This window comes from Akebia trifoliata, chromosome 11 (assembly GCF_017979445.1).
Source record: "Akebia trifoliata isolate Shusen 1 chromosome 11, ASM1797944v1, whole genome shotgun sequence".
NCBI classification, from domain to species: domain Eukaryota; kingdom Viridiplantae; phylum Streptophyta; class Magnoliopsida; order Ranunculales; family Lardizabalaceae; genus Akebia; species Akebia trifoliata.
In genome coordinates, this window is record NC_141385.1 from 2,006,990 (window position 1) to 2,293,069 (window position 286,080).

The 286,080-nt window shown below is 34.4% G+C and overlaps 16 protein-coding genes, 5 long non-coding RNA genes and 4 pseudogenes across 29 annotated transcripts; 10 read left to right on the top strand and 15 right to left on the bottom strand.

Annotated features, from left to right (window-relative positions):
• Positions 1-2,493: 2,493 nt before the first annotated feature.
• Positions 2,494-3,441, bottom strand: LOC147390256 (antimicrobial ginkbilobin-2-like protein). The gene has a single exon (XM_086457748.1). It carries the CDS (start codon positions 3,439-3,441, stop codon positions 2,494-2,496), a length of 948 nt encoding a protein of 315 aa, XP_086313874.1.
• Positions 3,442-11,742: 8,301 nt separating this feature from the next.
• LOC147390257 (kinesin-like protein KIN-14C) lies at positions 11,743-20,289 on the top strand (annotated as a pseudogene). The gene is made up of 14 exons (XR_015182787.1): positions 11,743-12,073; positions 12,195-12,446; positions 12,535-12,590; positions 14,346-14,434; positions 14,543-14,663; positions 14,776-14,895; positions 14,973-15,176; positions 16,604-16,813; positions 16,906-16,980; positions 17,388-17,534; positions 17,611-17,749; positions 17,909-18,017; positions 18,767-19,292; positions 19,855-20,289. The product of XR_015182787.1 is annotated as a kinesin-like protein KIN-14C (transcript).
• LOC147390258 (uncharacterized) lies at positions 19,203-20,154 on the top strand (annotated as a pseudogene).
• Positions 20,290-28,180: 7,891 nt separating the features above from the next.
• LOC147390259 (kinesin-like protein KIN-14C) lies at positions 28,181-35,552 on the top strand. 3 transcript variants are annotated; one of them, XM_086459463.1, is made up of 17 exons: positions 28,181-28,529; positions 28,645-28,896; positions 28,984-29,128; positions 29,251-29,360; positions 29,478-29,597; positions 29,675-29,878; positions 31,274-31,483; positions 31,580-31,654; positions 32,027-32,173; positions 32,250-32,386; positions 32,543-32,657; positions 33,470-33,631; positions 33,765-33,970; positions 34,100-34,181; positions 34,282-34,386; positions 34,485-34,589; positions 35,146-35,552. In XM_086459463.1, exons 2-17 carry the CDS (start codon positions 28,705-28,707, stop codon positions 35,323-35,325), a joined length of 2,295 nt encoding a protein of 764 aa, XP_086315589.1. In that variant the 5' UTR covers positions 28,181-28,529; positions 28,645-28,704; the 3' UTR covers positions 35,326-35,552. The 3 variants fall into 3 exon arrangements, with proteins under 3 accessions (XP_086315589.1, XP_086315587.1, XP_086315588.1); XM_086459461.1 differs by having other exon boundaries at positions 28,181-28,524; XM_086459462.1 differs by having other exon boundaries at positions 28,182-28,524; positions 32,250-32,388; positions 32,548-32,657.
• Positions 35,553-38,809: 3,257 nt separating this feature from the next.
• LOC147390260 (thioredoxin-like protein CXXS1) lies at positions 38,810-41,867 on the top strand. The gene is made up of 3 exons (XM_086457570.1): positions 38,810-38,991; positions 40,350-40,472; positions 41,426-41,867. The coding sequence occupies exons 1-3, from the start codon at positions 38,890-38,892 to the stop codon at positions 41,579-41,581; spliced, it is 381 nt and encodes a 126-aa protein (XP_086313696.1). The 5' UTR covers positions 38,810-38,889; the 3' UTR covers positions 41,582-41,867.
• A 2,385-nt stretch (positions 41,868-44,252) lies between these two features.
• On the bottom strand, positions 44,253-52,619 carry LOC147390261 (cysteine-rich receptor-like protein kinase 25). Its single transcript, XM_086457567.1, is given in 8 exon segments — positions 44,253-44,893; positions 45,030-45,180; positions 45,301-45,538; positions 45,901-46,111; positions 46,269-46,390; positions 47,751-47,885; positions 51,657-51,992; positions 51,995-52,619. Coding segments are annotated over 8 exon segments (2,013 nt in total). The 5' UTR covers positions 52,470-52,619; the 3' UTR covers positions 44,253-44,548.
• Positions 52,620-56,124: 3,505 nt separating this feature from the next.
• On the top strand, positions 56,125-58,950 carry LOC147390262 (uncharacterized). Its single transcript, XR_015182578.1, has 2 exons — positions 56,125-56,519; positions 58,506-58,950. It is a non-coding gene; the product is annotated as an uncharacterized LOC147390262 (long non-coding RNA).
• Positions 58,951-59,636: 686 nt separating this feature from the next.
• On the bottom strand, positions 59,637-116,500 carry LOC147390263 (cysteine-rich receptor-like protein kinase 10). Of its 4 annotated transcripts, XM_086457566.1 has the most exons (8): positions 108,287-108,555; positions 108,104-108,191; positions 107,832-107,957; positions 106,724-106,845; positions 106,224-106,434; positions 103,843-104,080; positions 103,555-103,705; positions 102,960-103,422 (listed from the first exon to the last, which is right to left on the bottom strand). In XM_086457566.1, exons 1-8 carry the CDS (start codon positions 108,326-108,328, stop codon positions 103,117-103,119), a joined length of 1,284 nt encoding a protein of 427 aa, XP_086313692.1. In that variant the 5' UTR covers positions 108,329-108,555; the 3' UTR covers positions 102,960-103,116. The 4 variants fall into 4 exon arrangements, with proteins under 4 accessions (XP_086313690.1, XP_086313689.1, XP_086313692.1 ...); XM_086457564.1 differs by lacking the exons at positions 102,960-103,422; positions 103,555-103,705; positions 103,843-104,080; ... (3 more) ...; positions 108,104-108,191; positions 108,287-108,555 and adding exons at positions 59,637-60,289; positions 60,427-60,577; positions 60,698-60,935; ... (2 more) ...; positions 63,182-63,316; positions 115,720-116,500; XM_086457563.1 differs by lacking the exons at positions 102,960-103,422; positions 103,555-103,705; positions 103,843-104,080; ... (3 more) ...; positions 108,104-108,191; positions 108,287-108,555 and adding exons at positions 59,637-60,289; positions 60,427-60,577; positions 60,698-60,935; ... (2 more) ...; positions 63,182-63,316; positions 66,365-67,371.
• On the top strand, positions 70,978-75,207 carry LOC147390264 (uncharacterized). Its single transcript, XR_015182575.1, has 2 exons — positions 70,978-71,367; positions 74,778-75,207. It is a non-coding gene; the product is annotated as an uncharacterized LOC147390264 (long non-coding RNA).
• Positions 91,056-94,275, bottom strand: LOC147390265 (uncharacterized). Its single transcript, XR_015182577.1, has 4 exons — positions 93,353-94,275; positions 91,986-93,260; positions 91,666-91,900; positions 91,056-91,576 (listed from the first exon to the last, which is right to left on the bottom strand). It is a non-coding gene; the product is annotated as an uncharacterized LOC147390265 (long non-coding RNA).
• A 5,591-nt stretch (positions 116,501-122,091) lies between the features above and the next one.
• LOC147390266 (uncharacterized) lies at positions 122,092-126,632 on the top strand. The gene is made up of 3 exons (XR_015182576.1): positions 122,092-122,224; positions 126,283-126,376; positions 126,517-126,632. It is a non-coding gene; the product is annotated as an uncharacterized LOC147390266 (long non-coding RNA).
• A 5-nt stretch (positions 126,633-126,637) lies between these two features.
• Positions 126,638-128,906, top strand: LOC147390267 (uncharacterized). The gene is made up of 6 exons (XM_086457749.1): positions 126,638-127,313; positions 127,427-127,536; positions 127,666-127,829; positions 128,018-128,108; positions 128,248-128,393; positions 128,495-128,906. The coding sequence occupies exons 1-6, from the start codon at positions 126,638-126,640 to the stop codon at positions 128,781-128,783; spliced, it is 1,476 nt and encodes a 491-aa protein (XP_086313875.1). The 3' UTR covers positions 128,784-128,906.
• Positions 128,907-138,564: 9,658 nt separating this feature from the next.
• Positions 138,565-139,486, bottom strand: LOC147390268 (cysteine-rich receptor-like protein kinase 10). The gene is made up of 2 exons (XM_086457568.1): positions 139,288-139,486; positions 138,565-139,149 (listed from the first exon to the last, which is right to left on the bottom strand). Exons 1-2 carry the CDS (start codon positions 139,429-139,431, stop codon positions 138,805-138,807), a joined length of 489 nt encoding a protein of 162 aa, XP_086313694.1. The 5' UTR covers positions 139,432-139,486; the 3' UTR covers positions 138,565-138,804.
• A 2,335-nt stretch (positions 139,487-141,821) lies between these two features.
• On the bottom strand, positions 141,822-146,837 carry LOC147390269 (antimicrobial ginkbilobin-2-like protein). Its single transcript, XM_086457750.1, has 2 exons — positions 146,081-146,837; positions 141,822-141,982 (listed from the first exon to the last, which is right to left on the bottom strand). Exons 1-2 carry the CDS (start codon positions 146,835-146,837, stop codon positions 141,822-141,824), a joined length of 918 nt encoding a protein of 305 aa, XP_086313876.1.
• A 2,194-nt stretch (positions 146,838-149,031) lies between these two features.
• On the bottom strand, positions 149,032-174,422 carry LOC147390270 (cysteine-rich receptor-like protein kinase 25). Its single transcript, XM_086458324.1, has 7 exons — positions 173,661-174,422; positions 155,331-155,456; positions 154,379-154,506; positions 153,683-153,893; positions 149,899-150,136; positions 149,607-149,757; positions 149,032-149,479 (listed from the first exon to the last, which is right to left on the bottom strand). Exons 1-7 carry the CDS (start codon positions 174,106-174,108, stop codon positions 149,177-149,179), a joined length of 1,605 nt encoding a protein of 534 aa, XP_086314450.1. The 5' UTR covers positions 174,109-174,422; the 3' UTR covers positions 149,032-149,176.
• An 8,784-nt stretch (positions 174,423-183,206) lies between these two features.
• On the bottom strand, positions 183,207-199,321 carry LOC147390271 (cysteine-rich receptor-like protein kinase 25). Of its 2 annotated transcripts, XM_086457349.1 has the most exons (7): positions 198,371-199,320; positions 195,880-196,014; positions 185,767-185,888; positions 185,406-185,616; positions 184,831-185,068; positions 184,527-184,677; positions 183,207-184,388 (listed from the first exon to the last, which is right to left on the bottom strand). In XM_086457349.1, the coding sequence occupies exons 1-7, from the start codon at positions 199,302-199,304 to the stop codon at positions 184,044-184,046; spliced, it is 2,136 nt and encodes a 711-aa protein (XP_086313475.1). In that variant the 5' UTR covers positions 199,305-199,320; the 3' UTR covers positions 183,207-184,043. The 2 variants fall into 2 exon arrangements, with proteins under 2 accessions (XP_086313475.1, XP_086313476.1); XM_086457350.1 differs by lacking the exons at positions 185,406-185,616; positions 185,767-185,888 and having other exon boundaries at positions 198,371-199,321.
• Positions 199,322-216,454: 17,133 nt separating this feature from the next.
• Positions 216,455-227,521, bottom strand: LOC147390272 (cysteine-rich receptor-like protein kinase 10; annotated as a pseudogene).
• LOC147390273 (uncharacterized) lies at positions 218,721-222,114 on the top strand. 2 transcript variants are annotated; one of them, XR_015182511.1, is made up of 6 exons: positions 218,721-219,025; positions 220,425-220,567; positions 220,658-220,691; positions 220,770-220,846; positions 221,657-221,758; positions 221,852-222,114. It is a non-coding gene; the product is annotated as an uncharacterized LOC147390273 (long non-coding RNA). The 2 variants fall into 2 exon arrangements; XR_015182510.1 differs by having other exon boundaries at positions 218,730-219,025; positions 220,373-220,567.
• Positions 227,522-230,050: 2,529 nt separating the features above from the next.
• LOC147390274 (cysteine-rich receptor-like protein kinase 10) lies at positions 230,051-236,361 on the bottom strand. The gene is made up of 6 exons (XM_086457755.1): positions 236,184-236,361; positions 235,227-235,354; positions 234,538-234,748; positions 230,777-231,014; positions 230,485-230,635; positions 230,051-230,353 (listed from the first exon to the last, which is right to left on the bottom strand). The coding sequence occupies exons 1-6, from the start codon at positions 236,359-236,361 to the stop codon at positions 230,051-230,053; spliced, it is 1,209 nt and encodes a 402-aa protein (XP_086313881.1).
• A 12,101-nt stretch (positions 236,362-248,462) lies between these two features.
• On the top strand, positions 248,463-251,487 carry LOC147390275 (uncharacterized). The gene is made up of 5 exons (XM_086457762.1): positions 248,463-248,607; positions 250,497-250,610; positions 250,742-250,842; positions 250,953-251,271; positions 251,447-251,487. The coding sequence occupies exons 1-5, from the start codon at positions 248,463-248,465 to the stop codon at positions 251,485-251,487; spliced, it is 720 nt and encodes a 239-aa protein (XP_086313888.1).
• An 11,760-nt stretch (positions 251,488-263,247) lies between these two features.
• Positions 263,248-263,907, bottom strand: LOC147390276 (uncharacterized). The gene has a single exon (XM_086457771.1). The coding sequence runs from the start codon at positions 263,905-263,907 to the stop codon at positions 263,248-263,250; it is 660 nt and encodes a 219-aa protein (XP_086313897.1).
• Positions 263,908-266,303: 2,396 nt separating this feature from the next.
• LOC147390277 (uncharacterized) lies at positions 266,304-267,245 on the bottom strand. The gene has a single exon (XM_086457775.1). It carries the CDS (start codon positions 267,243-267,245, stop codon positions 266,304-266,306), a length of 942 nt encoding a protein of 313 aa, XP_086313901.1.
• A 3,293-nt stretch (positions 267,246-270,538) lies between these two features.
• LOC147390278 (antimicrobial ginkbilobin-2-like protein pseudogene) lies at positions 270,539-271,354 on the bottom strand (annotated as a pseudogene).
• A 7,677-nt stretch (positions 271,355-279,031) lies between these two features.
• Positions 279,032-281,853, bottom strand: LOC147390279 (cysteine-rich receptor-like protein kinase 10). Its single transcript, XM_086457366.1, has 3 exons — positions 281,678-281,853; positions 280,454-281,517; positions 279,032-280,315 (listed from the first exon to the last, which is right to left on the bottom strand). The coding sequence occupies exons 2-3, from the start codon at positions 280,595-280,597 to the stop codon at positions 279,974-279,976; spliced, it is 486 nt and encodes a 161-aa protein (XP_086313492.1). The 5' UTR covers positions 280,598-281,517; positions 281,678-281,853; the 3' UTR covers positions 279,032-279,973.
• Positions 280,760-282,979, bottom strand: LOC147390280 (cysteine-rich receptor-like protein kinase 34). Its single transcript, XM_086457779.1, has 4 exons — positions 282,928-282,979; positions 281,678-281,799; positions 281,307-281,517; positions 280,760-280,947 (listed from the first exon to the last, which is right to left on the bottom strand). Exons 1-4 carry the CDS (start codon positions 282,977-282,979, stop codon positions 280,760-280,762), a joined length of 573 nt encoding a protein of 190 aa, XP_086313905.1.
• Between the last annotated feature and the right edge of the window lie 3,101 nt (positions 282,980-286,080).

Sequence of the window (286,080 nt, forward strand, 5' to 3'; positions counted from 1 at the left end):
TTTAGAACGATTAAATCAAACACAATCGAGTTGTTTTGATCAAAGGACATTTTCATAATTTCAACACGTAAGGGGATATTTTGACAGTTTACCATCTCGGTTAACTGATTATTGTTTTTGTTAACGGTTTAATCGAATCAACGAAAGTCAAGGGGGTAGACCTCTTTTGGCATTTTGTAGGGGGGGACACCTCTTAGCCAAGATTTGATATGTATATACACTAATTTTTGAAAGTTTTCTAGTTCGTTGAACTCTAATTATACCTGAACCATTCTAGTATTGAATTTATGTCGTTCTTTGACTTTTTGACTGGATTTTTAAATAAAGAACTAATTGTATATTCCGTATTGTACTTGAATTAACCTCGTATTGACTTTTTTTAGTACACCAAATTGCTAACTATGGTCCCCACCCCAAGATGGTGAAACCGGCTAATTATATGCAAATGAAATTAGATGTGCGGTCATTTTCAAAAATCATAGACTCCTGTGAAAAAGAAGCTATCCTAGTATATAAAAAAAAATTGCCCTTCATTCGGTTCTCTCCAAAAGAATTCAAATTAGCAAAAGTGGAACTAAAGAGAAATTTATTGAGTACTCCAAACTAATTGAAAATACCTTTTCGGGTTGAAAATAATATTTTTCATAAAAGATTGAAATATTCATAACCTTTTAATTAACACATTAACCACTCAAGTTATTTAATGATTTGCAGGGTCACCTAGAGTCTTATGATAAGATAGTTGTTACTTGTGACCCAACTTTTATTTATTGCACATTAAAAACGTGCGCAACTTAAGTTCAATTCCGATTTTGATACATTATTCATTTTAATTCCCAAACCTTGCCTCGTGTGAATTCATCCCCTTCATAATCAAATTACGAACATTCCATAATTACACGGAATTATTCTTCTTTTTTTTTTCCCCTTCATTTCGTCATTTGGGGATCACTTCGTATATATAAAAGGGTTTTTAGTGTTTCAGACTTCTAACTTTCACAAGTTAGGACTTCAAGTCCCAACTCTTTTAAATTGCCACTACTTTATCCTTAAAAATTGCCACATCAACAAAAATCTAACTTTTATACCCAAACTACCCTTTGATCATCTCTGACGCTAAACTTGCTACTGCATTTCGTTACAAGTGTAATTAGTACACTTTTTTATTAAATAATATATTACTTTCTTTGCCATCTACAAAGAAAACAATGGGTATTTTACTCGAATCTCACATAAAAGTTGTATTGGTTTTTGGATGAGGATGTGCTTGTTTATTTTGGGGAATGACCATTGTGCCCTTAACCATCGTCAGATTTCTTCAACATAATTATGCCACGTCACTCATATATATATATATATATAGGGAAATGTTCAGCACCCTAAGTTTACCACACACTTTAACAAATGTTTTTTGTCCTACATGGGTTAGAAGTTTTGAAATAGGCTGATTTTTGGTGAGGATGATCTCTATGATTAGAAGATCATCCTCCCCAAAAATCAGCCCATTCCGAAATGTTTAGCCCCATGTTTGAAAGTTAAAAAATCGTGAACCGTCCATTTTTTGTAAATCATTTTTTATGAGGTTAGAAGTTTTGGAATGAGCTGATTTTTAGTGAGGATGATCTCCTCACCATAGAGATCATCCTCACCAAAAATCAGCCCATTCCGAAACTTCTAACCCATGTAGGACAAAACACGTTTGTTAAAGTGTGTGGTAAAACTTAGGATGCCGAACGGGACCCATATATATATATATAGGGAAATGTTCAGCACCCTAAGTTTTACCACACACTTTAACAAACGTTTTTTGTCCTATATGGGTTAGAAGTTTTGGAATGAGCTGATTTTTGGTGAGGATGATCTCTATGATTAGAAGATCATCCTCCCCAAAAATCAGCCCATTCCAAAATGTTTAGCCCCATGTTTACACGTTGAAAAAATCGTGGACTGATTTTTGGTGAGATGATCTCCTCACCATAGAGATCATCCTCACCAAAAATCAGCTCATTCCGAAACTTCTAACCCATGTAGACAAAACGTGTTTGTTAAAGTGTGTGGTAAAACTTAGGGTGCCGAACGGGACCCATATATATATATATATATATATAGAGGGGGTGGTTCAAGGGACATGTAAAAACATAAATGAAAACAATGGTTTTTCAAAATATGGGTTAGAGGTTTTGGATTGAGCTGATTTTTTGCGAGAATGGTCACTATGATGAGAAGATCATCCTCACAAAAAATCAGCTCAATCTGAAATTTCTAAATCCATCAAAAGTGATTTATAAATTATTGACAAAAATTGATACAAAATCGACGGTTCACATTCTGAATCACTTTTATTGGGGTTAGAAGTTTCAGATTTGACTGATTTTTTTTCCAGATGATCTTCCCATCATAGAGATCATTCTCACAAAAAATCAGCTTAATCCAAAACTTCTAACCCATATTTTGAAAATTTATTAATGTTGCATTGTTTTTACATATGTTTTTTCATATGGCCCTTGATCCTGACCCACATATATATATATACTTGTCTCCCATGAACGACCGTGGGAGGGGAAATAAAATTGAAAGTAATCTAGCTTTAGAAATAATAATAAATAACAAAAATATAAATAAAGAAAATAAGATCTCAAGTGTATACTTACCTTTTGTGACGGTTGCAATCGTTAATGGTGGTGGCGCTGGTGCAGATTCATAGAAACGAAAACTCTCGTATCTCGAATAACAACTTGGTTTAAGAATTGTTCCACCTATTTTCCCATCACAACAAATCGAAAACCGATTGACAGCATCTAATAAGCATCTGTTGCAATCAAATTGAGATAAATCTGGTGTACATTGCACTAGCCCATGTATTTTCGCATTATTTGTAACGTCTGCTTCTCCAGTTGCAAATTTAAGAGTCGAAGATCCATTTGCAGCTCTTCTTGCAAGCCCATTCATCAACTCGTTCACTTTTGTATTAAATTGATTTGGGTTTAAGAGACCCTGCCCATTTGCTATATCATAATTCGGCAAAGTCTCCATAGTAGAGAAGATGGATCGATTGGAGTACCTTAACATGCACTCATCATACCATATAATTGACTCCATCTGTGTTGGACAAACTTGGATGATGGCTTTGCTTGCTGTCTCCACACAATTCTTACACATATCAGCTGTAACATCTCCTCTACAAAGGAAAAGGCCATATACTTTATCAGGAGGGTTTTGGCCTATAGTGGTGTTGAAAAAATGATTATTGGGTGTGGCATTAGAAGATAAAGAAGAGAATAGTGGATTGAGATTAAAACGAAATGGACTATTATTAGTGTAATTTGCTCCTTCACAAAAGTTGCGTACAAAGACAGGTTGGGTTTGGGCAGTGGTCAGACCATCATAAATGAGAATGGAACAGAGAAATTTGAAGAAAACCATTGTTGGTTTCGGGGCCATTTTGAATTGAAGGGACCTAATTGTGAAGATTTTACTATTATGGATTGATGAGGATGAATATTTAATGGGTGTGAATTTATCTTTAGAGTACTTGGGAAAGTCAACATTTGAAATAGTCAAAGTCAAAATCAATTTCACGTGGTGGAAGACAGACTGGGACATTAAGAGCTCATCAACGCATTTCATGGTCTTCGAAGTAATATTTTTAAAAATCTAATAAACAATCCAAAAGTGATTTAGAATTGTGAACTGTTGATTTTTATCGGAAAATTTGTTAACCACTTTTGATGGACTTAGAAATTTCAGTTTCAGCTGATTTTTTGTGAGAATGATCTTCTCACGTACAGATCATCGTCACCAAAAATCAGCTCAAAACTTTTAAGCCACATAGGGCAAATGTGTTGACTTCGAACCTAACTTATATATAGGGAAAATGTTGCATGGCTGAGGAACCATTTAGAGCATGGACCAGGATCCACACCTGAGCCATGTGAACATAAACAATAGATGAGTCATTAAAAAAAGACTTATTAGGAATTTTATCCATGTTTCTCATCACATTCAATGCATTGTAGGGTATTTTTGGAAAATAAAAAATCATTTTATTTGAATAGAGTGCATCGATATGTTTAGAATAATGATTTTCTAATGCCCCCCTCTGACATATGCCCACATCATAGAACTGTAGATCATTTGCCTCGAGATACACAGATCACAAATTTTTTTCTTTAATATCCCAAGGAAAATGATCTACGGTTTTGTGATTGGGGGTGTATGGCGGGGGGGGAGGCGTTAGATCATCATGACTCATATGTTTATTATTGGTCCAACAAGCGTAGGCCCTCAATTAAGAAGCCAAAGCACGTCAGGTTTATAAACCCCATTAAGATTCTTGTAATCCCATCAATAATCAATAGTTTGTTTTCCTCCATTTTGACTTAATAATCTCTTTTGATTGTTGCAACATTCAACATTAATAAAATTGAATCTCATAAATAAAAGAATTGATCCCTTAAAGTATTAAATTTAATAACCTTCCTTATATAATAAAATGCTTTCAAGACCTCACAAAGACCTTTCAAAAACTACTCCTTTACCTGCCACATGAGCCAAGACAATTCCTTCCCAACACTTTCATCAGGACAAATACAAGTGACAGAGTACCCTGCACATCACTCTCTGAGCTCCACATGTCAGTTAGATACTCTACCGACTAAACAGCGTTAACTAGTGCACAAATCGTGCTAAATTCATTATTTTTCTATGTGCACGCCATCAAATCTACAAGTCCTCATCAATGTCGGTGGTCGATAATTGATCAATTAAATAACATTCACCTAATAGAGTTAAAATCCATACTTACACATCAATAGAGTTAAATAACATATCATGACTCATATGTTTATTGTTAGTCCAACAAGCGTAGGTCCTCAATTAGGAAGCCAAAGCACTTCAGGTTTATAGTAATCCCATCAATAATCAATAGTTTTTTTTTCCTCCATTTTGACTTAGTAATCTCTTTTGATTGTTGCAACATTCAACATTAATAAAATTGAATCTCATAGATAAAAGAATTGATCTCTTAAAGTATTAAATTTAATAACCTTCCTTACATAATAAAATGCTTTCAAGACCAGGGGCGGAGCCAGGATTTTCCTGTAGTGGGGGGCAAACTATGGTTAGTTGTATAGTGAAGATGAATGATTTTAGGGAGAATTTAAGAGATTTTTAGTTAGTAGTTGAAGAAAATGATATTTAGGTCATTTCCAATAAATATTTGAGAAGTCCCGGTCAAGAGGCAATGTCATCAACAAAAAATTAAAGAGGTGAGGGAGTGAGGATAAATAGACATGTAATTAGTTGAAAATATAGGGGCGTCTCAAAGTTCTGTGTGGGCAAAAATTGGAGGGAGGTGAGGGTGTGGGGGCAAATGGGGAGAGAGGTGAGGGAATGTGAACAAATGGGACATGTAATTAGTTGAAAATATAAGGGTGTCTCAAACTTCTATGGGGGCAAAAATTGGAGGGAAGTGAGGGTGTGGGGGCAAATGGGGAGAGAGGTGAAGGAGTGGGGACAAATGGGGCATGTAGTTAATTGAAAATATAGGGGTTTCTCAAAGTTATGTGAGGGCAATTGCCCCCACCAGCCCCTTACTAGCCCCACCCCTGTTCAAGACTTGACAACGAGAATTGTAAGGCCATTCAAATATCATAAAATTTGAATATCAAATATTTGGGTTTCGATAAATGAATTCTAAGTCCATTCAAATCTATTCATAACCACATCTTAGGTTATTGCAATAATGCTTGTATATATATATTCATGTTCGTTTGGATCTGCTTATTGTTTTTATGAGACTTTCAAATTGAATATTTAGTAATTGGGATTGTAATTGACATTTTTTTTTTTACGTGTCATTAGTTTATTTGCATATTGGATAACTCATAAATCCGACAAAAATAATTATTCCACGTGACATATTAAGATTGAGATAAAAGGATTTTGTGGTTTGGATCCATAAAATTCAGATCGCTGGGCCCCAAACGGATGGAAGTATCAACAACCATCAAATCATGTTTCAACTCTTTTCTGTGTTACCCTGTTAAGCAAGCAAAACAACGTGTCAAAAAAAGAAGCCAAAGCTGAGAGAATTTTATTTGACGAGGGTTTGATAAAATAAAACTGACGGTGAAGACAAAACGACAATTTTGTCCATCTCTCGCCTCGTCTGAAAGGAGCGTTGTTCTTATAATAAAGGAAAATGCTGAAATGACACAAAGCATTTACGTGGTCTTAGGGTATAAAAAATATTCATGATTTTTCTTTGAATTATAAATTCCTGCCACATATATGATTTTCAAGTCCATATCTCGCTTCGCCTCGATCTGCGTCAATTTTGGCCCTTAAAATTACGGGTGCAATTTGACTCAGTTTGGTTGGGTTTGAGGTCAAATTGGAATCGAATCGACATTTAAGTCGATTCCACTAAATAAGAATCATAATCAAATCAAATTTCATTAAAACCAAACTGAATTAAAGTTGATTTGGTTTGGTTCGCTTTGGTTCTATGGATTGTCAATTTTTTATAAATTATAAGTAATATTTTTTAATGAAAAAATAAACATAAAATTTTATATAATAAATCACAAATCTATCCATAAAAAATCATTAGTTTATCCATAAAAGATCACTAATCCATATCCTTACTCCTAAATAATTTATAATAATTATTATATACATATATATTTATTTATTGCATAGGGGGTTGATTCTCAGTTTGTGTTTCAGTTCTATACAAGCTTCATCCAAGAATCGAATTAAATTGATCAATTTTCCTTTTTCGTAACCTGGAATCAAACCAAATTCCAATAGTTTTCAGTGTGAAATTTAAACAATAAAGAGCCATTTGGTTTGGATTCTAGGCTCCAATTTTTTATTTTATTTTATTTTTTGTTGCATGATCTGGTTTTAGACTCCAACAGTACATTTGATGCAGATTATAGATGGGATTCTCCGATATTTAGAAAAAAAAAATAGACAATATATATGGGATTTTGAATTATGTTTCATGTGCTAAAATGATGATGTGCAATTAGTTATTCATATCACAACCATAGAACATAATCATAAAAATGAAATTATAATCCTATCAATAACAAAAAGTCTTATCTAAAAAATTTGGAGTCAGCAAAAAAAAATCATATTCCACCATTCCACTTTATTTAGAGTAGGGTGCAACTTGATTCGGATTGGTTTAGTTTAGAGCAAAATCAGAACCGAATCAACCAAAGTCGATTCTATTATATAAGAACCAAAGCCAAACCGAATTGATCTAAAACCCAAACCGACCTTAATTCGGTTCGGTTCTATGGGTTGCCAAAAAACTTCTTAAACAAATGTTTTTAGGGACTGTTGTAACACTAAATCCACATTTTTGTTAGGGACTATTTTAATGATGCCAAAGAAATCTGACTTTTGGATGCTTCTTGGATGGTAACATCAGGTTTTTCTTAGAGTGTTTGTTGTATAAAAAAATGGGATTTTATGTCACCATAAAACAAATATATGGGGTTAGTGTTGGTGCTAAAAAAAGTGGTGTTTTGATTGATAATATATACATCTAAAAACAAAATTTTGGGGATGTTAAAATGGTGCAAAACTCAGATTTTTTGGGGTGCAAAAGGTTGATTTTATGTCGATCGGTTTGTGGATTCATATACTAATTTTGTGAAACTATTCTAAGGGGGTAATAATTGAGTTCGTGGGATCATTTTGGTTGTGTAAAAATCAATTTGGATGTATTGTTTTGGTGCCTAAAACTCAATTTTTTTTTTTTTTTTTTTTTTGTGCAACAACACTAAGGTTAGAAACTGATTTTGTGGGGATTGGTTTAATGCTACGAAACAGAAATTCTTGGGACTATTTTAGTGCTATGGAAAATATTTTTGGGACTGTTTTTTCTAATTAATTATATATGTGAGAGAAAGAGAGAGAAAGACAATCACAACTCAGCCTTGCAAGAGACAAGAGAGAGGGATGACCAGTCGATCACCAAAGTTGAGAGGTAGCCTGTAGCTCGTAGTCGCACCTCAGCCTTGCAAGTTGCAAGAAACGAGAGAGATAGAGAGATAGAGAGAGAGGTAGGGATGGCTTACCAACCGTCGGAGTTGAGAAGCAGCCCACAGCTACACTTCAACTGCAAGATACGAGAGAAGAGAGGAGAGAGAGAGAGTAGAGGAGGGAAAGAAAGAAAGGGACATCTCCTTATTCCTTAAGGTTTTGACAAAAAATTATATTTTATTTTAAAATAACATGTTGGTTAAGTTATTTACAAAACTTGAAAATGACTTAAAATTAGTGAGTTTGGGTCATAATAGTGTCAAACCGTCTAACATGATTATTAAATGAATTGGGCCCTGGTTAGGGGCATCAACCTGCTTAATCTATTTTAACACATTTAGGGTTTGTTTTTTACAGAAACTATCTCCAGCTCTAGAAGTTGTCTTTTGGAAAGAAAAAGTAGAAACCTAGAACTTAAAAAGCTATATCCAACAAAATCTTGTTCGTTATAAAAGCACATAAACTAAAAATTGATGTTCGTTTGACAGTTTTTTATTATTGGATTCTAGTAGTAAAATGACTAGAATACCTTTAATGCTAATAATGCACAAAAAAATGACAACTCTACCTTAATAATATATTTAATTACACACTATTATATATATATAATAAAATTTATATTAAAAATTTATAATAATTATTATTTTTAATTTAAATAAATTTATAAATTTTATAATTCTATTGAAATTTCGACAGCATCTTCTCTTAAAAATAAATATTTAAAATTTTTTAATAAAGAAAATACCTGCATAATACACAATCCAATATTCACATAAAGATGAATGGTATTTTGATAATAAAGTAGTAATAATAAATTGCTTTTGGTCTTGGTAGTAAAGATGAAGGGTATTTTGATAGTAATTCCCTTTTGGAAGATGAAGGGTATTTTAGTAATCCCCTTTTATTTTTTAAGATTAAGTTTGGTTAGAAATTTAATTAAAGATGAAATATATTTAAATAAAGACGATTGGTATTTTGGAAAATGAAGGATATTTTGGTAATTTCATTTTATTTTTAAGGTTAAGTTTGATTAAAAATTTGATTAAGGATGAAGGGTATTTTGATAATCTCATTTTATTTTTAAGGTTAAATTTGATTGAAAATTTGATTAAAATAAAGGGTATTTTTGTAACTATACTTGAGTCATTTTACGTTTTTGACTTCAAGCAAAAGTCATTTGAAGAAGTCCCTCTTGGACTAATTCCATTAAGAGATGTTTTAGACTTTCATTTGAAATCTGTGAGAGCAAAAAAAAATCTAAACGAACATCATTCATCTGACTTTTTTAGTTAAAAAAAAAAAAAAAAAAAACTGACTCCTAAAACTTAAACAAATAGGCCTTTAGTTATTTTTTCATCAAAGTATAGTTTTAAATATATAAAAATTATCTAATAATTTTTTAAATGACCCATTTTTTGCTAGAGTTTCCTAGAGCCTTTTCATAATACTTTTTTTTATTTCAAACTCTATAAAATATAGAGGATGTTTTAAAAAAAATGTATATAATTAATGATTAAGCTTCTAGTTTGAGAAAGAAAAAAAAAAATATTTTATTTATTTATTTATTTCTCATCCCTTTAATTGGTTGTGATACAATTTTTTTTTTTTTTAAATAGAATTTATGTTTTGTGATACTTAATTTATCTTGGTGACATTGGTTTATGATTGTGTGATTTTTTTTTAATAATGGTATTTTTTATTTTTGATGGTGAAAATAAAATTTATTTTTTCTAATAAATATTAGAATTTATTAAACATGTTATATATGAATGGGTTAGTTTATACCAATTTATAAATTAATTGGATTTGATTTAAGTTTTTGCACCATTATTAAATGGGTCAGTTTGGGTTTGATAGATTTTCATAATACGCTAACCTCAACACGACTAGACCCACCCCTAGTTTTGCCATTTATAATTAATGATTAAGCTTCTAGTTTGAGAAAGAAAAAAAAAATACTTTATTTATTTATTTATTTCTCGTCCCTTTAATTGGTTGTGATACAATTTTTTTTTTTTTTAAACAGAATTTATGTTTTGTGATACTTAATTTATCTTGGTAGACATTGGTTTATGATTGTGTGATTTTATTTTTAATAATGGTATTTTTATTTTTGATGGTGAAAATAAAATTTATTTTTTCTAATAAATATTAGAATTTTATTAAACATGTTATATATGAATTGGCTTAGTTATACCAATTTATAAATTAATTGGATTTGAATTTAAGTTTTTGCACCATTATTAAATGGGTCAAGTTTGGGTTTGATAGATTTTCATAATACGCTAACCTCAACACGACTAGACCCACCCTAGTTTTGCCATTATAATTTTTTTTTAATAAAGTAAGAATGTATTAAAGTAGTAGAAGAAAGATATATATATATATATAGTTTTCGGAATGAGCTGATTTTTGGTGAGGAGATCATCCTCACCAAAATCAGCTCATTCCAAAACTTCTAACCCCATCAAAATTGATTTACAAAAAGTGGACGGTCCACGATTTTTCAACGTGTAAACATGGGGCTAAATTTCGGAATGGGCTGATTTTTGGGGAGGATGATCTTCTAATCATAGAGATCATCCTCACCAAAAATCAGCTCATTCCAAAACTTCTAACCCATGTAGGACAAAAAAACGTTTGTTAAAGTGTGTGGTAAAACTTCTGGGTGCTGAACATTTCCCTATATATATATGGGTAGTGTTCAAGGGCAAACTTTTTAGCAAACTTTTTGGCAAAACATTTTTCAAAACATGGGTTAGAGGTTTTGGAATGGGCTGATTTTTGGTGAGGATGATCTCTACGGTGAGTAGATCATCCTCACCAAAAAATCAGCCCATTCCAAAACTTCTAACCCTTGTTTACCAGTTGAAAAATCATGGACCGTCCATTTTTGTAAACTGTTTTTGATGGGGTTAGAAGTTTTGGAATGGGCTGATTTTTGGTGATGATGATCTCCTCACCATAGAGATCATCATCACCAAAAATCAGCCCATTCCAAAATCTCTAACTCCCAAAAAAGTTTGCTATTGGCCATATATATATATATATATATATATATATATATATATATATTTATTACATAAAGATAAATAGTTTGATTCGATTCTATGCAAGTTTGATTCGAGAATCGAACTAAATTGATCGATTTTCCATTTTCTTTACTCGGAACCAAATTGCAACTTGTTCTAAGCCGAACCAAACCAATAGCTTTATTGATTTGGTTCGATTCTTGATTTAAACTGGACCAAGTTGCATACATATATACCTTTACGAGAGGTAAGCGCAATTTCAGAGAAGTAGTGATAATATGACCCCATAACAAATGCCCCCATCATAGAACCGTTCATCATTTGCCTTGAGATACACAAGAAAAAGATGTATGATTATGCGTATCTCAATGCAAATGAACTATTATTCTGTGACCCCTGTTAGAAACTCATTACACATTTCACATTTCAGAATGTTACGGGTCAACATGGAATTATAAAAAATTACGAGGGGTCAAAATGTAATTACTTAATGTCATAAACTCATAATATATGGTTCTCTCCCTTATAGAATTTAAAATACCGTGGAAGTTCGTAAATATAAACATAAGGCAGGGGCATTATAGTCATGAAATATCATTAACGAATCTCGCTAGTACCGCCAGATCCCATTTCAAAAAAATTCAAAACTCGCTCATCCCCGTCCACCCACCACGTTTGTTCCTCCACGAACCCTAACACAGTTAAACTCAGATTTACAGAAAAAAAAAACCCCAAAAGTTCAGAAACAGAGATAGAGAGAGAGAGAGAGAGAGAGAGACTTTAAAATTAAATTTCTTTGTTAGATTCTTCTTCTCGATCGTCTCTCTCTTCTTCTGATTACTTCAATTGCAATTCATGGACCCACATCTGTAATTCCATCTCTAAATCCCTATATCTCACTCTCTGTTCTTCAAATGTCTTCTAGAAATCAGAATAAATCCCCTACAAGCATCAACAATCCTTCTCGAAGTCCATCAAATGTAAGGTCTCCCTTTTATACTTTTTCTTCTACGATTAGGGTGGGTTTTGAGATTTTCAGTCTTTATTTTTTTTCAAATTTTTTGGGGATAGATTTGGTTTTGATTGTTATTGATTTTGCAGAAGAAAGACGGTGTTGATGATATTCCTTTAGATAAGCGTCGAAAAATCGGAGGTGGGAAGATGGTTGGACAAGCGAATCCTGGCCGTACACGTCAGGCATTTTCAGTGATGAATGTTGGTCAAGATCTCTCCATGAGAGTAAATTCTTCCAATAATGGTAGCTCTGAGTGTGGTGGGATCGAGTTTACGAAGGAAGAAGTTGAAGCGCTCTTGAATGAAAAGATGAAGGGGAAGAACAAGTTCGATTACAAGGTTTGTCTACGTCAGAACCCTAATTTTGTTTAATTTAGTTTTGTATCTTATAATTGGTTTAATTTTTTTAGGTTTTTCATCTTTGCAGGGAAATTCTGAGCAGATGACAAAGTATATAAAGAAATTGAGGCTCTGCATCCAATAAGAATAAATTATCAAAATGGTAGATTTTTAGAAATTATTTACCAAATAATACACTATTCAAAATATTTCCAAAAAATGTAAAATTTACTTTTTTCAAAAATAATTTGTTTCTAAAAATGGTAAAAACAGTAGAAACATTAAATTGTGTACTAAAATATTCTTTTTTGTTTTAAGTGTGCATTTACACTTCTAACCCTCACAATAACATAAAATCCAAAAAAAATTTGAGAAATAGTTGAACTTCATCTTCTTCACCTCTCAAATCCAAAAAAATGAAAAAAAAATGTAGGAATAACTCTCTTGATCGACGGTTAAAATAGGAGAAATTCTCAACTTCGTTTTCTCCATCTCTCAAATTCATAAATGTATTTGGATTTACTCGTCAAATTCCGTACCATCTCCACAACAAAGAGAGATAGAGAAGACTTATATCGAAACTATTCTCACAATCTCCACAAAGTAAAAAGACAAAGATAAAAAAATTTACAAATTTCTCACAATCTCCACAACGGAAAAAAACACACAGAGAGGGAAAGTTGCAAGCTTTTTAGTATCTCCCCAATGTCCCAATATATATATATATATATATATATATATATATATATATATATATGGGTCCCGTTCAGCACCCTAAGTTTTACCACACACTTTAACAAACGCGTTTTGTCCTATATGGGTTAGAAGTTTCGGAATGGGCTGATTTTTGTGAGGATGATCTCTATGGTGAGGAGATCATCCTCACCAAAAATCAGCTCATTCCAAAACTTCTAACCCCATCAAAAATGATTTACAAAAAATGGATGGTCCACGATTTTTCAACTTGTAAACATGGGGCTAAACATTTCGGAATGGGCTGATTTTTGGGGAGGATGATCTTCTAATCATAGAGATCATCCTCACCAAAAATCAGCCCATTCCAAAACTTCTAACTCATGTAAGACAAAAAACGTTGTTAAAGTGTGTGGTAAAACTTAGGGTGCTGAACATTTCCTTATATATATATATATATATATATATATATAGGATCAGGTTCAAGGGCCATATGAGAAAACATATAAGAAAACTTTCGTTTTTCAAAATAAGGGTTAGAGGTTTTGGATTGAGCTGATTTTTGCAAGGATGGTCACTATGATGAGAAGATCATCCTCACAAAAAATCAGCTCAATCAGAAATTTCTAAATCCATCAAAAGTGATTTACAAATTAGTGATAAAAATTGGTAAAAAATCGACGGTCCACATTCTAAATCACTTTTAATGGGGTTAGAAGTTTCAGATTGGGCTGATTTTTTTTTGAATGACCTTCCCATCATAGAGATCATCCTCACAAAAAATCAGCTCAATCCAAAATTTCTAACCCATATTTTAAAATTATATTAACCGTCGAAAGTTTTCTTATATGTTTTCTCATATGGCCCTTGAACCTGACCCATATATATATATATATAGAAAGAGAGAGAGAGAGAATCTCCCCAATGCCCCAATAGAGAGAGAGAGAGAGAGAACTTGCATATCTCTTGACGTCTTCGACCTCTTCCACAATGAAAATCCATTAGAGATGAAACAGACCTCTATTAATGAAAAGAAGAGGATAAATTTATAATTTTAGTCTAAATTAATAAAAGGGTATTTTCAGAAGAATTTTTTTTAATTTACTGTTTTTACCGATTTGGTAAAAAATATTAATTCCGAAAATGATGAACAATGTACCGTTTTGGTAAATAAACAAAAAGTTGTGCATGTTTTGGTAAATCTGCCTTTCAAGAACTTGAACGAAGCAATCTCCTTGAACAGGAAAAGCTTCGAAATTTGTTGGAATCTTCCGAGAGAAAATGCTTAAGAACTTGTAATTTATAATTTCGTCCTCCTTGATAGGAAATAGGGTCAAGGCAGGATTTTGAAAGAAATCCATTGGTGTTAAATTGATCTGCTTGTTTTGTTTCTACTTGATTAGAGGTGCAAACGAAACACAAAATAGATGATATGGACACGGTAATTGTGGAGTTGAGGAAAAATGTGCTTGTTTAGAAGAGAAACTTGCAAAGGTTGAATCCGAAAAGTTGTTAAGATAGACAGTCTCAAGCTTTTCCTTTTATAGTTGAAAATTATTGAATTTCAGTTCTCAATTTATTTGATTGTTAATGCTTCTAAACTGTTTCTTCTCCTAACTCCTAATATGAAAATCAGACTGCAATTGATTCCTATAAAAGTGAGAAAGAAGCTAGAGTTGCTGTTGAGGGAAATCTAGCTTCTTTGGCAGTAGAGCTTGGAAGAGCTCAGCAAGAACTAAAAAGCGCCAATCAAAGGGTAACATTAAATATGCAATTCCTGTTGTTTAATCGTTTATTCTTCTGTTTATTAAAAAAAACTTCCGTATTCTGTAGATAGAGTCTCTTAATGCTACATACAGGAATTCACAGGAGTATAACACGAGTTTACAGCAATACAGCAGAAGACTTCGGATGGACTGTGAGACATATAAGAAGAACCTTGAGTGTCTGGAGCAGGAGAAAGCTGTAATTGCGGAGAATCTCAGCACCTTAAGGGGGTGATATAATTTGTTGCAGGACGAATTATCTTCATACCGAGTATATCTCTGTGTTTTAATTCATTTACTGTTTTTTTCCATACTCTACTTCTCTACATTTTTTATATCAAGAATCCTGCATTAGATTTCTGTATCTCCAAGTCCTCGATAGCGATTATATTTTGAACTGTTGGAATTGTAGAGATGAAACTAGAACATAAAAAAGGGATGGATGAACTCATATGGTTGAAAGACAAGATGGATTGTTGGGTGAGTGATTGCCTCATCTTCAAAGGTTGGGTGCTTGAGATACCTGAATTATGGTAGAGTTGATAGGTGCGTAGGTTTTGGATGAATGTAGGATAAGGAGATTGCTTAGGATGACCAGTGTTTCCTGAAATAGACGGTAAATGGTTCCCCCTTTGTATCTTTTTACTCCTAGAGATTAAGGGGTAAGTGTGGAAGGTATGCTGATGATGGTGGTTGCAGAGAATGGTAGGTCAGTGGGGGTTTTGGTTACTAACTTTCTATTGTGTCTATAACAGTGGGATAGTACACCACAAGGTAGGCGTAACATGCATCGTTGCTAAAGGGCCTGAAATAACGCAGTTTATGCTGGTCCTTCTCACCAATCATAGCCATTAGTATCAATTATTTGTGTTAAAAAATATCAATATCATGGTTCAAAGGGTCTAGATGGGATTATAATGTTGGTTAGGGGACACAAGTTTTTGACTAATCTTTTTAAAACCTTTTTCTTATTGTCTTTCTTCCAAAATAGTGGACCCTTTAAAGGCTTCTGTAGTCCTCAAGTTGATTGTCTCATCCCATTTCATTTTTCCCTTTTACTTGATTCTTTATGTATAATCTTGATTCAACATTGGGAGAAGTTCTGTAGTTTCTCTTCTTAAATTTGCCGATGATTTCATCATTATGATTTATAAGAGTAGTCCTTCCTTTAGAGAAGACAGGTTTTCCACATGCAAGACTTTTTTGAAACTTCTCCATTACCAGGTCCTAAAGATTGATTGTGTTAAGATTACTTATAGGTAAACCTACTTGCACTGTAACTTATTATTGAAGGCCATCAATGTTTCTCCTTTAACGTGGATACCTGCATACTACTCATGCTTTGGCACACCTTAAAACATGTGACAATTTCGACACACTTTAGTTCTATGATAAATAGATTCTAATCAAAGGGTGAAGCACCTGTGTTAATTTCCAATACTTCATCATTGACTCTAGTGTGGTGCTTTTGGGGATTTTCTCACCTTATAGTAAGAGATTGGTTAGCATTTATCTTCCTTTTGGGTTCTGTCCTGTCCAATCTAAATAGTTGAAGCAAATATACCACTAAACATAATTTTTTTGGTTTTTTTTTTAATAGTGCACATTTTAGTTGTAGCCTGTAGGCTATTTTTTTAATCTTATCTTCTCATATTCCATAACTGACATCTTTTTAGCTGCATGGTGTTATTTTCTTAGGCTTCTCGGGATGAAGCTTCCAAGCAGAAGGAAGGATTAATAAATGAAGTGGGATGTCTAAGGGTCGAGATTCAACAAATAAGAGATGATCGAGATTGTAACCAATCACTCGTGCTGAATTTAACAGCAGAAGTAGCAAAGTACAAAGAAAGTGCTGGGAAATCCTTTGCTGAGGTGGATAACCTAACAATGAAAGCAAATGCTCTTGAGGTTTGTCGGTAACATAAATGCCCCCCCCCCCCCAACCCCTCTTAAAATTTTCTTGAATTGGTGAATTTATGATATTTTGCTGTCTTTTGCAGGAGACATGTTCTTCTTAGAGGGAGCAGTTACAGCTATTGCAGAACCAGGTTGCGGCTGTAAACGAAAAATTAAAGGTAATGCCCACATTTAGGAAATTTATTGTTGATTGAATAATACGTGTAATGGATTTGGTAGTTGAATATATGTGCAATGGATTATATATGTATGTCCGACAATAGGGAGCCAACATTGTTGTCCTATATGGGTTAGAAGTTTCGGAATGTGCTGATTTTTTGTGAGGATTCTCTATGGTGAGGGGATCATTTTAAAAAAAATCAGCCCATTCCGAAACGTCTAACTCGTATAGGACAATTTTTGTCTCTCAATGTTGGCTCCCTAATGTTGGCTGCCGAACGGGACCCTTTATATATATAATGGATGTTCTTAAGTGCTGCATAACCATTTTTCTTGTGTGGATATTAGTGCATAACTAACTATATAATAGTGCCGATTGAAGTTGATGTGCGCTTACTCTCTTTAGGTGGCTGATTTAACCACTATGGAGGCAATGACAGAATTTCAAGGGCAGAAGAGAATCATCCAAGACTTACAAAATCGACTAGCAGATGCAGAGGTCCAAATCATTGAGGGAGATAAGCTGCGTAAAAAGCTGCATAATACAATACTGGTAGCGCTTTTATGCTTGCAGTTGGTGCTGGTGGTCTAATAAATTTCTGTGGCACTAAACTATATCTAAATTGCAGGAGCTTAAAGGCAACATCCGTGTGTTCTGCAGAGTGCGGCCCTTATTACCTGACGATGGTGGTGGCAAAGAAACCCCAGTTGTCGGTTATCCTACTTCAACAGAATCTCTTGGGCAATGCATTGACTTGTTACAAAGTGGTAATCTTTATTCTGATATATCTGGTATTCTCCAGTATAAGCAATTGTTGTTAAGTTTCATGAAATCTTCATAAAACTTGAATTGATTGTGTTGTGGTTTATTTTGGTCTCATCATAATTAGAATATGAGCTACTCATACACTATTCCATTGCTACCAGGACAAAAGCATCAATTTACATTTGATCAAGTATTCATGCATGATTCTTCACAACAAGATGTTTTTGTGGAAATCTCGCAACTGGTTCAGAGTGCCCTTGATGGTATAAGGTGTGTTCCCTTACATATTACTCATTATTTTTAGCTGGCAAAAAATGAGAATAAAATGCCTGGTGTATCCATGCAGCTTATTTTTTTTAAAATTCTTTTTCTTCCTTATTTAGTTGTCTTGCTACTTCGGATAAATTTTCACACCCATTAAACTAGGGTAATTGGCATTTAAAGGGTGATTTTAGATGCAACAGGCACTCTATTTTTATTTATTTTTGGTATCAGTAATGCATATAAATATGAATTATACACCGAACAAAGTGACTTCTAAGACTTTTTAAGACCTTTATTGAAAATGTTCTTACATAAATTGGTAGGTGATATCGTAGCATGTTTGAACGAATCATCTAGTTGAGTGTGTTGTGGGGGGCTCAGGGGGGGGTTCATTAATATCGTGGATCTACAGTTACAGTAATGTGACTATGTTGCAATGGGTTCTTTGCTATTACTTTATTCAGCCAATGAGAATCCAGGGTTCTATGCTCTTTCTTTCTGAAATGGTTTGTAAAAATGATCTAAATTTGTAAATAAAGATGTTATAACATTTCTTTATGTACGGAGATTCCATCTTACCGAAGTTGGTTAGGCTTGTGGAATGTTGATACCATGACCATCAAAACCCATTTAACTTCTTTTAACTTCACCAAGGCACTAACCCACCCTAACCCTTGCTTGCCTAGCAAAAAAACAAAAACATTTCTTTTTGTACAATATATGGATGGATATGATTTGTCTTGGTTTTTTGGCAGGTTTGTATTTTGGCTTATGGACAGACAGGTTCAGGAAAAACACATACCATGATGGGTAGGCCAGAAACTCCAGAGAAGAAAGGACTCATACCTCGTTCTTTGAACAGATATTCCAAAGTAGCCAATCCCTAGCATCCCAGGGCTGGAAGTACAAGATGCGGGTTACCCATTTAATATTTACAGTTGAATCTTTTTCTGTACATTTGATTAAATAAATGCATGCCTATGGTGTAGATATATTAATGCAGGTTACCTTTTTTTCTTTTAAAAATTTGTAGGCATCTATGTTGGAAATATATAACGAAACAATTCGCGATTTGTTATCAACAAATCGAGGGAGTATTTTAGACAATGGTGGGGCTGGAAAGCAATACACAATTAAACATGAACCCCACTTTAACATGTGCTGATAGGTCTCATTGAGGTTGGCACCACCATGAACCCCACTTTAACACACGCTGATAGGTTGGTGGGTCAAGTTCTTGGGGAGGTTGGGTCACTCCCGGAAGTTTTTGTTGAACTCAAGGTAAGAAGCTGAACCTGCAAAATTAGTTTTACTATTCTGCATCTGTATCTTCTCATGTGTGGAACATCACGGAATGTGATGAATCTGTTGATGTGCTAACAGTTAGGTCCCCATCGAAACTACTGTTTTTGTCCAAAAGCAACTGGATAGGTTGAAGGCATAAACAACTTGTATATTCTTTGCTAGACCATTTGGTTTGTACTTGAATCTAGTTTTCTTTTACTGCACAAAGGCTGAAATAAATGGTTTGGTCAACATCCAAGTAGATTGAGCTTTGTCCTGACTCCTTGATTCTGCACCTTGACTCCGCGTGTAGTTGTAAATATATTAGGGTTCGTCGTCTAACTGTATTAATAGCAGTTGTTTCTTCAAATAAATTATCTTATCCATGTTTCCCATTATTAATTAGGGCGAGTTGGACAAAATGTCGAAAACAGTGAATCCAAGAAGCAAAAGATTGTTGTTCCATCTATTTCACTGAGATCATTATGTTATTCTGCGTGTGCCTTGTAAAATATGAGTAATGATGAATGACTTTGTTCTTGCTCTCCAACTTTTTCAGGTGAACTTTTTCCTTTGACAGCTTCTTGGAGTCAGAACCAAGGGTACAGAGAGGCAAGGAAACGTCTCAAAGCTGGCTAAAGGTGAGATCCTGATGTTGAACATTGGGTCTATGGCAACAGGTGCTCGAGTTATTGCTGTGAAGAATGATCTTCCTAAGCTGCAACTCACGTCACCCGCGTGCACTAGCAAAGGGGAGAAGGTTGCCCTCAGCCAACGGGTTGAGAAGCATTGGCGACTTATAGGATGGGGCCAAATTCAAGCTGGAACCACCCTTGATGTCCCACCCTGCCCCATCTAGAGAGAGAGAGAGATTGCCGCTACTAGGAACAATTTTTGTTATGTTGAGAAGGATACATGGATTTCTTATTATGTTGTGTAGTTTATTGTGTGATTTTTCTTTCATATTTGAAATGTTATGACAATTTTATTTTTCTACTACCAATATGCTGTACACTAAGAAAAAATCGATTGAGATGGTTTGTTCACCAATAAAGGTTGATTATTGTCCCAATTGAAAGGAGTGTACTAGTTGTGAAGGTTTTAAAAAGAATGAGAGGAAAGCTCAAAAGAAAGCAAATTGAGATAGTAATGTTGAATATGAACACTTGCTATCAGGTTCAAATTCTTGTTTTGAGGCAGTATCCTTGCCAGGAGAAAACTGAAACATTTAATGTTTCTTTCTGGTCTCGGCAAAAATTAAAATGTTCCACTAGAACATTTCAAAACAAAACAAAATTTTGATTCCTATTTGTAATAGTAAAAGACCTACTCATAATAACACAATCAATAATTATTAAGAGAAGCAATATCAATAGCCTTCATTACAAGTTGGCATAATTGTTTGAGATTGGGGATCTCCTATTCTGACTGAAGATATCACCTTTAACAAGCACTCTTGCCTTTTTCTCATACATATTGAGGTGTTAGCCCGAGTGACATCATATCAGGTTGGAGGTGAACCCAAGCCCAACTGAAACTTTCGACAGCTCAACTCAAGACAAACCAAACCTGAGTTTGTATACAACATATTGGACCATCATCTTGTCAACTTTCACGAAGTACTTCCAAATTCTCTTCTGTCCAATCCAAAATACTTTGTTTTTAGTTCAATACGTCTACCCCGACATGAGATTTGACTTGAAGCTATAGTTTAATTCAATGGTCAGAATATTTCAATCTCGAGTCAACTATTCATTAACTCTTGGATTGTTGTGGTGAATGAGTTTTTTGTGAGGTTGGTCTCTATGGTATGAACAATTCATTGTGTCATAAAAATTGTCCAATATGATTTCTGTGTGGGCTCCAACAAGACTTGAATTGATTTGAATTATCCAAGGCTTCAAACTGGGCTACTCCACTTGTCATGGAGCAAAGCAAGAGCTTGAGAGTTGTGACCAATTCTTAAAAGCTTTTTCTTTATTAAAGAAGATACAAATGGTTAAAGCATGATGCCTTGATTAAGTGAGAACTAAGTTAGACTTTTATCCATCTCACATCATCTACAATAGATCTAATACTCTTGTTCTTCATGCTGCAAAAGACAAATATATAAAGCAAAAGATCAAACAATAAATAAATAAATAAAAAATTGGTGTGTTATTTTCAGGAATTTTATTCATATTTCTCATCACATTAAATGCATTATAGGGTATTTTTAGGAAATAAAAAAATCATTTTATTTGAATAGAGTGCATCGATATGTTTAGAATAATGATTTTTTGACGCCCCCATCATAGAACTGTAGATCATTTGTCTCGGGATACGCAGAATCATAACTCTTTTTCCTGTGTATCCCAAGGAAAATGAACTACGGCTCTGTGATTGGGGGTGTATGTCAGAGGGGGTGGGGGCGTCAGATTATCACGACTCATATGTTTATTATTAGTCCAATGCATGTCAGGTTTATAAACCCTATTAGGGTTCTTGTAATCCCATCAATAATCAATAGTTTTTTTTTTTTTTTTTCCCTCCATTTTAACTTAGTAGTCTCTTTTGATTGTTGCAACATTTAACATTAATAAAATTGAATCTCTTAAATAAAAGAATGGATCTCTTAAAGTATTAAATTTAATAACCTTCCTTACATAATAAAATGCTTTCAAGACTTCACACAGACTTTTTAAAAACTACTCCGTTACTTGCCACATGAGCCAAGACAATTCCTTCCCAGCACTTTCTTGGGGACAAATACAAGCGACATAGTACCCTTCACATCACCCTCTGAGCTCCACATGTCAGTCAGATACTCTACTGACTAAACATCGTTAACTACCCCACAAATCGTGCTAAATTCATTATTTCTCTTTGTGCACACCATCATAATCTACAAGTCTTCATCAACGTAGGTTGTCGATAATTGATCGATTAAATAACATTCACCTAAGAGAGTTAAAATCCATACTTACACATCAATAGTGTCAAAAAAGAGATGAGTAGTCTTTATTTCATTAGGTACAAAGCTTATATTGGGAAATCTCTCCACACATTCTAATGTGTTTTAAATGACAGTGAGATTGAAACATGTTTTGGAATCAAACCAAGTTTAAAGGTGAGAGAATGTGACATCCACTCTCTCTTTCAAGCTGTCTTTGATCTTTCAGTAGGCATTCTTGAGGGGGAATACTCTAAAAAGGTAGGAGAAAAAGACCCATACAAGTGAAACTCAAGCTTGATAGTCCCTTCATGTTACCTACACACCAAAATAAGCTTGATTGGTGGTTGGTTAGTAACCATTATCTTTTAAGAATCTAAAATATGCCTAGATTCCATGATAAGAAATCGTGTGTGAGAATTGACAATGAGAATCAATGTAAATTACAAATCAAAAGTAAAGAAAGAATATCACAAAATTTATGTGGTTCGGCAAGATTTCCTACATCTAGGGGCGATGATGGGATCTTTGAACTTTTTCTTTGACGACCACGATTACAATCTCACTTCCTCTCAGAAAAATTGAAAATCCTTTAAAAATAACCTAAAACAAGTTGACTATTAATTCGTTGTCCATGTAAAGATGAAAGTACCATTTGAACAAAAGTTACGAAATTCAGTATGTGTGTGTTTGGTAACATTTCTGAAATCTAAATGTAGGTGGTTCACCTTTAAAATTCATACTTCAAAAGTTTTATTTCCTTTTGTTTTGTTTTAGATTTCTAATTTTAGAATCAAAATTCTAAAGTTTTGAACCAATGATTTGGGCGACGCTGGATGAAATTTCTAACATCTGATTTTCTAGTTTTTAAACTTCAGACATTTCCAGACTTGAGACTTTAGATTTCAAAAGTGTTACCAAACATAGCTTATATATTTGTTCTTATGCCAACACAAAGATACCTCCAAAGAAAATGCACAAACATGACAATTATTATCATTATCATCATCATCAATATCATAAAATTCGAATCTCAAACATTTGGGTTTCGATAAATGAATTATAAGTCCATTCAAATCTATTCAGAACCACTTCTTATGTTATTGCAATAATGCTTGTAAATGACTTCAATTCTTTTATATTTTATCTCTATTCATGTTATTTTGGATTTACTTATTGTTCTTATAAGACTTTCAAATTGCATATTTATTCTAATTGGCGTTGTAATTGACTTTTTGTTTTATATGTCGTTGGTTTATTGGCATATTATATTACTTATAAATCCGACAAAAATAATTATTCCACGTGGCATATTAAGATTGAGATAAAAGGATTTTGTGGTTTGGATCCACAAAATTCAGACCATATGATGTGGCTGGGCACCAAACGAATGGAAGTATCAACGACCATTAAATCATGTGAGAGTGAAACTTTCAAACTCTTTTTTCTTTGTTACCCCGTCAAGCAAGCAAAACGATGTGTCAAAAAGAAGCTAAAGCTGAGAGGATTTTATTTGACGAGGGTTTGGTAAAAAGGCTAAGCAGTTTTGACGGTGAAGACAAAATGACAATTTTGTCCATCTCTCGCCTCGTCAGAAAGGAGCGTTGATGTTATAATAAATTGCTTGGTCCCAGGTTATAAAAAATACCCATGATTTTCCATTGAATTACAAATTCCTGCCACAGATATGATTTTGGAATCCAGTATCTCGCTTTGTCTTTATCTGCGCCAACTTTTGGCCCTTAAAACTGGTCTATTTTATGAGAGATTTACGGAACAGACCTATCTACGTCAATTTTCTATTTTTGGATTTTTTTTTTTTTTTTTTTTTGTAAGTTCTTAGAATTTTGTTATTTAAAAACTTGTGAAATCAGATCATATTTCTTTATATAAAAAATTGGAGTAATTAGGATCCACTTCAAGATATGTTAAGTAACAAATTATTCTGAATTTTATGAAGTGGATCACTGTTACGAGGTTTGCTGGATTACAAACTTGATAAAGTAACGTTTGCTGGGTAACAAAAATTATAAAGTAACAAAAATGCAACAGTTGGGTAAATCTCTCTTATTTTATTATCTGAATAATGATGTTTTGCCACCTCCCTCGGATGCACACCCTCTCATGTGGCATATGTTAGAATCATAAATTATTTTTCTTAGGATACACAACTTTACATATATTATGAAGATGTACAATTGTGTATCCCAAGGGAAAAATCTATGGTTCTAACTCATGTCATATCAGAGGGTGTATAGTGGCATGTGTCAAAGGGGTCATTAAAAAATCACCACTCTTATTATTTTGAGTTGTGATAATTTGATTTTCCAAGTGACATACTCAAAATACTCTCCTAACGTGACATGTGTTAGAAGCATATATTTTTTGCCTTGGGATACACACATGTACATCCCCATAAATATGTACAATTGTGTATCCCGAGACAAAAAGATCTATGATTCTAGCACATACCACATCAAGAGAGTGTTTTGAGTATGTCACCTGGGAAAGTCAGAAAATTGACTATCTAGGCGTGGACTTTGGGATCAAGAAGACCTGTTCAAATTAAAACAATGGTCATAGGTCACAAACTTATAAATAGAGTTGGAAATTCGTAGAATTGTAGTAAGTTAAATAAAATTAGAGTTGTGAAGATTATGATAAAGAAAATTTATTGTATAATTGAGTCTTGGGCATGATACGTGCTGGTCGGGTTAAGGAGTTTGAACAGGTATAAGAGATTATTTAAGTAGAGACGACTAAGCATATTATAGAGGTACTAGGGATGTCAATGGGTATCCGATTAATTGATATTTGAATAAAAATTAAATTGATTATCTTAGTTCCAAGACTATATATTTCGTAGTTCGACCGGAGCACTTGGTATTAGAAAAAGTCCGACTTGAAATCATCATCGCATACAGTGTTACAAATGGTCCCAAGATTTTATTTTATATCAACACTATATTTTAATGGCATCAAACCATAAAACTGACAAATTCCAATAGTTTTCAGTGTGAATTTAAACAATAAGGAGCCATTTGGTTTGGATTCTAGGCTCCATTTTTTTTTTTTTTTGCATGATCTGATTTTAGAATCCAACAGTACATTTGATGCAGATTATAGATGGGATTCTCCAATATTTAAAATCAAAAATCAACAAAAAAATAAATATAGAATCTATTTGTTAGGATTTTGGAATATGTTTCTTGTGCTAAAATGACGATTTGCAATTAGTTATTCATAGCACAACCATGGAACGTAATCATACAAATAAAATTATAATCCCACCAATAACAAAAAGGCTTATCTAAAAAATTTAGTGCCAGCAAAACAAATTCTATTCCTCCTTTCCACTTTGCTTAGAGTGAAGTTTCAAAAAGTAGAGTAGCCAAGTGAGATACTAAAAATAGGGCTTAAAATGGTTGGGTTCAAGTAGGATCTGAGTAATCCATATTTAAATCTGAATTCTTAATATGGTTTTGGATCCAAGTCTGACATAGATGCTATTAACTAAAACAATATCTAAATCATTTTGCTTTCACTCAACTTGTATCCAGATTTGACCTGACAAAATTACTTGATTTAGGTCGAATAATTTCGAATTATTCAATATTTTTTTTTTGTTATATTTATTTTCTAATTACTATAATATTCTATTTTACCTAAGGGTGATGATTTTATCACGACCCATGAACACGACTCGAAAACGATGCAAAATTAGTAAGTTTGGGTCATAATAGTGTCAACCCATCTAACACGATAATTAAATGGGTTAGGTCCTGGTTGAGGGCATCAATCCGCTTAACTTATTTTGACACATTTAATTATTTTGTCATCAAAGTGTAGTTTTAAATATATAAAAATTATCTAATAAATTTTTTAAATTACCCATTTTTTTGCTAGAGTTTCCTATAGCTTTTTCATAATACGTTTTTTTTTTTTTCAAACTCTATAAAATATTGATGATGTTTTAAGATTTTTTTAAATAATTAATGATTAAACTTCTTGTTTGAGAAAGAAAAAAAAATACTTTCCTTATTATTTATTTCTTGTCCCTTTAATTGGTTGTGATACTTTTGTTTTTTTTTTTTGAAAAACTTAGTTTATATATTGTGATACTTAATTTATCTTGGTAGACATTGGTTTATGCTTATGTGATTTTATTTTTAGTAATGATATTTTTATTTTTGATGGTGGAAATAGAACTTATTTTTTGTAATAAGTATTAGAATTTTATTAAAGATGTTATATATGGGTCGGGCCAATTATACTTATTTATAAATGAGTTGGATTTGGATTTAAGTTTTTGCACGATTATTAAATGGGTCGGATTTGGGTTTAGTAGATTTTCATAATACGCTAACCTCAACATGACCGGATACCTACCCTTAATTTTACCATTAAAATATATATATATATATATATATGGATCAGGTTCAAACGACAACCATTTCAACACACATATAGACAACGTGTTTTGTCTTATATGGGTAAAAATGTTTGGAATGGGCTGATTTTTTGTGAGGATGATCTCTGCGGTGAGGAGATCATCCTTGCCAAAAATCAGCTCATTCCAAAACTTCTAGACCATCCAATTTTTATTGAAAAATTATAGACCGTCCAATTTTTGTAAATCAATTTTGATGGGGTTACAAGTTTTGGAATGGGATGATTTTTTGCCAGGATGATCCCCTCATCACAGAGATCATCCTCACAAAAAATCAGCTCATTCCAAACATTTTTACCCATATAAGACAAACACGTTGTCTATATGTATGTCGCAATGTGTGTTGCAGGAACCCGACCCTATATATATATGGCAAGAAGGTATTAAAGTAGAGAAGAAAGATATATATTTATTACATAAGGATAAATAGTTTGGTTTGGTTCTATAGAAGCTTGATTTGAGAATTGAACCATATTGATTGATTTTCCATTTTCTTAATTCGAAATCAAATCACAACTTGTTGGTTCTAAGCTGAACCTAACCAATAGCTTTATTGGTTTGGTTCAATCCTTGATTTGAATATGACCAAGTTGCATCCCTATGGAGAGGTAAGTGTTGAGAAAAAATTTAGAATACTCAACTCTAAATGCACAAATATTAGATATAAACAAGTAAACAAATTACTTGTATTATACCCTTAATAAAAATACCACTCATAAGTTGAAGAAAAAAATAACACTCTATTATGAAAAACACAATTTTTACAAACACTTACACTTTTTACAACCTCTCAACTTGTTTCTCACAACTTGCTTTCTTACTACTTGATTACAAAATGAGAGAACTCACATCTATTTATACTAGTAACACTTCCTTAATTAATAGTTAAGATTGTGCCAATACATTTTTTATCTAATGGTTATAATTTTGTCATCTAGAATTTTCTAAAAAATTATCTATTAGTCTAAAATTTTTCACCAAAATATTTATTATTCTAGAATTTTTTACGTTTCTCTTATCTAAAAAGAACATCTAGAGTTTTCTTTAGGAAGATTCTAGAAATTGGGCTTGAGTAAAAAGTTTGGACTTTTTCAATTAGGCTAGTGTTAGATTTTAACAGTAAGTGCACGTAGTGATAATATGAACTCCTCTAACAAACACCCCTATCATAGAATCATTAATTGTTTGCCTCGGGATACAAAAGAAGAAGATGTATGATTATGCGTATCTCAATGCAAATGATTTACTATTCTATGACGGGCGTTAGAAAATCATTACACATTTCACATTTTAAAATATTACGGGTCAACATGAAATTATACCAAATTACAAGGGGTCAAAATGTAATTTACTTAATGTCATAAACTCATAATGTATGGTTCTCTCCTTCATAGAATTTAAAATACCATGGAAGTTCGTAAATATAAGCATAAGGCAGGGGCATTATAGTCACGAAACATCATTAACGAATCTCGCTAGTACCGCCAGATCCCATTTCAAAAAAATTCAAAATCCGCTCATCCCCCCGTCCACCCACCTTTGTTCCTCCACGAACCCTAACACAGTTAAACTCGGATTTACGGAAAAAAAACCCCCAAAAGTTCAGAAACAGAGATAGATAGAGAGAGAGAGAGAGAGAAAGAGACTTTTAAATTAAATTTCTTTGTTAGATTCTTCTTCTCGATCGTCTCTCTCTTCTTCTGATTACTTCAATTGCAATTCATGGACCCACATCTGTAATTCCATCTCTAAATCCCTATATCTCACTCTCTGTTCTTCAAATGTCTTCTAGAAATCAGAATAAGCCCCCTACAAGCACCAACAATCCTTCTCGAAGTCCATCAAATGTAAGGTCTCCCTTTTATACTCTTTCTTCTAGGATTAGGGTTTTGAGATTTTCAATCTTTATTTTATTTTTTTCAAATTTTTTGGGGAAAGATTTTGTTTGATTCTTGTTGATTTTGCAGAAGAAAGAAGGTATTGATGATATTCCTTTAGATAAGCGTCGAAAAATCGGAGGTGGGAAGATGGTTGGACAAGCGAATCCTGGCCGTACACGTCAGGCATTTTCAGTGATGAATGTTGGTCAAGATCTCTCCATGAGAGGAGATTCTTCTAATAATGGTAGCTCTGAGTGTGGTGGGATCGAGTTTACGAAGGAGGAAGTTGAAGCCCTCTTGAACGAAAAGATGAAGGGGAAGAACAAGTTCGATTACAAGGTTTATCTACGTCAGAACCCTAATTTTGTTTAATTTGGTTTTGTATCTTATAATTGGTTTAATTTTTTATGTTTTTCATCTTTGCAGGGAAAATCTGAGCAGATGACAGAGTATATAAAGAAACTGAGGCTCTGCATCAAATGGTTTCAAGAACTTGAAGGAAGCTATCTCCTTGAACAGGAAAAGCTTCGAAATTTGTTGGAATCTTCTGAGAGAAAATGCACTGAAATAGGTATTTTTGGAACTTGTAATTTATAATTTCGTCTTTCTTGTAGGAAATAGGGTCAAGGCAGGATTTTGAAAGAAATCCATTGGTGTTAAATTGATCTGCTTGTTTTGTTTCTACTTGATTAGAGGTGCAAACGAAACGCAAAATAGACGATATGGACATGGTAATTGTGGAGTTGAGGAAAAAATGTGCTTGTTTAGAAGAGAAACTTGCAAAGGTTGAATCTGAAAAGTTGGTAAGATAGACAGTCTCAAGCTTTTCTTTTTATAGTTGAAAATTATTGAATTTCATTTCTCAATTTATTTGATTGTTAGTGCTTCTAAATTGTTTCTTCTCCGACTATGAAAATCAGACTGCAATTGACTCCTATAAAAGTGAGAAAGAAGCTAGAGTTGCTGTTGAGGGAAATCTAGCTTCTTTGGCAGTAGAGCTTGGAAGAGCTCAGCAAGAACTGAAAAGCGCCAATCAAAGGGTAACATTAAATATGCAATTCCTGTTGTTTAATTGTTTATTCTTCTGTTTATTAAAAAATTCTTCTGTATTCTGCAGATAGAGTCTCTTAATGCTACATACAGGAATTCACAGGAGTATAACACTAGTTTACAGCAATACAACAGCAGACTTCAGATGGACTGTGAGACATATAAAAAGAACCTTGAGCGTCTGGAGCAAGAGAAAGCTGTAATTGTGGAGAATCTCAGCACCTTAAGGGGGCGATATAATTTGTTGCAGGATGAATTATCTTCATACCGAGTATATCTCTGTTTTAATTCATTTACTGTTTTTCCATACTTTCCTTCTATAAATTTTTTATATCAAGAATCCTGCATTAGATTTTTGTATCTCCAAGTCCCCGATATCGATTATATATTGAACAGTTGGAATTGTAGAGATGAAACTAGAACATAAAAATGGATGGATTGTCGAACTCACATGGGTGAAAGACAAGATAGATTGTTTGGTGAGTGATTGCCTCATTGTCAGAGGTTGAGTACTTGAGATACCCTAATTAGGGTAGAGTTGATAGGTGCGTAGGTTTTGGATGAATGTAGGATAAGGAGATTGCTTAGGATGACCAGTGTTTCCAGACATAGATGGGTAAATGGTTCCCCCTTTGTGTCTTTTTACTCCTAGAGATTAAGGGGTGAGTATGGTGGTATGCTGATGATGGTGGTTGCAGAGAATGGTAGGTCAGTGGGGGTTTTGGTTACTAACTTTCTATTGTGTCTTTAACAGTGGGATAGTACACCACAAGGTAGGCGTAACATGCATCGTTGCTAAAGGCCCTAAAATGACGCAGTTTATGCTGGTCCTTCTCACCAATGATAGCCTTTAGTATCAATTATTTGTGTTAAAAAATATCAATATCATGATAAAAGGGTGGTTTAGGGGACACAAGTTTTTGACTAATTTTTTTAAAAACCTTTTTCTTATTGTCTTTCTTCCAAAATAGTGGACCCTTTAAAGGCTTCTTTAGTCCTCAAGTTGACTGTCTCATCCCTTTTCATTTTACCCTTTTACTTGATTCTTTACGTATAATCTTGATTCAACATTGGGAGAAGTTCTGTAGATTCTCTTCTTAAATTTGCCGATGATTTCATCATTATGATTTATAAGAGTAGTCCTTCCTGTAGAGAAGACAAAGTTCTTCCACATGCAAGACTTTTTAGAAACTTCTCCATTATTGATTGTGTTAAGATTACTTATGGGTAGACCTACTTGCACTGTAACATATTATTGAAGGTCATCAAAGTTTCTCCTTTAACGTGGATACCTACATACTACTCATGGCTCACCTTAAGACGTGTGACAATTTCAACACACTGTAGTACTATGATACATAGATTCTAATTAAAGGGTGAAACACCTGTGTTAATTTCCAATACTTCATCATTGACTCTAGTGTGGTGCTTTCGGTGATTTTCTCACCTATAGTAAGAGATTGGTTAGCATTTATCTTCCTTTTGGGTTCTATCCTTTCCAATCTAAATAGTTGTAGCAAATATACGACTAAACTTTATTTTTTTGGTAATTTTTTTTTTTTTAATAGTGCACATTTTAGTTGTAGCCTGTAGGCTATTTTTTTAATCTTATCTTCTCATATTCCATAACTGACATCTTTTTAGCTGCATGGTGTTATTTTCTTAGGCTTCTCGGGATGAAGCTTCCAAGCAGAAGGAAGGATTAATAAATGAAGTGGGATGTCTAAGGGTCGAGATTCAACAAATAAGAGATGATCGAGATTGTAACCAATCACTCGTGCAGAATTTAACAGCAGAAGTAGCAAAGTACAAAGAAAGTGCTGGGAAATCCTTTGCTGAGGTGGATAACCTTACAGTGAAAGCTAATGCTCTCGAGGTTTGTTGGTAACTTAAATCACCCCCCCACCCCCCCTCCCCCTCCTTAAAATTTTCTTGAATTGGTGAGTTTATGAGATTTTGCTTACTTTGGCAGGAGACATGTTCTTCTCAGAGGGAGCAGTTACAGCTATTGCAGAACCAGTTGGCGGCTGCAAACGAAAAATTAAAGGTAATGCCCACATTTAGGAAATGTATTGTTAATTGAATAATATGTGTAATGGATTTGTTTGTTGAATATATGTGCAATAGATTATATATATGTCCAACATTGTTGTCCTATATGGGTTAGAAGTTTCGGAATGTGCTAATTTTTTGTGAGGATGATCTCTATGGCGAGGAGATCATCCTAAAAAAATCAGCCCATTCAGAAACTTCTAACCAACATAGGACAAATTTGGTCTCTCAACGTTGGCTGCCAAAAGGGACCCTATATATATCATGGATGTAGGTGCTGCATAACCATTTTTCCTGTGTGGATATTGGTGCATAACTTACTATATAATAGTGCTGATTGAAGTTGATGCGTGCTCACTTTTTTCAGGTGGCTGATTTAACCACTATGGAGACAATGACAGAATTTCAAGGGCAGAAGAGAATCATCCAAGACTTACAAAATCGACTAGCAGATGCAGAGGTCCAAATCATTGAGGGAGATAAGCTGCGTAAAAAGCTGCATAATACAATACTGGTAGCGCTTTTATGCTTGCAGTTGGTGCTGGTGGTCTAATAAATTTCTGTGGCACTAAACTATATCTAAATTGCAGGAGCTTAAAGGCAACATCCGTGTGTTCTGCAGAGTGCGGCCCTTATTACCTGACGATGGTGGTGGCAAAGAAACCCCAGTTATCGGTTATCCTACTTCAACAGAATCTCTTGGGCAAGGCATTGACTTGTTACAAAGTGGTAATCTTTATTCTGATATATCTGGTATTCTCCAGTATAAGCAAATGTAGTTAAGTTTCATGAAATCTTCATAAAACATGTATTGCTTGTGTTGTGGTTTATTTTGGTCTCATCATAATTAGAATATGAGATACACATACACTATTCCATTGCTTGCAGGACAAAAGCATCAATTTACATTTGATCAAGTATTCACACATGATTCTTCACAACAAGATGTTTTTGTGGAAATCTCGCAGCTGGTTCAGAGTGCCCTTGATGGGTATAAGGTGTGTTCCCTTACATTTTACTCATTATATTCATCTGGCAAAAAATTAGAATAAAATGCCTGGCGTATGCATGCAGCTTGTTTTTCTTTTAATTCTTCTTCTTCCTTATTTAGCTGTCCTGTTACTTCTGATAAATTCTCACAGCCATTAAACTAGGATAATTGACATTTAAAGGGTGATTTTAGATGTAACAGGCACTCTATTATTATTATTATTTTTGGTATCTGTAATGCTTATAACTATGAATTATACACTGAACAAAGTGACTTTTTAAGACCTTTATCGAAAATGTTCTTACATAAATTGGTAGGTAATATGGTAGCATCTTTGGACGAATCATCTAGTTGAGTGTGGGTGGGGGGGGGGGGGGGGGGGGGGGTGGTCATTTATATCGTGGATCTTCATTAAAAATAATAATAGTGGATCTACAGTCTCTGTAATGTGACTATGCTGCAATGTGTTCTTTGCTATTACCTTATTCAGCCAATGAGAATCCAGGGTTCACTTCTATTTAGAATAATTTGACTGCAAGCAGAAATGTAAATTACATTTTATGCTTTTTCTTTCTGAAAATTGTAATAATCATCTAAATTTGTAAATAAAGATGTTATAACAGTTCTTTAAGTATGAAGGTGCCATCTTAGCGAAGTTTGTTAGGCTTGTGGAATGTTGAAACCACAACCAGGGCTCAAAACCCATTGACCCGCCTTCACCTCTATTAACTTCACTAAGGCACTAACCCACCCTAAGACAAAAACATTTCTTTGTGTACAATATATGGGTGGATATGATTTGTCTTGTTTTTTTGGCAGGTTTGTATTTTTGCCTATGGTCAGACAGGTTCTGGAAAAACATATACCATGATGGGTAGGCCAGAAACTCCAGAGCAGAAAGGACTCATACCTCGTTCTTTGGAACAGATATTCCAAAGTAGCCAATCCCTAGCATCCCAGGGCTGGAAGTACAAGATGCAGGTTACCCATTTAACTTTTACAGTTGAATATTTTTCTGTACATTTGATTAAATAAAGGCATGCATATGGTGTAGATATATTAATGCAGGTTACCTTTTTTTTTTTTTTTTTTTTTTTCTTTTAAAAATTTGTAGGCATCTATGTTGGAAATATATAACGAAACAATTCGCGATTTGTTATCAACAAATCGAGGGAGTATTTTAGACAATGGTGGGGCTGGAAAGCAATACACAATTAAACATGATATGAATGGGAATACACATGTTTCTGATCTCACCATAGTAGATGTCTGCAGTATTAAAGAGGTTTCCTCTCTTCTGCACCAGGCTGCGCAAAGCAGGTAAGTTACAAGGAAAATGTTCTTTTGTTTGTATTGGTCATTTATTTCAACAATTTAAAGGATGTAGTTTCTTATTATGATGTTTATATGTTCCATGTTTAAATGTAGTAGCTGTTATTTTCTTTAAAGGTCTGTAGGTAAGACACAAATGAATGAGCAGTCATCAAGAAGCCATTTTGTCTTCACTCTACGGATATCTGGGGTTAATGAGGTATTAATAGTGTTCATCGTGCAATTCTTTCAATTGTTTTTTTCTCCTTATTTAGCAAAAAAAAATGTTTAATGTTACTGACATTTCCTTGACTTTCTAGAGCACTGAACAACAAGTACAAGGCATATTAAACCTCATCGACCTTGCTGGCAGTGAACGATTGTCCAAAAGTGGGTCAACTGGGGACCGGCTAAGGGAAACTCAGGTATACCTATTTTAGACACTTGACCTTTTGATCTTTGTTTGTTTATTTTTCACTTCATTGCAAAAATTTCACACTGATTCTTGTGCAACTATTATCAGGCAATTAATAAAAGTTTATCGTCCTTGAGTGATGTTATATTTGCATTGGCAAAGAAGGAGGATCATGTACCATTCAGAAATTCAAAGCTCACATACCTTCTACAGGTAAAAAGTTTTCAGACCACTTTAACCACTATGTCTATTTCTGCCTATCATAATGTTGGATTCGAATTAAGGAAGTGTGAGGAAGACAATTTGGGTTTTGTTGTTCTTGATGGAAGATACAGAAAACTAAAAGCTCATGTCATTTTTCTTGAATTTTAAGGTTTCTATGTGAAAAATTAAGACACTGCTTACTGTTTGTTTTTATAATGAAAAGTTTTAAGGCGGTGATGGGTCAAATTAGGTTAGAAGGTATTTTTGTGTCTTGATACAAGGACGCTAGATGTATTGCAACTTGTGCGTGCATAGATGTATAGCTCATATTCATGCTAGATTGTTAGTATCTTTGATGGAGTTCATTTTGCAGATTCACTAGGCCAAAATACTTCAAACCCTTATGATACTTTTTTTTTTTTTTTTTTCAGTCAACAATTTGATACATTCTTTTGCAAACATTTTGGGGATAAATTTTATATATTAGATATTTGGGTCATACATTGGGCTTAAATGAACTTGTTTGCTTTTGGATTGTTGGACATCTTCTTTTTGATGTTTTCAGCCTTGCCTTGGTGGTGACTCAAAGACGTTGATGTTTGTCAACATATCTCCTGATCCAACTTCAGTTGGGGAATCACTCTGTTCTCTCCGCTTTGCTGCTAGAGTCAACGCTTGTGAGATTGGGATTCCACGGCGTCAGACCAGCATGCGCCCCCCAGATTCTCGCTTGAGCTATGGGTGAGAAGAGAGGGTTTCCTGTTACCTTCTTTTGCCACAGCATTGTATCTGTAGCTGTGACATAATTATATAAAATAGTATCTCTAACATGGGCTTCTTGTAATTCATATCGTGAAACAACGGATTGGGTTTATGAGAACATGTACGTTCTTTCCCTTTGTGTGATTACACTTGTATTCTTAGAGCTTTTATGCTGAAATTAATTTCTTTGGTTTTCTTTCCTTTATACAAGACTGCTTGTTTTTTTACCATCTGAAGTTTCATAAAGAAAGAGAGATGGTGTCTTTCAACCATGTATGTTTAATACTTTAAATGAGCATTTGATCAGTGTTTAAAGCTGAAACATGACTTCGGGTTTACTAAGCCCAAACTGGTGATCTCATTTATATTAGATTTCAATGAAAATGTAGGAATAGCTCCAATAAATGAAGAGAAGTTGGTCAAAATGGTTTAAGCATGTTCAATGAGAGCCAATTACACTTGTATATAGAAGAAATATTCATGTTGAAGGTCCTAAAAGAATGAGTGGATGACCAAAAAACACTTGTCTTAGACGGAGATGGTGAAGGCAAATGTATACTAACTTAACATAAGATATGGTTATATACAGAGGAATGGAAGATTCATGACTCAATTGGGATTTGTCGTAAGAATTGAAGATGAAGCAGCCATTATGAGAAACACAAATACATCAAGTGAATCAAGTAGTGATTGAAGGCAAGGGTATTTTGGTCATCTTGCTTTCTCTTGTGAATGATCAAAGTCAAAGGGGTACCTTGTTGAGTTGAAAACTCTGAATCACAACTTTGAATGTGAAATTCAAAGAGATCAATTTGGTAAAGATACTAATCAATTGCCAGCCTATTTATACTACTATGTGGATGGACAACAACAAAAAATTCTAAGAACTTTAAAAAATAAATAATTTTCACCATTGATCAATGTATTTTAATAGAGGCTTTGATAAGGATTCAATTTGAAAACCTAATCAATTTATTTCAAATTAATTATTTCTTGATCCAAAATGGATTCACTCTGACAATATGTACATAATGTATCTATATTTTTATATGTCCAATTGGGTTCAATCCAATGTAATCGATCCGTGTGCCATTGGATTGTAGTTGGGTAATAAAAATTAATCCAGTCCAATTAGTATCGAATCTGATCTGATTCTTATAATATTGGTCTCAAATTGACCTCAATTTGATCTAATCAAAGTGGTGATGGATTGTTTTGGATCCAAATAGATTGATATCGATACAATAAAAGTCAATTCAAATCTATTTACTAGCATATCGAATTGATTCATCTTGAAATTGACTACAATTCGACTTGAACCCAATCCATCGGGAGTCCTAGTCTCAAGACTATTTTGTTTGCGTTGAAAGAAGTGGAGAGAAGAGAAGAGAAATTCAATTTCTCTCCACAATGTTTGGAATGAAAGGAGAGAAATTGAGACAACTTTGAAATTTTAAAATATTTTAAAAGGATTTCTCTCCTCTTCTTTTCACTTTTGGAGAGAAAGAAAACTCACCTTTATTTAATTTTTTCTTTTCTTCTATTCTCTCAAATTCTTTTCTCTTCTCTCCCTACTTAATAATAGTAGAGGATAGAGACAACTTAAGAAGACCGAATTGTGGGTCACAAAAGAGCGTTGCATTGACATGTGTGCTATACAAAGGTTTAATATTTTTATCGGATCACTTTGTTTATATATTTATTTGATCCCCATATCAAATGGTAGGTAAAAAAAATTCAATTATACAAGGAAGGAAATGCTAGCTAAGGTAATCCCACTTAAATTATCTATTGAGACTGCTCGAACTTCATCTAACTGGCATGAGTTGTCTAAAATTTAGAATCCTCTTTATATTCAAGAAAACCTTAACATATTGAATAATGTTAAACTGATTAAAAAAATTACTCAAATACAATCAAAGTGGTGTGGATTGTGCACAAAATCATAGATTTTTTTTCCTTGCGTATCTCAAGGAAAAAAATCTATGGCTTTGAGCATATTCCACGCCAATTTAATATTTTTGATACCGATGTTGTAGAATGTATCCTTCCTAAATTACAAGAGAGTCTTTAGAAGTCATAAATGGGTCCGAGACATTTAATTTGTCTTACAATTGGAGCACATTTAATTTGGATTTTTGCAGATAAACATTTTCAAGTGATTTATTACTGATACTATAACTACATGTCGATAAGATGGATTAATAAACTCATTAAAAGGTGGGTCGAATAACCAAATACCCATGTCATGATTCTACATAATCTGGTGCGGGCCCACCAAAGATTTCTAAAATCACTAGAATTGGGATGAGAACAATTTGATCTATAGTCCCAATAAGTTAAAATTAAGTAAATCAAAAGTATCCAAAGAACTAATATAATTTTATTTAAGTATCATGAGAAAATCAAGTCTAAAACTCTAAAGCTCTTCCATCTTTTTTATCAGTCCACAAACTCAAACCCAAAGAGAAGAAAAAAAACATCGACAAGAAATCGCTTAAATCCATTGATTCTTCATCACAAAATGAATCTAAAAGGAAACCAGATAAAACAAGAATCTTCCCCACTTTCAATCAAGTTTTCTAAGATAAATCTAGTGTTGCAAAGTATAATTTTGTTCATCGTCAGTTTCGAATATTATGCCCTCATCATTAACCCATAATGGATTATTGTTATCAAGAACCTCCATTTGAAGTAGAATAAAACGCTACGTTGAGGGGTGGAGCTAGGATTTTGTATTTATTGGGGCAAAATTCTAATGTGGGGACATTGTTGATATAAAAAAAAAATCTAAATTACTATTAATTCTTTCAAAATTTTAAAACATTTTGAGAATTTCTTGATCTTAAATTTTTTAATTTTAAAAGTAACTCCAAAGTTTACAAATTTTGTAGGAGCAAAGTCCTAAGAAAGGAAAGTTATATTGACACGTCATGAAACTCTAAGAATGAGCTAAAATTTTTTATAAAAAATAAAAACAAAATTTCTCCTCTTTTTTTTAAGGGCACTCCTCCTCCAACTTCTCTTCCTCCTCCTCCTCTATTGGATCAACGAAGTCTAGGGGTTGATCTCATCTTGCATTTTAAGGGATGACTAATATTGTCCATTTCTCAGGAGATTTTACTAAAATACGACAAATTTATTATTTTTTATTTATTTTTATAATAATAATAATAATAAGAAATTGATAATATGATACCTTTGTAACACACGCCCCATCACATAACCGATGATCATTTATCTCGGTTAAGGGGAGTGTGTGTCGTAGGGGCATCATAAAATCATTACCATAATAATGATAATGAAGATAATAAGTAGTGGATAATGGTAAGGTCTAGTAGGCAGAGTAACTCTCAACTTTGGCAGACATGGTTACAGATAAGTTAGAATCATGTGGGACCCACCCTAATAATGTCATTTTTAATATCCCATCCACATAAAACTAGCACTTCCCATTGTTTTTATGTGTCCCTCCATTTCTTCACACCTCAAGCACCTCAAGCACAAGAAGAAGAAGAAGAAGAAGAAGAAGAGAAGAGAAGATAAGATGGAAGGACATGAACAGCTTGTAAAATCAAGGGTAGTGAAGGTGGATTCAGAGGAATCATGGGACTTCTTTGTGACTCAAGCTAACAATCAAGGCTGCCCTGTAAGACCTCTCTCTCTCTCTCTCTCTCTCTCTATAGTTCTTTTTCTTTCATTTATTGCTCTATTTGTTGGTCTTTCCTCCTAATTCAATTATGACCGTGCGATTGATATCTTCGGAAGGTCGAGGCAAGTAAGAAGATGGACATCATGATGTCGCTCTTCTTGTTTTCCTTTGATTTTGTCATCGTTGTCGATCAACGTTTGGTTAATATATTTGAGATACCCTCTATATTTTCAAATTTACAATACACATCTATGACTGTGGTGTTTTATCAGAGACTAATATAAAATGGTTGAAATACCCTCGTTTTCATCTTTTTGCCAAAAAAAAAAACAATCTCTTGAATTTTCTTTAAAAAACAAACAGAAAAGAAAGAACTCTGAGTAGATATGTTCACCCATGTAGGATTTTTGGAAAAGTTGAATTAGGAAGAAAATTTTAGGGTTTTTAGTAAGAGTGACAAGACGTGTTAGTGTGTTACTGAATCCAGAGAAATCTGAGAGAAAAAATTCTAGGGTTTTGGGTAGATGAGGACATTTATAGTACATCTCTCATAGGAGACTGTGTTCAAGGGGGTAATCTTAATTTTGAAAATGCAGTAGTGGTATTTGGAATAGTCACCTAAACGTAGAGGTCCATGTCTAAATCATCCTAATTTAAAAGGAGAAAACCCATATTGTCACTGTCGCCTATAAATATCCATCCCCGTTGTTGTCACGCCCGGAATTTTTATGAGGAATATTTTAACGATTTTCAAATTCTTTCTTTGAAAATGAAGATAATTAAATTAATTGCATATTTTAACCTCAAAAGTCATTTAATTTCTTGAGGGCCTTACTTCTAATTCAACTATATTTTGCAAACCACTTCTCCATTTCGAAACTTCTAACCCTTATAAGACAAAAATTATTGTTATAGATTTTGTCACAATTATTATCCGATTCAATATAAAATAGATGTTCTAAATCTGATACAATTGTTTTTTTTTAATAAATATTTTTGGATTAAATCTTATCCAAACCGATTTGATTTGATAAAAATATAATATATATAACAAAAAAAAAAAAAAAGAATTATTTATAGATTTTGAAACATATTATCGATCAGCTCTCTATTTCACCACGATATAGTTGATCCAAAGCTTATTGGAATCCAAATGTTTGATTTAGACTCGTATTATCGAATCAGAACGAATTGAATTTTGGATTTAAAGCTATAGTTCCCTTCCCTAATCCAATATCAACTAATCCCTTACTAAATGGCATACATAGAAATGTAGAATTGTTTAGGAATCAAATTAATGTATGTTTGTTTTCATCTCCTAATGAAATTAATCACTATTTGATCATTAATTACAGGTTGTGGTACATTTTACTGCTGCCTGGTGCATGCCCTCTGTTGCCATGAACCCATTTTTTGAAGAGCTGGCCTTGAACCACCAGGATATTTTGTTCCTTTTGGTGGATGTCGACGACTTGAAGGTATCTTTCATGTTCAATGGTCTGAAAATGAAAGTGTGTAGGAACCATAGATGCTTTTTGACTTGTACCTCGATGAAAAACATCTATGGTTCCTACACACTTTCACATCAGGATGTGCGATGTGAGGCACAATCTTGAGGTCACTTCAGCATTATTCTTTTAGACATATTTCAACCCCCTTCATTTTCAAACTGATGACATACCCTGGACCATGGTCTTCAATGCAAGACTAATAAATAATGATTCAAATACTCTCATCTTCAACCTCTTGACAAAAATCCTCGGTTTTTCTAAAAAGGAAATCGGCTTCAACTTCTTTCAATCTTTAGAGTAAAAGCTTTGATTTATTTCAATTGAACATCCCCCCCCACCCCACCCACACACCAGTCATGAACTCTTGATTGTTTGGGAAGGTCATCTAGGATAAAACATTGTTTGTTTTCTTCATTCTAGAATGCAAAATTGTTGAAAGTAGGATCCGATTAATTAATTGGATTTTACGTAGAACTTGTGGCAATCTTGTCACTAAAACTCAATAGTGAAAACAAAGGGATTTAAGAAAAAATTCAGGGTTTTTGGAGACAAAAGGTATTTTCAATCATTTTTAAAGGTCTCTCGTTTACGTCATCAGTTTGAAAATGCAGGGTATTTCTCAAAGAATAATGCTGAAGTGACCTCAAGATTGTACCTCATATCACACATCCTGACGTGAAAGTGCGTAGGAACCATAGATGCTTTCATTGAGATATGAGTCAAAAAGCATCTATAGCTCCTACACACTTTCATGTCAGGATGTGCGATATGAGGTCACTCCAACATGACTCTTCCTCAAATATTCACCAACAAGTATAGGTGTATGTCTAAACCAGCCTATTTTTTTTATTTTTTTTTTGAAGAGAAAACATAATGAAGAGATGTATGGTTATTTTTTTGTGTGTGGGGGATTTTGATAGGAGGTAGCATCAAAGATGGACATAAAAGCGATGCCAACATTTTTATTGATGAGGGAAGGAGTCCAAGTAGATAAGGTTGTAGGTGCTAATCCCGAGGAGGTAAGGAAAAGGATTGATGGTTTTATGCAGTCCATTCGTCCATCTAAACGTGTATGAAGTGTGGATATGTGCACTTTAAACATGAATCAAACTGGGAAGTGGGAAGACCATGCATCTGGTGTGTGATTGTTAATTTTTGTGGATTTGGTGCTTGAGATGAGTGTGTTTTTATGACTTGTAAATCCTATAAATCTTAGTTAATGTAAATGATCAAAGAATGTGAGACGGTATTGTGGTCATCATAGGTTTTATTTTAGTGGCGTTTGTGTGCATTTTCTGTTTTCAGGTTATTTATCTTTCACAAATTATCCATTTTAAATATAAGTGTATGTTTTTGTGTGTGCGTGTTTTTTTTTTTTGTGTGGTTCAAATAGAATTCAAACTCACAATAGGATAACTTCCTGCATAGATGCTATTCAACAATGGGCTAAGTCCATGAAAATGTGTTGGAAAATATAAAATTTTAAGACTATTAAAAGGTATAAATTTAAATTAATAATAATTTTATAATTAAATAAAAGTATTTAGCGTTTGATGCCAGTGTTAAGACCTTGGCCAAAGCTTTCCTACCTTCTTAACTTTATGACATTCAATTTGAGAATCTCTACAGAATTAAGAAACCAAAACATAAAATTATAGCTGAATTGTTGAACTAGAGGTGCACTTCTAAAGTGCCATGTGTCCAACACAGTCCAATCAAATTAAAATGAAAATTAATAAGATTGCAGTAGCTAAATGGTATGGAGTTGAATGTTAGGCAACCGAGATGCAACATATTTGTTCATTTGAAGATTGATTGTAGTAGAGATAAGGATGCCAATATGAATGAGTAAACAAATTTTAAAAGGGGAAGAAATGGAAATTAATGAACGCATCCAAATCAAATTTAAATGAAAATTTAATATGATTGCAGTAGCTACATTTGATGGAAGTGAAATGTTAGCTGGTCAAGGTTATAAATATGTTCATAAATTGAGTGTTGAGTTTAGTTGCACATCGGACACTCATTGCCTTGTCTCTCTCCTAATAAGCTCCTAGGCCTCTTCCCTCATTGCCAATTGATTCTGCGTTGGGCCCCCAAACTTATCATTGAGTGTCTTATAGATTTGAATGCCAAGATGGATGAGTGAATAATTAAAACAGATGTTTCAGCTCTCAAAGCTCCATGAAAGAATTAATAATGGGTATTATCTCAAACCTCATGACTCACAACCCATGTCAAGAACTTACCCTCCTTCTTTCCCATGCAACAAGATGAAATGTTCCATATAACACTCTTAAGGAAAGCATCACAATTCTCTCTAGACAAATTCCTTGTTCAAGTGCACAAGCCCATAAGTTGTCTCATAGTTTCTAAAACTAACCTCTCCGGTCGCAAACATCTAGTTCGAACTTTGAAGTAGTGCCAAAGGCAGCATTTGACGGAATATTTTTCATCAACTTAATTATCTCAGCTTGCCATGTTGAAGCAACAGGTGCAATGTTACCAATATCATCTCCTTTACATTGAATGAGACCGAAGACTTCATATGGGTTTTCACCTGTGATCGTGTTGAGTTGTAGAAGCCAGTGAGGGGGGCCTTTCGTGGTTAGAGAAAGGAGATGGTTGAGATTAGTATGGTAGGTGGAGGTGTTAGTGAATTTAGATGAGTCTGAACATGTGTTAGATGTAGTTTGCTTTTGTGGGTTTATAGATAAAGAGTAAGAGAGACAGAGAAGAAGAAAGCTGGATTGATTTGGCTGACGAGCTCTTCATCTCTTTGAGTAGAGATGGGAGAAGAGACGATAGAGACTCGTGAGATGGGGGGGTTATGTGTCTCTTTGGTGGAAATAAGTGCTCATGGATTTTACCTACCATTTCATTGAAATATAGTAAATGTTTGACTATCTTCTGTTAGTAGAGGATAGACACCTTCCAATTCTGTTTTGCGTCTTTTTTTCTTCCTGGCTGTGACATAGAATTCTGCGGGTTGAATCTCTCTTATCACAGGGGATGCATGTTTTTTATTTTTTTATAATTAATAAAATTTAATTAATTAATTTTTTTCATTGTATTGCTAACTTTGCCAAATTTTACCCATTTTTTCCAAAGCTTTCCCTTGCTGAATAATTCCCCAAGAGATATGAAGTGAGCAAGGGTTAGGAACCTATTCAAAGTGACCGATCAATTGAAAAAATATAACTACTTTAGAGGGAACTTTAGGATCCACTTGTCATCACTGTTTACTAGAATTCAACTGCAATGAATGGCTAAATTAAAATGAGTATTGTTAATTAGAGGCTAACATTGACATTATGAGAAGAATGTGGTTCACCATTAAAGATGATTTTTTTTTTGTTGTTGCTAATTTTGGGCTTCTCCACACCTTTTTAGGACAAGAATCGTCTCTACACCTATGAAAGTTTCGCAACGCAACAGAGTAAGGTAGGATTACACCAAATTTTTAACACACTTAAACATGAATCAAGTAGACAATTCATTCAATTAATATTACAAACCCCGGCCGGCCCAAGCCTTTCTCACTACATATCACACTTTCTAGGGTCCATTGTTAGGCTTGGAGCCCATCTGCCTTCAGTTATTGAACTCTGAGGGCGAGGAGTGACCTGTCAATAATGAAGAAATGCTCGAATCCAATAGCTAGAGTGTGTGTTTAGGTCCGCTAAAGATAGGGCCGACCCATTCTTCATATAGTTCCCAAAGCTCATTTTCAAAATGAGAGAAACATACGCACACAACACTTATTATTTGTTGATATATAAAATAAAAGGATCCTTCATCCTTGAATGTTTACAACACACATTGCCATAGTCTTCAAAAAGAAAATTGTTTTTGGGAAGAGAAAAGTGCTACTTATGGCCAAGTTTCTGAAGAACTTCCTTGCAATGGCTGCAATGAAGTTCAAACATTCTCCCAATACATATAACTCAAGCTCACTTATCGACTTAAATGGCCATTACAAAACCTAGTTAATGTCTTAAAGCACAAGTTATTTTTAATTGAACAAGTACTTCTGTTTGTGATTATCGGGGATATAGTTCAGTTATTGACATTTCATTCACAGAAGGTGTTGAGTTACCTGTATGTTGGTTGGGCTGAGTTGATCGTGATTCAAGCTCCTTCGAAGTCATATTGGACACCATTCTACTATGTGCGAAAAATGCAGGTGATGAAGGTAATGCGAGAGTGATAGAATAGCTACTAAGCATAAGAACCACACTTGCCATGGTGGGTCTGTCTGCAACATCATCTTGAACACATAATAGCGCAATGTGGATGCATCTAATCACTTCGTTTCTCGAAAAAGAATCCTTCAAAGTTGGATCCATCAACTCTAAAGCTGTTCCTTCATTCCAGTGTCTCCATGCCTACAATAACTCGGCATATATATTAAAGATAAATCCAAGTTCTTTAAATCAAGATCTCTTTCTTTTACGTAGTATGGATTTCCTGACTTAGTCGATGGAATAAAAAAGAAAATTAAAATCAAATGGTCATACTCACATAGCTTAGAAGGTCCTCAGCACACTCTGATTGATAAAAACTACTGTTTTTTCGGCCGGTCACAATCTCCAGAAGCAATACACCAAAACTATAAACATCTGACTTCATTGAGAACTGCCCATGCATCGCATACTCTGGCGGCATATACCCACTGCATCACCAATATTAAAATCAATTGAGATAGCAAGCTTTAAGATTTTATTTAATTAGTTTCACATACTTGATATCAGGAGTCACTTAATTGAGCTTAGAGATGAAATTTAGTACTCACTATGTTCCGACAACGTTACTGGTATTGCCTTGAGTTTGATCCACTACAACAAGCCTTGCCGTGCCAAAATCTGAAATTTTTGGGTTCATCTCCGCATCTAACAAAATATTGCTCACTTTGAGATCTCGATGAATGATTGTATGTCGAGAATCTTGATGAAGATAGAGTAACCCTCGAGCAATCCCTTCTACAATTTTGTAACGCATTTCCCACTTCAAATATGTCTGTTTTATTGGATCTATAATTCATCAAAACGACAAACCGTGTTAGGTCTAAAAGTATATAGTAATTGTCGTTTGTAAGCAATCTCCAATACCTTGATTATTAAAAGATACAAAGCAATAATTTTCTTGTTATTATGTGAGGATTTTTATAAATAGTTTTTTGAGACTTTATCATGCTTATTAAAATTCCATCACACAATGATAATAAGATCATTGCTGTTTAACACTGAAACACAATAGAAGGATGGCATTTTACGGATATTTAAGAAAAATAATTGTATGGGAGGTTGTTAAAAAGAATGTTAGCGCGGAGATCTTCATCCTGCTTTCTCACAGTAGCACGAAGTTCAAAATAGATGGAGCATTGGAGACAAACCAAAGAGAAAGTGATCGAGGCTTGTGTTGGGCATGAACTCGTAGATCAAAAGCTTCTCTTCTTCTTTGATGCAGAAACCTAGGAGCCTAACAAGATTCCTGTGTTGAAGTTTGGCCACTAACACCACCTCATTTTTAAATTCTACTTCACCTTGTCCAGAGGTTTTAGAGAGTCTCTTCACAGCTATTTCTTGTCCATTAGATAGCCTACCCTGAGAACATATCACAATAATCTGAATAAAATAGAATAAAGTTCATAATTTGCTTCAAAATGATATTTACAACCTCCTTCAAGATATTAATTATAAGTTTTGAATCCAAAATATTTGAAGTTTATGCAAAATTATAGTGTGGTATGATAATAATAACCTTGTAAACAGGACCGAATCCACCTTCACCAAGCTTATTAGCATCAGAGAAGTTGTTCGTAGCAGCTTCTATTGTATCAAAGCCATATTGCAAAGATTCCACATCTGTTATCTCCTCCACATCTTTGCCAAGGTAATTAACAATAATAGAAATGTGAATCAAATGGGTAAAGACTTCACAAACAACAGTAAATCTATGAAAGTTGGTCTGTTCTTCCATCAGTTGAAACTTGGGGAGTCTGATCCATAGTTTTAAAGCTCGTCTATGGACCTTGTTGATTGAATTCAAGGTTATTTTCTTTAAAAATTCGAATGGAGTTATTGTTGCAGAAATCAACAAGAGCATAAAATGCACAATAAAGAAGAAAACACAAACACAGATTTACAAGTTGGAGGAGATCAATCTTTTTCACTATATCAAGTAAAGGTTGCAGAGTAAAATTAACTGTTTCCTCCTCTCTTTAAAATCTATTTTCTTTCTCACTTAGAAAATCCTAGGTCGAAGTTGTATATTTATAATTTAGTGTTGCCACCAGGTAAGCTTGTTTTTAATTAGATTAGTTACTCGGGTGAAGGTGGGTTTTAAACCTAGCTAGGTTGACTAGTATCAACTCATGCATACCTTACCAATTTAAAGCAAGTGGGTAGATTCCAGATTGGTGTTGTCACTGGATAAGTCTATTTTTAATGACACTAGTAATTCAGGTGTGATTTACTAACTAACTAGCTGGCACTTTCTGAATGCACATGAGAGATAGGAGACATGCCCCCTGATGTGGCATGGGTTAGAATCATAAATTGTTTTCCCTCGGGATACACAGCTGTACATCCCCATAAATATGTGCAGTTATGTATTCTGAGAAAAAGAATCTATGGTTATAGCACATGCCACGTCAGGGTGCGTGTGTAAGAGGGGAGCGTCAGAAAATCATTATTATTAGTTTTTTAGTCCAAGTCATGTTATCAACACTCCACAAGCTTTGCCATCTTTGTTAAGTAGTTGGCACCTTCATATTTTATTTTTCGTATTTTCATTCACTTATGGTTCCACCTGACCCAGGCTTGTCCGATTTTTAAGTTTTATTGAGATAAAAAAAAAAATCAAGCTTGCCGTAGATTAGGGTCTGCAAGATTTCGCAACTAAACAGGTGTAAAAATGCTGCTCATAGTGAATTTGATTGCAAGTCTTCGCAAGAAAGCCATTTTCCCATAAAGGTTGAAAATGTGCATTTGACTGCCCATTTTCACATCTGCAGTCAAACAAAGAGACATACTCTTTGAAAATTCATTTAACTAGAACCGAGTCCTTGAGAAAATGAATTTTCATGACAATGTTTTCTCGACAATCATACATGCCTGTAGGGACTAATTTGACTATCAACTTGTTTATGCCTCTATAGTTTCCTGGAGACATATGTAGTTGCATCGGATTTCAAGATCAATGTCGTGCCAATAGATTAAATGAAGAACAATGGTTACTTACTATCAACTTGTGGCTCTGTTGGAGGCCTTCTCTTTCGTGAACAAAAGCATATGACAATGGTGGCAAGTATTACTAGTGGAATGGCTGAAGAAACAACTATAATCACAATAGTTCGGGATGAAGCCTTTCCCTTTCCTGCACAATGAAGATCAGTTTTGGGTATGTAACCCACAATGTTGAATATCAAATTTTGAAACTAGATTAAAGAAATGACATAAGTTTGTTATGCAACTTAAGAAAATGCTAATCCAATAAATCCATGGACGTCATACCAGTATTGATAATTAAAAATAAAAATAAAAATAAAATGATATAGCATTCAATAATCCACTACATGAAAAAGGGGTAAATTAGACGTCAAGGTCGGTTGAATTTGACTAAATTCAAGAAAATTCGATAGATCTTGGCGTCGAATCTACCCCTTTTTCATGTAGTGATAAAATGTTTTTGTCTATGTTCAACGTTCTTGTAATATTTAAGAAAATAAGACTCCACAATGTATGCAAATTTATTGAAGGAAAAAAACAAATACAAGCTAAAGAGTTACATTGTGTCCAGGACTAAATTTTGCAGTTAAGCCCTATTAGATTCTTGAACACAAAACTAAATCATAAATTGGCTACCATAAGTAAGAAAAAACTAAGTGAACAATTAGGAGTAAAGAAAAATGAATGCTGATTTTCTAAGTCAACCTGGCAGAATAACTCAAAAACTCATTGATCGTGGCATGTGTAGGAACTGTTGATTTTTTCCCTCAGGATATACAACTGCACATTTTTATTGGGATGTGCAGTTGTGTATCCCAAGGGAAAATATATTGTTATTGCACGTGAGACGTCAGTGAGTTTTTGATTTTGTATGTCAGAGTTGGGTTAGAAAATCATTACACAAGAAAAATCCCAACATTATTTGGGTGGCATTAAGGAACGATGATTATGAGCTCGTTTCTTGTTTTCTACCATTCAAAAGTGTTTTAAGGCTCAAATTAGTGTTTGTTGACACCCTTAAAACACACTTTACACAAAAGTGAGAAGCAAAAAAGATAAGAAAAGTGACTTTACACAAATCTAAAATAACTTAAAAGTTGTATTGGTTATTTAATGAGGATGTTCTTGTTCATATTGGGGAGTGACTACTTGCCGATCACAAGTTGTCCTTTGCACCCCTTCTTTAGAAAAACACATATTTTTGTTGAAGTGTGCTAGGAGATATGTGAAGTTATATTCTTCTTTCATCCAATAAAAGAGAGAGATCAATAGATTATGGATGAAACACGAGATTCACTAAGATCAACAAGATGTTGGTCGTTCCTCACAACCAATTTTTTATTATTTATGATTCCAATACTTATTTAATGGATTTTCGAGTGAGAATGAAGAGTTCTTTCTTTCATAAAATCTAAAAATGGTTAGGAGGGATGACGATGGAATTTATAAAAGATTTAATAAAAAAGCGGAAGTGGATGCATTTTTGTAAAAAAAAAAAAGAAAAAAAAAGCACAAGTTACTGTATATAAGAAATGTTTTCGAGTATTTAAAAAAAATGATACTTTTTTACGTTGCATTAACATATAGAATTTTTTCTTCTTCTAAATTAATAATTAAAAAGATTAAGGGGGCATTGATTGTGCTTCAAAACGCAATTTTACCGGCGTTTGTGTCAAAACGCGGCGTTTTGATATTTTTAACTCAAATTTCCAATTTTTATCGCTGTTTTGAAAAGTGGATGGGAGGAGCTTTGCACAACAGCGTTAAAACGCAATGATGTGAAATGACTATTATGCCCTTTGACTTTTTTAAAATTTACATCACTGTCCGCGATTTTAACCTCGTTCACACTTCACTCTTTGATTTCTACAGTCGACTGATTCATTGAAGACGACGACCAGCCGACCGATCTCATTGACGACGACGACCACCGAAGCACCGATCTAACCCTTTGACGACAACGACGACGACAGTATCTTAGTTCAAACGAAACCCATCGACGACGACGTTAGCTTCGGTCAAACGAAACCCACCGGCTTGAAAAACCCACCGTCGATCGACACCATTCATCTCTGTGAGCTCTCTCTCTCATCGATTTCACTATCTCTTTGTTGACGAAATTGCATATTAACAGAAAATTTTCTGTTAGGGTTGTAATTTTTTGAATCATTTTTATTAAAATAAATTTTTGTTAGAAATTTTTGTGAATGATTGTTGTTGATTAACGCCTTTTAGAAATTTTTTTGTTAGAAATTGCATCGATTGAAATCGATTAACTCATTTTAGAAATTTTTGTTAGAAACAAGCAATTTTTGTTAGAAATTGCATCGATTAACGCCTTTTAGAAATTTTTTTGTTAGCAATTTTTCTCTTACTCAACCACCACTCTTCATCAATCTATGCATCTGGGATTCTAAGTACTCACTTGAGAATCCCAAGAAAACCCCTCAAAAGAAACATGATTACTTCTAGGTTCCATAATCTAGTCCCTGTTAGCGCTGTTGTGTCTGAAGATGGTGGGGGAGGCTCAAGAGGAGATGCTGTCGAAATTTTTACAGAATTTTATTATATTTATCTATATTTAGTGTAATTATATATTTATAGGGGTATTTTAATAATTTTTGATGCATTCTATGTACATTATGTTTGATTGTGTATTATGCGGGTATTTTGTTTATCAGAAAAATTTTATGTCTATTTTTAAGAGGAGATGTTGCCGAAATTTTTATAGAATTATAAATTTTTCTATAATTTTTTTTAGAATTATAAATATTTTAAAATTAAAATAATTATTTTTTTAATTTTTTATATAATTTTATTATATTTATATATATTTAGTGTAATTATATATGTATAGGGGTATTCTGGTAATTTTTATGCATTTTGGTTGCATTATCAACCTTAAGGGTATTCTGGTCATTTTACCCTACTACATCAGATTTTAGAAGCTGTATCAAACAGTAATTATTAGATTCTAGTCAACAGCACAACAATTTTAAAAAGCTTTATCAAACAAGTTTTTCAGCTTTTCAGATTCTGACAGCAGATTCTGACAGCAGAAGCTGACATCAGTTTTAAGAAATTGAATCAATCAGCACCTCAACTTTTGACCAATAGTGCCGACTGTCACCTTCGAGACACGTTACTCTTGCTGGAAAGAGTGGCCGTCAGCCAAACTCTAGGACGATGATACCATCATCCTCAAGAAAGTATCCTCTCTCTACTGTGGAAAAAACTTTGAAGCTGACAGCGGGCTTCAAAATTTAAAGAAACCCTCTTCATTAGATTACACGTGGTATTTTAGAAAAAGAGGTAGTTTCAAAATTTTCAGAAATGTAAGTATGAAATAAATTCAAAACGCCATGTGTCATGTAACGAGGAGTGCTTCTTTACATTCTGAAGCGAGCCGTCTGCTTCAAAGTCGGACTAAGTAATATTTCAGAGTTGAAATATCACTCGTCTTTTAATTGTTTGTTTAAATAGGCTTTTTAGCTATGCACCCTAGAATTCTTTTTAAAGTACACCCTGGAATTCTTTAAATTTTAAGCATAATAAACAAAAAAAAAAAAAATAATAATAATAATTCCTCAATTTGATAGATAACATCTTTTTTTTTTTCTATCAACACTTAGGTTCTTGACTTGTTTTATAATTAAAATAGAAATTAATTGAACGATTTGAATCAACCAGATTAAATTATTAATTTAAAAAAAATAATAATATAAGAAATCTAGTGGTTTACTTTTTTTTAGGTTCCATAATTAACTAATCTTCATGCATGATTTAGTGAAATACCCTTACAATTTAGTGAAAATCAAATTGAAATTAATCTAGCATTTATAATAAAAACAAGATGTATAGTAAAGAAAAAAAAATTGTATGCCTAATTAAGTAGCAAGATCAAGTACTGCACACTTACCTGTTGTGATAGTCGTATTTGTTAATGGCGAAGTTGGTGGTGGTGGTGATGGCGATGGTGGCGGAGGTGGTGGAGATTGATAGAAAGGACTAATCTCGTACCTCAAATAACAACTTGGTTGAATAACTCTCCCACCTTGTTTTCCATCACAACAAGTAGGAATCTTATTCACAGCAACTCTTAAGCATCTGTCGCAATCAAATTGAGATAAATCTGGTGTGCACTGCACCAGCCCATATATTTTCTGAAAGTTAGTAACGTCTGCTTCTTGAGTTGCAAATTTAAGAGTAGAAGACCCATTTGCAGCTCTTGTTACAAGCCCATCCATCAACCGTTCAGTATTGAATTAAACTGATTTGGGTTTGATAAGTTGTTTGTATTCCACATAAAGAGAGTCGGATTGTCTTGCATAGTGGAGAAGATGGATCGATTGGAGTACCTTAACATGCACTCATCATACCCTACAATTGGCTCTTTCTGTGTTGGACAACGTTGAGTGATTTCTTTGCTTGCTGTGTCCACACAATTCTTACACACATCAGCTGTAACATCTCCTCTACAAAGGAAAAGGCCATATGCTTTATCAGGAGGGTTTTGGCCTATAGTGGTGTTGAAAAAATGAATATTGGGTGTGGCATTAGAAGATAAAGAAGAGAGTAGTGGGTTGAGATTAAAACGAAATTGGCTATTATTAGTGTAATTAGCTCCTTCACAGAAGTTGTATAGAAAGGTGGGTGGGGTTTGGGCAATTGTGAGACCACCATGAATGACGATGGAGCAAAGAAATAAGAGAAATTTGAAGAAAAAACCCATTGTTTGTTTTTGGGCCAATTTGGATTGAAAGGATGTAAATGTGAAGGTTTTAGTAGTATGGATTGATGAAGATGAATCAATGGGTGTGAAATTATCTTGAGAAGACCAGGAAGACTCAACATTTGGAAGAGTCAAAGTCAAGCTCTCTCTCTCTCTGGAAGAATCAAAGTCAAGCTCTCTCTCTCTCTCATACATGATGAAAAAGAGATGGGGACAGAAGTGAAATATCGAAGGAAAATGCTCAAGGATTGGTTGGACTTTGGATGTATCTGGTGGACTTGGAAGGATTGGTTGGATGTACGTGTCAGTTTTGTACTGGTGATTAAAGTTATGATGTGGGAAACAACTCAGAGAACTGGTAAACGTGTGAAGTACGTTGGACCCTTGATGGCTTCTTCATCGGCACCGTAACCTCCCGTGTTTGGTTTGGGAGATTTACAAAATAGTGATCAAATTTTGACGAATCTACGGTTCCGGCTCACTGTTCATTTTAATTGTCACATTAACCTTGTGAAATTGTCACTTTAAAACAGTTGAGATCGTTACCCATCTGATTTTTTTTCTAAAGAAAACGGGGTCATTCACGTGTTGGTAATTAAAATAAGTAAGTAGTCGGAATGTAAATAATACATTTTCAGCTCACAAAATGGTAACTCACCCGTTTTGTAAGAGAGTATAATGAAAATGATAGAAATATCCCCATCTCATAATGGCGTAGAGTTGTGATGAATGCACACGGTAAATAACATGGGGTTGATGTAGGAAGGGCATAAAAATATATATATTTTTCTTCGAAATACACAAGGAAAAGATATGTGATTTTTTGCTCATGCTATGTTAACCACATTCAAACTACGTATGATTTACCCTGTGCATTTATCAGTCCTGATTTTCTGACGCCCCCTTTGACACACGCCCCATACATGATAGGTGCTATAATCAAAGATTTTATTCTCCAGATACACAACTCTACATCCCCATAAATATGTGTATTTTTTTCCTACTTGTAGTCAAAGGAAAAATTGGAGTGACATTAAAATTGATGTCCCGTCACACTTTGTTGACTTGATGTGTGTATGAAACTATAAATGCTTTTCATTGAGATACATGTGAAAATCATCAACGGTTATGTGTGCACCTCCACATTAGCAAAGTGTGAAACAATGTCAATTTTAAAATCACTCCAGCATGACTCACAACTAAATAGTGAAATTCAATTTTCAAGAATACATTTATTGGTAAAGTAATTTTTGGCTTAGGCGTTCGATCTAAAGTTAGTAGGGCATGAAATGGGATCAGATTTTATTCAGAATTCGAAATTAGTGGGTATGGACCCTTGGAGTAGACCAGAATAGAAAAATGGGTTGAATATGGATTGATATCCTATGATCGGAGTTAGATACGGATCCATCCCTATATCTGTCTAGATTCAAATGATATATTGCTATGAAAATTATATTTTTATGTTTTTCAATATATCTTTTCTGTACTACCTTTCTATAACATGAATTCTTATAAAATAAAAGAATTATAATAGTAAAATAGAATAATATATTAATTGAAAAAGAAATATGACAAAAAAAAAAAAAAGTTGAACGGATTGAAGTCATCCAAATCCAATCGACCCGAATCAAATATTTCCATCGGGTCAAATCTGGATTTAGTGAAAGGAAATTGGTTCAGATATGGTTTTAGCTAATGAGATATGAATTGGATTTAGATATAGATCTGAATAAAAATTGGATATGGATGTACTTAGATCCAGTTGAACCCAACCTCTTTTAAGCAGTACCTACTAGATGCCTGCACCGCAGACTCTTTGATGCTTAAGTCAGTAAAAATGATAGAAAAAGTAGGTGACTTAGAGTGTAGGGTTCGAATGTTTTTACATTGTTTTTTTCTTATTTGAGGTTCTTATTTATAATGGAAGTACATGGAATCCTTTTGGCCTCTTTTTATGGTAGGTTGAGCATATTTATAGATTTTCGTTCAATGGAGGTTTTCCCTGACTTTTCGGCATTTGAGTTGATCTTAAACCTTTATTCGTACAACATACTTCCCTACGACACTAATTTATATAGATCAGCTGGCGAGTGAAAATCTCATTTTGATCAAAGAGTGACACATGGCAACCTAGGATAGACATTTTTATCCTTTACAATTTCCCCTTTTCGCAAGTTTAGGAGAAGGCTCAAGCTTGCAAGAACTCTTTGAAGACACGTGTTACTTGTTGATTATTTCCATGTTAACGAGCTCTACTCCTCCAAGTATGAACTTTTGAGCATTTTCTTATTATTAATGTTGTACCACATGTTGCAATTTTATTAAAAAAAAATCCCTTGGAGTTTTGACAACTCCAAGGGAACCTTATTTTATCAAGTTTTTTACCTAGAAAACCTTTGAGTGGAAATCCATGTCATAAAATTCAAATTGATGTGTTGATTTGTTACTCAACAAACCTTAGAGAAGATCCTAACCACATCAATTTGTGGCATCCAAAAACATCATGATATGATGCTACAAGTTTATAGAGGACAAAATTTAAAGAACTTTGAAAAAAGGTTAGTTTCAAAGTTGAATTTTAGTTTTAAATTTGAGAGTTCAATAGCCATCTATTTTTAACACCTTGGATCAAACTTAAAAAAGATTTTCTTTTTCTTTTTAATATGATTTTTTCCATAAAATTTAGAAGGCTGTGTTGGATTATCAATTTGATAATCCATGTGGGCCTAACGACTCTTAGTAAGATTTGAAATCTACTACCCTAATCATGCTAGCATGACTCATAAAGTTATAGTAACAAACTTGGGGGGTGTTTGGTTTGGATTCTAGATTCTGATACATCGTTTGGTTGAAATTATCCATTTGATTTTTTTCGTTATTAGAAATCAAAATCATTGAGAATCAGAAACAATTCTCAAACCATTTCTCATGATTCTCTCACTCTATCCACTTATGACGATCCTAAAATAATATTTTAATAATAATAATAATAATAATAATATTAATATTAATAATAATAATAACTCGTGATAAAACACATGATCTCTACTGTGTAAACAAAAAAATAAAAATAAAAATAAAAAAATCCAACGATCGAGATTTATACATATCCCCATAACACCCATCTCATAGATACTTATCTCAAAGATAAATCTTAACTGTTGGATTTTGTATTTAAATGGTTGAGATTATTTATTTTTTCATTAGTCATTTTTCATGGGTTACCGAATCCTAACCCTAATAATAATAAAAATACCAATCTATAATTAATTACAATTATAACAAATAATAATAGTGGTGGTAATAATAATAATAATAATTTTCTTTATATAAAATTACAAAATCATCATAATTTTTTGGCTAATGTTAACATGCTCCTTGTAATTCACTTGAAGAATAATAGAAAAGGTCCTAAATCCTTTTTCTTTTAATTTTGTTCCAAAAATATTTGATTTCAGTTCTAATTTTTTTTCCCTTGGATGCTTTGAATTTTGGTCACCCTACCACTTATTATTGTTAGGGGAGCACTTCACTTAACAAGTACACATATAAAATATATGCAGAAAAGAAAATAATATATAGGAGCGTAATTATATTATTGAATTTTTGATTCTCGAATTTTTTGTATAAAAAGTATAATACCCATATAAAGTATATGCCACATATTATCATTTTACGTATATTTGATTTTGCAATCTGAAATAGAATAGAACTCGGATTTTTCACATATCGAATTTAATTTGCAAGAAGAGTATGAGTAGTATTTTAGAAAACTGAATAGTGGTTTGAAAGCGGAACCCATTAGCCAGAGGAGGAAGAAGTTGTGACTTTGAAGGAAACTATTAACGCTCTTGGAGCTTTCATTTTTTAATGGGACAAGTATGTCCTTCATGAAACAAAACAATTATCAATCCTGTCCCCGATTTTTATCTTCCATCGAACACATCAAATTAGGACTTTATTTCTATAGTTAGAAATCTAGGGTTCTTCAAGGGGGATTTTGAACCGAAAGAGGATCGTGCCTTTCCATCAATCAGGACTCAGGAGGTGAGTTTCTTCTGCGTTTATTCTCCAGCTTCAAAATTTTTTTTCTTGGTTTTTTATTTGATTTCGTATTATAATCTCTCAAACAGAGAACAAATTCAGGGTTTTGGGATTTTTTGGTTTCAGATCTTTTGCTTTCGTATTTAAAGAAAGGATGATCTACTGAGACTAGATCTAGAACTCCATGTTAGAACTTTTGGGTTTTGATGAAGAATCGGATTTTTCTTGTTAGAACTCCATTTTTCTTCGTGATCCATATTTTACTTACTTTTATATATATTTTTTTATTATTAATAAAATTTAATTCTTAAATTTTTTTCTTTGTTTCCCTGACTCTGCCCATTTTTCCGAAGTTTTCTCTTACTGAATTATTCCCCAATTTTGACTTTGTCACTATGCTTACAAAGGAAGCAAATTTTTTTTTTTTTACAAAAACAAATCTGAGAGATGAGTTGATCAAGAGTGAGGATCCTAATCAAAGCAACCGATCAATTGAAAAAAAATAAAGAGACAATACTGTAAAAGACCTATTTCTTGAAAATTTGTACCAAAAAGCCCCTTCCAAAAAAAAAATCACCCTTTAGTATTTTTTTTATTATCAAATATTAGTCTAAAAATGATTTTTGAAGCGAAAAATATAGTAATTACCCTTTCAACAATTTTTGATGTTTAAAAAAATATGTTTATTTGAGAATATTTTTGGTACTCCTATGTTTTAAAATTAATGACATGCCCCTTGATTATGGGCATCTCTTACATAATAATGACAAACGAGATATAAATGACAAAAAATTCTTGTTTACTCTTCTCAAAACTAGTAATCTTTAACGCACATAGATAAAGCTTAAGATGGGTTGGATTTTATCCAAAATCTAAGTGATCCAAGTTTGATTTTTAGTGGATTTGATTTCTTCAAACATATCCGAATTAAAATATGGGTTGATGTCCTTTGACTCGAGTCGGATATGGATCCATCCCTATATCTACCTATATTTGAATTATATATTATTTTGTATGTTGTATGTTATATTTTTATATTTTTTAATCTATCATTCATCAACCAATGAGTACTAGGTGTAGTGGTCAAAGTTTTTTTTCAAAAGGGGAGGGGTCTTGAGTTCAAATCACATTTAAGCCACATTTTTTATAAATTACTTTGTAATGGTTTGAAATTATCCGACTTGATCGGCTTCAATCAATTAATTCGGGTAGATCGGATCCGGATATGGGTTTAATGAAAGTTAAAAAAAAAAAAATTGGATATGGTTTGAACTATTAGGATCCGAGTCTAAATTTGGACTCGAATTAAAATTTTGGATATGGGTACACATATCCAGCCCAAATCCAACCCTTTTTAAGCCCTACACATAGATAATGATGACTACAACAGTGATGATGATGGAAATGAGTATGGTTATTATCACCATCAAACTGATTTGATTTATGTATGTTAGATTTATTAAAATATATAAATACTTTTCTTTAATTAAAACATAATTTTAAAACTCGATTTGAATGTTCATTGAATTGACTCAACTCAAAAAATGAACAAGTCGACCTAAATGAGTCAAATAAAATTATATTGAATTTATAAATAACTTTTAATAAATAAAAATATTTATTTTTTATTTTTCATAGAAATATTTTTAGATAAAACCAATTTGTAAAGTTGTTAAAAGGGTATTTTAGGTATTAGTTTTCAAAGAATCTTCAAAAGAATTTTAGTAAGTTAATACTTTATGCAGTAGGATTTAGATGGTCCGTATTATTTATTAGGGGACCATTCATTGCATATTCTCAATAAAGAGTCCTTCACAAGTCATTGTCCCAAAAATAAAATACATTAGGATCCACCATCTATCCCAAAAGGTGACCTGTTAGAAAGGGCTTAAGTAATACTTGGGAGCAGGCGAATCCCGTACTCAACAACACCTTCTCACCCAAAGGGTGGAAAGAATCAAACTTGTAACCTATACGGATCTTCCTTAGGGTATTTCTCAAAGAATAATGCTGAAGTGACCAAAGGCAGCATTTGACGGAATATTTTTCATCAACTTAATTATCTCAGCTTGCCATGTCGATGTAACTGGTGCAATGTTACCAATATCATCTCCTTTACATTGAATGAGACGGAAGACTTCAAATGGGCTTTCACCTGTGATTGTGTTGTAGAAGCCAGTGAAGGGGGGTTATGTGTCTCTTTAGTGCAAATAAGTGCTCATGGATTTTATCTACTATTTCATTGAAATATAGTAAATCTTTGACTATCTTTTGTTGGTAGAGGATAGACACCTTCCAATTCTGTTTAGCGTTTTTTTTTTCTTCCTGGCTGTAACAAAGAATTCTGTGGGTTATATCTCTCTTATCACAGGGGATGCATATTTTATATGTATTTTTTATAATTAATAAAATTCAATTAATTTTTTTTTCTTCACTGTATTCCTAACTTTGCCAAATTTTACCCATTTTTTCCAAAGCTTTCCCTTGTTGAATTATTCCCCCAGAGACATGAAGTGATCAAGGGTAAGGAACCTATTCAAAGTGACCGAGCAATTGAAAAAATATAACTACTTTAGGGGGAACTTTAGGATCCACTTGTCATCACTGTTCAATAGAATTCAACTGCAATGAAAGGCTAAATTAAAATGAGTATTGTTAATTAGAGGCCGACATTGACATTATGAGAAGAATGTGGTTCACCTTTAAAGATGATTTTGTTGTTGTTGTTGCTAATTTAGGGTTTCTCCACACTTTCTTAGGACAAGACTTGTCTCTACGGTTGCACCGTTGAACCCATGAAAGTTTTGCAATGTGCAACAAGGTCAGTCAGGATGCCACCAAGTTTTTAACACACACTTGAACATGAATCAAGTAGACTATTTATTCAATTAATATTACAAACCCCGGCCGGTCCAAGGCTTTCTTGCTACATATCACACTTTCTAGGGTCCATTGTTAGGCTTGGAGCCCATCAGCCTTCAGCTATTGAACTCTTAAGGGCGAGGAGTGACCTGTCAATAATGAAGAAATGCTCGAATCCAATAGCTAGAGTGTGTGCTTAGGTCCGCTAAAGATAGGGCCAACCCATTCTTCATATTGTTCCCAAAGTCCATTTTCAAATTGAGAAAAACATACGCACACAACACTTATTATTTGTTGATATATAAAATAAAAGGATCCTTTATCCTTGAATGTTTACAACACACATTGCCATAGTCTTCAAAAAGATAATTGTTTATGGGAAGAGAAAAGTGCTACTTATGGCCAAGTTTCTGAAGATCTTCCTTGCATTGGCTGCAATGAAGTTCAGACGTTCTCCCAGTACATATAACTCAAGCTCACTTATCGACTTAAATGGCTGTTACAAAACCTAGTTAATGTCTTAAAGCACAAGTTATTTTTAACTGAACAAGTACTTCTGTTTGCTATTATCGGGGATATAGCTCAGTTATTGACATTTCGTTCACAGAAGGTGTTGAGTTACTTGTATGTTGGTCGGGCTGAGTTGATCGTGATTCAAGCTCCTTCGAAGTCATATCGGACACCATTCTACTATGTGCGAAAAATGCAGGTGATGAAGGTAATGCGAGAGTGATAGAATAGCTACTAAGCATAAGAATCACACTTGCCATGGTGGGTCTGTCTGCAACATCATCTTGAACACATAATAGCGCAATGTGGATGCATCTAATCACTTCGCTTCTCGAAAAAGAATCCTTCAAAGTTGGATCCATCAACTCTAAAGCTGTTCCTTCATTCCAGTGTCTCCATGCCTACAATAACTCGGCATATATATTAAAGATAAATCCAAGTTCTTTAAATCAAGATACTCTTTCTTTTACGTAGTATGGATTTCCTGACTTAGTCGATGGAATGAAAAAGAAAATTAAAATCAAATAGTTTTACTCACATAGCTTAGAAGATCCTCAGCACACTCTGATTGATAAAAACTACTGTTTTTTCGGCCGGTCACAATCTCCAAAAGCAATACACCAAAACTATAAACGTCCGACTTCACTGAGAACTGCCCACGCATCGCATACTCTGGCGGCATATACCCACTGCATCACCAATATTAAAATCAATTGAGATGGCAAGCTTTAAGATTTTATTTAATTAGTTTCACATACTTGATATCAGGAGTCACTTAATTGAGCTTAGAAATGAAATTTAGTACTCACTATGTTCCGACAATGTTACTGGTATTGCCTTGAGTTTGATCCACTACAACAAGCCTTGCCATGCCAAAATCTGAAATTTTTGGGTTCATCTCCGCATCTAACAAAATATTGCTCACTTTGAGATCTCGATGAATGATTGTATGTCGAGAATCTTGATGAAGATAGAGTAACCCTCGAGCAATCCCTTCTACAATTTTGTAACGCATTTCCCACTTCAAATATGTCTGTTTTATTGGATCTATAATTCATCAAAACAAAAAACCGTGTTAGGTCTAAAAGTATATAGTAATTGTCGTTTGTAAGCAATCTCCAATACCTTGATTATTAAAAGATACAAAGCAATAATTTTCTTGTTATTGTGTGAGGATTTTTATAAATAGTTTTTTGAGACTTTATCATGCTTATTAAAATTCCATCACACAATGATAATAAGATCATTGCTGTTTAACACTGAAACACAATAGAAGGATCGCATTTTTGGGATATTTAAGAAAAAGATTTGTATGGGAGGTTGTTAAAAAGAATGTTAGTGCGGAGATCTTCATCCCCCTTTCTCACAGTAGCATGAAGTTCAAAATAGATGGAGCATTGGAGACAAACCAAAGAGAAAGTGATCGAGGCTTGTGTTGGGCATGAACTCGTAGATCAAAAGCTTCTCTTCTTCTTTGATGCAGAAACCTAGGAGCCTAACAAGATTCCTGTGTTGAAGTTTGGCCACTAACACAACCTCATTTTTAAATTGTACTTCACCTTGTCCAGAGTTTTTAGAGAGTCTCTTCACAGCTATTTCTTGTCCATTAGATAGCATACCCTGAGAACATATCACAATAATCTGAATAAAATAGAATAAAGTTCATAATTTGCTTCAAAATGATATTTACAACCTCCTTCAAGATATTAATTCTAAGTTTTGAATCCAAAATATTTGAGGTTTATGCAAAATTATAGTGTGGTATGATAATAATTACCTTGTATACAGGACCGAATCCACCTTCACCAAGCTTATTAGCATCAGAGAAGTTGTTTGTAGCAGCTTCTATTATATCAAAGTCATATTGCAAAGATTCCACATCTGTTATCTCCTCCACATCTTTGCCAAGGTAATTAACAATAATAGAAATGTGAATCAAATGGGTAAAGATTTCACAAACAATAGTAAATCTATGAAAGTTGGCCTGTTCTTCCATCATTTGAAACTTGGGGAGTTAGATCCATAGTTTTAAAGGTCGTCTATGGACCTTGTTGATTGAATTCAAGGTTATTTTCTTGAAAAATTCGAATGGAGTTATTGTTGCAGAAATCAACAAGAGCATAAAATGCACAATAAAGAAGAAAACACAAACACAAAGATTTACGAGTTGGAGGAGATCAATCTTTTTCACTATATCAAGTAAAGGTTACAGAGTAAAATTAACTGTTTCCTCCTCTCTTTAAAATCTATTTTCTTTCTCAACTAGAAAACCCAAGGTCGAAGTTCTATATTTATAATTTAGTGTTGCCACCAGGTAAGCTTGTTTTTAATTAGATTAGTTACTCGGGTGAAGGTGGGTTTTAAACCTAGCTAGGTTGACTAGTATCAACTCATGCATACTTTACCAATTTAAAGCAAGTGGGTAGATTCAAGATTGGTGTTGTCACTGGGTAAGTCTGTTTTTAATGATAATAGTAATTAAGGCGTAATACTAACTAACTAGTTGACACTTTCTGAATGTACATGAGAGATAGGAGACACGCCCCCTGCTGCCCTGCTGTGGCATGGGCAAGAACCATAAATTGTTTTCTCTCAGGATACACAGATGTACATCCCCATAAATATGTGCAGTTATGTATTCCGAGGAAAATAATCTATGATTCTAGCACATGCCATGTCACGGGCCATGTGTCAGAGAGGAGCGTCAGAAAATCATTATTATTAGTTTTTTAGTCCAAGTCATGTTATCAACACTGCACAAGCCTTGCCATCTTTGTTAAGTAGTTGGCACCATCATAGTTTATTTTTCTTATTTTCATTCACTTATAGTTATTTGGTGGGGGTTCCACCTGACCCAGGCTTGTCCAATTATTAATTTTTATCAAGATAAAAAAAAAAAATCAAGCTTGTCGTAGGGTCTGCATGATTTCGCAACTAAACAGGTGTAAAAATGGATTTTCAGGGAAATGCAGTTCATAGTGAATTTGATTGCAAGTCTTCCCAAGAAAGCCATTTTCCCATAAGGGTTGAAAATGTGCATTTGACTGCCCATTTTCACACCTGCAGTCAAACAAAGAGACATACTCTTTGAAAATTCATTTAACTAGAACCGAGTCCTTGAGAAAATGAATTTTCATGACAATGTTTTCTCGACAATCATACATGCCTGTAGGAACTAATTTGACGATCAACTTGTTTATGCCTCTATAGTTTCCTGGAGACATAAGTAGTTGCATCGGATTTCAAGATCAATGTCGTGCCAATAGATTAAATGAAGAACAATGGTTACTTACTATCAACTTTTTCCTTTGTTGGAGGCCTTCTCTTTCGTGACCAAAAGCGTATGACGATGGTGGCAAGTATTACTAGTGGAATGGCTGACGAAACAACTATAATCACAATAGTTCGGGATGAAGCCTTTCCCTTTCCTGCACAACGAAGATCAGTTTTGGGTACGTAACCCACAATGTTGAATATCAAATTTTGAAAGTAGATTAAAGAAATGACATAAGTTTGTTATGCAACTTAAGAAAATGCTAATCCAATAAATCCATGGATGTCATACAGGTATTGATAATTAAAAATAAAAATAAAAATAAAATGATATAGCATTCAATAATCCACTACGTGAAAAAGGGGTAAATTAGACATCAAGGTCAGTCGAATTTGACTAAATTCAAGAAAATTCGACAGACCTGGGTGTCGAATTTACCTTTTTTTCATGTAGTGATAAATTTTTTTATCTATGTTCGACGTTCTCGTAATATTTATTTATAAGAAAATAAGACTTCATAGCATAAGCAAATTTATAAAAGGAAAAAAAAAATACAAGCTAAAGAGTTAGATTGTGTCCAGGACTAAATTTTGCAATTAAGCCCCATTAGATTCTTGAACACAAAATTAAAACATAAATTGGCTACCATAAGTAAGAAAAAACTAAGTGAACAATTAGGAGTAAAGAAAAATGAATGCTGATTTTCTAAGTCAACCTAACAGAATAACTCAAAAACTCATTGACATGGCATGTGTAGGAATCGTTGATTTTTTCCCTTGGGATACACACTGCACATTTTTATTGGGATGTGCAGTTGTGTATCCCGAGGGAAAATATACTGTTATTGCACGTGAGATGTCAGTGAGTTTTTGATTTAGTATGTTAGAGTTGAGTTAGAAAATCATTACACAAGAAAAATCCCAACATTATTTGTTGACTCATTAAAAAAACACTTTACACAACTCTAAAATAACGTAAAAGTTGTATTGGTTTTTTAATGAGGATGTTCTTGTTCATATTGGGGAGTGACCACTTGCAGATCATAAGAAGTCCCTTGCACCCCATCTTTAGAAAAATACATATTTTTGTTGGGGGGTGCAAGGAGACATGTGATGTTATATTCTTCTTTCCACCAATAAGATACAGAGACATTAACAAAATGTTGGTCGTTCCTCATAATCGAATTTTTTTTTATGATTCCAATAATTATGTGGTGGCTTTTTGAGTGAGAATGGAGGGTTCTTTCTTTTCCTTAAAATCTAAAAATGGTCAGGAGGGATGATGTTGAAATTTATAAAATATTTACTAAAGAAGATGAAGTGAATGCATTTTTGAAAAAAAAAAAAAAAACCACACAAGTTACCGTACAAATGAAATGTTTTCTGAGAATTAAAAGAAAAATGGCACCTTTTTCCGTTGCCATAAATCTATATGGAAATTTTTTTTATAAAGTTAATAGTTAAAAAGATTAAACTTTTTGACCAATAGTGCCGACTGTCACCTTCACATATGGTAAGCCAAAAAGCTAGACGACTGCCTTCCATATTCCTTTGAGAGTTGACATATCACTTTTCTTTTAATTGTTTATTTAAATAGGCTTTTTGGCTATGCACCCTAGAATTTATTTATGCCACACCTTGAATTCTTTAAATTTTAATCATAATAAACAAAAAAAAAAATAAATAAATAAATTCCTCAATTCGATAGATGACATCTTTTCTTATTTTTCTATCAACACTTAGGTTCTTGATTTTTTTTATATAATTAAAATAGAAATTAATTGAACGATTTGGATCAACCGGTTTTTATTATTGGATCAGATATCATCCTTTTTACCTAGATCACACATTCTTTTTTCCAAAGGAGACTGCTTCCCATTTTATAAGGATTTCTTTGTTAAATAATCCCCACGATTTGAGGAAAGGAGATGAAAAGATAAGAGGTGGCAAAGGGGGATTAAGGAAATGGATAAACCTATAAATAGGGAGAAGAGTTTTAAATGTGTGGATTTTGTGTGTGTGTGTGGGTGTGTGGCCGGGGGGGGGGGGGGGGGGGATACTTGGAACAATCTTTTCAAAGGTAATTTTTAACTTTAAAAGAATTAGGAGAAATTATGGAAAACAACACAATTTTTAGAGCTCTTAATTTTTTTCTTGAAACCAATATTTTGAAGTCCCATAACCACGCATCTCCTAGCTTGCTCTATAACTTTAAATTATTTTAATATATTAAATCTCATCTTCATTTTCAACCTCGCCCGAATCCCTCACCTTCATCTCTCGTAGACACAGTTCCCTTCTCTTCTCCTTCAAAATTCTTATCTTGTTCTTGGGATTCAAAGGTTCAAATAAATATAATCTTAAGGTGGAAGCGGACAGATAAATTACTTTTTAGAAACATCATTTTCAATCCATTGTTTTCAATTTGGCCTCAAAACTTTATAAAAACTTTTGATTTTTAATTCAAAAATAAGGGGGAAATCCTCATCACTAACGTTGTGTTTGGATTGAGAGAAATGGAGAGTAGAGAAGAGAAAATAAATGAGTTTCTCTCCATTTCTTTTGTTTGGATTGTTAAGTGGGGAGAGAAGAGAAAAGAATTGGAGTGAAAAGGAGACAAAAAAAGCTGAGTTTTCTTTTTCTCCAAAACAGGAGAGAAACCTCTTAAAATATTTTATAATTTGAACTCTGACCTTAGATCTCTTTTAAGATATTTTAAAATTTCAAAGTTGTCTCAAGTTTTCTCCTATCAATCCAAACATGATGGAGAGAAATTGAGTTTATCTTTTCTTCTCTTAATGAGTTTCTTTTCTCTCCACTTCTCTCTAATCAAACATAGCCTAAGTCTCTAATCTTCAAACTTATTTTCAGAAGAAAACAGGTTAAAAAAATCTCAAAGTTGAAAACCCTATTTAAGTTATTATTTTTTCTAAGGCAGAAGTTATAAAGTTAAAAAAAAAAAAGCCTATACAAAAAATTTAGAGGTTTGATTTTTTTATTTCTTAGGTTTGATAATTACCAATCTTTCCATAATGATTTGGTAATAAAACACCCATAAAATTAGGGAACATTTAAATTGATCATACATACCCAAAATCAAATTGAAATTAACGAGCTGTTATAATAAATAAATAAAAAAAAAGAAAAAAAGAAAAAAAGAAATTATATCCCTAATTAAATAGCAAGATCAAGAGCATAATTACCTTTTGTGGTGGTTGTATTTGTTAATGGCGATGGTGGTGACAATAGCGACAATGGTGGAGGAGAAGCTGGAGGAGGTGGAGGTGGGGGTGGTGGTTGATAGAAAGGATATATCTCGTACCTCAAATAACAACTTGGTTGAATTACTCTTCCACCTTGTTTCCCATTACAACAATTTGGAATCTGACTCACAGCACCTGATAAGCATCTGTTGCAATCAAATTTAGATAAATCTGGTGTGCACTGCACCAGCCCATGTATTTTCTGAAAGTTAGTAACGTTTGCTTCTTGAGTTGCAAATTTAAGAGTAGAAGACCCATTTGCAGCTCTTCTTACTAGCCCATCCATCAACTCGTTCAGTATTGAATTAAACTGATTTGGGTTTGATACGTTGTTCATATTCCACATATAGAGAGTCGGTTGGTCTTGCATAGTGGAGACGATGGATCGATTGGAGTACCTTAACATGCACTCATCGTACCATATAATTGGCTCTTTCTGTGTTGGACAACGTTGAGTGATTTCTTTGCTTGCTGTGTCCACACAATTCTTACACACATCAGCTGTAACATCTCCTCTACAAAGGAAAAGGCCATATGCTTTATCAGGAGGGTTTTGGCCTTTGGTGGTGTTGTAAAATTGGTTTGTGGGTGTGGTATTAGAAGATAAAGAAGAGAGTAGTGGATTGAGATTAATACGAAATTGGCTACTATTAGTGTAATTAGCTCCTTGACAGAAGTTGTATACAAAGGTAGGTGGGGAGGTTTGGGCAGTGGTGAGACCACCATGAATGAGGATGGAACAAAGTAATAGGAGAAATTTGAAGAAAAAACCCATTGTTTGTTTTTGGGCCTATTTGGATTGCAAGGATGTAAATGTGAAGGTTTTAGTAGTATGGATTGATGAAGATGAATCAATGGGTGTGAAATTATCTTGAGAAGACCAGGAAGACTCAACATTTGAAAGAGTCAAAGTCAAGCGGTCTCTCTCTCTCTCTCTCTCTCTCTTCATAAATGATGAAAAAGAGATGGGGACAGAAGTGAAATATCGAAGGAAAATGCTCAAGGATTGGTTGGACTTTAGATGTATCTGGTGGACTTGGAAGGATTGGGTGGATGTACGTGTCAGTTTTGTACTGGTGATTAAAGTTATGATGTGGGAAACAACTCAGAGTACTAGTAAACGTGTGAAGTACGTTGGACCCTTGATGGCTTCTTCATCGGCACCGTAACCTCCCCTGTTTGGTTTGGGAGATTTACAAAATAGTGATCAAATATTGACGAATCTACGGTTTCGGCTCACTGTTCATTTTAATTGTCACGTTAAACTTGTGAAATTGTCACTTAAAACAGTTGAGTTCGTTACTCATCTGAATTTTTTTCTAAAGAAAACGGAGTCATTCACGTTTTGGTAATTAAAATAAGTAAGTAGTCGGAATGTAAATAATACATTTTCAGCTCACAAAATGGTAACTCACCCGTTTTGTAAGAGAGTATAATGAAAATGATAGAAACGTCCCCATCTTCAATTTCTTGTCTCATAATGGCGTAGAATTGTGATGAATGCACACAATAAGTAATATGTGGTTGACGTAGCAAGGGCATAAAAACATATATTTTTCTTCAAAATACACAAGGAAAAGATTTGCGGGTTTGTGCTTTGACTATGTTAGCCACATTCAAATTATGTATGATTTACTGTGTGCATTTATCATTATTCAATGGCGTATTCTCCCAATAGCGGTATTTTTTTGACACCACCCCCCAGTGACACACGCCCCCATACATGATAGGTGTTACAATCATAGATTTTGTTATCGGGATACTCAACTTTACATCCCCATAAATATGTGCATTTTTTTTCCTACTTGTAGTCAAAGGAAAAATTGGAGTGACATTAAAATTGATGTCCTATCACAGTTTGTTGACTTGATGTGTGTATGAAATCATAGATGCTTTTCATCGAGATACATGTAAAAATCATCAACGGTTATGTGTGCACCTCCACATTAGCAAAGTGTGAAACAATGTCAATTTTAAAATCACTCCAGCATGACTCACAATTAAACAGTGAAATTAATTTTTTCAAGAATACATTTATTGGTGAAGTAATTTTTGGCTTAGGCGTTCGATTTAATGTTAGTAGGGCATGAAATGGGATCAGATTTTTTTTGGAATTCGAAATTAGTGGGTATGGACCCTTGGACTAGACCAGAATAGAAAAATAGGTTGAATATGGGTTGATGTCCCATGATCTGAGTTAGATACAGATCCATGTTTATATTTGTCTGAATATGGGCATGATATATTGCTTTGAAAATTATATTTTTATGTTTTTCAATATATCTTTTCTGTACTATTTTAATATAACATGAATTCTTATAAAATAAAAGAATTATAATAGTAAAATAGAATAATATAATAATTGAAAAAGAAATATGGTAAAAAAAAAAAAAAAAGTTGAATGGATTGAAGTCATCCAAACCCAATCGACCCGAATAAAGTATTTCGATCGAGTCAAATCCGGATTTAGTGAAAGGAAACTGGTTCAGATATGGTTTTAGCTAATGAGATATGAATTGGATTGGATACAAATCTGAATAAAAATAGGATTTGGATGTATTCAAATCCAATTGAATCCAACCTATTTTAAGCAGTACCTACTAGGTGCCTGCACCGCAGACTCTCTAATTCTTAAGTCAGTAAAATTGATAGATAAAGTAGGTGACTTAGAGCGTAGTGTTGGAATGTTTGTACCTTTTTTATTTTTTCTTATTTGAGGCTCTTATTTATAATGAAAGTGCATGGAATCCTTTTGGCTTCCTTTTATGGTAGGTTGAGCATATTTATAGATTTTTCGTTCAATGGAGGTTTTCCTGACTTTTCGGGATTTGAGTTGATCTTAAACCTTTATCTGTACAACATAGTTCCCTATGACCCATATCTATATAGATCAGTTGGGGAGTGAAAATCTCATCTTGATCAAAGGGTGACACATGGCAGCCTAAGATAGACATTTTTATCCTCTACAATTTCCCCATTTCACAAGTTTAGGAGAAGGCTCAAGCTTGCGAGAACTCTTTGAAGACATGTGTTACTCGTTGATAATTTCCATGTTAACGAGCTCTATTCCTCCGAGTATGAACTTTTGAGCCTTTTCTTATTATTAATGTTGTACCACATGTTGCAATTTTATTAATAAAAAACTCCCTTGGAGTTTTGACAACTCCAAGGGAACCTTACTTTATCAAGATTTTTATCCAGCAAATCTTTGAGTGGAGATCTACGTCATAAAATTCAAATTGATGCGTTGATTTGTTACTCAACAAACTTTGGAGAGGATCCTAACCGTATTAATTTGTGGCATCCAAAAACATCATGATATGATACTACAGGTTTATAGAGGACAAAATTTAAAGAATTTTGAAAAAAAAATGTTTGTTTTCAAAGTTGAATTTTAATTTTTAATTTGGGAGTTCAGTAATCATATATTTTTAACACCTTGGATCAAATTCAAAAAAGATTTTCTTTTTCTTTTGAATATGATTTTTTCAATGAAATCTAGAAGACTGTGTTGAATTGTCAATTTGATAATCCATGTGGGCCTAACGACTCTTAGTAAGATTTGAAATCTACTACCCTAATCATACTAGTGTGACTCATAAAGTTATAGTAACAAACTTGGGGGGCATTTGGTTCGGATTCTAGAATCTGATGCATCGTTTGGTTCAAATTATTGATTTGATTTTTTCGTTATTAGAAATCAAAATCATTGAGAATCAGAAACAGTTCTCAAACCATTTATCATGATTCTCTCACTCTATCCACTTATGACGATCCTAAAATAATATTGTAATAATAATAATAATAATAATAATAATAATAATAATGAGCGTTGGGATCTTGTGACTCGTGATAAAACACATGATCTCTACTGTGTAAACAAAAAAATAAAATAAAAAATCCAACGATGGAGAATTATACATATCCCCATAACACACATCTCATACATACTTATCTCAAAGATAAATCTCAACTGTTGGATTTTGTATTTAGATGGTTGAGATCATGTATTTTTTTCATTAGTCATTCTTCATGGGTTACCAAATCCTAACCCTAATAATAATAAAAATACACATCTATAATTAATTACAATTATAACAAATAACAATAGTGGTGGTAATAATAATAATAGTTTTCTTTATATAAAATTACAAAATCATCATAAGTTTTTTGGATAATGTTAACATGTTTCTTGTAATTCACTAGTAAAATAATTGAAAAGGATCAAAATCCTTTTTCTTTTAATTTTGATCCAAAAATATTTGATTTCTGTTCTAATTTTTTTTTTCTTCACTTGGAGGCTTTAAATTTTGGTCACCCTACCACTTATTATTATTCTTAGAGGAGCACTTCACTTAACTAATAAACGTATAAAATATATGCAGAAAAGTAAACAATACATAGGAGCATAATTATATTACTGAATTTTTGATTCTCGAACTTTTTGCATGTAACGTATAATACATAATATACATATAAAGTATATGTCACATATTTATCATTTTACGTATATTTGATCAGTTTTTTGCAACCGAAACAGAATAGAACTCAGATTTTTCATGTATCGAATTTTTATCGTATTCCAAATTGCTAAGAAGGGTATGAATAGTGTTTTAGAATAATGAACAGTGATTTGTAAGTGGAACCCATTGGCCGTTGGAGTAGAAAAGTTGCTTGGAACCTTCATTTTGAAGAAGTTGTGAATTTGAAGGCAACTTTTAAAGCTCTTGGAGCTTTCAATTTTTAATGGGACAAGTATGTCCTCCGTGAAACAAAGCAATTATCAATCCTGTCCCCGATTTTTTATCTTCCATCGAACACATCAAATTAGGGCTTTATCTCTATCGCTAGTAAAAAAAAACGGAAGGATTTTGAAGAAATCTAGGGTTCTTCAAGAGGGATTTTGAACCGAAAGAGGATCGTACCTTTGCATCAATCAGGAGGTAAGTTTCTTCTGCGTTTATTCTCCATCTTCAAAATTTTTTTTCTTGGTTTTTTATTTGATTTCGTATTATAATCTCTCAAACAGAGAACAAATTCAGGGTTTTGGGGTTTTTTGGTTTCAGATTTTTTGCTTTGGTATTTAAAGAAAGGATGATCTACTGAAACTAGATTTAGAACTCCATGTTACAACTTTTGGGTTTTGATGAAGAATCGGATTTTTCTTGATAGAACTCCATTTTTCTTCGTTAGGAAATCTGCTTGCCTCTCCCCAATAGAATTCGAACTCTTAATAGGATACATAGATGCCACACAATGATGGGCTAAGTTCGTGATCCATATTTTACTTGAGACAAACGGTGTGTCGCAATGTGAGTCGAAATAGGGGTCGTAATAACGCTATCCTATATATATATATATATTAGGAATGTTAGATTTATTAAAATATATAAATAATTTTCTGTAATTAAAACATAATTTTAAAACTCGACTTGAATGCTAATTGAATTGATTCAACTCAAAAAATTAGCTAGTCGACTTAAATGAGTAAAATAAAATTATATTGAATTTATGAATAGTTTTTAATAAATAAAAACATTTATTTTTTATTTTTCATAGAAATATTAATGATCAAATAAATTGGTCAAATTTTTTATTTGACTCGGTATATTTTTAGATCAAACCGCTTTGTAAACTTGTTAAAAGGGTATTTCAGGTATTTTCCTTAAAAGAAGGTTAATATTTTATGAAGTGGGATTTAAATGGTCCCTATTGTTTATTAGGGGACCATTCAGTGTATACTCTCAATAAAGAGTCCTTCATAGTCATTGTCCCAAAAATAAAATACACTAGGATCCACCATTTAGAAAGGGGTGCACAATGAATATAAGAGTCATGAGATAAATAAGGGTATGATAATAAGTAATACTTGGGAGTAGGCGAATCCCGTACTCAACAACACCCTCTCACCCGAAGGGTGGACAGAATCAAACTTGTAACCTATACAGATCTTCCGCTTTGATACCATGCTAACTATCTATCCCAAAAGATTGACCTATTAGAAAGTGGGTGATAAAAAATATAAGAGGGTCATGGGAGAAATAGGGGTATGTTAATATGTAACACTCGAGAGTAGGTGAATCTTGCACTCAACAACGTTGTGATTACCATTTGAAAAATTTTCAATTGCAATGAATGGCCATTTTAAAATATAGTTAATTAGAGGCCCACATTGATGTTATGAGAAGTATTAATTTGGTTTACCATTAAACAAAATGTCTTGAAAGCTTCCACTATATGTAAATTGAAAAGAATATCCACACATGTTCAAGTAGCTTATCTTGATCTTTTAAACAAGATTTTTTCCCTCTATTGTAGGGTTTCCCCTCACCCTTTTGGAATGAGATTACTCCCTATGGTCGCACGCCCTAACTCCACGAAAGTTTTCCATTATGCAATAAGATAAGTCAAGAGGCCACCAAGTTTTGATCACACGTTTAAGTATGTTAGATTAATCAGTGTTTTCAGAGGTTTGTGAGGCTTACGCCTTGAGGTGCGCCTCGAGATGAGGCTCATTAAAAATGCCTTGAGGCATAAGGCTGAAACTCAAAAGCAGCTAAGGCTTACGCCTTAGGCCAAGAGGCACCCAAAAGGCATACGCCTCAGTGTGAGGCATATACGCCTTTTGTTAGGGTGTACATCTTATATTAATTTTTCTTTTTTTTGTTTAGCAATATATTTTTTTCCTCTCTTCTTCGGCTTTTCTTTATTATTTTTTTTTTTTACCATTTTTTAAATCTCTTTTACTTTTATTTCTTTGTTGTTGCTGGCATACAACATAATTGCAACACTTAAAAATGTATTTAAATACAAAATAATAATGTATGCAAAGAATACGTATGAGGCTTACGTTTTACGCTTTGACGCTTACGCCTCGAGGCACTAGCCAACTGAGCGCCTTGCCTCACGCCTCAGCGTTTGAAAACATTCAAGAGGGAGAATCCTTTACAGACTAGAACTCCAAGTCTTTCTCACCACATATCACACTTTCTTGGGTCCTTTGAGGCCTTATCTTTTGTTCAAGAGTCGCGATCTAGAACGGATGAATGATGTCCCGTTTGTTAGAGAATAAGATGCACTGTATTAAGATACATGAGATACACTGTATCATTGTTAGTGTATCTCATCACAAATGGAAGGTTGTGATGAAGGATATTCTAGAATATATATTGATATTTAGAATATATCAATTGGGATATTCTAGAATATTTATATTAGATAGTTTTGATAATTCTTGGATCATTCTTACAAAAGCCCTAGTAGGGTATTTATAAACATTACATCAACCAAGATATGTAAAAACTATCTAATATAAATATTCTAGAATATCCCCATTGATATATTCTAAATATCAATATATATTCTAGAATATCCTTCATTACAACCTTCCATTTGTGATGAGATACACTAACAATGATACAGTGTATCTCATGTATCTTAATACAGTGCATCTTATTCTCTAACACCGTTCCTGTAACAACGTTAGGTGTCTTCGTGGCACATTTTTATTTGACTTCAAACACGTTGGGCTGTGTGCACAGCTGGGTTAAGAGCCCTAGGTGTTTTAAACTCCAACAAAAACGTGCCATGTAGACACCTTACCTTTATTATAGGAACGTGACACCGTTCTGGATCCGAACTCTTTCTTCAAGTACAGACTAAAACTCATCTTGATTGGTAAACTTTTGCCATTAGGTTGACCATTATTTTTTTCCGCCATGGGCTTGGAGCCCATCCTCCTGCAGGTGTCGAACCTCAAATTGATTATTCGTGCTTAGGTCCACTAAAGATAGGACCAATCCATTCTGCAATTTGTTCCCGAATTCCATACTCCTTTAAATCAATAGCTAGAGAACCAATTAGTCTGACCTTTGGTGTAGGTCCGCCAAAGATAGAGCCACAACCCAAATCTTGTTCCCAAAGTCCGTACTCCTTTGATTCAATAGCAAGAGCTTGCCAATGAGTCTGATTTTTGTTGCTTGGGTTCACCACAGATTAACCCATTCTACATATTGTTGCCAATGTCCATACTGACATGAAAATCCTATTTCTCCCCTATGATAGTGGTAGTAACAATAAATCAGGATATTAAAGAATAATTACAAACTTGCATAAACTGCTTAAGTTCAAACATTCAAAATGCAAATAACTCAAGCTCATTTACCGACATAAATTACTACGTGAGAAAGGGATGACTTGACATGGAATTTATGCATGCCTATTTTCACTTGGTGAATTGTTCTGACAAAACCATAGTTAATGTCTTTAAGCACAAATTGTTTTTAATCGTGAGCATATACTTCTGTTTGCGATTATCGGGGATATAGCTCAGTTATTGACATTCCATTCACAGAAAATGTTGAGTTATTTTTATGTTGGTCGGGCTGAGTTGATTGTGATTCAAGCTCCATCGAAGTTGTATCGGACACCCTTCTACAATGTGCAAAAAATGCAGGTGGTGAAGGTAATGCGTGAGTGGTAGAATAGCTACTTAGCATAATAACTACAGTTGCCATAGTAGGTCTGTCTGCAACATCATCTTGAACACACAATAGCGCAATGTGGATGCATCTAATCACTTCGCTTCTTGAAAAAGAATCCTTCAAAGTTGGATCTATCAACTCTCAAGCTGTTCCTTCATTCCAGTGTCTCCATGCCTACAATAACTCAACATATGTATATTAAAGATATATCCAAGTTCTTTAAGTCAAAGACACTTTTCTTTTACTTGGTATGGATATCCCGACTTAATCAATGAAAAAAAAATGAAAATTACACCCAAATAGTCATACTCACATAGCTTACAATGTCCTTAGCACATTCTGCTTGATAGAAACTACTGTTTTTAAGGCCACTCACAATCTCCAGTAGCAATATACCAAAACTGTAGACATCCGACTTCACTGAAAACTGCCCATGCATCGCATACTCTGGAGACATATACCCACTGCATCACCAATAAAATCAATTGAGATAATAAGCTTTAAGATTTTATTCAGAGAGCTACCATTGCCACACCAATCCCTATATAAATCACCAAAAAATTGCACAGTTGGTGTGGTGTTAGTAAAAATTGGTGCGGCAATAACAACTATCTTTATTTAAATAGTTCATCTACTCCATATCAAGAGTCACTTTTTTTTCCCCAGTTTTTACTAAGCCGTATCAGGAGTCAATTCAGCTTAGACATGAAATTTAGTACTCACTATGTTCCGACAATTCTACTGGTATTGCCCCAACTTTGGTCCACTACAAAAAGCTTTGCCATGCCGAAATCTGAAATTTTTGGGTTCATCTCTGCATCTAACAAAATATTACTGGCTTTGAGATCTCGATGAATAATCCTATGTAGAGAATCTTCATGAAGATAGAGAAGTCCTCGAGCAACCCCTTCTATGATTTTGTAACGTGTTTCCCACTTCAAATATGCATGTTTTATTGGATCTATATATAATTCATCAAAACGAAAAGCCAAGTTAGGTCTATAAGTATATAGTAATCATTGGATGTAAGCAATCTCCAACACCTTGATTTTTAATAGGTATAATTCTTTTGTGATTGTATGATGATTTTTATGAATAATTTTGTCTTTATCATGCTTACTAAAATGTCTTCCCACAATGATAATAAAATCGTTGCTGTTTACCACTAAAACACAATAGAAACATTGATTTTTTAGGGGTTTTTTAATTGAAAAATCACTGTATGGTATTGGGAGGTTTTTAAAAGTAACATTATCACAGCCATCTCCATCCCTATTTCTCAGGCTCACACAAAGTTAAAAACAGATGGAGCATTGGAGACAAACCAAATAGAATGTAATTGAGGCATGCGTTAGGTACAAACTCGTAGATCAAAAGCTTCTCTTCTTCTTTGATGCAGAAACCTAGGAGCCTAATAAGATTTCTGTGTTGAAGCTTGGCAACTAACACAACCTCATTTTTGAAGTGATCTTCGCCTTGTTCAGAGTTTCTAGAGTCTCTTCACAGCTATTTCTTGTCCATCAGATAGCCTTCCCTGCGAACATAAAAGTTCATAATTTGCTTCAAAATGATATTTAGAACCTCCTTTAAGATATTCTAAGATTGAATCCAACTTATTGGAGTTTTATATGCAAAATTTTAGTTTGTTTTTTGGTATGATAATAATTACCTTGTAAACAACAACGAATCCTCCTTCACCAAGCTTATTGTCGTCAGAGAAGTTGCCCGTAGCAGCTTCTATTGTATCAAAGCCATATTGCAAGGACTCCACATCTGTTATCTCCTCCTCATCTTTGCCAAGGTAACCAACAATAATAGAAATGTCTATAAAATGAGTAAAGGCTTCATAGACAACAGTAAATCTATGAAAGCTGATGTTTTCTTCCATCATTTGAAACTTGGGGAGTTGTATCTGTGGTTTTAAATCTTGTCTAGTTGACACTGCCTTGATTGAATTCAAGGTGACTTTGTACATAAACTCGAATGAAATTAAAGTTGCAGAAATTGGCTAGAGAACAAGCACAAACATGAACACTAAGATTTAAATGGTTCACCCTTTTCTGGGTTTCGTCTTCGGAGGAGATCAATCTTCTTCACTATATCAAGTGAAGGTTATTGAGAAAAATGTACCCTTCTCCACGTCCTTGATCACAGATCTATTTTGTTTCTCAACTAGAAAACCCTAGGTCGAAGGTGTAGATTTATATTTTATTATTGCATTCAGGTAAACTTGTTCTTAATTAGATTAGTAACTTGACACCTTTATTAATTGACTATTTATAAACTGAAACTCTAAAACCTGACGCTCTTTGTACGCTCTCTGATGTGGCTGTGCATAGAACTATAGATCTTTTTCCTTGAGTGTCTTGAAGAAAAAGATCTATGGTTCTATGCACTGCCTCGACAGAGAGTGTACAAAGAGCATCAGTTTATCACGACTCTTGTTAATTTGGCACCGTCATGTTTGCTTGTTCTTATATGTTTCGTTCCTTTATAGTTATTTGATAGGTTCCTGCACCTGACCTAGGCTTGTCTGTCTGTAAAGGAAACAAGAAAAAGAAAATCAGGCTTGTCCTAGGGTTTGCGATTTCTCAACTAAACAGGTGGAAAAATGGCTTTCCAGGGAAAATGCGGGTCATTGTGCATTAGCTTGCAAGTTTTCGAAAGAAAGACATTTTTTCCCAAAAAAATGGAAAATGTGCATTTGACTGCACATTTAGTTAGAAACATTCAATTCCTTGAGAAGACAAAATTTCAATACTGTTTTCTCGGACTAATTTGATGAACAACTTGTCTATTATGCCTCTATAGTTTCTTGGGGACATAATAACTTGCATCGAATTTCAAAATCAATGTTGTGCCAATAGATTAAATGAAGAACAAGGCTACTTGCGATCAACTTTTTTCTTTGTGGGAGGTGTTCTCTTTCGTGAACAAAGGCATATCACATTGGTGGCGAGAAGTACAACTGGAACAGTTGATGAAACCACTATAATCACAATAGTTCGGGATGAAACCTTTCCCTTTCCTGCACAACGAAGATCAGTTTTTTGTTAGGCCACAATGACGAACATAAAATTTCAAAACTAGATTTACGGAACGACAAAAGTTTGTGATGCAATCTAAGAAAATGCTAATCCAATAAATCCTTTGAGGTTATACAGGTATTGACAAAGAATATAAAAAATAAAACAATATAGCATTCAATAATCAGATATCTTTTCTATATTCAAACAATCTCGTAAAATTTATTTATAAGAAAATAAGACTATAACCTAAACGAATTTATTGAAGGAAAAAAAAAAAAAAAAAAACACAAGCTAAAGTGGTCGTTCTGACCTCTTCAATGGTTATCCTTGCATGAAGATAACTGGTCAGAGAACCCAAACTGGTCATGATTGGTTTAGCCTCTCTAGATTGTGTCCAAGACTAAATTTTGCAATTAAGCACCCAATAAAATTCTTGATCACAAACTAATACATAAATTGGCTACCATAAGTAAGAAAAATCTACATGAACAATTAGGAGTAAAGAAAAATCAGTGGAATGCAAGGTGGATTTTTTTAAGTGATATGTGGTGTGCAAGTAGTTGCTCTATTTATCTTTATTAAATTTTTATTGGTAGAATGAATTTATTTTTATTTTATTTTTTTTATTATAATGTTGGGTATTCTACATTACATTCTACCGTTGCACATCCTGGCCGACGATTATCTTTACAATTATAATGTGAGAAGGCTTGTAGAAGTGGTTAGACACCAAAATTTGAATCTCACAAATGTATGCACATGCCACCTTCTAGTCTTATATTAAATTAATAATTCAAAAGATCAATTTTTTTTTTTCAATAGAGCCGAGTCACTTTTGTGACACGCATTACTTAAGGTTGGGTCTATTTGCAAACACCAAAATGGCAAATTGCACCCACTTGCTTGCGATACCCACCTTAACTTTAAAATAACTCTCTGCACACACCTAATAATCTGTTTTAACCTCTATTGCTTATTGCACCACAAGGCATAGAATCATGTTTTCATCTCTTCTTCTTTCTCATCTCTCTCTCTCTTTTTCTCATTTTTTCTTCTTTGCATATATAAAGATTTCAATGAAAGTTTTAAGCTTTGATCTTAGTTGTTTTTCTTATCCTAATACTTTCAATCAAGTCGAAGTCGTTTGTATTAGAAAGTTATGTTCGATAGTTATCTATTGCATCGATTTTGTAATGTTCGATAGAAAGTTTTGTTCAGTAAATACTTATCGAATATGTTTAATAATATTCGGTAGGTATTTACTAAAGTTGCTAAAATAAATTTGGTCTGAACCTGTTGAACAAAATTATCAAAAAATCTTTGAGTTCTTCGATTCAAAATCGTCGTTTTGAGATTTTAGTAGTGATATTTTCATTTTCTTGGTTGATTAAATGCAAAAAAGTAAAAAGAATTCAAAGAAATAAGATAACTTAAAAAAATCCTTAAAACCTAATCTCCATTGATTTAACCTCTCACAAAATTCAGAAGAAGAAAAATGATTAAAAAGAAGAAAATGGATTTTGTATTTTTGTTCGATAAATGGCGGTGTATGAAATAAGCTAAAATGATAATTTGTTTTTTTTTTACAAAAATCATTTAAGTGGGTGCAATGAGGCATTTCGGTATGTGCAAATAGACAGACTCATTACTTAACGACTTGCTGGAAGGAGTTGCCGTCAGCGATCAACCAACTCTAGGACAATTATACTCTCATCCTCAAGAAAGTATCATCTCAATCGTTCAAACTGTTGGATGATTTCCAATAAATTTTGTACGGAGAATCACCGGTGTTTAAATCTAGCTAGGATGATAGCTTACTCTGGCTGGCCCCAACATTGAATAAAGAATAATTATAGGGGGACTAACAAATTGATTTATTTTTCGTGTCTTTCTCATGTATAAGCTGGACGGACCATCTTTTATGGGTTTTATTAACATGTGCCATAAGGGCACACATTTAAAAAAAAAATGCTGAAGTAGCATTGAAATTGACATCGATTCAGACATTGCTGACGTGGATGTGTCTATAGATCTATAGATGCTTTTCATCGAGATATGAGTGAGAAGCTTTATGATTATGGGCACATGTTAATAAGAGGCTGAGGCCGACTTTGAAGCGGATAGCCCGCTTCAAAATGTGAACGCACCCTCTTCGTTACGAGACACATGGCGTTTTGAATTTATTTCACGTCTTACATTTCCATCAAAATTTGAAATACCACCTTGGAAATGCCATTTGTAATCTAATGGAGAGGTTTCGTTCAAAATTTTGAGGTGGTCAGCTTTTTTCCTGTTAACAAAACCCACCTGTCTTTTAATTACGCCTTTGCCTTTATGCACCTATAAAGTATTTCTTTATAAAAACACCCCTAAAATTCTTTAAATTTTAATAATAATAAACAAAAAAATTTAACTAACCCAATTCTATAAGAAACTTCTTTTTTATTTTTCTATCACACTTAAGTTCTTGTTTTTTTAATTAAAATTACAAAGTTTGAACAATTTGGATGAAAAAGAGTTCATCAATGGATCAGATCTGATGTTTTATTGAAATGAATCCATGATTGAATGTGGTAGATCGGATTAGGTCCTAGATGGAGATAAGAGTTCGATGGAAACCAATTTAGTGTCAATCTGGTCAACCTGATCTACTGACTGTCTTAATTAATCCATTTAAATATTGGGTTACAGGAGTCTCACTTTGAAGTGGCTAGGCTGCTTCAAAATTTTGGTGTAATCCTCAGTAGAGAGGTTTTTAGACTTTTAACTCCTCGAGATGTGTGTAACATGAAAAATATGGTCCCCACATCCTCTTCGATATAAGACATTAGAAGGTGGCATGTGTAAACACACACATATCAAAATTCAAAAGGGCTTATATTTAATAGTTATTCATGTTGTTCATTATATAATAAACAATGGTATTTTTGTAATTTTAAAAATTTAACAACATGATTATCTAAAGTCGTGTCCTACAATTTTCTTGATTTTTGATCAAAATGATCTTGATTATAATTAAATTTAAATATAAAGATGGGGGCATTTGTGGGATCCAAACATTGGTGTCGAACCAATTCTACTCCACCCTCTTTCATTATAATAGTAAAGATATGACATTTTGTATTTATTTCATGCCCTTTCATTTTCATCAACATTTGGAATACCTCCTTAAAAACGCCACGTATAATTCAAAGGAGAGGGTTCTACTGAAATTTTGAAAATGTAAGAGATGTGAAATAGATGCAAAACGCCATGTCTTTTGTAACGAGGAGGGTTCTTCTAAAATTTTGAAGCAGTTTGACCGCTGCAAAGTTGGATTCCTATTAAAAAATAGGAAAAACTTCGAAGCTTCTCATAGGATGAATTCAAACTTAGTTATGTAAAGTAAACCAATAAAGTATTTGCAGATTGAGATGATTTGCCCACGGGGCGGCCAAGTTAATTATTAAATGAGTCATGATATTCTGACGCCTCCTTTGACATACACTCCATGACTAGGCATGAGTTAGAATCAAGATTTTTCATCGGGATACACAACTGTACATCCCCATAAATATGTGCATATCTTAGTGAAAAAATCTATGCTTCTAACACATGCCATGTCAGAGTATGGGATCGTATGTTAGTGGGGGGTATCAGAAAATCATTATTCTTACTAAATTCTAATGTTTACTATTACAAAAATAAGAGGAAGACCTGAAAGGAGGTAACTCAAAATAATAAAAGTAAATGTAGAAATATTTTTAATACTTAAGAATATATACAAAGATTTAATAAGGTTAGAGAGAATAGTCGTGATCGGGTGACCTCAATTCACACTATGCCGACATGGAGGGAAGTGTGAATTTTTAGTTTTGAGGTCACTCCAGCATTATTCTAAAGAATTCTTAGTTAACAACATTTTACATATAAAGATAATGTTGACAAGAATTAAAGTTATCATTCTTTTAATTAAAAAGAGATACTTGAACCATCTTTTCTTTTGTAGTTTTTAATTTTAAAGAAGCGATTCTTTAGAGTCTTTTGTAGCATACCAAAATTTTAATTGTGGAGGAGGACTGTAAAATTATCTTTATGAGGAACCCTCCTCGATACAAGACACATGGTGCTTTGAATTTGTTTTACGCCCTACAATTCCATCAAAATTTGAAATACTTCCTTGGAAATGCCACATGTAATCCATTGGAGAGGGTTCCTTCACAATTTTGAAGGTGCTGCTCCCTTCAGAGTTTTTTCCTTCTAGAAATGATGAAAGAGAGGTTGGGACATAAGTGAAACATTGAAGGCTCACTAATGTATCTGATGGACTTTGAACTAATGTTTTAAAAATTGAACTGACGATCCAATTGAAATTTTGTATAATAGGTTGAATCCTAGTTTAATTCAGTCAGACAGATTTTCACTATATATATATATATATATATATATATATATATATATATATGGGTCCCGTTGGCCACCCTTAGTTTTACCACACACTTTAACAAACGCGTTTTGTCTTACATGGGTTAGAAGTTTCGGAATGAGCTGATTTTTGGTGAGGATGATCTATATGGTGAGAAGATCATCCTCACCAAAAATCAGCTCATTCCAAAACTTCTAACCTCATCAAAATTGATTTACAAAAAATGAACGGTCCACGATTTTTCAACGTGTAAACATGGGGCTAAACATTTCGGAATGGGCTGATTTTTGGGGAGGATGATCTTCTAATCATAGAGATCATCCTCACCAAAAATCAGCTCATTCCAAAACTTCTAACCCATGTAGGACAAAAAACGTTTGTTAAAGTGTGTGGTAAAACTTAGGGTGCTGAACATTTCCCTATATATATATATATATATAAGATCATCCTCACCAAAAATCAGCTCATTCCAAAACTTCTAACCCCATCAAAATTGATTTACAAAAAATGGACGGTCCACGATTTTTCAACGTGTAAACATGGGGCTAAACATATCGGAATGAGCTGATTTTTGGGGAGGATGATCTTCTAATCATAGAGATCATCCTCACCAAAAATCAGCTAATTCCAAAACTTCTAACCCATGTAGGACAAAAAACGTTTGTTAAAGTGTGTGGTAAAACTTAGGGTGCTGAACATTTCCCTATATATATATATACAAAATTTTGTTTATACAAAATCCTAGACAACATTTTGGACAAAGTTTTGTCTTGTATGGTTAAAAAGTCTCACAATAAGTTGATTTTTTGTTAATAATCTCTATAGTGAGTAGATCATTCTCATAAAAAATTAACTAATTCTGAAACTTCTAAACCCATGAAAGTGGTTTATAAATTAGGGTCCCGTTCGGCACCCTAAGTTTTACCACACACTTTAACAAACGCGTTTTGTCTTACATGGGTTAGAAGTTTCGGAATGAGCTGATTTTTGGTGAGGATGATCTCTATGGTGAGGAGATCATCCTCACCAAAAATCAGCTCATTCCAAAACTTCTAACCTCATCAAAATTGATTTACAAAAAATGGACGGTTCACGATTTTTCAACGTGTAAACATGGGGCTAAACATTTCGGAATGGGCTGATTTTTGGGGAGGATGATCTTCTAATCATAGAGATCATCCTCACCAAAAATCAGCTCATTCCAAAACTTCTAACCCATGTAGGACAAAAAACGTTTGTTAAAATGTGTGGTAAAACTTAGGGTGCTGAACATTTCCCTATAAATTATTGGTAAAAAACTGATGGTCCACATTCTAAATCACTTTTGTTGGGATTAGAAGTTTTAGATTGAACTGATTTTTTAGGATAATCTTCTCATAATAGAAATCATCATCACAAAAAAAATCAGCAAAACACTTTTGATGGATTTAGAACTTTCAGATTGGACTGATATTTTGTGAGGATGATTTTCTCATCATAGAGATCATCCTCACAAAAAATCAACTCAACCCGAAACTTCTAATCCATATTTTGAAAAAGCATTGTTTTTACATATGTTTTTTACTTATGTCCCCTTATATATAGATGGGTCAGGTTCAGCCACCAAGGGTTAGTTTAGATGGTAAGAGTCAACTGGATTTGCTCCCCAGGTCAAGCCTTCGAGTCTCTATATGTCCTTCCACCAAATGGTGACATATTTAATGCTTACATATACGTGTGGATGGTACGTGGGACTCGCCAAAGCAAAAAAATATGGGTCGAGTTAGGTTGACACTCACAAATCGAGATCTACACAAATCGTTAGAACCATTGGATCGGATTCAAATAGATGGCACATATATGATTTTGCATCGCAATAAAGCATGTGCTTCTTTACTCACTTAAAACTTTAATGTTATTACAATAACCTCCCCAAAGAGAATGAATTTATAAATAACTCCCCATTCCTAAATCAAAACACCAAACCCTCTTCATTGTCATCTTCACAAAATCCTACATCAAAACACCAAACCCTTACCCTCACCATCATGCAACCACTCCCAAGAACAAGTCAGGTGAAGGAGGTGACAAGGACAACGACAACCTCCCCCACTCATCTCACGCCTTTACAGCGACGAAGAACCTAAGGCATGCTTGGATTGAGAGAAGTGGAGAGAAGAGAAACTCATTAAGAGAAGAGAAGAGAAGCTCAGTCTCTCTCCACCATGTTTGGATCAACAGGAGAGAACTTGGGATAACTTTGAAATTTTAAAATATCTTAAAAAAGATCTAGGACAGAGTTGAAATTATAAAATACTTTAATAGGGATTCTCTCCATTTCTCTTCTCTTCTCTTCTGTTTTGGAGAGAAATAAAACTCACATTTTTTTTTCCTATCCTCTTCTCTCCAATTCTTTTCTCTTCTCTCTCCACTTAACAATCCAAACAAGAGAAATGGAGAGAATCTCATATATTTTCTAATCTCTTCTCTCCATTTCTCTCAATCCAAACATAGCCTAAGTTTTCTACATCTTTAGATCTCCACGATAGTTGGTTTGCTTCTTCTTTTTTCCCTTTATTATTTGATCTCTAGAACTCATTTTTGCTAAGCCCATTGAAATGCTCAGATTGACAAATGATTTCTCTTAGTTTTTTAACTACTTTAGCACCACATAGCAGAGTATGGAGGATCATTTAGTAGACGAAAGCCTAAAGGAGAACCATACTTTTTTTATCTCCACAAAGAACAATAGACGCCTAAAGGAGAACCATACTTTTTTTTTTTATCTCCACAAAGAACAATAGACGAGGGTAAGACTCATCCATACTGTATCATTTTTAGACGAGGAATCCAAGTAAACCTCCCCTGTACCTGCATTGCACCAAAACACCTTACATATATTTCAAGAAAAACTAGTTCAAGTGACTTTGCACAGAAACTCCTAATGCCACAGAAACTGGCGTCATTGGAATTGTTTTATGGAGAAGGCCTCATATAACTTCCAAAATATCACCCAACTCTTCCCTTAGTCCCTCACTAGAATATAACAATATTTTCACTGGCCTACATGCTTTCCAAAATGAGATTCGCAATTGTTGTTATAGCAAAATAAAAAAAAATAATACAAAATCCGATGTGGATTTGGTAAATAATAAAAAAAACATGGCTGGACTCGTAATTGTTGCAACATACAGATTTTCATCATAATAAAAATTAGTTTTTTTCCATATTACAGGCATGTAATCCTTAGATTTCAAATTGAAATCATATTAATAGTTAGTTCTCTACATTACATTACAGACAAGTAACTTTAGCTTTGCAAATTTAAACAATAATAATAAGAAAAATCTGCAATACCCATTATCATGATCTGAGTATAACAGATATAAACATTAAAGATTAGAGCAAAAAATTGAGTCCCAACTGACGATCATAAAAGATTCTGTTCTGTGGTTGCTGCTCTGATATTCATCCATATGTATAAGCACCTGCTTTTCACAAAAATGACTTGTGGTCTCCTCCACAAAGAGTAAACCCTCCTTTTAATTCCCTCCGTAACATTGAGAAATTCAAGAGTCTTACTCATAAATCAAGCTAAAACCCAAAAGTATTGGTGTTTATCTCCGTTTTTGAATAAGTCGGCCGCCTTGTATCATCCTCGTCTATGTCCAGAAATTGAGCCTAAATTCACAAACAAATTGAATTTCAGACCCAAATCTTATAAACCCAATCTTTAAAAAATAAACTCAATCACTATTCACTAATCAAATTGCAATAAGACCCAGATACAAAAACAAGTAAATAAACAATCCGAGAGTGGAATTTACACTAAATAAACTTTCTAAGATGGAAAGAAAAGAAGAGTAAGAGATTGCTAAGAGAGAGAGGAGCAGACCTTGTTAGCTCATTTGGTGAGCAAAAACAAAAAAAAAACAAAATGTGGTTCTTGAGGGGTTACCTGAACCTTCTCCGAAGATGAGTGAATGGAAGAGATGAGAGGTCGCCTGAATCTTTCACCGTCGCCTTCACCGGTGAGTGAAGCTGTGGTGGATCTAGAAGACTCGTCTCGTTAGATCACAGAGAGAGAGAGAGAAGGTGGGTGTTTTGTTCTGCTGAATCTCGCCGTCGTCGTTGTCGCAATGGATGGAAAACGTCGGTTAGTCCAAGCTAAAACAATGGCGAGAGGGAGCGGGTAAGCGTTTAAGTTACAGAAGAGAAAGAGAGGGGAAGAGAGAAGTTCATAGTCTTCGCGGAGGTATTTGTAAATTACAAAAGATTTTGAGTGAAAAAATAAGCACGTGTTTGACTTGCGAAATGGATTAGATCTGTGCCTTCGATCTGAATCTGATCCAATGGTTCTAACAATTTGTGTGGATCTTGGTTTGTGAGTGTCAACCCGAACCTGACCTTATATATAGGGTGGCATTCGGAGCCAACAGATTTGTCCTATGTGGTTTAAAAATTTCGGATTGAGCTGATTTTTAGTGAGGTATGATCTTTAAAATGAGGAGGTCATCCTCACAAAAAATCAGCCGAATCTGAAACTTTTAATTCCAACAAAGGTGGGTTAGAATTATGAACCGTTAAATTTGTTAATCATTGTTGATGGATTTATAAATTTCATATTTGGCTTATGAGGCTGATGTCCTCACCATAGATATAATCCACACAAAAAATCAGATCAATTTGGAAATTTTAAGTCACATAGGACAAATGTGTTGGCTCCTTAATATTGGTTCCCAAACTTGACACCCCCCTCCCCTCACACACACACACACACACACATATATATAGGGAGGCATTCCGATCCCTACTATTTGGCCATCATGTATTGTCATACATAAAGTTTCAGAATGTGTTGATTTTTGGTGAGGATAATCTCTAGTTACGAGGAGGAGATCATCCTCGTAAAAAATTAGCTAATTCTGAAACTTCTATACATATATATATATATATATATATATATATATGGGTCACGTTATTACGACCCCCTTTGCGACCCCCTTTGCGACACACCTTTTTGTCTTATATGGGCAAAAATGTTTGGAATGGGCTGATTTTTTGTGAGGATGATCTCTATGGTGAGGGGATCATCCTGGCAAAAAATCATCCCATTCCAAAACTTCTAACCCCATCAAAATTGATTTACAAAAATTGGACGGTCTATCATTTTTCAACAAAAATCGGACGGTCTAGAAGTTTTGGAATGGGCTGACTTTTTGCCAGGATGATCCCCTCACCATAGAGATCATCCTCACAAAAAATCAGCCCATTCCAAACATTTTTGCCCATATAAGACAAAAAGGTGTGTCGCAAAGGGGGTTGCAAAGGGGGTCGTAATAACGCAACTCTATATATATATATATATATATATATATGGGTCAGGTTCAAAGGACAACCATTTCAACACACATATAGACAACGTGTTTTGTCTTATATGGGCAAAAATGTTTGGAATGGACTGATTTTTTGTGAGGATGATCTCTGTGATGAGGGGATCATCCTGGCAAAAAATCATCCCATTCCAAAACTTGTAACCCCATCAAAATTGATTTACAAAAATTGGACGGTCTATAATTTTTCAACAAAAATTGGACGGTCTAGAAGTTTCATAATGAGCTGATTTTTGGCAAGGATGATCTCCTCATCACAGAGATCATCCTCACAAAAAATCAGTCAATTCCAAACATTTTTGCCCATATAAGACAAAACACGTCTATATGTGTGTTGAAATGGTTGTCCTTTGAACCTGACCCTATATATATATATATATATATATATATATATATATATATATATATATATATATATATATATATATATATATATATAGGGTCCCGTTCAGCACCCTAAGCTTTACCACACACTTTAACAAACGTGTTTTGTCTTACATGGGTTAGAAGTTTTGGAATTGGCTGATTTTTGGTGAGGATGATCTCTATGGTGAGGAGATCATTCTCACCAAAAATCAGCTTATTCCAAAACTTCTAACCCCATCAAAAATGGTTTACAAAAAATGGACGGTCCACGATTTTTCAACGTGTAAACATGGGGCTAAACATTTCCGAATGGGCTGATTTTTGGGGAGGATGATCTTCTAATCATAGAGATCATCCTCACCAAAAATCAGCCCATTCCAAAACTTCTAACCCATGTAGGACAAAAAACGTTTGTTAAAGTGTGTGGTAAAACTTAGGGTGCTGAACATTTCCCATATATATATATATATATATATATATATAGGGTCCCGTTCAGCAACAAACATTTTGACAAACATTTTGGCAAAACATTTTTCAAAACATGGGTTAGAGGTTTTGGAATGGGCTGATTTTTTGTGAGGATGATCTCCTCACCGTAGAGATCATCCTCACCAAAAATCAGCCCATTCCAAAACTTCTAGCCCCAGTTTACAAGTTGAAAAATCGTGGACCGTCCATTTTTTGTAAATCATTTTTGATGGGGTTAGAAGTTTTGGAATGAGCTGATTTTTGGTGATGATGATCTCCTCACCGTAGAGATCATCCTCACCAAAAATCAGCCCATTCCAAAACCTCTAACCAATGTTTTGAAAAATGTTTTGCCAAAATGTTTGTCAAAATGTTTGTTGCTGAACATTTCCCATATATATATATATAGGGTCGGGTTCCTGCAACACACATTGCGACACACATATAGACAACGTGTTTGTCTTATATGGGCAAAAATGTTTGGAATGGGCTGATTTTTTGTGAGGATGATCTCTGTGATGAGAGAATCATCCTGGCAAAAAATCATCAAATTCCAAAACTTCTAACCCCATCAAAATTGATTTACAAAAATTGGACGGTTTATAATTTTTCAACAAAAATTGGACGGTCTAGAAGTTTCATAATGAGCTGATTTTTGGCAAGGATGATCTCCTCACCACAGAGATCATCCTCACAAAAAATCAGCCCATTCCAAACATTTTTGCCCATATAAGACAAAACACGTTGTCTATATGTGTGTTGAAATGGTTGTCGTTTGAACCTGATCCATATATATAGGTTAGAATTTTTGGAATGGACTGATTTTTGGTGAGGATGATTTCTTCAACATAGAGATCATCCTCACCAAAAATCAGCTCATTCCAAAACTTCTAACCACATCAAAAGTGATTTACAAAAAAAAAAAAAAAAAAAATAACGATTCACAATTCTTCAACTTGTAAATTGGGGTTAGAAGCTTCGGAATAAGCTGATTTTTGGTGAAGATGATCTCTATAGAGATCATTTTCACAAAAAATCAGTCCATTCCAAAACTTCAAACCCCATTAAAAATGATCTACAAAAAATATTGTCATGGATGTTGTCACAATTGTTGTCTCATGAATCATTCCTTATATATATCTATATGTAACGGATGAATCATAGGACATATGTAAAAACAATGTAATAATAATAATTTTTCAAAATATGGGTTTGAAGTTTCGGATTGAGTTGATTTTTTGTGAGGATGATCTCTATGATGAGAAGATCATCCTAAAAAAAAAAAAAAATCCAGTTCAATATGAAACTTCAAACCCCATCAAAATTGATTTAGAATGTGGACCGTTGATTTTTTATCAATAATTTGTAAATTACTTTTGATGGATTAAAAATTTTCAGATTGAGCTGATTTTTTGTGAGGATGATCTTATCATCACATAGGCCAACCACACAAAAAATCAGCTCAATCCGACACTTCTAACCCATATTTTGAAAAATCATTGTTTTTTTACTTATGTTTAAAATAATGATTTTTCAAAATATGGTGTAGAAGATTCGGATTAAGCTGATGTTTTGTGAGGATGGTCTCTTTGATGACAAGATCACCCTCACAAAATATTAGCTCAATTTGAAAATTCTAAATCCATCAAAATTGACTTACAAATTATTGGTAAAAAATCGATAGTCCACATTATAAATAACTTTTGATGAGGTTAACTATTTCAAATTGGACTGATTTTCTTTTAGGATGATCTGCTCATCATAGAGATCGTCCTCACAAAAAATTAGCTCAATCCCAAACTTCTAACCCATATTTTGAAAAATTAATATTATTACATTATTTTTACATATGTCCCATGATCCATCCCACACAGACACACACACACACATATATATATATATATATATATATATATATATATATATATATATATATATATATATATATATATATATATATATATATATATGGGCTGGGTTATTTTGACCAAATCCTAGAATTGGCTGATTTTTTTTTGTGAGGATAATTTTCTCACCATAAAGATCATCCTTACAAAAAATCAGCACATTTCGAAACTTTTAGGTGTTGTTTGTTAAACTGAAAAAAATAAGTGCTGAAACTTATAAGCGCTGAATTTAAGTGCTGAAAAAGTCGTTTGTTTAGATGTCAAAATAGTGTTGAATTCATTAAAATTAAGCGTTGAATTTGCAGAATCATGTTTGTTACATATTGCTGAAAACTAGTAAATTGTCTATTTTACCCTTATAATCATAGTATACATTGTTTGCATTTTTCAAATACCCATTTCTTAGCAAACATGATAAAATATATTATTTGTTATAAAATTAAAATGTAATTCATTTTTAAATAAAGAAATAATACTTTTCAATTTCTAAATAATAATTTGTATTTATAAAATTCTAAAATTTTCAAATAAAAAATAAGAATGTCATACAAATCACCAAAATTTAAAATCAACACATCCATTAAAATTTTGAGATCAACATTGTCATATAATCCATTAAAATTAAAATACAACATTGTCATACTCAACAAAATAACATCATTTCATATATTTGCACTATTAAGATGATTTGCAATCTGATCTCGTAAGGTAATCATAAATACTTGTTCAGATTGTCCAAACAACTCTTCCACGCCGAAATGAGTATATCCATCATTAGTTACTTCGAGAAAAATATCTTCATCATCGTATTGATAAAAAAGCTCATCAGTTATCGAAATTTTACGAAGAAAATTGTGCATTGCCATGCATGCAATCACTATATTTCTCTGAGTAGGAAAAAAGTATGTTGCCATCCTTTTTAAAATTGGGAATCGCGCCTTTAAAAAACTCCGAAAGCCCTCTCAATTACATTTCTCAGTCTGGCATGTGCATGGTTGAATATTTCCTCCTTGCATCTAGGACGTCCACGACGAAAATCAGATAACCAATAACGCATATTGCGATATGGTGCCATAAAACCTCGTGTGTGCGTGTAAGCAGCATCAACCAAATAATATTTATCTACATTAAAATAAATACATCGTTAAATTAGAAATATATTTAGATACTATATTTATTACTAATAAATCTATATGAAATACTAATAATACCAGATGGAGGTATTGAAAATCTGTTTGTAGGATCACGAATAGTCTCCATTAAGACCCTTGAATCATGTGCTACTCCTTCCCATCCAGCTTGTACGTATGTAAATATCATATTAAAGTTACAAATAGCCATTACATTTTGATAGCATTCAGATCTTCCCCTTCCCCTGTAAGGAATTTGTCTATCCGATGGAATGCAAGCATGGATGAGTGTTCCATCAAGAGCACCAAGAGCACCCTTGTTAATTAATTAAAAAAATACATTACTACTAGTAAAAACTATAAACATAAATATAAATTGTCATGGGTAGAAAGTTAGGTACCTTAAATATTTGTCTAAGATGTCGATGAGTTCGAATTTCTTCCATTGGTTGATCGAAAGATGGTGATATGATCATTTCTTTAGAAAAGTACAACATAGCTAGTAGAACCTTATGGAAATATTTGTGGATTGTTTGCAATGAATGTTGAAATCGATTTTTTATTAGTTGATATTGACAATTATGACCCACTGTCATAAGAAACATTGCAATCATCTCCGATATTTTCACATGTCTACTATCCACAAGCCATCCTCGTTCTTAAAATAAATGACAAAGATTAACGAATGACTATTTTTCCATTCTTAACAACTCATAACAATTTGATGAAGGATCCTTTAAGAGTTCATCCACAAATTGTGCACCCGTAAGTGTTGATACATTGACTACATCTTGAGTGATAGATTGTCGTCTGATACGTTCCAATATGAACTTCAATATTAATATTATTAGAAGCTTCCGTTGTTGTGGTGTCATATTCACTGTTGCATAAATAATTTGTATACATAAAAAAAATAATACGATAAACAAACATTTCATAATCAAATATCCATTCAAAATAAGAGTGTTCCAACATTCAAATCTAAATAAACTCATTCAAAATAAAAGCGTTCCAACATTGAAATCCAATGACACCCATTCAAAATAAGTACTCCAACATGTCATAAACACGAAACAAACAAAATGTTCCATCAAAGACAAAAAACTTCACAAAACTACCATTAAGATCTCACATCTAAAAGTCTATGATAAGTTAATAGCATTAAGTCAAGACAATCGTAGTGTTGGATCTGCCAATTCCATCCAAATTATCCTATACTCCTTTCCCTTAGCAAATGTATTAAGCGCAATATTGTAAAGGTGTCCTCCTTTCTCCACCATCGTCATTTCATTCAAAGATTTTATACAATCTTGTATCGAGGGTCCATTGTCTGTATCTTTCACAAGAACATCGATAAGTGCTTGAATATTATTTTGAAGATCATCTTTATCATTCTTTTTATGACGTTTTTTTGATGATGAAGTATCCACGTTTTCTGAAGGAGTTGATACATTAGGAACACTCTGTCCTAAAGATTCATCTTCCAAATGTTGTGATTCAAACTCATCAAAATTTTGTGAATCCTCTCCAACTTGAGATGATACATCAATGGGCAACCCTTCTCTATGTGGACCCCATCCAGTATCTCCCGTGGTCATTGTGCATTCAAATAATGTACATAACTCACGTGCAAACATCAATGGCTTATGACGATATTTTTTTGCTTCCGGATATTTCTGAGACACATTAGAATCATATTAAAAGTGAGTCCACTTATAATATTCTCAAGATTTATAAATATATAGTAAAAGTATAGGTTTAGACATGCCTTCAAGTAGTCATCCCATCGTTCATCAGTCCAATGAATGATATTTGTTTCTGCATTGTATCCATGACTCGTCAAGTTGTAAGCCGCATCCAAATTCCATATTGTTTCTTTTGATAATCCCATTGATTTTTTAGTTGTCTTTGCTTAAAAGTAGTCAAAAATTTCTTGTTCAATTCAACTATAATTCTATTCCATGACTGAGATTTTAGAGTCCCCCCCGATCTTCCTTCACGGTTAACTTCTTCAATACATAGATTAATAAAAAATTTTCTAACCCTCTCATCAAGCCAACACGCTCGGTTGCTTTCATTAGAATCCATATCTAGATGCAGTAGAAAAATAAAAATAAACAATTATATAATTTAAATAATTATAAAAATAATTTATATCGATGCCAATTATGTTCAAACATAAAAAATAATGTAAACTACCATTCATGGAACAGTTGAAAAAATATAAGCACACCAAGAATAATTAGTAATAACTAATAAGTAATTTGTAAGACCTAAATCATTTTGGCTACCCAAACATTTCAGAATCTTTAATGATATCAAAGCCTTTCATATTCTTGACTAGACCTTAAGATTTGTTGAGAATGTGCCCTTTAAGTCTGTTGAGAATGTGTCGATAAGTTCTTAGTTACGTTGTGTTGGAGATAAAGGCTGCATCAAGGTTCGAACAATGCCCGACTAATATGTTGTCTTGGTGTGCAATGACATCTTTTGGATGCTACTGCATTTGCATATGACATATGCAATGGGCTTTGATCAAGAAAACAAGGTATTTGGGGATGGGTATTTGGCTACACCTTGTATGGTCAGTTGTAGGTAGGGGAGCTTTTCTACCATGGACTCAGAAGGTGAAACCATCAATATTTTGGCAAGCTCTTTGTACATATATATATATATATATATATATATATATATATATATATATATATATATATATATATATATATATATATATATATATAAAATAAATTTATATTAAAAAATTATAAAAATAATTATTTTTAATTTAAATAAATGTATAAATTTTATAATTCTATCGAAATTTTCGGCAGCATCTCCTCTTAAAAATGGATATATGAAAATTTCCTGATAAAGAAAATACATGTATAATACACAATATAATATTCACATAACATCTCATACACAATCCTACATCCACATAACATCCTATACACAATGCGACATCCATATAATATCCCATACACATTAACATTCTAACAAATACATATTATACGGAAAGTAAAAGTGTTGCAATGTCATACAAACACTAATACCTAACAACAGTTGTGTGTGCAAACACATACTTCATAAGATCTTATTTGTGAAGACTGTCTTTGTTTTTAATTCTAACTTGGATCCATGAACGATGGCATATCACAAAATACAATGACATTGTAATAACAAAATGACATTTATTCAATATAAATTATACTAAGTTTTACAATTTTTAAAATACTTTAAATACCATCAACAATAATTCACTAAGTTTGGTAATTTTACAAACACCTAACATACAATTCATCTAACCATTAACCTAATCCTAACTCATAATTTAAGAATCAAATAAAATATCAACCAATGCCATCAAAATCCAACTTACAGAATAAACTCAATCAGAAATCAACTAAAGCCTTAAATTCAAAACTAATTTCCTAATTTATTTTACTAACAATCAACTATCAATTTATTATTTACTTCAATGAAAATAACATAAATTACTTAGATTTTAGATGAATAACATTCCCCCGTATATATAAAGCTAACAACTCTTAGTTATTCGAAGTTTCTAACAATTAAACTCAATTGTTATGTGAGCAAGAAGGGTAGTGAAGTACGATACACCAGCCAAGCTATTGGAAAGAGAAGATTCATTTTTCTCGAAACTTATAAAGGAGTACTCCATGAAATCACAAAGCTTCAACAGCTTAGTAAACTTATAAAATGCAAATTAAGAAATGAACCTTGGATGCAAGAAGAATCATAAAATGAAGTTAATTGAGTGGCTCATTTTTGAAGCACATAGAACTTTTAGAGAAAAGACAAATAAAAGTTTGAGAGAAGGTACTTATGAAGATCAACCTGTGGAAGCGGAGGTAAAAGTTTTCAAGATATTGCTCACTTTTGTTGTGTTGGCCTCAGAGAGGTTGTGGCCTAGGAATGGAGGTCATTGATTGAGACTTGAGAGGGGTTTATCTTGTAGCTTATTTTGATGGTGCTTTCTAGCACATACGTGATATGTATATATATTTGTTAATGAGAATGGGTAGCCATGATATATGGAAACTGTACAATTCTCTATTCAGATAATTCTAGGTGGATGTGAACTGTCACAACTAACAGCCACTAGATTTCTGTTACCCATCGCTTATGTGCTTCAGCTAAGAATAATTTCTTCCTGTAAAATAATTAGCATGAATTGAAGGACCAATACTACTTGTCATCCATACCCAACCCAACAAACAAATCCAAGAAGACAATACATATAAAATGAGCTGGTATATAAGTCCTTTAAAAATTGTAGGCAAAGCTTGTCTTATAAAATATATTGATAACAAGCGAGATTTGTATAAGAAAATAAACATCTCTGTTTTTTATACATGATGTGCATTTTGACCGTGGTCTTTTCCCTCAATTAAACACAAAGATAAGCATACACTTGAATTTTTGTTTCAAGAAGTTCAATTCAAGTTTTTTTGGTTGGTTTGTGTATCATTAAGTGTATATTGAGAGTATATAAGTAGTTTGATATTTTAAAATTTTAGTTTTCGTAAACTTATAAGTTCTCAAAGTCACATTGATCTCCAAATCGTTTAATACTCTGAATTATTGTCTATGAATTTTAGTACGTAAGACGTTCAATGTTGATGAAGTGGGGTATTTATATTTTGCATTCTTCCCACTTGGGTTTTTGTTTCAAGAAGATCAATTCAAGTTATATTGGTTGGTTTTATGTCTCATCAAGTTTTTATTCTGAGTGTATAACTAGTGTTGAAGTTGAATTTCAATTTTTCGATTTTCGCAAACTATGTTCAATGCCAAACTAATCACCAGATCATTTAGTATCCTGAATTATTGTCTAGATTTGTTTCTCCAAGTTCTAGATTTATGGGTTAGTTCATAAGATGTTCAATGTTGAGGAAGTGGTCGTTTCGATTACTCTCCTCCCACGTGTGGGTTGTCTCAAGAAGATTAATTTTAGTTGTATGTGTTGGTTTGTGTATAAGCAAGAATATATTCAGAGTGCATAACTAGCAATGTGGTGTATATTTTCATTTTTCATTTTTCATTTTTTGCAAAGTTAATGCTCAAGTCCACTTTGATCTACAAATTGAATAACACTCTAAAGTATCAAATAGATTTTATTTTAACAAGTTCTAGATTTATGGGTTTAATTGCATAAGATGATCAATAGTGATGAAATGGGATAGTTAGATTACATCGTCCTACTTGGGTTTTTGTGTCAAGAAGATCAATTCAGTTATATGGGTTGGTTCAGTTTTAACAACCTTAATGCTCAAAACCACATTGATCTCCAAATCACTTAACATTCTAAATTATTATCTAGATTTTTCTCAAAGTTCTAGATTTGTAGGCTTAGTACATAAGATGTTCACTGTCAATTAAGTGGCTGTTTTCGATTACATCCCTCCCACTTGAGGGTTTTTTTCTCAAGATTATTAATTTGAGTTATGTTGGTTGGTTTGTGGATCATCAAGTTTGTATTCAGATGGTATAACTGTGGTAAGGTTTATATTTTGAATTTTTGGTCTTTTTAAATAGAAGCTCTGCTTGTTTTCTATATTTTTCTTGAAGTACTATTGTTTGTTCTTGATTTCAAATTCAGTGTGAACATTTGTTTTTACAAAGTGCTCCCACCCTTTGAATGTCACAATTCCTCACTTAACTGATTGAACAAAGATGTGGGTTCCAATTTTTCCAAGGAATACAAAGCACATTTTGGTTCCAATAACAAGTCATGTGTGGAAATTGGTGGAGACAGAGAAGTTGTTAAAGTATCAATTAAGAATGTCTTGAGTTTGAAAACATAGTGATATGGTGTCCATTTCAAACTGGAGTGAAGTTATAGGTATTCTAAAACAAAATCAATTGGGTGTTTCAGACCCTAAATCAAAGTCACATTGATAACACAGTGATACAATCTGAATACAGTGATACAATTTGAGATTGAAAACACAATGATATGCTGTCCAACTTTAAAACAAAATCAATTGGGTGTTTCAGACCCTAAATCAGAGTTTCGTTCTACTAAACTAGAGATAGATACATAAGAAAGAGAGAGAGAGAGAGAGAGAGAGAGAGAGAGAGAGAGAGAGAGAGAGAGAGAGAGAGATACCTGGCAAGAGAGAGATCTGACGAGAGGGATTTGGATTTGGCGACAGAGACGATGGTGTTTCAGCCGTTCGGAAGAAATAAAATATGGATACAGAAGGAAGAGAGAGAGACAGAGAGAGAGAGAGAGAGAAAGAGAGAGAGAGAGAGAGAGATCTGGCGAGGAGATTTGGATCCGACGAGGGAGACGACAGAGAGACGATAGAGACGAATGTGTTTCAGCCGTTCGGATGAAATAGAACATGGATATACGTGGTAATTACATTTGTTTATAAAGGGTATATTTGTCCATAAAAAAAATAACCGGTGCTAAGCGCAAATAGTAATAAGCATTCAGCGTCTTTTTTGCGTTGAAAATTTCAGTACTTTGTGCTGAATTTTTTCGATAAACAAACGCGCTAATTTTTAAAAAGTGCTGAAAATAATTTTTTTAAGCAATAAGCACTAAAAATTAGCGCAAACAAACACCGCCTTAGCCTATATAAGATAAAATTTTTTGTTTAGAATGTTATCTAGGATTTTGTCAAAAGAATGATAACGTGCACCACATTTATTTTTTAATAATATCCTTCATTATTTTGTCTTTTAGTGAAAAAGATAGGAGTGTATTAGTCTTTTACATAATAAATACTTGTTTACATAATACATATTATGAGCATTTAAGTATTTTAAATTAATTTTTTTTATTGTAAATGCTATGGCAATCAATGTATTTATTGTGTAAAAGACTAACATACCCTTGTCTTTTTTACTAAAGGACAAAATAAGAAGGGTTATTATTGAAATAAAAAAGTGCTGGACAATGCTAACATCTCCATGAGGTCTTGGACGTTAGCATTGCCCATATATATATATATATATATATATATGGGAAAAAGTTGCATGGTCCGATGAACCAAGCAAGGCCTGGATAAAATGAATGAAAACATGACATGTGGCTTTAATTAACTTGAGGTTAATCATGGTTAATAAGATAAACTGTGAGAGTTAACCGTGTTATTATTCTACCTCATTGCAACAAATACCTAAAAAATAGGGAGAGAGAAAAGAGGTAGTTTTCTCGGTGGTCTACTTTTCCTGGGAGAAACGAAGTGTAAGTCTAGGCTTACTAATTTAATAAGATTTTAAATCTTACTAATTTCGTTGAGATCACCTTGTAGAATCCAAAAACATGATCTGATGCAATAGGGATGTAGAAGTTAAAATTCTATGAACTTAAAAAATAATAGTAAAAAGTTACTTTTCAACATTTAAATTTAAATTTTAGGAGTTAGTAGCCATCCAATTTCATGAAATCTAAAGGACTGTTGTTGGATTTCCAATTTGATGATCAATTTGAGTAAACTATGTGTTCCTAATGAAAGGTAATATATTGTATTTTGCAAACACTTTTCTTACTAACATATTAAGATTTTAAACCTTACTAAGGATCTATTTTCTCAAACGGATTACCACATCAGCAATCTGACATGATAAACCTCTAAATTTCATTGAAAAAATTTGATCCAAAAATAAAAATAATTCAACAAAAATTTCTTTTGTGCTTCATCCATAGTTTTGCAAATGGACGACTACCGAACTTCCACTTAACTCCCAAACTTAAAATTAAAATTCAACAGTGAAAAATAATTTTAATTTTCAAATTTCATAGAATTCATTCCTCTACAACCGGAAGCATCGGACCATGTGTTTGGATGCCACAAGATGAGCCCAAGGACTCTTAGTAAGGGTGAAAGCCTTACAAACTTTGTAAGGCTAGTCAGGCCCTTATATTTTTTCTCATGAAATTTGGGATCCACCGATCACATGTGCCCTTGTGTAGTGAACGGCATCCTCAATTTACCATATTACCTTCATTAGACTTGACGTGGCATGCGCTAAGAATAGTGTGACGTAGGGGTGTTAATGACTCAATGGGTACCCATTTAACCGAAACCGAATTGAAACCGGAACTGAAAGCCCCGGTTCCGATTTCCTTCTTACTGGAACCGATTAGAGCCGGGTCTAAAATGGAATTGAACCGATTTATGTTGTTGTTATTATTATTATTTTTTTTTCATATTGTAGATGATTTAAGGTATTCTTTTATTTCAAAATTAATGCATGTTCTATAAATTCTTCAATTTCTCATTAAAAAATATGGTTGGAGCCTAAAATGCCGCTTCTCTTCTAAAATTTATCACTTTTAAATAAGATAAAATTTTATTTTTGAAAAAAAAAAATTAACTTATATATTTAGTATAACAAATTATAACTAAGTTAATATTTTTGTGGATAATATGCTAATTTTTGAAAGGAAAATTATAACAAATTATATTTTTTTTCATATTATAAAAAATAATAATGATTTGAAATACTTTTTTTCTCATTCGATTCTTGAGAATTGGAACTGATGGGTACCCGTGTGTTTTGGCGATTCTGGTTCAAGTTCCATTTATTTTGGAACTGGACCCGGAACCGACAAGAATCGGAATTGATATAAATATAATGATTATGATTCTAAGTTCTATAAGAACCGAACTAAAACCGACCCATTGACACGCATAATGTGACATGAATTACATTTAGAAAAAATCATGAATCAAATCCTATCCATTCTGTAATTAACTGAAATCTTGTTCTAACTCAAGTTAAGTCAACTATCCACATAGCACATTTTCATTGGTGTGGTCTAGGCTACTACCTGATCCCTCGGTCCATGTAACCGACTCTCTCTCTCTCTCTCTCTCTCTCTATATATATATATATATATATATATATATATATATATATATACTATGGTTCATCCGTGCTTAGGGCATTCTCTCTTTTGGGTTAAGGGGTAAAAGAAAAAAAATTAAAATTGGATAGGTATTATTATAAAAAAATTGAGATTAAATGGATAAAAAATGAAAAACAATAAAGTAGATTAAAGGGATAAAAGAGAAAATATATTTAAGTTAGGGGAGGTGGAGAATAAACAAAGTGGATCCCAACAAACCATAGCTTGATGGAAAGGGTATTATTAAAACAATTAAGATTAAAAGGGTAAAAAAGAAAATATAGTAAAGCTAGAGGAGGGGGCATCCTCTTTTAGGTTAATGGGGTAAAAGTTGAAATAAATAGATGTGGAGAGATATTACTAAAAACAATTGAGATTAAAAGGGTAAAAGATGAAAAATAATTAAGTGAGTTAAAGGGGTAAAGTAAAATTAGAGGACATGAAGAATAAGGTAAATAAAGCGGGTCTCATGACAATATAGCTTGATAGGAGGTTTGTCTCCAACAACATTTTAGTTGATTTGATGTTTGTGTGACACAAAATTATTCCAACTTATTAGTGTTTCAATATATATATAAAATTAAAAACTCAACAATTAATATATGATAAATTTAATATTTATTTAAATATTATCTTTAAAATCTCTAAAGAACATCAGCAAATCAAAAGATATAGATACAAAAATTTGAAAGTTGTTTTTTTTTTTTTTCCAAATAATTTTCAGAGTTCTACATGTTTTAATATTTTAATAAGAAGGTTGGTATATAAAAAAAAAGTGAGTCTTGCCTTACTTTGTATGATTTCAAACCTTATTAAGGGTTGTTTTGTGCACCTTGTGACATCTAAAAACACGATCAATGGCACAAGGATGTCGAGGAGAAAATTCTATGAACTTTGAAAAAAATATTAAAAATGTTAGTTTTAAATTTGGGAGTTTGGTGGGAGTCAAGTAGCTGTCCATTTTCAAAGCCTTAGATCAAGCCAATTGTTTTTTTTTTTTGGCTGAGTTTTTCCATGAAATCTAGAGGGCTGTGGTGTTGCATTGCCAATTTGGTAATCCATTTGAGCTCAATGACCCTTGAATCTTACTAAACTAGTAAGGAAAGTGTTTCTCTAACAACATGATGAAAAAATGGAATTTGAGTACAGATCCACATGTTATCCCATTTATTAAGGGTCTACTTGTTACAAATTCCAGCTTCTACTTCAGGATTTTGTTTCGAAGAGAAGCAAAAGCTCATAGTCTACGAAATTGCGTCCAAGAGAATCTTGCTTGTTACAGAAGTTGATGAAGAAGTAGTAGAGAGAGATTGAATTGATTTTGTTGTTCAGTTGACGAGTTAAGAAGAAAGAGGGGTGAAATTGTCAATTCATCCCCATACGCTCTTTGATGTTGACTTCTCATAGTGGTTCATGCATGAAAGAAGCCCCAACAAGGCTCCTCAAAAATGCGGTTTTGGGTTTCCTGCAAAAACTAGTAAAATAGAAGCTATTACTAACAAACATGCTTCTTCGACTCTTTCGGTTCAAAGCCAAAAAAAAAAAAACTGAAAAAAGCCGTAACAAACAAGCCCTAAGGAGTTTGACTTCTAACTTTGGGAACCAAATATCTGTTTTACCATTTATTAAGGAGTTTGCTCTTTAACTTTGGGAATCGATTGTTTATTAAAAAGGCCAATTTTACTGGTTGAACCACTATTTTATCAAAATCGACTATTTTTAATTAAACTCTGGTTCTTAGTAAACTGGATCGATAATTCTATAAAATCCGGTTGGACCCGGTTAGACTACTGGTCTGGTCCAATTTTAAAACAGTCCTTTGAAATATAGGTTGGATGTATGTGTTAGGCATGGTAAAAAGTTATTTAGTATGGCAAGCCTTACTAAGTTATTATGCTCTCATTTTCTTTAATTTTTTCCTTTATTTTGTTTCCTTGGAGAATTGATAATTGTTTGTGCCAAATTTATTTGTGTAATGATTTCATAACTCAACCTGACAGGGTGACTCAAAAACTCAACTGATGTGTACCCTGCAAGAATCATAGATTTTTCCTCGGGATACACAACTTCACATCCCCATAAAACATGTGTAGTTGTGTATCCTGAGGGAAAAAAAATCTACGGTTCTTGCACCTAGCATGTTAGTGAGTTTTTGAGTTACCGTCACTCAATTTGACAGGGTGACTCAAAAACTCAATTGACGTGTATCTTGCAAGAACCATGGTTTTTTCCCTTGGTGATTTTTTGAGTTATGTCAGTGATTTTTTGTGTATCCCGAGGGAAAATCTATGGTTCTTGCACTTGTCACGTCAGTGAGCTTTTGAGTTGCTTGTCAGGTTGAGTTACAAAATCAGCACTTTTATTTATCTGTCCTACAAGGGTTACAATAATATCTTAAACATACAAACCTACAATAGATAACTAAAACTGTCAATATAAACTATTTGAAGGTAAAACATACATGTTTATGAAGAACTTTGTTGCATTAATTGGCTACTTCAGTTCAAACATTCTCGCTACTATAAACAACTCAAGTTGATTTATTGACATAAATGGTTGTGAAAAACCCTATTTAAAGTCTTAAAGCACAAAATATATTTAATTGTGAATATATATTTGTGTGTGATACCAAGAATCCACAATCATCTGGGATATAACTCGGTAATTGACACTTCATTCACAGTTGCTTTGGAGTTATGAAGTGGCATGTCAGAGACGACCGGGCTGCTATGAGCCAAAAATGCAGGTCGTGAAGGTAATGCAAGAGTTACAGTATAGCTATTAAGCATAAGAAACACAGATGCCATGGTTGGTCTGTCTGCAACATCTTCTTGAACGCATAATAACCCAATGTGGATACATCTAATCACTTGGCTTGTTGAAAAGGAATCCTTCAATGTTGGATCGATCAAATCTAAAGCTGTTCCCTCTTTCCAAAGTCTCCATGCCTACAATAGCTCAACATTTATTCATTAAAGTTGAAAACAAGTTCTAGTACTCAAGACAATTTCTTTAACTTAATATGGATTTGAACTTAATCAATGATATAAAAAAAATTGGAACCAAATAGTCATACTCACATAGCTTAGAAGGTTCTCATCATGCTCAGATTGATAAAAACTGCTAATTTTTTTACCATTCACCATCTCTAGAAGCAATACACCAAAACTATAAACATCTGATTTTACTGAGAATCGCCCATGCAATACATACTCTGGCGGCATATATCCACTGCATCCCATAACCAATAAAATCAATTCAGATGAAAGATATTACCAAGCTTTAAGAATTTATATAAACAATGTATTATCATTATCTTGATATCATAACTAACTTATTTGAGCTTAAAAATGAAGTTTAGTACTTACTATGTTCCGAAAACTCTGCTAGTACTGCCTTGAGTCTGGTCCATTATAAAAAGTCTTGCCATGCCAAAATCTGAAATTTTTGGGTTCATCTCCGCATCTAACAAAACATTGCTAGCTTTGAGATCTCGATGAATAATCTTATGTCGAGAATCTTCATGAAGATAGAGAAGTCCTCGAGCAGTCCCTTCTATGATTTTGTAACGTGTTTCCCATTTCAAATTGGAACCATTTATCGGATCTACAATTCATCCAAACAAAAATAAAGTTTGGCTTAAAATAATATAGCATTTTTTTTCTTTGGTGGGCTGCACATACCATCTCACCCGGTACGTGTACAACATTAAATAGCCACCTTTTTTTAATGGTACTGGTGAACAAGGAGTTGTTAATCAATCCATGGGCAAAACCTTACTTTTATTATAGTAGGTTGCTAACCCTAATTTATTAGGGGTATTTATAGTAGTTTCTATGGGAAAAACATTAAAAAGGTTTTTTGGCCTTTAAGCATTGTGAAATTAGTATTATGGCTCAGTAGTTTTTACTGGATTTATGATTTTCCATGTAAATCCATTTGTTGTGGTTGATTTCTTAGTTATTGTTTTCTTGTTCATTCTCTTCAATTTATTTAGTTTACCAAAATTATACATTCAAGACTTTTTCAACAATATTATCAAAAAGGAGAAATAATATGTTTAGAAAACCTACCCCAAAGAAAGAAAAAAAACACTTACATAAAGAATAGACAAAGTAGGGGGCAATTCAATCAAAAACACTACAAAGCAAAGTCAATCCACTCATCTACAATCTTTTGATATAAATCCTTTCATAATTGAATATGTAAACCTCAAATATAAACCTCTATAGATTGCTTGCACTAAAAAAACATTCATGAACCCAAGAATAGTCATAATGATCTCGTTGAACGAATGCTCCCTCCCCTTAGAAAACACAATATATAATTATATTCCTTCCTAAGGATCCGAAAAATAGCAAAAGGAATCATCAACCAAAGTATATCCTCTTTATACTTAAAAAGGCTTTATAGTGCCAAGACTAAAAAAGATAAATGACAGACATAGGGAAGACCAAATGCATATGTAAGAGGGAAGTGAAATAAGACCAAATGGCCAAGTCCAAAACCCTTTTCATAACATGAAATTTGGCTTTGTGTTTATTTCACATCCAACTTTGTTGAGTGTATATTTTCCCCCACTTTGGGGTGTGTCATATCCTTGCTAAGCCCTGTGACCATAGTATATTAATTGCTCTCCCACTCTCCAACAAATCGGTTTTTTGGAGTAGTTGGCTGGTTAGCATGGTATTAGAGCACTAGGTTCGTATAGGTCATGGGTTTGAATATGTCCACCCTTATGGGCGAGGCGGAGTGTTGAGTGTATATTTTCCTCCACTCTATGGTGTATCATACCCCGGTTAAGCCCTGTCACTATCTTATATTAATAGTTCTCCCCCTCTCCAATAGATCAGTCTTTTTGAGTAGTTGGTTGGTTAACATGATATAAGAGAACTAAGTTCATATAGGTCACGGCGTTTCACTCTTATGGGTGAGGGGGAGTATTGAGTGTATATTTTCCCCCATTCTTGGGTGTGTCCTATCCCTGTTAAGCCCCGCGACCCTCTTATATTAATAATTCTCCTCATCTCTAATAGATCAGTCTTTTGGAGTAGTTGGTTGGTTAACATACTTTTGGTAAATATTTGGGATACCTCCTTGGAAGTACTATGTGTAATCTAAAGGACATGGTGCTTTCAAATTTTTTAAGCGGGATGTGTGCTTCAAAGTTTTTTCCCAAAATGGCCTAGGTGAAAGTGAAATAAATGAGCAAGTGGTTGACCAATTCCTTGATTACTTACACATGAAACAAAAACAATAATGATGATAGCCTGAGAGATAATTAATATGATTGCTAATCAAGATACTATCTAAAGTTTTTACAAAAAAAATTGAAAGCCACCTTGGATAGAACCCAGTAACCCAAAATTGCAGAAGCTCGACAGATAGCTAGGAAAGGAGTTGGAAAATAGAGCTTGAAAGAAAGATCTGACCGAAAGATTCCATCCCAATTTCTCATCCAAACCCAATGGCCTTCTTAAAGTTGAAGAATAAAAGAGAAAAAAAAAAATACGTTAAGAAGACTAGCAATCAACCCAAGCTCTTATTAATCATTGAAATTCCTTCTAAAACTAAGGTCTGAAGATTGCTTTCCTTTGAGGACTAGATGAAGTAAAAAATGATGTTAACATTTAAGGATTTTTAAGAAGAATCAAGGACTTTGACTTGGTTAATAATAATGTTAATCTCTCTCAGTAACTCATTCACACATAGACACAAATAAAAAATATATGGAGTAGAGAGGACAAACCAAATAAAATGTGATCGAGGCTTGTGTTGGGCATAAACTCATAAATCAATAGCTTCTCTTCTCCTTCGATGCAAAAACCTAAGAGCCTAACAAGATTCCTGTGTTGAAGCTTGGCCATCAAGACAACCTCATTCTTAAATTGTTCTTCACCTTGCCCGGAGTTTCTTGAAAGCCTTTTCACAGCTATTTCTTGTCCGTTGGATAGTTTACCCTGAGAATATATTACAATCATATGTTAAAATAAAATAAAATACTTTTGAATTTTTATAAAATTATTCACTACATCCTTCAAGAATTTTTAAGATCTCCTCCAGCCAGACCTTCAAAAAAGCATCTTTCCATCACTGTTGGTGTGGATTGATTTACAAATTTCACTTTTATCAAAAGGACACAAAAGAAATTTGAAAGAAGTTATAGGATTGTTTTGAAAACTTGAAAGGCCATTTTTTTGCATGATAAAATTTATCACAGATTTTTTGCATGATAAAATTTTGAATTACCTTGTAAACAGCACCAAATCCACCTTGACCAAGTTTATTAGCTTCAGAGAAGTTATCTGTAGCAGCTTCTATTGTATCAAAGCCAAATTGCAAGGATTCCGCGCTTATAATCTCCTCCATATCTTCTCCAAATGTGAATCAAATATGAGTAAAAACTTCACAAACAAGAGTAAATCTCTGAAAATAGGCGTTGTTCCATCATTTGTGACAATAAAAATAAAGGCCATTTATGGGGTCTTTGGAGAGTTAGATCCATTATGAGAAACAATAGCAAAGAAGCACATCTCTTCTCATTCAAGCACTTGTGGATGGAAGAATTTGAAGTCATGTTACCGAATCCTCCTTTGAAGCTTTTGTTTGACCAGGACTGTTTGACTCAAACTCATCTTCTTTAAGTTTATCTTTAATATTGATCTTCTTTTTTTTAGTTCTAAATATGCTTGTCTCAAGGTTTTTTATTTTATTTTATATTTTTGTTAACTATTGTGTTTGATGGTAATCTCTTTGATATAATTTATTAAAAATTAAAGGTTTTGCTGGTGCAGTAATTCTCATTTTGTGTAGTAATATGGTAGGGTTCCATCTAATAAATTCAGGCTTCTCCATAAGAAAGTAGTTAAAGAAAATTAAAATTAAAATTAAAATAAAGCTTATCTTAGGTCTGTATGATTATCCAAGAAAAGGAATGAAATTGGTTTCACTAGAAAAATACAGTTCACATGCATTTGATTGAACATTTTAGTAGAAAACACATTTACAGGTCGGGGTGGGAAAATATTTGTAGAAAGTTTCCGAGGGAAATTGATTTTTTTCGTAAGTTTGGGAAAATTTCCACATGTTTTTTGTCATGATTGCCCCAACTGCAACCTTAAAGGATAATTCACCTTCAATGTTCTCCTATGTGTAATCAAGCAAATGTAGGTTGGCTTGTGAAATTCTTTTTCACAATAAACAATTCTGTTTGAAATTTATTTTCCCGAGAAAATGTTGGTAGAAAATCATACATTCCCTTAGTGGCTTCCTTGATGATCAACTTGTTTAGGTCAACACATAAATATTAGATTAATATTGTCATACTTGATTAGATGATAAAAAAATAACTACTTACCATCAAGTTTTTCCTCTGCCCTTCTCTTTTGGAAACAATAGTATGCAGTGATGGTGGAGATAAGTGCTATTGCAATGATTGAAGGAACAACTATAACCACGACAATTGGGAATGAATTTTTCTTTGCTGCGAAAATAAGATCATTTTTCTTTTGTAAGTAACCCACACTGTTGAGCATCTAATTTTGAAACTAAAGTTGCTGGAAAACTTCATACAATAATAATCAATCAATTGAAGGAGTTCATATAGGAATGGAAAAAATAAACTCTAACATTCAATAATTAGCCTCTTATGAGTTCTGTTCCGAACGAAGGTCCTCCTAAGCCAGGAAGCCAATCCGTTGTGGCATGATCGAGAGCCCTATAAGATGATGATGTAAATCTTGATGAACCTCGACCTAACTTTACCAGAACTGTGTCTAAGTCTACTGTTTGGAGAGGTGAACCTGTTGTTACCTTCTCTGAGGAGGATGTACGATTGTGTTCGCAAACTTTCATATTTGCTTTGGTTGTGAAATTATACAGACCTCGTTCAGGAGATTCCTTGTTGAAAGCAGGGGTGGATTCAGTTCAGAAAATGATTAGAGACTGCAAACTCAAAGGAACTTGCAATGCTTACACTTTGGATGATCGTCATCTACTCCTCAATTTTTCGATTTGCGAGGATATGGTTTTGGTCTTGTTGAAGGAAAGGATTTCAATCGAAGATTTCGGGATGCGATTCTTCAAATGGACCCCTCTTTCACGGTTAGGATCCTTATTTTAGTTTCCTATTTTAGTTAGTTTACTAGTTATATTAGTTTTCTAATTCCATCTAGTATTATTTTAGAGAGTTCCAATTTTAAGTTTATTAGGAATTCAGTATGAGTCTAATTAGGCTTTTGAGTTAAATTAGAAATTGCTATTGTAGCCAAATTGGCAAGTTAACCCTCTATATATAAAGGGGCAGTTTCCATTAGTGTAATAAGGAATGATAATAAATTGGTTTCTCCCTCCTCTCAATAAATTCTTATTTTTCTTCCTAATCTCACTTTCTCTTCTTTATCATTTGGTATCAGATCATCTCTCCTCGTCTTCACTATGATGGTTATGGAGTTAGAAGTCCACGTTCTATCTCTCATCCAATGAGTTAAAGAAATTTCTGAGAAATTAAACCATTCTCGAATTAATGAGTTGCCAGCTATGTCAGAGCGAATGTGGCAACGTTTGGAGCAATTGGCACCAATACCACCTAGGCTGCAACTGGAGATACAAGACCATCAAAATCAAGGTGGGGCTATAATTCAAGGCCGCACCATTCATATGGATTTTCCGTTGTTTAATGATGATGATCCAACGGGTTGGATTTTTCGTGTGGAGCAATATAAAAAAATACCAATATCACGGATGAAGAGATGTTGACCTTGGCATTGGCTCATCTTATGGGAGATTCGATTCCATGGTACCAATGGTTAGAATGCACTTTAGGTGAATTGAACTAGACACAATTTACTTGGGCATTGTGTACACGATTTGCCTTGCTAGATCAAAATTATCCCAGTGGAGTACTTTCCAAGTAGCATCAAATGGGAACAATTAGCGAATATCAACTGTAGTTTGAGCAATTGGCCAATAGAACGAGAGGATTGCAAGAAGATTTCCTGATTAGTTATTTTATTTCAGGTTGGTGTGACGAACTACGAGTAGGAGTTCAAATGTGGAAACATACTACCTTTATAAAAAATTTTGAACTAGCAAAATTTGAGGATGAAACTGTAGCTATTACAACAGTAAAGCCGACCTCTTGAATGAAGTCTAATCGTCCAGTCCTTCTACCTACTCCTATTGGACCAACAATTCTTGAGCCCACAACATTATTACTTGGGCCAACTCCTCATGGGCTTCCTCCTATTCAACAACTTTCCCTTACACAGCAAGCAAGCTGACAAGCCAAGGGTCTTTGTTTTAATTGTGTCAAATAATTCAAACCAGGGCATAGTTGCAAAAAATCCCAAATACTCAATCTGGAGGCCGATATTCCTTCCACTGAGAATTGTACAGACACATTTAAGGATGATATTGTTATCGATTTTTTTTCGATTTGTGGACAAGTCATTTTGAAAGGGGAGGGGATATTAGGATCCTTGTTTTAGTTTCCTATTTTATTTAGTTTCCAAAATTTATTAATTTTTTAATTCCATTTAGTATTATTTTACAGAGTTTCTATTTTAAGTTTATTAGGAGTTTAGTATGAGTCTAATTAGGTTTTAGAGTTAAATTAGGAATTGCTGTTGTAGCCAAATTGGCAAGTTGACCCTCTATAAATATGAGACAGTTTTCATTCTTATAATAAGGAAGAATAATAAACATGGGTTCCCTCCTCTCAATAAATTCTTCTTTTTTCTTTTTAATCACTTTTTCTCTTTTTGATCTAAGAACCTTAACATTGGCCCCTTTAATGAAGATAATTCAATTATTCCAATTTGGATTTTTTTTCTGAGACTCCCACTTTTTTGTTATGATGAAACAAATATGAAATGTCTAGCTTTAGTTATTGGAGAGGTCCTTGCTGTCGACCATGATCAGGGTCTATAAAGTAGTTTTTAGAGCCTTAATTACATAAACTTTACGGGTAAATTATATAGTAAAACTTCTTATTAGATATAATTCATTGTCAGTCCATTATAATTATTGATTTCAATAAAATGATGTATTTTGGAACTAATTACAGTTATTCTCGTCTAACAAAAAAAAATTGTAAATTTTCGAAAATAAATCAGAAAAATCTGAAGCATTTACTACGATCACAGATCTGAACAAAGTTAACTAACCAATATCCAGATCAATTGGGTCCACATGGACTGCGGTACCTAGGTTGGGTAGGGCGATGTGGTGAACATAACATGAAATTCCTCGAGATTTGTACAATATGTTGGTGGCTGAAGATACTTCGTATTGAAGTAGGGTTTTAAAGTTATTGTGTTTACTGAAGGTTTTCAAACCGTAGAAACCTTAATTTGGTCTCTATAAATAGGAGACCAGACCAGAGCAAAAAATCATCTTATCTCCTCTAAGATCATTTTCTAATTTTTTTTAGTTCTTAGGTTTTTAGGATTAGTTTCTGTTGAAGCTTTGTAATGAAGGATGATCCAACTAAGTTCAGACTCATGATTAATGAAGAAGACCTTTCATCTTTCTCATCTTTCATCTCTATTTTATTTTCTTATTTGTTGTTTCTTGTGATGATCATTGGCTAGACCTTCTATTAGAGAGGTCAATGAAGTCGGAGCAATATTTTCTCTCATAATTAATTTGCCCTTTACCTTATGCTTCATAGTTTTTCATTGCGAAAATTCTTAAGTAGAGATTATTGGGTTGAGTATTTGATTTCCTAATTTTGATGGTTTATTCTTAGATAAGCTCAAACTAAACCATGCTTCACCAAGAATATCAATAAATACTTTAATTTCATCTTATCAATTTATTCACAAACATTAAGATTTTCATTTTAGATTTAACCGCTCGATCTTCCGATCCATCAACATTAATTTTGTTGAGAGGATTGAGACAAGTGAAAGACAAATTAATCTAAGGAGAGGATTTGCTCAGGTGTAGATCTAAGATTTACATTGCATTTTTATTTCTTATTTTGCTTTTAGTTAATTAGTGATACTCATTCCCAAAACTATTTTAATTTGGTTACTTTCAATCTTATTTGGTTTTGAGTTAAAAGAATTGTCGGATCAACGTTGTCTTTGTCGATCGATCCTTGTTTGCCAAGGTTTTTATATATTTTTTCATACTATTCTCTATTGATTTAATACTCGATGAACATACCACACCACAAAAGAGGCACTTACCTTAATGGTGCCAATGTTTGTGTTATTTTGGACCTTCTAAAGGATCAACCAAAAAGATTTTGGATTGCTTATGGGGTTGTCGGTTTCTAGAAACCGATTGTTTATGAATCTTTGCTTCACTATTGCATGTGCTATTCTAAATTGGGTAACTTGAGGAAAAATTGTTGATTGAAATAAGTTAAGAAAACTAGTGATCCTCTACCCCAGTAGAAAGAACCAAATGTTCCTTTGGTAAGGAAATCTAAACCTTTAGCAATAAAGGTGAACATGGTGATCTCAAATTAAAAAAAAAAATTCAAGCTTGTACAAGGCAAAGGCAAAGCTCCATTAATGGAGGCTTCTTCAAAGATCTTAGTAGAAGACGGTTCTGACGTGGATGTTTTGCAACCTGTTGGTCCTTTCTTTGGCTGTTGGTGGTGCCATCATGGATTCAGTTGCTGATGTGGCTGAATCTTTTTCAAATTCAAATCAAGATTTATTGCCCGAAAATCTTGTGATTAAAAAGGAAGAAGTCGTTATTCAGTCATCCTCAAAGCAAAGTATTGAAAACGAAGCAATTATAATCTCTAATTCCCTAATTATTCAACAATCAAATCCGTGTGATTTGGGTAATGGCATTTAAAAAGGGAAAATCTTTGAACGTAAAGATTTGGGTCGACTGTGAAAATCCTCTTCTCCTCAAATATGGGTTGGCTAAAGATCTAGAATTTGAGAATGCTATTGATGAAGAAGAAAATTCCGTGCAAGAGGAAAACACCCATGCACTTGATTATTTCTCTAATCTTGGGGATCTGGGTTGAAAGGTGAAGAAAACTAGAAGACGTAAATTGTAGTCTAGCCTCAGATCTCCAAAGTTAACTAGGTCCAAGAGGAACTTATTCAAGTATGGCTCAAAAATTAATTAGGCCCGGTCCAAGTGTCTATTTTTTGGGTCCGTCTAAGATAATTTGGGTTGGACTTGTAACTTATGTAAGTGGCCCACTTATGTGGTGCTTGTAAAAGGGATTGTATTTTCTTTTGTTATAAGAAGTCTAACTTTAAGTCTAAGTCTTTTCTAGAAGAGAGTAGAGAAAGAGAGAAAACCCAAGAGAGGGGAGGTTGAGAGGTTTGGGAAGATTGAGATCTAGAAGAAGGTGAAGCTAAGCGATAGATGTGTGTTTTCTTGTATCAATTTGCCCTGTTTTCTTCATAGTGGAATCGAGCTCCAACGCTCATACCTCCGTGAATGTAGGCTTTGGGTGAACCATGTAAAATCTCGTGTTGTAGATATTGTGTTCTTACTCTTTCTTTGTGTAGTTGTTTATCTTCTTTGCATTTGTACTATTAGTTGGGTTATCTTTTATTGCTATTATAAAAAAAGGTCTTAAAAAGTATAGCATATAAGGTGTTTGGTTAAGTACCCAATAGGTGTATTATCAAATTACTAAGTAATCTTCACAAAGGTGTTTACATACACAACAAACCCAATCTTCAAAAGTTCGTCATGTCATGCATAATATGGAACACTAGAGGGATCGTGAATCCACAGACACAAAGAAGGTTAAAGAAGCTTAGAAAATTACTGAATCATGTATTCATTGTTGTCCTTGAACCAATGTCTAGAAAACCTTCGAATTTTCAAAAAATCAGTAGTAGATTCAAAACAAATGCAGCCTTTGCTGTTGATCCTATCTCAGAGTGCAGATGAATCTGGTTTTGGTGGTATGGTAACAAATCCAAAATAAAATTGATTCATAGTGAAAATCAGTTCATGCTCTTCGAAGTAGAGTTAGCAAAGGACAAAACTATGATTTGTGTGGTTCGAGCTTCATGTCTGATTGCTGAAAGGAAAGACCTTTGGGCCGAGCTCAAAAGGTTGTTAATTCCGATAGAAAAAATAATGGTAGTGGGAGATTTCAATGCTATAACTCATCCGGATGAGAAGAAAAGAGGTTGCCTTCCTAATTTAGTTTAGATGGACGATTTTGGTGACTCTATTATGGATTTGGGCTTGGTTGATCCGAGTTTTCTGGGCAATAGATTCACCTGGTGTAACAATAGAAGTAGAAGACTTCGGATTTGGGGTAGACTTGATGGAACCTTTTTTTTTTTTGTTTACTTCTTGGATCACTTCTTTGGGTACATCGTTAATTTCCCATCTTCCAAGGCTCTCTCCATATCATTGCCCCATTCAAGTTCATTTCTCTAATTCTTTCTCTGGGCCACAACAATCCAGATTCCTCGATTTTTTGAGCGAAAGGAAGTTTTCTTGAGAGTGGTTTCAAATTCTTGGGTGGAAAGGGTAGGAGGGCCTTCTTTCCTTGGATTTTTCTAAAGCTCCAAAGATTAAAGGCAATTCTTCGTGTCTTGAATAAAGTGGTTGGTTTGATTGGGGTCAAACTAAAAGAAACAGAGAATAGAGATCAAGCTTGTGAGGCTTCTCTTGCCGAATACGGTTATCTCAAGAAACCTATGAAGATTTCCAAAAAGCTAAACTATAATACATGGAAAAGCATGAGGAATCTTTAGGGAGGAAAAAGTCTAGAGTGGAATGATTTCAGAATGGGGATAAAAATACGAAGTTCTTTCACATGTCTACTAAGCTCTGATCAGCCAGAAACGCTATCAAAAAAATTAAGACTGAAAATGGGTTGATTATTAAAGATCCCAAGGAAATCATGGGAGGAGCCGTATGTCACTTTAAAGCTCTCCCTTCTTCTGAAGACTGTTCTATTCATCCTTCTGTGCTTGAAGGGCTAAATCCTATAGTATTTGTGGATCGGAATCTCCGACTTTGTGCCATTCCAAAAGAAGGTCAAATCCAAGAGGCGATTAGAGGGATGAATGCTCAGGTCGCAGTTGGACCAGATGGTTTCTCAGGTTCTTTTTATCTAAAAACTTCGGAAATTACTAAAGAAGACCTAATTGTTGCTGTCACAAGTTTCTTTATAAAGGCAGTGATTCCCAGTGCTATTAACTCAACAACCATTCAATGATCCCGAAAGTTGAGATACTCCAATATTTTTCAGATTATAAGCCGATAATGTGTTAAAAGTATTGGATTGACATTGAACCATTTTATTTTTATTAAAAAAAAAATGTTCTTTGTTAGTGGGATTCTTTTGACACCATACAAAAATAAATTCTGATCTCATGTCAAAATGTGATTTAAAAAAAAATAAAAATACTCAAAGTCAACATGATCCTTTTTACATAGATCAGAATTCATTTTTGTACAGTTTTGAAGATACCATTGACTAAAAACATTGGAATACCTCCTTGAAAATGCCATGTGTAAACCAAAGAAAGGGGGTTCTACCAAAATTTTGAAAATTTAGGGATGTGAAATAGAAACAAAACCTCTTTTGTAACGAGGAGGGTTCCTCCAAATATTTGAAGCTGTTTGACAGCTTCAAAGTCGGACTCCCATAAAAAGGAAAAAACTTTGAAGCTTCTTATAGGATGAATTCAAACTTAATTATGTAAAGCTAGTCAACCAATAAAATATTTGGGGATTGAGATGATTTGTTCACGGGGCGGTCAAGCTAATCAAATTTTAAGGTTTTACTATTACAAAAATAAGAGAAAGACTTAAACTTAAGGAAATAAGTTTAAATAATAAAAGTAAGGGAAGTTATATAGACACGCCACTCACTTCTATGGGCGGGCCAAAGTTGAAAAAAAATAAAAAACACTTTAAAAATTTGGATTTTAACATAATGTGCCCAAAACAATTTTTTAACTTTTAGAGGTGCCCCATAAAAATCAGGGTGAAGAAGAAGGACCATTTAAGTTATTTTTTTATAAGGTAGGGAATATCAAATTATTAATTTCCAAAAAGAAAAAAAAAGGCCTATAAAAAAGATCTTGTGGTTTGTATTTTTATTCTATTTTAGGTTCAACAATTAACAAATCTTTCGTTCTTGATTTGGTATAACTATTAAAATTTAGGGGTAATACAATTGAAAGTAATCTCTAGCTTTAGTAATAATAAAAAAAGATAAAGAAACGAAAAGAAAATAGGAAATTGTATCCCTAATTAAATGGCAAGATCAAGTGTATACTTCTTACCTTTTGTGATGGTTGTATTTGTTAATGGTGGTGGCGCTGGTGCAGATCCATAAAAAGGATAAATCTCGAATCTTGAATAACAACTTGGTTGAAGAACATTTCCACCTATTTTCTTGTTACAACAGCCCGAAAAGTGATCCACAGCATCGAATAAGCATGTGTTGCAATCAGATTGAGATAAATCTGGTGTACATTGCACTAGCCCATATATTTTCGTAAAATTTATAACGTTTGCTTCTCCAGTTGCAAATTTAAGAGTCGAAGACCCATTTGCAGCTATTCTTACAAGCCCAGTCATCAACTCGTTCACTTTTGTATTAAATTCATATGGGTTTGGGATAGTCTGCTCATTCAGTTCATGATAAGTCGGCCTATTCTGCATAGTGGAGAAGATGGATCGATTAGAGTACCTTAACATGCACTCATCATACCATATAATTGGCTCTATCTGTGTTGGACAACGTTGGATGATGGCTTTGCGTGCTGTCTCCACACAATTCTTACACACATCTGCTGTAACATCTCCTCTACAAAGGAAAAGGCCATATGCTTTATCAGGAGGGTTTTGGCCTATAGTGGTGTTGAAAAAATGATTATTGGGTGTGGCATTAGAAGATAAAGAAGAGAGTAGTGGATTGAGATTAAGACGAAATGGGCTATTATTAGTGTAATTTGCTCCTTCACATAAGTTGTATACAAAGGTAGGTTGGGTTTGGGCAGTGGTCAGACCATCATAAATGAGGATGGAACAGAGAAAAAAGAGAAATTTGAAGAAAACCATTGTTGGTCTTGGGACCAATTTGAATTGAAGGGACCTAATTGTGAAGATTTTACTATTATGGATTAATGAGGCTGAATTAAAGGGCGTGAATTTATCTTTAGAAGACTCGGAAAAGTCAACATTTGAAATAATCAAAGTCAAAATCGATTTCTCCTCTCTCTAGAAATAATGGAAGAGATTGGGACAGAAGTGAAACATTGAAGGCTCATTCATGCATCTGATATGGTTTAATGTTTTAATAAGAAGGTTGGTATATATATATATATGATATGGTTTAAACGTTTTAATAAGGAGGTTGGCCTATAATGTTTTAATAACAAGGTTGGTATATATATATATATGATATGGTTTAATGTTTTAATAAGAAGGTTGATAAAGTCAATCATATCACAACATGAAAAAAAACCTATATTTGGCAGCCCAAGGCTGTCGAATTTCATAAATTTTGATGGACTAAGGCATCAAAATTTTCATTGTCAACTTTTTTTTTCAACGGACCGAAACCATTAAATTAATGGAGGATGGGAGAAATTTGATGGTTCTAAGTCGTCGAATTAAGGATCATAAAAAATTTCAATGGCCATAGATAGTCAAAATTCGCTTTCTAAAATTTGTGGGCCTTGGCTTGTAGAATTTTCTTGTCAAAATTTTCAATTTCACATAATATATGCCATAAAGTGAGATGTATGCTATAAAGTTAACCATGATTGGAGACAGGGTAAACGAGGGAGCTCTTGCTCTAGTTGGAGTTTTTGATGAGGAGGAATGGAGACTTCAATCTTCCTCCTGTGCGTGCCAATTCCATTTATTTTACTATGTTCATCTTGTCTATCAACCTTTGTTCTTCTATCCTGATCTTGGTTTGAAGAATCTCGAGTTGTGCTTTCAGTTCAATAACTTCATCCTCTATCACTTTAGCATCATTATATATATATATATATATATATATATATATATATATATATATATATATATATATGGAAAATGTTCGGCACCCTACTATTTGCCCTACGTGTTTTGTCCTACATGAGTTAGAATTTTTGGAATGGGCTGATTTTTGGTGAGGATGATCTCTATTGTGAGAATATCATCCTCACCAAAAGTCAGCCCATTCCAAAACTTCTAGCCCCATGTTTACAAGTTGAAGAATTGTGGACCGTCCATTTTTTTTAAAACCATTTTTAATGGGGTTAGATGTTTCGGAATAGATCATCCTCACCAAAAATCAGCTCATTTCAAAACTCCTAACTCTAGTTTACAAGTTGAAAAATTATTAATCACTTTTGATGGGGTTAGAGGTTTCATAATGAGCTGATTTTTGGTGAGAATGATCTCCTCATAATAGAGACCATCCTCACAAATAATCAGTCCATTCCGAAACTTCTAACCCATACATTGAAAAAATGTTTGGCTCTCTTTAGGGCCTTTGAACGCCACCCTATATATATATATATATATATATATATATATATATTAATGGATGCCCGTGCCTACTCCACGGGTCATTTTGTGCATGTGTTCCTTACACGTTTAATATTTCTTAAGTGTTGAAAGTTTAATGGAATCAATAAAATATCAAATCCAATTATGTCAAACAATTGTCCATTGAAAACCAATTTTAAAATTTTCAATTTATCAATTTCCCTCCATCATTTTGGGAAAACATTTGGTCTGAGTTTTGATGACCAATTCAAGATTTTAAAATTTGTCTAAGATTTCATGGAGAGTGGCTTTATTATATATGGAAATCAAACACCCTTTCAGAGGGAGGCTGATTGACTTTATTATCTCATGTTTTTTCCTCTATTCCAGTGTATCTTATCTCGTTATTGCCTATTCCCAAGTCTATCTCAGACTCTTTGGAATCCTGCTTTGCAAAATTCTTTTGAGGTAGTACTGAGGGTAAGAGGAAAAATCATCTTGTGGCTTGGCATAAAGTGTGTAAACCTAAGATAGAAGGTGGGCTGGGCATTAAAACACTTTCTGAGGTTCATAGAACGGGTTTAATGAAGACATGCTGGAGATTGATGAATGAGAAGGGGTTGTGGATAGACTATCTCAAGCAAAAATATGTGAAGGATGGAAATTGGTGGAACCCTTAAAAAACGAGAGGCTCGAAGCTTTGGAGAACTTTCCGGTGTTTTCTAAAACCAACAATTAGGCTGACAAAGAACTTGATTGGAGATGGAGCAGAAACTTCCCTGTTCTTACATAATTGGCGAGGGTCAAGTCCATTAATAGATCTCTACTCGAATGAAAACAAAAACATTTTGTTGAAGGAGGTTTGAGATCAAGAGGGTTGGAACGTTTCAAAACTTCGAGCCTTGGTCATGAATAATTCAGCAGTGGACGAGATTCCGACATCAAATGTTTAGCAAGGAAATCATGACATATCAGTTTGGATGGCCTCAGATTTAGGATTGTTTTCTTCTCGATCGACATGGAATTCTTTGAGAGCTAAGGGAAATGTCTCTCTAATCTGCAAAGCAATTTGGAATGCAAATGTGCCGACTAAGATGGAGACTCTAGCGTGGAAAATCTATCACAAAGCGTGCCCGGTGGACAACATTTGGAAAAAATGGGGTATACCTATGGCTTCAAGATGTTCTTGTTGCAAAGGTAATGAAGAAACTATTGATCACCTTTTTTTCCAATGTCCGTTTACATTAGAGGTGTGGAACTACTTTAGTTGTCATTTGCTTGAGGAGACAACCAGTGTTATGACGCCTGGGTCTTTACTTAAATGTGGTCTTTCAAAAAAAATCCCAATTTGGAAGTGTCAGTGGTATGGTTCCATGAGTGATCTATTGGAACATATGGCTTACGAGAAACATATGTATCTTTGAAGACTTGAAACCTTCAGCTCAAGTGGTCATTAATAATTGTCTAAAATGGGTAAAGGAATTGGAGGAACATTTAATCTTCAAGCTCCCCTCTTTAGATGATGCTCTCTGAAAATGATCAGATATTGGAATTCATCATAAACAGATCCCTCGATGTTGTTTACTTAAAATCTACTGGAAAAGACCACCCCATGGTTGGTTTAAGTTAAACACTGATGGTTTAGCAATCTGTAATCCAGGTTTATCAAGTGGTGGTGCTATTCTACGTGATGAACATGGTGATTTGGTGGAAGTAGGTCATTGGAACTTCGGAATGGTGACAAACAACATGGCAGAAGTCCGTGCATTGGTAGCTGCGCTGGAGAGTTTTGATATACAAGGAACGAATATCATCATTGAAATGGATTCAGCTTTCATAGTGAAAGGTCTTGCCCATCAGGTTGTTTCGTGGAAATTGGATGAATGGGTACTTAAGGCAAGATCCTTGATTTCAAAAATAGATACTCGAGTGTGCCACGTTTGGAGAGAAGCAAATGCAACGGTAGATGCACTTGCTGCTGCAGCTATCCAGAATCTTCAGTCGTCGACATTCAAACGAGTTTGTTATTTGCCTTTAAATGTAAAAAATGCTTACATGGGAGATAAGCTAGATCTTCCGCAATTTAGATATGTAACTCGTTAGGGTTCTATCTTTGTATATTTGTTTATATTCTAATACAATTTCTTCTTGCTTGCTTAGCAAAAAAAAAAAAAAAAAAAAAGAGAATTCCATTCCCATCATATATTTTAAAAATAAGGATCAAACAAAGTTCTGTGTTTGGCTGAGTCAACTCAGGAGACAACTCATCCTCATCATTCTTCATTACAACTAAGCACCTAATCTAAACTAATTTAAAAAGAATTAAGAGTCCCCTTCACATAAAAAACACCACAGTTACAGTCATCATGCATGTATATCTCTCTCACCAACAACCGTTTCTTTCTTTCTAGTGGCTAAGGTTCAACTTCTGTTCTCCACTACACACAGTTCACAACTTGAAACAACCCATATTAAACAAATTAAGCCACCACCCAAAACAGAAATCTACCTACGAAGCTTCTTTTTTTATTTTTCATTTTTTATTATTATTCCCCAAACAAAGAGATTAGTAGGACTACTAGTTTCTGCTCGACCACCCATGTCATGAATTTTTTTTAACAGGTTGAAAATTTTATTGAAAAAACGAAAGGGCAACAAAAGCTATTCAACACCGAGCAATGCATAATAAAGTCCACCTAAACAAAAAGTCCTCAAAAAAGACTTCAGATTCTTTGATGATCCTGCTTCAAGAGAATATTAAATCCCCTCAAAAAAGACTGTTTTGTAACAAAATACTACCCTGTTGGATTATGTCTTCTAAGTATATAAAGGGTAAGAGATGAAACCCGAAAGGGGGGTTAGACATATACGAGAGACAGAGAGAAATTGTAACCTAGTTCTTCTTTAATTAATATAGTGAAATCACCGTTTTTGCCTGTGGATGTAAGTCGATTCTTTGACCGAACCACGTATATCTTGTGTTGTGTGAGATTCTTGTGTTCTTGTTTGATTTATACTTCGGATCATTAGGTTTAGTCTAACATACCCCAACATAATAGGAGTGGTTAATGGCCATAGAATTCTTTTTTGAATGAGTGATAGAAAATGGGTCAACTTCTCTTGCAAGAGAATAACAAATCATAAAGTGGTGAACCAATCCCCCGCTTGATTTTACCAAAAAACAATTATCAACAGAAGTTACTCAAAGACCACTGACCAGATAAAGAAGAAACCTTGGATGTGACTTCTAGATCCCAAATGGTAATGGTGATATTTAGCGAAGGTGTATTGAGTGAGGATCACGGGGCTTGTGTAAAGGTTTTTTTTTTTTTTTTTGAATAAGTAAAAAAAAAAAAAAAAATAGTGTAAGCGGAACAACTGAAGTCTTGATATTCGGTCCCCCTATGAGCAACTCCATTTCATACCGAATGACTTGCACTAACAACTCCAACCCCCATCAAAAGACCACTGTACCAAGGTGCGATCTTATAAAAACATTGCTATAAGAAAGAATTCTTCAAACCTAACTCACCATCTAATACAAAGTTACCGAACAAACATACACTAAAAATCGGGAGTCAAAGTCCTGTGAAGAGACCGCTACAATGTGAAAAAAACTCATATTCGATGGCTCAACGCTGTTGAATTTTGTAAAATTTGATGGACCATCACTACGTGAAAAACGCAAATTTTCATAAAAAAATTTGTTGGGCCTGGCCCGTCGAGTTTTAAAACTCAAATTCCGCGGCCCGTGGACCACGTTTTTTACTGTTTCTCTATACCTCTCTCTCTCTCTGTCTGTTACTGTTACTGTTACTGTTTCTCTTTCTCTTTCTCTGCATCTCACAAACATCGATCGATCGAACTCGCCCTTTATCTCTCTCTCTCTCTGTTACGGTTTCTCTTTCTCTCTGCCTCTCTCATAGACATCGATCGATCGACCTCTCACAGTCTCTCTCTCTCACAGTCTCTGTCTCGGTCGACCTCGCCTTTTATCTCTCTGGATCGATCGATCGACGTATCCATCGCTTTCTCACAATCGTTATCTCGATCGATCGACCTCGCTTTTTCATTCTCTCGATCGATCGACCTCTCCATCTTTCTCTCGCAGTCTCTTTCTCGATCGATCTCTTTTTCGATCTATCTCCCTCGATAGATCTCATCTCCCACTCTATTTGATCGATCGATCTCGATCTAGATTGGTCAGAGATAGCTCGAATTGATCAGGTTGGTCACAAAGGGACTCTCACCTGCTGCATCACCTCACACAACAAGGCAAGAATCATTACGACTTCGGGTTAGGTATTCTCTCTAATCCCTCTTTTCGTTATATAGGCTGTATTAAGATTTTTCATCCGATATATTTAGATTTGGATTGAACATTTAGGTTTTTTATCCGATGTATTTAGATTTTGATAGAAGATTTAGGTTTTTTATCCGATGTATTTCGTATCAATCTCAATACCTAGAATGCAGTTGCAGTGATACAATCTATTGTAATTTTAGATTTTGATATAATTTTAATATTTCCCCGCATATTATGTGATCTTCATATCCCTGTTGTAATGAGACATGGTTGATCCAGAATCGTTCCATTATCTTATTGAATCTCAAATCCTAGATCTAAACTCTAATGGATTATTAGATTGGATCATATTAGATTTCAGGTCCAATCCAATCCATCTACATCTAGTCTTGTTTTCCACATTGTTATTTCTCCCATCAATATTCAAATCCCTCACTCCATATCCATGTATATCAACAATAATAGAAGTTCTTTGAGGGTTTCCTGGTAGAATATTAAAATAGGAGGAAATATCCCAATTCCATTTATCCAGTAAAGCTAGTCCACCACCAGCTCCACATTGCAAATGTAGGATAGGAGTAGGGGAACATGATTGTACTTCGACAGCTATAGCCACAGTTCAAACTAGGCCTTTGTATTTTTAGCTTTGGGTACTGATATACGCGCAGAGGGAATCTGGTTGAAGGACTTGTATGTGAGTCAGCGCAAGTTCAGTTGCTTTCTTGATTACTTTCTGCTACTGCTAGTTAATTGAATTAAACGTTGTTCTTTTCGAACCAGAAATGTATCTTCTGTTGTTTAACAAAATAGTCTGTTTTTTTTAATGGAAGAATTAGCATTTAATAGCTACCTGAAGATAAAAACTTAGAACTAACCATCAAGTTATATGGGATCAGTAATAGATGGATTGCTTCCATGATGGATTATATGGTTCAAGAACTAACCATGATTGTTTTGTTCATGATTAGATTGATTGATTAATTGACCATTAGTATGTGTTGGATTGATTCAGTCTCACTTGTCCAATGTGCAATCAAGCCTTAAACAATGTGATGATTTGGACTAAATTTCTTGAATAAAACCAAGCACAAAGAAAGGAATTGTGTCGATTCAAATGCAATGGTCCATTATGCTAATAGACATGGCTAGCTAGGTCATAAAATGAATGAGTGGTATGTGTGTGGGGGTGTATTGGTTAGGATCCAAGGCAACCCAAAAGGATACATTGAGGCTCATAAATTCGAGGTTCCTAATGGGTAAAAAATACGTGAACTGAGGAGTGCTTTGATGCAAATTAAAGACTCAAAATTTGAGAGGAAAACACAAAATGATTGTGAGAATGGAATAAGATCTGAATATATGCTGCCTTGACATAATATAGCTCTATTATGTATAGTTGAATGGCAAAATAGTATTCATGTTGCCGGTTCCATTATGTGGGATAAGGCTTAGATGGTGATGATTATAGTACAAATTTTCTGTTTTTAAATGTCAAATTGTATAAAAATAGACAACAGTGTAACTTTTTATAACTAAAGTTCTTACACCCAACAGGTTCCAATATCTTTCTTTCTTCCTTGTATTAATCTATCCACAGCTGAACAATCCAATGGTATACAATGAAAGAGCCCACTATGACAGTTTCCCTTTTTGAGTCAGAAAACCATTCCCAGGGCTAGGTAGATCAATCAACCTTTTTTTTTTAACATAAAAAAGAGAAGTGGATGCATCACCTCTCCTAACCAGAAACAATCCATCTGTCCACCTACAGTTTAGAGAACAGTCTATTGGCTTTGCCATTTCCTATCTAGATTGCATAAAGGAATGCTTTGTACTTTGTATCAATTGGTCAACATGTCATTTGCTTCCTTGCTACTCTAAGCAAACTTTTAGAACTTATCTTTGTAAATAGCTATGATTAAAAACTGGATACACAGAAAACAAGGATAAAAACAAAAAAATTCCGAGGATCAATAAGGCTCCAAGGATATTGGAACCTCCTTAATCAATTACTTTCAACCTATGTAAAAAGGATAGAACACTTGTATTGATGTTGACATGGGTACATTATGTTTGACACGACTCCTAGAAGCCTTAGATGTTGATCACACTACTAGAAAATAGCAATATTATTAAGATTACAAAATAGGAAAAATTAATATAATCATTTATGGATAATCTTGTAATAGGCTTTTTCAAAGGGTATGATGATGTTAGCGTCCTAGTGTTCCTTTTCTTGGGGTTCAAGGGATATTTACAGTTCAACCAATCAGTGTTATAGAAGGCGCAAATGGTGCTTTACTAGGTGCTCGGCGTTGCGATGTGGGGCCAAATCGCCTTGCCTTCTCTAGGCTCTCCATTAGGCACTCGGCGTTGTCAAGCAAGGCCAAGTCACTTCGCCTCCTTTAGGTGCTGAAATACAAAGGCACCAAAAGGTGAGGGCCTAGGTAACGAAAGGCGATGCTTCGAGTGTCCCCTGCATAATACGATCATTTTTTGCTCTCTTTATTAGTTCTTTTCTTCTAAAGTTAGTCAACTAAAGCCCCAAAACTAAAAACTAACACTTATACAATCCCTTTTAAAAATTAAATATCCCAAAATCCTTGTTTTTATGTGGATTATTTTTTAAAGAAGAACCCAAACTTCATCCAGACCATTCAATTCCTCCTATTGTTTTGTTTCTTTTCTTTTAAAATCAACTTTTCCATACCTATTAAGATACTCTTAATCATTTTCTTATATTTTTTACCACCTTCTGTAGCAACAAATACTCCAAAATTAATAAAAAAGTTATTACTTACAATTTTTTTTTCCAAGATTTTCACAATCTCAAACTTGAAATACAACAAGTTTCTAAAAGAAAAAAACCCATGCAATAGATGAATTTACAGTCAGAAATGTATTCCAATTTTTTTTTTTTCAATAACATTATCTAAAACTATAATAAATATAAAGGTATCAAGTATATAAATTTTAAGAAAAAAAAGCTTTGCCAAACAAAAGTTACACCTCATGCTTTTGATAAGCTTGACACCAATATGATTTTAGAGAAGTTGCTAACTAAACTGTGGTAGCATTCGAAAGTTATACAAAAAATGATAGGGAAGCGATGGAAACTTACGAGAGTTGTAACAAGATCTGTTAGCAATTCTTGTGTTCTCTGACTATATAGATCAAGTAGAGCCAGAAGGTTAGGTAGAACAACGGCAAACCATTACCCTTTTTCAGAAAGAGATTTGGGAAAAATTGCAGCACACCTTCCACATTAGATAATAACTATAAAACACTCCCCAAAGTCGTCGACTTCTTACAGTTCTATAAAGGACTTAAGAAGAATTTATGTGGAAGAATTTATTATATTGTACATCCCACATATGGCCCTACAACCCCATAGTCTGCACAAGTGCCCATACCCAAGTGGCGTGGTGTTGCATAGCCTGCAAGCATGCTTGTGGTCTCTCACTCTCTCTACACCACTTGTCTAGAGCTTTTCAAGACACTCACTTAAATGGCTTATAAAGCTCACACTTTTGAGTGCTTCCTTTGCAGGCAATGTGGGACTATAAATCCTCATAAAAAAGACTTGAACAACACATGAACTAGGTCAAATAGGTGTATTTTATAAAGTTTTGTTATATTCAAAATTAAGTTATAATAACGAATGCAAAGTTTGATTCTCTATTTCTTATTTCTACCAAGTGGGAACAACTAGGAATTAGATTACACCCCATTGAATATGGGTTCCAATAGCCCATGCTGTCAAAAAAATCCCATAATTTTTAGGTTTATTCTTACAACTTATGACAACAAATCCTATTGAGGATAACACTAACTCAGTCACATTACATTAAGAACTTTGAACTATTTAATTGTGATCTAGCTATGACACCTTTTGATCCTAGTAGTAATAAAAAAAGATCTAGGAGTTGGTTTATCTCAAAACATCGCATTGAAATCATGCATCTTATTTGAAATCCTAAGAGCATAAAATATTTGTTTTTCTTTTTCCAATCTTCAATTTAAATTTCTAAGATAAATTTTTTATATCATGCAGGTTTTGGTCGTATTGGAAGGTTGGTCTTACGTGTAGCAACAGCTAGGGATGATATTGAAGTGGTAGCAGTCAATGATCCATTTATTGATGCCAAGTAATTTTGAATCTTTTTAATTAATTTGTTTTCGTTTCAGCTTTGTTTCTATTCGGATTTTTATAATTGAAAATGTTAGAATTTTGCTACTTTATTCGTCACTTATACCATTCGTCACTTTATTTGTCACTTACTAAAAGCAAGCAACAGATCAGTGCCCTATATGCCAGACTGCCATTCAAGAGATAAATTGTATCATGTTTCCCACCTGCTCACTGACTGGAAGGAAGAAAGGAACAGCTCTTACCCTGCCAAGCCAATATGTATGAAGAAAGAAAACTACCATTTCAATGTGGAAACATCACAGCCACCTATCCTTTCTGGGGAAACAACAGACCATCTTATTGTGGCCAACCTGGTTTTCAACTCAATTGCACTGAAGGAATAAACACTACTTCGATACAGATATCTTCAGAAATATTCCATGTTTTATCAATCGATAACGACACCCAATTTCTCAAAATTGCTCGAACAGATTTCTTCCATGGTATTTGTCCACAAAAATCATTAAACACTAGTCTCAATTTTACTCTCTTTGATTACCCATCAAGTGATCAAAACCTTACTCTGTTCTATGGGTGCTCGGATATAGCTATAGCTGCACCACCAGACCCCAATTTTACTTGTTCAATTAATGGTGCTATTAGTGATGTTTATGTGATTGGGTTTGGTCTAATTCCAGTAATTGATGGCTTAGGGAAGTGTAATGTTAGTGTTTTGGTTCCAGTTCTTCTATCATCTTTTGAGGCACTTAGGAGCAATGAATCTAGTCTGGGTGAGGTTCTGAACCAAGGGTTTGATGTGCAGTGGTTCATGAACAAAACATTTTCTAGGGATTGCATCGAATCTGGAGGACATTGTGGCTACAATTGGACTTCAAATGAACCGATTTGTTTTTGCAATGATGAAGCTTATTTAACGACTTGTCGTGCCTCAGGTACACATCTTAAAACTTAAACTTTGTGTGATGATTCTCTTTTTCTTAGTTCTTAAACTTCTGAAATCTGAATCGTATGGTTTTAAAACCTAGCTTTCCGAATTCCTAATCAGATTGTCAATCCCTGATGTGTTTTAAGTCCAATCATTGTCATCATAGGAACGGGACAGCGTTGTGGATCGGGAGTCACCCAAAGTCGCACGCACACGTAGTCAAAGTTCAAGTAGTGCTTGCTGTCCATATATTTTTTTAATATTTATTGTTCTAAAGCAAGCAACACGGGTTCCCAATTTTTTACGGAAAGGAGATTAGTTAGTTACAGTGTTCCTATATCATTGGTTTTTGTCCTCAGGCCACTGCAGAGGATTGGGTTAAGATGGTGAATGATTATCAGAATGCTTCTCTATCTAGCCGTCTTGGGATTCCAATGATCTATGGAGTTGATGCGGTTCATGGACACAACAATGTGTACAAAGTGACGGTATTCCCCCACAATGTTGGACTTGGATGTACAAGGCAAGCAACTAATTAATACCCCATTACATGAAAACTCTTATTATAGTACAAGTTAGCTTAATTGAATATCTGAATGAAATTTGGATTTCCTATTGTTTCTTTTATCCTACCTTAAGTGATAAAAATAATAAATTGCAAAAAGATTTGCGCTTTTATCAACTATTAATAACAAACTTCCCATCATATAGGGATCCACAACTTGTGAAGAGAATCGGTGCTGCTACTGCTCTTGAAGTTAGAGCTACAGGAATCCAATATGCTTTTGCCCCATGTATTGCGGTAAATAACCAAATTTGACATGAAATTGCTTTAATTCTTAATGTATTTGAATTAGTTTTAGTTGGGATAAGCAATTTTGAGGTTGTGAGCTTTTTCTTTTATTTTTCTTGAGTTGTAATGTTTTTGACTTTATATACAGGTTTGCAGAGATCCAAGATGGGGTCGGTATTATGAGAGTTATAGTGAGGACCACACGATTGTCCAAGCAATGACAGAAATTATACCCGGATTACAGGGAGATGTCCCGCCTGGTTCTCAAAAGGGAGTCCCTTACGTTGGTGGAAGGTAAAGATTTTACTTCTCTGTCCTTTGAAGCCCATGTCTTTCTGTTTCTGTAACTCTTCATCGATAAAGATAAAAGTCGACTTTTGTTTAATTATGTGTAGGACAAAGGTTGCAGGTTGTGCAAAGCACTTCGTGGGTGACGGTGGCACAGTTAAGGGCATCAACGAGAACAATACAGTGACTGATTGGCATGATTTGCTGAGTATCCACATGCCTGCCTACTATGATTCAATCATCAAGGGTGTCTCAACTGCAGATTTTCGCATTGTTCCTAAGGCCAAAGAAGGAGCACAAGTACAAGATTTACTGGAATTTTTACCACCATATTGTTGGATATTCCATCCTTGTTCTTGGTATCGTCAATTGTTTGTGTTTTGTGTTCTAAATTAAATCAGGAGTGTGACATAAATAACTGTATATATATCATATACTGCTTTATTGTCAGTTATTTGTAGCTTCGACAGAATTTTCGATCTTAATAAAGAGGTTTACATGTATATTAATTTTCGATCTTTTGTTTGTTCTTTTTCTGATTTTTTTTTTTATTATATTATTTCGTTCATTGTGATTGGTGAATTAGAGGACCGTGTTATTATTTGTTAAACCTCCAAATTTGACGGTCATACTCTATGGATTTTGTTTTTGTTTTTTTTAAGTCCATTCTCCAATAATTTGATAGTCCAGGGCCGTCAAAAAAAAAAATTCTACAAGAGAATATTTGACGGGAGGGTCCGTCAAATTTCTCAAAATTTGACGGGCTAAGACCGTCAAATATGAGCCTTTTTCACATAGTGCATGGCGTCAAAATTTCCAGTGACGAATTTTTTCTTTCGTCGAATCGAAACCATCAAATTAATGGAGGAGGAGAGAAATTTGATGGCTCTAAACCGTCGAATCTAGGGAAAATCACAAGTTAAAATGGCCTTAGGCCATCAAATTTTGGTTTCTAAAATTCATAGGCCTTGGCCCGTCAAATTTTCCTGTAGAATTTTTTAGTTTTCACGTAGTGCGCCTTAACCATTGACACTATCCTTCCCTTCCCTTCCACAAGGTCCAACATACACCATAGATGATAGTGACTTCCACCTTTTTGCAAGAAGCCTTTTGAGAACCATGCATAATTGTTAGGTCTCCACAACACAGATTTGTGGATCTTTTCCTCTCTCCAGCAGTTTTCCTATGGTTTCTTTTTGAAATAGTTTTAGGTTTCAAAAATGAAGAGGGGGTGGTTTAAGAGAAATGGAGGGTGGGGTGGTTTCAAGTAGTTATTTGGTTTAAGGTAGTTTTTATTTATTTATTTATAGAGGGAAGTGATCCTAACCATTGGATTTATACAACATCATCTATCACCCTACAATAGCTATAGAATTTGAAAAAATTTAAACAATGTTTTTTTCTTGTAGTGGGAAGTGATCTAAACCCTTGGATTTTTCCCAACCCCATCTCACATCGCTAAATATGTTTATTGGGTCGGGGGGAGGGGATAAAGATGTGTTTTATATAATGTATATATAGGGGTGTTAATGGGTCAGTTCCGGTTTGATATCTAAGAAAGTTAGAACCATAACCACTATATTTTTCAGTTTTAATTCTAAGCAGTTCCGGATCCGATTTTAAAATAAGTGGAATCAGAACTGAAACCACCAAAATATCACAACTACCCATCGGTTCCAATTCTCAAGAATCGAATGGGAAAAATATATTTTAAAATCATTATAAAAAAAAATTATAATCTTAATTATAATTTGTTCCACTAAAACCAGGGGTTTAATGAATTTTTTCAAAAATTAAAAATTATATTATTTACAAGAAATAAACTTTAAGAAGAGATGTGCCTTTTCAAACTTCAATATTTAGTTTATATGAAAAATTGAAGAACTTTATAATATATATATATATATATATATATATATATGTTAATTTGAAAATATAGGAAAATCTTAAATCATGTATGATGCAAAAATAAATGAAAAAATAAATCGGTTCTAGGTACTTGTCGGTACCTATTGGATAAAACCTAATGGTTATGATTCCTATCGATTCGGTTCCATATTAGACCTGACTCTAATCACTTCCAATAATAAAGGGATATAAACCGGGTTTTTTGATTTTGGTTCGGTTATGGGTAAATGGGTACCTATAGAGCGGGGGCGGGGGCGGGGGCGGGGGCGGGGGCGGCGGGAAAGGAGGTCTATAGCTACTCCCTACAGTTAATGGAACAAAATCTATGGTTTAAATAATAGATGAGTGGCTCAAGCCAAGTCTTTTCTTTTATTATAAAATATCTTTTTATAGATGCCTTTCCACGTTTAGTAAATGTTGGAGATTCTTCCCTTTTCTTTTGACCACTCCAGCCACGTTTTTGCTTTCCTCTCTTGTCACTATCAAAATTTTCTTTTAATTATTATTTATTTCTTCATTTCTCTTTTGCAAAATCCTAGAAAAAAGAAGAAGAATAATTTATTTATTTATTTTTTTCTTTCATTTTGCAAATCCCTAGAAAAAAAATCATTTAATTGAAGTTCATTTTTTTTTTTACAAGGTATGAAATATGAAAAATGCTGGAATGACACAAATGGAGACACAAAGGTGACAAAAAATGGTGTGCTGGCGCGCACATAACCGTAGATGCTTTTTACATAACCGTAGATGCTTTTTACTCGTATCTCGCGGAAAAGCATCTATGGTACTGTGCGCGATACCGCATCATTTTGTCACCTTTGTGTCTCCGTTTGTGTCACCCCAGCATGACTCATGAAATATTTACTTTTCTTGATTTTTGTTTATCAAATTGTTCATCCTTATAATTACTAATTTTTTGAATTTATTTTACTTCTTTGGTAATTGGGATTGTTTGGATGACAATGAAAAATTCATAGACGTCCTAGATCCATATCAAAAGACTCTACGGAAAGAGATCGTGAGATGCCAATCATTTGGTAATTTTTTAATGGGACCTTTGTGAAATAAAACAATTGTCAATCCAATCCCTGATTTTTATCTTCCATCGAGCACATCACATTAAGGCTTTATCTCTAACGCCAGTTAAAAAAAAAAGGAGGGATTTTGAAGAAATCTAGGGTTCTTCAAGCGGGATTTTGAACCAAAAGAGGATCGTACCTTTTCATCGATCAAGAGGTGAGATTCTTCTTCGTTTATTCTTCATCTTCAAAATTTTTTTTCTTGGTTTTTTATTTGATTTCGTATTACAATCTCTCAAACAGAGAACAAATACAGTATTTTGGGGTTTTTGTTTCAGATTTTTTGCTTTCGTATATAAAAGCAAGTGCAATATTTCATTGGGGGGTTATGTGCTCCGTATGTATCTTCATTGGTGAAAATAAGTGGGTATAATAATATGAAATACTTGGAGTAGGTGAATCCGGTACTCAACAACACACCCCTTCACCCCAAAGGTGGAAAGGATCAAACTCGTGACCTAGACAGATCTTCCGCTCTGATACCATGTTAACTAACCATTTATCCGAAAAGATCGACCTATAAGAAAGAGGGTGCACAATAAATATGAGAGGGCCACATGATAAATAGAGTATGTTAATACGTAACACTTGGGAGCATGTGAATCCTGCACTCAACAACGTTGTCACCACCGTTTGAAAATTTTCAATTGCAATGAATGGCCATTTTAAAATATTGTTAATTAGAGGCCAACATTGACATTAAAAGAATATTAATTTGGTTCACCATTGCAATAGGGTAAGTTAGGAGGCCACCAAGTTTTGATCACACGCTTAAGCATGTTAGATTAATTAATCAAACAAGAGGGAGAATCCTTTACAAATTACAACTCCAAGTCTTTCTCACCACATATCACACTTTCTTGGCTCCATTGAGGCCTTATCGTTTGTTCAAGAGTCACGATCCATAATGGTGTCCCATTCCTATAACAGTGTTAGGTGTCTACATGGCACATTTTTATTGGATTTCAAACACATCGTGCTGCGTGCACAGCTGGGTTAACAGCCCTAGGTGTTTTAAACTCCAACAAAAACGTGCCATATAGACACCTTACCTTTATTATAAGAACATTACACTGCTTCTAACTCATTTTTCAACTATAGACTAAAAGTCATCTTGATTGATAAACTTTTGCCTATAGGTTGACCATTTTTTTTCCGCTATGGGCTTGGAGCCCATCCGCCTCTAGGTATCCAACCTCAATAGGTGAGGAGTGACCTGTCAATATTGAAGAAGTTCCTGAATCCAATAGTTAGAGTTTATCAATGAGGCTGATTATTTGTTCCTAGGTCCACGAAAGATAGGGCCAATCCATCCTGCAACTTGTTCCCAAATTCCATACTCCTTTAATCAGTAGCTTTTTTATTTTTAGTTTTGATAAACAAGCAATAATATTAAAAAGAGGATTACAAAACTCAGGTATTTGGAAGACTTAAGAGGTCTCCAATAGAAGCCCGCCTTACCACTAAAGGAAGATTATTTACAAGGTCAAAAGACTCGGAAGAACGAGATGAAGAGGCATAGACCGCTAACACATCAGCCACATTATTCCCTTCTCTAAAGACATGCCTTATGTCCCACTCAATCTCACTGAGTAAGAGCAGACATTTAGCCACAATGTGCTCATAAAACCAAGGGAATCTCCTACCTTTGAGAGCTCTAACGAGAAGGGACGAATTTGATTCAATTAACAACTTTTTTCCATTGAGATTACTGAGCTTCACCCCATGCAACACTGCAAGGAATTCAGCAAGGGAATTTTTTTCCTTGGCCTAAGAAAACACAACATGCTTTTATCAAGCATCCTTCATGATCACGAATTACACATCCTGTTCCAGCTGCACTCGGGTATCCCAAGCTTGAACAACCCAGCCGGCAGGCGGCCTGCTCCACTTAATAGAGAGGACCATTGAAAACCTGAGGTTTTTTTAATTAAAAAAGCCAAGCATCAATCTTTCTTTTAACTCCAGCCATTGATCTAAACACACCATCAAAAATTGCAGAATTTCTAGTAAGCCAAATCTCCCACATGATGATCCAAGGAGTTATAACTTCCATATAGTTTGAGGCATTTTTTGTCCATAAGAGCCTAAAGGAGAAAGTTGCTGTCCTAGGAGGAAGAAGACCTTGATCCCTACAGAATAATCCCCATATCGTGATACTAAAGGAGCATTCGAAGAATAAATGATTCAACGTCACCTTCGCATATTTGCAGAGGGGGCATTAAGAGGCTAAAACGTGTCCTCTACGCTTTCGAAGACCATCAACCTGAACTACTTTGTGAGATAATTTCCAGTTAAAAACTATAATTTTTTATGGAATCTTCAAGCTCCAAAGCACCCTCCAAGATTCAACTTTTTGACCTTGGATTCTTATACAATTCCAAGCCGTTGAAGAGGAAAAGAGACTGGATGTAGTATGAAGCCAAATCGGTCTGTCGGATATGCTTTCCTCAATGATTAGATCTGAAGTAAAACGAGCCACCTCAGGACTGAATAAGAGAGAAAATTTTCAAATCAAATCTACCATGAGTAGACCAAACATCCTTAAGCGAAGCTTTATCCGAGTAACATGAGAAATGTTCTACTAAAGCTCCTGATCCTCGCTAGTTGTGAAACATGAAGGAGATCTTAGCACCATCACCCACTAAGAATTTTGAGTTTCTATGAAAAGAGGGCATTTGATGCACCATAGACTTCCAAATCATGGAAGATTTCTGATTAGAAGCGACTTGATATAAGCTTTTATTATTCAGATACCTTCCATGCAAGAACTCAGACCATAATGCCTTCTTTATTAACATCTTCCAGCATAATTTCAGCATACCTACTTTGTGGATATCCACTAGGTGCTGAATACCTAAACCCCCTTCTTCTTTTGGCTTTGCCATCTTCTCCCAATTAAGAAGATGCAATTTTTTGTTTTCTCCAATGCTACCCCACAGGAATGTGGCAAAATGTTTTTCAATCAATTCAGTGACATGTTTTGGGATCGGGAGGATGGATAAAAGGTAGATAGGCATTGAATCGAGAACATTTTTTAGGAGGGTGAGCCTACTTCCATTCGAGAGAAGTTTCGACTTCCAACCCGCTGACTTTTTGATAATTTTCTCAACGAGCTCATTACAACTTTCCCTAGTCAATCTTGAAGAGACCAAAGGGACACCCAGATAAGTAGATGGAAGAGATCCTTCTCCAAAGCTGAGGATAGCCTGAACAAAACGCCTTCTAGAAGTCAAGGAATCATGGGCTAAGTAGAATTTACTTTTATCAACATTAATGGCTTGCCCAGATATCCTTTGATATTCAACTAAGAATAAATGCAGATTAACAAGAGATTTCTTTGAGGCTTTGGAGAAGATGAATATGTCATCCGCGAATAAAAGATGACAGGGAATAGCCATTCCACTAGACCCATGTCCATAATCTTGTTAATACCCCTGCTCAATACCTCCTCGGCTAAAATGAAGAGAGCTGGGGACAAAGAGTCACCTTGCCTGAGACCTTTAGAAGCACTGAAGTAGCCATAGGAGATTCCATTAACTAACACCGAAAAATGAGGATTCGAGACACACCCTTTAACAAGCTTTACAAATCCCTCACAAAACCTAAATCTTTTAAGAACTTCAAAAAGAACACCCATTCCATTCGATCATAAGCCTTGGACATATCTATTTTAAGTGCCACATTACCCCCTCGAGATTTTTGTTCAAGTCTCTCATAATCTCATGAGCTAAAATGACGTTATCATAAATGTTACGACCTTTTACAAACGCACTTTGCTCCTTTGAGATTAGATCAGGAAGGCATAACCCAATCCTATTAGTCACAATCTTTGACAAAATTTTATAGAAAACATTACAAAGACTAATAGGCCGAAATTGGGCAAAAGAAGTTGGAGTTTCAACTTTAGGGATGAGAGTAATGGAAGTTGAATTAATGGCAATGGGAATCATACCTTCTTAGAAGAAGTTAATAACCGTAGTCATCAGATCATATTTAATGATTGTCCAAGCTTTTTGATAGAAAAGAGCAAAAAACCCATCTGGACCAGGAGCTCCCGTGCTTTTCATATTTTTTATCACTTCCCAAACCTCTTCCTCATTTGGAACTTTGACAAGACACGAGTTCATCTCAGATGAGACAGAAGGCTGAATGACCTCCCAAAAAGGGCTATCAATATTTGGATTAGATGAAGATAATAACGATTCAAACTCTTCAGTTGCACATTTACCAATTGCTCTTGTTCCTCCAAAAGAACACCAGAAATAGTTTTAATACTTCGAATTTTGTTTTTTAAACTCCTGATCTTCGTAGACATGTGAAAAAAACGAGTGTTCTGGTCCCCTTCCTTGAGCCAAGTCACTCTAGATTTTTGCCACCAAAGAGATTCCAAATCTTTGCTGATAGAAGAATAATCAGATTTCACTTTTTGAAAGGCAATGTAGGTATCTTGGTTCCATTCACCTTCTTCTAAATTACCTTCCAGAAGGGCAACTTTTTCTACCATGTCTTTTTGTGTTTTGTTTAAATTACCAATGACGTTTGCATTCCAAGCCTTTAAATCGCTCTTGAGGCGTTTAAGCTTAACGAAGAATCTGTATAAAGGACATCCCTCTGCCCTCAGATCCCAACTATTTTTCACCAATTCTAAGATATCATCCCTTTAGCCCATAAATCAAGAAGCTTAAAAGTGCGAATCAACAGAGAGGATAAGCGGGCAGTGATCCCAAAAAAGCCTAGGGAAATGGGAGACCAAAGTGTTCCCAAAAGTAGAGAGCCAAGTAGGTGAGAATAGACTTCGATCAAGACGAGCCCAAATTCGCCTCTTGTGATGTCTATTGTTGCACCAAGTGAAGCGATTACTAGAGTAACCTACATCAACCAGACCTGTGTTAGAGATACAATCCCGAAAATTCTCCATGGATGTCAAAACAGGATGACGACCACCTTTTTTCTCTTCAACACTAGTTATTGTATTGAAATCTCCAACAACAATAGCAATATCTAAAGGAGCTAAGAAATTTTCCAGATTATTCCACATAACTCTTCTTTCCATAATTGAACAACTCCCTCTAACGATACAAATTTTAACGGGGGAGCCATTAATGGATGCTTCAAAGAAGAGATATTGATCGTCCGCATATGATAGCCTGATAAGGGCTGGATTACCAAACCAAAAAAATCAAATGGAACCCACCTCGGAGTTACAAAAGGCACTAGTAGCTTTCAGAGAAGATTTGATATAGTTGAAATTGTTTAACTTCCTAGACATGGATTCCAGAATTGCAACAAAAATAGGGTTAACTTCAGACTTCATTCTCCTTAATCTGTCAAAAGAGGAGGTATTCATGATACCTCTAATATTCCAAATTATGGCTTGAGTCATTGAGAAAGAGAGCAACCTCACCGTGCCATTCTTCGAATACCATCAATCATGGGAGAGTTTGGTTCTGAGGAGGAGAAATACCTGCGATTCTTCCTTCTAGTAACCAAAGAGAACACCTTGTCATTCGAACCAGCAGGATCAACAATAAATGAAGTGGCATTCGAATCCGCAAAAGGAAAATTCTTGGAAAAATCTTGAGAAAGCCTAGGATAGGCGAACAAGTCCCCTTCGATATCCACCATATTCATAACAGAGACCAAATCGTTAGGCTCAACCAAATTCTGCTTATCCAGATCAGTTGTTGCCTCGAAGTCAGCAAAATTCACTCTAGAATCTTCTATGAAAAGTGCAACTTCTAAATCTGGGTTTGCGTTTCCAGACTTGCAACCAAGAGATTCCTCAACTGTAAGACTATCTTTATTTGATTCATTTAACTTTGCACCTTCATCCACTGAGGATTTCCCATTAGAAGGCCTTGATAGCAAATCTGAAGAAATCCCTAGAATTTTGAGGCCATTTGAAGCTGTAGTTTGAGGGTCCTCAATCACCATTGAAGTTCCTCCCATAGTCAACTGATGACGAGTGATGGCCACGTTCAAGTCTGAGTTGGCCGAAACTTCCCCCATGGCTGTCTCCTTCCCCTTCCCTAAAATCGGAGCAATTCTAGTGGGGACATCACACGCTCCTGAATTATCTTTGATCACCAAGGGACCAATTGGATGCTAATCTTTAACTATTTTGTCAGAATTTGGTTTTCTTGTGAGCTTAACTTCAAAAGAATTTTTTGGTTTCGGAGCACCCATTCTGCAGTCTGTTGCATTGTGACCTTGCTTGAAACATGAATAAGGAGGCAAAGCACCAAAATCTATATTTTGCCAAAAACCAGACTCACCAACTCCTATCCAAACACGATTGGGAGGGATTGAAAGAAGATTTAACAGGATGCAAACACGGGCCCCATTCAGCCTAGTACCTTTCTTGGTAGCTAGATCTATGGCTAGGACTTCTCCCACCACTGAAGCCAAAGAAATCAGGTTGACTTCTTCATAACAGAAAAAAGGAAGATTGGGGAAGGAAATCCACCAAGGGATTAGTGTTGGATCAACATCCGAGGGACGAAACAGAGGAGTCCATTTGAAAACTCGGAAAACATACTTCGAACAGAGCAGCCTCTCTTTAATCCAGATCATCTTCATGTCAGCATAGGAAGAAAAATTGAAAAGGACATGGCGGAAATCAATGGTGACTCTTCGATAAATTCCATCTAGCGATTTCCTTCCTGATGATCTCAATATTGGGCCTGAACAGTTTGGTAGAACTGTTTTTGAAAAATTTCCCCACTAAAGCGAACTTGAATCTGTCAGAGCCCTTCTCAATGTCTTCTTCGTGGAAGTGAATAGCTGGTTCACCATGCCACTTAGTGATAGGACGAAGGGGTCTGTGATTGATCTGTTGAGGAGTATGACCTTTCCCCCCCCCAACAGCCTCAGCAAAGGATTTACTACCAATCATCCCAAAAGAAACAGGTGAGGCAAAATAACAGACAGCTAAGCTGCGCCACAGGTACCAACTATAGTTCCTCCTTACCTTTCTTATATGAGCCTAGACAAATCCCTATTGTAATCAGTAGCTAGAGTTAACCAATCAGTCTGATTTTTGCTGCTTAGGTTCACCACAGATCAACCCATCCTACATATTGTTGCCAAAGTCCATATAGACATGAAAATCCTATTTCTCTCCTATGATACTGGTAGTAACAATTCATCAGGATATTAAAGAATAATTACAAACTTGCATTGCCTGCTTAAGTTCGAAATTTCAAACTACAAATAAATCAAGCTCATTTACCGGCATAAATGACTACGAGAAAAATGGGTAAATTCACCGCCAAGGTTAGTGAATTTGCTTGGATTTAGCCAAATTCAATGGAACTTGACGTCAAATTTACCCCTATTTTCACTTGGTGAATTGTTGTGACAAAACCATAGTTAATTTCTTTAAGCACAAGTTGTTTTTAATCGTGAGCATATACTTCTGTTTGTGATTATCGGGGATATAGCTCAGTTAATGACATTCCATTCACAGAAAATGTTGAGTTACTTGTATGTTGGTTGGGCTGAGTTGATTGTGATTCAATCTCCATCGAAGTCGTATCAGACACCCTTCTACAAGGTGCAAAAACTGCAGGTTGCGAAGGTAATGTGTGAGTAATAGAATAGCTACTAAGCATAACCACCACAGCTGCCATGGTAGGTCTGTGTGCAACATCATCTTGAACACATAGTAGCGCAACGTGGATGCATCTAATCACTTCGCTTCGTGAAAAAGAATCCTTCAAAGTTGGATCTATCAACTCTGAAGCTCTTCCTTCATGCCAATGTCTCCATGCCTGCAATAACTCAACATATATGTATTAAAGATATATTCAAGTTCTTTAAGTTAAGACACTCTTCTTTTACTTGGTAATGATATCCCGACTTTATCAACGCAATAAAAATGAAAACTGCACCCAAATAGTCACACTCACATAGCTAACAAGGTCCTCAGCACATTCTGCTTGATAAAAACTACTGTTTTTCTGGCCACTCACAATCTCCATAAGCAATATACCAAAACTATAAACATCTGACTTCACTGAGAACTGCCCATGCATAGCATACTCTGGAGACATATAGGCACTGCATCACCGATAAAATCAATTGAGATAGTAACCTTTAACATTTTATTTAAATAGTTTCATTTACTCTCATATCAGGAGTCACTTACACAGTGTGAAAAAAGCCCAAATTTGACGGACCAAGAGGTCAAATTGGCGTATAATTTTTCATTCTAATTTTTTTTTTCGACAGGCCAAATCTGTCAAATTAATGAAGGATGAGAGAAATTTGACCGCTCTAAGCCGTCAAATCTGGGAACATCAAGAATTTCAACAGTCTTAGACCGTCAAAATCCAATTTCTAAAATTCGTGGGCCTTGACCCATCAATTTTTCTGTAGAATTTTCCAGTTTTCACAAAGTGTTAATTCAGCTTAGACATGAAATTTAGTACTCACTATGTTCCGACAATTCTACTGCTATTGCCTTGACTTTGGTCCACTACAAAAAGCGTTGCCATGCCGAAATCTGAAATTTTTGGGTTCATCTCCTCATCTAACAAAATATTGCTGGCTTTGAGATCTCGATGAATAATCCTATGTCGAGAATCTTCATGAAGATAGAGAAGCCCTCGAGCAATACCTTCTATGATTTTGTAACGTGTTTCCCACTTCAAATATGGACGTTTTATTGGATCTATAATTCATCAAAACGGATGTAAGCAATCTCCAATACCTTGATTTTAAAAAGATATACATTGATAATTCTCTAGTGATTGTATGATGATTTTTATGATTAATTTTTTAAGTCTTTATCATGCTTACTAAAATGTCTTCACACAATGATAATAAAATCATTGTTTTCTACCACTAAAACACAATAGAAAGATTGCATTTTAGGGTTTTTTTAATTGAAAAATCACTGTATGGGAGGTTTTGAAAAATAACTTATCACGGCCATCTTCATCTGTCTCTCTCTCACACAAAGTTAAAAACAGATGGAGCATTGGAGACGAACCAAATAGAATGTGATTGAGGCTTGCGTTGGGTACAAACTCATAGATCAATAGCTTCTCTTCTTCTTTCAAGCAGAAACCTAGGAGCCTAACAAGATTCTTGTGTTGAAGCTGGGCCATTAACACAACCTCATTTTTAAATTGTTCTTCGCCTTGTCCAGAGTTTCTAGAGAATCTCTTCACAGCTATTTCTTGTCCATCAGATAGCCTTCCCTGAGAACGTATTGCAATATCCGAATAAAATAGAATAAAAGTGAATAAGTTGCTTCAAAATAATATTTAGAACCTCCTTTAAGATATTCTAAGTTTTGAATCCAACATATGTGAGGTTTATGTGCAAAATTATAGTTTGTTTTTTGGTATGATAATAATCACCTTGTGAACAACACCGAATCCACCTTCACCAAGCTTATTGTCATCAGAGAAGTTGCACGTAGCAGCTTCTATTATATCAAAGTCATATTGCAAAGATTCCGCATCTGTTAGCTCCTCCACATCTTTGCCATGGTAATTAACAATAATAGAAATGTCAATCAAATGAGTAAAGATTCCATAGACGACAGTAAATCTATGAAAGTTGATGTTTTCTTCCATCATTTGAAACTTGGGGAGTTGGATTCGTGGTTTTAAATCTCTTCTAGTAGACTGCCTTGATTGAATTCACGGTGAATTTGTATTTAAACTTGAATGGAGTTAATCTTGCAGAAATCGACAAGAGAACAAGCACAATATGCAAAATAAAGAAAACAAAAACACGAACACAGAGCTATACGTGATTCACCCTTTTCTGCGTTTCGTCCTTGGAGGAGATCAATCTTCTTCACTATATCAAGTGAAGGTTATAGAGGAAAACATACCCCTTTTCCACCCCCTCTATTTTTGATCTATTTTCTTTGTCAACTAGATTAGTAACTTGGGTGAAGGTGGGTTTTAAACCTAGCTATGTCGACAAGTATAAACAACCGTATACTTTACCAATGTAAAGTAAGCTGGCGCATTCAAAATTGGTGTTGTCATTGGATAAGTTGTTTCTAATGGCATTAGTAACTCAGGTGAAGGCGTGTTTTGAAACAACGTCTATGATATCAAAATCATCGTACTTTACTCACCTAGTTGGCACTTTCTGAATGTACATGAGATTGGTTAGTGCACCAAAGACACCCCTTTTTTAACCTCAAACTGTTAGAGGTGATGGTATGGGATGGTAATAGTTTGCTTGTATTTTTATTTTTTTTAGAATCCAAGTCATGGTATCAACACTCCACAAGTTGACAATTCATTTAACTAGAACCGGTCAATTCATTGAGAAAACAAATTTTCAAGACTATGTTTTCTCAGCAATCGTCACCGTGTAGGGACAAATTTGATGATCAACTTGTTTATGCCTCTATAGGTTTCTTGGGTACATAAAAACTTGCATCGTTTTTCAAGATCACTGTTGTGCCAATATATTAAATGAAGGACAATGGATACTTACTATCAACTTTTTTGTTTGTCACAGGCGTTCTCTTTCTTGAACAAAAGCATATGACGATGGTAGCGAGAAGTAGTAGTGGAACAGTGGATGAAACAACTATAATCGCAATAGTTCGGGATGAAACCTTTCCCTTTCCTGCACAACGAAGATCGGTTTTTGTAAGTAACCCCACAATGATGAATATCAAATTTCAAAACTACATTGACGGAACGACAAAAATTTTTGATGCAATCTAAGAAAATGCTAATCCAATAAACCCATAGAGGTCATACAACTATTGAAAAAGAATATTAAAAATGAAACAATACTCTAACCAAATGTCTTATTCATATTCAATGTTCTTGTAACATTTATTTATCAGAAAATTAGACTATATAACCTAAACAAATTTGTTGAAGAAAAAAAAAATATAAGCTATAAAGAGGCCGTTCTGACCTCTTCAATGGTTAATTACTTTGAATGTGGGACTTTGGTCCAGATGAATTTAATATCATGAATATAAAATGTTGTATTTGGACTAAGTGACTCTTGAACTATGATTATCTTTGCATGAAGTTAATCGGTCAGAGAACTCAGGACTTAATTTTGCAATGGGTGAATTACTATTTTGCGAGCTGAAAATGAGTTATTTATGATTCTAGCTCACTGTTCATTTTAATTACCAAAAGGTGAATGATCACGTTTTTGTTAAAAAAAATTTCAGAAGGAAGTGACTATTTCGCAGGTTTAGAGTGACATCGCAGGTTTAAAGTGAAATTGTCATGTTAAAGCTGTGAAATAGTCACTTTAAAAACCTCATAATTCGTTATCATTCACGTTTTGGTAAATAAAATGAATTGTGAGCCGGAATCGTAAATATCTCTTTTGCAATCAAGTCACAATTAAATTCTTGATCACAAACTAAAACATAAATTGGCTACCATAAGTAAGAAAAATCCTAAACATTGCGTGGGTGACATTAGTATTTTGCTCAAATTAGTGTTTGTTGACACTTGAAAAAAACTTTTATTTATTTATTATTATTTTAAAGCGAGAAGCCTAAAAATCAAAGCGACTTATTTTCATGTTTACACGAATCTAAAATAACTTAAAAGGTTTATTGGTTTGTGGATGAGGATGTGCTTGTCTATTTTGGGGAATAACTACTTTCAGACCACAAACAGTCCCTTGTGCACCCCATCTTTAGAAAAATACATATTTTTGTTGGCGGTGCAACGATAGATGTGTTGTCATATGCTTTTTTCCCCAATAAGAGAGAGAGAGAGAGAGAGAGAGAGAGAGAGAGAGAGAGAGAGAGAGAGAGAGAGGACCGATGATTATCTTTACTATTATAATGAGAAAAGGCTAATAGAAGTGGTTAGACACCAAAATTCGCATCTTACAATTGACCTTACCTTTACATTCAAACTTAATATAATCAGCGTCATTTCGGTCAAAAATTAATTTTTTCAAAATTACAAAAATGTCTTTCTTAGTGTATAATCTTCAAAAACCCTTTAACCAATATTGTTTGCACATGTCACGAAGGGCCGAACTATGTAGAGACTTGGGGGAGGGGGAGCGTCTAACAAATATTTTAAAATATATTATATATATATATATATATATATATATATATATATATATATATTTCTGTAGAAGAATATATTGTAGAGGTTGTTGCATCAAAAAGCATGATCCGATGTCCCAGGTTGTAGAGGACAAAATTTTGTAAACTTAAAAAAAAAATATTAATAAATAAAATGTTATTTTTCACCATTGTATTTTTATTTTAAATTTGGGAATTTTGTAGAACTTCGATAGTCGGACATCTTCAAAACCTTGGATCAAGCCAAAAAATTATGTTTTGAACCTCTTATTTATGGATTTGAGTTTTTTCATGAAATTCAGAGGGCTGTGGCATTTGATTGCTAATGTGGTAATCTATTTTAGCTCAAGGACCCTTTGCAAGAGTTAAAATCTTACTTTCTTAGGAAGTACATTTCTTTTAAAAATTACTATTATATATATATATACACACACGACCGTGACCCACAAAATTTAAAAAAGTTTCATATTATTTACATTAGAAGTTTGATGTGCAAAGAGTAAGTCTAGCATTACTAACTCAGTAAGATTTCAAATCTTTCTAAGAGTCGTCGAGCTCAACCCGTGGTATTCAAAAAACATGATATGATGCTACAAGGATGTAGAGGGACAAAATTCTATGAATTTAAAAGAAAAAAAAACCTTAACAAAGATTATTTTTCACTGGAAACTTATAATTTTAAATTTGAGAGTTCGATGGGAGTTTAGTGGCAGTATGTCTTAAAAACCTTGCATCAAGCAAAAAAAATAAAATAAATAAAAATTACTTTTTTATTATTATTATTTTATATAAGTTTTTCCATGAAATTTAGAAGGCCGTGGTGAATTGGTAATCAATTTGAGCTCAATTACCCTTGGTAAGATTTGATCATCTTACAAAGTAAGAGAAGTGGTTCTCATGTGCAAAAGCATGTATGAGACAAACTTAATTTTAATTTAAATATTAATTGAAGGGATTTTAACATTACATGGTTTAAATGTTAGTTTTGTAATTTTGAAAATAACCAATATGATCATAGGTCATGTTATTGCAAGTCTTTGGGTGATGATACCAACGACCTCGGTTCAAATCCCACAAGCACCGAGCTATGAATTCATTAAAAACATGTTTAGTGGAAAAAGTAATATATGTAATGCGTCTTCTATTATAAAAAAAATAATACATTTTTTTTTATTGATAAAAGTATACATTATTATTTATAATTTTTTAAATTATATTTTCATACACTTAATTCGGTCCTGAAAGTGAAATTTTTTGGGTCTGCCCTGCACGCCACCTTCTAGTCCTGTTAATGACCGAGCACTACATAAATTATTTTAATATATTAAATTAATAATTTAAAAGATAATAATTTTTTTTTTACCAATAGAGCCGACTGTCACCTTCCTGAAACGTATTACTCAAGGACTTTTGCCTTTATGCAGCCTAGAAAATTTTTCTTTATAAACACCCCTAGAATTCTTTAAATTTTAATAATAATAATAATAAAATTTAACTCCAATTCTATAAGAAACTTCTTTTTTATTTTTCTATCGCACTTAAGTTCTTGATTTTTTTAATTAAAATCATAATTAGTTGAACTATTTGCATGAACAAGAGTTGATTTTTGGATCAGATCTGATGTTTTATTGCAACAAATCCATAACTAAATGTGGTTGATCGGATTAGGTCCTAAATTTAGATAAGAGTTGGGTGGATACCAATTCAGTACGAATCTGGTCAAGCTCATCCATTGGCACTCCTAATTAATTTTAAATTTCGGGTGATAGGAGTCTTGCTTCAAAATTTTGGAGGAGTCCTCGTTATTATACAATAGAAGGTGGCATGTGCATGTATAAAAAAGGCTTATATATAATTAAAGGATTTGTGAATATTATTACAAAGTAAAAAAAAAATGATATTTTTATAATTTTGAAATCAAATCAACACGATTATGGTTGTGCATTGCAATTTTCTTGGTTTTTGACTAAATGACCACAATTATGTTAAATTTAAATAAAGATGAGGGCATTTGTGGGATCAAAAATTTGGTGTCGACCTATTCTATTTCGTCTTCTCTCATTATAATAATAGAGACGTGACATTTTGTATTTATTTAATACCCCTATGTTTTCTTCATTTAGAGTACTTCCTTTACCTGAAATTTTGAAAATGGAGAGACGTAAAATAGAAACAAAACTCCATGTCTTTTGTAACAAGGAGTGTACCTCCAAAGTTTTGAAGCAGTTTGATCGCTTCAAAGTTGGACTTCTATAAAATAAAAAAGGAAAAAACTTTGAAGCTTCTTATAGGATGAAGCTTAAGAAGCTCTCAACAAGAATAGATACAATTTTAAGGATCATTTAAGTTATTTTTTATAAAATAGGAAATATAAAATTATAGATTTCCAAAAAGAAGAAAAAAACGGCTATAAAAAACATTTTGTGATTTGTATTTTTTATTCCATTTTAGGTGCCACAATTAACAAATCTTTCGTCCCTGATTTAGTACCCATTAAATTTTTTCTTAAAATTTAGGGGAAATAAAATTGAAAGTAATTTAACTTTAGTAATAATAATAATAATAATAAAAGATAAGGAAAAGAAATGAAATGAAAATAAGAAATTCTATCCCTAATTAAATAGCAAGATCAAGTGTATGCTTACCATTTGTTAACGGTGGTGCAGATCGATAGAAAGGATAAATCTCGTATCTCGAATAACAACTTGGTTGAAGAACTCTTGCACCTTGTCTTCCATTACAACAAATTGGAAACCGATCCACAGAATCTATTAAGCATCTGTTGCAATCATATTGAGATAAATCTGGTGTACACTGCACTAGCCCATATATTTTCTGAAAATTTGTATCGTTTTCTTCTCCAGTTGCAAAATTTAGAGTAGAAGACCCATTTGAAGCTATTCTTACAAGCCCATTCATCAACTCGTTGACTTTTGTATTAAATTGATTTGGATTTGAGACACTCAGCGAATTAGGTACAGGGATATTCGGCCTATTCTGCATAGTGGAGAAGATGGAACGATTAGAGTACCTTAACATGCACTCATCAAACCATATAATTGAATCTTTCTGTGTTGGACAACATTGGATGATGAACTTGGTTGCTGTCTCCACACAATTCTTGCACACATCAGCTGTAACATCGCCTCTACAAAGGAAAAGGCCATATGCTTTATCAGGAGGGTTTTGGCCTATGCTGGTGTTGTAAAATTGATTATTGGGTGTGGCATTAGAAGATAAAGAAGAGAGTAGGAGGTTGAGATTAACACGAAATGTGCCATTATTAGTGTAATTTGCTCCTTCACATAAGTAGCTTATTACTGTAAGTTGGGATTGGGCAGTGGTGAGACCACCATAAATGAGGATGAAATAGGGAAAAAAGAGAAATTTGAAGAACCCCATTGTTAGTTTTGGGGCCAATTTGGATTGAAAGGATCTAATTGTGAAGATTTTACTGATGAGGATGAATTAATTTGGTGTGAATTTATATTTAGAAGACTTGGAAATGTCAACATTTGAAAAGATCAAAGTCAAAATCGATCTCTCCTCTCGCTCTAGAAAGAGTCCGACTTTGAAGCTGGAAGGTACTTCAAAATTTGAAGGAACCCTCCTTGATACAAGATACTTTGCTTTTTGAATTTATTTAAGGCCGCTACAATTTTGCCGAAATGTGAAATGCCACATGTAATCCAATGGAGAGGGTTCCTTCAAAGTTTTGAAGGAGAATTCCTGCTTCAAAGTTTTTCCCCCTGTAGAACTGATAAAAGAGAGATTGGGACATAAGGGAAACATTGAAGGCTCATTAACGTATGTGGACTTTAAAGCAATGTTATTTTTCCCCCTTTTGTGATATAGTGGGTGTCCCCAACCTTTGGATGGGACTATTCCCACAGTTAGCCCACTCACACAAAGTCCTAGGTGCAGCATACTGAGTCAAGGGTTAACATAACCTCAGAGGGTGATCAGAAAAAATTCATACCTGCGTGGGAAGCAATGTTTTAAAGCCATCATATATATATATATATATATATATATAAAATAAAATTAGAACTCAAAAATTAATATATGGAAATTTTAATATTTATTTAAATATTATCTTTAAAACCTTTAAAGAATATCAACAAATCGAAAGATTTAGATACAAAAATTTGGAAGTCTTTTTTTTTTTTTTCAAATAATTTACAGATTCCTACATGGTTTAATATTTTAATATGAAGGTTGGTACATAACACCCCGTCAAAGGTGCATCTGATTTCAAATGTCCTAGGGATTGTAGTTTTATGAAGGGTTCATTTTCTCCATAAATCGTTAGTACATTTTCTCTTATCTCAGATGTTTGTTTGATAGAGGAGTAGGGTATATAAAACTAAGAGTCATGATAATTTGACTTAGTCATGTGGCATACTCAATTGACACTCTTGATGTGATAGGCTCAAGAACTGTAGATTTACTCTCCTTTGCTATCCTTAGGATACAAGACTGCACCTTTTTATGGGGGACCATAGTTCTATATCTCGAGGAGTGCAGATTTACGGTTCTTGAACCTATCACGTCAAAGGTGTTGATTGAATATACCACGTGACTAAGACAGATTATCACGATTCTAAAACTAAATACAAGTTGAGAATTTTGGGGTTCTAAGTAAAAACCAATTAGCAGTGAGTGGAGAGGTCTAAGAGCTTATAACGAGATACACAAGACAATTTGTATCTGATGTGGGACTAAACTAAATACGCCCCTGCACGTGTGGGCTGGATTTGGCTAAAGCACGTGGAGATATGAACTGAATGATGTGGAGGATAGAAAGGCTATACCATGATAATTTGGGGGTCCAACTCAAAACCAATTGGCAATGAGTGTAGAGGCCCAAGAGCCTATAAGGAGAGAGACAAGGCCATTTGTGTCCGACATGGGACTAAACTCAACACAAGCCAAAATTGAAAGTGATGTTGACAGTCTCAAAGCAAGGTTGGTAGCCAATGGTTATAAGATAAAGTTATAATTCAACGAGGCTATAATTACATAAATAAATTGATGATTATATTGTTGATGAATTCAGCCTTTCACGGAATTTATCGATATCAAATTTCACTACATTTGTGATCTTGTGAAGGACACAATGAAACTGTGATCCAGTTTTGCCACTCCAAAGATCAAGCTGTTGACACCTTTATGAAGCCTCTGTCAGCTATTGTATTTTGAACAATTGAAAGGATGATGGCCATGGGGATGGAGGTGTTCAAAGACCAATATGGAGTAAAGGGAGACTGTTGGAAATAAGCAAAATGAAGTCTTAATTTTCCATCAATATTAGAGTTCTTTCTAATGTTTAGGAGTTGGTTTGTTTTATTAGTGGTTTTATTTGTTTAGGAGTGGTTTTGTTTTAAGTATATATATACACATAAGTACCCACGTATATAAGACATGTAGGGAAGATTTTTATATTCCAGTAAATAAATTTTTATTTATTTATTTATTTTTTGGGTTTTTTTGTTCTCGTTTTCTTTAATTTTTTCCTTTATTTTTTGCCTTGGAGAATTGACAACTACTAAAACTCTTAATACAAACTATTTGAAAGGTAAAACATACATGTTTTTGCTTCATTAATGGGCTACTTCAGTTCAAACATTCTGGCTAATATAAACAACTCAAAGTAGATTTATTTACATAAATAGTTGTGAAAACCCTAGTTAATGTCGCGCAAACTATATTTAATTGTTTATGATACCAAGAATCCACAATCATCTGGGATATAACTCGGTAATTGATACTTCATTCACGGTTGCTTTGGAGTTATTAATTGGCATGTCAGAGACCGTCGTACTATGAGCCAAAAATGCAGGTCGTGAAGGTGCTGCAAGAGTTACAGAATAGCTACTAAGCATAAGAAACACAGATGCCATGGTTGGTCTGTCTGCAACATCTTCTTGAACACATAATAGTCCAATGTGGATGCATCTAATCACTTGGCCCGTTGAAAAGGAATCCTTCAATCTTGGATCGATCAAATCTAAAGCTTTTCCCTCTTTCCAAAGTCTCCATGCCTACAATAACTCAACATTTATTCATTAAAGTTAAATACAAGTTCTAGAACTCAAGACATTCTCACTTAATATGGATTCGGACTTAATCAATGATATAAAAAAAATTCAATCAAATAGTCATACTCACATAGCTTAGAAGGTTGTCATCATGCTCAGATTCATAAAAACTGCTAATTTTTTGACCATTCACCATCTCTAGAAGCAATACACCAAAACTATAAACATCTGATTTTACTGAGAACCTCCCATGCATTACATACTCTGGCGGCATATATCCACTGCATCCCATAACCAAAAATTAAAATCAATTGAGATGAAAGATATTAGCAAGCTTTAAGAATTTATATAAATAATGTAATATCGTTATCTCGATATCATGACTAACTTATTTGAGCTTAAAGATGAAGTTCAGTGCTTACTATGTTCCAAAAACTCTGCTAGTACTGCCTTGAGTCTGGTCCATTGCAAAAAGCCTTGCCATGCCAAAATCTGAAATCTTTGGGTTCATCTCTGCATCTAACAAAACATTGCTAGCTTTGAGATCTCGATGAATAATCCTATGTTGAGAATCTTCATGAAGATAGAGAAGCCCTCGGACAGTCCCTTCTATTATTTTGTAACGTGTTTCCCATTTCAAATTGGAACCATTTATTGGATCTACAATTCATCCCAAAAAAAAAAATTAGGCCTAAAACAATATAGCAAACATTAGAGGCTTTTTTTTTATATTTAAGGATGTAGAATGTATGTATTTGTTATGGTTTATGGAGCTCTATGGTTCTGGTCAACAAGGAGTTGCAGTTAATCAATCCATGGGCCAAATGGGCAAAACCTTACCCTTTTTTTATTTTTCGGTAAGCTAAGGCTATAAAGGGCTCCACCTTGATATATTAATAGCAGCTAAAGCCGATGATAACAAACATTGAGATCCTCCAAGAGGATATTATACAATTCCACAAGAACATTTGAAGAATATAAAATACAGAAATTATCATTTAACGCTCCTCTTCTTGCCAACCAATCAGTTGCTTTATTTGATTCCTGCCTAGTAAACTCCAACACAACCGAATCAAAACACCGCATAGAGTTTTTAATATCTCTGACGAGACTTGTTAATCTCCATGGCGAATTCCGTTCATCCTTAATACCTTGGACAACCACTAACGAATCTAAATTCACAATTATATCTGAAAGCCCTCTCATTCTAAGATGATTCAAGCCTTTGAGAATGACTTCCATTTCAACAGTTATAATATCTGACCAAAGCCAGTGGTAATCATCATTATGGTTTCTCGCAATAAAACCAAATCCAGCCCTTATTTTTGAAAATGACCCATCCGTGTTCATCTTGATAACTCCCATTGAAGGAGGAATCCATTGAATAACTTGATTGTCTCTAGCTTTTAACGTGCCATTGCACTCCCAAATCTGAATCATATTTAGAATATCAGTATTTGAAGTCTTCAGACCTTCAAGTTTACCACAAACATCATCCATAATTAATCGACATTGCTACTGCCCATTGAGCTCTTTCTCATAAAAAATTTGACGGTTACATTCATGCCAAATATGATAAATAATTGATTAGAGCATTAGGCTCAGAATGCTCGATATTTTCGATTGGTTTCCAATGAATCGAACTTCATCTTCTATACTTTCCTACTGTCTCTCTTGCTTTCTTAGCCAAATTCAGCACTCTCTTACAACTTTCAGTACTGTAGCTGCAATAAAAAAATAAATGATCATTATCCTTCACGTTATTTCGGCACAACACACATCGAGAAACCTCTCTTTCTCAGATTCTTTACTGTTAGCAAACTTCAATTCATCGAGATCCAAGCAATAAAAGAATGTCGCGGAATTTTCAACTTGTTCCAAATTACTTTGTACCAAGTAATTTCCGTGTCATGTCTTCTAATTGAGTCCCATGTTGATTTCAACGTGAGCTTCAACTTGGTTTGCAATCTCCGTTAATCTTATATCATCTCTGACAAGACCTTTCCAACCGTCATTCCCCTCAAACTCAGAAACTATAGCATTTAAATTGCTATTCATACTAAAAGCAAGCCTTCTCCTGAACTGATCAATCAAAGCACCACCTTCTAATCAAGGGTCATTCCAAACAGATGTTGTAGATCCATCTCCCACTAAAAACTAAATATGATTTTTAGTAAAATCTCGGACCTCCAAAATATCTCTCCATACCGATGAAGCATCATTCAAAGGGATACATCTCCAAATATTACCATGCTTAACATACCTCCCTCTCATCCATACACTCGAAAGACTATTGTTATGTTGAAAAAGAAGAGTAACTTACTTTTATGATAGTAGGTTTGCTAACCCTAATTTAATAGGGGTATGTGTAGTAGTTTCTATGGGGCAAACATTGAAAAGCTTTTTTTGTCTTTAAGCATTGTGAAATTAGTACTATGGCTCAATTCTTATTACCGGATTTATGATGTTCCATGTAAATCCATTTGTTGTGGTTGATTTCTTTGTTATTGTTTTCATGTTCATTCTCTTCAATTTATTTTGTATCCCAAAATTATACATTCAAGATTTTTTGAACAATCTTATCAAAAGGAGAAATAATATGTTTAGAAAACCTACCCCAAAGAAAAAACCAATTATATAAAGAAAAGACTAAGCAGGGGCCAATCCAATCAAACACACTCCAAAGTCAATCCACTCAATCATTTCATAATTGAATATGTAAACCTCAAATATAAACCTCTATAGATTGCTTGCACTAAAAAATAATACATGAACCCAAGTCATAATGATCTCTTTGAAAGAATGCTACCTCCCCTTACAAAGCACGATAATTATATTCCTTCCAAATGGTCTGGAAAATAGCAAAAGGAAGCATCAACCAAACTATACCCTCTTTCTACTTAAAAAGGCTGTATAGTGCAAAGACTGAGAAAGATAAATGACAAACATAGGGAAAACCAAATGCATATGTAAGAGGGAAGTGTAATAAGACCAAATGGCTGAGTTAGAACCCTTTCATAGCCTTTGTGTTTACTTCACATCCTACTTCCACTATGGGATGTGTCATATCCTTGCTAAGCCTCGTGACCCTAGTATATTAATTGTTCACCGACTATCCAACAAATCGGTCTTTCGGAGTAGTTGGTTGGTTAACATGGTATCGGAGCATTAGGTTCATAAAGGTTACAGGTTTGAATCTTTCCACCTTGATGGGTGAGATGGAGTGTTGAGTGTATAATTTCCTCACCTCTATGGTGTATCATACCCTGGTTAAGTCCTATCACTGTCTTATATTAATAGTTCTCCCCCTCTCGAACAGATCGGTCTTTTGGAGTAGCTGGTTGGTCAACATGATGTAAGAGCACTAGGTTCATATAAGTTATGAGTTTGAATCATTCCACTCTTATGGTTGAGGGGGAGTGTGGAGTGTATATTTTCCCCTACTCTTGGGTGTGTCGTAACCCTCTTAAGCTCTGTGACCCTCTTATATTAATAGTTCTTCCACTCTCCAATAGACTGGTCTTTTGGAGTAGTTGGTTGGTTAACATATTTTTTGGTTAATATATGAGATACCTCCTTGAAAGCACCATGTGTAATCTAAAGGACATGGTGCTTTCAAAATTTTTAATCGAGATGTGCATTTCAAAGTTTTTTTTTCCCTAGATGGCCTAGGTGAAAGTGCAATAAATGAGAAAGTGCTTGACCAATTCCCTAATTACTTACACAGGAAACAAAAAACAATAATGATGATAGTCCAAGAGATAGTTAATATGATTGATACTCAAGATCCTATCTGAATTTTCTATTAAAAAAATTGAAAGCCACCTTGGGTAGAACCCAGTAACCCAAAATTGCAGAAGTTCGACAGGTAGCTAGGAAAGGAGTCGGAAAATAGAGCTTAAAATAAAGACTTGACTGAAAAGATTCCATCCCAATTCCTCATTGGAACCCGATGGTCTCCTTAGAGTCGAAGAATTGAAGAGAAAAATATATTAAGAAGACTAGCAATCAACCTAAACTCTTATTAATCATTGAAATTCCTTTTAAAACTAAGGTCCAAAGAATGCTTTAGATGAAGAAAAAAATGATGTTTACTTTTAAGGATTTTTAAGAAGAATCAAAGATTTGACTTGGCTATGATAATGTTAAACTCTCTCACTCACTCATACACACAAGTAAAAAATATATGGAGTAGAGAGGACAAACCAAATAGAATGTGATCGAGGCTTGTGTTGGGCATAAACTCGTAAATCAATAGCTTCTCTTCTCCTTCGATGCAAAAACCTAAGAGCCTTACAAGATTCCTGTGTTGAAGCTTGGCCATCAAGAGAACCTCATTCTTAAATTGTTCTTCACCTTGCCTGGAGTTTCTTGAAAGTCTCTTCACAGCTATTTCTTGTCCGTTGGATAGTTTACCCTGAGAATATATTATGGTCATATGAATAAATAAAATAAATTTTTTTTTGAATTTTTATAAAGTTGTTCACTACATCCTTCAAGAATTTTTAAGATCTCGTCCAGCCAGACCCTTCGAAAAAGCATCTTTCAATCATTGTTGGTGTGGATTGATTTAAAATTTTCACTTTTATCAAAAGGACACAAAAGAAATTTGGAATAAGTTATAGGATTGTTTTGAAAACTTGAAAGGATAGAGACCACATTTAAAAAAGATGAATGAAGGAAATGTAAAAAAATGAACTTAGAGAAAGTGAATAGTGATATAGGAGGGTCTCTATAAATCCACCCGCTGCAAATTTGAAGACCGGTTGAAGTTGGATTACGCAAAACATTCTCTATATATGAAGAATAGAGACTGGTTTGAGATGCTCTAAGATTTGAATCAAAGACACTTAAGGTTCATATAAAATGACAGATTTTTTGCATGATAAAATTTTGAATTACCTTGTAAACAGCACCAAATCCACCTTGACCAAGTTTATTAGCATCGGAGAAGTTATCTGTAGCAGCTTCTATTGTATTAAAACCAAATTGCAAGGATTCCATGCTTATAATCTCCCCCACATCTTCTCCTAATGTGAATCAAATATTAGTAAAAACTTCACAAACAACAGTAAATCTATGAAAATAGGCGTTGTTCCATCATTTGTGACAATAAAAATAAAGGCCATTTATGGAGTCTTTGGAAAGTTAGATCCATTATGAGAAATATTAGCAAAGAAGCACATCTCTTCTCATTCAAGCACTTGTGGAGGGAAGCAAAGAAAAATCTGTTGATCTCCTTTTTTTACTTCTAAATATGCTTATGTGACAATTTTTTATTTTTTTCTTTTTCTTTTTATTTTTTGTTAACTATTGTGTTTGATGGTAATCTCTTTGATAATATTGAAAATTAAAGGTTTTGCTGGTGCAGTAATTCTCATTTTGTGTAGTAATGTGGTAGGATTCAATCTAATTAATCCAGGCTTCTCCATAAGAAAATAACACAGTTCACATGCATTGATTGCATATTTTAGTAGAAAACACATTTACTGGTCAGGGTGGGAAAATATTTGTAGAAAATTTCCAGGGGAAAATGATTTTGTCATGAGTGTGGAAAAATTTCAACATGTTTTTTCTCATGATTGCCCCAACCCCGACCTTAAAGGATAATTCATTCACCTACAATGTTTTCCTATGTGTAATCAAGCACATGTAGGTTGACTTGAGAAATTCTTTTTCACAATAATCAAAATTTTTTTTTTTAATTTTCCCAAGAAAATATTTGGTAGAAAATCATACATTCCCTTAGTGGCTTCCTTGATGATCAAATTGTTTAGGCCAACACATAAATAGTGGCATCAATTTTGATTAATGTTGTCATACTTGATTAGATGATAAAAAAATAACTAATTACCATCAGCTTTTTCCTCTGCCCTTCTCTTTCGGAAACAATAGTATGCAGTGATGGTGGAGAGAAGTGCTATTGCAATGATTGAAGGAACAACTATAACCACGACAATTGGGAATGGATTTTTCTTCGCTGCGAAAATAAGATCAATTTTCTTTTGTAAGTAACCCAAATTGTTGAGCATGAAATTTTGAAACTAAAGTTGTTGGAAAACTTCAAACAATGATAATCAATCATTTTAAGGAGTTCATGTAGGAATAGAAAAAATAAACTCTAACATTCAACAACTAGCTTCTTAGAGCAACTCCAACACACTTGAGCACGCTGTAGGCATTTCCTCCCAACTGCCTTTTTGTAGAGCCAGAGCCTCAAGGAGGGATTCCAACACTCTCGGGCTCTGGCTCTCCACTTCAAGTTTTTATAGAGAGAGAAAGTTTGATGGTCAAAAGTAGAGAGTTGATTTTTCTCTCTCTACCTGTTTGTGCAAAAAAACGACGGCAGTTGTGAGCAATATCACTGTAGCTGCATCTTGTGGAAAAGAATTTTTTTTTAAAAAATATTTCTGAAAAGCAATTTTGGTTTGTAGCATCTGAGTGCAAAGCCCTTAAATAGGCATAAGTGTTCTCTACAATAAAATATTCAGCTTTTATGCTTATTTGTGTTGGAGTTGCTCTTATGGCTTCCAATCCGAACGAAGTTTCTTCTAAACCAGGAAAGGCGATCTTTTGTTGACATTGTTGGATGATCATGAGCCCTAGAAGATGATGAAGTAAATCTTGATGAGCCTCGACCTAACTTTACCAGATCTATGCCTAAGACTACTGTTTGGAGAGGTGAACCTGATGTTACCTTCTCAGAGGAGGATGTACGATTAGGTTCGCAAACTTTCAAATTTGCACTGGTTGCGAAAATTTTCAGGCCTCGTTCAGGAGGTTCCTTTTTGAGACCAAGGGTCGATTCAGTTCGGAAAATTATTAGAAACTGGAAACTCAAAGGAACTTGCGATGCTTACACTTTGGATGCTGACCATCTACTCTTCAATGTTTCGCTTTGTGTGGATATGGTTCGATTTGGTTGAAGGTAAGGATATTAATCGAAGATTTTGAGCGATTCGAGTCTTCAAGTGGATCCCTACCTTTCGCTCCTCTGATAAAGATAATTCCATTATTCCAATTTGAATTTTTTCCAAGCCTCCTTTTTTGCTATGAGGAAACAAATCTGAAATGTTTTGCTTCGGTCATTGGAGAGGTCCATTATTCTTAATGGTGCCAAAGTTTGTGTTCTTTTGAACCTTCTGAAGAATCAACCAAAGAGATTCTGGATTGCTTATGGGGCTGTCGGTTTTTGGCAACTGATTGTTTATAAATCTTTGCCTCACTACTGCACGTGCTATTCTAAATTGGGTAACTTGGAGAAAATTGTAGATTGAAAGAAGTTGGGAAACCTGGTGATCCTCTAACCCACAGAAAGAATGAGAAGTTCATTTGTTAAGGAAAACTAAACCTTTGGCTAAAAAGGAGACCATGGTGATCTCAAATTAAAAAAGAAATATTCAAGCCTGTACAAGGCAAAGGCAAAGCTACATTCATGGAGGCTTCTTCAAAGATATCAGAAGAAGACAGTTCTGACGTGGATGTTTTGCAACTTGGCGATCCTTCTTTGGCTGATGTAATGGAAAATCCTCTTCTCCTCAAACGTGTATCTCTAATTCTCTAATTGTTCAACAATCAAACCCGTGTGATTTGGGTAATGGCACTGAAAAAGGGGAAATTTTAGAAGATAAAGATTGGGTGGATTCTTTTACCTCTCAAATGTGCACAAATCCAAAATATGGTCCATCACTCCATTAATGAATCAGGCTATCGTAGTCCAAATGGAAAATCCTCTTTTCCTCAAATATGGGTCGGCTGAGGATGTAGAATTTGAGAATGCTACTGATGAAGAAGAAAATTCCTTGCAAGAGGAAGACACCCATGCGCTTGATTATTTCTCTAATCTGGGGGACCTGGGTAGAAAAGTGAAGAAAACTGGAAGAGGTAAATTAATCATACTGTAACCTCATATCTTTGCAGTTAACTAGGTCCAAAAGGATCCAATCTTCAAAAGTTTCGCATCTCATGCATAATATGGAACACTAGAGGGATCATGAATCCCCAAACGCAAAGAAGTTTATAGAAGCTTAGAAAATTGCAGAACCTTATTCATTGTTGTCCTTGAACCAATGTCTAGAAAACCTTAGAATTTTTAAAAAATCGGTCGCAGATTCAAAACAAATGTATCCTTTTCTATTGATCCTATCTCAGAGTGTGGATCAATCTAGTTTTGGTGGTATGGGGACAAATCCAAAATAAAATTGATTCATAGTGAAAATCATTTCATGCTCTCTAAGCAGAGTTAGCAAAGGAGAAAACTATGATTTGTGGGGTTCGAGCTTCATGTCTGATTTCTGAAAGAAGAGACCTTTGGGCTGAGCTCAAAAGGTTGTTAATTACGATAGAAAAAGTAATGGAAGTGGGAGATTTCAATGCCATTACTCATCCGGATGAGAAGAAATGAGGTTGCCTTCCTAATTTAGTTTAGATGGAGGATTTTGGTGACTTTGTCAAGGATTTGGGTTTGGTTGATTCGGGTTTTTTAGGCAATAGATTCACCTGGTGTGACAATAGAAGTAGAAGAATTCGGATTTGTGGTAGAGTTGACAGATCCCTTTTTTCGACTTTTTGGATCACTTATCTGCGTATACAGTTAATTTCCCACCTTCCAAGGCTCTCTTCATATCATTGCCCTATTCAAGTTCATTTCTCTAATTCTTTCTCTGGGCCAAAACATTTAAGATTCCTCGATTTTTGGAGCAAAAGGGAGGATTTCTTGAGAATGGTTTCAAATTCTTGGGTGGAAAGGGTAGAAGGGCCTTCTCTCCTTAGATTTTTCGAAAGCTTGTGAGGCTTCTCTTGCCGATTTTTCGAAAGCTTGTGAGGCTTCTCTTGCCGAGTACAATTAGTCTCAAGAAACCTATGAAGATTGCCAAAGAAGCTAAGTTTGACTATACCACATGAGCAAAGCATCAGAAATCTTTATGGGAAAAAAAATTCTAGAGTGGAATGACTTCAAAATGGGGATAAAAATATGGAGTTCCCATGTTTGCGAAGCTCTAATCAGCCAAAAATTATATCTGAAAAATGAAGGGTATGTTTGGTAACACTTTTGAAGTCTGAAATCTAGTTTCTATTTCCTGAAATCTGAAATCTGAAGTCTTGTTTTGGAAAAATTGTTTGTTTATCATTTTTAAAAGCTTCTGGTTACAAACAAAATTTTAAAACATCATGAGCATGTTGACAATATTACCCTTTTGTAATTATAATAAATTGTTAACTGAAAAACATAACATGTTATGCATAATGAAACATCAACACATTAATTTCGATTTCTAATAAATCAAACACCCCAAAAATATATTTTCTAATTGAATTTATACTTGAAAAATTATATTCCAACAATGTAATACTCAAACAATAACACGATAAACAATCATGCATTTTCTAGTTCAATTGCAATCTATTCACGTAAAGTGATCATATTAGCTTGTGTTTGTAGTGATAATATTTCATTATAACATAATGGATCTTCTAGCAGATTGGAGTCTACTAAATGATTGCTCGTTTCATCGACCATTAACTTCATATTATCGAAACAACTCATCATGAAGAGAAACACGATGTAAGAAGTTGTGTATTGCCATACATGCAATAACAATCTCCAGTTGGATGTGATAATGATATGAAGGCTTTTTGTTCAAAATCAAAAATATTTTTTTTCATACACCAAAGGTCCTTTCAATGACATTCCTTAACCGAACGTATACATAATTAAATTTCTCTTATCTACTCATTGCACGCGTCATTGATATGTTCTTAGCTAATACCATGTGTTGCAATATGGAGTCATAAAACTCATAGTATGTGTGTATGCAGCATCGCACAAATAATATATATCTACAATAAATATAAAAAATATGTAAAAACTATGCTATTGATTATAAGATTAATTTCAAAAATATAATTTAAAAATACATACTTGGATGAGATATTGAAAAATTGTTAGACGGATTATGTAGTGTCTCATTTAACACATTCGAGTCATGTGCAATTCCTTCCTATCCAACCATCACATATATGAACTTAATATCGAAATCACACACCACCATAACATTTTGAAAATATTTTTCTTATCCTCTTCTTCTGAATGGGACTTGTTGATTAAACGAAATATATGCATCAATTAATGTGCCATCCAATGCACCGACAACACCTTTAAATGATCATTTTCTCAGATATACATGAGATCGAATTTCTCCCATTAACTTGTCAAATATTGGGAAGACTATTATCTCTCGTACAAATTGTATTATTGCATCCAACATTACATGAAAATATCTATTTATGATTTCTCTAGAATGTTGAAATCGATATTTTACTAATCAATTCCGACAATTATGACATATTGTCATCAAGAACATTGTCATTTTCTCTTCTACGTCTATATACATGCTATCACTTAGCTAATTTTTATATCTAAAATATTCACATAATTATACGAAAATACTCTTCTCTATCTTAAAGATCTTGTACATTTGTGTCGAAGATCTTTCAAAAAGTTTTTGTACATATGCTTTGCTACAAAGTAAGAGGCACACAATCTTTGTTGAACATTTATACGATTTTTTAGTTTAAGCATAAAAAATAATATTACCAATCTCACTAACAATCATTGGTTTGACGCCATTATTACTAAGACACAATGAAAAATTATAAAAGTTAGTACTAATTGAAGTTATAAAAAAAGATTCTTCAAACAAGCAATTCGTATAGTAAGTTATAACATGCCTATCTGATTAGGTAATAAGATAATAATTCCAATTAAACAATCAAAATTTTCATAGTATCATTCATAATAACAACCTCAAAAAATCATTCATAGTAACTATCTAAAAATATCAAAATATCAAAATATCAAAATAACCAATACATTATTAATTTTCATAGAAAAAGAGAGATGTTTGACTTCAACTAATTGTTTACAATAAAATCCAAAAAAATGAACCCTCTTTACTTCATTATCCAAGTCCAGAAATGCTTATTTCAATTTTGATAGTTTTACAAATTTCACTATAACAATATGGTAAGTATGAATACTTGTCACCCCTAAGTTCTTCAACTCCTTTATAAGTTCATTCACATATTTGAAACAAAGTCCCTTACTAACATTTTCTTTATTAATCTGCTCTTCAATGACATTAATAAGTCTTTTCAAGTTTTTCTCAATGGTATCATCACAATTTGAATTCCTACATCTCTTTTTCATTGGATTTTGTGATGTGTTCTCTTCAAGTGGGATGGCACCGATGTCATTATTTATTCATGTGGTATCAGGGGTTCCTTCCAGACTCATATATTGGAAGTATGTATCACCTTCTCTTGAAAATGGGCCATCATAAGTGTCTTTATCATCCAAATACTCCACAGGTTCAAGATCATCCACATCTCTATTAGTAATGGTATGTAAGATCGATAAGAAGGGGCTCTATATTTTATCCCCATTTGAAATAGTGCTTTTAAAAACACCTATCATCATTTCAAATCTATGAAAGGTTTGTTCATAAACTTCTTAACTTTGGAGATTCTCTATTTCAAATAATGATAAAAAAATAATTAGACTAAATCTAGTTAATCAAGTTAAAAATATGTAATTAAGGTAGAGACTTGCCTCTAAGACATCATCCCACTTCTACAGATGCCAATTCATAATAGTGATATCTGTACTAACCCCATGACCGAATAATCCAACAAGTTTTCACCATATGTTGTAATGAATCCTCAAGTAATCATATTGATGTTTGAACATCTTATGACTATGGTTTACCCTCATACCTTATTGAATTTAGATTCTAGTCTTTTTCATGAAGCAATGGTAAGGGATACTCCTCTGTACCCTTTTTTGTTCACATTGCTCAAGTACAAATCAATGAAGTGCTTCCTTTTCGAGTGGTTTATAGAAAAATCTACTCTATCAACACTCTTTTCTTATTGAGAGTTTTGGTTACTCTTTTCTTTATCCTTATTCTTGAAAGCCATACCTATGAATAACAACAAAACATGATCAACTTTTGACGAATTTGAGAAATCTTTTTAATTCCAAAGTATGTATGGTCAATCTTCATTTTTTTCTTGGTTTTGGCATAATATCAAACATCTAACACATACTTACGTGTCACATATAATGTTATTGTCATTATCAATTAAATCACAATTTGAGAGCTTATTATTAATGATTCCTAAGTTTTACAATAAAATGTGGTATTAATGGAATAACCAATTTAAATGTTCAAAACTCAATCGAGAATGAGTTTTCAGTCAAGATAAACTAATAAATAGTTGTAGCAATATTACAATAACAAAGCAATAATGCAAAACATTATGAGTTAATGTTTATCCCTTATTATTCTTCTAAATATTATGGATTTGATGGAAATAACTTTTTCATAAATGCAATTTATGTTCTAGATTTGGTCTTTTCTCTCGATTTATCAAGACTTGCATGGTCAATGTTAAAAGTTATTTCAAATTTGCTGGTGGTTTGCTAGAAGAATACTACATCCCCAAAAGGTTCAAATCAAGCTTTCTAAGAATCCATATTTACATGGGGTTCTTTGTTGAATTTTTCATTTGGGTTGACATACTGACAACACAATCACCACGTTTTGTCAAAGAGATCCAATGTGGGTTAGAAATGCCAAGCTATATGACCATATGTCATCTGATTTCAATTGATGAGATGTTGAGCATAAACAATTCCATGCAACCCCCCTATTCTAAACTAATTAACTACTTCAAAAAAATAAAAATAAAAATAAAAAAATAAATTGAAAGGGGTGTAGCAATTATGCAAAAGAAAGTGGAGACCTTTAGAATGACAAGGATAAGTGAAATCAAGATGTTAGAAAATAAATTTCTTGGGGTGGGGAATTTAATTAGCCAAGTTGAGGATAAACATAAATGCATTGATAATGGAATCTAAGTTCATCATTCATACAAACTAAAGATAGCTCAATAATTTTGTAAGACACTAGTGCACCTAATCAATTTGTAAGACAACATCATGGATACACATATAATCATTTTACTTTACTTCCTACGTGTTTTATAAAATAAAGATTTCTTTTCAAAATAAACAACTTTGGGGTTCCTCACATAAAAATAGTGTAAATATCTAAAAAAGAAGGGGGCTTTAATCTAAATAAGTTCAGATGGGATGTTATCAAAGACCAAGACAATCTCAGTGTAGAAGTAAGGGACCAGAGCACTCTTGATGCTTGGAACTATTGAGGGCTACGATAGTTGGTTACTCTTCTCTTAAGCGTTGAAATGCATCTTACAGAGCACAACTCAGTAATGACTGAACCAGCTACTGCAACACCCTGCGTTGAAAATTTTCACGTGGTTGTGGTTGTTGTCGTGGGACCAAAGATTCCCAACGTTTTTCATCTCATCGACAACAGGAAAAGGCACAAGTGGGCACGCTATCTTTTGAACATAACATTGGATTCTCACAATCTGGAAATTGAATTCCTTGTCAAATTTGTGGACGCTCAGGCCATTCGGCTATCAACTGTTATCATTGTATGGATCACTCATACGAAGGAAGGATTCCCACAAAACAACTTTCCCCAATGGTTACTTCCCATCATACTCAACATGGTGATCAAACGTGGTATACTGATAGTGGTGCTTCAAATCATATTACATCAGATCTTACCAATTTGTCTATTCATAATGACTACCATGGCAAAGATCAAGTGACTATCGGCAATGGTTCAGGTTTGCATATCTCAGATATTGATTCCTCAACATCATCATATCTCGTCTACTTTTCGCAAGAATAATATTTTGCATTGCCCTTCTATTTCTGCAAATTTATTAGCTGTCAACCTATTCTCTCTCGTGACAATCAATGTTACTTTGTGTTTGACTCTGATGGTTTTTGTGTGAAGGACAAACTGACAGGGAAGATGCTTTTCCACGGGAAGAGTGACCATGCCTTTTTCCTATCGATCTTTACACTCTCCAGAATAAAACATGTCCACCAAAAGTGTAGGACATGGTCTTTTGTTCCAAAATCCCCATCCATGAACGTCCTTTCCAATTAGGGGGTGTATAAGATTAAGAAAAAGTCTGATGGCTCTATTGAGCACTACAAGGCTCGGCTTGTAGCCAATGGGTTTCATCAACAAGAGGGACTTGACTACACATAAACTTTTTGTCCGGTCTTCAAGCACACTACTATTTGTGTAGCCTTGGCTATTTCTATACATCAACAGTAGCCAATACGACAACTTGATGTTCAAAATGCTTTCCTTTACAACAATCTCAATGACGAAGTCTACATGCTCAAACCTTATGGTTTTGAAGATCCAATGTTTCCTAATCATGTTCATAAGCACCATCGCTCTCTTTATGGCTTGAAACCTTGGTTTCAATGTTTTTTAGACTACCTTGAAGAATTGGGATTTATTAGGTCCAAGACTGATTATTCCCTAGTTACATATCATCGCAATGACATCACTATTTGTTATTAATCTATGTGGATGACATCCTTCACATCGAGAACAATGAAAAATATCTTCTACAACTAATAACCAACTTTGGAAAGTTATTTTCCATGAATGATCTTGGTCATTTACATTCTTTTTAGGTCTCAAGGCTTTGTTTACTACAAAGGGGCTATCTTTAACTCAAACAAAGTATGCTTTAGATCTTCTTAAGCGTACTAACATGATCCATGCTAAGCTGTGTTCCTTTCCTATTGCTAGTGGAGCAAAAATGGCTCTCTTAGATGGTGATCTTCTTTTTGATCCGACTGAGCATCATAGTGTGAGTGGGGCTTACAGTATTTAACCTCAACTCGTCTGGATTTATCATATGCTATTAATCAAGTCTGTCTGTATATGTGAAAGTGCTCTCTATCCGCGGGATGCACGGATCCACTTTTGACCTTTGAGGTTTGGGAGTCGCCAACTAGTTATTACGGTCTAGGAACCAAATTTTGACTCTAAAAGACAAATAAACTAATTTACGAAAGAAAAATACGGATCCGGGGATCACGTTACGGGGTTGGAAGGTGTTAGGCACCAACCCCACCCAGCAAACGCTGGTCTCTACTAATTTCCAAATAAAATTACATTGCTAACAAGACCTAAATAATAATAAAAAAATAAAAATACTCACCTTTTTCGAACGCAACGATTTTATCCCCTCAGATCTGATAGAATAGCTCATCGTATAGTATTCATTACTTTGTTCTATCTCCGGACCTGATCTCTGAGCTCCGAGGCAAGGTATTTCTTTCTTAGATCTGGATTTTTCAAATTTATTATGAATTTTGAGGTATTTTTGAAAGGTTTCTAAGTGTTTTTCAAGCTAAAATCGAAGTATGGGTGTTAGGTAAGGAGTTGGGGCTTCAACATTAGGGTTTATGGGAGGTTAGGAAAGTTTTTTGACCTACTTCTCTTAGGATTTATTATTTGATACGAAAAAGGGTGTTGAGACTCCTATTTATAAATTTTTTTAGAAGAATTAGGGTTTGATTATGGTTTCTTTCAAGGTTTTAATTAGGGTTTTGACTTTAGTTTTATGAGATTGACTTAGTCTTTAGGATTTTAATTTAGGATTTTGACTTTAGTCTTATGAGATTGACTTGATTAGTTTAGATTAGGATTTTGACTTTAGTCTTATGAGATTGACTTGATTAGTTTAGATTAATGTTTTGACTTTAGTCTTATGAGATTGATTTTAATACTTTGACTTTAGTCTTTTTTGGTTGACCTTTAGTATCTTGACTTTAGTCTTACTTGATTGACTTTAATTTTTGGAGAACCCCCTTTTATTATATCTTTAATTCTTTGGGCCCCCAGATGGAGGGGTCCTTGAATAAATATCTTGACAACCATCAACAATTTTGCCTGAGAGCTTGATTGATCGATTTTTTTGTTCAAATTTTTAAATTAATTTTATTAATGTTTCACTTTACATTATTTAATGATTTATTTATTAATTTTAAAATTTTTAATTATTAAAATTGTAAAATTACCGTTTTGCCCTTAGAGAGGATTTTTTACGTTTTAAGTCATTTTTCAATGTTCCAGGATGTTTTGGAATCAATTTTTCATAAGAAATTTAATGGGAGTATTGGTTTGTGTCATTTATGAAATTTTTGTGCGAAATGATCGTGAACTTTATGAGGTGCATTTTCGTAATTTTGTCGAATTCTGTGAAAATTGACAAAATGGTTTATTTGGTTTCAATTTATTTTTTTATGTGTTTGAATGAGTTTTTCTAAGCGTAACGTAGGCTTTAGGGATGTTTTAAGGTTAGGGGTATTTTGATAATTTGGTCATTTTTTTAGTGATTTTTATCGTGAAACTTCTTTTTGTCTGCAAGATGATGATTTCTATGTTTCTAGGGTCATACTTTCCTAGCGTAGCATGGTTTCTATAGTTTTGTCAATTCGAGATACCTCATCCGGATTTCTGAAACATATTTAGTAACAAAATAAAGCATTGGAATAATCATCGATCATTAGGAATCGTTGCGATCGGGTTGACGAGTTGATTAATCAGGCGAATGCAAAAATGGAATGTCTACAATATGCATTGCCCAACCTTTACTCATTGGACAACGGTTAAACGTATTTTGCATTATGTCAAGGGATCCTTTGATTAGTACCATATCTAACTAGTTGGGGTTTGTATGTGTTATTGTTGGAATGTTCTCAAGAGTATTATAGTTTTATTCCTTAAACTCATTATTTTCAAACCCTACAATCTCATTTTTGAATTTGATTTTGATTTTGAGATAAATTTTGGTTAATCAAGTAAAAAGTCTCGAGTGGAGGTTTTAACTCTCATGTGAGCTCTTTTAATTATTTTTTTCTTAAGGCTTAAGTTTTTGTAAAAAAAACAATGTTTGTATTCTTTATTGCGTGAGGAAAGGGGAGGGGGTAGTGATCAGGGTTTAGAAAGTCGTTTCTAGATTTCTTATTGTATTTTACAATTAATTACTATTATTTACATGTAACATTAAATATTTGCAAAGTTTCAAGGCAAACTAGAAAAATTCGAAGTTACTACTATGATCCATGTTCTGAAACAGGACCAAGGACCAAAAATCAAGTTAATTAGGCAAAATTATATTGCGATGCCATGGTCAATGATGGCGACGAGGTCAACATAAAAAATCAAGCCTCGAAATTCGTATTGAAGCTTGACGGCTAAACACTATTCGTAATAGACTAGGTTTTAGTATTTTTGTAGTCACGGAATGTCTTCAAAATCATAATTTCCACAAGAAACCCTAATCTGGTTTCTGTATAAATAAAAGACCAGACTAAGAGTTAAAGGCATCTAGAATTTAGAGAATTAGTACTATTAATTTTTATTTTTTTGTTTCTTAGTTTTACAAAAGTTATAAGGAAGCTCTGTCAGTTTCAGAATTGAAAAGCAATAAAGAATACCTTTATCTTATCTCTACTATTTCTTTCCATGTTTTATTTATTTTATTTTCACATTATTATTTTTGCGATGACTGTTGGTTAAATCTCCGTTTAGATCGGTTGAAGAAGTCAAAGAAAGATTTGTCAGTGTTTTAATTATTTTCGTAATGGCTTCATAGTTTTATTGTGATAGTATTAGGTTTTTATTATTAGGTTAAACATTGAATGTTTCTCAAAGTTTTGATGGTTCTTTCTTTGATTAGTTTAAGAAGAATCATGCTTTACAAAGAACAATTAATGTTTATCTAATAATCTTGACTTAATTTATTGCATACTTTTAATCTCATTTTTATTATAACTGTTTGATTTTCTAATCCACAAACATTAGCTTTGTTTAGTGGATTGAGATAAAAAGAAAATCAAAATTCACTGATAAAGCTTATGAAGGTGGATCCAATTGATTGACACTTTTCTATTGTATTTTTAAGTTTTTATTTCAATAATTTTTTTTAAATAATTTCTCTTGAAAACTATTTTTAATCGGTTACATAAAATTGAATTGGATTGGAAGTAAAAATATTTTGGATTAATGTTGTCTCTGTTGTTCGACCCCTTGCTTGCCATGGTTTTCTTTTGTTATTATTTTATCATCATTTACAACTTGAATAAATTGACACTGTTGCCAGGGACAATAGTGTAATCCAACATCTTTTATTCGAAAATTTAATTCGATTTCCTATAGATCAAAAATTTTATTTTAGAAAAATTCGAAAAAAGTGCTATTGGATTCCTGTAGTCCGCATGAACAAAACCCTAAAATTTAAGCCAAATTCATTAGAATTTTTTCGTGTCGCCTAGGTCATCTGTGGCACCATGGTCAAACCTCGAGATTCGAATTTCAAATTTTTGTAAAACTTTTCTTCAAACTTCTGGATTTTAATGAGCATATAAGTTTTTTAGGATTCTAATTTTGATTGTTCTTTTGTTTTCAGTCGAAGGATTCGATGAGGAACAATGTGATTAAAAAAATTTAATCCACTACTCGGATTCGATTCTTTGATGAAGAAATAAGAATTTCTTTCTGTTTAGAATAGAATTAAATTAGGAATTTCTTTTAGAAGTTTTTAATTGATTTTTAGAATTTAATTTTAATTATTCCGAAAAAGTTCGAACTGTAATAGAATTAAGGGAAGACGGCAATGGGACGTAACTATCTCGACTCCTCGGGTTCATACGCCCATTTAGAACAGGTGGTAAAACTTAAAATTCCCATGCAACCTTTGTAAGTGACTTTCTATATTGAATTTGAGTGAATTAATTGCACATTTGTAGAAAATGCACCTTTATGAGGATGTCACGAATAACATAAGAATCGGATTTTATCATTGATCTCTTATCCTATTCGGAAATTAATTCACATTAACCTAAAATCTAATTAGACTTAACCATAGGTCCCATCGAGTTCACTTAGCAAAGTTAGCTTGAGTTGCACCAATTGCACTTTTTAATCGAAGTCAGTACCTAAGTGCAATCCTGCCCCGTTGTACCTTGTTATAGTAGAGGGATAAACTATGTTTATTCTAGACAAAGAGGTCATTTAAGAATACCTTTGCTTAGTATCATGCACCACCTCTCATCTGGAGATTAAACTGGCTGATTTTGATTTTAGATAACTGGGTTGGAGGCTCAAATTATCCCTTTAAAACAGTTAGGAATTGTCTAATCTAATAGGAACCCATCAAGCACGTGTGAAATTCCTCCCTACTATCTGTGTTCATCATTAGTGTATGTTAGGTTGGAAGTCTCAAAAGAATTTACTTGAACCATTCGATCCCGAGATCACAAGATCTCATCCACTTCAAGGGATTAAAAGAGAATTCGATTCTTTACCTATCTCTCAACCACCCAAAATGAATCAACTAATTGCTCTACCTCAAATGATCCAAGAAGATCAACGAACTCTAAATGAGATATTCACCCCAACTACAGCCACTCCCCCTTCATGTATTGCCTTGTCACCAACCTATGTAAGCACAATTTGAAATTAGGGCAGTTACCATCAATATGTTACCTAAGTTTCATAGTTTCAAGAGCAAACAACCCTATAACTATTTGAACAAATTTTTGACCTTATATCAAACCTTTCGAAATGATCACATCGATAAGGAAAATGTCAAATTAAGTTTGTTCCCTCTATCTCTAAAAGATCATATAGCAGCATGGTTAAACTCTATAACCTCTAACTTGATCACCACTTGGGATGAGTTATAAAGAAAAGTCATGGCTAAGTTCTTTTCGATGGCAAAAACAGAACAAATTAAAAATGTCATTAGGAACTTCAAAGGTAGACCTGATGAAATTTTTTTCCAAACTTGGGAAAGATTTAATGACTTGCTTGTAAAATGCCTACATCATAGGATTGTTAAAATCCAACTAGTCGATTTCCTCTATCTTAGACTTACTACAACCCTACGTATCCTTCTGAAGTCTATGAACAAAGGACAATTCATGAATTAGACTCTAAATCAAACTAACGAGTTTCTCCTAGAACTCGTTGAAAATGCTTGAAACTGGAGCACCAATTTAGGAGACTCTGATAGGAATGACTTTGGAACTAGTAAACCAGGTATTTACAAGATCAAAAGTGATCAAAATCTCAAAAACGTAATGACTAATCCGGTTAGTACTATGCAAAAACTAAATAAGAAGTTTGATACTTTTAACATCAAAACTAACAAACAAGAGGCTCATCTTGTAATACAAGTTACCTCAAAGATACATTTCACATGTAACATATATGAAACTTTTGAGCACCTCATGAAAAACTGTCTTATGACCAATACAAAACAGGCCAATGCCATTGGGTTATATAACACTTTTTGGAAATTCACTCCAAATTCATATACTTAGATTTACTACCTTGATAATAGGTTTCACCCCAACTTCTCATATCGTCAGAATGAACCTATCCAACAAGGTGGGGCTCCTGATTTTCAAAAAGACTATAATAGGTAGTCTCAATCCAATGTGAACCTCTCTTTGATTCCACAAGCATCTTACTCTTTACCTCATACATCTGATCAAAGGACGATTATTGTGGATCTTATGACCAACTATTCTCCCCCAGTTGCACAAACAAACTATACATTAAAAGCAACGATGATAGAGATGTTAAAGCAACAACAACAATTTCAACTTTCAACACAACAAATCCAACAAACTTTATAGTAGACAGTCCAAAACCAAGCTCAAGTAAATCAAAATAATGCGCAATCAATTAACAATCTTGAGATTCATATAAGCCAATTAGCCATCTCTCTTGGAGAGAGAAATAAAGGATAATTTCCAAGCCAAATTGTACCTAATCCAAGAAGAACTGCCCCAAAAAGATAATATGAAATAACAAGTCAACCCGATCCCTTTAATGACTCTGTACAAGTAGTCTACACACTATGCTCTAGTAAATTAATAGATAATCAAGTGCACATGCCCAATGAGGTCCCAACAAGAGGATACCCAAAATGCACCTTCAATAAAAGAAGAGAACCAACAAAAAGAAACTCCTCCACCAATAGAAAAGTAGATTACCATTCCCAAGGCTGCTTTTCCACATAGATTAACAGACAATAAGAAAGTATCCTTGAAATCTTTAAGAATGTTTAGATTAACATTCCTTTTCTGGACGTTATCCGTCAGATCTCTTCGTACGCTAAGTTCCTCAAAGATCTCACTCGGTGAAAGTAAAAACCCTTGTGTTTAGAGAGGCTACAATGACATCCTAATCATTTTGTTTGATTCAGAAGACAATTGTGCTTCAATTCAAGGACCCAAGCTATCCAACAATCTCTGTGCATATAGGAAAAATTATAATCGAAAAGTGTCTGCTAGATCTAGGAGCCAGTGTGAATCTTTTACCCTTTTCTGTCTATAAACAACTAAGTTTGAGGGAGCTCAAACCTACGGATATCACTCTCAACTTAGTAGACAGATCAATTAAGGTTTCAAAAGGAATAGTAAAGGATATAATAATCAAGGTAAAAGACTTCTATTTTTTCGTTGATTTTGTGGTACTTGACACTGAACCTGTCATGAACCCAGACAATCATATTCCGATCATCTTGGGCCGACCGTTCTTAGCCACATCTGACATTATTATCAGATATAGGAACGGGATCACAACCTTAGTTTTTGGAGACATGAAAGTAAAATTGAATGTCTTCCACAACAAATGTCAATCCACTAACATGGATGATATGAAGGAGGTCAATATGATCGATACATTGGTCAGCAGAACATTCCAAGAAGCGGAGAACATTGACCTACTAGAAGAATACTTAAGTTAATTTAGCCTCGATTTCGATGAAAAATAGTCCATCAGGGAGGTAAATGCCCTCCTAGAATCTGTTCCTGAGATGGATTTTTCAAATTGGCAACCTAAAATAGAGTCTCCCCACCCCTTCATCTCCACCCTCAGTTGGAGAGACTCCTAAACCTAAACTGAAACAGTTGTCTGACACGTTGAAATATGCGTTCTTGAGAAAAACCAAGGCCTTCCTCGTTATTATATCACCTGACTTAGAAAAGTCTTAAGAAAAGTAGTTACTACAATCTCACAAATGCCCCCACCTTTGCATTCAAACTTTATATAATCATGGTCATTTTGATAAAAAAAATAAAGTTTATCAAACTTAATATAATCTAGTCTTTCTAGTCTTGTCAATGACCAAGCACAACATAAATTATTTTAATATATTAAATTAATAATTCAAAAGATCCGTCACCCACATTACTCAAGGACTTTTGCCTTTTGAACCCTCAAAAAACTTTCTCCATAAAACACCCCTTGAATTCTTTAAATTTTAATAATAATAAACAAAAAATTAAAAAAAAAAAAAATTTACTAACACAATTCTATAAGAAAATTCTTTTTTATTTTTCTATGACGTCTAAGTTCTTGATTTTTTTTAATTAAAATCATAATTAATTGAACAATTTGGATAAACAAGAGTTTATTGGATCAGAGCTGATGTTTTATTGCAATGAATCCATAACTAAATGTTGTTGATTGGATGAGGCGCTAAATGTAGATAAGAGTTGGATGGATACCAATTTGGTACCAATCTGGTCAAGCTGATCCATTACACTCGTAATTAATCCATTTAAATTTCTGGTTATAGGAGTCGGCTTCAAAATTTTGGAGGAATCCTTCTTGTTATAAGATACTCGAAGGGCTTATATGTAATTAAATGATTTATCAATATTATGACATAGTAAAAAGGATATTTTTATAATTTTGAAAACTAATCAACATGATTATCTAGAGTTGTGTGCTACAATTTTTTTGGTTTTGACTAAAATGAACCCGATGAAATTAAATTTCTATACAAAGATGGGGGCATTTGTTAGAGCCAAAATTTGGCGTCGAAACAATTCTACTGCACCTTCTTTCATTATAATAGTAGAGAAGTGGCATTTTGTATTGAGTCGTGTTGGAGTGACGTAGGATTTATTGTGATTTTCACAATTCTGACGTGGAGATGCATACATAACCGTTGATGGTTTTTACTCATATCACGACGAAACACATCTATGGTTATGTGCACATCCCACGTCTGACTTGTGAGAATCACAGTAAATAGCCTGTGTCATTCCAGCATGTTCCTTTTGTATTTATTTCATGCCCTTATGTTTTCATGAACGTTTGGATTAGGAAAATTTACCTGTCTTTTTTACTCATATCGCGAGGTAATACATCTATGGTTATGTGCACATCCCACGTCAGACTTGTGAGAATTGTAGTAAATTCTTTTTGTCATTTCAGCGTTTTCCTTTCTTCAAAGGCTTAAAATGTCTTTTCCTACTAGCAGGGTTCCTCCAAAAGTTTGAAGCGGTTTGACGACTACAAATTCAGAGTCCTATAAAAAGGAAAAAACTTTGAAGCTTTTTATAGGATGAATTCAAACGTAAATCCTTCCTTTCATCCATTTTTAGCAAAAAAACAAAAAAAAAAAAAAACTTTTTCTTTGCATCAAATGAAACTAATTAATAAAATAAATATAGCCAAAATTTGTCTTCAACCTCTTCTCAAGTACCTGTCCAAATATAATTATATATTGGAGACTTCTTCAGGGGATTTCCCTCAAAATCTAAATTATATACTAACTGATGAAACCTCCTGTGTTGAGCTCTTCACAATCATAGAAACATTAACCTAAAAGTTAAGATCTTTAAACCTATAAACCAGAAAGCCTAAACCTATAAAATTTGATCCAGTTTAATTTTAAAGTAAGATCTGAATCCCTTTTGACAGATAGGTGGAGGTCCTGACTAAAAGCTCTACGCAATATGCAACTAGAGAGAGGGAGGGTGTGAACAAGAAGGTTGCAAGTTACTGATGATGGTGTTTTCGTTCTAAACCATGTATTCAAACTATGAGAGAAAGGGAGAATCTTAATTTACAATAATAGAAGTTTCATCAGCCATATTGCCGGATCTTGATTTCCCATCCGTCGGAGTTTGATCCATGTTTCGGAGAAGGCTGCTGCTGCTATGGTTTTGGGAGAGAATCCTAACGAATTTCTTTTTTCTTAATTTGGATTGCGAGGGAAGAAGAGGAGATTGACGTGGCAATGGGTGACGTGGCATAATCTCATGATGTGTGTTGAAGAAATCCAACCGTCGTTGAGGCCTTTCATATACTTGTCTCCCATGAACGACCAATAACAAAAATATATAAAGAAAATAAGAAATTATATCCCTAATTAAACAGAAAGATCTCAAGTGTATACTTACCTTTTGTGTCGGTTGTATTCGTTAATGGTGGTGACGACAGTGCAGATCCATAGAAAGGAAAAATCTCGTATCTCGAATAACAACTTGGTTGAATAACTGTTCCACCTATTTTCCCATCACAACAAATCGACAACTGATTCACAGCATCTAATAAGCATCTGTTGCAATCAAATTGAGATAAATCTGGTGTACATTGCACTAGCCCATATATTTCCAGAAGATTTGTAACGTTTGCTCCTCCAGTGGCAAATTTAAGAGTCGAAGACCCATTTGCAGCTTTTCTTGCAAGTCCATTCATCAACTCGTTCACGCTTGTATTAAATTGATTTGGGTTTGAAACACTCTGCACATTATCTAAACCATGATTTGGTCTATTCTGCATAATAGAGAAGATGGATCGATTAGAGTACCTTAACATGCACTCCTGATACCATATAATTGACTCCATCTGTGTTGGACAATGTTCAGTGATGGCTTCACTTGCTGTCTCCACACAATTCTTACACACATCAGCTGTAACATCTCCTCTACAAAGGAAAAGGCCATATGCTTTATCAGGAGGGTTTTGGCCTATAGTGGTGTTGAAAAAATGATTATTGGGTGTGGCATTAGAAGATAAAGAAAAGAGTAGTGGACTGAGATTAAAACGAAATGGGCTATTATAAGTGTAATTTGCTCCTTCACAAAAGTTGTATACAAAGGTAGGTTGGGTTTGGGCAGTGATCAGACCATCATAAATGAGGATGGAACAGAGAAAAAAGAGAAATTTGAAGAAAACCATTGTTGGTTTTGGGGTCACTTTGAATTGAAGGGACCTAATTGTGAAGATTTTGCTATTGTTGATTGATGAGGATGAGTTAATGGGTGGAATTTATCTTTACAAGACTTGCTAAAGTCATCATTTAAAATAATCAAAGTCATAATCGATTTCTCATGATGGAAGATAGACTGAGACAGAAGTGGAACATTGAAGGCTCATCATTGTATCTGATGGCTTTTGAAGCAATATTTTAAAAATCTAAAAAACAATCCAAAAGTGGTTTAGAATTGTGGACCGTTGATTTTTACCGGAAAATTTGTAAAAGTGATTTTTAAATCTAAAAATTCAAAAATAATTTTTAAGTCAAAAGTGGTTTATTAATTTTTTTTTATAAAAAAAGAAGTCAACAACTGCGATCACTATTTCTTTATTTTATTTTTTTTTGGGTACATTTAGGAACGGTTTTAGACCGTTCCTCATTATTCAGAATGGGTTTATAACTTTTTCTAAGTAAAAAATTATGCTAATTTTTACAAATATTTTTTGTAAGTTTTTTTTTTTTTCTGATGATTTCCCCTTTATTTAACCATGCGTTTGACCTTACACATAGACGACAAAATGGGGGGATAAAATTTACATTTCAACCCTTAATTATTGACTCAAAAGGACATTTATTACAACAGAAGGACCCAAATGCATCTTGGTTTTAATTTCAGTGTAACAACTAATTTTTAACTGAAATGTGGATCATTGATTGGTTGTATGTGGTTTCAGCATTATTAATGATAGGTGATACTTCTAACATTGCCACGTGCGCCTCATAAATTTGGTGGGCCATGATTTTGATCATGGGCAACAACAAATATACACGTGCCATACTTCCACCTTCTGATCAACCAGGCCTAAACATGTCATCTCCCAGCTTGGTCTATTTATTAAGTGAATTGGTAGGTGGCATGTACATTTGTGTCAAACACACGTATATTATAAAAATTAGGATTATGTGTGATTAAATTTTTTTCTAATAATTATTTAAAAAAAATTTGAAATTTTTTCAAATAGATAAGATAAGCTAATCTGATATCATATTTATCAGTTAATATATTATAAAAGGTTTTTTGTAATTTATAATAGGGGTGTGATGTTACGAGCTACGACTCCATTATCTTATGAATAAGGTCAGAAATGATTTCTTTATAAATTCACACCATATAATAAAAGGGATCAATTGGTTGCACACCACTCATCACTAATAAAAGGGATCAAGACAAGTTTCCATTAAAGAAAATTAATTTTAACTCAATCAATACATAGTGATGACTCAACGGGTCGTTGGATTAGATTGCGAGATCAACGGTCGAAATGTAAATTTTATCCTATCATTTTGTTGTTACATGTGGTGTAAAACGCGTGGTTAAACAAAGGGGAAATCATAAAATAAAATATTTTGTAAAAATTAAAATAATTAAAGGGTCGAAATTTTAAATTTTTAATTAAAAAAAATTTTAGTCCTTGAAGAGCCAAAATAGGTTTATTTTGGTAATTTTCACAAAATTGTTACTTTTTTACAATTTTTTATTTTTGATAATTTTCCTTTTATTTTATTATTTTTTATCTTTTACCCTTTTAACCTTAAAATTCTGTAATAATACCTTTTCGACTTTATGTTTTCACATTTATGCCTTTAACTCTCCCATCAAGCTATAGTTTTATAGGACTCACTTTATTTCTTTTACACTTCAACCCCTATAACTTTATTTTATTCTTTTACCTTTTAACCTACTTAATTGTTTTTCATCTTTTATCTTTTTAACTTTAAACATTTTCAATAATACCACAAACTCAATTAGGCTTGACCTAAATCCATTAATTTTGTGTAATTTTCGAATCTTGTTTGTTGGTCATTTTAAAATTTTCACCACCTACTACAACGTTTTTTTTGTTTTTCACTTTTACCTCCTTAACCTGAGAAAGGATGCCCATGCACATGTGAACTCTAGTCTATACAATAAAACACTATTGAGTTGTCACAGTTGTTTGACACAAACCTTTATGTCGAATCCACTTTAATCATTTTATTATTTTTCTCTTTACTCCTCAATTTTATTTTCACTCATCTAACTTTATTATATTTCTTCTTTTACCCTTTTAAATTATTTTTTTCACCTTGTACCTCTTTAACTTCAAAATTCTTTAATAATTCCTTCTAACTTTATTTTTTTCACTTTTATCTTTTTAACCCTCCCATCAATCTTCAAATTTAAGTTAGCTTATTTTCAAGGACTGGGTATTAAAGGAGAAAGATTTTTATGGTGTAGAGGGGGCATTAAGAAAAGGTGAGGGATCATAAGAAAGAAAGATTTTATGGGGTAAGAGGGTATTAAGAAAGAAAGGTGAGGTGCATTGAGAAATAAAAAAATAATAATTTATGGGGGAGGGGGACTTAAAAATTTCTTTCTAAGTGTTAAGATAATGCCAAAACTTAAGTTGAATTTATAAAGAATCCTATAGTACAGCTGTACAATAGGATTTTTAATTAATAAATTTCCTTACATGGCATGATACAGCCCGATAATTGGCGAACTAAGCAGTTTTACTCTTTAACCCAAGAGAGGAAGCCCATGCCATAAGCACAGGTGAACTCTAGTATATATATATAGGGTCGGGCTATTACGACCCCCTTTACGACACACCATTTTGTCTTATATGGGCAAAAATGTTTGGAATGGGCTGATTTTTTGTGAGGATGATCTCTATGATGAGAAGATCATCCTTTCCAAAAATCAGCTCATTATAAAACTTCTAGCCCCATGTTTACAAGTTAAAAAATTTTAGACCGTCCAATTTTTGTAAATCAATTTTGATGGGGTTAGAAGTTTTGGAATGGGATGATTTTTTGCCAGGATGATTCCCTCATCACAGAGAGCATCCTCACAAAACATCAGCCCATTCCAAACATTTTTGCCCATATAAGACAAAATGGTGTGTCGCAAAGGGGGTCGTAATAACGCCATCCATATATATATATATATATATATATATATATAAGTACTAGCGTCCAAAACCTCGTGGGGGCATTAATATTCTCCAATACTTTTGGTTTTCCAATTATGCCCCTACCTCTTTTTTCATTTAAAGAAAAAGATAAGTGTATATTAGTTTTTTTACATAATAAATGCTAAGGGCATTTGATCTTTAGAATTAAATATCATGTTTACAATAAATGATTTTATAATTAATGTAAAGAAGCATTTATTATCTAAAAGACCAGCATACCTTTATTTTTTTTACTAAAAGACAATGAATAGATGTTTTATTAGGAAAAAAAAAGTGTTGGAGAATACTAACGTCATGATATATATATATATGGTACCGTTCTTTTGACAAAATCCTAGACAATTCATTTTATCTTATACAGGCTAAAAGTTTCAGAACAAGTTGATTTTTTGTGAGGATGTTGTGTATAGTGAAAAAGTCATCCTTACAAAAAATAAGCCAATTTTGAAATTTCTAGCCATATAAGTCAAAACTTTGTCTAGAATGTTACCTAGGATTTTGTCAAAATAACCTGGCCCATATATATATAAATTGCTCATGTTTGACACTTTACTATTTGCCCTGCATGTTTTATCCTATATGGGTTAGAAGTTTTGGAATGAGATGATTTTTGGTGGGGATGATCTTTATGGTGAGGAGATCACCCTCACACAAATTAGCCCATTCCAAAACTTCTAACCCTATCATAAGTGATTTACAAAAAATGAAAGGTACACGATTCTTCAACTTGTAAACATGATCAATCCATTCCAAAAACTTCTAAGCCATTTAAGACAAAACACATAGGTCAAATATAGCTTATCGAACTTTTCCCTATATAAATATAGGGTTGGGTTCGAATGATAATGTGGACAACAATCAAGACAAATCATCTTCACCGTCGAATGTTTTAAGATCCAACGACGCAGATCTATTAAAAAACATGTGATAATTTGTTTTACTTAAAACTTGTATGATATTTGCAATGACCTCCCCACAACTTAAAACCCCCAAATAAAATACGCAAAACCCACTTGGCTCATCTTCTTCACTCTTTTCTTAAAATTATGGTTTTAAAACTTGTTTTGAGGCCTCGTCCATGATTGGGACTAAGTCATCTTATTCAACAATGAGAAAAATGAACCATGGTTTAAAATACCGTCTGATATGTTTGACTTGATCTCATTGTTGGACGATACCGAGACATATTAGATGAGATATAAAACCATACTTAGAATTGGGCCTTTTAATTTTCCATTTGGAGATTGGACTCAACACAAGAAATCGAGGAGCAATACAGAACTCCTTATATGCTAAAATCTTAGGCAGTTTTCCTTGAGGCAATATGGCTTGCAAAATTCAATTTCTTATTTGTTAGGTATCAGTTTGATGTGAAAATAACCAAATACAAATTTCAATTTATCTTCAAAAATCACACATTCATGTCTGGTTTTGAGATTTCTTTTTTAGTGCAAAAATGGTGACCAATAAGTGAAAATCCCATAGCAAAACACAAAATGTTCAGACATAGAAAATGAGATGGTAATTACAACCTAAGCAATAACACATAAATGGTGTATACACCCCATTTTGCACCCTGGTTGCTGTGGACTCCTAATGATGAGAAAGAAGAGGTGGAGAACTTGAAAGCTTGTGCAAGGCACTTTTTGATTTCTTTCCAAATTTGTCTCGTCAATCCTCATCTCATTGTTCCTTCAATCACTTTGTCAACCTCCGCTCGACATAAAAATTATGCACACTTAGGTACGCCCCACACTAAACTTTTATGTTCGGTCGATATTTAGAGACCTTGCGATGCTAGGAAAATGAGACCTTGGAACTTAGAAATCATCACTCGGGACCAAACAAACCTTTCACTAAAAATTAAATGAGTTTTGAAAAAATGACCAAAATACTCTTGAAATCCAAAATACAATTAGAAAAAGTTATGCCTAGGAAAGACTTCTACCACATGAAATGAAATAAAATGTCCCCAACATTAAATAAATCATTTAATCAAGAAATTTTTTTCCCACTTTAATCGTAAAAAATTCTAACCAACAAAAAATTGTATTCATAAATCTTCAACCAATTAAAAAATCTTAAACAAAAATTGAGCCAAAATTTAATCAGTTAAACTTCAAATTAATCAAGATAAAAAAAGTCAATTGCAAATTTAAAATCAAATCCCAGATCAATTTTAATCAAATAAACTTTAAGCCCAATTTTAAAAGTATAATTTAATTTTTAACAAAATAACAATAAAAAAATTAACATCAAATAATCAAGAGAGTTGCTCAAAACACAAGAACTTGTACTTGTAGATATCAAGCTATACAATGGTTTTTATCTTCAAAAGATTGGTCTGTTATAAGTAAACTTGAGGTGCCAATAGAATCTCTCTAAATGAATGTCCTTAGTTCGCATGGGACACAAATAAAAACTTTAAAGACAACACAATTGAAGTAATTTACAACTAAGGGAGCTTAAAACTCTCTTGACCGAACCTAACCTAAGGAGAGGTGGGTTCACTCAAATATTCATTTGAAAATCTTTAAAGAATTTCCAACTAAGAATTCTTTGACAAATCCCTCCATCATTGGATACTTCTATAAGCATCACTTTCCAGTGTTGGAGGGCCCCACCGAACCACTATTTTTAAAATTCGATTAAATCATTGTGACTTTGTAATATGACCCACAACGTAACTTAAAAAGAAACAAATCTAATAAAACTAAAAGGAAACATAAGAAAAATAAAAGATAAGGAAAGGTTAATTTAGTAAACCTTGAAATAGGCGATATTAATGTTCCCCCCTTGTGAATTATAAGATGATAAATAATCAGTTAGCAGAGATGGTAAAATGTCAAAAATTTCCTTATGTGTTGAATTTACAAAAATATCCTTCGATCAAAACAACTCAATTGTGTTCAATCTATTCAATCTAAAGATGATAAACTTAAGAACCCTAATCATTTTAAACCAATTGCTCATTGATATAAATCTAAATTTTATTATTTTGAACCTTAATCTCATCGTTTCCAACTTAATTTCATATTTTTCAACCTAATATCAATGTATTCATCTCAATCTCATCATTTCCATTTCATCTTAAAGACATTCTTTGACCCAATGTTTAAAATCTCCAAATGGAAAACACAAAAAAAAAAAAAAATTGAGAGAAATATATGAGATAATAGAGAAAAATAAACTAGTAATACTAGTCCTATAATTATATATGTTAGTTCTAAGCCCCCCCACCCCGTGCCTGTCCATGCAATAAAGAAGACAAACAAGGTTTTTTTGATGAAAACTTCTATCTTGAGGAAAAAAATGGCCAAAAGGGCCCACCTGAAAGTTTAAACCTCATCTTATTCCATGAAACATGAAATCTTTAACTTGATTATCATAAATATATTCCAAAATTGAAATCAGATTCAAAGATGTTAATGGTAAGTTTTGAAAGTAATGGATTTAAAAAATAGAACCCTAAAACTCTTGAGAACATTTCAACACTAACAAATACAAACCCTAACTAATAAGATGGTGTGAAATATTTCAATCCAACACTTGAGATTTGATTAGAATTTTTATTTATTCAACTAAAAAAATAACATTTATCAATTTAAATTCTACAAGGGTAGTTTGAGTGTTCAAATTATAAATAGTCAATAGAACAAACGCTAGTAACGATTTGACTTAGTCAATGAAAGTTTAGGAGAGCAAACCTAATTTTGCATTGTCCTGGAGAGGGGAGGGGGTACCCTAGTTTCACCTTTTTCAAAAGAGAGTGTTACTAAAATACCCATAAGGAAACCTTCACACTTATCTACAAAGGGTCCCACCAATTTTTCTAATTTTCCAACCTTCCAAAAACATCACTATCAAACGAGTAGACTTTCTAAACAAAACTTGTAACAATTAACTATCACGACTTTCCCAAAAAAAAATATATATTTTAATAAATCAAAGAAAAATATCTAGTACACGGAAAATCTAGTGAAATTTAAAATTAAAATTAACAGCTAGAAAAAGGACTTTAGAGACCAATATTGACATTATGAGAAGGATTAATGTGGTTCACCATTAATGAAAATGCTGGTGGATGCTTCTACTATATGTAAATTGAAAAGAATATCCAAACAAGTTCAGGTAGCTTATGTTGATCTTGTAAACATGAATATTTTTTAAATCTATGGTAGGGTAGCAACTCACCCTTTTGGGATGAGACTAATCTCTATGGTCGCATGCCCTAATCCCATGGAAATTTTCCAACGTACAACAGGGTAAGTCACAAGACCACCAAGTTTCAACCACACGTTTAAGAATATTTGTTTAGTTAATGAAACAAGAGGGAGGATCCTCCACAGACTAAAACTCAATGCCTTTCTCATCATATCACACTTTCTCGGGTACATTGAGGCCTTAACTTTTGTTCAACTTCAGACTAAAACTCATCCTGATTGATAAAAGTTTGACATTTGGTTGAGCATTTTTTTTTCTTCTATGGGCTTGGAGCCCATCTGCTTCCAGAAATCAAACCTAAAAGGTGAGGAGTGACCTATCAATATTGAAGAAATGCAAGAATCCAATAACTAGACTTTATCAATAAGGCTGATTATTTATGTTTTGGTCAACTAAATATAGGGCCAACTCGTTTTGCATCTCGTTCCCAAATTACACTCTCTGGTAGTTCAATAGTTAGAGTCAGGGTATGTTTGGTAACCTTCTAAAGTCTAGAATCTGAAGTCTGAAGTTTGTTTTCTGAAATCTGGAAACTAAAATCTGAACCCTTATTATAGAAAAGTTGTTTGTTTATCATTTTTAAAAGCTTCTGGTTACAAATAGAATTTTAAAACATAATGGCCATTTTGACAATAATACACTTTTGTAATTCTAATAAATTGTTAACCGAAAAACATAACATGTTATGCATAATGAAATCATTCACACATTTAATTTTAATTTCTAACACATCAATCACCCCAAAAGTATTGTTTTTAATTTGAATTCATACTTGAGAAATTATATTCCAACAAGGTAATACTCAAACAATAAATAATCATTCATTTTCTAATTGAAAAATATAGAGTTTTCGGATTCATATAAAAATATAGGGTTTTCGAACACGAAACAAGAGAAAGGGGAGAGACTTTGACAACACAATTGTAGAGGAAGGAGAGATCGAAAATAAATGAGGTAGAAAAGTTAAAAATAAGGGTTTTAAGGTTCGTATATAAAAATAGATAAGTGATAGAAATCAGGGTTTTGAGGAGGGTATTTTAGAAATTAAAAAAAATCAGATTTTAGAAGTTTCTTCTACCATCCCTCCATCACTGGTTCAAAACTTCTGAATTTTAGTTCTGAAGTCTGAAATCTGAAGCAAAACAAATGGAAATAAATCTTCTAAAGTCTGAATTTTAAAAGTGGACCACCTCCATTCAGACTTCGGAAGTGTTACCAAACATACACTTAACCAATTAGTCTGATTTTTGGAGGTTTGGTCCACCAAAGATAGAGCCACAACTCGAATCTTGTTCCCGAAGTCCATACTGTTTTAATCCAATAGCTAGAGTTTGCCAATGAGTCTGATTTTTTGCAGCTTTGGTTCCCAAAGTCCACACTTGACATGAAAATCCTATTTCTCCACTATGATTGTAGTGGCAACAATAAATCAGGATGTTAAAGAATAATTTCAAACTTGCATTGCAGTATAATTATATTGATAAAAGGAACACGGCAAGTTGGGCAGTGAGAGATAGAAGATTTCCGTTAAACGCATTTTTAACATTTTGAGGAAAATCATCCATCATTGTAATAATAAAAGAATCATGATGAGAAACTCCAAAGTTTGCCAAACTATCTGCCACAATGTTAGCCTCTCTCCAAATATGCCGAATATAGCAGGAGCAACCCTCCAAGGGATTTCTAGCCTTCCACAACCAGTGTTCCAATGACCTAAGGCAGACCTTGACCCAACAGCCCACTGGCAATGACTTATCTTGGTTCGAACAATAGAATTCTACACAGCAGACCATCAATCCTTCTTCACCCCTTTTTTCCTTATCCAATCCCAAGCTTCTTTAGAGGGGAAGTTGCCTGAAGAAGACACACACCACGCTACTCTGTCAAGCAATCCTTTGTTCAAGACCTGAGAAGAAATGGTACAAGCAGCAGCTTCATTTGAAATCCCAAACAAAACGTGGCTCGGAATAAAACTGTTCCTAGAACTTGCAAATCTCTCAATTTTGCCATTTTGTAGGACCGAATTCAACCCTTTACTAAAAGCTTCCTCTGCAAGAATAAAGAGACTTGGGGACAGAGGATCACCCTAGCGTAAGCCTCTTGAGCCTTTGAAGAAGCCAAAGAGGAGCCATTCACCAAGATGGAATAAGAAGCATTTGATATGCAACCTAAGAACAGAGAGACAAATAATGACCACTCCACATCTGATTTTCCAGTTCAAATATTCTCGCAATACAAATAACTCAAGCTCATTTTTTGACATAAATAGCTGTGACAAAACCCTAGAAAATGTCTTTAAGAGCAAGTTGTTTTTAATTGTGAGCATGTACTTTTGTTTACGATCATCGGGGATATTGCTCAGTTATCGACATTCCATTCATAGAAGGTGTTGTGTTACTTGTATGTTGGTCAGGCTGAGTTGACCGTGATTCAATGTCCATCGAAGTCGTATCAGACACCCTTCTACTATGTGATAAAAGTGCAGTTGGTGAAGATAATGTGTGAGTAACAGAATAACTACTAAGCATAATAACAACAGTTTCCATGGTAGGTCTGCCTGCAACATCATCTTGAACACATAATAGCGCAACGTGGATGCATCTAATCACTTCACTTCTTGAAAAAGAATCCTTCAATGTTGGATCTATCAACTCTAAAGCTGTTCCTTCATTCCAATGTCTCCATGCCTGCAATAACTCAACATATATTTATTAAAGATAAATCCAAGTTCTTTAAGTCAAGACATTCTTTTTTTACTTTGTATGGATATCCAGACTTAATCAACGAAATAAAAATTAAAATTACACCCAAATAGTCATACTCACATAGCTTACAAGGTCCTCAGCACACTCTGCTTGATAAAAACTACTGTTTTTCTTGCCAGTCACAATCTCCAGAAGCAATATACCGAAACTGTAAACATCTGACTTCACTGAGAACTGCCCATGCATTGCATACTCTGGTGACATATACCCACTGCATCACCAATAAAATAGATTGAGATAGTCAGCTCTGAGATTTTATTTAAATAGTTTCGTTTACTCCATATCAGGAATCAAAATTTTTTTTTTTGCTTAGTCATATCCGGAGTCACTTAATTCAGCTTAGAGACGAAATTTTGGTACTCACTATGTTCCGACAATTCTACGGGTATTGCCTTGACTTTGGTCCACTACAAAAAGCTTCGCCAGTCCGAAATCTGAAATTTTTGGGTTCATCTCTGCATCTAACAAAATGTTGCTGGCTTTGAGATCTCGATGAATAATCCTATGTCGAGAATCTTCATGAAGATAGAGAAGCCCTCGAGCAATCCCTTCTATGATTTTGTAACGCGTTTCCCAATTTAAATATGTTCGTTTTATTGGATCTATAATACATCAAACAGAAAAGCCAAGTTAGGTCTATAAGTATATGGTAATCATCAGATGTAAGCAATCTACAATACCTTGATTTTTAAAAGATATACTTCAATAATTTTTTTAGACTTTATCATGCTTTCTAAAATGTCATCACGTCTACAATACCTTGATTTTTAAAAGATATACTTCAATAATTTTTTTAGACTTTATCATGCTTACTAAAATGTCATCATGGAAATGATAATTAAATCGTTGTTGTTCACCACTAAAATACAATAGAAGGATTGCTTTTGAGTTTTGTTTTTTAAATGAAAAATCACTATATTATATCGGAGGGAGACAAACCAAATAAAAAGTGATCGAGGCTTTTGTTGGGCACAAACTCATAGATCAATAGCTTCTCTTCTTCTTCGATGCAGTAACCTAGGAGCCTAACAAGATTCCTGTGTTGAAGTTTGGCGACTAAGACAACCTCATTCTTAAATTGTTCTTCACCTTGTCTAGAGTTTCTAGAGAGTCTCTTTACAGCTATTTCATGTCCATCAGATAGCCTTCCCTGAGAACATATTGCAATTATCAGAATAAAAATGAATAATTTGCTTAAAATGATATTTACAACCTCCTTATGATATTCTAAAATTTGAATCCAATATATTTGAGCTGTATGAAAAATTATAGTTTGTTTTTTTTATATGATAACAATTACCTTGTAAACAACACCAAATCCACCTTCACCAAGCTTATTATCATCAGAGAAGTTTCCTATAGCAGCTTCTATTGTATCAAAGCCATATTTCAAGGATTCCGTGTCTGTTATCTCCTCAAGATCTTTGCCCAAGTAATTAACAAAATAGAAATGTGAATCAAATGAGTAGAGACTTAACAAAAGACAGTAAATCTGTGAAAGTTGATGTGTTCTTTCATCATTTGAAACTTGGAGAGTGAGACCCATAGTTTTAGATCTCATCTAGTGTCTGCCTTGATTGAATTCAAGGTCCTTGTGTGCAAACTCGAATGGATTTAATGTTGCAGAAATCGACAAGAGAACAAGCACACAATGCAAAATGAAGAAGAATGCACAAACACAAACACAAACATAGAGATTTACAAGGTTCTGGGCTATGTCTTCAGAGGGCATCAATCTTCTTCACTATATCAAGTAAAGCTTACAGAGGTTTTCCCTTTGTAGTGAAACTACACACAAGAACAAGATGCACAGAACCTAATAGAAGCAGTAGTACTGCTACAACAATCAACTAGCAGTAGCATAAATTTATAAACAAGAGTAGAATAGTAAAAAATGTAACAAAGAAGATTTATGCTAGTTCAGAATGCAATGAGCATTCCTTCATCCAGTTTCAGTTTGGCCATTCAAATCCACTATTAGCAATTAGAGTTACAGAATGCAAGGTATAGAACTCAGAGAATACACCAAAGAAATTACATTCAGCTTACACACTCAAGGTCCAACAATGGCACCCTTTTACACTAATATTGTCTTTATCTCACTTTTCTCTCTACATGAACACACCTTTCCTCTCTCTCTCTCTCTCTCTTTTTTTTACTATCTCAATCCTCCTTGGATCCAGCAATATATTCTTTTTTTATTACAATGTTCTGTAGTACAGTTTGTTATCTCCAATCCAATAGAAAAACAACAAGTGTCATCTATACACAAGGGCAAGGAATAAAACATTCTTGCCAGGCTGGATTAGTGACAAACCAAATTAGCTGCCAGGTAAGACAAACCAGTCATCACCTAAAGATTTTGGATCACTATACCACAAATTTCCACCTTGATCCAAACTACTTAAGGTGCACCAACATCATAGTGAATCCTTGGCCAAGAACAAGTTCAATCAGTAATGAGGAATAGCTCGAACATTAATAATGTTCAGGCACAGATTGAACTTAGAGCTAGTGACAGGCTTATTAAGCATGTCCGCAGGGTTGTTATCGGTATGGATTTTCTCAACTATAACCTTCCCTTCAGCAACAATATCTCGAATGAAATAAAACTTGATATCTATATGTTTCATCCTTTCATGATACACGTGATTTTTTGTCAAATGAATTGTACTTTGGTTATCACAATAAACACTCTCCCCTTTCTGATTAACACCAAGTTCACCAATCAAACCTTGAAGCCAAATGGCTTCTTTTATAGCTTCTGTAGCCGCAATCAATTTGGCCTCTATTGTCGAGAGAGCTACAACTGGTTGCAAGGTAGCTTTCCAACTGATTGTACAACCAAATAGAGTGAAAACATAACTGATAAGATATCTTCTCTTGTCCAAATCACCAGCATAGTCTGAGTCAACATACCCAATCAGCTTCTCCTTCTCATTCGCTTCAGATATTCTTTTATAACACAAACCATAATCTGAAGTACCTTTAAGGTACTTGAAAACCCACTTTACAGCCTCCCAATGTCCCCTGCCAGGATTAGCCATAAATCTGTTTACCACACTTGTTGCATACGCTTAGTCAGGTCGAGTGCATACCATGGAGTACATGATGCTCCCAATGGCACTTGTATCATGTTAGCCTTCTCATCATCGGTTGAAGGTGACAATGCAGATGACAGCTTGAAATGGCATGCTAAGGGTGTTTGAACAACCTTAGCTTGAGACATACCAAATCTATCAAGCAACTTGAAAATGTAGCTGGTCTGAGAAATGTACAACTCACCTTTGTTCCTATTTCTCTTAATTTCCATGTCCAAAATCCTCTTGGCTACTCTTAAATCCTTCATTTCGAATTCCTTGCTCAAAAGTGTCTTGAGCATTCGAATCTCACTCATGCTAGTTGATGCAATTAGCATGTCATCCACATAAACTAATAGAAATACACCAACACCACCATCCATCCACTTAATGTAGACACAACTATCAAAATCACTTCTCAAATATTTGTTCTTCTTCATGACTTCATCAACCTTAAGGTACCACGGTCTGGAAGATTGTCTTAAACCATACAAGGACTTTTTCAATAAATACACTTTTCCCTCATCACCATGTTTAACAAATCCTTTTGGCTGAGACATGAAAATTTTCTCATCAAGGTTCCCATGTAAAAAAGTGGTCTTCACGTCCATTTGCTCTAGCTCCATGTCAAATTGAGTAACTAAAGCTAGAAGCACTCTAATAGACGTATGCTTGACAACCGAAGAGATCACTTCATTGAAGTCAATTCCAGCTTGTTGTGTGAAACCACGAGCCACAGGCTTTGCTTTGAACCTTGGTTTTCCATCCTTTGAGCCATCTTCCTTAAGTTTATAAATCCATTTGCAACTGACCAGCCTCTGTCCGGCTGGTTTATCAACCAACTCCCATGTTCTATTTTTCAACAAAGAATCCATCTCCTCTTGCATAGCTTACCGCCACTCATTTCTTTATTTGCACTTACAAGCTTCCTCATATAAAGTAGGCTCATTTTTTTTCAAGAGTCTTAGTCGTGACCAATGCAGATGAAATCAGATCTGCATAGCCATATCTTGTAAGTGCCACCCTTGTTCTTCTTGTTCTATCCATTGTCAATTGATAATCTGCCAAAACCTCAGGTTGCTCTTCATATTGTTCATCCTCGAGTTGTCCTACTTCTTTTTCAGGTCTATAATCTTGTTGATTTTCTGTTTTATCAGCAAGTTCCACCTCAATTCCAGCACTAGCATCATGATCTGAACTTGCACTAGTACTACTTTTACCATTCTCTTTCAAGTAGTACTCATCTTCCTTGAAAACCACATCCCTACTGATGAAACACTTTGAAATATGCTTGTCTTGACACCACAATTTATATCATTTTACACCTTCAGGATAACCAACAAACATATACTTTCTAGCTCTAAGTTCGAGCTTACCTTCTTTGGTATGTGCATAAGCCACACAACCAAATATCCTGAGATTATTATAACTTGGAGGAGTATCTGTCCAAATTTCTTTTGGAGTCTTAAAACCAATGGATGTAGAAGGACATTTGTTAATCAAATATGTTGTTGTATTTACAGCTTCCCCCCGAAATCATTTTAGCATATTGGTACTAAATAGCATGCACCTTACACGTTCTAGTAGAGTTCTATTCATCTTCTCTGCTAGACCATTTTTTTGAGGAGTTCCCTTCACTGTCTTGTGTCTTACCATACCTTCTTTGCTACAAAGCTCATCAAACTCCATGTTTAGAAACACTAATCCATTGTTTGTTCTGAGCTTCTTAACTTTCTTTCCCGTTTGCACTTTAACCATTTTCTTCCATGCTTTGAACCTACTGAAAACCTCATCTTTAGTCTTCAAGATGTAAACCCAGACCTTCCAAGAACAGTCATCAATGATTGAAATGAAGTAACGACCACCTCCAAGAGTTTCATGCCTAGAAGGCCCCCACAAGTTAGAGTGAACATAGTTGAGAGTCTCCCTTGTTGTGTAAGTTGAATTGTTGAATTTTACCCTTGTTGCTTTACCAAAAACACAATTCTCACAAAACTCTAACTTGTCAATTTTATCACTACATAACAGACCTTGCTTTTGCAGCTTTTGCAATCCTCTCCCATTGACATGGCCAAGCCTACGATGCCACAGTTGTGATTTGGACAGCTTTGCATGAGTTACTGTTGCAGCAACCCCAATCATCGTGCTAGCTTGCAAGGTGTACAAACCATTGCTTCTCACTCCTTTCATCACTACCATGGATCCTTTAAAGACTTTAAGAACCCCATCACCACCTTTGTAGGTATAACCATGATGATCTAACATGCCAAATGAAATCATATTTCTTTTCAGCTCGGTATATGCCTTACCTCAGTCAACAATCTTTTAGTTCCATCATGTGTTTTCAATCTCACAGTACCAATACCAATTACTGAGCATGGCTTGTTGTTTCCTAGCAACACCTTTCCTCCATCAATTCCCTTATAAGTCTCAAAACAGTCTTTGTTGGGTGTCATGTGAAATGAACACCCATAATCAAGTATCCACTACTTATCACACTTGTCCGTGGCCACAACAAGAACATATGCACTCTCATAACCATCATCAACTGTGGCATTTATATGTTCAACTTTTTTTATCTTTTTCAACCTTCTTACGTTTCGGACACAATCTTCTAATATGACCTTCTTCATGACAGAAATAGCATTTTATTTTCTTAGGGCCCTTGAACTTTGATCTGGACTTGCCCATGCCCTTAAACTCCCTTCTATCAGATCTTCTTCGCACCACCAGCCCTTCACCCGTCTACTCCTTTAGCTCATTCTTCCTTTGCAACTCCTTAGAACTAAGAGCTCCTACAACATCATCAAGAGTAATAGTTTCCCTGCCATGTTTGAGTATATCCACAAACGTTTCATATGATTTTGGCAGTGAGTGTAACAACACCAAAGCCTTATCCTTATCATTATAATCCACCTGAATATTCTCTAGACTAGACACAACTTATTAAACTCATCAATGTGATCTTGTAAATCCTTACCATTGGGCATCTTGAAAGTGAAGAATTTAGCCTTGAGATATAAATGGTTTGAGAGAGTCTTGGTCATATACAAACTTTCAAGCTTAAGCCATACCTCAGCTGCTGTTTTCATCATTGTCACCTCCCTCAAAACTGTCACTCAAGCTTAAAATAAGTGTGTTGTATGCTTTCTTCATTATCTCTTTCTTCTTTTCATTTGAGTAAGTTGTTGGCATTTTGGCCTCTCCTTGCAGAGCCTCATCAAGCCATAGATTGCCTAACAATGCTAGCATCTTCATCTTCCACAGAGAGAAATCGTTTGACCCATCGAACTTTTCTATTTCCTGTTTTGAAGTTGCAGCCGCCATACACACCTTTCCTCGAACACCTTATAATCTCCTTGAGCTAGACAGATCCGTGAGCCACAACCTTGCTCTGATACCAATTTGTAGTGAAACTCCACACACGAACAAGATGCACAAAACTTAATAGAAGCAGTAATACTCCACATTCGATTTAGCAAGCACGTACGCTTTAGGTTCACTACACGGTTCGATAACTTAGAGACTTCGATACACTAGGAAAACATGAATTTGAAACTTAGAAATAATCACGTTGGGACTTGAAAGAAATCTCACGTTAAAATTCGTAAAATTGACAAAATGACGAAAATACCCTTTATGAATTTCGGACCTCCAAAAGACTTCGAAAGTACCACCATCGCACTCAGAATATAATTTCGAGTCTAACGGGACCCAAATCGACGAAAATAGATAACCTTAAGAAAAATCACAAAAATGACCAACATACCCCTTAAGGTCCAACTTTGACCTAGAGACCCTAATTCTTAGGAAAATCAAACCCAAATTAAAAAAATTAAGCAATTAAAATTTAAAATCTAATAAAATAAAATAAAATTTAAATTCAAATTTAAAATCAAGCAATTAAAATTAAATCAAATAATTAAAACTTAAGTAACCAAATTTAATCGATCAACCAACAAAACCAAAATAAAATTGACTTAAATTAAAAATTACATAACCCACTAAAATGAAAAATCAAACCCAAATTAAAAAAATTAAACAATTAAAATTTAAAATCTAATAAAATAAAATAAAAATTAAATTCAAATTTAAAATCAAGCAATTAAAATTAAATCAAATAATTAAAACTTAAGTAACCAAATTTAATCGATCAACCAACAAAACCAAAATAAAATTGACTTAAATTAAAAATTACATAACCCACTAAAATGAAAAATCAAATTAAAACTCAAAATTCAAAATCAAAACAAAAATCTTAATTAATTGAAAATGAATCAAAATCCAATCGATCGTGCAAAGCGAATTAAAATCCAATCGACAAGAAATAAAAAAATCAAAGCTAAAAAACCAACAGACCATAAGAAGACTATCGTACTACGAGTAGCATAAGATCCTCACCTCCATTCTCTTAAAAGAAGGCAAGTGAAAAACGTTTAAAAAAATGGAAAAAGAAAATAAAATATTTCAAAAAGAATTTAAAATAGAAATTTGATTTCTATTAAAGAGAGAATGTTCTCTTCATGTAAAAAAAAAGGCTTTGGGGGTCTTCTTCTTCGGTCATCTTCTCTTTGGCTATCATCTTCTCCATGGGTTGAACAGCTGGACACCTGCAACTCATCTTCCTCACCTCTCCCTCACGTCTTACAAACCTCCCTACCCTCTTCTTCTTCATCTATCCACTGCAATACAACCCTCACTGCAAAAACGTGGCTGCTGTAGCCACTTCTATCAACTCTCTTAACGTCTTCTTCTCCAATTGATTGAAGGACGTCTTCTTCTACCTCTTTCTGCCTGCAACGCCTCAACCTTCTTCTCCAACGGATTTGAACCTCACACCCCCATAACAGCAATAGCCCTCTACATCACACCCAACCAACTCCCTCTCTACATCTTCTCCTATAGATTCTCTTCCTCTCTCTCTGCTGAACCAACGCCCCTAACCTTCTCAACACTTTATCACTCTCCCATCTCAGCCCCTTCGTCATGTTCTTCTTTGGCTGAACCTGTAACAAGCCCTCTATGCCACTTCTTCCTCTCCCTCTGCCCAGCCAACCTTCCCAACATTCATCTCTCTTTGCCTAGCCCTTTCTTCTTCTTCATTACCACTCACAGCCCCCATCTCTAATGCCATTGATGCCCCCCCATCAGCTCCATTAAACCTGCAATTCACCCATAACACCCCAGCCCCTCTCTTTCTCTGTTGGTTGTTGTACCAACACCTCAACCATTAAGCATGCTCTCTCTCTTACACCCACGTTTTGCTCAGCATCTACGTGCTATTGCTATAACGTCACTCTTTGGCTCACTGCTATAACACTTACGAGAAGACATCTCTCTCTACCTGCGCTCTTTCTCAGCATCTCCCCTTACGACTCTCTCGCTGCCGTCGTCTCTCCTCAGAACAGCGAATACTCGTAAGCCTTTGGATCGGACCTAAAAGAATCGACTCGGCATTATTTCATTGTATAGGTAAGTCGTTCTTTAGTTTTTGTATTTATTTTTATTACTTTTTTTTGCATGTTGATAGGATTAGAAGAATTTTCATTTTTTATATTTTTAATGTATTTTCTACATTTTTTATTTGTTTTTTCAGCATGTTGATAGGATTAGGGGTTCCTTTATATTTAATTTTTTGCATATTGATAGGGTTAAGAGAATTTATATATTTTTAGGTTTTTTTTTTATGTTTTACTCATTTTTTATATTGATAGGATTAGGGGAATAGTTTCATGCGGCACTCTTATTTTTATTTTCATCGCATGTTAATAGGATGAGGGGATTTCTGTTAAAATGTTACAACTATTATGCTTGAATTGGATTATCATGATTTGTGATGATATTCAAACTCTTCGTATTATTTTCAAATTTCTCCATGTGATTGATGCAACTTTTGCTTTAACGAATGTACATGTTGTTGAATGACTACTATTTTGAAAAAATAGAAAATCATATATGCATGCTTGTTTTAGTTAGTTTAAGGATTCGATGAACATGAAAATTTTCTTGTGGATTTTTCTTTCAAATTTAGAAATTTTATGCAATAATATTTGTCAATCTCTAATTTGGTAAGTACGATATCCTGGATTTTTTGTTGTTTGATAAATTTTCAATTTGATGATTTTTGGCAAATCCATAATTTTCTAATTTGGGACTTCATGTTCATATAATTATTCTTTTAGGAAATTATTTGCAGATCATTGGAAAATTCATATTTGGAAACCTTCTAATAGGAGGTTGCATAATTTTCTATTTTGGAAAAGAGACATATTTATAATTTCCATTTAAGGAATTTCATATTTTATCAATTTCCCAGTTTAGAAGATTCTGCATCTTTATATTTAGAAGATTCACATTCATATGGAAACTTGGTAGTTCCTAATTCAAAAATTTACATTTATTGAAATTTGCTATTTTGGAGGATGTATCTTTTAAATTTCTAATTTGAAAATTCAGCATATATTTTTGAATTATAATTTGGGGAACTTCAGATTTCCAATTTGGAAATTCTTTGAATTCAGATTTGACAGTTTGTACTTTGGACAGTTTGAGAAATATTTGCATGTGGAATTTCTTAATTGATTTTAGATCATGGTTGTAATTAGGACTTTTTGAAATCCTTTTATATTTTGTGGAATTCAAAGAATAATCATGTAAGGACTAAGACAATTTTAGCCATAAGATTTGTTTGGCAAACTTGACATAAACTGATGATGATGATTAGGACTAGCCTTGATCATAGTCTTTCCCTGTTGACCATAAGTTAGTTTTGGATCGTAGTAGAGATCGATCATGTTGATTGGGCGAATTCGGTGCCTAACACCTTTCGAAACTCGCAATCTGACCTCTTACCCATCTCTTTGATCTGTAGATCGACCCATATCCATTTGGAGTTATTTATGGTTCCTAGACCTAAACTCGGTGGCAACTCCCTTATTTTAAAATCCCCTATTTAACCAATCAAACCCCTATCCATTATTTAGTGAAAATGAGTCGAGGCGATTTCTGATTTATACTGGTTCAGAATGCAATAAGCATTCCTATATCCAATTTCGGCTTGGCTATTTAAATCCACTATTAGCAATTAAAGTTACAGAATGCAAGGTATAGAACTCAGAGGATACACCAAAGAAATTACATTCAGCTTACACACTCAAGGTCCAACAATGGCACCCTTTTACACTGATATTTTCTTTATCTCACTTTTCTCTCTACATGAACACTCCTTTCCTCTCTTGCTCTCTCTTTTGCTACCTCAATCCTCCTTGGATCTAGCGATATATTCCTTTTTCATCACAATGTTCTGCAATACATTTTGTTATCTCCAATCCAATAGAAAAACAACAAGTGTCATCTATACAAAAGGGCAAGGAATAAAACATTCTTGCCAAGCTGGATTAGTGACAAACCAAATCAGCTGCCAGGTGAGACAAACCAGTTAACACCTAAAAATTTTGGATCACTATACCACACCCTTTCTTTGCCTCCTCCCTTTCGGATCTATTTTCTTTCTCAACTAGAAAAGCCTAGGTTGAAGTTGTATATTTATCTTTAAGTGCTGCCACCAGGTAAACTTTTTATTAATTAGTTTAGTAACTCGGGTGAAGGTGGGTTTTAAACCTAGCTAGATTCTCAAGAATTAACACTGGCATACTTTACCAATTGAAAGCAAGCTGGCACTTTCTGTTTTTAATGGCACTAGCAACTAAGGTGAAGGTGTGCTTTGAACCTAAGTCTATGATATCAAAATCAACGCTTGTATTTTACAAACTTAGTAGGAACTTTTTGAATGTACATAAGAAACAAGAGACATGATTTGATAGGTGACTAAAACTTCTATTTCCTTCCCATGTATAGATGATGGTTGGTTAGTGCATCATAGACCTCCCCCCCACCTCTCTTCCTTTGTCCCTAATGCTGTTGGAGGTGATGGTAAGGGATGATAATGTGTTTGCTTGTATATTTTTTAATCCAAATCAAGGTATTAAATTTGCAGCTTCATGTCCGCTTGTTCTTTTCATTCATTTATAGGTATTTGGTGGGTTACTACACCAACCCCAGGCTTGTCTATCAAGTTTTTTATTTATTTTTTAAAGTAAATAAAACAAGAAAAAAAATCAAGGTATGTGCGGTTAGACAAAGAGACATACTCTTTAAAAACTCATTTCACTAGAACCGATTCCTTGAGAAATGAATTTTCAAGACAATGTTTTCTCGGCAATCATACATGCCCGTAGGGACAAATTTGATGATCAACTTTTTTATGCCTCTATAGTTTCTTGGAGACAAATATTTTCTTCCAATAGATAAGATGAAAAACAATGGCTACTTACCACCAACTTTTTCCTTTGTTGGGGATGTTCTCTTTCGTGAACAAAAGCATATAATGATGGTGGAAAGAAGTACTAGTGGAACAGCTGATGAAACAACTATAATCACAATAGTTTGGGATGAAACCTTTCTTTTTCCTGCACAACAAAGATCAGTTTTTTGTAAGTAACCACATGTTGAATATCAAATTTCAAAACTAGATTAAAGGAATGAAGAAAGGTTGTGATGCAAGCTAAGAAAATGCTAATCCAATAAATCCATAGAGGTCGAACAAGTATTGGAAAAGAAATCTAAAAATAAAACCTAGAGATATAGCATTCAATAATCACTAAAGGGGAATAGAATACAAGCTAAAGAGGTCGTGCTGACCTTTTCAATGGTTAACTATTTTTTACTGTGGGACTTTGGACAAGATGAATTTAATATCTTGAATATAAAATGTTGTATTTGGACTAAATGACTCTCGGACTTTGATTATCTTTGCGTGAAGATAACTAGTCATGATTGTTTAACCTCTCTAGATTGTGTCCAGGACTAAAATTTTCAATTAAGCCCCAATTAAATTCTTGATCACAAACCAATACATAAATTGGCAACCATAAGGAAAAAAACTGCATGGACAATTCTACGTAGAGAAAAAAGCCTAAAACACTGTACACAAAAGCAAGAATTCAAATATTAGAAGGAAACAAAAATGCAAGAAAACCAAATTAGACTTACTTCTTACACTACTAGAAAAAAGACTTCAGACATCAATTTTTAAATAATGTCTATTTTTCAGGTGAAAAATACATGTAAAAGGCAGTTTTTAGCAATCGATTTCTCAAAAAGTGATGTCAAAAGACCAATATAAATTGATGTCTAAAGTCCCACACTTTTTGGCTCCATCACTTGACCCACAAAAACTACACTTTACATGCCATTTTTTTTCAAAACTTGATATTTATTTTAAAAGGGTGATGTCTAAAGTCTTTTTTTTTTTCTCATGTTTACATAAATCTAACATAACTTAAAAGCTTTTTTTTTTAATGACGGGGTGTCCAATCTTACATCTGACTAGGGGGGTCGGAAGAGCCAGGGCCGAAGCCAAGGCATATGAGTCCCTCCCTCATGCATGTGCAGCACCCGTACATCACACGCACCAAGTAAGTGAGGGTGGTCCCGAGGAAATATTGCATATACTAGGTATTGAATTCACAACCTACAAACTCTCACTGCTAATTAGATCTGAAACTGCCATTGAGCCACCGTCTCGGGGTTTCATAACTTAAAAGTTGTATTGGTTTTTGGATGAGGACGTGCTTGTTTATTTTGGGGAATAACTACTTGCAGATCACAAGTAGTCCTTTGCACCCCATCTTTAAAAAATTACATATTTTTTTCGAGGGTGCAAGGAGAAATGTGATGTCATACTCTTCTTTCGACCAATAAGAGAGAGAGAGAGAGAGAGCATTCATCTTCTTTTTTGTTGCTTTGAGTGGGGTGTGGACATTGTTTTCACTTGAGTGTGCAGTCAAGCAAACAGAACGCAAGGTTATGTGGTGTGCAAATAGATTTTTTAAGTGATATGTGGTGTGCAAGTACTTGCTCACTTATCTTTATTAAATTTTTATCGATAAAATAAATTTTATTTATTTTGAATTTTATTTCATTTTATAATGTAGGGTATTCTCATCCCCACACCACCATTACATTTACATTTATAAGGAGAAGGTGAGTCGAAGTAGTTAGACACCAAATTTTGAATTTCATAAATGTCCCCACCTCTATTCAAATTCAAAATTAATAAAATTAAGGTCATTTTGATAAATAAAAAAAATCATGTTTTTCAAAATTACAAAAATATCAATATCGTTGTTGCACACAACACCTTCTAATTTTTTTAGCGAGTAAGCACCGCCTAAATTATTTTTACTTTATTTTAATATATTAATAAATTAATAAGTCCAAATATCAATGTCACCTTCGTGATACGTATTACTAGAGGATTCTTGGAAGGAGTTGCTGTCAGCCGTCAGCCAACTGTAGGACGATAATACCGTCATCCTCAAGAAAGTATCCTCTTAATCGTCAAGACCATTGGATGATTTCCAATAATTTTTGTACGGAGAATCGGAAGGTTTTAAATCTAGGATGATCGTTTACCCAGGTTGACCCCAATACTGAACAAGAATAATTATTAGGGGACTAACTAATTAATTTATTTTTCATGTCTCATAAGTCAAAAAGCTAGACTTAGACAGAAGAGAACGGTAGAGTTATCTATTAGAAAACAGGGACAAAACCTCATATAATCATATCTTCGATTTGGAACAAAACATGATTAAATCACTAATTTTCAAATTTTGCGATTTAAAATTTTCATTTTTTTTTTAAATTCGACAATTAACTAATCTATCGTGCATGATTTTGGTAAAACACGCTGATTGAATATTTTTTTAAAAGATAAAAAAGAAAAGAAAATAAGAAATTAATGTTGGTTGAAATTATTACCTTTTGTGTTGGTTGTATTTGTTAATGGTGGTGCAGACCCATAGAAAGGAGAAATCTCGTATCTCGAAAAACAACTTGGTTGCAATACTTTTCCACCTTCTTTCCCATCACAACAACTCGCAAACTGATTCACAGCATCTAATAAGCATATGTTGCAATCAATTTGAGATAAATCTGGTGTGCACTGCACTAGCCCATATATTTTCTGCAAATTTGTAACATTTTCTTCTCCAGTTGCAAATTTAAGAGTAGAAGACCCATTTGCAGCTATTCTTACAAGTCCATCCATCAACTTGTTCAGTTTTGTATTAAATTGATTTGGATTTGAAACACTCTCCGAATTCACTTTGATACTCGGCTTATTCTGCAAAATGGAGAAGATGGATTGATTGGAGTACCTTAACATGCACTCATCATACCATATAATTGAATCTTTCTTTGTTGGACAACGTTGGATGATGACTTTGCTTGCTGTCTCCACACAATTCTTGCACATATCAGCTGTAACATCTCCTCTACAAAGGAAAAGGCCATATACTTCATCAGGAGAGTTTTGGCCTATTGTGGTGTTGTAAAATTGATTATTGGGTATGGCATTAGAAGATAAGGAAGAGAGTAGTGTGTTGAGATTAAGATGAAATGAGCTATTGTTAGTGTACTCATCTCCTTCACATGAGTTGTATACAAAGTTGGGTTTGGTTTGGGCAGTGGTGAGACCACCATAAATGAGGATGGAACAAAGAAAGAAGAGAAATTTTAAGAAACACATTGTTGGTTTTTGGGCCAATTTGGATTGAAAGGATGAACTAATGCGTGTGAAATTATCTTGGGAGAGTCTACATTTGAAAGATTCAAATTCAAAAAGATCTCTCCTCTCTCTGGAAATGATGATAGAGAGGTTGGACAGAACAGAAGTGAAACATTTAAGGCTCATTAATGTATCTGATCGGCTTCTAACTTCTATGTATAGGTTCGATGTATGTGTCAGGCTGGTCTTGGTGGTAAAAAGTCGTTAAGTTGGAAACAATGGAAAATGGTGAACTGACTTCATTTGATTCTACGCTGACGCTGACGTGGAATCGCGCACAGAATCATAGATTTGTAACTTTGTATCTCGAGAAAAATCTACGAATTTTGTGCACACTACACGTTAGTGCAGTGTTGAGGCGCAGTGTCGAAGGGAGTCAGGTTATAACAACCCTGGAAACCAGGGGCGGAGCAGGTTTATGCCTCTAATTTTTGTCCCTATCCCCCAATTTTTTCGAAGATGACTTGGGCCTTCTCTCCTAGACTAATTGGAAATGAATTAAATAGCCTTTCTTCAACCTATACCCAAAAACCTTGAAATTTCCCAAGCCATTTGACTTTTAAGATCTTCAACCTTTCCATTGACTTCAAAATCGTAAACGTGTGAAGGACGTTGTGCAGTTAGTGGACCCATAGATGGAAGCCTAGAGATGAGGTGATCAAGAGGGTCATCGGGATAAATATTAGGGATATAATAATATGCAACTCTATGAGCAGGTGAATCCCACACTCAACAACGCTCCCCCTCAACAAAGGGTAGATAGAATCAAACTCATGACTTAAACGGGTCTTCCACTCTTATACCATGTTAACTAACCATTTGTCCCAGATGATCGACCTATTCGAAAAGGGACCAACTAGTTGCACAACACTAGTTGTTGGTTGCACTCTATCATTAAAAAAAATTCCTTCTTTTAACCTACCAATTGCACTTCATTATGGTAATCTTATGACTTAGGGGTGTTTATTCATCATCCCATGGATTCTTCTATGTTTGTGTTCTATTTTACTTGAGATTAATTTTGTTCTAAAAAAGACACCAATCTCTATTTAGGCTTTGTTTATAAATTGATTAAAGTCTATGTTTTGAAGAATCTCTTGAAATTCTATGATCACTAATCAACCCAAAGTGTCAACATGAATTCTAACGAGTTTCTTAAGCCTCACAATGGCTTAAAATCGTCAAAACCACTCTTTCCTTGGTTTATCAATCAAGATACATGGTGATTACAAGGGATTTGTGATGTTTGCAAATAGGTTAGACTATACAAAAATGATAAAACCAAAAATAATTAACGTGGACATGGTCGGCGAAGAAGAAGAAAAGAAGTGCAATATTTTTTCTATTACTTTTAGAGTGTAATCATCAAAATGGAGTGCAAAGAGTAACTTTTAAGTGATGAAGTGCAATTGATAATGGGTGGTGTGTGTAGACACCTCAATTTGAACGGGCCACTTCTCGAAAAGGCCCAAAAATATCGATTTTCTAAATAAATGGGCCAACGGGCCTTAAAGGCCCAAGTCATTAAAAAGTGACATTTTTACCAACCCGAGGCCCCTAAGACCTCTCAATGGTTTAGGAGACCTACCAAAAGGACTCGGCCTACCTTACGTCTTCCCAATATTCACCGCTCCGCTTCCAAAATAAAAAACGCCAAATTTTCGATAAATTTCACCAACGGGCCTAAAAAGCCCGATTCGCCAACACGTGGCATTTTTGATCAAACTAATGATTGCAAAAATCTAAAAAAATTAAAAAATTAAAAATGTGAGACTTGGGATGCCTACCCCTCCTCTACTACCACCGCTCCGCCTCCGAATCCGCAAAAAACCATAGGCCCACCTAAGGCCCATGAGCCCTCAACACTTTCCTAAATCGATTTCTCATCTTACCCTTAGCATAAAATCAATCCCACATCACCTAAAATCTAAAACCAACCTATACCCTCAAAACCCATTCCAAAATAACCCTCAACCAAATCCTAAAACTCAAAACCATTTCTAAAACCCAAGCCCAACACTACAAAGCCCACAAATCATTAATCATATCCAATTCATTATCCAACCCACAACCCTAACCCATAAACCACAACCCACATCAACCAATCACTCTTTTATCATCAAAAGATGACACATGTCATCATCCCATCTCACCTCCCTCACCCAACTACCTACCCCATTAATTTGCTTTAAATTCCATCTACCCACACATCAACCCATCACCTTTTCTCTCAAATCAAACACATCTACCCACACCCCTAACCTATACCTCCCCTAATCTACCCTCATCATTCCCTACAAAACCTACATCTACAACCTAAACCTACACCATCCTCTCAAGTCAAACACTCAACCTCTCCCATCAACTTATCCCAACCCTTCATTTCCACCCACTTTAACACATGGCATCATCTCCTTCACCCTCCCAAAATATCATCAACCACCTTTTTAAATCCTCCATTCTCTTAAATCAAATACCATTTAATCACAACCACCATCTTAAACTCACCTCACCAAACACTCCACCCAAATGGGTTGGGTAGGATCCAAACCATTTGGGTCAAAACTCACCCATTTAAATCCCCTTCCCTAAATACCCTCCAATCTCCTCTAAATTACACCCACTTCTCTCTTAAACTCATAACCATTCTACCCTTTTTCTTCACTTCACCCCATTATATCCCTAAAATAACTCCTCAACATCTATAAATACCCTCATCCTCTTCCCAAAAATGGCCCCCAACTTCTCATTACAAAATTTCTCCCCAACACTCTCTCTACTAACAACCATCACCAATTCTCACCAAGTTTACCAACTCTCTCACACAAATCCTCCACAAGTCTCACTAAAAAAAAAGAAAAAAAAAAGAAATCCTTACTCTCTCTAATCACCTCCTCCCATTCTCATACTCTCATATTATACTAAGGACTCAAGAAGACTCGAAGAAAAAGAAGCAAAGAAGAAAGAAGATACAAGGTAGGTTCAAGGCAACCCCCCCCTCTCTCTCTCTCTCTCTCTACCCTCTCCTCCTCCCTCTTCTATTATCCCCTCCCCTCTTTTCAAGGCAAAGGTTTATAATGATCATCCCCTTCAATGGGATGATCTTATAATCAAGCCAAAAATAAATCCCTACTTAGGGTACACATTATCAACACGTGGCACATCATTTTATTTATTGTATTTTTGATTAAAATGACCGAGTTGAGTTGAGGTTACCACTATTTAGTGGGGAGAAAAGGGTGCCTAACACCTTCCCTTTTCTACAACCGAGTCGCTTACCCCGGATCTCAAGGTTCAATTAGTTCCTATCCATCGAGAGTCACTAAACGCCAAAATGTCACATTTTCTAAAAAATGCACATCGGGTGACCATTCACACCCACTTACAAAAATGAATGGTGGCGACTCCAAACCATTGTAGATGTGGTCATCGTAATGATGAAATCTCGTGTCTATAGTGTGCAACTAGTAGGTCCCATTAGAAAAAGGGTGCATAATAAAAATAAGAGGGTTATGGGATAAATAGGGGTATGGTAATATGAAACACCAAGAAACAGGCGAATCCCGCACTCAACAACATTGCCATCATCGTTTGATAGAATTCAATTGCAATGAGTGTCTATTTTAAAATTATGTTAATTAGAGGCCATATTTACATTATGAGAAGGATTAATGTGGTTCACCATTTTGAAAATGTCTATGGAAGCTTCCACTACATGTAAATTGAAAAGAATATCAAACATGTTCAAGTAGCTTATGTTGATCTTTTAAACATGAATTTCTTTTCTCTATTGCAGGGTTTCACCTCACCCTTTTGGGATAGGACTAGTCTTTATGGTCGCACGTCCTAACCTGTAGACACCCCATTTTGCATATGCCTAATTCGGCAATTCGTCACCTGGTTACCGTGAATTCCTAATGATGAGCGTAAAGAATTCAAAGGCTTGTGAGTACTATCCCTGTTTCCTCCCATTTCTAATCTTTTCATCTCCCCTACTCGTTACGACTCGACATAGAAATTTATGCACGTTTAGGATCGCTACACCTTACACCTGATTTAGCAAACACGTACACTTAGATTCGCTACACAGTTCGATAACCTAGAAACTTCGTTACACTAGGAAAACACGACTTTGAAACTTAGAAATAATCACGATTAAAACTAAAAGAAATTTCACGTTAAAATTCGTAAAAATCTGTAAAACTCAACAAAATGACCGAAATGCCCCTCAACCTCCAAATTCAACTTAGAGATCTCGATCCTTAGGAAAATGTAATAAAAATCGAAATCCAGTTAAAAACCCAATCTAACTAAAAGTAAAACTTAAATTAAAAATTAAACAATTCAAATTCAAACAATTAAAACTAAAAATAAAACTCAAATTAAAAATTAAAAAATTAAAAAATTAAAATTAAAATCAAACAGTAATTAAAATTAAACAATTAAACAATTAAAATTAAAATTAAAATCAAGCAACAATTAAACATTTAAAATCAAAACACAATCAAGAAATTAAATCCAATCAAAATTTTTTTCAAATTAAATAAAAATTCTAAAATCAATCGACCAAAATTCCAATTAACCAACCATCAAAATTAAATCCAAAATCTAATCAACAAATTTAACATCCAATGAACCCAATCCAAAATCGAATTAATACTCAACCAATGGAAGCAAAGTTAAGTCAACCAATCACAACCAGGTGACGAGTAACTATTGTAATGTGAGTAGCGTGGGATCCCCACCTACATTCTCCCAAAAGAAAAAGAAACGTGTGAATTGAGGAAATAAACATTTTTTTTTAGAAACTTCGTTTCTATAAGAGGTTCTTTTTGGGAACTAAAAAGGGCTATGTTTGGTCCGTCTCTGGTCTCCTTCGTCTCTCTTTCTTGAACGCTCTCCTCTTCGACTAAAGACAGCCCTCTCTACTCTCCCTTCTCCTCTCCATTCTCTCCACGTTTCTTCTAAACACAAAGCCCTCTTAACGTCTTCTTCTCTCAAGATTTACAGACACAGGTCCCTACACATCACCTTTCCTTCATCTTCTTCTCTAATGTTCTTTGATCTACCTCTCTGCCTGCAAACTACTCTCCCTAGCCCTCATTTACGTTCTACCCTTCAATAGCCCCTTTGTCTTCATCTTCTTTGGTCGAACTGCCACATAGCCCACTGCTACAGCACCTGCAACACACCCTATTCCCGAACACCCCAACCTTGCTGCAACCATCTCTGTTATAGCCCACCCAACTAGCCCTTTTTCATGTTTTTCTCTACCTAGCCCCATGCTCTCTGCACTCATTTCCAACCCCAACGTCATTGCAACTTCTTTTTCCTCATTGCACCTCACCCCCCATGATGCAAATCAGGAGAAGGATATTCCATAATTCCATAAATGCAGAGGACTTTTAGGAAGTTACTTATTTATTGCAATTCGGTTTTTTTTTTTTTTTTTTCTATTTATGTCTTTCCGAATTTATTGCTTTCCTAGTTTACTTCGTCCTAGTTTATTACTTTCCTAGTTAGAGTTGGAGATGAGAATAGGGGATTGATATTTAAAGAAAGTGGAAGATAATGAAGTCAGTTTTTTTCTTTTGGCCATTCAATGAGTTTGAACTTTCTTTGGAGTGATTCCAATATTACAGAGAGATTCTGTGTATGTTCTGTTCTTGTCTTGAAGTGAGGTTGAACCAAGAGGCTTTGCACCAATTTTGGTATCAGAGCAAGGTTCTTTCGTTACATAGTTTCGCATCTCATGCCTGTGACCCGCAGTGGTACTTCATACGCCATGGCAAACAACCCAAATCCAAACGACCAAAACCCATCTAACCAAAACACAGACCAGCCCCAGTTACAGCACCAAATCGATCAAATCGCCACAGTGTTGGAACAACTCACTCATCGACTAGATGTCATGGATGAACGTTACGTTCGAGAGGAGTATGGGCCCTTCCATCGGAGAGGGCGCGGAGCAGTTCGTGGGAGTGGGGGGTTGGACGAAAGTGATGGAGATAATGATGAAGGTTGGGAAAATGAAGAAAACCAGGACTTTGAGGATCATGGACCTCAAATCCGACATCAGAGGCGAAACTTTCACCGAGGTCGTGCTAGACATGGTGTAAGGTGTCAACCTCTTGATGAACTCACCAAGAGAATGAAAGTCGATGTGCCTGATTTTTATGGGAAGTTAGAACCCAATGCTTTTGAGGACTGGTTAACGGCTCTCGAGGATTATTTCGATTGGTTTGCTGTATCAGAAGATAGAAAGGTTCGTTATGTTCGAATGAAATTGAAGGGGCATGCACGAGCATGGTGGGGGAGTGTGGAAGAACAATTACGTCGTACTCGACGACCATCAATTTCTAACTGGGAAGAGATGAAGGAGCGACTGAAGGAAAAATATTTGCCCATTGATTATGAGCAAATGATGTTCGAAGAAATGTTGCAACTCAAGCAAGGGTCATTGAGTGTTGATCAATTTACGGATCATTTTCATGAGTTGACTGTCCGTAGCAAAATCGTGGAGACCGAGCAACAGACTTTGGCTCGATACCGCACCGGATTAAGTAGTGAACTACGCAAAGAAATGTGGACTGCACGTTTAATCAATGTGGAGGAGGCGTATCAATTAGCACTCCGTATTGAGAGACAAATGGGACCTTCGGTTGGGAGGAAAATGACGTCGATGGATTCAAGACCGGAACGTGTCACCACTCCTTCAGTCCAAAGGCCACCATTACTGAAAGATCAATTTAGAGGTGCGGTGAGTGGAGACTATAAAGGAAAAGCAAAAGCTTCCAGTGAAGGGCCACAATGTTATAAATGTAAAGGCTTTGGACACTATGCTGTGGTGTGTCCTACAAGAGATAAGAAACTAGCCGTTATATGTGAAAAAGAATTATTAGTAGTGGATGCTGCTGAAGACATGGATGGGGATGAGACTGGTGAAAGTAGTCACAGTGAAGAAGAGCACTTGGGTGCATCAAATTTACCTAGCTGCGTTATCCAGCGAGTGTTGACAGGAACTAAGAGAGAGCTTGTAGACACCCCATTTTTGCATTCGCCTGATTTGACGATCCGTCACCCGGTTGCTGTGGATTCCTAATGATGAGCATAAAGAACTCGAAAGCTTGAGAGAAGCATCCTTCTAATTCCCTTTTTCTTCTAATTTTATGCCTTTCTTTCTCTTTGCCACGCGACATAGAATTACGCACGCTTAGGATCGCTACACCATACACTCAACTTAGCAAGCACGTACGCTTAGGCTCGCTACACATTTGGACAACTTAGAGACCTCGCTACGCTAGGAAAACATGACCTCGAAACTTAGAAATAATCACGTTGCGATTGAAAGAAACTTTACGATAAAATTCACCCAAATGGACAAAAATCGAAAAAATGGCCAAAATGCCCCTCGACCTCCAAAGCCAACTTAAAGATCTCGATCCTTAGGAAAATATAATAAAAATTAAAATTAAACAATTAAAACTTAAATTTTAATTTAAAATTAAACAATTAAAATTTAATTCAAAATTAAACAATTAAAATCTAATTCACAATTTAAACAATTAATTTGAAAACTTTAAACCGAAATTTAATCAACCCATTAACGTTTAAATAAAAATCCAAGTAATCGATAATACTTAAATCAAACTCTAATTGGCCAATCAACATATAAATTAAAAGCGATCAACCAACCAAAGATAAAATTGACTAATCGACATTCAAATCAACTAATCAACTTGAAATTAAAATCCAAATCAACAATTCAAATTTGAACAATTAAAAAAGTAAAACTCAAATTAAAAATTAAACAATTAAGATTAAATATTTAAAATTAAACAATTAAAATTTAAATCAACATTCAATCCAGAAGTTAATTAACCCATCAAAATCAAATCAAAATTAAAAATTAACCCAAACCATCAACCAAAATTGAAAATCGAAATTTGATCCACCAATGTGCCACGTATTGCGAAGCGTGGGATCATGGTCCCATTCTTTCTAAACTTTAAAAGAGAGATATTCTCTCTATTGGTTCGGTCAAAGAAGAAGTAAATAAAATAAAATAAAGAAAAGAAATTGAAGGCAAACATCAAAAAGAAAGAAAAGAAAAAAAAGGAAGTTAAGAAACGTGTGAAAAAGAAAGGAAAATAAGAATATTTTCAAAATAGAAACATTCTTCTATTTAAGGAGAAAACGTTGGAAAAAGAAAGAGATCTCTCTCTCTCACGTGGGCTGTGGGCTGTGGGCTGCTCTTCTTCTTCAATGTCTCTTCCTCCATGACCTCTCTCTCTGGTCTCCTTCATTCTCTCTTCAATACCACCACCATTAACCACCCTTCTTGTTCTCATCTCTCCACTACAACACCTCTCTTACAGCAGCCCCTTCTTAGCCACTAGAACCAGCCCATTAACAACCTCCATTAACAGCACTCTCAGCCCTTAAGACCAGTCCATTGGCAGCCTCCATTAATCCTCTCCCAAACGTCCACTGCACATCGCCATTTCTCTCACTCACGTCCTCTTGGACAGCAATCAAAAAGAAGAAAAAAGAAGGAAAGAGGAGACAAAGAAAAAGGAAAGGAAGAAGGAGTGTACCTGGTTCATCTTCTTCAACCATTACAGCCCCCTTGTTGTCTCTTTCATGTCCTCCCTCTCTTGGACGATTGGCAGCCCCAAACCATAGTCCTTCTTCACCATTAACAGTCCCAAGCAGCACCCCATTACTGTCCCATTCACGTCCTCCTGTTCCTGCACCATTAACAGCCCCAAACCACAGCCCTTCTTCACCATTAACGACCCCAAACAACACCCCCTTGCTATCCCATTCATGACCTCCCTTTCCTAGACTATTGGCAACCTCAAACTACAACCCTTCTTTACCATTAACAGCCCTAAACAGCAGCCCTTTGCTGTCCCCTTCATGCACTCCATTTACCTTTAGTTAGCAGCCCCTACAACGGCCTCAACCATTCTCTTTCAACTCCCTTTGACAGTAGCGACCATCACTCCTTTCTCTCTAACTTCCTAACAGCAGCCATTACCCCCCTCATCCTCTCTTTGACACGTCATAACATGCAGCCCAATGCCTTCATTCGTTTCGCAGAGGTAATCGAGTATGTTTGAAGGAACCATCGCAGCCACTGTTCATTCATAGGTAAGTGAAATTTTTACTTTTATTTTTTATTTTTTTGTTTCTCCTTATTGTTATTTATCTTTCTTTTCTCAAAATTTTATGTCGTGAATGATCGTTCGACCTTCATTAACATGTTTCTAACGTTTGCCGCGTGTCCTACATTTTTCGGATAAAAAAGGTTGCATTCATGTGTGGATGGCTGATTCAATGATTTACCACGTGATCATGATTTTTATACATATGTGAATAGTTGGTTCACTAACTCGTAATGTGGCCAGCTCATTGATTTCGACGCACGTTGAGAGTTTAGAATCAAATTTTTCAATAAAATAGACATTGAACTCACTTGCTGATTTGTATATGTGCATAGGAAACTAAAATCGATTTTTTGATAAAATTGACACGTGAGCCAATTTACTGATTTTTGGGGTACATGGGATTTTCAAAATCAGATTTTTGATGAAATGGGCATCGAGCCAATTTACTGATTTTTTGTGTACATGGGATTTTCAAAATCAGATTTTTGATGAAATGGGCATCGAGCCAATTTACTGATTTTTTGTGTACATTGGGTGTTTAAAGCCGAATTTTGTTTATACAAAAGGATTCGAGTTGACTCATTGATCTTGTGGACCATGGCTATGCAAATACGAAAAATTCATGTGGCAAAAATAGATTCTTGGAAATTCATAACTTGCTAATTTTTTGAAGATTTATGGGTTTTTCATTGATTTGGTGATTTTCCTAAAATCATGATTTTCCATTTTTGGAAAATTGATATTTGTAAATTGCTAATTTGGAAAATCTAATTTTGATAATTTTCTAATTTGGAAAACCCCTTTTTCAAATTTCTAATTTTGATCTCTTAATTTGGGAAATCTCTAATTTCTAATTTAGAAGTTTCGCGAATTCCCAAATTAGAAGTTTCATATTCTTGGTTTTCCACTTTAGAAAGTTTTTTGCAAATTCCTATTTTAGTCGATTTAAAAAATCTTCACATATTTGGATTTGTGATGGAAATGTTGCCATGTGGACTTTGGAGCATAAGGATATTAAGATTTTTTCAAATATTTTTATTGGTGTGCGTAATTCGAGAAATCGCATGAGATTTGTGACAATATTTGCCTTGAGATTCGTTTAGCACATTTGATATGATTTGATGATGATGGTGATGATGATTGGACCATAATCTTGACTTTAGTTTCTACCCGTTGACCGTAGGATAGTTTGGATCGTAGTAGAGACCGATCATCTCGATCGGGCGGGTTCGGTGCCTAACACCTTCCGAAACCCGTAATCTGACCTCTTACCCATTTATCTGATCCGTGGACCGACCCGATCCGTTTTGGAGTTATTTGCGGTTCCTAGACCTAAACTAGGTGGCGACTCCTTATTCCTTAAAAGTCCCCAATTTACCAATCAGACCCATATCCACCAATTTGGTGGAAAACGGGTCGAGGCGATTTCAGAGCTTCAGGCTAATCCCGAGTGGTTGCGCACCAATATTTTTCACACACGTATGGAGTATAATGGTCGGGCTTTAAATGTCATAATTGATAATGGCAGCGGCATGAATGTGATCTCCGAAGCTGCTGTCAAACGTTTAGAGCTGAAAACTGAGAAGCATCCTACTCCTTATCGGATCAGCTGGGTTAATGAAGCCAATTCAGTCCTAGTGAAGCAACGGTGTTTGGTTAAATTTTCATTGGGAAAAAAATACATGGACGAAGCTTGGTGCGATGTAATCCCTATGACTGTCTGTCACATGTTGTTGGGACGTCCGTGGCTCTATGATCGGAGGGTTCTCTATGATGGATATGCTAACACTTACTCTTTTAATTTCAAAGGTAAGAAATTTGTTTTGGATCCTTTACAGATTTCGGAATTTGATACAAAAAAGGAGGCTACCCCAGTTTTGACAATGCAACAATTCTCTCGAGCTATGCATGAGGATGATCTGGTGCTAATGGTAATAAGGCGTGAAGTGAAGCAGGAGGACGGTAATATTCCAGTAGAATTCACGGCAATGCTGGAGGAATTTCAGGATATCATGCCAAATGAGGTGCCGAATCAACTACCTCCAATGAGGGAGGTGCAGCATGCTATCGATTTGATCCCCGGCTCAACCTTGCCTAATTTACCACACTACCGCATGAGTCCAACAGAGAATGAAGAGCTTAGCCGACAAATTCAACAATTGTTAGACAAAGGTTTTATTCGAGAAAGTCTTAGCCCCTGTGCTGTTCCGGTTTTACTCACACCGAAGAAGGATGGTAGTTGGAGGATGTGCGTCGATAGTCGAGCAATTAACAAGATAACCGTGAAGTACCGATTTCCCATTCCCCGTCTTGATGATATGTTGGATTTGCTATGTGGCTCCTCTATTTTCACTAAGATCGACCTTCGAAGTGGTTACCACCAAATCCGTATCCGGCTAGGTGACGAGTGGAAGACGGCCTTCAAAACGAAAGATGGTTTGTTCGAATGGCTAGTCATGCCCTTCGGATTAACCAATGCACCAAGCACTTTCATGCGTGTTATGACACAAGTCCTCAAACCATTTTTGGGAAAATTTGTCGTTGTTTATTTTGATGATATCCTAATTTTTAGCCGAAGCTTGCAGGATCATTTAAGCCATGTCGAGCAGGTATTGAACGTTTTGAGAGCTGAACAACTCTATATTAATCGGGATAAATGCTCGTTTATGAAGAATAGTGCAAAATTCTTGGGTTTTATAATTTCTAATCAGGGTGTCGAGGCCGACCCCGCAAAGGTGCAAGCTGTCCAAAGTTGGCCAACACCCCAGAATTTTTCTGAAGTCAGAAGCTTCCACGGGTTGGCCACCTTCTATCGGCGATTTATTCGCAGTTTCAGCACTATAATGGCCCCAATCACCGAGTGCTTGAAAGAAAAAAAATTTTTATGGAGTGCCGCAGCTGCCAAGGCATTCACCGAGATTAAAGAAAAGATGGGGCAAGCACCAGTGCTTAAGTTGCCAGACTTCTCTAAAGTTTTTGAAGTAGCTTGTGATGCTTCGCATGTGGGAATCGGTGGTGTGTTGAGTCAGGAAGGTCACCCCATTGCTTTTTATAGTGAGAAACTTAACGACACTCGCCGGCGATACTCGGTATATGATATGGAATTCTATGCTTTAATTCAAACTCTCAAGCATTGGCGACCATACTTGATCCACAGAGAATTTATTCTTTACACAGACCATGATTCTTTGAAGCATTTAAATTCCCAAAGTAAGCTGAATGCACGACATGCTCGTTGGATGGACTATCTGCAGCAATTCGAATTTGTTATTAGACATAAGTCAGGAACTGAAAATAAGGTGGCTGACGCCTTAAGAAGGAGACCACACTTATTACATATGTTTTCAGCTAATGTTACAGGGTTTGATAGCCTAAAAGCAGAGTATGCCAACGATGAAGACTTCGGCAATGTATGGAGTGATCTCTCCACTCATGAGCGGACATCTGATAATGATTATATGTTGCGCAATGGGTTTTTATTTTACAAATCGCGCCTATGCATCCCACGTGGCTCTTTTCGGGAATTTCTAATTACGGAACTCCATGGCGGGGGTTTAGCTGGGCATTTCGGTCATGATAAAACTTTCGCTATTGTTGCTGATCGGTTCTATTGGCCTCGGATGAGGAGGGACGTGCATACAGTGGTTGATCGGTGTCGGGTTTGCCAATTGAATAAAGGAACCAAGCAACAAGCGGGGCTTTATACGCCACTCCCCATTCCCGACAAACCATGGCAGCATATTAGTATGGACTTTGTTCTTGGGTTGCCAAGAACTCTTCACCAACATGATTCAATTATGGTAGTAGTCGATCGTTTTTCCAAAATGTCCCATTTTATCCCATGTCACAAAACTTATGACGCATCAAAGGTTGCTACAATATTTCTGCAGGAAATCGTCCGTTTGCATGGTATTCCGATTTCGATTGTGTCTGATAGGGACGTCAAATTTGTGAGTTATTTCTGGAAAACATTGTGGACGAAAATGGGAACAAAGCTGATGTTTTCTAGTGCATTCCATCCCCAAACTGACGGCCAAACTGAAGTAACCAACAGGAGTTTGGGAAATTTATTACGCTGCCTCGTCGCGGATCATGTGACCAGCTGGGATATAGTGCTTCCGCATGTCGAATTTGCCTTCAATAATTCTGTTAACAGGTCAACAGGCTGCACTCCATTCGAAGTGGTCTATGGGTTCCGGCCTAACACTCCACTTGATGTTAACTCATTACCATTGCCACCAAGGCCAAGCGAGGCTGCACTAGATTTTTCTAGCTATATGCGAGATGTCCACGATGAATGTAAACGGCGCCTTACCTTCCATACAAAATCTTATGCAGATTCAGCAAATGCAAAACACAAGGATCGGCAATTTAATGAAGGTGATATGGTTCTTGTTCGTTTAAGGCCAGAGCGTTTTCCTCCAGGAAGCTTTACCAAACTTCATGCACGCCGAGCAGGTCCTTTTAGAGTAAACAAGAAATTGGGCACTAATGCATATGTCATTGATTTACCCTCTGATTTTGGTATTAGCCCTGTTTTTAACATAGAAGATCTTACGGAGTTCAAGGGTGATGTCGATGAAATTTCCGTAATTCCGAGTCCGGAGGTCACACCAATTCTGCGAGTTCCAAAAAATACAGCACCACGAGATGAGATTGCTGCCATTCTTGACCATCAATTTGTTACAACTCGTCGAGGAGGATATTACAAGTTCTTAGTGCAGTGGAAAAATCGTCCAAATTCAGACTCTGTTTGGTTGCAAGCTTCAGAAGTCAAGCGTTTACATCCACATATATTTGCTGCATACACTTGTCAAAACTTGCCAGAGTCAAGTTCTTCAAGAGAGCCGGCAATTGATGCAAATCAGGAGAAGGATATTCCATAATTCCATAAATGCAGAGGACTTTTAGGAAGTTACTTATTTATTGCAATTCGGTTTTTTTTTTTTTTCTATTTATGTCTTTCCGAATTTATTGCTTTCCTAGTTTACTTCGTCCTAGTTTATTACTTTCCTAGTTAGAGTTGGAGATGAGAATAGGGGATTGATATTTAAAGAAAGTGGAAGATAATGAAGTCAGTTTTTTTCTTTTGGCCATTCAATGAGTTTGAACTTTCTTTGGAGTGATTCCAATATTACAGAGAGATTCTGTGTATGTTCTGTTCTTGTCTTGAAGTGAGGTTGAACCAAGAGGCTTTGCACCACCCCAAAAGCTCTTTCTCAATCTCTGAACGACCTCCTCTCCCATACGATCTATCTCTACCCTTTCACATCCCTGCAACACATTCCATTGCAGCCATTGCTGCAATCACATTTTTGTTACTCAGCCAAGCCTCTACAATTAATAGTTACAACCATATTTTTTTGTTGCCAGCTCAGCCTCTTCACCATTACTGTAATCGCATTTTTTTGCTACTACAACCATCTCAGCCTTCAGCCCCCTCTCCACCATTACAGCACCTATCACAATAGTCTTTCTCTGCCTTCATCTCTACGTACTCTTGTCTCTCGCGTCTCCACAACAGCGAGTGCTCACAGGCCTTGGGGTCATTTCTGAAGGAGAGAGTCGATTCTCCATTCATGGTTCAATAGGTAAGTATAGCTTCAGTTTGTTTTATTTGGTATTCTCTTTCTTTTCTCTTTGTTTTCACGACACATTTTTTCATGTATTGATAGGATTAAGAAGAGGTTGTTTATACGATTTTTCTTTATTTTTATTTATTCTTGTACATCGAATAGGGTTTGGTAGTTTTCTATGTATTTTTATATTTTTGTAACGGTAGGACTAGGAGGGTATTTTTTATTTTATGTAATTTTCTGAGTTTTTTTTATGTCTATAAGGTTAGGATATCTTTTTTAAGGTATTTTTCTATGTTTTTCTATGTTTTTGTATCTCAATTGGGTTAGGAAGATGTTTATTATGTATAATTTTTTGTGTTTTTATTTATTTTTATTTTGCATTGATAGGGTTAAGAGAGTATTTTTTTCATCTTTAGTTTATTTTTATTATTATTTTTTTTTAATATTTTTTTCATGAGTTTGTGATGATATGATCCTTGTATTTAAGCATGATTGTCCGATACGATTTTTTACCATGAATTTGTGATGATATATTTTTTAGCATGACCAGTATGCATGTCATTGAATGATAATTGTTGCTGAAAAATTGAGACATGTTATTGCATGATAATTGCTTTGAAAAAATTGATGGTCACAAATGCTTGCCCGTTTGAGTCGATTCGAGAATCATCTAAGTTTGAAAATTTTGTATGCATTGGTATTTGTTAATCCCCAATTTAGTATGTATGATAATATGGATTCTCTGTTTTTGGTAAATTTTTAATTTGGTGATTCTTGGCAAATCTGTAATTTTCTAATTTGGGATTTCATATTCGTATAATTCTTCTTTTAGGAAATTATTTGCAAATCATTAGAAAATTCATATTTGGAAACTTTCTAATATGGGATTGCATAGTTTTCTATTTTGGGAGAATATATTCATAGGTTTCTAATTTAGAAATTTCATATTTTAACAATTTCCCAATTTAGAAGATTCTGTAATTTTATATTTAGAAGGTTCACATTCATATGAAAATTTGAAAGTTCCTAATTCAAAATTTTACATTTCTGGAAACTTGCTACTTTGGAGAATGTATCCTTTAAAATTGTTAATTTGAGAATTCAACGTATATTTTTTGAATCCTAATTTGGGATATTTCAGATTCCCAATTTGAAAATTCTATGAGTTCCAATTTATTAGTTCCTATTTGGGACAGTTTGGAAAATACTTGCATGTGGAATTTTTTAATTGATTTCAAATCATGAAGTTAATTAGGATTTTTTCAAACCCTTCCATATTTTATGGAATTTAAAGAATGATCATGTGATAATTGGGACAATTTTAGCCATATGATTTGTTTGGCAAACCCAACATAAATTGATGATGATGATTGGACTGTGACCTTGACTGTAGTCTTTGTATGTTGACCATAAGATGATTTTGGATTGTAGTAGAGACCGATCATTTTGATCGGACAGATTCGGTGCCTAACACCTTTCGAAACCCGTAATCTGACCCCTTACCCATATCTTTGATCCGTGGATTGATCCATATCCATTTGGAGTTATTTATGGTTCCTATACCTAAACTAGGTGGCGACTCCCATTTCTCAAAAGTCCTCCATTTATAAATCGGACCCCTATCCACTATTGAGTGAAAACGGGTAAAGGTGATTTCATAACCCCACAAAAGTTTCCCAACATGCAACCTGGGTAAGTCAGGAGACCACCAAGTTGAGACCAAACATTTAAGCATGTTAGTTTAATTAATGAAACAGGAGGTAGGATCCTCTACTGACTACAACTCAAAGCCTTTCTCACTATATCATACTCTCTCGGGTCCAATATTGAGGCCTTATCTTTTGTTCAACTTCAGACTAAAACTCATCTTGATTGATAAACTTTTGACGTTAGGTTGAGCATTTTTTTTTTCTACTGTGGGCTTGGAACCCATCCTCCTCCAGGTATTGAACCTCAAAGGGTGGGAAGTGACCTCTCAATAATTAAGAAATGCTCAAATCCAATAACAAGAGTTTATCAATTGGGCTGATTATCTGTGCTTAGTCCACTAAAGATAGGGCCAACCTATTCTGCATCTTTTTCCCAAATTCCATACTCCTTTGGTTCAATAGCTATAGTTAACCAATCAGTCTTAGTTCCACCAAACATAGAGCCACAACCCAAATCTTATTACAGAAGTCTATACTCCTTTAATTCAATAGATAGAGTTTGCCTATAAGGGGCTTAGTCCCATAGCCCAGTTTGACACAATGCAAAGCAACTTTGAGGTCTTAGGTGAAGTTTAGATAATTACTCGTCAAAAGAAAAGGATCAAGTTTGCCAATTAGTCTGATTTTTGTTGCTTAGGTTCACCAAAGATTTCTACAAATTGTTCCCTAAGTCCTTACCGACATGAAAAATCAGGATATTAAGTTCAAACATTCACCCAATACAAATAACTCAAGCTCATTTATTGACATAAATGACCTTGACAAAACCCTAATTAATGTCTTAAAGCACAAGTTGTTTTTTATTGTCAGCATGTATACTTTTGTTTGCGATTATCTGGGATACACCTCAGTTATTGACATTTCATTCACAAAAGGTGTTGAGTTACTTGTATGTTGGTTGGGTTGAGTTGATCGTGATTCAAACTCCTTCGAAGTCACATCGGACACCATTCTACTATGTGCATAAAATGCAGGTAGTGAAGGTAATGCGAGAGTGATCGAATAGCTACATAGCATAACAACCACAGTTGCCAGGGTAGGTCTGTCTGCAACATCATCTTGAACACACAATAGTGCAATGTCGATGGATCTAATCACTTCACTTCTCGAAAAAAAATCCTTCAAAGTTGGATCCATCAACTCTAAAGCTTTTCATTCATTCCAATGTCTCCATGCCTACAATAACTCAACATATATATATTAAAGATAAATTCAAGTTCTTTAAATCAAGGCAGTACTCTTCTTTTACTTGGTAAATATGGAAAATTAAAATCAAAAAGTCATACTCACATAGCTTAGAAGGTCCTCAGCACACTCTGATTGATAAAAACTATTATTTTTCTAGCCACTTACAATCTCCAGAGCCAATATACCAAAACTATAAGCATCAAACTTCACTGAGAAGTGCCCACGCATTGCATACTCTGGTGACATGTACCCACTGTATCACCAATAAAATCAATTGAGATAGTAAGCTTTATGTTTTTATTTAAATAGTTTCATTTACTTCAAATCAGGATTCACTTAATTGAGTTTAGAGATAAATTTAGTGATTACTATGTTCCGACAATTCTACCGGTACTGCCTTGAGTTTGATCCACTACAAAAAGCCTTTCCATGCCGAAATCTGAAATTTTTGGGTTCATCTCCGCATCTAACAAAATATTACTGGCTTTGAGATCTCGATGAATAATCCTATGTTGAGAATTTTCATGAAGATAGAGAAGCCCTTGAGCAATCCCTTCCATGATTTTGTAATGCGTTTCCCACTTCAAAAATGCACGTTTAATTGGACCTATGATTCATCAAAACGAAATTCCAAGTTAGGTCTAAAATTATATATTTATCACTGGACATAAGCAATCTTCGATAAAATATATATAGCAATAATATTCTTATCATTGTATGATGATTTAATAAATAGTTTTTTGAGACTTTATCACACTTACTAAAATGCCATCATACAATGGTAATAAAGTTATTGCTAGGGATCACAATGGAGAGCTTATTACAGCTGGGTTTGCATTTTGTCAGAGATAATGGAATATCGAAAATCATTGTGAATTATGACTCTTGGGTAGCGATACAAAGTATTATGGACAAGTGGAATTCTCCTTGGAAATTAACAAACCTTATTCAAGACATTCAAAGTTCTATGTTGAGCTCTGAATCCATTGAAATGGAGTTTGCTTGGCATGAATCCAATAGAGTTGCTGACTGGCTTGCCCGAAAAGGAGCTACTAAAGTTATTTTGTCTCTTCTAATATTCCTGTTGAATTGTATCAAGTCCTCTTTGAGGATCAATCTTCTTGTTTCTTTCGGCATTAGCCTCTTCTAATAAATCAAGATCAGGCCCTTTGTAGCCTCAACTTACCAATAAAAAAAATGATAATAAAGTGATTGTTGTTTACCACCTAAAACACAAGAGAAGGATTGCTTGTTCCAGATATTTACTAAAACAATCCTGATAATGACTCTCCAAATGACATACTCAATTGATTCTCTGAAGTGGACAAGTTTAGGAAAGTAGATCTGCATGCCTCGGGATACACTTTTTTTGGGGAAGTGCAATCATGTATCCCAAGGTGTACAGATCTACGGTTCCCATACCTGTTATGTCAGGGAGTCAATTAAGTATGTCACTTGACGAGTCGTATTATCACAACTCTTACTAAAAATCAATGTATGGAAGGTTGTTAAAAATAACATTATCAAAATAGAGGGAGCAATGGAGACAAACCAAATAGAAAGTGATCAAGGCTTGCGTTGGGCACAAATTCATAGATTAAAAGCTTCTCTTCTTCTTTGATGCAGAAACCTAGGAGCTTAACAAGATTCCTGTGTTGAAGCTTGGCCACTAACACAACCTCATTTTTAAATTGTTCTTCACCTTGGCCAGAGTTTCTAGAGAGTCACTTCACGGCTATTTCTTGTCCATCAGATAACCTACCTGAGAACATGTTACAATAATCTGAATAAAATATAATAAAAGTTCATAATTTATTTCAAAATGACACTACAAGAAAATGTCTATTTTGGAACATGAGAGTGAAACGGACTTTGCCCGTTTGTAATAAAAAACGGGTTGCAACCGTTTTTTATATTAGAAACCGTTTCTCAATTGTAAGTCACTCATTTTAACCCTCACCAAACCGAAGAGGTCATTCTCTGGTTCTTGTAAGAACGAAGGACGGAAAGAGTTCGAGAGAAAGGAAAAATTGCTCGAAAAGCTACGAAAATCCAGTCGTTTCTCGACGAACTTAGGATTGATGAAGATTTATCAATTTCTGAGAGAAAATCCATTTCGTTCCTCAATGTCGATCGATTCTTTGTCTAAGATCTGCGCAACCTAAGGCTGGGATTGTCGAAATCCCATCGTCTCCCATGTAAGATATTGTTTTCTTTCAATTTTCTCTTCGATCTATCATTTTCTATGATTTTGGAACCCTATGACGCGATTTTTAGTTAGATCTGATTTGATTTACCATTGATTTACATGTGTTCTTTCCAACAATGTTTTTGGCTTCGAAATTTGTTCAGAAAATCAGTTTGTGTCTACGAATCAAGTTTTCTTTGACGTCTATGGTGGATTTCGTTCAAGGATTGGTTAGGGTTTCGTTTTTTTATATTTTTAACTTAAATGTGCAATTCAAATGAAGATTTAGTGCTTTTAGTTTGGATTTTTTTTTTCTGATTTTTTATTCATGTTGTGGAGTTCTTCAATTTGCAATGATCGATATGAGACACTAAAATGTTGAAATGAAATATCCCTTGTATTTTTAGTAAGCAAAAATCTCTTTTGACCTTTCAATTCTAGGGATGTTGCCAATGACAATGACTTTGAAGGAATGTTTGTTCTTTAATGTCTGTTATTAAGTTTTGTTTTAGGATCCTATCGAAAAAAATTTGTAGAGTTGATGCTTGATACAAACCCAACCAATACACTAAACATACCTATATGTTAATGGTGTGATAAGTTAAGCCCATGTTTCTTTGGCATATGAGCTCTTTGGGATTGTAAGATCCCACCACTCCCCAGCCGCGTTGGAAGTCCAACATTTCTTGAAGAACCCTCTTCATAAGATGACACTTGACTTTTTGTGTGTTTATTTCACGCCCCTACATGTTCGTTAATGTTTGAGATACCTCCTTGGAGACACTACGTGTAATTTAAAGGAGAAGGTTCTACCAAATTTTTGAAGTGGGATGTGCGCTTAAAAGATTTTTCCACGCATTGTTCCTGCCCCCTTTGTGGTGGCTTTCATTCTAGTACCCTCTTTTTGGGCCACCAGGTAGCATTGTAATAAAAAACAATGTTTTTTCAGTACTTTTTTATTTTTTCAATGTGGGATTTGATACATAATAGAATTTGGTGATTCATAAATGTAAATATATGGGATTTGATGACAATAACTTGATTTTATGAATTTTCATTATATATATATATATATATATATATATATATATATATATATATATATATATATATATATATATATATATATATATATACTTTTAGTATATTATTTTTCTTCTTTTTTCCTGTTTTCAACGTTTTGTCTGAAGTTTACCCTTGCCGTTTTAAACCCATACTCTGACTTTGTGATTTATCTTTCGATATTATTTCTAAACTTGTTTCAAATGATTGACAGGTAGGTTTAGCCGAACCATCTATTTTTGTAATTAATCTTGAAATAATTGGAACTTGTTTATTGTTGATTGTGTTTGTTCAGTCTCTACAGTCAATCTTGCACTCCCTTTCCTTGTCATTGTTCTATGTTCTAGGTTGGGATCATTTCATTGAAACAATGTTTTGCGAGTTTGCTAATCCTTGGTTCACTGAGGATGCTGGCGAGCTACATTGCAAGTGTTTATATGATCAAGAAGTTGTAAAACAGTTATAGCAACTATATGGAGAAGATCACATAGTAAGTGTTATACTTGGGCCTTTAATTTTTTTGGGCTGGTTTATTCAGGCTTTGTGATAACCACCCATGGTTTTGCTCTCGATAATGCAGCTATTAAGAGCTAGACCAAAGAAGCTCGGTTTAGGTATGTCTATCCCTTTTTTTTTTTTTTTCTGTTAACATAAACAATTAGGACTAATATGCAATCCCAAATTTATTTTAGGCACCGCTTACTCTCATGGGCTGAAGCGTGCATCTGCAAATTTTATTGTTATCATGGATGCTGATCTATCCCACCATGTAAGTGTATTTGATAGGATTTAGGATCATTACATGGTTTTGTTCTGGTAGCATACTAGGAATTTTACAGTAGTAGATATAACCTATGATACCTTGATGCTGGTGCACGTGTCAAATCATGTATGATAAAGGATGTAATGTAGAAAATGGAAGAATATCTTAGATTTAAATTGTTATCTAGACTTATTTACAAGACATCAATGTGACTATAACGATGTCTAGTTAGAAATGTTACAATGAAATATTCATGATTTTCAACTGTTTAAATTCCATGCCCTTGGCCTTCTAACTTCTTCAGATGGTGGAGTAAATGTATGTTCTTTTACTTCTTCTAACATTGTACATCCCTTTGAAACTTCTTTAGATGATTAAAACAGGGTCGTCACCAGTATGTTTATTGCTAATAATTCAATATGGTCATCCATTTGAGTAAATGGCATCAAAGGTTTTTGTGTTTTCAATTTTAGCTTTCCCTCAAAAGGCTCATAGAAGTTCCACAATAATGTTGAACTCTTTTGCGTCGAAGTATATGCAGATGTATTCCATTTAATTTTATTATCTTTGTGTTAACATAATTATTTATTATGCGTTATTTATGTCAAAGTACTTTGCTCTAAACTCTATTGATTTGCTGGTTTGGAGTTTTATGTATCTACCACTGTATTATTCTTCATTGGATATCAGTCTTATCCTACTCATGCATGTGGTTTATGGTTTTTCATTCCTATCTTCGCTTCATTGAATTGTATAATTGGGTAATGGCAGAATTGTTTGTGTTTTAAATCTTATTATATTTTTTGCTTGCTCCAGATGTTAAGATCATAAAATTTGGAGATGTTGTTGAGGCTAGAACAGTTCAGTTCTCATCGCTAATACCTTTAGTCCATCCCTATGAACTGCTTGTGTCTGAGGGTATATCACTCTTCCCATCACCTTTTCTTTGTTATTTGGGGTTATAGTGTTACCTCACTTTGCGTTAATTCCTCAATTTGCAACGATTAATAGGTTATGGTGTTGGTTTCATATGCTCAAATCTTCCATGGATTCTTGAGTTCTACCAGTTGGACACTTGGAACGCACTCCTAAGTTACCAATATCATGTTTTTAATATCCTAAATTTTTTTGACATTCATTACTATGTTAGAAACAAAATCTAGATTCGACGTATGTGTCTGATTTGTTCTGGTTTTAAAAATTAGCTATGGATTAGAGTTTGATGGATGAATATTTTCAGTCTTTCCCTTTAAGGAATTATTATCTTCTATGAATTATCAAGTTATTTGTTCATTTGCTACTATTGATATATCTTATTGGAAGAACATTAGGAATGTTTCTTGAGGTTGAAAAACTCGAACCCGATTGATGGCTTGACAATTTCAGCCTAATAATTATCTTGACGACCACCTAATAATTATCCCTTGGTTAAATGAAGAAAGTATTATCTCTAGATTTGGTAATCGAGTTGTACACCAAATTGATAGTCATGAGAATGCAGTGATTAGAGAATTTATTGTTGATAGAAGGTGGGAATTTCCAAGGTCGTACAATGAACGCATGCAAGCTATTATTGAGATTATATCTTCCAAAGCGATTCCGAAGATGATTTTGAGTGATAGAATAATATAGAGCTTAACACTGAATGGTCAATTCACCACAAAATCAGCATATGCAATGTTAAATGAAGGACATGATTCTGTGGGATGGAAAAAAATTTTATGGAATAAAAATTGTACTCCGAGATTTTCTTTTATTACTTGGTTAGCAATTCATTGAAAATTATCAACGGTAAAAAATCTGAACAAGAGGGGGTTCAAATGGGTATCATGATGTGTATTGTGTTGGAGCTATCAAGAGACTAATGACCACCTATTCTTCCAATGTTCTTATATGTGCTGGATTTGGAAGCAATGTCTGATGAAGTTGGGAATAAGTAGACAAGGAGGGGAGAATAGAGGAGGAAATGCAAGTGATCAAAAGTGTACAATATCAAGAAGAGGAGATAATGTCAATGCTCTATTCTTTTTTTAACCAATATTGTTTGCACATGCCACCAAGGGCCAAACTATTTAGAGACTTGGGGGGTGGAGGGGAGCAACTAAAATGTAAAATATATTATATATATATTTCTGTAGAAGAATATATTGTAGAGCATGTTGCATTAAAAAGCATGACCCGATGTCCCAGGTTGTAGAGGACAAAATTTTGTAAACTTAAATTTAAAAAAAAAAAAAAAAAAAAAAATTATTTTTCACCATTGTATTTTTATTTTAAAATATATATATATATAGGGTCAGGTTCAAGGGCCATCTGATAAAACATATAAGAAAACTTTCGTTTTTAATAAAATTTTAAAATATGAGTTAGAAATTTTGGATTGAGCTGATTTTTTGTGAGGATGATCTCTATGATGGGAAGATCATCCAAAAAAAAAAATCAGCTCAATCTGAAACTTCTAACCCCATTAAAAGTGATTTAGAATGTGGACCGTCGATTTTTTACCACTTTTTATCACTAATTTGTAAATCACTTTTGATGGATTTAGAAGTTTCTGATTGAGCTGATTTTTTGTGAGGATGATCTTCTCATCATAGTGACCATCCTTGCAAAAAATCAGCTCAATCCAAACCCTCTAACCCTTATTTTGAAAAACGAAAGTTTTCTTATATGTTTTCTCATATGGCCTTTGAACCGCCCCGATATATATATATATATATATATATATCTCTCTCTCTCTCTGTAGAAGAATATATTGTAGAGCATGTTGCATCAAAAAGCATGATCCGATGTCCCAAGTTAGAGGACAAAATTTTGTAAACTTAAAAAAAAAAAAAAAAAAAAAAATAATTATCTTTCACCATTGCATTTTTATTATATATATATATATATATATATATATATATATATATATATATATATAGGGGGCGGTTCAAGGGCCATATGAGAAAACATATGAAAAAACTTTTATTTTTCAAAATAAGAGTTAGAGGTTTTGGATTGAGCTGATTTTTTGCAAGGATGGTCACTATGATGAAAAGATCATTCTCACAAAAAATCAGCTCAATTAGAAACTTCTAAATCCATCAAAAGTGATTTACAAATTAGTGATAAAAATTGGTAAAAAATCGATGGTCCACATTCTAAATCACTTTTAATGGGGTTAGAGGTTTCAAATTGGGCTGATTTTTTTTTTTTGGATGATCTTCCCATCATAGAGATCATCCTCACAAAAAATCAGCTCAATCCAAAATTTCTAACCCATATTTTAAAATTTTATTAAAAATGAAAGTTTTTACATATGTTTTCTCATATGGCCCTTGAACCTGACCCATATATATATATATATTTTTGTAAAAGAATTTATTGTAGAGCATGTTGCATCAAAAAGCATGGATCCAATGTCCCAGGTTGTAGGTGACAAAATTTTGTAAACTTAAAAATATTTATTTTTCACCATTGCATTTTTATTTTAAATATATATATATATTGTAGAGCCTGTTGCATCATAAAGCATGATCCGATGTCCCAGGTTGTAGAGGACAAAATTTTGTAAACTTAAAAGAAGAAAAAAAAAAAAACAAGTTAATTTTCACTGTTGTATTTTTATTTTAAATTTGAGAGTTTTGTAGAAGTTCGATAGTCGGACATCTTCAAAACCTTGGATCAAGCCAAAAAATTATGTTTTGAACCTCTTATTTATAGATCGAGTTTTTAAATGAAATTTAGAGGGCTGTGGCATTTGATTGCTAATGTGGTAATCTATTTGAGCTCAAGGACCCTTAGCCAGAGTTAAAATCTTACTTTGTTGGGAGGTACATTTCTTTTAAAAATTACTATTATATACATATACATACAACCGTGACCCACAAAATTTAAAAAAATTTCATATTATTTACGGGAGAAGTTTGATGTGCAAAGAGTAAGTCTAGCATTACTAACTCAGTAAGATTTCAAATCTTTCTAAGTCATTGAGCTCAACCTGTGGCAAAAAACATGATCTGATGCTATAAGGATGTTGAGAGACAAAATCCTATGAACTTAACAGAAAAAAACCTTAACAAAGATTATTTTTCACCGGAAATTTCTAATTTTAAATTTGAGAGTTTGGTGGGAGTTTAGTAGCAATATGTTTTAAAAACCTTGGATCAAGCAAAAAAATTACTTTTTTGATTATTAGTTTGTACAAGTTTTTCCATGAAATCTAGAAGGCCGTGGTGAATTAATAATCCATTTGAGCTCAATGTAGATTTAATCATCTTACCAAGTTAGTAAAAGAATTGTTTCTCATGTGCAAAAGCATGATGAGACGAACTTAATTTTAATGTAAAATATTAATTGAAGGGATTTTAACATTAAATGGTTAAAATGTTAGTTTTGTAATTTCTAAAATAACCAATATGATCATATGGTTGTGTCATTGCAAGTCTTTGGGTGACAAGCACTGAGTTATGAACTCATTAAAAACATGTTTAGTGGAAAAAGTAATATATGTAATGCGTCTTCTATTATAAAAAAAAAAAAATACATTTTTTTTTTATTGATAAAAATATACATTATATTTATTATTTTTTAAATTATATTTTCATACGCTTAATTCGGTCCTGAAAGTGGACTTTTTTGGGTCCGTCCTGCATGCTACCTTCTAGTCCTGTTAATGACCAAGCACTACATAAATTATTTTAATATATTAAATTAATAATTTAAAAGATAATAATTTTTTTTTTTACCAATAGAGCCGACTGTCACCTTCCTGAATCGTATTACTCAAGGACTTTTGCCTTTATGCTGCCTAGAAAAATTTTCTTTATAAAAACACCCCTAGAAATCTTTAAATTTTAATAAGAATAAATAAAAAAAATAACTAACCCAATTCTATAAGAAACTTCTTTTTTATTTTTCTATCACACTTAAGTTCTTGATTTTTTTAATTAAAATCATAATTAGTTGAAGTAATATTTGCATGAACAAGAGTTGATTATTGGATAACTAAATGTGATCCATAACTAAATGTGATCTGATGTTTTATTGCAACAAATCCATAACTAAATGTGGTTGATCGGATTAGGTCCTAAATGTAGATAAGAGTTGGGTAGATACCAATTTAGTATGAATCTGGTCAAGCTTATCCATTGGCACTCCTAATTAATTTTAAATTTCGGGTGATAGGAGTCGCTTCAAAATTTTGGAGGAGTCCTCATTATTAGACAATAGAAGGCGGCATGTGCAAATGCACATGTATAAAAAAAGGCTTATATATAATTAAAGGATTTGTGAATATTATTACAAAGTAAAAAAATAATATTTTTATAATTTTGAAATCTAATCAACACGATTATGGGTGTGCGTTGCAATTTTCTTGGTTTTTGACTAAATGACCTCAATTATGTTAAATTTAAGTAAAGATGGGGGCATTCGTGGGATCCAGAATTTGGTGTCGATCTATTCTACTTCGCCTTCTCTCATTATAATAGTAGAGACGTGGCATTTTGTATTTATTTCATACCCCTACGTTTCCATCATTTTGAGTATTTCCTTTATACGAAATTTTGAAAATGGAGAGACATAAAATAGAAACAAAAACTCCATGTCTTTTGTAACAAGGAGTGTACCCCCAAAGTTTTGAAGCGGTTTGATCGTTTCAAAGTTTGGATTTCTATAAAACAAAAAAGGAAAAAACTTTGAAGCTTCTTACAGGATGAAGCCTAAGAAGCTCTCAACAAGAATAGATACAACTTTAAGAAGGACCATTTAAGTTGTTTTTTTATAAAATAGGAAATATAAAATTATTAATTTTCAAAGAGAAAAAAAAAAAAAAAACGGCTATAAAAAACATTTTGTGATTTGTATTTTTTATTCTATTTTAGGTGCGACAATTAACAAATCTTTCGTCCCTGATTTAGTACCCATTAAATTTTTTCTTAAAATTTAGGGGAAATAAAATTGAAAGTAATCTAACTTTAGTAATAATAATAAAAAAAAAGATAAGGAAAAGAAAAGAAATGAAAATAAGAAATTCTATCCCTAATTAAATAGCCAGATCAAGTGTATGCTTACCATTTGTTGACGGTGGTGCAGATCGATAGAAAGGATAAATCTCGTATCTCGAATAACAATTTGGTTGAAGAACTCTTGCACCTTGTCTCCCATTACAACAAATTGGAAACCGATCCACAGAATCTATTAAGCATCTGTTGCAATCATATTGAGATAAATCTGGTGTACACTGCACTAGCCCATATATTTTCTGAAAATTTGTATCGTTTTCTTCTCCAGTTGCAAAATTTAGAGTAGAAGACCTATTCTTACAAGCCCATTCATCAACTCGTTCACTTTTGTATTAAATTGATTTGGGTTTGAGACACTCAGTGAATTAGGTACAGGGATATTCGACCTATTATGCATAGTGGAGAAGATGTAACGATTAGAGCTCCTTAACATGCACTCATCAAACAATATAATTGACTCTTTCTGTGTTGGACAACATTGGATGATGAACTTGGTTGCAGTATCCACACAATTCTTGCACACATCAGCTGTAACATCGCCTCTACAAAGGAAAAGGCCATATGCTTTATCAGGAGGGTTTTGGCCTATGCTGGTGTTGTAAAATTGATTATTGGGTGTGGCATTAGAAGATAAAGAAGGAAGCAGGAGGTTGAGATTAACACGAAATGCCATTATTAGTGTAATTTGCTCCTTCACTTAAGTAGCTTATTACTGTAAGTTGGGATTGGGCAGTGGCGAGACCACCATAAATGAGGATGAAATAGAGAAAAAAGAGAAATTTGAAGAAACCCATTGTTGGTTTTGGGGCCAATTTGGATTGAAAGGATCTAATTGTGAAGATTTTACTGTTATGGACTGATGAGGATGAATTAATTTGGTGTGAATTTATCTTTAGAAGACTTGGAAATGTCTACATTTGAAAAGATCATAGTCAAAATCGATCTCTCCTCTCCCTAGAAATAGTCCGACTTTGAAGCTGCAGGCTACTTCAAAATTTGAAGGAACCCTCTTGATGGAAGACACTTGACTTTTTTAATTTATTTAAGGTCGTACAATTCTGCCAAAATGTGAAATGCCTTTGGAAATGCCACGTGTAATCTAATGGAGAGAGTTTCTTCAAATTTTTGAAGGAGAGTGTCTGCTTCAAAGTTGTTTCCCACTAGTAATGATAAAAGAGATATTGGGACATAAGGGAAACATTTAAGTATGTGGACTTTAAAGCAATGTTTAATTTTTTCCACCTTTTGTGATATAGTGGGTGTCCCAACCTTTGGATGGGACTATTCCCGCAGTTACCCACTCGCACAAAGTCCTAGGTGCAGCATATTGAATCAAGAGTTAACATAACCTCGGAGGGTGATCAGAAAAAATTCATGGGGTTTTCAACACAAGACCTACCTCAATGGCTTGCCGTTGGGGTTGAAGCAATGTTTTACCATCATATATATATATATATATATATATATATAATAAAATTAAGAACTCAAAAATTAATATATGGAAATTTTAATATTTATTTAAATATTATCTTTAAAATCTTTAAAATCTTTAAGAATATCAACAAATCAAAAGATTTAGATACAAAAATTTGGAAGTCTTTTTCTTTTTCTTTTTTTTTTTTTTTTTTTTTTCAAATAATTTACAGATTCCTACATGGTTTAATATTTTAATATGAAGGTTGGTACATAACACCCCATCAAAGGTGCATCTGATTTCAAATGTCCTAGGGATTATAGTTTTATGAAGGATTCATTTTCTCCATAAATCGTTAGTACATTTTCTCTTATCTTAGATGTTCGTTTGATAGAGGAGTAGGGTATATAAAATTAAGAGTCATGATAATTTGACTTAGTCACGTGGCATTCTCAATCGACACTCTTGATGTGATAGGCTCAAGAACTGTAGATTTACTCTCCTCTGCTCTCCTTAGGATACAAAACTGCACCTTTTTATGGGGGATCATAGTTTGATATCCCAAGGAGTGCAGATCTACAGTTTCTAAGCCTGTCACGTCAAAGGTGTCGATTGAATATGCCACGTGGCTAAGACAGATTATCACGATTCTAAAACTAAATACAAGTTGAAAAATTTGGATTTAACTCAAAACCAATTGACAATGAATGGAGAGATCCAAGAGCTTATAACGAGAGAGACAAGGCAATTTGTGTCTGATGTGGGACTAAACTAAATACGCCCCCGCACGTGTGGGCTGGACTTGGCTAAAGTACGTGAAGATATGAACTGAGTGATGTGGAGGATAGAAAGGCCATACCATGATAAATTTGGGGGTCCAACTCAAAACCAATTGGCAATGAGTGGAGAGGCCCAGGAGCCAATAAGGAGAGAGACAAGGTCATTTGTGTCCAACATGGGACTAAACTCAACACAAGCCAAAATTAAAAGTGATGTTGACAGTCTCAAAGCAAGGTTGGTAGCCAATGGTTATAAGGTAAAGTTATAATTCAACGAGGCTATAATTACATAAATAAATTGATGATTATATTGTTGATGAATTCAGCCTTTCACGGAATTTATCGATATCAAATTTCACTACATTTGTGATCTTTTGAAGGACACAATGAAACTGTGATCCAGTTTTGCTACTCCACAGATCAAGCTGTTGACACCTTTATGAAGCCTCTGTCAGCTATTGTATTTTGAACAATTGAAAGGATGATGGCCATGGGGATGGAGGTGTTCAAAGACCAATATGGAGTAAAGGGAGACTGTTGGAAATAACAAAACTGAAATCTTAATTTCCCATCAATATTAGAGTTCTTTCTAATGTTTAGGAGTTGGTTTGTTTTATTAGTGGTTTTATTTATTTAGGAGTGGTTTTGTTTTAAGTATATATATACACATAAGTACCCACGTATATAAGACATGTAGGGAAGATTTTTATATTCCAGTAAATAAATTTTTATTTATTTATTTATTTTTTGGGTTATTTTGTTCTCATTTTCTTTAATTTTTCCCTTTATTTTTTGCCTTGGAGAATTGGTAACTACTCAAACTCTTAATACAAACTATTTGAAAGGTAAAACATATATGTTTTTGTTGCATTAATGGGCTACTTCAGTTCAAACATTCTGGCTAATATAAACAACTCAAAGTAGATTTATTTACATAAATAGTTGTGAAAAACCCTAATTAATGTCGCACAAACTATATTTAATTGTTTATGATACCAAGAATCCACAATCATCTGGGATATAACTCGGTAATTGATACTTCATTCACGGTTGCTTTGGAGTTATTCAGTGGCATGTCAGAGACCGTCCTACTATGAGCCAAAAATGCAGGTCGTGAAGGTACTGCAATAGTTACAGAATAGCTACTAAGCATAAGAAACACAGATGCCATGGTTGGTCTGTCTGCAACATCTTGTTGAACACATAATAGCCCAATGTGGATGCATCTAATCACTTGGCTCATTGAAAAGGAATCCTTCAATCTTGGATCGATCAAATCTAAAGCTTTTCCCTCTTTCCAAAGTCTCCATGCCTATAATAACTCAACATTTATTCATTAAAGTTAAATACAAGTTCTAGAACTCAAGACATTCTCACTTACTTAATATGGATTCGGACTTAATCAATGATATAAAAAAAATTCAATCAAATAGTCATACTCACATAGCTTAGAAGGTTCTCATCATGCTCAGATTGATAAAAACTGCTAATTTTTTGACCATTCACCATCTCTAGAAGCAATACACCGAAACTATAAACATCTGATTTTACTGAAAACCGCCCATGCATTACATACTCTGGCGGCATATATCCACTGCATGCCATAACCAAAATTTAAAATCAATTGAGATGAAAGGTATTAGCACGCTTTAAGAATTTATATAAATAATGTAATATCGTTATCTTGATATCATGACTAACTTATTTGAGCTTAAAGATGAAGTTCAGTACTTACTATGTTCCAAAAACTCTGCTAGTACTGCCTTGAGTCTGGTCCATTGCAAAAAGCCTTGCCATGCCAAAATCTGAAATCTTTGGGTCCATCTCCGCATCTAACAAAACATTGCTAGCTTTGAGATCTCGATGAATAATCCTATGTTGAGAATCTTCATGAAGATAGACAAGCCCTCGGACAGTCCCTTCAATTATTTTGTAACGCGTTTCCCATTTCAAATTGGAACCATTTATTGGATCTACAATTCATCCAAAAAAAAAAGTTAGGCCTAAAATAATATAGCAAACATTAGAGGCTTTTTTTCATTTAAGGATGTAGAATGTATGTATTTGTTTTGGTTCTATGGTACTGGTCAACAAGGAGATGCAGTTAATCAATCCATGGGCCAAATGGGCAAAACCTTATCTCTTTTTTTTTTTCTTCGGTAAGCTAAGGCTATAAAGGGACCCACCTTGATATACTAATAGCAGCTAAAGCCGATGATAACAAACATTGAGATCCTCCAGGAGGATATTATACAATTCCACAAGAACATTTGAAGAATATAAAATACAGAAATTATCATTTAACGCTCCTCTTCTTGCCAACCAATCAGCTGCCTTATTTGATTCCCGCGTAGTAAACTCCAGCACAACCAAATCAAAATACCGCATAGCATTTTTAATATCTCTGACGAGACTTGTTAATCTCCATAGCGAATTCCGTTCATCCTTAATACCTTGGACGACCACTAACGAATCTAAACTCACAATTATATCTGAAAGCCCTCTCATTCTAAGATGATTCAAGCCTTTGAGAATGACTTCCATTTCAACAGTTATAATATCTGACCAAAACCAGTGGTAATCACGATTATGGTTTCTCGCAATAAAACCAAATCCAGCCCTTATTTTTGAAAGTGACCCATCCGTGTTCATCTTGATAACTCCTATTGAAGGAGGAATCCATCGAATAACTTGATTGTCTCTAGCTTTTAACGTTCCATTGCACTCCCAAATCTGAATCATATTTAGAATATCAGTATTTGAAGTATTCAGACCTTCAAGTTTACCACAGACATCAGCCATAATTAATCGACATAGCTACTGCCCATTGAGCTCTTTCTCATAAAAAATTCGACAGTTATGTTCACGCCAAATATGATAAATAGTTGATCAGAGCATTAGGCTCAGAATGTTCGATATTTTCGATTGGTTTCCAATGAATCCAACTTCATCTTCTATACTTTCCTACTGTCTCTCTTGCTATCTCAGCCAAATTCAGCACTCTCTTACAATTTTCAGTACTGTAGCTGCAATAAAAAAATAAATGATCATTATCCTTCACGTTATTTCGGCACAACACACATCGAGAAACCTCTCTTTCTCAGGTTCTCTACTGTTAGCAAACTTGGATTCATCGAGATCCAAACAATAAAAGAATGTCGCAGAATTTTCAACTTGTTCCAAATTACTTTGTACCAAGTAATTTCCATGTCATGTCTTCTAATTGAGTCCCATGTTGATTTCAATGTGAGCTTCAACTTGGTTTGCAATCTCCATTAAATTTATATCATCTCTGACAAGACCTTTCCAACAGTCATTCCCCGCAAACTAAGAAACTATAGCATTTAAATTGCTATTCATAGGAAAAGGAGGCCTTCTCCCAAATTGATCAATCAAAGCACCACCTTCTAATCAAGGGTCATTCCAAACAGATGTTGTAGATCCATCTCCCACTAAAAACTGAATATGATTTTTAGTAAAATCTCAGACCTTCAAAATATCTCTCCATACCCACGAAGCATCATTCAAAGGGATACATCTCCAAATATTACCATGCTTAACATACCTCTTTCTCATCCATACACTCCAAAGACTATTGTTATGTTGAAAAAGAAGAGTAACTTACATTTATGACAGTAGGTTTGCTAACCCTAATTTAATAGGGGTATTTATAGTAGTTTCTATGGGACAAACATTGAAAAGTTTTTTTGGCCTTTAAGCATTGTGAAATTAGTACTATGGCTCAATTCTTATTACCGGATTTATGATGTTCCATGTAAATCCATTTGTTGTGGTTGATTTCTTGGTTATTGTTTTCATGTTCATTCTCTTCAATTTATTTTGTATCCCAAAATTATACATTCAAGATTTTTTCAACAATATTATCAAAAGGAGAAATAATATGTTTAGAAAAGCTACCCCAAAGAAAAAACCAATTATACAAAGAAAAGACAAAGCAGGGGCCAATCCAATCAAACACACTCCAAAGTCAATCCACTCATAATTGAATATGTAAACCTCAAATATAAACCTCTATAGATTGCTTGCACAAAAAAATAATACATGAACCCAAGTCATAATGATCTCGTTGAAAGAATGCTCTCCCTCCACTTAGAAAGCATGATAATTATATTCCTTCGAAATGGTCCGGAAAATAGCAAAAGGAAGCATCAACCAAAGTATACCCTCTTTCTACTTAAAAAGTCTGTATAGTGCAAAGACTGAGAAAGATAAATGACAGACATAGGGAAAACCAAATGCATATGTAAGAGGGAAGTGAAATAAGACCAAATGGCTGAGTTAGAACCCTTTGATAACCTGACATGTGGCCTTTGTGTTTACTTCACATGCTACTTCCACTCTGGGATGTGTCATATCCTTGCTAAGCCTCGTGACCCTAGTATATTAATTGTTCTCCGACTATCCAACAAATCGGTCTTTTGGAGTAGTTGGTTGGTTAACATGGTATCGGAGCACTAGGTTCATATCGGTTACAGGTTTGAATATTTCCACCTTGATGGGTGAGATGGAGTGTTGAGTGTATAATTTCCTCACCTCTATGGTGTATCATACCCCGGTTAGGTCCTATCACCCTCTTATATTAATAGTTCTCCCCCTCTCGAACAGATCGATCTTTTGGAGTTGCTGGTTGGTTAACATGATATAAGAGCACTAGGTTCATATAGGTTACGAGTTTGAATCATTCCACTCTTATGGTTGAGGGGGAGTGTGGAGTGTATATTTTCCCCTACTCTTGGGTGTGTCGTAACCCTCTTATATTAATAGTTCTGCCACTCTCCAATAGATCAGTCTTTTGGAGTAGTTGGTTGGTTAACATATTTTTTGGTTAATATTTGGGATGCCTCCCTGAAAGCACCTTGTGTAATCTAAAGGACATGGTGCTTTCAAAATTTTTAATTGGGATGTGCAATTGAAAGTTTTTTTTTTCCCTAGATGGCCTAGGTGAAAGTGCAATAAATGAGAAAGTGCTTGACCAATTCCCTAATTACTTACACATGAAACAAAAAACAAGAATGATGATAGTCCAAGAGATAGTTAATATGATTGATACTCAAGATCCTATCTGAATTTTCTACTAAAAAAATTGAAAGCTACCTTGGATAGAACCCAGTAACTCAAAATTGCATAAGCTCGACAGGTAGCTAGGAAAGGAGTTGGAAAAATGAGCTTAAAAGAAAGATTTGACTGAAAAGATTCCATCCCAATTTCTCATCCGAACCCGATGGTCTCCTTAGAGTCGAAGAATGGAAGAGAAAAATATATTAAGAAGACTAGCAATCGACCCAAACTCTTATTAATCATTGAAATTCCTTCTAAAGCTAAGGTCCAGAGAATGCTTTAGATGAAGAAAAAAATGATGTTTACTTTCAAGGATTTTTAAAAAGAATCAAGGATTTGACTTGGCTATGATAATGTTAAACTCTCTCACTCACTCATACACACAAGTAAAAAATATATGGAGTAGAGAGGACAAACCAAATAGAATGTGATCGAGGCTTGTGTTGGGCATAAACTCGTAAATCAATAGCTTCTCTTCTCCTTCAATGCAAAAACCTAAGAGCCTTACAAGATTCCTGTGTTGAAGCTTGGCCATCAAGAGAACCTCATTCTTAAATTGTTCTTCACCTTGCGTGGAGTTTCTTGAAAGCCTCTTCACAGCTATTTCTTGTCCGTTGGATAGTTTACCCTGAGAATATATTGTGATCATATGAATAAAAAAAAAAATTATTCTTGAATTTTTATAAAATTGTTCACTACATCCTTCAAGAATTTTTGAGATCTCGTCCAGCCAGACCCTTCAAAAAAGCATCTTTCAATCATTGTTGGTGTGGATTGATTTAAAAATTTAACTTTTATGAAAAGGACACAAGAAATTTGAAGTAAGTTATAGGATTGTTTTGAAAACTTGGAAGGATAGAGACCACATTTAAAAGAGATGAATGAAGAAAAAGTACAAAAATGAACTTAGAGAAAGTGAATAGTGATATAGGGGGTCTATAAATCCACCCACTGCAAATTTGAAGACCGGTTGAAGTTGGGTTACGCAAAACATTCTCTATATATGAAGAATAGAGACTGGTTTGAGATGCACTAAGATTTGAATCAAAGACACTTAAGGTTTATATAAAATGACAGATTTTTTGCATGACAAAATTTTGAATTACCTTGTAAACAGCACCAAATCCACCTTCACCAAGTTTATTAGCATCGGAGAAGTTATCTGTAGCAGCTTCTATTGTATTAAGGCCAAATTGCAAGGATTCCATGCTTATAATCTCTCCTACATCTTCTCCTTATGTGAATCAAATATTAGTAAAAACTTCACAAACAACAGTAAATCTATGAAAATAGGCGTTGTTCCATCATTTCCGACAATAAAAATAAAGGCCATCTATGGAGTCTTTGGAGAGTTAGATCCATTATGAGAAACATTAGCAAAGAAGCACATTTCTTCTCATTCAAGCACTTGTGGAGGGAAGCAAAGAAAAATCTGTTGATCTCCTTTTTTTACTTCTAAATATGCTTATGTGACAAGTTTTTATTTTTTTTCTTTTTCTTTTTATTTTTTGTTAACTATTGTGTTTGATGGTAATCTCTTTGATAATTTTGAAAATTAAAGGTTTTGCTGGTGCAGTAATTCTCATTTTGTGTAGTAATGTGGTAGGGTTCAATCTAATTAATCCAAGCTTCTCCATAAGAAATAACACAGTCCACGTGCATTGATTGCATATTTTAGTAGAAAACACATTTACTGGTCAGGGTGTGAAAATATTTGTAGAAAATTTCCAGGGGAAAATGATTTTGTCATGAGTGGAAAAATTCCGACATGTTTTTTCTCATGATTGCCCCAACCCCAACTCCAACCTTCAAGGATAATTCATTCACCTTCAATGTTTACCTATGTGTAATCAAGCACATGTAGGTTGACTTGAGACATTCTTTTTCACAATAATCAATTTTTTTTAAATTTATTTTCCCGAGAAAATATTTGGTAGAAAATCATACATTCCCTTAGTGGCTTCCTTGATGATCAAATTGTTTAGGCCAACACATAAATAGTGGCATCAACTTTGATTAATGTTGTCATACTTGATTAGATGAAAAAAAAAAAAACTAATTACCATCAACTTTTTCCTCTGCCCTTCTCTTCCGGAAACAATAGTATGCAGTGATGGTGGAGAGAAGTGCTATTGCAACGATTGAAGGAACAACTATAACCACGACAATTGGGAATGAATTTTTCTTCGCTGCGAAAATAAGATCAATTTTCTTTTGTAAGTAACCCAAATTGTTGAGCATCAAATTTTGAAACTAAAGGTGTTGGAAAACTTCATACAATGATAATCAATCAATTGAAGGAGTTCATGTAGGAATAGAAAAAATAAACTCTAACATTCAACAATTAGCTTCTTAGAGCAACTCCAACACACTCGAGCACGCGGTAGGCATTCCCTCCCAACTGCCTTTTTGTAGAGCCAGAGCCTCAAGGAGGGACTCCAACACACTCGAGCTCTGGCTCTCCACTTCAAGTTTTTCTAGAGAGAGAAAGTTTGATGGTCAAAAGTAGAGAGTTGATTTCTCTCTCTCTACCTGTTTCAGCAAAAAAACGATCGCAGTTGTGAGTTATATCACTGTAGCTGCATCTTGTGAAAAAGTAAAATTTTTTTTTTAATATTTCTGAAAAGCAATTTTGGCTTGTAGCATTGGAGTGCAAAGCCCTTAAATAGGCATAAGTGCTCTCTACAATAAAATATTCAGCTTTTATGCTTATTTGAGTTGGAGTTGCTCTTATGGCTTCCAATCCGAACGGAGTTTCTCCTAAACCAGGAAGACGATCTTTTGTTGACATTGTGGGATGATCACGAGCCCTAGAAGATAATGAAGTAAATCTTGATGAGCCTCGACCTAACTTTACCAGATCTATGCCTAAGACTACTGTTTAGAGAGGTGAACTTGATGTTACCTTCTCAGAGGAGGATGTACGACGAGGTTCGCAAACTTTCAAATTCATACTGGTTGCGAAAATTTTCAGGCGTCGTTCAGGAGGTTCCTTTTTGAGACCAAGGATCGATTCAGTTCGGAAAATTATTAGAAACTGGAAACTCTAAGGAACTTGCGATGCTTACACTTTGGATGCTGGCCATCTACTCTTCAATGTTTCACTTTTTGTGGATATGGTTCAATTTGGTTGAAGGAAAGGATATCAATCAAAGATTTTGTGTGATATGAGTCTTCAAGTGGATCCCTACCTTTCGCTCCTCTGATAAAGATAATTCCATTATTCCAATTTGGATTTTTTCCAAGCCTCCTTTTTTGCTATGAGGAAACAAATCTGAAATGTTTTGCTTCGGTCATTGGAGAGGTCCATTATTCTTAATGGTGCCAAAGTTTGTGTTCTTTTGAACCTTCTGAAGGATCAACCAAAGAGATTCTGGATTGCTTATGGGGCTGTCGGTTTTTGGCAACCGATTGTTTATAAACCTTTTCCTCACTACTGCACGTGCTATTCTAAATTGGGTAACTTGGAGAAAATTTTAGATTGAAAGAAGTTGGGAAACCTGGTGATCCTCTAACCCACAGAAAGAATGAGAAGTTCATTTGTTAAGGAAAACTAAACCTTTGGCTAAAAAGGAGACCATGGTGATCTCAAATTAAAAAAGAAATATTCAAGCCTGTACAAGGCAAAGGCAAAGCTACATTCATGGAGGCTTCTTCAAAGATATCAGAAGAAGACAGTTCTGACGTGGATGTTTTGCAACTTGGCGATCCTTCTTTGGCTGATGTAATGGAAAATCCTCTTCTCCTCAAACGAGTATCTCTAATTCTCTAATTGTTCAACAATCAAACCTGTGTGATTTGGGTAATGGCACTGAAAAAGGGGAAATTTTAGAAGATAAAGATTGGGTGGATTCTTTTACCTCTCAAATGTGCACAAATCCAAAATATGGTCCATCACTGTATTAATGAATCAGGCTATCCTAATCCAAATGAAAAATCCTCTTTTCCTCAAATATGGGTCGGCTGAGGATGTAGAATTTGAGAATGCTACTGATGAAGAAAATTCCTTGCAAGAGGAAGACACCCATGCGCTTGATTATTTCTCTAATCTGGGGGACCTGGGTAGAAAAGTGAAGAAAACTAGAAGAGGTAAATTAATCATACTGTAACCTCATATCTTTGCAGTTAACTAGGTCCAAAAGGATCCAATCTTCAAAAGTTTCCCATCTCATGCATAATATGGAACACTAGAGGGATCATGAATCCCTGAACGCAAAGAAGTTTATAGAAGCTTAGAAAATTGCACAACCTTATTCATTGTTGTCCTTGAACCAATGTCTAGAAAACCTTGAATTTTCAAAAAATCGGTCTCAGATTCAAAATAAATGTATCCTTTTCTATTGATCCTATCTCAGAGTGTGGATCAATCTAGTTTTTGTGGTATGGGGACAAATCCAAAATAAAATTGATTCATAGTGAAAATCATTTCATGCTCTCTATGCAGAGTTAGCAAAGGAGAAAACTATGATTTGTGGTGTTCGAGCTTCATGTCTGATTTCTGAAAGAAGAGACCTTTGGGCTGAGCTCAAAAGGTTGTTAATTCCGATAGAAATAGTAATGGAAGTGGCAGATTTCAATGCCATCACTCATCTGGATGAGAAGAAATGAGGTTGCCTTCCTAATTTAGTTTAGATGATGGATTTAGGTGACTTTATCAAGGATTTGGGTTTTTCAGGCAATAGATTCGCCTGGTGTAACAATAGAAGTAGAAGAATTCGGATTTGTGGTAGAGTTGACAGATCCCTTTTTTCGACTTTTTAGATCACTTATCTGGGTACACAGTTAATTTCCAACCTTCCGAGGCTCTCTTCATATCATTGCCCCGTTCAAGTTCATTTCTCAAATTCCTTCTCTAGGCCAAAACAATTAAGATTCCTCGATTTTTGGAGCGAAAGGGAAGATTTCTTGAGAGTGGTTTCAAATTCTTCGGCCGAAAGGGTAGAAGGGCCTTTTCTCTTTAGATTTTTCAAAAGCTTGTGAGGCTTCTCTTGCCGAGTACAATTAGTCTCAAGAAACCTATGAAGATTGTCAAAGAAGTTAAGTTTGACTATAACACATGAGCAAAGCATAAGAAATCTTTATGGGAAAAAAAAAATTCTAGAGTGGAATGGCTTCAAAATGGGGATAAAAATATGGAGTTCTTTCCCATGTTTGCTAAGCTCTAATCAACCAAAAATTCTATCTGAAAAATTAAGGGTATATTTGATAACACTTTTGAAGTTTGAAATCTGAAGTCTTGTTCTGGAAAAGTTGTTTGTTTATCATTTTTAAAAACTTCTGGTTACAAACAAAATTTTAAAACATAATAGTCATTTTGACAATATTACCCTTTTGTAATTATAATATATTATTAACTGAAAAACATAACATGTTATGCATATTGAAACTATCCACACATTAATTTCTGGTTCTAATAAATCAAACACCCCAAAAGTATTATTTTCAAATTGAAAAATTATATTCTAACAAGGTAATACTCAAACAATAAAACAATAAACAATCATGCATTTTCTAGTTCAATTGCAATCTGATCACGTAAAGTGATCATATTAGCTTGTGTTTATAGCATTAATTTTTCATTATAACATGGTGGATCTTCTGGCAGATTGGAGTCTACTAAATGATTGCTTGTTTTGTCGACCTTTAACTTCATATTGTTGAAACAACTCACCATGAAGAGAAACACGATGTAAAAAGCTGTGTATTGCCATGCATGCAATAACAATGTCTAGTTGGATGTGATAATGATATGAACGCATTTTATTCAAAATCAAAAATATTTTTTTTCATGCACCAAAGGTCTTCTTAATGACATTCCTTAACCGAACGTGTGCGTAGTTAAATTTCTCCTATCTATCCATTGCACACATTCATTGATATGTTCTTAGTCAATACCGTGTGTTGCAATATAGAATTATAAAACCCTTAGTGTGTATGTATGCAGCGTTGCACAAATAATACATATCTATAACAAATATAAATTTTTTTGTAAAAACTATGCTATTGGTTGTAAAATTAATTCCAAAAATATAATTTAAAAATACATACCTAGAAGAGATATTGAAAAATTGTTAGACGGATTACGCATTGTCTCATTTAACACATTTGAGTCATGTGCAATTGTTTCCCATCCAGCCATCACATATATGAACTTAATATCGAAATCACACACCACCATAACGTTTTGAAAATATTTTTCCCATCCCCTTCCTCTGAATGGGACTTGTTGATTAAATGGAATATATGCATCAATTAGTATGTCATCCAATGCACCGACAACACCCTTAAATGACTCTTCTCTCAGATGTACATGAGATCAAATTTCTCCCATTGACTTGTCAAATACTGGGGGGACTATTATCTCTCGTACAAATTGTATTATTGCATATAACATTACACGAAAATACCTATTTACGATTTCTCCATAATGTTGGAATCGATATTTTACTAATCGATTCCGACAATTATGACATATTGTCATTTTCTCTTCTACGTCTATATACATACTATCACTTAGTCAATTTGTATATCGAAAATATTCACATAATTATAAGAAAGTACTCTTTCTATCTTAAAGATCTCTTACATTTGTGTCGAAGATTTTTCAAAAAGTTCTCGTACATATGCCTTGCTAGAAAGTGAGAGGTGCACAATCTTTGTTGAATATTTATACGATTTTTTAGTTTAAGCATAAAAAGTAATGTTATCAATCTCACTAACAACCATTACTTTGGCGTCATTATCACTAAGACATAATGAAAAATTATAAAAGTTAGTAATAATTCAAGCTATAAAAAAGGATTCTTCAAACAAACAATTTGTATAGTAAGTTATAACATGCCTATTTGATTAGGTAATAAGATAATAATTCCAATTAAACAATAAATTTTTTTATAGTATCGTCCATGATAACAACCTCAAAATATCATCCATAGTAACAACCTCCAATTAAATAATAATTCCAATACATCATTGGTTTTCATAGAAAAATAGAGGATTTTATCTTCAACTAATTGTTTACAATAAAATCCAAAAAATGAATCCTCTTTGCTTCATTATCCAAGTCCAGAAATGCTTGTTTCAATTTCGATAGTTGTGCAATTTCAATATAACAATATGGTAAGTATGAATGCTTATCACCCCTAAGTTATTCAAATCTTTTATAACTTCATTCACATATTTGAAACAAAGTCCTTTACTAGCATTTTCTTCATTAATCTATTCTTCGATGACATGAATAAGTTTTTCCAAGTTTTCCTCAATGGTATCATCATAATTTGAATTCCTACATCTTTTTTTCAATGGATTTTGTGATGCGCTCTCTTCTAGTGGGATGACACCGATGTCACTATTCATTCCTGTGGTATTAAAGATACCTTCCAAACTTACACCTTGGAAGTATGTATCTCCTTTTCTTAAAAATAGGCCACCATAAGTGTCTTCATCATCCAAATACTCCACAGGTTCAGGATTATCCACATCTCTATCAATAGTGGGATGTAGGATTGATGAGAAGGGGCTCCATGCTTTATCCTCATTTGAAAGAGTGTTTTTAAAAATACCCATCATCATTTCAAATCTATGAAAGACTTGTTCTTAAACTTCTTAACTTTGAAGATTCTCTATTTCAAATAATAATATAAAAATAATTAGACTAAGTCTAGTTAACCAGTTAAAAATATGTAGTTAAGGTAGAGACTTGCCTCTAAGACAGCATCCCACTTCTATAGATGCCAATTTATAATATTGATATCCGTACTAAGCCCATGCCCGGATAATCCAACAAGTTTTCACCATATGTTGTAATTAGCCCTCAAGTAATCATATTGATATTTGACCATCTTATGACTATAGTTTAGCCCCATACCTTATTGAATTCAGATTCTAATCTTTTTCATGAAGCAATAGTAAGGGATACTCCTATGTACCCTTCTTTATTCACATTGCTCAAGTACAAATTAAGGAAGTGCTTCATTTTCAAGTGATCTGTAGAAAAGTCAACTCTATCAACACTCTTTTCTTGTTGAGAGTTTTGGTTACTCTTTTCTTTATCCTTATTCTTGGAAATCATACTTATGAATAACAATGAAACATTATCAACTTTTGACGAATTTGAGAAATTTTTTAATTCCAAAGTGTGTATGGTCAATCTTCATAGAAATCTGAAACACCAGCAACATAAAAAGATTCTAGTTAAAAATAATATAAATTTAACAAACAAAATCAAAAGGAAAAGTGGAGAGACCTTGACAGCACAATTGTAGAGGAAGAAGAGGTAGAAAAGTTAAAACTAAGTGTTTTAGGATTTATATAAAGAAGGGATAAGTGATAGAAATCAGTGTTTTGAGGAGGGTATTTTAGGAAAAAATAATAATTCAAAATTCAAAAGTTTCATCCAACGTCCCCCTATCACTGAACCAAAAGTTTTGAATTTTGGTTCTTAAAGCTGAAATTTGAAATGAAACAAACAATAATAAAGCTTCAGAAGTCTAAATTTTAAAGGTGGATCACCTCCATTCAAACTTCTGAAGTGTTACCAAACACACACTACGACTGAAAGTGGGCTGATTATTAAAGATCCAAAAGAAATCGGGGGAGAAGCCGTTTGTCACTTTAAAGCTCCCCTTTCTTTTGAAGATTGATATGTTCATCTTTCTATGCTTGAAGGACTAAATCCTATAGTGACATTGGATCATACTCTCCAACTTTGTGCCATTCGAAAAGAAGGTGAAATCCTATAGGTGATTAGAGGGATGAGTACTCAGGACACAACTAGACCGGATGGTTTCTCAAGATCTTTTTATCTAGAAACTTAGGAAATTATTCAAGAAGACCTAATTGCTGTTGTCACAAGTTTCTTTAAAGAGGTAGTGATTCCAAGTGCTATTAACACAACAACCATCTCGTTGATCCCAAAAGTGGAGGCACCCCAATCTTTTTCCAATTATAGGTCTATAAATCTATGCGATTTCATTTATAAAATTTTATCTAAAATTATTGTATCTAGACATAAGCCTATTCTCCTTAATTTCATCTTCCTGGAACAAAGAGCTTTTGTGAAGGGGAGAAATATTTATGATAATCGGAGTATTGCTCAAGAAGTTATTGAGGTTCTTAAAAAACATTTCAGGGGTAAAAACATAGCTTTGAAGATGGACATGAAAAAGGCTTTTGACCGGCTACAGAAGCTTTTCCTCTTTGCAATCTTATCAAAGTTGGGCTTGTTTATTAACTTTATCAATTTGATGAAAGGGTGTCTTCATTCGGCTTCTTTCTCTATCTTGATCAATAGAACTTCTCATGGATTCTTTTAAAATTCCTAGGGTCTCCGACAAGGCAATTTGCTCTCTCCGGGTCCTTTTATTCTTGCGAAAGAAGCCCTTATGTTAGTCTTCACAACCTTGTTTCCTCCAACAAGATGGAAAGATTTGTGGGTGTGGGTGGGAATCTTGTTCCAAGTGACATCTTGTTTTTCTGACGATTTAATTATTTTACCAAGGCCACATAAAGTCCTTATCTGGTAATAGATGTATAAATCTGACCCGAGAGGTGCTTAATTTACTACAAGGAAAACTTCTGATGAATCATTTGGGAGTTTCACTTTTTAGTAGTTGAGTTACAAAAATTATATGTAAAGATTTAGTTGCGAAAATTTCAAAAAAATTAGAAGGTTGGAAGGCTAAATTTCTATCTGAAGGAGGCCGTCTAACCCTTCTCTCTTGCATGCTTTCTTCCATCCCTATTAATTTGATCTCTATTCTTCCCATTCCGATTGCCATCTCAAAACAATTGGAGTCTTGTTTTGCAAGGTTTGTTTCGGGTGATAATGATGAAGCAAGAAAACACCACTTAGTTTCTTGGGAATAAAATTTATAGACCAAAAATCAAAGGTGGTCTTGGTATTTGAAGTATTCAAAACACCTACAAAGCTAGCATGTCAAAGATCTGTAGGTGGATTCAAGCAAAGAAAGGTCTCTGGATCGATTACTTGAGGATAAAATATGCTAAGGACAAAAATTGGTGGGCTGCCAACTTTCGACCAGGAAGTTCTTCCCTTTGACAGAGCATCAAATCACAAATGCATCAAACCATCAACAATACTCGAGCTCTTGTGCATCTTGGTGATTCCACATCTTTGTTTCTCGATAATTGGAAAGGAGATGGTCCCCTTGTTGGGATTTGTGGAGCCTAGTTATGTTTGATCCGGTTGATGACCTGACTCAAATAATGTTGCATGATTTTTTAATTGGAGAATTTTTGAGGCTTAGTCCATGGAGTGGAGGCTTGGCCCATTTTGTAACCTGTTGTGAATCCTGTGCGCAGTATATAGAAATCATTTTTGGTGATTAGGATTTTTTGAGGTCTTGGTTGTCATTTTTGAGACTGTAGTCGTACTTTGTACTTTCTTTTTGATAATAGTGAAATCTCTACAATTCCATGGACGTAGGTAAATTGTCGAACCAAGTAAATATTTTATTGTGCGTGTGATTGTTTTCTTTTTTACGTGTGTTTTTCTCTAATTTTTATTTCTCACCACGTTGGGAATTTCGGGTTGAGTTCCTTACAATTAGTATCAGAGCTTAGGGTTAGGTTTGAGTGGGAACAATGGCAGAAGAAGTAGAAAAGGCATCTGGAATAGAAAAGTTTGATGGCACAGACTTCGCATATTGGAGGATGCAGATTGAAGATTATATCTATGGGAAGAAATTGCATCTGTCTCTTTTAGGGATAAAACCTGAGATTATGAAGGTTGAGAAATGGGTTCTCCTTGATAAACAGGTACTGAGAGTCATTAGGTTAACTATGTCTAGGTATGTTGCACACAATATTGTAAAAGAGAAGACCATAGCAGATTTGATGAAGGCTTTGTTTGGTATGTATGAAAAGCCGTCAACAAACAACAAGGTGCATTTGATGAAGAAACTGTTCAATCTGAAGATGGTAAAGAACACATCAGTAGTACAACATCTGAATGAATTTAACATTATCACAAATCAATTGTCGTATGTAGAAATTGATTTTGATGATGAGATCCATGCACTGATCGTTTTGGCATCTTTGTCAAACAGTTGGGAGGCAATGAGGATGGCAGTGAGCAATTCTACAAGAAAAGAAAAACTGTAGTACAATGACATACGAGATTTAATTCTAGCTGAGGAGATTCACAGAAGAGATGGAGGAGAAAGCTCAGGATCTGGTTCTACCCTAAACCTTGAGACAAGAGTTAGAGGTAATGACAAAAATTCAAATCGGGGCAGTTCAAAATCTTGAAATTCCAATTGAAACAAAAGTAAATCTAGATCAGGCCAACAAGTACAATGCTGGAACTGTGGGAAAACAGGTCACTTTAGGAGGTAATGCTAAAGTCATAAAAAGAAGAATGAAGATGATTCTGCTAATGCTGTAACAGAAGAGGTACAGGATGCTCTACATCTTGTAGTAGACAGTTCACTTAATGATTGGATTTTGGACTCAAGAGCTTCGTTTCATACCACTCCACATCGAGAAATCTTACAGAATTATGTTGCAGGTGATCTTGGTAAGGTGTATTTGGCTGATGGTTCAATCTTGGATGTTGTGGGTATGGGAGACATCTGGATATTGTTGCCCAATGGGTCTATTTGGTTACTAGAGAAGGTTCGATATATTCCTGACCTGAAGAGGAATCTAGTTTCTATTGAACAACTTGATGATGAAGGGCATACAATAATATTTGTTGGTGGTACTTGAAAGGTTACAAAGGGAGCTAGAGTATTGGCTTGTGGAAAGAAGACTGACATTTTATATATGACCTCAAGTCCAAGAGATACAGTTGCAGTTGCTGAAGCAAGTACTGATACAAGCTTATGGCATCGCAAGCTTGGTCACATGAGTGAGAAAGGGATGAAGATGTTGCTATCAAGAAGAAAGCTATTAGAATTGAAGTCCATTGATTTTGACATGTGTGAAAGCTGCATTTTAGGAAAGTAGAAAATGGTGAGTTTTTTGAAAACTGGCAGAACACCGAAGGTTGAAAAATTGGAGTTAGTACACACTGATTTATGGGGACTTTCTCCAATCACATCCCTTGGAGGTTCAAGGTACTACATCACCTTCATTGATAACTTAAGTATAAAGTATGGGTTTTTTTTTTTGAAAAATAAATCTGTTGTATTTGAAACTTTTAAGAAATGGAAGGCCATGGTTGAGACAGAAACAAGTTTGAAACTAAAATGTTTGAGATCAAATAATGGAGGAGAGTACATAGATGGAGGGTTCAGTGAGTATTGTGCTGCACAGGGAATTAGGATGGAAAAGACCATTCCTAGGACACCACAGCAGAATGGTGTGGCTGAGCGCATGAACGAAACTCTCAAAGAGCATGCTAGGAGTATGAGATTGCATGCTAGACTACCAAAAACTTTCTAGGCTGATGCTGTTAGCACTACAGCTTGCCTGATAAACCGAGGACCATTAGTTTCCATGGAGTTCAGACTTCCTAAGGGGGTTTGGAGCAGTAAAGAAGTAAAATTTTCCTACTTAAAAGTTTTTGGTTGTGTTTCTTATGCTCACATTGATTCTGATGCTCGTAGTAAATTTGATGCAAAGTCTAAAATATGTTTTTTCATCGGCTATGGTGATGAGAAATTTGGCTATAGGTTTTGGGATGAACAAAACAAGAAAGTCATCAGAAGTAGAAATGTGATATTTAATGAACAAGTTATGTATAAGGACAGGTCACCTGTAGTGCTAGATGTTACAAAAATAGATCAAAATAAATTTGACATTGTCAACTTAAATGAATTGACTAAAAGTACTATTTGAAAAATGGGTGGAGAAAATAAGGAGAATGTAGATTCATAAGTAGATCAGAGTACACTTGTAGCTGAAGTTCGCAGATCTTCCAGGACCATTAGACCTCCACAACATTATTTACCCGCTCTAAATTATCTCTTGATGACTGATGGTGGTGAGCCAGAGTGTTATGATGAAGCCTTGAAAGATGAGAATTCAAGCAAGTGGGAGTTAGTCATGAAAGATGAGATGGATTCCTTGTTGGGAAATCAGACATGGAAACTAACTGAATTGCCAGTAGGAAAGAAGGCTTTGAACAATAAGTGGGTATACAGAATAAAGAATTAGCATGATGGTAGAAAACGTTACATAGCCAAATTAGTTGTTAAAGGGTTCCAATAGAAGGAGGGCATTAACTACACAAAGATATTCTCTCCAGTTGTGAAGATGTCAACAATTAGACTGGTGCTGGGAATGGTGGCTGCATAAAACTTACATCTTGAACAGTTATATGTGAAGACGACATTCCTTCATAGTGACTTGAAGGAAGACATTTACATGATTCAGTCAGAGGGTTCATTGTTCAGGGATAAAAGAATCTAGTCTGCAAACTGTGAAAGAGCTTGTATAGCCTAAAACAAGCTCCTAGACAGTGGTACAAGGAATTTGACAGCTCTATGCATAGAATTGGGTTCAAAAGATGTGAAGCTGATCAATGTTGCTATGTTAAGTCTTTTGACAATTCTTACATCATTTTACTGTTGTATGTGGATGATATGCTTATTGTAGGTCTCTAGCATTAAAGAGATTAATAATGTGAAGAAGCAATTGTCAAAATAGCTTGCAATGAAGGATTTGGAAACTGCAAAGCAAATCCTTGGCATGAGAATCATTAGAGACAAGGCTAATGGTACATTGAAGCTTTCACAGTCAGAATATGTGAAGAAAATTATCAGTAGGTTCAACATGAATGAAGCTAAACTAGTGAGCACACCCTTGGGTGGTCATTTCAAACTAAGCAAAGAACAATCATATAAGACAGAAGAAGAAAGGGACCATATAAGCAAGGTGCCCTATGCCTCAGCTATTGGTAGCTTGATGTATGCTATGTTGTGCACAAGGCTAGACATTGCACATGCAGTGGGAGTTGTGAGCAGATTCATGAGTAAGCCTAGAAAGCAGTATTGGGAGGCAGTCAAGTGGATTCTGAGATAACTGAGGGGTTCATCAGATACATGTCTTTGCTTCACAGGTGCAAGTTTGAAACTGCAGGGTTATATAGATGCTGATTTTGCTGGTGATGTTGATAACAGAAAGAGTATTACTAGGTTTATATTTACTCTGGGTGGTATAGCTATATCTTGGGCTTCAAATCTACAAAAGATTGTTACTTTGTCTACTACAGAAGCTGAGTATGTTGCCACAACTGAAGCTGGAAAGGAGATGATTTGACTACATGGTTTCTTAGATGAATTGGGCAAGAAGCAGGAGATGGGCACTCTACACAGTTACAATCAGAGTGCAATTTTTTTGCTAAAAATTCGGTTTTTCATTCAAAGTCGAAACATATGCAGACAAAATACCACTTTATTCGGTACCTTGTTGAAGATAAGCTAGTAATACTTGAGAAGATCTGTGGATCTAAGAACCCGGCAGACATGTTGACTAAGGGTGTCACTATTAAGAAGCTAAAGCTGTGTGCAGCTTCAATTGGTCTTCTAGTTTGAGGACAGGAGGATGAGTTGCAGGGATGAGGGGTTGTTTTAGGAAGATAGCAGCTGATGTTGGTGGTTGAACTAGTATCTAAGTGGGAGATTTGTTGGGCTTTGTGAAACCTAGTTATGTTTGATCCGATCGACGACTCGACCCGAATAATATTGCGTGATGTTTTTATGGGAGATTTCCTAAGGCTTAGTCCATGGAGTGGAGGCTTGGCCCGTTTTGTAACCTATTATGAATCCTATGTGCAGTATATAGAAGCCGTTTTTGGTGATTAGGGTTTTTTGAGGTCTTGGTTGTCATTTTTGAGACTATAACCGCACTTTGTACTTTCTTCTTGATAATAGTGAAATCTCTGCAACTCCGTGGATGTAGGCAAATTGTCGAATCATGTAAATATTGTATTGTGCATGTGATTGTTTTCTTTTTGACGTGTGTTTTTCTCTAATTTTTTTTGCTCACCACGTTGGGAATTTCGGGTTGAGTTCCTTACACCCCTAACAACCTAGATCACTGAAGAAACCCCAAAAATTATAATTTTTGATGTCTGGGTTGATGGTGTATGGGTTGAGACTCTTTTGCGAATGATGATTAAAAGCCCGAAAGCTATTCACTAAGTTTTGTCGTCCCATTTGCAAAAATGCTCCTTGGAGAAATTGGTTTGGATGTACCATTCTTCGGGACCTTTTCCAATGAAGTTGGCTTGGAATTCAATCAGGATTAGAGGGATTTGACAGTCGAAATAGATCAATATTTGGAATGCTCATGTATCCACAAAATTCAAGACTTTGTGGAGGAAAATTCTCCACAATGCTGGACCTGTGGACTCAGTTTGAAAATAATTTCTTGTTTGCTTCAAGATGTCCTCTTTGTTTGGAGGAGGAAATTAACAACCCCTTATCTGTTTTTCACTTGTATGGCAAAACATCCCGCCTCTTGGAAGTAGTTCCCCACTCTTTTTCTTTAATGACTCTGAGCTGCTGGTTTAGAAGAAGAAACTCTGAAATGTCGTTAGTTCTTTCCATGGTCCCATGGATAACAATGTGGTGTATCCAGTTAGCGGGGAATGAAGCGATTTTCGAAAACATTCAGTCAACAACTTCCAAGATTATTGCTAAAATTCTTTAATGGTTGTTAAAGCTTGATGGGTTGTTATTAGTAGACAACTACAAGATCCACCGGATCATATTCCACCAAAATAGATGCAATAGAGATTTGGTGATTCATCAAATCTCAACTTAACCGAATTTGTACAGCAACGAATGCGATAGAGATTTGGTGATCCACTAAATCTCATCTTAACCGAATCTGTACAGCAACGGTGTGCTAGTCGTTGGTAACCAAATATCTTGGGATCTCTATCCCTTAAATCTTGTGTAACGTGTGTAAACAGTTGGGATTATTATCCCTTGATTGATGGTAATCTATCTATATATAGGAAAGAACATCATCTCTGTGATTCAGGTTGGTGACCACGGAGTTCAGAAACCTCTTCTCTTTCTATTCTTTTATGGTCTCAGGGCATATCATCCTACGACTCATATTCTTCCTGCTTTATTCTTAGTTTTGCATCCAATAAAAATGGGAACTTCTTCAAGTGAGGTCGTGGTACCCAGTTTCCCAAAATTTTATCATATTCTCTCGATCAAACTTGAACGAACTTACTACACCTTATGGCTAGCTCAGTTTTTGCCGGTTCTTAGAAGCAAGAATTTGATGGGTTCTGTCAACAGAAAAAAACCATGTCCGAATGAATTTTTGCCAGATAGAGATGAAAATCTCTCTTCCACGGTTAATCTAGCATACTCCAAATGGCAGCAACTTGATCAAACTATTTTAAGTTGGATCAACAACATCATTGACTCCAACAATTCTATCAACAGTGGCTCGTTTGCCCACTTCTCATGCTGTTTGGTCATCTCTTGACAAACGTTATGCTTCTCAATCTAGAACTCATATCTTGCAATTGAAGAACCAACTACAGAATACCAAGACAGGTGATCTCTCTATTTCTGATTTTATTGATAAAATCACACATGTTGCTGATACTTGGCGCTTGCGGGTAAACCCGTTGATGACGGTGATTTAATTACTTTGATTACGCATAATGTTGGACCTGCCTATGAAGTTACTGTGAACTCTGCTCAAGCTTGTGATGCTCCAATATCATTGGATGACTTGGTTGCTCTTCTCTTAAGCACTGAAATGCATCCTACGGAGCACAACTCGGTAATGACTGAACCAGCTGCTGCAACACCCTACGCTGAAATTTTTCACGTGGTCGTGGTCGTTGTCATGGGACCAAAGATTCCCAACGTTTTTCATCTCATCGACAACAGGAACAGGCACAAGTGGGCACATTATCTTTTGAACATAACATTGGATTCTCACAATCTGGAAATCGAATTCCTTGTCAAATTTGTGGACGTTTAGGCCATTCGGCTATCAACTATTATCATTGTATGGATCACTCATTCGAAGGAAGGATTCCCACAAAACAACTTTCCCCCATGGTTACTTCCCATCATACTCAACATGGTAATCAAACGTGGTATGCTGATAGTGGTGCTTCAAATCATATTACATCAGATCTTGCCAATTTGTTTATTCATAATGACTACCATGGCAAAGATCAATTGACTGTCGGCAATGGTTCAGGTTTGCATATCTCAGATATTGGTTCCTCAACATCATCATAACTCCTCTAATTTTGGCATAAATAATATTTTGCATTGCCCTTCTGTTTCTGCAAATTTATTATCTGTCAACCAATTCTCTCTCTCGTGACAATCACTGTTACTTTGTGTTTGACTCTGATGGTTTTTGTGTGAAGGACAAACTGACAGGGAAGATGCTTTTCTGCAGGAAGAGTGACCATGCCTTTATCCTATCGATCTTTACACTCGCCAGAATAAAACGTGTCCACCTTTTACCTTTGTTAGTGTTTGTGTCTCTCATCCTGTTTGGCATCATTGTTTAGGTCATCCAACACTTCCTATTTTGTAGCATCTTGTTTCTCAGCATGACTTGTAAGGCAAATAAACAAGTATTTTTTTTTTGGTGATAAATGTCCCTTAGGAAAGAGTTCTCGATTGCCATATCAAACATTGGACTCTATTTCTTCTTCTCCATTGGAATTAGTACATTCAGATGTTTAGACTTTCCATGTTACTCAATAAAGGGATTACTTGTTATTTTTCGATGATTATTCCTAATATTCTTGGCTTTTTCCTCTGCGTTTTAAACATGAGACTTTATCCAACTTTAAAAAATTTAAAACTCGTGTTGAAAATCTCTTTTCATGTAAAATTAAATCTATGCAAACTGACGGATGTGGTGAATATGGTAATGCCAATCACAACAATGACTTTCAACATTTTTTTACTCCAACATGGAATTTCTCATTGTCTGTCATGTCCCCACACCCTAGAACAGAATGGCCTTGCTAAGCATAAACATAGACATATTGTTGACATTGGGCTCACTCTTTTGGTTCAGGTTGGCATGCCCCATACATATTGGGTAGATGCATTTAGTACTGTCCTGTATCTTATAAATCATCTTCCGACCCCTGTTTTGGAGTATGTCTCCTTATGAAAAGAATTTTCAACGTAGTCCTGATTATAAAATACTTCGCACTGTTGGATGTGCATGTTTTATCTATTTTTGTCCATACAATCAAAATAAACTTCAATTTCAATCCAAACAATGCCTTTTCATCGGTTACTCTCTTAATCACCAAGGTTATAGATGCTTAGATATGGACAACAGCTGAGTCTACTTGTCTCGACATGTAGTCTTTAATGAATCGTCATTCCCTTATAAATCCTCATTAGTTACTACTTCCTCAACGATGGACGCATCTCTCCCTTTGCTCCTTTATCCAAAACCACTACTGCAACCTCTTGCCACCATAGGTTCTACACCTAAACTTGTACCACAACATCCATCTATACCTTCACCTCCACCTCTTCCTTCAACATTAAACCCCATCATCCCCCTCTTATGCCCTCTTTTCACCTTGAGGAATCAAGCATCATTCCTGAACCACCTTCATCACTGCCGATAGAATCTACTCCTGCTATGACAACTCGTGTCAAAGATGGTATTCAGAAACCTAATCCCAAGTATGCCCTCAGGATCATGTCTATCCCAAAATCGATTGAACCTACTTGCTTCAGTCAGGCCACCAAAACTCAGGAGTGACATTCAGCAATGAGTATTGAATTCAATGCGCTTCAAAAGTGTAGGACATGGTCTTTTGTTCCAAAATCTCCATCCATGAACATCCTCTCCAATAAGGGGGTATATAAGATTAAGAAAAAGTCTGACGGCTCCATCGAGCACTACAAGGCTCGACTTGTAGCCAATAGGTTTCATCAACAAGAGGGACTTGACTACAATGAAACTTTTGGTCTGGTCTTCAAGCACACTGCTATTTGCGTAGCCTTGGCTATTTCTATACATTAACAATAGCCGATACGACAATTTGATGTTCAAAATGCTTTCCTTCACAACAATCTCAATAACGAAGTCTACATGCTCAAACCTTATGGTTTTGAGGATCCAATGTTTCCTAATCATGTTTGTAAGCACCATCGCTCTCTTTATGGCTTGAAACAAGCACCTAGAGCTTGATTTCAATGTTTTTTGGACTACCTTGAAGAATTGGGATTTATTGGGTCCAAGACTGATTATTCCCTTTTTACATATCATCGCAACGACATCACTATTTGTTATGAATCTATGTGGATGACATCCTTCTCACCGAGAGCAATGAGAAACATCTTCTACAACTAATAACGAACTTTGGAAAGTTATTTTCCATGAAGGATCTTGGTCATTTACATTCTTTTTAGGTCTCGTGGCTCTATTTACTACAAAGGGGTTATCTTTAACTCAAACAAAGTATGCTTTAGATCTTCTTAAGTGTACTAACATGTTAAGTTGGCCATTAGGAGTTGGAATCAGCATTGTTATGGTAATATTACTAGCAGGAAAAGTGTGGCAGAAACCAAGCTCAAAAATATCCAGCAGCAAATCCAAGCCGAGCCCCTTAATACAAATCTTGCTCATCGGGAGAGGGTAGCGGTGTGTGAGTTGACAAAAAAGATTGAGACGGAAGAGGCCATGGTTAGGCAAAAATCTCAGGTACAGTGGTTGGAAGATGGGGATGCAAACACCAAGTTCTTCTACGCTTCTTTAGCTTCTAATATTGCGAGAAATGGGATTTATGAACGTATTGATGATTCAAGGGCTGCTATTAGAGGTGAAGATTGTATTGGAGGCTATGCTATTGATTATATTCCTTTTAAAAATAGACTGTCTTTAGACCAATCTAACAGTTTATCTGCTCCTGTTTCTAGAAAGGAAATTAAGTTTGTTGTCTTCCTTTCCCCTCTTAATAAAGCCCCTAGGCCTGATGGATTTTGTGCTGAATTTTTTTCTTCCTTTTGGGATATAGTAGGAGAGGACTTTGTTCAAGCTATTATGAATTTTTTTACTCATGGTAAGCTCCTTAGGGAATTGAATTCTACTCTTACTGTCCTTATCCCCAAAGACAAAGATGTTGATCGTTTGGATAGGTTAGGCCTATGTCGCTGTGTAATTTTGTTTACAAAGTGATTACTAAAATCATTGCTAATCGTCTATCGAACCTTTTACCATCCATTATTAGCTTGAACCAATCGGCTTTCATTAGAAGGAGACATATTTCTGATAATATTTTGCTAGCTCATGAATTGTTTCGAAATTCCCATCTTAATTCTAGTATTCCTTTTTTCTTAGTCAAAGTTGACTTAAAAAAAGTTTATGATAAAGTTAGATGAGATTTTGTGTTGAATATTCTTAATCAATTGGGGTGTAACCAAACTTGGATTACTTGGATTAGGGAATGCATTTCTACTCTTAGATTTTCAATTGTTCTAAATGGAGCGTCGTGTGGCTATTTTCCTAGTAAGTGTGATTTGAGACAAGGGGACCCTATTTCCCCTTACCTCTTCACCATAGTTATAGAGGCGTTTTCTTGTCTTCTTGAAGAGAGAATTAGGAGTAATCTTATTTCCATTCCTAATAGGATAAATCTTTCCCAAATTTCACACCTTATGTTTGCTCATGATATAATCCTATTCTCTAAAGATAGTGTTCATTCTGCGTCGAATATCAAAGTCCTCCTTGATGATTTTTTTAGTATTTCAGGTCTTCAAACCAATGTTGAAAAGAGTAACTTATTTTTTAGTAATTCTTGTTCTAATAAAAATATTATTCTTCAAGCCTTGTCATTCAGAGAAGAAAACCTTCCAATTCGGTACTTAGGTCTTCCTTTGTTCTCTTCTCAGTTGACGATGTTCATGTGTCATCCTTTGATTGAGAAAATTCAAAAGCGTATTGAGGATTAGAAATCTAAATTTTTATCCTTTGTAGGAAGGATTGAGCTCATCAAATAAGTCCTATCTTCTTTTCAAATTTATTGGTCATCTTGTTTCTCTCTACCCATAGGGGTCATATATAAAATTGAATCTTTGTTGATTAATTTCCTTTGGAGTGGTTCCTCTTCTAGAAAAATTCATTCAGTTAATTGGTCTAAAGTGTGTCGACCTTTTAAAGAAGGAGGTCTTGGTATTAGAAGGATGAAAGATTGGAATACAATTGGTCTTATGAAATTATTTTGGAAAATAATCAATAACAATAGTTTGTGGAGTGATTGGATGCGCAAGAGATATGTTAGACATGGTACCATTTGGAGATGTATTCCTTCGAATGATGCATCTTGGGCTTGGAGGGGTACTTTGAAGGTTCAAGACTTTACTAGAAATCATATTCATTTTTTAGTAGGTGATGGATCTCATATTTCCTTTTGGAATGACCCTTGGCTAGAAGGTGGTTCATTGATTGACCAATTTGGGAGAAGATCTGCCTTACGTATGAATAGCAATCTCGAAGCAAAGGTATCTGATTTTGCTGGGAATGATGGATGGGTAGGTCTTATCAGAAATGATATGAGGCTAGCGAAAATTGCAGATCAAGTTGAAGCTCATCATCCTCCGTGGCCGCATGACGAAGATAGAATTGTGTGGAAAAAGAATGTGAATGAGAAGTTTACTTTGAAATCAGCATGGAATACGATTAGAAGACATGATATGGAGGTTACGTGGTTCAAAACTCTATGGAACAAGATGAAAATTCCGCGGCATTCAGTTATAGCTTGGATTGCAATGAACCGAAATCTACCTACAATAGAAAATTTGAGAAAGCGAGGTCTATTACTGATTTCTAGATGTGTTTTATGCCGAATTGATGCAGAGGGAAATGAACATTTATTCTTCAAATGCAAATATAGTGGAGAGTGTTGGATAAAGGTGCTGGAGTGGGCTGCGATCGATAAAGAAACAGTGGGAATACTTGAAGAGGAAGTTGTAGACATTAGTAATCATCCGTGTTATAATATACTTAACTTAATGTTATGTTCTACAATTTATCATATTTGGCGAGAGCGTAATCGCTGAATATTCGATGACAAAGAGCAAAATGTGCAGCAACTAAGCAGGATAATTATGGCAGATGTGCATGGTAAGTGGGAAGGGATGAGGATGTCTAATGCTGAAAGTATGAGGTTAATTCATAGGTGGGGTTGTAATGGAATGTTTAAAATAAAGGAAACCTCTGCTATTTGCTGGATTTCTCCACCAATGGGAGTAATAAAACTGAACACAGATGGGTCGTTAGTAGATATAGGGGTTGGTATTGGATTTATTGCTAGAAATCACATAGGTGAGCTGTTGGCTACTGGGATGGGTCACTCAAACTGTACGGATATTATCGTTGTTGAAATGCAAGCAATTCTAATAGGATTGCAGCATCTTGGAACGAAGGGGTACTCAGATATAATCATAAATTCGGATTTGTTAGTGGCTATCAACGGTATTAATGAAGAATGGAACACACCTTGGAGAGTCCTCTACCTAGTTAGAGAAATCAAAAACACTATGAGGGCCTTTAATTCAGTTAAGCTGGAGTTTGAGTGGCGAGAAGCAAATAAAGTGGCTAATTGGTTAGCTAGAAGAGGAGCTGTACATGAAAGCCCTATTTTTTACAATTCTTCTAATAATCTTTTGGAGCTGTACAACATCCTCTTGGAGGATTAAATCTTTGTTATTATCGAATTTAACTTTTAATATAAGGGTGGGGCCCTTTATATCCTCAGCTTACCAATAAAAATAAAAATAAAACGCTAAGTTGTGTTCCTTTCCTATTGCTAGTGGAACAAAAATAGCTCTCTTAGATGGTGATCTTCTTTTTGATCCGACTGAGTATCATAGTGTGATTGGGGCCTTACAGTATTTAACCTCAACTCGTCTGGATTTATCATGTGCTATTAATCAAGTCTGTCAGTATATGCATTGCCCAACCTCTACTCATTGGACAACAGTTAAACGTATTTTGCGTTATGTCAAGGGATCCTTTGATCAGTACCATATCTAACTAGTTGGGGTTTGTATGTGTTATTGTTGGAATGTTCTCAAGAGTATTAGGGTTTTAATCCTTAAACCCATTATTTTGAAACCCTACAATCTTATCTTTGAATTTGATTTTGATTTTGAGATAACTTTTAGTTAATTAAGTCAAAAGTCTAATGTTTCATGGTTTGGGTGGAGGTTTTAACTCTCATGTGAGCTCTTTTAACCATTTTTTTTCTCAAGGCTTAAGTTTTTGTGGAAAAAAAAAAGATAATGTTTGTCTTCTTTATTGTGCAAGGAGGGGGGGTAAGTGATTAGGGTCTAGAAAGTCGTTTCTAAAGCCCTTATTTCATGAACTTTACGGATAAATCACACACTAAATCTCCTCATTAGACATAATGCATGGTTAGTCCATATTTATTATTAATTTTCATTAAATAATATATTTTAGAATTAATTATTGTTATTTACATGTAATAGGAAATATTTGCATAGTTTCAAGGCGAATCAGAAAAATTCCAAAGTTACCACTATGATCCATGATCTGAAACATGACCAAACACCAAAAATCAAGTCAATTGGGTAAAATTATACTGCGGCATCGTGGTCAACAACGACGGCGTGGTCAACACAGAAAATCAAGCCTCGAAATTCGTACTGAAGCTTGGTGGCTAAACACCATTCATAGTAGACTAGGTTTTAGTATTTTTTATAATCACGAAATGTTTTCAAAACCCTAACTTCCACAAGAAACCCTAATTTGGTACAGTCATCTAGAATTTAGAAAATTAGTAATATTAATTTTTATTTTTCTGTTTTTTAGTTTTACAAAAGTTGTAAGGAAGCTTTGCCAGTTTCAGAATCGAGAAAAAAAATAAAGAATACCTTTCTCTCATCTCTACTCTTTTTTTCACATTTTCTTTATTTTATTTTCACTTTATTGTTCTTGCGATGACTGTTGATTAAATCTCCATTAAGTCGATTGAAGAAGTCGGAGCAAGATTTGTCAGTGTTTTTATTGCTCTCGTAATAGCTTCATAGTTTTATTGTGATAGTGTTAGGTATTTATTATTAGGTTAAACATTGAATGTTTCTCAAAGTTTTGAAGATTCTTTCCTTGATTAATTTAAGAAGAACCATGCTTTATAGAGAATAATTAATGTTTGTCTAATAATCTTGGCTTAATTTATTACATACTTTTGATTTCGTTTCTATTATAACTATTTGATTTTTTGATCCACAAATATTAACTTTGTTTAATGGATCGAGATAAATAGAGAATCAAGATTCATTGATAAAGCTTATGAAGGTGGATTCAATTGATTAACACTTTTTTATCGTATTTTTAAGTTTTTATTTCAATAGTTTATTTTAGATAATTTCTCTCAAAAATTATTTTTAGTCAGTTACATAAACTTGAATTGGATTGGAAGTAAAAATACTTTGGATTAATGTTGTCTCTATGATTCGATCCTTGCTTGCCAAGGTATTTTTTGTTCTTATTTTATAATCATCTACAACTCGAACAAATTGGCGTTGTTGCCGGGGACAGCAGTATAATCCAGCATTTTTTATTTAAAAATCTTATTCGATTTTTTGTCGATCAAAATTTTTATTTCAAAAAAATTCAAAAAAAAATACTGTTGGATTCCTGAAGTCAGCACGAACAAAACCCTAAAATTTGAGCTAAATTCATTAGAACTTTTCCATGGCTCCTAGATCAACTGTGGCACCATGATCAAACCTTGAGATTCGAATTTCAAATTTTTGCAAAACTTTTCTTTAAACTTCTAAATTCTAATGAGCATATAAGTTTTCTGGGATTCTAATTTTGATTATTCTTTTATTTTCAGCCGAAGGATTCGACGAGGAGCAACGTGGTTGAAAATTTTTATTCCACTACCCAGATCCGATTCTTTGACGAAGAAACAAGAATTTCTTTATATTTAGATTAGAACTAAATTAGGATTTTCTTTTAGAAGTTTTTAATTTATTTTTAGAATTTAATTTTAATTATTCCAAGAAGGTTCGGATTGTAATAAAATTAAGGGAGGACGGTAGTGGAATGTAACTATCTCGACTCCTTGAGTTCGTATACCGAGTTTGGTGTCGGTGGCCCAAATCAACTCAACTTGATCAACGCCCATCTAGAATGAGAGGTAAAACTCAAAACCCCACGCAACCCTTGCAACTGGCTTTCTATATTGAATTTGAGTAAATTAATTGCACACTTTCGATTGCACATTAGTAAAAAGGGTACTCTTACGAGGATGACACAAACAACATAAGAATCAGATTTTATCACCGATCTCTTGCCCTATTCAAAAATTAATTCACATTAGCGCAAAATTAATTAAAATCTAATTATACTCGACTATAAGTCCTATCAAGCTCAATAGGCAAAGTTAGCCTGAGTTGCACCAATTGCACTTCTTAATAGAAGTCAGTACTTAAGTGCAATCCTGCCCCGTTGTACCCTACTGTAGTAGAGGGATAAACTACGCCTGTTCTAGACAAAGAGGTGATTTAAGAGTGCCTTTACTCAGTGTCGTACACCACCTCTCATCTGAGGATTAAACTGACTGATTTTGATTTTAGAGAACTGGGTTGGAGGCTCAAACTATCCATTTTAAACAATTAGGAACTGTCTAGTCTAGTAAAAACCCATCAAGTACGTGTGAAATTCCTCCCTACTATCTGTGTTTATCATTAGTGTATGTTAGGTAGAAAATCTCAAAAGAATTTACTTGAACCATTCTGTCCCGAGATCACAAGATTTCATCCACTTCAATGGATTAGAAGAGAATTCAATTCTTCACCTATCTCTCAGCCACCCGAAATGGCTCCACTAATTACCCTACCTCAAATGATCCAAGAAAATCAATGAACTCTAAATGAGTTATTTACCCCTACTATAATCACTCTCCCTTCATGTATTGCCTTGCCAGCAACCAATGTAAGCACAATTTCAAATTAGGGCAGTTACCATCAATATGCTGCCTAAGTTTCATGGTTTCAAGAGCTAACAACCCTATAACCATTTGAACGAATTTTTGACCTTATATCAAACCTTTCGAAATGGTCATCTCGATAAGGAAAATGTCAAATCAAGTTTGTTCCCTCTATCTCTAGAAGATCATGCAGTAGCATGGTTGAACTCTATGGCCTCTAACTCGATCACCACTTGGGACGAGTTATCAAGAAAATTCATAACCAAGTTCTTTTCGATGGCAAAAACAAAATAAATTAAAAATGTCATTAGGAACCCAATAAAGAATTTTCCCAAACCTAGGAAAAATTTAATGACCTGCTTGTAAAATGCCACATCATAGGATTATTAAAATCCAACTGGTCAATTTCTTCTATCGTAGACTTACTGCAACCCTATGTATCCTTCTAGAGTCTATGCACAAAAGACAATTCATGAAGCATACTCCAAATCAAACTTACGAGTTTCTCGTAGAACTCGCTAAAAATGCTCGAAACTAGAGCACCTATTTAGGAGACTCTGATAAGAATGACTTTGGAGCCAATAAATCATGCATGTACGAGATCAAAAGTGATCCTGATATCAAAAATGTAATAACTAATCTGGTTAGTACTATACAAAACCTAAATAAGAAGTTTAAGAGACTCATCCTGTAATACTAGTCACCTCAAAGATATCTTTCACATGTAACATATACAAAACTCTTGACCACCTCATGGATAACTGTCCTATGACCAATACAGAACAAAACAATGCCATTGGGTCATATAACACTTTTTGAAAATTCATTCCAAATTCATATAGTCAGACTTACTACCCCAATAATAAGTTTTATCTCAACTTCTCCTATCGTCAAAATGAACCTATTGAATAGGGTGGTGCTCTTGATTTTCAAAAAGGCTATAATAGGTAGTTTCAACCCAATGCGAACCTCTCTTTGGTTTCGCAAGCATCTTACTATTCACCTCATACGTTTCATCAAAAGGTGATTGTTGTTGACCCTATGACCAATTATTCTCCTCCAGTTGCACAAATAAACTCTACATTAAAAATAATGATGACAGAGATGTTAAAGCAATAACAACAATTCCAACTTACAATGCAACAAATCCAACAAACTTTACAATAAACAACCCAAAACTAAGCTGAAGTAAATCAAAGTAATGCACAATCAATTAACAAACTTGAGATTCAGATAAGCCAATTAGCCCTCTCTCTTGGGGAGAGAAATAAAGGGTAATTTCCAAGCCAAATCGTGCATAATCCAAAAGGAATTGTCCAAAAGGATAGTATGTAATAGCAAGTCAACTCGATCCCTTTAATGACTCTGTATAAGTAGTCTACACACTACGCTCTGGTAAATTAATAGATAATCAAGTGCACATGCCCAATGAGGTCCCAACACAAGAGGATACCCAAAATGCACCTTCAATAGAGGAAGAAAACTAACAAAAAGAAATTCCTCTACCAGTGGAAAAATAGATTACCATTCCCAAGGCCCCCTTTCCACAAAGATTAACAGACAATAATAAAGGAAAATAATTAGAAGGTATTCTTAAAATCTTCAAGAATGTTCAGATTAACATCCTTTTTCTAGGCGTTATCCGTCAAATCCCTTTGTATGCTAACTTCCTCAAAGATCTCACTATGGTGAAAGTAAAAAACCCTTGTGCTTAGAGAGACTACAATGACAGTCCAATCATCTTGTGTGATTCAACATACAATTGTGCCTGAATTCAAGGACCCAGGCTGTCCAACAATCTTTGTTCATATATGAAAAAATATGATCGAGAAGTGTCTGCTAGATCTAAGGGCCAGTGTGAATTTTCTACCATTTTTTGTCTACAAACAACTAAGTTTAGGGGAACTCAAACCTACGGATATCACTCTTAGCTTAGTGACAAATCAGTTAAGTTTCTCAAAGGGATAGTAGAGGATATAATAATCAAGGTGAAAGACTTTTATTTTTTCGTTGATTTTGTGATACTTGACACTAAACCTGTCATGAACCCAGACAATCATGTTCCGATCATCTTGGGTCGACCGTTCTTAAATACATCTAATGGTGTTATCAAATGTAGGAACGGGATAATGACCTTAGCCTTTGGAGACATGAAGGTAAAATTGAATGTCTTCCACAAAAAGTGTCAATCCACTGACATGGATGATATGAAGGAGGTCAATATGATCGATACATTGGTCAGTAGAATATTCCAAAAAGCGGAGAACATTAACCTACTAGAAGAATACTTAGGCTAATTTGGACTTGATTTCGATGAAGAACAGTCCATCAGGGAGGTAAATGCCCTTTTAGAATCCATCCCTGAGATGGATTTTTCAAATTGGCAACCTAAAATAGAGTCTCCACACCCCTTCATCTCCACCATCAGTTGGAAAGACTCCTAAATCTGAACTGAAATAGTTGCCTAACACACTGAAATATGCATTCTTAGGAAAGGCTGAGACCTTCCCCATTATTATATCACTAGACTTAGAAAATTCTCAAGAAGAGCAGTTACTAGAATCTCACAAATGCCCCCACCTTTACATTCAAACTTTATATAATCATGGTCAATTTGATCAAAAAATAAAGTTTATAAAACTTAATATAATATAGTCTTTCTAGTCTTGTCAATGACCAAGCACAACATAAATTATTTTAATATATTAAATTAATAATTCAAAAGATCCGTCACCCACATTACTTAAGGACTTTTGCCTTACGAACCCTCAAAAAAATTTCTCCATAAAACACCCCTTGAATTCTTTAAAATTTAATAATAAAAAGAAATTTAACTAACCCAATTCTATAAGAAATTTTTTTTTAATTTTTCTATGACGCCTGAGTTCTTGATTTTTTAAATTAAAATCATAATTAATTGAACAATTTGGATAAACAAGAGTTTATTGGATCAGATTTGATGTTTTATTGCAATGAATCCATAACTAAATGTTGTTGATTGGATGAGGTGCTAAATGTAGATAAGAGTTTTTTTTTGTTTTTTTTTTTTGTTTTTTGTTTTTGATCAGTAAGCTGAGGCTATGAAGGGCCCCACCCTTTTATTGAAGTTGCTAACGTCGAAAATAACAAGAATTGATATCCTCCAAGAGGATATTTGACAAATCTACAGGGATATTAGAAGAATTGAAAAAACAAGGAGAAACATTCAGCTGTCCTCCTCTCGCTAACTAGTCTGTCGCTTTATTTGCTTCTCGCCACTCAAATTCCAGCATAATTGAGTTGAATCTTCTCATAACATACTTAATTTCTCTAACAAGGCTAATGAGTTTCCAGGGAGTGCTCCATTCTTCCTTAATACCCTTGATCGCCATTAACGAGTAGGAATTTATAATAATGTCCCTGTACCCCAGCCCTCCAAGATGCTGTACACCTTTTAGAATTGCTTCCATTTCGATTGCAATAATGTCCGTATAATTTGAGCGACCCATCCCAGTTGTAATCAACTCGCCCGTAGAATTTCTAGCGATAAACCCAAAGCCTGCCCCTGTATCTGTCAATGACCCATCAGTATTCAGCTTTACTACACCCATAGGAGGGCTTGTCCATCGCAAAACAGAGTGCTCTCTTGCTTTCAGCGTACCATTACAGCCCCATCTCTGTATTAAGCTCATACATTCAGCCTTATCAGTCTTCATCCCTTCGATTCTACCACATACATCAGCCATTATTAAACGACTAAGCTGCTGCCCATTCAACTCTTTCTCGTCAAAAATACAATGGTTACGTTCGCGCCATATATGATAGATTGTAGAGCAAAACATTAAACTAAGAATGGTTCTTAAAGACTGATTACCAATGAATTCAGCTTCTTCTTCAATTCTTCCCATGTTTTCTCTCTCAATTGCAGCCCAACCTAGAACATGATTCTAGTAGTCCCTACTATAATTGCAACTAAAAAACAAATGGTCATTCTCCTCAGCCTCTTTCCAACATAGAATGCATCGAAAAACCAGTAATAGACCACGTTTTCTAAGATTCTCCATTGTAAGCAAGTTGCAGTTTACTGCTTTCCAAGCTATAAAAGAATGACGCGGAATTTTCATCTTATTCCAAATAATTTTGTACCATGTTACTTCTGGAATAGGACGACGAATCAAATTCCAAGCTGATTTCAAAGAAAAATTCCCATTTGCATTCTCCTTCCAAACCATCCTATCTACTTCATTCGGCCAAGGAGGATGATGTGCTTCAACCTGATCTGCAATTTCCGCTAATCTGATATCATCTCTAACAAGACCCTCCCAACCATTATTTCCAGCAAAATCAGAGACCAAAGCTTCAAAATTACTATTCATTCGGAAAATCGACCTTCGCCCAAATTGATCAATCAAGGAACCACCTTCCAACCATGGGTCCTTCCAAAATGACATTTTAGACCCATCACCCACTACATACCGAATATGACTTTTGGTAAAATCTTGGACCTTCAAGATACCTCTCCAAGCCCAAGAAGCATCATTTGGCGGAATACATCTCCAAATATTACCATTCGGCGTATATCTATTCTGCATCCAATTACTCCACATGATATTGTTATTTATAATTTTCCAAAATAACTTCATGAGACAAATAGTATTCCAATCCTTAATCCTTCTTACTCCAAGTCCACCTTCTTTAAAAGGTCGACAAACTTTAGACCAACTAATAGAGTGAAAAGATTTTTTAGAGGAGGACCCATTCCACAAGAAGTTAATCAACAGAGACTCAATTTTGTTAATAACCCCTATAGGCAAGGAAAAACAAGAGGACCAGTACAATTGAAAAGATGATAGAACTGATTTAATAAGTTCAATCCTACCAGCAAAAGATAAGAACTTCGATTTCCAACCCTCAATACGCTTTTGAATTTTCTCAATCAAAGGATAACACATGGATAAAGTCAAACGAGACGAAAACAAAGGAAGGCCTAGATATCGAATTGGGAGATTACCTTCTCTGAATGACAACGCTTGGAGAATGAGATTTTTATTCGAACACGCTCTACTAAAGAATAAATTGCTCTTCTCAACATTGGTTTGAAGACCAGCGATATTGAAAAAGTCATCAAGGAGAATTTTGATATTATTTGCGGACTGAATATTATCTTTAGAGAAAAGGACAATATCATCAGCGAACATAAGATGAGAAATAAGATCAGGATTTTTCCTACTAGGTATGGAGATCAAATTATTCCTAACTCTATCTTCAAGAAGACAAGAAAATGCTTCCATAACTATAGTAAAAAGATAATGGGAAATAGGGTCCCCTTGTCTTAAACCACAGTTACTCAGGAAATACCCACAAGATGCCCCATTAATAACAATAGAAAATCTAGGAGTCGATATACATTCCTTAATCCACGAAATCCAGATCTGATCACACCCCAATTGATTGAGAATATTTAAAACAAAGTCCCATCTAACTTTATCATAAGCTTTTTTTAAGTCAACTTTGACCGAGAAAAAAGGCATACTCGATTCTAAATGGGAATTACGAAAAATCTCATGGGCTAATAAAATATTATTTCTCCCTCGAATAAAAGTCGATTGATTAAAACTAACGATGGAAGGTAAGAGTTTCGAAAGTCGATTAGCCATGATTTTAGTGATCACTTTGTAAACAAAATTACACAATGAAATAGGTCTAAATCTATCAAGCGATTAGCATCTTTATCTTTGGGAATAAGGACGATAAGGGTGGAATTCAACTCCCTAAGAAGTTTCCCATGAGTAAAAAAATTCAAGATAGCTCGAACAAAATCCTCTTCTACGATATCCCAAAAGGATGTAAAAAATTATGCACAAAACCCATCAGGAACCGGGACTTTATTAAGAGGGGATTGGAACACAACAGACTTAATTTCCTCCCTAGTTACAGGATCAGTTAAACTCTTAGTTTGGTCTAAAGACAATCTATTTTTAAAGGGAATAGAAGGACAAGGAGCATTAGAAGAAAAGGAAAATACCTTCTCAAAATAGTTAATAGCATGGTCTTCGATACGTTCCTCACCTCTAATGGAATTCCCTGACTCATCAATAAGCTAATGAATCCCGTTTTTTGCAATATTTGAAGCCAAAGAAGCATAAAAGAATTTGGTGTTTGCAGCCCCATCTTTCAACCACTAAATCTGAGACTTCTGCCTAATCATGGCCTCCTCCGCCCCAATCTCTTTCATCACCTCACAAACCGCTACCTTTTCCTGATAAGCAAGATCTGTGTTAAGGGGGTCAACCTGAATTCTCTACTAGATAAACTTGAGCTTGGATTCTGCCTCTATTTTCCTGCTAGTAACATTACCATAAACATGTTGATTCCAACTCTTTATAGCCATCTTTACTCTACGAAGCTTAGACGCTAACACAAAGGATGGATTGCCGACTACTCGAGTATTCCAAGCATTTATTACCAACTCCAGAAAACCATCTTGATTGATCCACGAAGTAAAGAATTTAAAGTTCTTCTTGCGATGACTAACAACATCTTCCAAACTAAACCTCAACGGAGAATGGTCTGAAATTCGTGGAGTGAGGTAGTTCAATCGCACATTTGCCCATCTCTGAACCCAATATACATTCACTAAGGCTCTATCCAACCTACACAAAATACGCCTATCATTAGTCGTCTTATTACTCCAAGAGAGAAAATGATCCGTCGTGATCATGTCTTGCAATCCACAAGCATTAATGCACTCATTAAACTCTTCTAAGTTCCGGTGAGGCACGAGGTTTCCCCCTAATTTCTCATTTCGAAAATGCATCATGTTGAAATTCCCAATGAAAATCCACGGATCTACAATGCTTGTAGCCATAGACGTCAACGAATCCCATAGCTCAACTCTCTCAGCCCGAAAATTAGCTGCATAAATACACGTGAACAAGAACGAAGAATTATTGCTTAGCCGCAGCACTTGGCAATGAATAAATTGGGCTGATTCTGCAATTTTGTTAACTCTAATCTTCGTTGGATTCCATCCCACCCAAATTCTACCAGACTCATCTGAGTTATAATTATCTAAAAAGTTCCAACTCTTCTGAATGCTCCTACGAAATCCCGTTGCTTGAAAATTTTCAGCTTTAGTTTCATTCAGCACCAACAAATCAAATTTTTCTGAACATATTAGGTCCTTAACAGCTCTCCTCTTACTTACATGATTCAGACCCCTAATGTTCCAACAGCCCACAATCATAGACGATTACCAGTTTTTGTGCCTTCCATGGTAGGCACACCCTTCGAACGAGTCATAATTTCTGAAATCTGCTTCGACTTCTTCGATTTCTTCGACTTGCCATTCGAACCTTTCTTATTCCTTCTACCCTTGTTTCCAGCCTTTTTCATCAAATTGATGTCACTATTATCTGACTCAAGGTCCTCCATATCCTCCATATCCGAGGTGATGTTTCCATCCGTGCTGTAAGCTAGAGCAGAAAACTGATTTCTATCAGCCTGAAGATCACGTTCCTGTTCACCAGAACAGTTGCTAACGCTAACTGATTGCACCCTCATATCCGTTTCCACTCTACTTTCCTCTATTGGCATTGCTGCCATTTTTGGAGTATCTAATAGATTTGCTTCTAGGATCTCCTTCCCTTTATCTGATTTAGAAATTTCCAATACGGGTTGTTGCATTGTTGGCATAGTTTCCCTACTTGGTGAGCTACAAACAGCAACACAATATTCTTCTGAGTTACTTTCCTTCTCCAAACAACTTACCAAAGCTGTAACAACGTCTTCTCCACCATTACTGCTACCACCAGAAACAAACGCAAGTTCCATGTTTGTCTCCTTTGGGCCGTCAACTTGCTTTGCTGTTTTAACTCTCCAGTCCAACACCTCTTTAGCTTGATTTTTGTTATTAGTTTGATGTTTGACACGCGGGCATCTATCCTTCAAATGTTCGAATGTCATACAGACATCACAGCACTTCAGTTTCCATTCATACTGAATCTCTTGCACAATATCAGAACCAGATTCCCTATTCAGCTCAATTGAATCCGGAAAATAGGAGTCCGGTTCAATCTCAACACAGATCCTCGCATAGGATAACTGATTTCTCTTTGCTGTAGGTTCATCCATATGCAGTGGCATACCGAATGTACTTCCAATCGATCCCAGACACTCAGTCCCCCAGAACTGGAGTGGAAGTTTTGGCAAGCGAATCCAAATTGGAATCGATTTTAACCACTCCCTAGACAGAAATAAATTTGGTTGCCATCTTCTAAGAATCAAAGGACGACCCCCAATAGTCCAGATCGCTGAGTTTAGAATATTCGCACAATCTTCCGACAGGCTGAACTTGAACAAAAAGAAACCATAGTCCAAAGAGATGATCTCAACTGATCCTTTGATTTTCCAGAGTTTAGTAATCGCAGCCTTTAGACCCAGAAAGTAAGGTCTCTTACCCAGCACATAGCCTACCAACGTGTTTTCCCATCGATCGATTTCTTTTTGGACTACCTCCTCTGGAATAGAGATGACCTTTTTGCCTTTTAAATCAGGTTTCGCTTCAAGGGTTCTATCAATGGAGAAATCTCCACCTTGAAACAGATTCCTCCAAGAGATCCCACTAGACGATTCACCCATTCTAACAGAACGAATCTTATACACAGATATTTGCAGGTTATTCTTGTATCAATCCAAGGATCGAAACGAACAACCTCTTGGCTCTCTTTTGATAAAACTCCTAATTTAGAAGGGTGAAAAAATCGCCAGAGCTCCAAGCAACTTCCTTGTTTAGAATGTTGTTTACAATTTTTAGATAAGAGTTGGATGGATACCAATCTGGTCAAGCTGATCCATGACACTCCTAATTAATCCATTTAAATTTTTGGTTATAGGAGTCGGCTTCAAAATTTTGAAGGAATCCTTCTTGTTATAAGATACTTGAAGGGCATATATGTAATTAAATGATTGATCAATATTATGACATGGTAAAAAGGATATTTTTATAATTTTGAAAACTAATCAACATGATTATCTAGAGTTGGGTGCTAAAATTTTTTTGGTTTTGACTAAAATGAACCCGTTGAAATTAAATTTAAATATAAAAATGGGGGCTTTTGTTAGAGCCAAAATTTGGTGTCGAAACAATTCTACTGCACCTTCTTTCATTATAATACTAGAGAAGTGGCATTTTGTATTGAGTCGTGCTGGGGTGACATAGGATTTACTGTGATTCTCACAATTCTGACGTGGAGATGGATACATAACTGTAGATGGTTTTTACTCATATCGCGAGGAAACACATCTATGGTTATGTGCACATCCCACATCAGACTTGTGAGAATCACAGTAAATACCATGTGTCATTCCAGCATTTTCCTTTTGTATTTATTTCATGCCCTTACATTTTCAAGAACGTTTGGATCAGAAAAATTTACTTAATGCCCTTATGTTTATTTCCTGCCCTTGCGTTTTCTTCAAGGTGGACATGCATACATAACGGTAGATGGTTTTTACTCATATCACGAGGTAACACATCTATGGTTATGTGCACATGCCATGTCAGACTTGTGAGAATCATAGTAAATTCTTTTTGTCATTTCAGCATTTTACTTTCTTCAAAGGCTTAAAAATGTCTTTTCCAACTAACAAGGTTCCTCCAAAAGTTTGAAGCGGTTTGACTGCTACAAGTTCGGAGTCCTATAAAAAGTAAAAAAAAAACAACTTTGAAGCTTCTTATAGGATGAATTAAAACGTAAATCCTTTCTTTCATCTCTTTCTAGCAAAAAAAAAAAAACTTTTTCTTTGCATCAAGTGAAACTAATTAATAAAATAAATATATCCAAAATTTGTCTTCAACCTCTTCTCAAGTACCTGTCCAAATATAATTATATAATGGAGATTTCTTCAGGGGATTTCCCTCAAAATCTCAATTATATACTAACTGATGAAACCTCCTGTGTTGAGCTCTTCACAATCATAGAAACATTAACCTAAAAGTTAAGATCTTTAAACCTGTAAACCAGAAAGCCTAAACCTATAAAATTTGCTCCAGTTTAATTTTAAAATAAGATCTGAATCCCTTTTGACAGATAGGTGGAGTTCCTGATTAAAAGCTCTACGCAACATGCAACTAGAGAGAGGGAGGGCATGAACAAGAAGATTGCAAGTTACTGATGATGGTGTTTTCGTTCTAAACCGTGTATCCAAACTATGAGAGAAAGAGAGAATCTTAATTTACAATAATAAAAGCTTCATCAGTCATATCGCCGGATCTTGATTTCCCGTCCGTCGGAGTTTGATCAATGTTTCGGGAAGGGCTGCTGCTGCTATGGTTTTGGGAGATAATCCTAACAATTTTTTTTTTTTTTCTTAATTTGGAGTGCGAGGGAAGAAGAGGAGATTGACGTGGCAATGGGTGACGTGGCATAATATCAAGATGTGTGTTGAAGAAATCCAACGGTAGTTGAGGTCTTTCATATACTTCTCTCCCATGAATGACCAATAACAAAAATATAAAGAAAATAAGAAATTATATCCCTAATTAAACAGAAAGATCTCAAGTGTATACTTACCTTTTGTGTCAGTTGTATTGGTTAATGGTGGTGACGATAATGCAGATCCATAGAAAGGAAAAATCTCGTATCTCGAATAACAACTTGGTTGAATAACTGTTCCACCTATTTTCCCATCACAACAAATCGAAAACTGATTCACAGCATCTAATAAGCATCTGTTGCAATCAAATTGAGATAAATCTGGTGTACATTGCACTAGCCCATATATTTCCAGAAGATTTGTAGTGTTTGCTTCTCCAGTTGCAAATTTAAGAATCGATGACCCATTTGCAGCTTTTCTTGCAAGCCCATTCATCAACTCGTTCACTTTTGTATTAAATTGATTTGGGTTTGACACACTCTGCACATTATGTATATCATAATTCGGCCTATTCTGCACAGTGGAGAAGATGGATCGATTAGAGTACCTTAACATGCACTCATCATACCATATAATTGGCTCTATCTGTGTTGGACAACGTTGGATGATGGCTTTGCTTGCTGTCTCCACACAATTCTTACACACATCAGCTGTAACATCTCCTCTACAAAGGAAAAGGCCATATGCTTTATCAGGAGGGTTTTGGCCTATAGTGGTGTTGAAAAAATGATTATTGGGTGTGGCATTAGAAGATAAAGAAGAGAGTAGTGGATTGAGATTTAAACGAAATGGGCTATTATTAGTGTAATTTTCTCCTTCACAAAAGTTGTATACAAAGGTAGGTTGGGTTTGGGCAGTGATCAGACCATCATAAATGAGGATGGAACAGAGAAAAAAGAGAAATTTGAAGAAAACCATTGTTGGTTTTGGGGTCAATTTGAATTGAAGGGACCTAATTGTGAAGATTTTGCTATTATTGATTGATGAGGATGAGTTAATGGGTGTGAATTTATCTTTAGAAAACTTGGTAAAGTCAACATTTGAAATAATCAAACTCAAAATCGATTTCTCATGATGGAAGAGAGACCTAAATCCACTAATTTTGTAGCATTTTTGAATCGTGTTTGCTGGTCATTTTAAAATTGCCACCACCTACTCCAATGTTTTTTTATTTATTTTTTTCACTTTTACCTCCTTTACCCGAGAAAGGATGCTTGTGCACAGGTGAACTCTAGTCTATACAATAAAATACTACTCAGTTGTCACAATTGTTTGACACAAATCTTTCTATGAGATCCACTTTAATCATTTTATTATATTTTTCTCTTTACTCAACTTTACTTTCACTCATCTAACTTTATTATATTTCTTCTTTTATCCTGTTAAATTATTATTTTTTCACCTTTTACCCCCTTTAACTTCAAAATTCTTTAATAATACCCTTTTAACTTTTTTTTTTTTTCAGTTTTATCCCTTTAACCCTCCCATCAATCTCCAAATTTGAGTTAGCTTATTTTCAAGGACTGGGTATTAAGGGAGAAATATTTTTATGGTGTAAAGGGGGCATTAAGAAAAGGTGAAGGGTCATAAGAAAGAAAGGTTTTATGAGGTGAGAGGGTATTAAGAAAGAAAGGTGAGGAGCATTGAGAAATAAAAACTAATAATTTATGGGGGAGGGGGACTTAGAAAATTCTTTCTAAGTGTTAAGATCCTGCCTAAACTCAAGTTGAATTTATAAAGAAGTCCTTTAGTACAGCTGTACAATAAGATTTTTATTTAATAAATTTCCTTACATGGCATGATACAACACGGTAATTGCCGAACTAAGTGATTTTACCCCCTTAACCCGAGAGAGGAAGCTCATGCCATAAGCACAAGTGAACTCTAGTATATATATATGTATATAACTGCTAACATCGAAAAGCTCATGGGGGGCGTTAACATTCTCCAATACTTTTGGGTTTCCAATAATACCCCTACCTCTTTTTTCATTTAGAGAAAAAGATAAGTATATATTAGTCTTTTTACATAATAAATACTTGTGTCTCACATAATAAAGGCTAAGGGCATTTAATCTTTAGAATTAATTATCATGTTTGCAATAAATGATTTCGTAATTAATGCAAAGAAGCATTTATTATCTAAAAGACCAACTTATTTTTTCACTAAAAGACAAAATGAATAGGGTTTTATTAGGAAAAAAAAAAAAACTGTTAGAGAATACTAATGTCCTGATGATATATATATAGGGTAGCGTTCTTTTGACAAAATCCTAGACAATTCATTTTTTCTTATATGGGCTAAAAGTTTAGGAACGGGCTGATTTTTTGAGAGGATGTTGTGTATGGTGAGAAAATCATTCTCACAACCAATAAGCCAATTTTGAAATTTCTAGCCACATAAGTCAAATTTTGTCTAGAATGTTGTCTAGGATTTTGTCAAAATAACCTGGCTCATATATATATAAATTGCTCATGTTCGACACCCTACTATTTGCCCAACATGTTTTATCCTATATGGGTTAGAAGTTTTGGAATGAGATGATTTTTGGTGGGGATAATCTTTATGATGAAGAGATCACCCTCACACAAATTAGCCCATTCCAAAACTTCTAAACCCATTAAAAGTAGTTTATAAAAAATGGACGTTCCACGATTCTTCAACTTGTAACATAATCAACCCATTCCAAAAACTTCTAAGCCATTCAAGACAAAACACATGCGTCAAATATAGGTTACTGAACATTTCCCTATATATATATATATATATATGGGGGCGGTTCAAGGGCCATATGAGAAAACATATGAAAAAACTTTTGTTTTTCAAAATAAGAGTTAGAGGTTTTGGATTGAGCTGATTTTTTGCAAGGATGGTCACTATGATGAAAAGATCATCCTCACAAAAAATCAGCTCAATCAGAAACTTCTAAATCCATCAAAAGTGATTTACAAATTAGTGATAAAAATTGGTAAAAAATCGACGGTCCACATTCTAAATCACTTTTAATGGGGTTAGAAGTTTCAGATTGGGCTGATTTTTTTTTTTTTTTTTCGATGATCTTCCCATCATAGAAATCATCCTCACAAAAAATCAGCTCAATCCAAAATTTCTAACCCATATTTTAAAATTTTATTAAAAACGAAAGTTTTTACATATGTTTTCTCATATGGCCCTTGAACCTGACCCTATATATATATAGGGTCGGGTTCGAATGAAAATGTGGACAAAGATCAAGACAAATCATCTTCACTGTCGAATGTGTTAGGATCCAACGGCGTAGATGTATTAAAAAACATGTGATAATTTGTTTTACTTAAAACTTGTATGATATTTGCAACAACCTCCCTGCAACTTAAAACCCTCAAATAAAATATGCAAAACCCACTTGGCTCATGTTCTTCACTCTTTTCTTAAAATTATGGTTTTAAAACCTGTTTTGACACCTCATCCATGATCAGGACCGAGTCATCTCAGACGAGTTTTCTGATACATTTGAGTTGTCTCGTTCAAGAATGAGAAAAATGAACCGTGGTTTAAAGTACCGTCCGATATGTTTGACTTGTTTATCTATCTCTTTGTTGGACGATACCATGACATATCAGACGAGATATAAAACCATGCCTAGAATTGGGCTTTTTAATTTTCCATTTGGAGATTGGATTCAACAAAAGAAATTGAGGAGCAATGTAGAACTCCTTATATGCTAAAATCTTAGGTTGTTTTCCTTGAGGTAATGTGACTTGCAAAATTCAATTTCTTATATGTTAGGTATCAGTTTGATGTGAAAACAACCAAATCCAAATTTCAATTTATCTTCAAAAATCACAAATTCATAGCAAAATATAGAATGCTCAATCATAGAAAATGAGATTGTAATTACAACCTAAGCAACAACACATAAATGTTAAGTGTAGACACCCCATTTTGCACTCTGGTTGCTGTGGATTCTCAATGATGAGAAAGAAGAGGTGGAGAATCTGAAAGCTTGTGCAAGGCACTTTTCGATCTCTTTCCAAATTTGTCTCGTCAATCCTCATCTCATTGCTCCTTCAATCACTTCGTCGACCTCCGCCCGACATAGAAATTATGCACGCTTAGGTACGCCCCACACTAAACTTTTATATTCGATCAATATTTAGAGACCTTGCTATGCTAGGAAAATGCAATCTTGGGACTTAAAAATCATCACTTGGGACCAAACAAACCTTTCACTAAAAATTAAATGAGTTTTGAAAAAATGACCAAAATACTCTCAAAATCCGAAATACGATTAGAAAAATTTATGCCTAGGAAAGACTTCTACCACATGAAATGAAATAAAATGTCCCCAACATTAAATAAATCATTTAATGAAGAAATCGTAAAAAATTCTAACCAACAAAAAATTTAACTCATAAATCTTCAACCAATTAAATAATCTTAAAAAAAAAAAAAAATTGAGCCAAAATTTAATCAATTAAACTTCAAATTAATCAAGATAAAAAAGTCAATCACAAATTTAAAATCAAATCCTAGATCAATTTTAATCAAATAAACTTTAAGCCCAATTTTAAAATTATAATTCAATTTTTAACAAAATAATGATCGTGTAACTATTTAGATTGCAGAAATGTAGATTGAACAAATATTAGAATAAAACTTAGGTAAGTAGGATTCATTTCACAGGGATAATCGTGATTCAAATGTTCATTCGAATTGAAACTAAAACAGAATTTTGGAAAACTGATTTTTAAAACAAATTAGAAATTTGCATCTAAGAAATGAAATAAAAACTTAAATGAGAGCAAGAATAAAGATTGAAAACAATGTAAGAAGGTCTTAGAAAAATTAAATTAACCTTGGCAAATCATCCTATTACTGAATAATTCTCATTTTTAACTTAATCCACATAACAAATCGTTGTTCGTGGATTGGAAGATAAATCGATTAATCACTTGAAGGTAACTAGAAAAAAATAGCAATTATGAATCCTAAACTTAGAAGAGATTATCCAACTTATATTTCAAATTCATCACAAAACATGATTAAACTTGAACTCATATAAGCAATAGTCATCAAAGTTAGAATTGAAAATATAAAGTGAATGATCTCACCTTAAGAAGCTTCATAAGAACACAATTAAAACAGAAATAATTGAATTGAAACAGCAATATTAAGATGAACTCGCTTCGGCATCATCGACCTCTCTAAGGAGGGTTTAGCCGATCATCCTAATTAATAAATTACAACAATAGTAAAATAAAGGAAACATAATAGAGAAGAGAATGAGAAAAGTCTATATTGCAATTTCATTCCTTCTTGATGATCCTTCAATGGAGTTACAAGGAAATTTAAAGAATAAAGATGAAAAAAAAAACACTCTTGAGATCTTACTACTACAAAAACTCTTTCCCTCAAAGAAAAATTGGAAAAAGAAGAGGAACCCCTTCCTTTGAGACAACCCCTCAATTTATAGTCTTCTAATCAAACTATCGGGTCGGGCTTTCGCTTGAATCGTTTCGAGAAGGGCCTTCAGTTACAACGGCTGAAGAGTATAGAAATCACAACTCAAATCTCGAGGCAAAATTCCTTTAGATTACCATGGCGCGGTAGGGGTTTACTGTAACGCGGTGACGTGGCACCCTTTGATTCTGAGTTTTGATTGATTGCTCCCATTCAACTTGTAGATTGTAACAAAAATTGTTACAAAATTTCTTTATGTTCAAATTTGTCCTTTAACCCTACAAATAGTTAAAAAAACTATTAGTTTCAAATATTTTGGCAAATTAATACAATTATGGTTATTTGAGACAATTAGCAATTATGTGTTGATCATCTTTATGTAATTACAGTCCCACAAAGTGATTTTACGGGACCTTATCAAATAACAATAAAAATAATTAACATCAAATAATCAAGAGAGTTGCTCAAAACACACCAACTTGTACTTGTAGCACATCAAGCTATACAATAGTTTTTATTTTCAAAAGATTTGTCTGTCATAAGTAAAACTTGAGGTGCCAATAGAATCTCTCTAAATGAATGTCCTTAGTTCACATGGGACACAAGTAAAAAAATTTAAGACAACACATTTGAAGTAATTTACAACTAAGAGAGCTTGAAACTCTCTTGACCGAACCTAACCTAAGGAGGGGGGCTCACCGAAATATTCATTTGAAAATCTTTAACGAATTTCCAACCAAGAATTCTTTAACAAATCCCTCCATCATTGGATACTTCTATAAGCATCACTTTCCTAGTGTTGGAGGGCCCCACCAAACCACTATTTTTAAAATTCGATTAAATCATTGTGACTTTGTAATATGACCCACAACGTAACTTTAAAAGAAATAAATTTAATAAAACTAAAAAGAAACATAAGAAAAATAAAAGATAAGGAAAGGTTAATTTAGTAAACCCTTGAAATAGGCGATATTAATGTTCCCCCCCCTTGCGAATTACAAGATGACAATAATCAGTTAGCAGAGATGGTAAAATGTCAAAAATACCCTTATGTGTTGAATTTACAAAAATATCCTTTGATCAAAACAACGCAATTGTGTTCGGTCTATTCGTTCTAAAGACGATAACCTTAAGAACCCTAATCATTTTAACCAATTTCTCATTGATATAAATCTAAATTTTGTTATTTTGAACCTTAATCTCATCGTTTCCAACTTAATTTCATATTTTTCAACCTAATATCAATGTGTTCATCTCAATCTCATCATTTTCATTTCATCCTAAAGACATTCTTTGACCCAATGTTTAAAATCTCCAAATGGAAAACACAAAAATAAAAATAAAAAATTAGAGAAAAATAAAAAAAATTGAGAGAAATATATGAGATAATAGAAAAAATTAAATTAGTAATACCAATCCTATAATTATATATGTTAGTTCTAAGCCCCCCACCCCATGCTTGTCCGCGCAATAAAGATTACAAACAAGGTTTTTTGCACGAAAACTTCTGTCTTGAGCAAAAAAATGGCTAAAAGAGCTCACATGAAAGTTTAAACCTCATCTTATTCCATGAAACATGAGATCTTTAACTTGATTAACAAAAATATATCCCAAAATTGAAATCGGATTCAAAGATACTAATGGTAAGGCTTGAAAGTAATGGATTTAAGAAATAGAACCCTAAAACTCATGAGAACATTTCAACAATAACAAATACAAACCCTAACTAGTAAGATATGATAAAACCCTAACTTCATCTTCTTCAAGAAGATGAAGTTGGATTTTCTTTTAATCCGATGGTGTGAAATATTTCAATCCAACAATTGAGATTTGATTAGAATTTTTATTTATTCAACTAAAACAATAGCATTTATTAATATAATTCTACAACAGTAGTTTGCGTGTTCAAATTGTAAACAGTCAATAGAAAAAACGCTAGTAACGATTTAACAGAGTGAGTCAATGAAAGTTCAGGGGGGTAGACCTAATCTTGCATTGTCCTGGGGAAGAGAGGGGGGGGGGGGTAACCCTAGTTTCACCTATTTCACAAGAAGGTGTTACTAAAATACTCATGAGGAAACCTTCACACTTCTCTACAAATGGTCCCACCAATTTTTCTAATTTTCCAACATTCCAAAAACTTCACTATCAAAAGAGTAGACTTTCTAAACAAAATTTGTAACAACGACTTTCCCAAAACAACAAATATATTTTAATAAATCAAAGAAAAAAAAAATCTAGTACACGGGAAATCTAGTGAAAATTAAAAATTAAAATTAACTATTAGAAAAAGGACTTTAGAGACCAACATTGACATTATGAGAAGGATTAATGCGGTTCATAATTAAAGAAAATGCCCGTGGATGCTTCTACTATGTGTAAATTGAAAAGAATATCCAAACAAGTTCCTAGTAGCTTATGTTGAACTTTTAAAGATGAACTTTTTTATATCTATGGTAGGGTTTCAACTCACCATTTTAGGATGGACTAGTCTCTATGGTCCCATGCCCTAATCCCATGAAAATTTCCCAAAGTGCAACAGGGTAAGTCAGGAGACTACCAAGTTGAGACCACACATTTAAGCATGTTAGTTTAGTTAATGAAACAAGAGGGAGGATCCTCCACAGACAACAACTCAAAGCCTTTCTCATCATATCACACTTTCTCGGGTATGGTGAGACCTTAACTTTTGTTCAACTTCAGACTAAAACTCATCCTGATTAATAAAATTTTGACATTTGGTTGAGCATTTTTTTCCGCTATAGGCTTGGAGCCCATCCACTTCCAGGAATCAAACCTGAAAGGTGAGGAGTGACCTATCAATAATGAAGAAATGCAAGAACCCAATAACTAGACTTCATCAATAAGGTTGATTATTTGTGCTTTGGTCAACTAAATATAGGGCCAACCCGTTCTGCATCTCGTTCCCAAATTCTACTCTCCGTTTGTTCAATAGTTAACCAATCAGTCTGATTTTTGGAGGTTAGGTCCACCAAAGATAGAGCCACAACTAGAATCTTGTTCCCAAAGTCCATACTCCTTTAATCCAATAGCTAGAGTTTGCCAATGAGTCTGATTTTTGCAGCTTTGGTTCCCAAAGTCCACACTGACATGAAAATCCTATTTCCCCACTATGATTGTGGTGGCAACAATAAATCAGGATATTAAAGAATAATTTCAAATTTGCATTGCTGTATAATTGTATTGATAAAAGGAACACGGCAAGCCCTTATTTTACAAATCTCACTGTGGACAGTGAGAGAGAGAAGATTTCCGTCAAACGCATCTTTAACATTTTGAGGAAAATCATCCATCATTGTAATAATACAAGAATCATGACAAGAAACTCGGAAGTTTGCCAAACTATCTGCCACAATGTTAGCATCTCTCCAAATATGCCGAATATAGCACGAGCAACCCTCCAAGGGATTTCTAGCCTTCCACAACCAGTGTTCCACTGACCTAAGGCAGACCTTGACCCAACAGCCCACTGGCAATGATTTATCTTGGTTCGAACAATAGAATTCCACACAGCAGACCATCAATCCTTCTTCACCCCTTTTTTCCTTATCAAATCCCAAGCTTCTTTAGAGGAGAAGTTGCCTGAAGGAGACACACACCACGCTACTCTGTCAAGAAATCCTTTGTTCAAGACCTGAGAAGAAATGGTACGAACAGCAGCTTCATTTGAAATCCCAAACAAAAGGTGGCTCGGAATAAAACTGTTGCTAGAACTTGCAAATCTCTCAATCTTGCCATTTTGTAGGAGCGAATTCAACCGTTTACTAAAAACTTCCTCTGCTAGAATAAAGAGACTTGGGGACAGAGGATCACCCTAGCGTAAACCTCTTGAGCCTTTGAAGAAGCCAAAAGAGGAGCCAGTCACCAAGATGGAATAAGAAGCATTTGAGATGCAACCTGAGAACAGAGAGACAAATAATGACCACTCCACATCTGATTTTCCGGTTCAAATATTCTCGCAATACAAATAACTCAAGCTCATTTTTTGACATAAATAGCTGTGACAAAGCCCTAGAAAATGTCTTTAAGTGCAAGTTGTTTTTAATTGTGAGCATATACTTTTGTTTACGATCATCAGGGAAATTGCTCAGTTATCAACATTCCATTCATAGAAGGTGTATTGTTACTTGTATGTTGGTCAGGCTGAGTTGATCGTGATTCAATGTCCATCGAAGTCATATCAGACACCCTTCTACTATGCGATAAAAGTGCAGTTGGTGAAGATAATGTGTGAGTAATAGAATAGCTACTAATCATAATAACAACAGTTTCCATGGTAGGTCTGCCTGCAACATCATCTTGAACACATAATAGCGCAATGTGGATGCATCTAATCACTTCACTTCTTGAAAAAGAATCCTTCAAAGTTGGATCTATCAACTCTAAAGCTGTTCCTTCATTCCAATGTCTCCATGCCTGCAATAACTCAACATATATTTGTTAAAGATAAATCCAAGTTCTTTAAGTCAAGACATTCTTCTTTTACTTTCTATGGATATCCAGACTTAATCAACGAAATAAAAATAAAAATTACACCCAAATAGTCATACTCACATAGCTTACAAGGTCCTCCGCACACTCTGCTTGATAAAAACTACTGTTTTTCTTGCCAGTCACAATCTCCAGAAGCAATATACCGAAACTGTAAACATCTGACTTCACTGAGAACTGCCCATGCATCACATACTCTGGTGACATATACCCACTGCATCACCAATAAAATAGATTGAGATAGTCAGCTCTAAGATTTTATTTAAATAGTTTCGTCTACTCCATATCAGGAATCAAATTTTTTATTTTTTTTGCTAAGTCATATCCGGAGTCACTTAATTCAGCTTAGAGATGAAATTTTGGTACTCGCTATGTTCCGACAATTCTACCGGTATTGCCTTGACTTTGGTCCACTACAAAAAGCTTCACCAATCCGAAATCTGAAATTTTTGGGTTCATCTCTGCGTCTAACAAAATGTTGCTGGCTTTGAGATCTCGATGAATAATCCTATGTCGAGAATCTTCATGAAGATAGAGAAGCCCTCGAGCAATCCCTTCTATGATTTTGTAACTCGTATCCCAATTTAAATATGTTCATTTTATTGGATCTATAATACATCAAACAGAAAAGCTAAGTTAGGTCTATAAGTATATGGTAATCATCAGATGTAAGCAATCTACAGTACCTTGATTTTTAAAAGATATACTTCAATAATTCTCTTGTATGATGATTTTTATGAATAATTTTTTAAGACTTTATCAGGATTACTAAAATATCATCACGTAAATGATAATTAAATTGTTGTTGTTCATCACTAAAATACAATAGAAGGATTGCTTTGAGTTTTGTTTTTTTAATGAAAAATCACTATATGGGAGGTTGTTAAAAATAATGTTATATCGGAGGGAGACAAACCAAATAAAAAGTGATCAAGGCTTTTGTTGGGCACAAACTCATAGATCAATAGCTTCTCTTCTTCTTGGATGCAGTAACCTAGGAGCCTAACAAGATTCCTGTGTTGAAGTTTGGCCACTAAGACAACCTCATTCTTAAATTGTTCTTCACCTTGTCTAGAGTTTCTAGGGAGTCTCTTTACAGCTATTTCATGTCCATCAGATAGCCTTCCCTGAGAACATATTGCAATAATCAGAATAAAACTGAATAAAAATTCATAATTTGCCTAAAATGATATTTACAACCTCCTTACGATATTCTAAGATTTGAATCCAATATATTTGAGCTGTATGAAAAATTATAGTTTGTTTTTTTTGTATGATAACAATTACCTTGTAAACAACACCAAATCCACCTTCACCAAGCTTATTATCATCAGAGAAGTTTCCTATAGCAGCTTCTATTGTATCAAAGCCATATTTCAAGGATTCCGTGTCTGTTATCTCCTCGAGATCTTTGCCAAAGTAATTAACAAAATAGAAATGTGAATCAAATGAGTAGAGACTTAACAAAAGACAGTAAATCTGTGAAAGATGATATGTTCTTTCATCATTTGAAACTTGGAGAGTGAGATCTGTCGACAATAAATTTCAACGGATGTACCTCGAGATCTGTGAAAAATAATCGCAAATGATTATTTTGATTTTTAATGAAAAGTAGATACAGATCTCAGTGTTTCCTCTGATTAACAGTCAAGTACAAAATAGTGATGATGACGTATGTAGCTTTTCTTCTCTCCGTGCTTCGCGCTTTATCGGCTGAGAAAGTTTGCTTGGACGGTGGTTTTGCTTTGTGCTTGATCTTCTGTAGAGGCTTCTGTAGATTTTCTTCTCTCCGGGCTTCGCGCTTTATCGGCTGAGAAAGTTTTCTTGGCTTTCGGAGAAGAGCTTTATGCTTGATCTTCTCTTTAATCGGAGTCCGGATCTCTGAAGAACCTTGCTTTGTCTCTGGAGGAGGGCTTGAGAGCTTCTTCTTCTCTAGAGGGAGAGCTTCTGTCTTCTGAGAGAAAGTGATCCCGATCCCCTCTCAATGAGAGAGGCTCTTGTATTTATAGACTTAAAAGTAATTTAGCTTTCCAATTATACCCCCAATTTAAAGAAGTTTAATTGATTTATTTAAAAAGCTAAATTTGTCCAAATCCAATTTTAAGGATTTAATGGATCATTATCGGGCCAAACTTATTTATTTAGGTGTAAGGCCCAATATTTAATGTGGATCACTTGAATTTGTTGGCTCATGGGTTTTATCTGCGAAAACCCAAACCCAAACTATATGAGGCCCTGTCCCTCAATTTACATTTGTGGGCCAAATTTTGATTTGATGGGCTTTTTGTTAACTTAGAAGGATTTAGGGGCCCGTTTAAATTTTGATGCCTACAAATGCCCCCTCAAGGATGCATTGTCGGATGCGTAGCTAACGACGATGTTTCCTTGATCATGTTGTAAGGAGTGTAAATGCTTTAGTGAAGAGTAACCTTTATGTTGGCATTTTCATCTGATCTCCTTATAGTGTGTTTTTAATTCATTTGTCTTTCAAGCTATTGAAGCTTAGTGAAGGTTCTCAATTTTGAGATCGATCGCACTTCGCTTCCTTGAGAACTTGTTGTCCGAGAAAACAATCAAGATGAATTTCATTAGTTTTTTTCAACTTGATCTTTTAAAGGTTTTACTCAACGAATTTGTCGGATTTACTCGGAAAATTACAAGTACTTGAGCTTGGAGGAGTTGGTAACGCACGACCTCAATTTGCAATCATGCGAGAAGTAACCTTTTGAAAACTCTCAAGAAAATATTTTCCTTGAATTATTTGGAAAATATATATTTTTTGTATCAATAATTTTTTTTTTTTTTTTTTTTTAACACCAACAGAACAAGAGGAAAAAATTTGATCATTGGCATTGTGTTAGTCACGATTGATAGGTGGGATTTGGCTTAAAAGAAACCAACTTACATTGGAATTTGGTGTACTTGAGATGTATGACATCAAACTATGTTTTTGCTTTTTTTGTTTTTTGTTTTTTTCAAGTCAACTTCCAACCTCATCCGGAACACTTTTCCTATGTGTTTGAGGTCACTCCAGCACTATTTAAAGATAAATTGTAGTGATTTGGTAGTTGAAGTTTTACCTTACCAATATGGGGCCCACGAGTATAATTTTTTTTTCTTTGGTAACTGATGACGTGGTACAAATGGAGTAGAAATTGGATAGAACTTAGACTCCAATTGAAATAAGAAGTCAATTTCAACTCAAACTGATGGTGAAGCTTTAACAAAAACCCAACTCTTATATGAATCATATTTCTGACGGCTACAATTTAGACGCTTAGCACTATTGATTTCATATAGGATTGGTGAGAATGATAAATGATTTTTTAAATTTTTTTTTTTTTTTAATTTTTTTTTTATCATCTTCATCTCGCCCATCTCCATCTCCATCTCAATGTGGTGTTAAATCGCCAAACGTGGTAATCTATGTGAGAGCCAACACCCTTGGTAAGAATTAGCAACTTATTTGGTGTGACGCTAGTCTTACTCATAAAGAGTCCGAATGAAACTCTTTTTTTTTTTTTCTCTCTTTCAATCTCCAAACACCCACAACGTGTTCAAGAAGGACTCCTTCTATAAACTGATCGAACCGGCCGGTTAGATGAAGCTCTTTCAATCCTTCTGAAACACCAACAATTGAATCTAAGAAGGACTCTCATCCTATAAATAGAGCACACGATTGCTGCTGTTAATGGCTGATTTTTTTTTTTTTTTTTTTTTTGAAGGGAAATTGCAGCAACACATTTGTTTTTGGAGTGCTACATGCCTGATGTTAATGGCTGTTTCTTGAAGGGATGTTGCAGCAACACTTCTTGGAATGCTACATGCCTACAGGTACCCTCTTCTCCTTCTCCTTATTCTTCTTTTTCTAATTCTTTTCTTTCTACCAAAACAGGGGCTGCGACCTCCACATTAGGGATTTAATCTTTGAAGCAATATAGAATGAGAAGCCATTGCAACCATGAGTCCTTCAATTCCTTTCTAGTTTAATAAACTAGATGATGTGCTCAAGGTATTATTTGGTGATCATATAATTTGGGCAGCATTAGAGTTAGATTTAAGCGATGAAGAACATGATCAAAGAACAGCATGATGATAGAAAACTTCAACTTCTGAACCGACAGAGAAGATCGACATAAGATCGAAGCAACACACCCACGTAGATCGTGTTCCGGCCATCGAATGGTTGTAGTTAATCCATCATGCACAAAATCATTGTTTCCTGATTGAAATCAATGCCAACTTTCTTGATTGCAGGACTATATCGAATTCACTTCTCTTAGTGATCAATTGGTTGTGGTTCGTGCAATTGAGATGTATGTATCTGACCAAAGCGTTGGACGTGTAGATGCACCACTAGGTCTTGCTTGAGCTTGATGAGAACTTGGCCAGTGATTTTCTTATTGCTTGATTCATCACTTTGTCCCCTTCTCGTGTCATCTACATTCCTCTGTCAAAGAACAATCCAGATCGCACAATGCCAATGGTTTGCCTTTTTCCATATAAAAGAAGAAAAGTTTTTTTTATAAATCGATCAGTCCTACCCCTTTTTTTTTTTTTAGGCAGTGGCTTAATGCTTGTTATTATGAATAGTGGCAAAATAGATTGGTACACAATGAAGCAGATGACGATTCCAAGATGCTCGAACAATTTCTCATAGTTGAGGAAGAGGCGCTTGACGATGCCTACTACACATGGTAATGGGATTCAGCAGAGGAGAGCGAAAGCATTTAGATGGAGGACAGAAGATCATCGTCCATTGGTAGCTATTTGTCTACATGACTTCGATGATGACAAATTTATGCTTTGAAATGGGGCAATACTTGTGGAGAATCAATTGCAAACAACTTCAATGTGTAAAGATCTTAAAGGAAGAGTTTCTTTAAGATAGACACTTATTAATCAAGTATATTTATTTAATCCAGTTAGCAAAATCCTCAAGTACAGATTGAAAATTATTGGATTTCTTTATTACGCCCCATCAACACAAGTATGGCAGTCAGCTTATTGCATGGATTCAAATTGCCTGATCAATGCTAAACCTACAGCCTAAAGAAGGCCACCATTGACTCTCATCTTCAAAATATAAGGCCACATTAAAGTAGTGTTGTACTACAATCTAAATCACTGTTGCTGCTGCAGCAAAGTACTCGCATCCCTGTTTGCGCATACCTTGGATTATAGAATTTATTGGTCACGAATCAGATTGCTAGTTACTTGAAGATAAGTCTTTGTAAGTGAGCAAATGACAATGATCAATGATGGCTCTGGCAACAATTTTCATCCAAAACAAATCCAGTAGATGAGAAGGTAACATAAGATCTATGCTCTTCTTCTTTCCCCTCAAACTCTTCCTATTTCTTCTTTATTTATTCCAACTCTTCTATGTTTTTTTTTTTATTTGCACAGCCACGGGAACAAAGTCACAAGCACACCAACCCAGGAATGCTCTTTTTCTTCTTTCCTTTATATTTCCCATCCTTGGTCTGTGTCGCCGCTTTCAGAGCAACCTCTCTTTGACACAATGCTGCTTCCTTTCTGCTCAACAATTTGGCTTCTAAAGACACGCCTTCTCCTAGAACAACAATAGTCGGCAGATACATCTTCTCCTCTTCATCTTCTTTCTTTTAAATTTTTTATTACTAACTACCCACATCAATTGCAGCATTAAGATCTGGGCGAGTTGCTTG

Excerpts from the sequence above, each read along its gene's own strand:
- LOC147390256 (XM_086457748.1), bottom strand. The coding sequence starts at position 3,441 with ATGGCCCCGAAACCAACAATGGTTTTCTTCAAATTTCTCTGTTCCATT.
- LOC147390259 (XM_086459461.1), top strand. The coding sequence starts at position 28,459 with ATGTCTTCTAGAAATCAGAATAAGCCCCCTACAAGCACCAACAATCCT. Across the intron at positions 31,484-31,579 it reads TGAAAGCTAATGCTCTCGAG|GAGACATGTTCTTCTCAGAG; the intron begins GTTTGTTGGTAA and ends TTACTTTGGCAG. Across the intron at positions 34,182-34,281 it reads GGATATCTGGGGTTAATGAG|AGCACTGAACAACAAGTACA; the intron begins GTATTAATAGTG and ends TTGACTTTCTAG.
- LOC147390260 (XM_086457570.1), top strand. The coding sequence starts at position 38,890 with ATGGAAGGACATGAACAGCTTGTAAAATCAAGGGTAGTGAAGGTGGAT. Across the intron at positions 38,992-40,349 it reads CTAACAATCAAGGCTGCCCT|GTTGTGGTACATTTTACTGC; the intron begins GTAAGACCTCTC and ends CATTAATTACAG. Across the intron at positions 40,473-41,425 it reads TGGATGTCGACGACTTGAAG|GAGGTAGCATCAAAGATGGA; the intron begins GTATCTTTCATG and ends GGATTTTGATAG.
- LOC147390263 (XM_086457563.1), bottom strand. The coding sequence starts at position 67,199 with ATGGGTTTTTTCTTCAAATTTCTCCTATTACTTTGTTCCATCCTCATT. Across the intron at positions 61,509-61,665 it reads GATTCGGTCCTGTATACAAG|GGTATGCTATCTAATGGACA; the intron begins GTAATTATTATC and ends ATATGTTCTCAG. Across the intron at positions 60,578-60,697 it reads AGTAACATTGTCGGAACATA|TGGGTATATGCCGCCAGAGT; the intron begins GTGAGTACTAAA and ends TTGGTGATGCAG.
- LOC147390267 (XM_086457749.1), top strand. The coding sequence starts at position 126,638 with ATGTATGAAGAAAGAAAACTACCATTTCAATGTGGAAACATCACAGCC. Across the intron at positions 127,314-127,426 it reads AACGACTTGTCGTGCCTCAG|ATTGTCAATCCCTGATGTGT; the intron begins GTACACATCTTA and ends ATTCCTAATCAG. Across the intron at positions 128,394-128,494 it reads GTCCCTTACGTTGGTGGAAG|GACAAAGGTTGCAGGTTGTG; the intron begins GTAAAGATTTTA and ends AATTATGTGTAG.
- LOC147390268 (XM_086457568.1), bottom strand. The coding sequence starts at position 139,431 with ATGTCTCCAGAGTATGCTATGCATGGGCAGTTCTCAGTGAAGTCAGAT. Across the intron at positions 139,150-139,287 it reads CTGAGGACCTTGTTAGCTAT|GCATGGAGACATTGGCATGA; the intron begins GTGAGTGTGACT and ends GAGTTATTGCAG.
- LOC147390269 (XM_086457750.1), bottom strand. The coding sequence starts at position 146,837 with ATGGGGTTCTTCAAATTTCTCTTTTTTCCCTATTTCATCCTCATTTAT. Across the intron at positions 141,983-146,080 it reads TGCACCACCGTTAACAAATG|GAAAGGGAAAGGTTTCATCC; the intron begins GTAAGCATACAC and ends TTCGTTGTGCAG.
- LOC147390270 (XM_086458324.1), bottom strand. The coding sequence starts at position 174,108 with ATGGAGTCAATTATATGGTATCAGGAGTGCATGTTAAGGTACTCTAAT. Across the intron at positions 155,457-173,660 it reads GAATACAACCGACACAAAAG|CGAAGAAAAATCCATTCCCA; the intron begins GTAAGTATACAC and ends TTATTTTCGCAG. Across the intron at positions 153,894-154,378 it reads GATTTGGTGCTGTTTACAAG|GGTAAACTATCCAACGGACA; the intron begins GTAATTCAAAAT and ends ATATATTCTCAG.
- LOC147390271 (XM_086457349.1), bottom strand. The coding sequence starts at position 199,304 with ATGAGCCTTAAATGTTTCACTTCTGTTCTGTCCAACCTCTCTATCATC. Across the intron at positions 185,889-195,879 it reads AACAAAGGAAAAAGTTGGTG|ATCTTGAGGAGATAACAGAC; the intron begins GTAAGTAGCCAT and ends ACTTGGGCAAAG. Across the intron at positions 184,389-184,526 it reads CTGAGGACCTTGTAAGCTAT|GCATGGAGACATTGGAATGA; the intron begins GTGAGTATGACT and ends GAGTTATTGCAG.
- LOC147390274 (XM_086457755.1), bottom strand. The coding sequence starts at position 236,361 with ATGCTCAACAATTTGGGTTACTTACAAAAGAAAATTGATCTTATTTTC. Across the intron at positions 231,015-234,537 it reads CCTCGATCACATTCTATTTG|ATCCAATAAATGGTTCCAAT; the intron begins GTTTGTCCTCTC and ends GATGAATTGTAG. Across the intron at positions 230,636-230,776 it reads AGCAGAGTTTTTGGAACATA|TGGATATATGCCGCCAGAGT; the intron begins GTAAGTACTGAA and ends TATGGCATGCAG.
- LOC147390275 (XM_086457762.1), top strand. The coding sequence starts at position 248,463 with ATGCAGACAAAATACCACTTTATTCGGTACCTTGTTGAAGATAAGCTA. Across the intron at positions 250,611-250,741 it reads ACTACAGAATACCAAGACAG|TTACTGTGAACTCTGCTCAA; the intron begins GTGATCTCTCTA and ends CTGCCTATGAAG. Across the intron at positions 250,843-250,952 it reads ATCCTACGGAGCACAACTCG|GAACAGGCACAAGTGGGCAC; the intron begins GTAATGACTGAA and ends CATCGACAACAG.
- LOC147390276 (XM_086457771.1), bottom strand. The coding sequence starts at position 263,907 with ATGGGAAGAATTGAAGAAGAAGCTGAATTCATTGGTAATCAGTCTTTA.
- LOC147390277 (XM_086457775.1), bottom strand. The coding sequence starts at position 267,245 with ATGATTGTGGGCTGTTGGAACATTAGGGGTCTGAATCATGTAAGTAAG.
- LOC147390279 (XM_086457366.1), bottom strand. The coding sequence starts at position 280,597 with ATGTCACCAGAGTATGTGATGCATGGGCAGTTCTCAGTGAAGTCAGAT. Across the intron at positions 280,316-280,453 it reads CGGAGGACCTTGTAAGCTAT|GCATGGAGACATTGGAATGA; the intron begins GTGAGTATGACT and ends GAGTTATTGCAG.
- LOC147390280 (XM_086457779.1), bottom strand. The coding sequence starts at position 282,979 with ATGAAATTCATCTTGATTGTTTTCTCGGACAACAAGTTCTCAAGGAAG. Across the intron at positions 281,800-282,927 it reads CAAGTTCTCAAGGAAGCGAA|ATCTCGAGGAGATAACAGAC; the intron begins GTGCGATCGATC and ends ACTTTGGCAAAG. Across the intron at positions 281,518-281,677 it reads GATTTGGTGTTGTTTACAAG|GGAAGGCTATCTGATGGACA; the intron begins GTAATTGTTATC and ends ATATGTTCTCAG.